Source organism: Corythoichthys intestinalis, chromosome 5, assembly GCF_030265065.1.
Source record: "Corythoichthys intestinalis isolate RoL2023-P3 chromosome 5, ASM3026506v1, whole genome shotgun sequence".
NCBI lineage: Eukaryota > Metazoa > Chordata > Actinopteri > Syngnathiformes > Syngnathidae > Corythoichthys > Corythoichthys intestinalis.
This window is the reverse complement of record NC_080399.1, coordinates 33,747,999-34,036,356: the sequence shown is the minus strand read 5'-3', so window position 1 is coordinate 34,036,356 and position 288,358 is coordinate 33,747,999. Positions and strand designations below refer to the sequence as shown.

At 39.4% G+C, this 288,358-nt stretch overlaps 13 protein-coding genes across 19 annotated transcripts in view; 2 read left to right on the top strand and 11 right to left on the bottom strand.

The window, feature by feature from the left end:
• Positions 1–5,425, bottom strand: part of clpxb (caseinolytic mitochondrial matrix peptidase chaperone subunit Xb) — a 20,353-nt gene extending 14,928 nt beyond the window's left edge. For both annotated transcript variants that reach the window (XM_057837245.1, XM_057837246.1), the window contains exons 1-2: positions 5,041–5,425; positions 4,499–4,575 (exon numbers count right to left, since the gene is read on the bottom strand). In XM_057837245.1, the coding sequence (XP_057693228.1) occupies positions 4,499–4,553 (55 nt within the window). In that variant the 5' untranslated portion in view covers positions 4,554–4,575; positions 5,041–5,425. The remainder of the gene's footprint in view (positions 1–4,498; positions 4,576–5,040) is intronic.
• A 12,271-nt stretch (positions 5,426–17,696) lies between these two features.
• LOC130916009 (aromatase) lies at positions 17,697–29,591 on the top strand. The gene is made up of 10 exons (XM_057836336.1): positions 17,697–17,858; positions 20,012–20,146; positions 21,533–21,683; positions 21,760–21,914; positions 21,982–22,158; positions 22,230–22,344; positions 22,471–22,585; positions 28,389–28,551; positions 28,651–28,892; positions 28,966–29,591. Exons 2-10 carry the CDS (start codon positions 20,023–20,025, stop codon positions 29,239–29,241), a joined length of 1,518 nt encoding a protein of 505 aa, XP_057692319.1. The 5' UTR covers positions 17,697–17,858; positions 20,012–20,022; the 3' UTR covers positions 29,242–29,591.
• A 3,537-nt stretch (positions 29,592–33,128) lies between these two features.
• On the bottom strand, positions 33,129–57,849 carry ap4e1 (adaptor related protein complex 4 subunit epsilon 1). 2 transcript variants are annotated; one of them, XM_057836334.1, is made up of 21 exons: positions 57,537–57,849; positions 54,427–54,498; positions 54,219–54,342; positions 48,276–48,349; positions 48,082–48,203; positions 47,812–47,971; positions 47,569–47,735; positions 47,430–47,503; positions 47,233–47,355; positions 47,041–47,150; positions 46,819–46,958; positions 45,319–45,431; positions 45,112–45,230; positions 44,697–44,999; positions 44,494–44,605; positions 44,275–44,413; positions 40,840–41,074; positions 40,232–40,711; positions 37,565–37,755; positions 37,334–37,494; positions 33,129–37,253 (listed from the first exon to the last, which is right to left on the bottom strand). In XM_057836334.1, exons 1-21 carry the CDS (start codon positions 57,675–57,677, stop codon positions 37,093–37,095), a joined length of 3,321 nt encoding a protein of 1,106 aa, XP_057692317.1. In that variant the 5' UTR covers positions 57,678–57,849; the 3' UTR covers positions 33,129–37,092. The 2 variants fall into 2 exon arrangements, with proteins under 2 accessions (XP_057692317.1, XP_057692318.1); XM_057836335.1 differs by lacking the exons at positions 48,276–48,349; positions 57,537–57,849 and having other exon boundaries at positions 54,427–54,496.
• A 3,114-nt stretch (positions 57,850–60,963) lies between these two features.
• gnb5a (guanine nucleotide binding protein (G protein), beta 5a) lies at positions 60,964–79,989 on the bottom strand. The gene is made up of 11 exons (XM_057837668.1): positions 79,730–79,989; positions 77,228–77,364; positions 71,494–71,535; positions 71,063–71,139; positions 64,084–64,216; positions 63,844–63,987; positions 63,653–63,744; positions 62,322–62,370; positions 62,133–62,229; positions 61,887–62,053; positions 60,964–61,810 (listed from the first exon to the last, which is right to left on the bottom strand). The coding sequence occupies exons 1-11, from the start codon at positions 79,863–79,865 to the stop codon at positions 61,799–61,801; spliced, it is 1,086 nt and encodes a 361-aa protein (XP_057693651.1). The 5' UTR covers positions 79,866–79,989; the 3' UTR covers positions 60,964–61,798.
• Positions 79,990–84,010: 4,021 nt separating this feature from the next.
• myo5c (myosin VC) lies at positions 84,011–114,291 on the bottom strand. Of its 3 annotated transcripts, XM_057836426.1 has the most exons (40): positions 114,076–114,291; positions 113,735–113,845; positions 113,475–113,646; positions 113,268–113,412; positions 113,027–113,183; positions 112,818–112,961; positions 110,157–110,238; positions 109,967–110,074; positions 106,493–106,599; positions 106,133–106,398; positions 105,979–106,060; positions 105,738–105,878; positions 105,533–105,655; positions 103,348–103,431; positions 103,113–103,244; positions 102,946–103,043; positions 102,792–102,878; positions 102,602–102,713; positions 102,313–102,524; positions 102,076–102,241; positions 101,850–101,996; positions 101,613–101,777; positions 100,217–100,310; positions 99,624–99,687; positions 99,284–99,558; positions 99,129–99,192; positions 98,978–99,058; positions 94,867–95,047; positions 94,708–94,801; positions 94,548–94,611; positions 94,302–94,470; positions 94,153–94,237; positions 93,982–94,077; positions 93,758–93,912; positions 90,812–90,901; positions 90,589–90,739; positions 89,074–89,359; positions 87,869–88,043; positions 84,840–84,920; positions 84,011–84,761 (listed from the first exon to the last, which is right to left on the bottom strand). In XM_057836426.1, the coding sequence occupies exons 1-40, from the start codon at positions 114,100–114,102 to the stop codon at positions 84,609–84,611; spliced, it is 5,226 nt and encodes a 1,741-aa protein (XP_057692409.1). In that variant the 5' UTR covers positions 114,103–114,291; the 3' UTR covers positions 84,011–84,608. The 3 variants fall into 3 exon arrangements, with proteins under 3 accessions (XP_057692409.1, XP_057692408.1, XP_057692410.1); XM_057836425.1 differs by having other exon boundaries at positions 93,982–94,237; XM_057836427.1 differs by lacking the exons at positions 101,613–101,777; positions 101,850–101,996 and having other exon boundaries at positions 93,982–94,237; positions 102,145–102,241.
• Positions 114,292–116,814: 2,523 nt separating this feature from the next.
• Positions 116,815–145,823, bottom strand: LOC130916051 (unconventional myosin-Va-like). 2 transcript variants are annotated; one of them, XM_057836422.1, is made up of 40 exons: positions 145,427–145,823; positions 144,596–144,706; positions 143,920–144,091; positions 143,610–143,754; positions 143,378–143,534; positions 141,531–141,674; positions 141,350–141,431; positions 141,146–141,253; positions 138,466–138,572; positions 138,110–138,375; positions 137,949–138,030; positions 137,731–137,871; positions 137,253–137,378; positions 136,852–136,935; positions 136,442–136,570; positions 136,154–136,251; positions 135,602–135,688; positions 135,393–135,501; positions 135,107–135,318; positions 134,865–135,021; positions 134,340–134,579; positions 133,046–133,294; positions 132,706–132,799; positions 132,504–132,646; positions 132,331–132,435; positions 129,407–129,538; positions 129,273–129,326; positions 128,969–129,196; positions 128,825–128,892; positions 128,663–128,737; positions 128,399–128,597; positions 128,084–128,177; positions 124,504–124,641; positions 124,277–124,431; positions 120,806–120,895; positions 120,576–120,726; positions 120,223–120,505; positions 119,537–119,711; positions 119,364–119,444; positions 116,815–119,284 (listed from the first exon to the last, which is right to left on the bottom strand). In XM_057836422.1, exons 1-40 carry the CDS (start codon positions 145,451–145,453, stop codon positions 119,132–119,134), a joined length of 5,451 nt encoding a protein of 1,816 aa, XP_057692405.1. In that variant the 5' UTR covers positions 145,454–145,823; the 3' UTR covers positions 116,815–119,131. The 2 variants fall into 2 exon arrangements, with proteins under 2 accessions (XP_057692405.1, XP_057692407.1); XM_057836424.1 differs by lacking the exons at positions 144,596–144,706; positions 145,427–145,823 and having other exon boundaries at positions 143,960–144,091.
• Positions 145,824–146,907: 1,084 nt separating this feature from the next.
• Positions 146,908–149,779, bottom strand: LOC130916053 (cAMP-regulated phosphoprotein 19-like). Its single transcript, XM_057836428.1, has 3 exons — positions 149,602–149,779; positions 149,214–149,336; positions 146,908–147,444 (listed from the first exon to the last, which is right to left on the bottom strand). The coding sequence occupies exons 1-3, from the start codon at positions 149,644–149,646 to the stop codon at positions 147,274–147,276; spliced, it is 339 nt and encodes a 112-aa protein (XP_057692411.1). The 5' UTR covers positions 149,647–149,779; the 3' UTR covers positions 146,908–147,273.
• A 922-nt stretch (positions 149,780–150,701) lies between these two features.
• On the bottom strand, positions 150,702–156,044 carry rsl24d1 (ribosomal L24 domain containing 1). Its single transcript, XM_057836832.1, has 6 exons — positions 155,888–156,044; positions 153,558–153,671; positions 153,409–153,481; positions 153,270–153,333; positions 151,103–151,188; positions 150,702–151,009 (listed from the first exon to the last, which is right to left on the bottom strand). The coding sequence occupies exons 1-6, from the start codon at positions 155,966–155,968 to the stop codon at positions 150,933–150,935; spliced, it is 495 nt and encodes a 164-aa protein (XP_057692815.1). The 5' UTR covers positions 155,969–156,044; the 3' UTR covers positions 150,702–150,932.
• A 771-nt stretch (positions 156,045–156,815) lies between these two features.
• LOC130916213 (protogenin B-like) lies at positions 156,816–174,213 on the bottom strand. The gene is made up of 19 exons (XM_057836733.1): positions 174,058–174,213; positions 172,754–173,053; positions 170,439–170,583; positions 170,221–170,354; positions 169,845–170,141; positions 169,614–169,773; positions 169,277–169,524; positions 168,884–169,048; positions 166,872–167,177; positions 166,095–166,280; positions 164,415–164,510; positions 164,161–164,347; positions 163,889–164,016; positions 162,096–162,266; positions 161,828–162,010; positions 160,987–161,110; positions 160,782–160,908; positions 159,063–159,170; positions 156,816–158,865 (listed from the first exon to the last, which is right to left on the bottom strand). The coding sequence occupies exons 1-19, from the start codon at positions 174,113–174,115 to the stop codon at positions 158,521–158,523; spliced, it is 3,468 nt and encodes a 1,155-aa protein (XP_057692716.1). The 5' UTR covers positions 174,116–174,213; the 3' UTR covers positions 156,816–158,520.
• A 272-nt stretch (positions 174,214–174,485) lies between these two features.
• On the top strand, positions 174,486–192,559 carry ighmbp2 (immunoglobulin mu DNA binding protein 2). Its single transcript, XM_057837708.1, has 16 exons — positions 174,486–174,654; positions 174,841–174,923; positions 176,402–176,571; positions 176,648–176,843; positions 176,933–177,030; positions 177,205–177,368; positions 177,456–177,656; positions 179,744–179,891; positions 179,975–180,149; positions 180,250–180,432; positions 180,498–180,616; positions 186,261–186,355; positions 186,455–186,578; positions 186,749–187,540; positions 188,327–188,526; positions 191,377–192,559. Exons 2-16 carry the CDS (start codon positions 174,847–174,849, stop codon positions 191,572–191,574), a joined length of 2,940 nt encoding a protein of 979 aa, XP_057693691.1. The 5' UTR covers positions 174,486–174,654; positions 174,841–174,846; the 3' UTR covers positions 191,575–192,559.
• rapsn (receptor-associated protein of the synapse, 43kD) lies at positions 191,634–202,647 on the bottom strand. The gene is made up of 8 exons (XM_057837709.1): positions 202,185–202,647; positions 201,453–201,791; positions 200,184–200,342; positions 198,369–198,467; positions 198,162–198,284; positions 193,503–193,556; positions 193,218–193,417; positions 191,634–193,148 (listed from the first exon to the last, which is right to left on the bottom strand). The coding sequence occupies exons 1-8, from the start codon at positions 202,407–202,409 to the stop codon at positions 193,076–193,078; spliced, it is 1,272 nt and encodes a 423-aa protein (XP_057693692.1). The 5' UTR covers positions 202,410–202,647; the 3' UTR covers positions 191,634–193,075.
• An 11,649-nt stretch (positions 202,648–214,296) lies between these two features.
• On the bottom strand, positions 214,297–224,217 carry kbtbd4 (kelch repeat and BTB (POZ) domain containing 4). The gene is made up of 5 exons (XM_057837914.1): positions 224,158–224,217; positions 220,227–220,688; positions 220,026–220,167; positions 219,825–219,931; positions 214,297–216,535 (listed from the first exon to the last, which is right to left on the bottom strand). The coding sequence occupies exons 2-5, from the start codon at positions 220,677–220,679 to the stop codon at positions 215,675–215,677; spliced, it is 1,563 nt and encodes a 520-aa protein (XP_057693897.1). The 5' UTR covers positions 220,680–220,688; positions 224,158–224,217; the 3' UTR covers positions 214,297–215,674.
• Positions 224,218–250,262: 26,045 nt separating this feature from the next.
• Positions 250,263–284,466, bottom strand: LOC130916230 (DNA-binding protein RFX7). 2 transcript variants are annotated; one of them, XM_057836765.1, is made up of 10 exons: positions 284,065–284,466; positions 276,564–276,597; positions 271,944–272,028; positions 271,541–271,628; positions 271,328–271,450; positions 266,799–266,915; positions 263,847–263,931; positions 263,557–263,767; positions 258,214–258,509; positions 250,263–256,618 (listed from the first exon to the last, which is right to left on the bottom strand). In XM_057836765.1, the coding sequence occupies exons 1-10, from the start codon at positions 284,190–284,192 to the stop codon at positions 253,349–253,351; spliced, it is 4,437 nt and encodes a 1,478-aa protein (XP_057692748.1). In that variant the 5' UTR covers positions 284,193–284,466; the 3' UTR covers positions 250,263–253,348. The 2 variants fall into 2 exon arrangements, with proteins under 2 accessions (XP_057692748.1, XP_057692749.1); XM_057836766.1 differs by lacking the exon at positions 271,541–271,628 and having other exon boundaries at positions 271,943–272,028.
• Between the last annotated feature and the right edge of the window lie 3,892 nt (positions 284,467–288,358).

The window sequence follows — 288,358 nt, the reverse complement described above, 5'->3', positions numbered from 1 at the left end:
ACAGCCTTTTACTCCAACTGCACAATAAAAGTCAGACACTAAACTATTCACCGAGCTCCAAGATCTACATAAAACTAGCTATAAAAACAGCCAAATGGTTCCCTTAAACTCTTAAAGGATTTTTTTACGCTATTTTATTCAATGATTTTTTGTTTCATATTTATTGTTTGCCAGATTGATTTTGGGTTGTGAAACAGACTTCTGTCTTGGTCTTTGACACAACTTTCGTTTCACTAATAGAATGTGTGACGTTTGACTCCATTCCGCTAATTAAACAAAGCCAGGCATATGTGAAAAGCATGGCACAAATCTACGTTTGTCATTGTAGAGAGTACAACGAGATTTAAAGCTTCGCCATTAAGAGTGTGACAATATCTCGATACAGCGATATATCACAATATTTTGCAACCTGATCGGTTATCGATATGCTCCCGCCAAGTATCGATACTTTTATTTGACATAATGGCCATACAATGGAGTATGGATGCTGTAAACTGCTCAATGTTTGTTGAGCAATTCCTTGGCGGTCGACTAGGGGCGCTGAAGAGTGGTGGTAAAAGCAAAGTGCGCACAAGTCATCTAGAGAAGAAGAGAGGAAGCTCCAAGTGGGTTGAAAAATATAAAAAAGCTTCGTGAGAATGGTGGAGGAAAAAGTGAGAAAAATATTGCTACAAGTCACACGTGTGGACACACTTTAGATTATACATCAACAAGAAAGGAAGTAAGGTGAACAAGGACTTTGCTGTATGCAGGAATTGTCTAACAAAAATAAGGTTCACTGGCAGCTGGTGACGAAGTGGACACCGGATTCCTTCACTGCTTCGCTTTCATCACTTGAGGTAAGAAAGTTTTGCAATGTAATTGATTTTTTTAATTTACATTTATTATTTTGATGACATTTGGTGTTGAATGATATAAAATAAACCAAGACCCTAAACTGGATGAAAATGAATATCGAACAAGCCTACATGAATTTGCTGATTTATTTGATATTATTTGAGAACCACTTTCCATATAGTTTACTACACAAAAACTGTTATTATTGCCATTTTGATACAATAAGCTATAAAAATGGTTTTAATAGCTTCCAAGATATACTGTATAAGATGTGCATGATAATTAATGTAGCCTACATATTAAAAATAGGTGATTATTGCATTTTTAATTTCTATACATTGAATTGATATTTTTAAAATTCACTTAAAACTTCCAACACAAAAAAAAATCCGGATTTCAACTCAAAAGCTATTAAGTAGTTAATATTTTTTGTTTTATTTTTTTGTTTTTAAGGTGAAGAAGAATGTGACGACTGAATCAGACATCTCAAATACTGAAGCAGTTGGCTGAAGTGCTCAAACCAATGCTTTTGGCAACAAAGGTCATACACGAAGACCCACCAATTTTATAATTGCTCAACTCCAAGCTCAACTGCTGACTGACACCTACAGCACTGTTATTTTTTTTTTTTTTAAGTGTTAAAGCTTTAAAGAAATTAAGGGTGCCATTCATCATGATCTCTCCAAGAGATATCAGTGGTTGTGGTTTGTTTCCTCTATATGTGCAGGTACACAATTTGCAGTAGATTTACAGCAATGTTGCACAGAAAAGGTGCCACTGTTTATTAAATTCATTCATTCATTCATTTTCCATGCCGCTTTTCCTCACGAGGGTCGTGGAGGTGCTGGAGCCTATTCCAGCTAACTACGGGCAGTAGGCAGGCGACACCATGAACTGGTTGCCAGCCAATCGCAGGGCACAGGGAAACATACAACCATTCACGCACACACTCATACCTACTGACAATTAAGAGTGTTCAATCTGTTTAATAAATCATTTAAACAATATTTTTTCTATTTTGAAATATCTTTTTTTTTTGTTTCAACAGTTGTATCATAGAATATCGTATCAAATTTCTGACCAATATATTGATAATCGCTGTATCGTTATGTCGTGAGATAATCGTTATCGTGAGCCTTGTATCGCGAATCGTATCGTATCGTGAGGTGCCCTGAGGTTCCCACTCCTATTCGCCATTACGTGCAAAACGTAAAACAAAAGCAAAAGTGCAATAAAGCTAATACAAAAACTCAGGTTTACGGTGTACACAAATTGGTAATAAAATGGATAAGTGACTGCAGGTGGTGATGTCCTGGTAATGTAACAGCGCAACAGTGCATATATTTATTTACAGTATTAATTTACAGTACTCAAGACAGGGAGGCAAATGACTGACTTGAACGTCCAAATGACAGTTTGTGCACAGATATGGATATAACAGTGCAAAAATGTTATGCTGAAACTACAAATATTGCACCAGATTGAGACAGATGTCTGAGAACATATTTCTTAGAGAGATGCATGTGACAGTGTTGTGGCATTAGCAATGCAATGTGAAGAAGAAAAAAAAACTTTCCACATGTTCTTTAATTCTCCTAATTAACATGAAATGACGACACACAACTCAAGAACAAAAAGAAACCACTAATCACCTCAGCTACATGTATTAAGCAAAGAACAAAAGCTGGCCGGCCAGGACTGAATCCCCGAAAGCTGTGATCCCCAACCACTGGGCCGGGGACCAGTACCGGTCCGTGGCGCATTTGCTACCGGGCCGCAGAGAAATAATTATTTGTTAACAACCGCAATCTGGCCTGTGCTTCTTGACACATCAATATGCCTGTCTACTCTACTGACTAATCAAATTGTTTTTTTCTTGCTGTTTTAAATTTAAAAAAACAAAAAAGGACAATAAAACCCTGTAATATTCAGTTTTCTAGACCTAATTTAAATTATTTGAAAAAAAAAAAAAAAATCTCTTTTATTCAGTTTTTTTTTTTTTCATTCATTCACAGCCCGAAACTGAGGGTTTTTTTTCATCTTATTTATTTATATTATTTATTTATTATTATTTATTATAATTATTTATCTTATTTATTAGATCATTAACGATCGCTAACTGTTGAGTCTATTTTGCACTTATACTCATTTCATACCCCCAAAAAATTGAGTCTAATTTTGTCTTTTTGGGGGGGGGGGGGGGGGGTCATTGATTTAGTAAGAGCACTGTTGTTCCTTTGCTTTTTCATATTTGTCATTCATGCTGATTAAAAATATTTAGTTACACACCAGTTACTCAGTACTTGAATATTTATTTCCCACTGAATACTTACGCTTAGACCATTAAATTTTTTAATGTAAGTTTTAATTATGCTAAAACAACAGTACTCGATTATTTATAATGTTGGAAACCAAGGGCATAGGTTTGGTCTCAACATTGGTAGGGACCATATAACAGCATAACCTGCATGAACACTTTTTGTTGGGGACGGGACATTAATAAGACCTTACAGACTGGGTGATATGAACCTAATTAATTGATCATTGCAAAATAAACCTGTATTATACTTACTTTCATATGTATTGGCTCAGGTGATACACTGTTCGATTCAAACCTTTGTTTTCAAAAACTACTAAAGAAACATTTTCAAAACTTTCAGAATAAATGTCTGGATTTTATTTGCAAATTTAAAGAGCGATATTTGAACACAACCTAAATTACATTACATACACAATACAAACTTGTTAATACTATCTAAACTATCCAGAAATACAAAAAATAAACATTTGCCACTCAACATTGTCTGTCTGAATATAGAAATTAAATATGACAGAAAAAATGTCTTAGGAAATAACAAAAAATAAAGAAAAATGGAGCCTTCCTTTGGGTAAAACACTACTGCTTTTGTTCACAAGCACAGCCAAACTCATCCAAAAAAATGAAAGCTACAGTGGCTGCTGCTGGCCGAAAAAAACGTCTAATATCCCTTCCCTGTGAAAGGGGTGGAGGAGACGGCATGTTGTCGACAGGTATTTCTGTCAGGGCTGTGAGTGCATGTGTGTGTTGGGGCTGGGATAAGTCATCAACCAATCAAACGTGCGTTTTTGGGAAATAACGGTCTCATTGAGTGAGTGAAAAGGGATAAATAAGTCTGAACATAATGAAAATAATTCCATTAATAATGGTTGGGTCATTTCTATCCTTACAACATACGGGAAGACAATCTAAATCATCTATATAACAGAACTCCTTATATAATGCAAATAAGGTTGTTTAAAAGTTGGTGGGGACAATTTGAGAATCCTGAAAAGTTGGTGGTGTTATGTCCCTACGGTCCCTATGTAAACCGCTACGCCCGTGTTGGAAACACATGCTATGGTGGTCTAAAGATTGAGTAACTGAATTAGACGATGACGGTGCAGAAGTGTTGCGTTACGTGTCATCAAAAAAGTCAACGTGAAAAAAAAATTGAAACATTGAAAACATGTTCAGAAACATATGTCATCATATGACTTTTCATTTAATCACCTTAAAACGCAAAGCTACCGGGGGGGGGGGGGGGGGGAATAAATAAAAAGAAGTCAAAACAAAGTGGCAACTTGGTTAGCGTCAGACCACCTTTTGGGCCAAACAAAAAAATGACGTGTAGCCGTGACTTACCTCGATGAGCTGTATTCAGGAGCAACCTTGCAGCCGAGGTACACGGACAGGACATTGCTCTTCTTGATGTCAACACCCTGAAATGATATTTGAAAAATAAAACAAAGAGTGGTTATATGTGAAAGCCCAAGCGAGGTCATCCCGAAACTGAACCATTTCATAACCACAGCGTCACGGTTAGCATTAGCACACTAGGTCATTGGCTATTAAAGATTGTAGCTTCCGTGGTTGTCATTTTCACAAGGTGGAATAACACCAGCTAAATGAACCTCAACTACTTTACTCTTAAATTTCTCATAAATAGACTAAATAATATAGACAGACAAGGCTGGTTATGTCAGCAGGTAACGGCTAAGTAGCATATGCGAGGCCCAGACCAGCCGAACACAGAATTTCTCCCTAATCAAATGAACGACTTTAAAGCTATTATGTGCTCGTGGTGAGGCTGAAAAACAACAAGAGGCGAGTGTCACTCGACGAACGACACGCGTAATAGACGCAGCGGCGCTGAAAAGCAACAAAAAGCCATTTCTGCTACTCACGGCTAATGACGAAACCAGCTGCAATCTTGACAGCTCCTAGTCAACACCAAAATTTCTCAGTGGATAGCTCTGTTCAATGCGTCAGGTCCATCTAAGTTGACATATTAATATCGCACGAAATGGAAAGCGTCGGCTTGTCGGAGCCACTGCTTGCCAGGTGTGATGTAAGTGGGCTTCGGAAGTAGGTCGGTTGGTTACCCCGACTGCGAACTAGCTCGCCTCCTTGCACGTAGGAGTTATTTTGCTATGAAGTGACATGGAGGTTTGCGTGTGCAGTCAACACCCATCCACTCTACTGGAGATCTACAGACAAGTTACTCAACAGAACAGGAGGAGGTGCCCTTCTACTTAGACTTAATTCGACGACATAGTATGTTTGTGTTGTGGTTTTGTTGCGTTGACGCTAGAGGGAGACAACGTGGTGTTGACGACACTGCTTTTATGATACGAGGGTCCATGGCAGTCATTGGTTTGAGCACCTTTCAATCATCTACCAATCGCCTTCTTCAATCCCGCCCCCTTACCCAACGACAAAGTTGATAAGTTGCGCCTCCAGGAATTTTTCCACTAGGTTGGCCAGATGTGGACACCTAATCCTTCATAGGGCAAGTGACTAACTAAAGTCATTATACGGGGATTTGCCTTGCCTTGCATCCAAATTTCTCATTCATTCATTTCATCATCGCATTTACCAGTACATTAGCCAGGTGCACCAGACTCACCAGACTCACTGCTGTTCCAGCTTTAGAGTCTGGCGACCAATGAGTGGATCAAACTTACAGGGCGGAGCAGGCCACAGCAAACAGACAGCGGAGTGGACCAATCAGCGATGGGCAAACGTGACGTTGGTAAAGCGACAACTCGCACGGCGCGAATGGAGAAGTTTATTTAACATGGCTAGCGCGAGACAGCCTGTTGTCAATGACTTGTGTCTATGTGTTTTTGTTAAATTAAAACTGATTTTACCGTGTATTGGAACATATTCTCGGCTCTCCTGTTCGTCATCTGTGTTGTTGTGGAGACGAGTTCTGACGCGGAAGAGTGACGTTGCTCATTAAGAACACGTCACGCAAATAAACGAATCTGATTGGACGGTTGATTTTGTTCTAGCTCGAGAGGACGTTAATGGGCTGGGTCCCAGACTATTCTCACAGTGTTTGAAAAATACAGGGAGAACAGTCTGGCCGTGCCAGGCAACCTGTACATTGCATTGACGTCCATATACCCCATTTAGGTCAATTCAATTGATGCCAATGTACATGGCTTCCATTGGCGCATATGAAAGTCAATGCCATTGACAGCCATGTAAATCCAAATTTCCCATTCATTTCCAATGGCATTTACATTGCATCGAACCCCATGTACATGGATGCCAATGACGGCCACGCATGTCAATTCTAATGATGCCAATGTACTTGGATTTCATTGACGCATATGTAAGTCGATGCCATTGATGGCCATGCATGTCCAAATTTCCTATTCATTTTCAATGGCATTTTCATTGCAATAAAGCCCATGTACACGGATGCCATTGACGGCCATATATGTCAATCCTATTGATGCCAATATACTTGGATTCCATTGACACATATGTAAGTCAATGCCGTTGACGGGCATGGACCTCCAAATTTCCCATTCATTTCCAAAGGCAAAAAACCTGTGTCCCATGTATGTCGATTCTATTGATGCCAATGTACTTGGATTCCACTGACGCATATGTAGGTCGATGCTATTGATGTCCACGAACGTCCAAATTTCCCATTCATTTCCAATGGCATTTACATTGCATTGATGCCCATGTACACTGATGACATTGATGGCCATGTATGTCGATGCTACTGAAACCAATGTACTTCGATTCCATTGACGCATATGTAAGTCCATGCCATTGACGGCCTTGTACGTCCAAATTTCCTTTTCATTTCCAATGGCCTGATATCACCGGGACATGTCACAGAAATGTCCCCAAATCAACAGGAAGTGTCCTAATATTAATAGGACATGTCCCCAAATCAACAGGAAGTGCCTGATATCAATAGGACATGTCCCCAAAATGTCCCTAAATCAACAGGAAGTGACCTGATATCAATAGGACATGTCCCCAAATTGTCACCAAATCAACAGGAAGTGACCTGATATCAATTGGACGTGTCCCCAAAATGTCCCCAAATCAACAGGAAGTGGCCAGATATCAACAGTACGTGTCCCCCAAATGTCCCCAAATCAACAGGAAGTGACCTGACATTGTCCCCGTAATGTCCCCAAATCAACCTGGGCGAGGCTAAGATCTGTATCTTCCCACAGCACCACAGCAAAGCCCCATAATACCGTATTGGCCCGAATATAGGACGGTGTTTTTGCATTGAAATAAGACTAAAAAAGTGGGGGTCGTCTTATATTCGCGGTCTAGACATTATACCCATTCACGATGCTAGATGGCGCCAGATATCATTGGAGCGATGTTCTGTCATGACAGATCTCAGCTACTCTCAAGTTTAACCAGTTTGCATTATTTTATTGCAATGTTTTTCCTTATTCAGATTTGATTCTTCACTTTGATGGTTAATGCAGTTATTGCAGTTTTGTTGTTTTATCACAATAGATTGGTTTATTTACATTTCAAAAACCAGAAGCCATTCATTTACGAATGTGATTGCACTTTAGTTTACATATTTAAATGTTCAGATATTTAGATTTGAATGAGGCAAAATAACACGCGTTTTCTCTCAAATATGTTGTTATAATTAGGGTTGTTCCGATCATGTTTTTTTGCTCCCAATCCGATCCCGATCGTTTTAGTTTGAGTAGCTGCCGATCCTGATATTTCCCGATCCGATTGCTTTTTTTTGCTCCCAATACAATTCCAATCATTCCCAATAATTTTTCCCGATCATATACATTTTGGGAATGCATTAAGAAAAAAATGAATAAAACTCGGACAAATATATACATTCAACATACAGTACATTAGTCTTGTATTTTTTTATTATTACAATAAATCCTCAAGATGGCATTTACATTATTAACATTCTTTCTGTGAGAGGGATCCACGGATAGAAAGACTTGTGACTTTGTATATTGTGACTAAATATTGCCATCTAGTGTATTTGTTGAGCTTTCAGTAAATGATACTGTAGCCATGCCCAAATGCATGATGGGAAGTGAAACCATAACTGTGCGTAGTGCTACCAATTGATATATCTTCTCTGCGTTGGGAAATAACATAAGGTGTTAAGAAAAAGATCAATTGCTACCTTGCTTCCCCACATTGCTTCCCATGATATTTCTAATCGTAGGGAGAGGGATTGTAAGGCTTTAACCAATTAAAAAAAGGCTCCAAAAGCTGCCAAAATTCACTCTACTCATTTTAAGCTGGCTTTTATCTCTCTATATAGGTAAAACGGCACCATTACAGATTGAGCGCGACAATGCGTGAGTGGGTCGTGCAGTGCATGCATTAATTGCGTTAAATATTTTAACGTGATACATTTTTTAAAAAACTCATTACCGCCGTTATCAGGATAAATTTGATAACCCTACCTTAAGCCTAAACTAAAGACTCTGGATGAGTGTAACGTATTATGTCTGTAACGTTAAATACAATTAGAAAACGATTTAATTAAAAAAATAATAATAATACTAGGCCTGCAAGCAGGACTGAACGGGCCCTCGCAATCTAGCGCAACTCGGACGTCACGCAACTCGGACTGTGTGCAGGTCAGGGTGGTGGCAGATCCTCCTCTCTAATCATCTCATTAGAACCTAACATGCTCGAAAGTCGCCTATATACATTCCCACACCCAAGAGATAAAAACCCCTATTGGAGAGAGTACTACAAAAAAGGAGCCACTACTGAGCTGTGCAGCCAAGCCCTTATTCAAAACCAAAATTAATCTTCTAACTGGGCCAATTCGACCAAGTGTGCCAAATATTGTGGCTCAATAAGCTGCCTGAGTCTCTGAAAAAAATGTTTTCCTTTAAATGGCGAACAAAGGGTCGTCACGGCAACAGACAGAGACACGTGGACATGGGCCGTAAATAAGTATTTTAATAGGTCTTGAAACTACAATGCCCAAACTGAAAAGAACTGGACATGTATTGGAAAAACGAGTGACTTTCTATTGCCACTAGTTGGCGCTGTAGGTTTGATGCAAATGACCCCTACAAGGCCATTCAGGGTATGACTCTCAACAAGCACGGGAAGTTTGGCGCAGATATGTTGTATATCTGCCGAGTTACGACTGTTCAAAGTTTTTGGAGAGAAAAATTGTTTACAGTCATTTTCACTTTCCTGTTTGGACCCCTCCGCTTCAACGAAACTTCAATATTTTTCATCAGGCACCTGAAGACAGGTCTTAAGGCTTCCCTTATGCAGGTTTGTGCTAGATTGATTTTTTCCCTTTAGAGGAGGAGTGTGTCCCGTAAAAAAGGGCATTTCCTGTTCCCACTAGGAGGCGCCAGGCACAAATGGTAAATTTTCAATCCAGTCGTGCTCAGGCTTGTATACCTCACACACATGCCAGATTTAAAATAGATTGAACGTTGTATGAGGGAGTTATCAGTCATTTTCCGAATTCGGTGTTTTGGCGAAAAAATGGCCGACTTTGGCACCCCGCCCAGGTCAGGCCCGTGAATGAAAACACACCATTTTGATAACTTAAGATTTCATATGCCTCATGAACAGTCTCGCCAATTTTGAGAATGATCAAACTAATTCCCTAGGTGCCAAGGTGTAAAATGTGCACACTGTAAATCGATAAAAATTTCACATTCAATCCAAAATACCCGATTTCCTGTTGGGTTTGGAATACGCATGCAAGAGACTTTTTGGAGCAGTTTTGTACAAGGTATCGACTCTCCGAATTTCATCCCTCTACGTTGAAAAAACCTAAATGGAGAGGCCTTTTTAAAAATTTCAAGGGGGCGCCACTGAGCCATTTTGTTACATGTTTTCGTAACGTTGCAAGATTATTGAACGTTATGCAAAGCCACATGTATGTCCAAATTTTTGTGAGTTTTCGTGCATGTTCAAGCCTCCAAATGTAAACTCCTACTGTGAACCGATAAAAATTTCAGATTCGATCCAAAATACCCGATTTCCTGTTGGATTTGGAATACGGGTGCAAGAGACTTTTTGGAGCAGTTTTGCACAAGGTATCGACTCCCCAAATTTCATCACTCTATGTTAAAAAAACCTAATAGGAAACGCCTTTTTGAAAAATTCAAGGGGGCGCCACTGAGGCATTTTGTTACATTTTTTCGTAACATTGCAAGATTATCGAACGTTATCCAAAGCCGCATGTATGTGCAAATTTTTACGAGTTTTTGTGCATATTCAAGCCTCCAAATGTAAACTCCTACTGTGAACCCATGAAAATTTCACATTCGATCCAAAATACCCGATTTCCTGTTGGATTTGGAATACGGGTGCAAGAGACTTTTTGGAGCAGTTTTGCATAAGGTATCTACTCCCCAAATTTCCTCGCTCTATGTTGAAAAAACCCAATAGGAAAGGCCTTTTTTAAAACTTCTTTCTGTCGCCACTAGTTGGCACTGTAGAGTTGATGCAAATGACCCCTACAAGAACCTTCAGGGTATGACTCTCAACAAACACGGGAAGTTTGGCGCAGATATGTTGTATATCTGCCAAGTTATGACTGTTCAAAGTTTTTTGCGTGACAAATTGTTGACGTTCATTTTCACTTTCCTGTTTGGACCCCTCCGCCTCAACGAAACCTCAATATTTTTCATCAGGCACCTGAACACAGGTCTTAAGGCTCCCCTGATGCAGGTTTGAGGTCAATAGATTTTTTTCCCTTGGAGGAGGAAACTGTCTCGTAAAAAAAGGCATTTCCTGTTGTCACTAGGGGGCGCTAGACCTAACGGGTAATATTTCAATGCACTCGTGTTAAGGGTGGGATACCACACATACATGCCAAATATGAAAAAGATTGAACGTTGTGTCAAGGAACTATTAGTCATTTACTGAATTTGTCATTTTGCCGAAAAAATGGCCGACTTTAGCACCACGCCCAGGTCAGACCCGTGAATGAAAACGCACCATTTTCAAAACTTAAGATTTCATATGTCTCCTGAACAGTCTCACCAATTTTGAAGATGATCCAACTAACTCCCTCGGCGAAAAGGTCTCAAATGTGCACCCTGTAAATCGATAAAAATTTCATATTTGATCCAAAATAACCGATTTCCTGTTGGGTTTGGAATATGGGTGTAAATGCTTTTTTGGAGCAGTTTTAGACAAGGTATAGACCCCCCAAATTTCATTGCTCTACGCTGACAAACCCTAATGTTATAGGCCAATTTTAAAATTTCAAGGGGGCGCCACTGAGCCATTTTGTTATATTTTTTTGCAACGTTGCAAAATTATCGAAATTTACAATTTTCCGGACGTATGTGCAAATTTTGGTGACTTTTCGTGCATGTTCAGGCCTCCAAATTGGCCATTTTCATTTGCCCTGAAAAAAAAAAAAAAAAAAAAAATCCTTTGCAAAACAATAGGGCCTTCGCACGCTTAGTGCTCGGGCCCTAAATATATATATATGTATATGTAATATATATATATATTAAAAAAAGGCATGGCCGATATTTTTTTGCCGATTCCAATACTTTGAAAATGACGTGATCGGACCCGATCCCGATCGATCGGGACATCTCTAGTTATAATCATTTGTTTCAGTTATACTGTAATTATTTTCTGTATAAAAAATAATTTTGTGTTTAAAAACTATTTTTTCAAACTTGAGTCTTCAAAAAGAGGGTCGTCTTATAATCAGGGCCGTCTTATATTCGGGCCAATATGGTAATTTCTCCAGAAATTGCAGTTTCTAGTTTTTGAATGGCGTTTCTTTGTCGTGCCGCACAGCCCAAACCGTTTGACCAACCGTCACCGTTCGAATATCAAAATGATAGGGATTTTCGCACGATGCAGGGATTTTTCGAACACCCCCCCCCCCCCCCCACCCAACATTTCCGTTCCTCCATGGAGTCCTCCCATGAACACAATTCTTGGCCATGGTTTTACATATAGTTGATGTGTGCACAGAGATATTGCACTTTGCCAGTGGTTTCTGTAAGTCTTTAGCAGACTTTCTCGGGTTGTTTTTTACGTCTCTGAGTATTCTGCGCTGAACTCTTGGCTTTGGGAGAGAAGCAACACTGCCAAACTCTCTTCATTTGTGGACAACTTCTCTGACTGTCGAGTTATGAACATCCAGACATTTAGAGATGTTTTTGTATCCTTTCCCAGCTTTATACAAATCAACAGTCCTTGATCGCAGGTCTTCAGACAGCTCTTTTGACCAAGCCCTGATGTACATCCGACAATGCTTCGCGTCTAGACAATTCTTACCAGGTAGTGGGCAGGGCAGCTTTAAACCACTCATCAGTGATTGGGCACTCACCTGACTTAAATTATTTGGTAAAAATTGGTTTCAATTGCTCTTTAAGTCTTCTTAGGCAGAGGGTTTGATTACTTATTTTCCCCCCTTCTGTCATTGTTTGCGTGATATCGTCATTAGAATATGAAAACCAATACATTTTTGGGAGGCTTTAGTTAAAGCAGAGTTTTTTTTCATCTGAGTGATTTTCACAAAGATCAGATCACATTTGATGGTGATTTTATGCAGAAATGTGAAAAATTCCAAAAGGTTCAGATGCCTTTTCATACCACTGAAGAATCAAGTGTTCCATCAGCTTACCATGCATGTTTTTGAAATGTGGGAGGATACTGGAGTAGTACCTGGACATGGTACCCGCGGGTTATTAAAAGTTTTTAAATCCATAACGAAGATGACGCGTAGAATTTTTACGATGCAGTGAACTACAAATCGAAATGCAACTCGTGCGTGCCAAACCACCACAACCGGCAAAACGGAGAATCCACCCACCTCTGCATAGGGAATGCGTCCGTTTGTCGGTGTTACGAAAACCCTGCAGGCAGAAGTATTGTGGATTCTGAACACCAAAACAGACCACCATTCAAATACTTCAAATGAGTCCATTGGGTGATCTGTTTCGGATATTATGTCATTTTTGGTCGGCATCGGCTGTCACAATGTTGGTCATATTGCGTTTTGTTCCAGAGGGAGCGTTCCCGATGTCGTAACTGTCTTTTATAACGAATTTTCAGTTGGCAGAAAAAAAACGCACATTTTCTTAATGTTTAAATAGTCTACATATTTTATGATCATTATAAATGCATTTACACAATGAAATAACGCTGAAAAAGTTTGTCAAACATAATGTTGGTCAAATCGTGTTTTTTTCCGGAGGCAGCATTCCCGACTTCGTAACTGCAGACAATTTAAGCTCATTAAGACTTTAAGATAGAGGTAAAATCGGGCCTAAAAAACCCAGCCCGACCCAAACTGGTCCGCGGGTATCAAAGCCCGACCCGCGTTTTGTGTGATAACATTCGTGACGATGTCTGCATAAAAGCCTGTCTTTTGTAAAGAATTCTCAGTTGGCAGAAAAAAAAAAAACACACACACATTTTCTCAATGTTTAAATAGACTACATATTTTTATGATCATTATAAATCTATTTACACAATGAAATAACGCTGGAAAAGTTTGTTAAATATAAATAAACAGATGCGGTTTTGCGGACTCGCAGAGGGGAAGCTTAAAAAGGGCGTATAGGCACGCTCTGGCTCTGCAATGACCATACGGCGCCTTCTTTTTTTCTCCAAATTATTTATTTTATTACAAGTATTCCTTAGTTTATCAGTTTAATTGCGATGTTTGTCTACTGCTTTTCCTCTTACTGCGAAGAGGGAGGAAGTTACATCGGCCGCCGCTATGATATTTAAGTCATCAGCCATCTGCTGTGACCTGGGAATTTAATGCCTGCTTTCATGCACACTGCTTCCCATGTCAGTCGACACGGGAAATTGTTTTCACACACAACTGCTGCACGGTTAAGTCCCGCGATATTCCCGTTGTTTTGGAGTATGTGATAGGGGCTCAAGTTACATCCAGATACTTTGGGTTGCAGTTTATGGGTAATGCGAAGGCAGTGGACCTGCTTAAACATTTCGGTTTGCCTTTCGAATGAATGTGAATTTCGCCATTTTAACTCAAGAGTTAGCCATGTTCACTGGGGTCTTGGCATGTGCACTAACGGCTAGCCTGTTACAGAAGATGGCTGGTCTGAGTCCTGTCCTCCTCTTTTTGTCCATAATTATTGTGTGCGTCTGTGTGTTTAAAAAAAAAAAAGTCTGACAGACTTTATAATGTTACTTTAAATGTGTTTTAATTGTATCTTCAATATATGTGCATTCTTTTGTCAAACACACTTAGTAATTGAGGTTAAATTTGATGTTCAGTGCTTTATTTATTTAATATGATTCAATATGATCTAAATAATGGATGCAAGAAAAGTATTAATTTTCAGTTGAAATGGCATTAAAAAAGGTCTTAAAAGTCTTGAATTCAGATTTATAAATTCTGGGGGGACCCTGCTGGATAACATCTACTCAGGCACGAGGAGAACATGTAAACTCCACACAGGAAGGATGGAGCCGCAGATTGAACCCTTAATCTCAGAACTCTGGAGCGAACATTCTAACCACTTACCGCCTGATAGAACATTTTATCCATTGTAGGTCTAAAAAATTTGCCAATTCCGTACCTAAAATACTTGGAGCAACAGTCTTTCATAGTCAGTCAGTCATTTGTACTATGGGTATTATCTGTGCCTTTACTGAAATGCCTACTGTTATACTATGGTATATTTTGGTTTATTGTGTTATAGTTGTGAGTAATGATCAAAGGTACACAGACTAATAATAGTACAGTTATTAAAATCTTCAATATACTAGCTACTGTGGTGCAGCAAATTTAAGGGCATTGCGCTAAATTAGATTTATGCATTTGTTTTGCTAAATTCAAAAGTAAAACTGCATGTTTTAACGTGACAACTTACAGTGCCTTGCAAAAGTATTCGGCCCCCTTGAACCTTGCAACCTTTCGCCACATTTCAGGCTTCAAACATAAACATATAAAATTTTAATTTTTTGTCAAGAATCAACAACAAGTGGGACACAATCGTGAAGTGGAACAAAATTTATTGGATAATTTAAACTTTTTTAACAAATAAAAAACTGAAAAGTGGGGCGTGCAATATTATTCGGCCCCCTTGCGTTAATACTTTGTAGCGCCACCTTTTGCTCCAATTACAGCTGCAAGTCGCTTGGGGTATGTTTCTATCAGTTTTGCACATCGAGAGACTGACATTCTTGCCCATTCTTCCTTGCAAAACAGCTCGAGCTCAGTGAGGTTGGATGGAGAGTGTTTGTGAACAGCAGTCTTCAGCTCTTTCCATAGATCCTCGATTGGATTCAGGTCTGGACTTTGACTTGGCCATTCTAACACCTGGATAGGTTTATTTTTTAACCATTCCATTGTAGATTTGGCTTTATGTTTTGGATCATTGTCCTGTTGGAAGATAAATCTCCGTCCCAGTCTCAGGTCTTGTGCAGATACCAACAGGTTTTCTTCCAGAATGATCCTGTATTTGGCTGCATCCATCTTCCCGTCAATTTTAACCATCTTCCCCGTCCCTGCTGAAGAAAAGCAGGCCCAAACCATGATGCTGCCACCACCATGTTTGACAGTGGGGATGGTGTGTTCAGGGTGATGAGCTGTGTTGCTTTTACGCCAAACATATCGTTTTGCATTGTGGCCAAAAAGTTCAATTTTGGTTTCATCTGACCAGAGCACCTTCTTCCACATGTTTGGCGTGTCTCCCAGGTGGCTTGTGGCAAACTTTAAACGAGACTTTTTATGGATATCTTTGAGAAATGGCTTTCTTCTTGCCACTCTTCCATAAAGGCCAGATTTGTGCAGTGTACGACTGATTGTTGTCCTATGGACAGACTCTCCCACCTCAGCTGTAGATCTCTGCAGTTCATCCAGAGTGATCATGGGCCTCTTGGCTGCATCTCTGATCAGTTTTCTCCTTGTTTGAGAAGAAAGTTTGGAAGGACGGCCGGGTCTTGGTAGATTTGCAGTGGTCTGATGCTCCTTCCATTTCAATATGATAGCTTGCACAGTGTTCCTTGTGATGTTTAAAGCTTGGGAAATCTTTTTGTATCCAAATCCGGCTTTAAATTTCTCCACAACAGTATCTCGGACCCTGCCTGGTGTGTTCCTTGGTTTTCATAATGCTCTCTGCACTTTAAACAGAACCCTGAGACTATCACAGAGCAGGTGCATTTATACGGAGACTTGATTACACACAGGTGGATTCTATTTATCATCACCGGTCATTTAGGACAACATTGGATCATTCAGAGATCCTCACTGAACTTCTGGAGTGAGTTTGCTGCACTGAAAGTAAAGGGGCCGAATAATATTGCACGCCCCACTTTTCAGTTTTTTATTTGTTAAAAAAGTTTAAATTATCCAATAAATGTTTTTCCACTTCACGATTGTGTCCCACTTGTTGTTGATTCTTGACAAAAAAATTAAATTTCATATCTTTATGTTTGAAGCCTCAAATGTGGCGAAAGGTTGCAAGATTCAAGGGGGCCAAATACTTTTGCAAGGCACTGTATTTCATAAAACTTATAGAAATGACATGAAACCTTTATATTTTAACATTCCATTATGTACTTAATTCACTGCTTGTCACGCCTGGGTGAGGGTTGTCACGTCTTGGGATGTTCTCTTCCTGCTTTATTTTGAGTCATAGTATTTTGCCATACTACTACTCTAAAATTTATGCTATTATTTTCCATCCTCCCTACACAGTGACCATGGGCTGAATTATCATTCATTTTATTCTCCTTTCGGAACAGTTAAATCCTTGTAGTTGTAAACTCCAGTGCATTTTCCCTGGCTCTCTTGTTTCTCGTTTGTATTATTTTTGTTTCATAGCCAGTTATTTCCTCCTGCTGGAGCACCCTCAGTTTGTACCTACCTGTGACCATATATGTTATTAAAAGACTGAATTCTGCACGTGAGTCCGCTCCATTCCGTCCAAGTGTGACACTGCTATTGACTGCAACAGACATTCAATCTATTTTGACTGGGAGGGACGGTGCTTGTCATTAATCATTCACTGCCAGCCTCTCAATGGGTTAAGTGTCTATCGCCGTCAATGGCACCGAAACATGATCATGAATTCAGTATAGAAAGTGACACGAGCAGGAAAATGAGCTCTGAATGAACTCATAAACACGGTAATATATTGATGGGGCACTTGTGTTCATGGCCACTATACTTGAACGATGTCTCCAACATCCACATTAATTCTGTTTTCCATTTTTGTACTTTAAAATTTAGGCTATTATTTTCCATCCTCCCTACACAGTGACCATGGGCTGAATTATCATTCATTTTATTCTCCTCTTGGAACAGTTAAATCCTTGCTCCCTTTGACACAGGTCGATCTGACCTACCCAATTAAGTTCCCTTTGAAAAGCCTCCTCACTCCTAAGATTTGGAAAGCAGGCTTTCTTTCTTTCCTCCTTTCAAACAAAACTCAATGTGAAGCAAGGCCATGTGAAGACGAATTGAAGAACTTTTCTTTTTCATCCTTATTAAGAAAGCATTTCTTTGGCGGGGAGGGGTAAATTCTTCCTTCTTTGAGGCTCTGCTCACTACTCAACTTGCAATGGCACTCGGGACTCCAAACGGCTTGTGTTTCTAGGCAACCAAAAGGATTTAGAAAACTTAGAACACAGTGATTTATATAATCGTAGACAGTGACTCACCTTTTAAAACGAGTGGAGGAAGTACCGCGTCCACTCAGACGACATTACGACCCCGTAGCAGCATCAGCAGAGCACAAAGGTGAGCAATGCCACTAATTTCATCCAAAACAATAACAGTTGTTTTATCAACTAGAAAATGCAATTTCTGTAGAAATTGTGTCGGAAGAATTTTTGGATGTTTGGTACACCGTTTAGTGTAAAACTGACCATTTGGTCAAATATGTGAACGGGTGAAAATTGAGCCTTCTTTAGGAACAGGCCTAGATGTGATGCTATTGGGAATTAATGGGGAAGTTTTTGGTTCACAATAATGACCGCCAATTGAGATTTTGTTGTTGTTGATGTGTTTCTGAAGGTCAATTGTTAATGATGTTGTGGCTCCCAGTTTAACGTCAATCGGACCCAATAGGGATTTGTTTATGTCAGAGTACCTACTGTATATGAAGGAAGCCAATTGGATTTTTTTTGTGTGTTCTCGTTGAATGCCAGTGGGATTTAATTGGAATTTTTTTGGTCAAAAATCCCAATTGCCAAAAGAGATATTTTTGCGGGTCCACAAATGGAGATTTTTGGTAAGTCCGAGAAAATAATAGTAGTGAATGGCTGATAATTAGTGGGTGTTGAATGTACTATTGGAAATAAATGGGGAGGTTTTTGTTTGAAAAAAACAAAACAAAAAAATGAATTTTTGGGGGGCAGGTCTCAGTCTTGATTTTGTGGGTAACAATTTAATATCATTGGGACAAAACAAGAATTTGTATTTGTCAGAGTGCATATGAATGGGAGCCAATTGATTAGGGTTTTTGTGGGTCCACTAACATTAAACATTGAGTCAAATGACCCCAAAGGGTTCAATGCAAACACTTTTGTTGGAATTTTCCCACGATATTTTTCATGAGGAACAAGCGAAACAATATGAATTTGGAAAGGTTGAAATCAGCCAAAAAATGTTTTTTTTAATAGGTTGTTGTTAAATGTCAAATATCAAAATCGACAATTTTTAAAAATATCATATATAACAATAAAATGTAATAATTATAATATATATGGCAAAAAACGCAGACAAGGCTGAGAAAGCAGTTTCTGCTCTTGTACCCCTCTTTAAAAGTCACTGCTGTATTTTAAGGCAAAAGAACTGTTGTGTTTGATAGAACAATATGTCTATATGCTGCCATAGCAGATTTATGGCGCACTAAGCCTCCGAACTATTTTTAATTAGTCCGTTTTACCCTGAAAACCCCCGTTTACAGACGTCGCTCAACCGCTTTTGTTTCAACCTAGCCATAAAAAGAAGGTAAGTAATTATATTTAATATTCGAAATGTCTGTGATTTTCATTAATCATTAATTGATGTCTAATATTTAGTTTGAAAAAAAAAAAAACACTTTAAAAAATTATTTACTCGCATGTTTCAAACTTTTCAACGATTACGTCACAAGGAAAAATTTGGCGTCTGTAAAAAGTCACGGATATCCACCTCATAACTATCGCTTAATTATATATTTTTTTGTTACTGTCATATTTTCCCCGATATGTTAGATGATAAATAATCGATCCAAAAAAAAAAAAAAAAAAAAAACGTTTAAAAAGGGTAACTATATGAAAAAGAAAATCTCAACCACTCCTTGTTGTCTGCAATTTCTGCATCGCGACCCTTGTTATATCACCATGTTTCACCCATAAAATCCCCCAAAAATCCGGCTGTGGCCATTCACAGCTGTGTCTTGACACTCGGTGTTACATGCTCAATGGAGTTTTTGGATCGAAACAAGATAAGTATGCGATAATATCTAGTTAAAATCGTGGCGTCTTTAATTCTGCTCTCGTGTGCGCTCGCCTCCAATTAGGGTTTTGCTGTTTAAAATTTTTTTGTTTTTTTTTTAAATGCCCTCCTGTTAAAAAAAAATGTTGCCCCAGAAAATTGAGATTTTAATCTTTCCAATGATGTATCACCCATGCATATAGGACAATTTTGAAATTTGGCCAAATTGGGGGTCTCATAGTGGAATTTCAAGTCACCTGAGTGTTTTCCGCCATATTTTTTTGTTTTAGGTACACGTGGTAAATCAAGGTAGCGAACTGAAAAAACTAGTGGGTATTGAATGTACCAGTGGATATTAATTGGGAAGTTTTTGTCAAATTTTCGCGGAACCGTATGTTTCACTGAGTTATGTTTCAGTACCACTGACAGACAAGTACCACTTAAAAATCTATCTGTTCTCCAATGACAAGTCCTAGGTGCAATGTCACTGTTGGATGTGTTGACCATTGGACACACGGCATCAGACGCTGTCACTTGGCTGCTGTTTCTTCTGTTGCTGCTGCTTCTCACAGTCTGGGAATGGACACACTGGTCACACATACCAGGTAATATGTACACTACAAGCAGGGGTGAAAGTGGGCCAGAACGGTCAGGAATGCAGTTCCAGTATAAGATTCAGGGCCGGGACGCAGTTCCGGTATAAGATTCAGGGCCAGAAAGCAGTTCTGGTATAAGATTCAGGGCCGGATGCTGTTCTGTTACACGGTGCTTTGATTCCGAAAATATGACGGCAACTGTCAAAAGCAATGTAAAAAAAAAAAAAAAAATGCTAAGCTGCCACACATGCATTTCATCTCCAAGAAGAAAACAATCTACCAACATCAGATTTATATACACAAGTGTTAACAACAAGCATAATAAAGTGCTTGTGTAGCGTAAATTAATTATATATATATATATATATATATATATATATATTTTTTTTTTTAAATAATTAATCGTAATTAATCGAAATTCAAACCATCCATAAAATATGCCATATTTTTCTGTAAATTATTGTTGTTATGTACATTAAACATATGGTACATAAGTACTGTATTTGTTTATTATAACAATAAATCAACAAGATGGCATTAACATTATTAACATTCTCTTAAAGCGACCCATGGATAGAAAGACTTGTAGTTCTTAAAAGATAAACGTTAGTACAAGTTATAGAAATTTTATATTAAAACCCCTCTTAATGTTTTCGTTTTAATAAAATGTTTAAAATTTTCAATCAATAAATAAACTAGTAGCTTGCCATTGTTGATGTCAATAATTACACAATGCTCATTCATGGTGCTGAAACCCATAAAATCAGTCGCACCCAAGCGCCAGCAGAGGGCCAAAAAACACCAAAAAACACAAGTAATCTATTTGAGCGGGGCATGTACGTTAAATGCGTCAAATATTTTAACGTGATTAATTTAAAAAATTAATTATTTTAATTAATTACTAACCCGTTACCGCGATAATTTTGACAGCCCTATTCTGAATGTATGTTACTTATATCTTTATTATTAAAAAAAAAGAAAGTAAAAGTAAATGTCTACTTTAACTTTAATTTTAATATACATACTATGTTCTTAAGTAGTTAAAACTGAGATTTGGCATTTAGTATGTGAGGAAATAAGGGAAAATAAATATTAGGAGATGGAGGTTGGGGTTATTGCTGTTTTTGTTACCTTAATTTTGAATGAAAATCAGTTTTCGTATGTGTTATAGAAATAATTGTGCCAAAACAGTTTTCTTTGCATTTCAGTAGTTTTAGAAGGTTTGACACCCCCCCACCCCAAAAAACAAGAAAGTCAATAAATTAATAAATAAATAAACAAAAATTTCTGGCTCCGTGGCGACCTTCACGTCGGGGAGTTCCGGCAAGAAATTCTAGCCACTTTCACCCCTGACTACAAGTATGGCACTTACCTCATTATCCGTATTTCCTTCAGGTCCATCCTTTCTGGCAGGAATCGGTCCAATTCTTTCCTACGCTCACTTCATCTGGACCGGCATCGGAACAGCCAGCAACTACTACAACAAGAAATATGGTAGCATTGCGCGGGTGTGGATCAACGGTGAGGAGACGCTTATCATCAGCAGGCAGGTCCCTTTGAAGTTTGGACAGATTTAGAAACGCAACGTCGTATAATCATTTCAAGTCGAGCTTCTCTTCCAGGTCGTCTGCAGTGTATCACATCCTGAGAAGCGCCCATTACGTTGCCCGATTTGGGAATAAAAAAGGCCTGGAGTGTATCGGGATGGAAGGGAAGGGTATTATTTTTAACAGTAATGTGGTACTCTGGAAAAACATCAGGAGGTATTTTTTGAAAGGTGAAGCATTACGGCATTTAATTGTGCATAATTGAACGTGTTTAAGCCTATCTTTATGAATCGACAGCACTGACGGGACCAGGTCTTAAGAAGACGGTATCCGTCTGCGTGCGTTCAACAGAAGAACATTTGGATCACCTCCATGACATGACAGATCCATCGGGACACGTGGACGCTCTCAAGCTGCTGAGAGCCATCATAGTGGATATCTCCAACAAATTATTTCTCAGGGTGCCTCTCAACGGTCAGATGCGCAGATTTTTCTTCCTGTAGCTGTCAAAGTCATTGTCTAAATGTTCTTTTCCTATATTTCAGAAAGGGACTTGCTGCTCAAAATTCACAACTATTTTGAGACTTGGCAGGCAGTTCTGATTAAGCCGGATATATTCTTCAAAATTGGATGGCTCTACAATAAACATAAAAAAGCAGCGTAAGATGCCAATGACAATCCAACTCTTAGCCCTTGGTGAAACATTTATGAGCATAAGTCACCTAAACTTTTCTTCTTCAGCAGTCATCTTGCATGAGATTGTTGATTAATTTGTTCTACTATCAGCCAGGAACTGCAAGATGAAATGGAGATGCTTCTTGACCTGAAAAGAAAAGCCATAAAAGAATCAGAGAAGCTGGATGAAGAGCTTGACTTTGCAACAGAACTCATCTTGGCGCAGGTAACTTTGTTGGTGGTTTCACTATGCTTTCTAGAGCAGGGATCACATTCTTCCTCTTTAAGGAACAGGCAAGACCTAGTATAAATGACCTTCATGTGAAATCAAGATTAGCAAATTTAAGACTTTTCAAGACTTTCCGGGATCCCTGATACACAGACAGGCAACCAACCATTAACGCTCACATTCACACTTACATAGAAAGTCAAAAGTTAAACTAAAATCTAGGGTTGTTCCGATCATGTTTTTTTGCTCCCGATCCGATCCCCATCATTTTAGTTTGAGTATCTGCCGATCCCGATATTTCCCGATCCGCTTGCTTTTTTTTTTGCTCCCGATTCAATCCCAATCATTCCCGATAATTTTTCCCGATCATGTACATTTTGGCAATGCATTAAGAAAAAAATGAATAAAACTCGGACGAATATATACATTCAACATACAGTACATAAGTACTGTATGTTTATTATGACAATAAATCCTCAAGATGGCATTTACATTATTAACATTCTTTCTTTGAGAGGGATCCACGGATAGAAAGACTTGTAATTCTTAAAGGATAAATGTGACTTTGTATATTGTGACTAAATATTGCCATCTAGTGTATTTGTTGAGCTTTCAGTAAATGATACTGTAGCCATTTAACTGTTCTGCCCAAATGCATGATAGGAAGTGCAACCATGACTGTGCGTAGTGGTACCAATTGAGATAGATAGATAGATAGATAGATAGATAGATAGATAGATAGATAGATAGATAGATAGATAGATAGATAGATAGATAGATAGATAGATAGATAGATAGATAGATAGATAGATAGATAGATAGATAGATAGATAGATAGATAGATAGATAGATAGATAGATAGAGTGATTTTATTAACAGACTCAAGGTCCAACAGCACAACACAGTAATCAATTAAATAAAAAAATAAAAATAAAAAAAAGAATAAAGTAGAATGAAGAAATAGTAAAACAATAACACAGCACTGGGTCTCTTAGCGACCCACATTCAGAAGGCACGTATACCAGTGCCTCCAAAACCATGACAAGTAGCGTGTACAGCAGTACAAAATGTTGGTCAGGCCCAACACAATCACATTTTTTGAACCATTCAGACGACTGATAAAATTAAACATGTATACCGCCTTAAAACAGACTGGAGGGTATTCACCCGATATATCTTCTCTGCGTTGGGAAATAACATAGAGTATTAAGAAAAAGATCAATTACTACCTTTCCTCCCCACATTGCTTCCCACGATATTTCTAATCGTAGGGAGAGGGATTGTAAGGCTCTAGCCAATTAAAAAAAGGCTCCAAAGGCTGCCAAAATTCACTCTACTCATTTTACGCTGCCTTTTAGCTCTATGAATAGATAAAACAGCGCCATTACAGATTGAACGCGACACTGCGTGAGTGTGTCATGCAGCGCATGCATTAAATATTTTAACGTGATAGTTTAAAAAAAAAAACAAAAACATAATTACCGCCGTTAACGGGATAAATTTAATAACCCTACCTTAAGCCTAAACTAAAGACTCTGGATGAGTGTAACATATTATGTCTGTAATGTTAAATACAATTAGAAAACGATTTGATTAAAATATATATATACGTTAAAAAAAGGCATGTCCGATATTTTTTTGCCAATTCCGATACTTTTAAAATGACGTGATTGGACCTGATCGATCGGGACATCTCTACTAAAATCCATGCCTTTTTAATGTGAAATAGAAAGAAAACAAAATATCTAGACAAAACCCACATAAGCACAGAGTTAGCATGCAAAGGAAAGCTAGAAACACTTGCAACGGATATTCTATTCAATGCCAACCCTCTCACTCCAAATGTATTGAAATGTATGCGCTGGCAATTGCACAGCCAATGAGGTAAGAAATAAAATGTGTTCCTCCTCTGGCCAAGATGCACCATCCCACCAGTTAGTTTATCACTATTATAGATGTCCAATCAGTATGAAGAGGGAGGGTGGCAACGACTGAACATTCGTTCACTTGCTGCCTTCCTTCCCCGTTGAAATGGATTGGCTGTCTAGTGCCATCAATGGCAGACAATGAGTTAAACAATGTCTGACCAAGCCATGTAATTTAGGCCAGTAACATAAATCAATAATTTACCATTGAAAGCAAAAAAAAAACATGTAACTTCTCATTCAGAAAAAAAAAAAAAAAAAACTGTATCGGCACAGTATTGGCATCGGTCGATTCCACATTGACGAGTGTCAGAATCTGTATCGGGGGCCATAAAAAATGTTATTGACGCACCACTAGTGTCAATTCTGTTTCAATGACGTAAATATAATAGGCCACTATTTTCCTTATGAAACACATTGATAAACTTTTTTAACTGGGAGGCTGAAATCATTTCATTTCATTTCTATGGGAAAGCATATTTTACACTATACGTGTTTTAAGTTAAGAGCATGGCTGTGAAGTGAATTCAACTCATATCAGTGCAAATGATGTACTGTATTCACCTAAGAGTAAAATGTTTCATAGTGTTTTCATCATTTTGATAAGTTCATTGAAATCAGTAAAATGTGAAAATATAAATAACTTGGTATTGCCCTTAAAACATGACCAGTGGTATGAAAAAGTATCTGAACCTTTTGGAATTTCTCACATTTCTGCATAAAATCACCATCAAATGTGATCTTTGTCAAAATCACACAGATGGAAAAAAAACAGTGTCTGCTTTAACTAAAACCACCCAAACATGTATAGGTTTTCATATTTTAATGAGGCTAGCATGCAAACAATGACAGAAAGGGGAAAAATACGTAAGTGATCCTGGTGCCTAAGGAGACTTAAAGAGCATTTGTAGCCAACATTTACCAAACAACTTAAGTCAGGTTTGGTTTCAAGCTGCCCTGCCCCCCTTTAAAACACGCACCTGGTAAGAATTGTCTAGACGTGAAGCATTGTCGGATGTACACAAAGAGCTGTCTGAAGACGTGCGATCAAGGATTGTTGATTTGTATAAAGCTGGGAAAGAATACAAAACCATCTCTAAATGTCTGGATGTTCATCAATCGACAGTCAGAGAAGTTGTCTACAAATGGAGGGAGTTTGGCACTGTTGCTTCTCTCATAAGGAGTTGCCGTCCAAAGATGACGCCAAGAGTTCAGCGTAGAATCCTCAGAGAGGTAAAAAAGAACCCTAGAATGTCTGCTAAAGACTTACAGAAATCACTGGCACTGTCCAAAATCTCTGTGCACGCATCAACTATACTGTATGTAAAACCATGGCCAAGAACGGTGTTCATGGGAGGACTTCATGGAGGAATCCACTGCTGTCTAAAAAAAACATTGTTGCTCGTTTAATGTTCGCAAAAAGACACTTGGACTCTCCAGAGAGGTTTTGGCAAACTATGTTGCGGACTGATGAAACCAAAGTTGATTTGTTTGGGAGTAACACACAATGTCATGTGTGGATGAAAAATGGAACAGTTCACCAACATCAATACCATCATGATTTGGAACTGTTTTTCTGCCTCACGGCCTGGACAACTTGCAATCATTAATGGAAGAATGAATTCTAAAGTTAATCAGGATGTTTTGCAGGGAAAAAAAACTGAGGCTGTCTGTCAGACCATTGAAGCTAAAAAGAGGATGGATGCTGAAACTAGACGATGATCCAAAACACAAAAGTAAATCAACTTCAGAATGGTTTCAGAAGAACAAAATACACATTCTGGATTGGCCAAGTCAAAGTCCAGACTTGAACCCCATTGAGATGCGGTGGCATGACCTAAAAACAGCGATTCATGCCAGACGTCCCAAGAATCTGACTAAACTACAGCAGTTTTGTAGAGAAGAATGGGAAGCTTAGTCCTGATCGATGTGCCAGACTGATCTGCAGCTGCAGGAAGCGTCTGGTTGACGTTATTGCTGCCAAAGGTGGGGGCGACAAAATATTAAATATGATTGTTCACTTACTTATTTTTTCCCCTTCTGTCATTGTTTGCATACTAACATCAATGGTTGGGTGGTTTTAGTTAAAGCAGACAGTTTTTTCATCTGTGTGATTTTGACAAAGACCATATCACATTTGATGGGGATTTTATTCAGAAATGTGAGAAATTCCAAAAGGTTCAGATACTTTTTCATACCACTGTATCTAGTGTATAATTTCTCCTTTGTAAAAAAAACAAAAACAAAAAAAAAACTGGCCCGGATCTAGGTTTACCCACATGAGTGGGCACTAAGAAATCTTGAGGGGGCACCCCCAATGCAGGCTTTTTTTAACCCTCTGCATTTCTCTGGGCTTGGGACCGGCGCAAGTAGGACACTGGCTTGTGTCCCGTTGTGGCTGCATTAATTTTTGGGGGGTTTATTTGTTTTTTGTCTTGTTTTTTCATTCATCTATCTACTTATTCTCGCAGTCGGCGTGATGTCACGATGACGTCATCTCGCATGGCAACGTGTCGCCATTTTGAGATGGGGGCACGCACAGGGTAACATCCATAGACAAACGTTGTATGAAATTCATAGATTTCAGCTGTGTTTTGCGTCTTTTTTCATAAAAACGTCTTAAACATGACTTATTATTCACGAGTCACTGCCGACAGACGCAAGGAGGCGATACAACTTAAAATTAGCGTGTATTGGCCTGCAAATCTGCCCATACAAAGTCGCAGCTGATAGCTGGATAAACAATCCAAAGGAATTGCTTGCAGTGGAGTTCGGAAACATCTACAACTACCTCATAAAGTCACCCAGTAAGTTGACCTTTATCAATTACCTGGAATATGTACTGTGCGGAACTAAGAAAACTGGTAGTATATACGTAGTGATTATTTCTGCCGTAACCGGTAATTCGCCTCCAAGCGTTATTTAGCCGTGAACACGTCACGGCAAAATAACCAATTCCCACCAGGCCAATAATATACCGATTGACCGATCAGAGCAGTTCACGGCAAAAGAAAAATAACGCTTTGCGAGTTGTCGGTTACGGTAATAATAACCACTGCCTAGTCTATTGAATCCTAGCAGCTAATTGGGGCAAAAAAAAAAAAAAAAAGAATAAAGTTTACTCATCAGTAATAAAATGTCGGCTGCAAATGTAAATGTCCCTGGATTTAGGTTCCCATTTGCGAGAATGGTCCACGGAACTGTCTTCTTTTACTGTTCCTCGATTGATTGCTTTCAGCCCTTTGTTTGTCCTTTTCTTCTAACGAGGAAGAATGAAGAACTTCAAATGCGGTTCCGAACTCTTCCTTGTGTTACAACCCGCAACACGGCAACTTATAGTCATTCCGAAGGGAAAAAAGACAGCAAATAAGACAAAAGTTCAACGCGTTTGTACTACAATACACGACAGAGCAGCTGCTTGTGACCCGTGTTTTGGCCCCATTTTAATATGGTGACTCTTTGTTGTGGCTGGTGACGTCATTAATGCCCGGATGTCCAACTGCGAGAATGTGCCTGGAGGAGAGAGAGGAACAACAAATGAGGTTGGAAAAACAGCTTGTTTTGGTGATTGCTTGTTCGGCGTGGTTGCGGCCAACAGTAACCGTTAATCCTGCAATAAAAAAGTAGGTGAGACCAACTCTCCGTGCGTTCTCTATTTCCAGTGTGACGCTACAATAGATATTCCCGACATTTTGATTGGGTGGGCATAACTCACATCTGGGTGGGCTGTGCCCACCCCGGCCCCCCCATACATCCGGCCCCCCAAAAAAACTAAAATAAATGGCGATTCGATAATATTCTTACTGACGTGCCTTGTGATTGATTGGCATCATCATGTAGAAAAAAATACAAACAGTTTGACCCTCTCTCAACAGAACCAAGGAGAACTCTCTAGTGACAATGTGAGGCAGTGCGTGTTGGAGATGGTGATCGCCGCTCCGGACACGGTCTCCATCAGCCTGTTCTTCATGCTGATGTTGCTCAACCAGAATCCAGACACAGAGCACAACCTAATGGAGGAGATGGACTCGGTCCTCAGTACGTTGAGAATAATGATCTTTGTGCTTATCATTACTTAGTTGGGCTCATACTCATGATCTAAAAGCGATAGCCTTCGCCACCTTAATATTGTTGCAGATGGAAGTGGAGCAGAAAATGTGGATTATTCACGTCTGAAAGTGCTGGAGGTTTTCATCAATGAGTCCTTGAGGTATCATCCAGTGGTTGATTTCACAATGCGCAAAGCTCTGGAAGATGATGTCATTGAAGGCATCCGCGTTAAAAAGGGAACCAATATCATTCTCAACATCGGTCTCATGCACAAAACAGAATTCTTCCCCAAACCCAAAGAGTTTGACCTCCAGAATTTCGAAAAACCGGTTAGTCTGTTGACAAAAAAAAAAGAAGTTGAGTCAACACATGAGCTTACATCAACATTACCTTTTTCTTCAGGTCCCTAAACGTTTCTTCCAGCCGTTTGGATGTGGGCCTCGCTCCTGCGTGGGCAAGCATATCGCCATGGTTATGATGAAGGCCATCCTGGTTACGCTCCTGTCTCGTTTTAGCGTGTGTCCTCGCCAAGGCTGCACCGTCAACAGCATCAGGCAGACCAACGACCTGTCGCAGCAGCCAGTTGAAGATGAGCAGAGCCTGGCCATGCGCTTCATTCCAAGAATGACACAACAATGCCACGCGGACACTGTCGACTCCGAACATATGCTTGGGTGAACAATCATGGCACCTTTTTATCTCATTCACAATGCGTGATGAAAACTTAGTAAACTGGCACATTAACCCTTTATAGTGTACTCATTTAACTCATTGGCTGCCATTTACGCCGCGAGATACTCAATTCATTTTAACTGGGAAAGGTTGGCGACGAATAATCACTGCCAACCCTCCCAGTCAAAATGAATTGAACGTCTGGGGTCATCAATGGCAGGCAATGAATTAAGTTCTATGAGGTTACGAACTAGTGTACTACAACTGGCTAAAGGCTGTGACGTACTACTACTCTACTGGCTAATTACCAACCTAGAGGCAAATACAAGTTCTGACACGAAACATCAAAAATACGGTCCCTGACAAAAGTCTTGTCGCTTAACCATTTTGTAGAAACAATTGCTAATAACCTGACTTTTAATTATTCAATTGGTTTCAGAAACGGCTCATATGAAATCTAAGACCCCCCCTAATGATGTTGAATGTACAAAAATATATTTGTTTCACTGAAAAAATATCATTTAATGAAGACATAAAGGTCAAATTTTTGCAAGACAAAAGTTTTGTCGCCTACTGAAAGTAGTGTGAAAACAACAAAAAAATGTACTTCAAATACAAAAATATGTTACATAACATAAGCGAATTAAGTAGTGGTGCTGTGGGATCCAAATTCAATATTTTGTATGACTTCCACGGCCTTCGGCAAGGATTCATAAAATTTATTGATGAAGTCATCAGGAACATCAAAGAAAGCAGTCTTGCATTCCTCCCAGAGTTCATCAACATTCTTGGGTTTCGTCTTCCATGCTTCCTCTTTCATCCTGTTCATGTCTGGTGACTGGGCAGCCCAGTCCTGGAGGATCTTGATCTTCTTTGCCATGAGGAACTTTGAGGTAGAGATTGAAGTATGCGATGGAGCACCATCCTGCTGCAGAATTTGTCCGTTTTGATGGTTAGGAATGTAAGAGGCAGCTAAGATTTGTTGATATTTCAGACATTTATGTTGCCTTCCACCCTGCAGATCTCTCGCACACCCCCATAGTGGATGTAACACCAAACGTCACTGTTTTCTGAGTGAATCTCGGATCCATGCTGGCTACAGTAGGTCTCCTGCAATATTTGCGGCGACTGTGGTGTAATTCAATGAAAGATTCATCTGAAAAATCCACCTTTTGCCACAAAACAGTGAAGTTTGGTGGTGGCAAAATCATGGTCTGGGGTTACATCCAGTATGGGGGTGTGCAAGAGATCTGCAGGGTGGAAGGCAACATAAATAGTCTGAAATAGTCTGCAGCAGGATGGTGCTCCATCGCATACTCCAATCTCTACCTCAAAGTTCTTCAAGGCAAAGAAGATCAAGATCCTCCAGGACTGGCCAGCCCAGTCACCAGACATGAACAGGATGAAAGAAGAAGCATGGAAGACGAAACCCAAGAATGTTGATGAACTCTGGGAGGCATGCAAGACTGCTTTCTTTGATGTTCCTCATGACTTCATCAATAAATTGTATGAATCCTTGCCCAACCGCATGGATGCAGTCCTTCAAGCCTATGGAAGTCATACAAAATATTACATTTGGATCTTACAGCACCACTACTAAATTCGCTTATGTTATGTAACATATTTTTGCATTTGAAGTACATTTTTTGTTCAATTTTCACACTACTTTCTGTAGGCGACAAAACTTTTGTCTTGACAAAATTTGACCTGTATGTCTTCATTAAATTATGAATCTTTTTCGGTGAAACAAATATATTTTTGTACATTCAACATCATTTGGGAGGGTCTTAGCTTTCATATGAGCCGTTTCTGAAACCAATTGAATAATTAAAAGTCAGGTTATTAGCAATTGTTTCTACAAAATGGATAAGCGACAAGACTTTTGTCAGGGACTGTAGGGTCCTAAGGATCCTTGTACTGTATATCTCTCGTATATACTGTACATACCAAATTTCCTTGTGATCCATAGGTAGGCCTGCAGCATGTGAAAACAATTACAAGTATGCACTAGAGGGCACTCATGCCCTCTAGTATTGAACAACAGGTATATACACTCACCGGCCACTTTATTAGGTACACCATGCTAGTAACAGGTTGGACCCCCTTTTGCCTTCAGAACTGCCTCAATTCTTCGTGGCATAGATTCAACAAGGTGCTGGAAACATTCCTCAGAGAGTTTGGTCCATATTGACATGATGGCATCACACGGTGCAGATTTGTCGGCTGCACATCCATGATGCAAATCTCCCGTTCCACCACATCCCAAAGATGCTCTATTGGATTGAAATCTGGTGACTGTGGAGGCCATTTGAGTACAGTGAACTCATTGTCATGTTCAAGAAAGCAGTCTGAGATGATTCGAGCTTTATGACATGGCGCATTATCCTGCTGAAAGTAGCCATGAGAAGTTGGGTACATTGTGGGCATAAAGGGATGGACATGGTCAGCAACAATACTCAGGTAGGCTGTGGCGTTCCAACGATGCTCAATTGGTACCAAGGGGCCCAAAGAGTGCCAAGAAAATATTCCCCACACCATTACACCACCAACACCAGCCTGAATTGTTGATACAAGGCAGGATGGATCCATGCTTTCATGTTGTTGATGCCAAATTCTGACCCTACCATCCGAATGTCGCAGCAGAAAACGAGACTCATCAGACCAGGCAACGTTTTTCCAATCTTCTATTGTCCAAGTTCAATGAGCTTGTGCAAATTGTAGCCTCAGTTTCCTGTTCTTAGTTAAAGGAGTGGCACCTGGCGTGGTCTTCTGCTGCTGTAGCCCATCTGCCTCAAAGTTCGACGTACTGTGGGTTCAGAGATGCTCTTCTGCCTACCTTGGTTGTAACGGGTGGTTATTTAAGTCAGTGTTGCCTTTCTATCAGCTCGAACCAGTCTGGCCATTCTCCTCTGACATCAGCAAGGCATTTTCGCCCACAGAACTGCCGCTCACTGGATATTTTTTCTTTTTCGGACCATTCTCTGTAAACCCTAGAGATGGTTGTGTGTGAAAATCCCAGTAGATCAGCAGTTTCTGAAATACTCAGACCAGCCCTTCTGGCACCAACAACCATGCCACGTTCAAAGTCACTCAAATCACCTTTCTTCCCCATACTGATGCTCGGTTTGAACTGCAGGAGATTGTCTTAAACCATGTCTACATGCCTAAATGCACTGAGTTGCCGCCATGTGATTGGCTGATTAGAAATTAAGTGTTAACGAGCAGTTGGACAGATGTACCTAATAAAGTGGCCGGTGTGTGTAAGTGTGGCCTACATGAGTGTAAGTGCTGCCTCCCTCCCAGCACAAACGGATTGAATGTCTACTAGTAATAAGATCATTTAAATTCACGGCAGAAAGATAAAATGAGGCACATAATTGGGCATCTATCATCCTCAATGGCAGTAAAAGTTAGTTACCAAAAATTCACTTGCCCTATAAAGGGTTAATAGCCTTAGAATTCATTTAAGTGGTTGCAAGCGTGGTCACAGAATGAATTAAAGTTGCGTAACCGATGTATCAGAAATAGACATTTCATATCAGACAGCACAAAATACAAAAAACATCATGTACAGTATGGTATTGTATCACATTACTCATCACAACTGATTTGATACTGTTTTACTGTTTGATACTGTCTTTTAATTAGAACATAACAGAAATAATACAATTTGTAATGGGATGCATGTGACATTAAAATCACCATTTATTCCATTTTTTTTTTAATCCCTCCCTGACATTGTTATCAAACTGTGTTAACTGAGAACAAAATGTATGACATTAACACGATTCATCTCGCAATCTTCATTATTATAAACATTTTTAATTTAGCAATCTTCACATGGAAACTCAATCCTTCGTGTAGTTTGAAATGATCCAAGAGTCACAATCATGTTGGACTTTATGAATTTATTGAAGTTAGTATATTATGCGCATTAGGCACTCTGCGATCTGAACTATTAGCATCTGTACCACAGGCACAAACTAAACATGCCACCTTGGCTATAGAAAATAAGGCATTGGATTTACGTTTAAGACTCTCAATAATGCTTCAAAGAAAACATTTGTTAAAAAAACAAAAAAACCTTTTTCCTCAAACTTAATTTCAAAATGGTGACATAATCTGACACAGCGCAAACTAACAGCATTATTTTATTATAAATAAACTAATATAAAATACTTTCCATGTGAAAATAAACCAAACAACTGTTTCCTCAATACTGCGGAATACAAAAATATATATTTGCTAACAACCACTGATCACCAAAACCAGAAAGGTGAGTGCATAGATTAAAGCAAGATGTCACATGACATGAATAGACGTTATGTTCACCATTAATTTTAACCAGACAAATCCCGTCAACTTAATTTGAATTGTTTTTTTCCTGCATCTACTACTTCAGCAGTAATATTTTCAATTCAATGAACTGAACAAAGTGTCCTTCAAATACTGCAATAAATTTGTATAAATGCGGTTAATATCAGTAATTTGGGACTGAAGATCTCCCAATACAGCAGAAATCTGTATAAGTGTTTTTGATAGATTAATCATTTTACAGCATGTTTCATCTTGATAGTTCAATTATTTGGATCCAGATTTAATGCAAGGCATCAATTTTTCACAGAATCTGAATTCTTATCTTCCAAGGGCATAGGTTTGCATAGGGACGGTCGGGACATCATACTACCAACTTTTCAGGGTGCTCAAATTGTCCCCACCAACTACTAAGTAACCTTATATGCATAAATGATGAGTTCAGTTATATAGGTAATTTAGATTGTCTTCCCATATGTTGTAAGGATAGAATTGACCCGACCATTATTAAGTGAATTGTTTCCATTACGCTGACTTACATTTAGCCCTTTTCACTTGCTGAATGTGAATTTCCCCCCTCAAACGCACGATTGATTAGCTGATAACTTGTATTTAAAATGAATTTATTTATTTTCTACATTATTTAAAATTATTTTTATTTGCCGCCTATACATACATCTTTTCAGACAGTCATATCAATCATAGTTGAGGCAAAAAGTTTTCATTTTTTGTTGAATTTAGCTGTGCTTGTGGACCAAAGCAGTCATGTTTTACCTGAAGGAAGGCTCCATTTTTGTTATACAGTCCTGTGGAAATTCTAGGACACCCCATGAAATATTCAGTTCTTTATTAAGAAATGTTCACATATCAATGTCTGATCTTGCTTTTCTTTATCTCTGGAAAAGAAAGTGATTTAATTGCAGGTAAACAACAAAAATTGAAATTGTTTTACTCATTGAACCAAATATGTCAACAAAGTTGCATTTTCTAACTGAGGAAAAAGTTAGGACACCCTACCACATAATAGCTAGTGTTACCCCCTTTGGCTGAAATAACTTCAGGGAGACGCTTTTTGTAGCCATCTATCTGTCTTTGACATTGGTCTGAGGAAGGTTTGCCCTACTCCTCAACACAGAATACTTTCAGCTGTGAAATGTTTGATGGGTTTCTTGCATGTACAGCCCATTTCAAGTCACCATACAGCATCCCAATGGGATTAAGATCTGGGCTTTTTCCAGGACTCTCCATTTCTTCTTTTTCAGCAAGTCCTTGCGGATCTACTGGTATGTTTTGGGTCAGTGTCATTTTGCCGGGTCCAGTTTCGCTTCACCTTTATTTTTTTCACAGATTGATCTCACATGTTCCACAAGCACTCTCTGATACACGATAGAATTCATGGTGGATTCTGTGATGGTGAGCTGTAGAAAAGCATCCCCAAACCATGACACTTCCACCTCCATGCTTCACAGTTGGTATGAGGTTCTTTTCCTGGAATGCTCTATTGGGTTTACGCTAAACATGTCCTCTGTTCGGGTGTCCAAATAATTCCATTTTAGATTCATTTGTCCAAAGAACATTATTCCAGAAGTTCTGGTCTTTGTCTACATTCACTCAAACAAACTTCAATCTGGCCTTCATGTTCTTCTTGGGGAGCAAAGGTTTCCTCCTTGCACACCTCCCATGAAGGTTAAACTTGTGAAGTCTCTTTCTGATTGTAGAGGCATGCACTTTCACAACAACAGTATCAAGAGCCTGCTGTAGGTCCCGACATGACATTTTAGTTTTTTTTTTTTTTTAAAACTTCTTTTAGCATCTTGCCGTCTGCTCTCGGGGTGAACTTGCATGGACGGCCAGACCTTGGCATGTTGGCAATTGTTTTGAATGTCCGCCATTTGTAGACTATTTTCCGGACAGTGGAATGGCTGATTCTATATTCTTTTGAGATGTTTTGAAATCCCTCATCAGACTCATAAGTGTCTACAGTCTTCTTTCTGAAGGCCTGAGGCAGCTCCTTTGATCTCACCATGGTGTTTTCTCTCACTTCAACAGTCAGGGGCACACCAAACTTAATGTGAGGTTTAAATAAGGCAGGCCTCCTTCAAAACACTGGGTAATGATGTCTAATTATGTACACCTGATGTGATAGTTTGTGAGTTTAGGCATTTTAAGTGGGATTGAATGTAGGGGTGTCCTAATTTAATCCTCAACAGAAATTGCATTTATTTAAAATTACATTTTACAGAAAGTTATAAAAAAAAATTTTTTTTTTTCAATTTTAATTGTTTAGTTCTAATACTTGAATCCATCAAGATTGTTAAAATTCATATTAAATATCCAACGGACCAAATATGTTAGAAAACACACATGCTTCCAAAGGGGGTCCTAATTTTTGACTGTACTCTAAGAATTTTTTTTTTTCAGTTACAGACAATGTTGAGTGGTATTTAATACAAATGTTTATTTTTTGCATTCTTGGATAGTTACTATGAACAAGTTTGTTTTTATTGTGTATGTAAATATAATTGAAGTTATATTAAAATACTGCAATTTCAATGTGCTAATAAAATCCAGACATTTATTCTGGAAGTTTTCAAAATATTTATTTAGTAGATTTTGAAAACAAAAGTTTTAATAGAATCACCTGAACCACTACACGTGAAATAGGTTAATACAGATTTATTTTGCATTAATCATTTAGCTTATCATTTAATTTGGTTCATATTCATGAGAAATGTAGCCCTGGCCCCCGTTCACCCAATCGGTTTGGTCTTATTAATGTCCCGTCCCCGGCAAAAAGTGTAAGTGCAGGTTATGCTGTTATTTCGTCCATACCAATGTTGAGACCAAACCTACGCCCTTGTTATCTCCAATTTAAATGGAAGATTTACGGACAAAAAAAAAAAAAAGAGAAGATTTTTATGTTGACCACAGCCTTTCATAGTCTGCAACATGTTTAGGACTGTGTCAATAATTTTCCCCTTGTGTACATACTGTACATCTACAGGGGCTGGACAAAATAATGAAAACACCCTAAAAAATCATTTAAAAAAATATTTTAAATGGTGTTGGTCTGCCTTTTGCGGCAATTACAGCCTCAATTCTCGGAGGTGTTGATTCATTCAACTTTTAAATAGTTTCCAAAGGAATTTTAAGCCATTCTTCAGTTAGAATACCCTCTCTTTTTGGGACGATGGCAGTGGAAATCAACATCTTAAATGAATTTCTAAAACTGACCATAAATGCTCAATAATGTTGAGGTCTGGGGATTGTGCCGACCATACAAGCTGCTCAACTGTTCCTCATGCCATTCTTTGACAACTATGCTCAATGACTATGATGCCAAAATGTTAGGTGTTTCCGTCATTTTGTCCAACCCCTGTATATTAGAATTCAAACAATTCCATTAATTGTATATTTTTCACCTCATGTTGCATCCAGTCAATTAACAGCGGATGTGATAGTCATAGTAATGCAGATACAGCCTTTCTCTTCTTAGTTACTGTTTTCTTCTGGTGAGCTGATGCAGCTCAACGACATCAGTGCTCAGAGTTCCTGTAGGGCTCTCTGACAGTGGTAGAGTAGGCAGTCTGGCAAGTCTTGGACTGAAGAGCGCAACCATACGGCCAACGACTCGCCGTGCACTCGGCAGTGCATCAAACACGGCTGATTCGGGAGGACCCGACAAGCTATGATTCCCTCCGTCCCTTTAGGGAAGCAAATAAAGACAACTTTTGAAGGTTATCCAGATTCACTATAGAAGTCGCTTCAGTAATACAATGCTGACCTATGACGGCCACCACATGAAGGTTAAGTTTCCTCTCCAGCACATCCAGTGTCACTTTTAGAGGATCCTGGACGTCAGCAACGAGCGTCAAGTTCTGCTGTGTATCATTTGAGAAGGCCAGCCACATTTTGCCGTACTCCTCTGTGGACAGCGCTAAAGGCCTGAGAACAAAACAAACACGTATGGTTAAAATGAACAAATAGTTCCACTACTTTGTAACGTTAGTTTCACCTGATGAATGAGGGAAGCGGCAGTTTGTATGAGAAATTGGTTGTGTGAGGATTCCTATCAGGCATGTTGAAAGAAAGTTGACCGGCCACTTGAAGATGAACTGAAGGCCTCTTGACAGTCAGGGAGTACTGACATACTTGTACTTGGTGGCACCTCAACTCCTCTACTGGGCACTCAGAGACATAGGACACCTGGGTGAAGGGGGAAAAAAATGATACAACTTTAATATAATAATCCTTTAAAAAAAACAAAACAATGAAAATAGAAAATGTGACTTTTGTATGAGTTAAATTTTTTTCCATTATGATTTAAAGGTGACATTGTACACAGCTGTCACAATATCAATAAAAAATAGAAATCTGCTCACTAATGATTTTTTAAACAATTTATATGTGCGATACAGCTGCAAATAAGTATTTGAACACCGGAGAAAGAAATATATTTTGTACAGTAGCCTTTGTTTGCAATTACAGAGACCAAACCTTTCCTGTGGTTTTTCACCAGGTTTGCTCACACTGCAGGATGGATCTTGGCCCACCCATCAGTCAGTTTTTTGGGCTGTCGCTGAGAAACACTGAGTATGAGCTCCCTCCAAAGGTTTTCTATTGGGTTTAGGTCTGGAGACTGGCTATGCCATGCTAGAATCTTAATATGTTTCTTACGAAGCCACTCCTTGGTTTTGCTGGCTGTGTGCTTGGTGTGTGTCATGTTGGGCTGTGTGTCATGTTGAAAGACCCAGCCACGACCCATCTTCAATGCTATGGTAAATGGTGTTATACTTATATAGCGCTTTTCCACCTTTCAAGGCGCTCAAAGCGCTTTACACTATCTCGCCATCCACCTACTGGTGACGCAGCACCAGGAGCAACATGGGGTTCAGTATCTTGCTCAAGGACACTTAGACGAGTTCATCAGGACGAAGAATCGAACCCACAACCTCTTGGTTGGGGGACAACTACTCTACCACTGAGCCACGCCACCCCTGACTGAGGGAAGGAGGTTGTTCCCCAAAATCTCACAATACAGGGTCCTAGTCATCCTTTCTTTAATACAGTGCACTCGTCCTGTCCCATGTGCAGAAAAAGACCCCCAAAGCATGATGCTCCCACACTTATGCTTCACAGTAGGGATGGTGTTCTTGGGATAGTTCTCATCATTGTCCTTCCTCCAAACACGGTTAGTGGAATTATGACCAAAAAGTTCTATTTCACTCTCATCTGACCACAAAACTTGCTCCCATGTATCCTCTGCATTATCTAAATGGTTATAGGCAAATTTAATACGGGCCTTGACATGTGCTGGTTTAAGCAGGGGAACCTTCCATGCCATGCATGATTTAAAAAGAGGACGTCTTAGTGTATTACCAACAGTAACCTTGGAAACGGTGGTCCCAGCTTCTTTTTAGGTCTTAGAACAACTCCTGCCGTGTAGTTCTGGCTGATTCCTCACCTTTCTTAGGATCAGTGAGAGCCCACAAGGTGATATCTCACATGGGGCTCCACTCCAATTGAGATTGACCGTCATGTTTAGCTTCTTCCATTTTCTAATCGCTCCAGCTGTGGACCTTTTGTCACCAATCTGCTTGGCAATTGCTCCATAGCCCTTTCCAGTCTTGTGGAGGTGTGCAAATTTGTCTCTGGTGTTTGGACAGCTCTTTAGTCTTGGCCGTGTGACAAGTTTGAGTCTTACCGATTGTATGGGGCGGACAGGTGTCTTTATGCAGCTATCGACCTCAAACAAGTGCATCTGATTCAGGTAATACATAGACTGGAGGTGGACTTTTAATAGGCGGACTAACAGGTCTTTTAGGGTAATAATTCTAGCTGATAGAAAGGTGCTCAAATACTTATTTGCAGCTGTTACACACAAATAACTTGTTTTAAAAAATCATGCACATTTCAAACCCCTCCATGATTTCTAAGTGGGAGAACTTGCAAAATAGCATGTTGTTCAAGTACTTTAGTGGCGGTTATGTATTCAGTTTTGTATGTAAGTGTCCGTCCATATTTTTGTGTTCAAGATCATTTAAAAACAAATTAAGCGATTATTATCAAACTTGCAGAATATGAATGTAATTTAAAACAGTACAGATTATTTTTTTTGTGTGTGTAATGAGATCAAAAGTCACACATGTCAGAAGTCGTTTCTAGCAGAGGTCTGCTCCCGGAAAGTGCTTGTTTAGTAATGTAAGTGCATATTTTTTTGAGAACAGACTTTTTCATTCATATGGCAAAAAACCCCAAAACTGAGCTATATGCTATTCTTAAGTTTAAGTAAATTTGATCAATCGCAAAGTTGTCACATTTTTAGTTGCAATTAATATCTTTTCATTGTTGCCCAGACCCATCTTAATTTTTTTAACCCCCCACCCCCTCGCAACCTCCACCCCTATTATTCCATTTCACACTTCCAGAGCGCTCTCCATAGCGATCTGGCAGGCACCCAAGTATGTACTATGTGATGTTTTAACTGACTCAGTCAGGCTAAACCTGGAATGAAATTTCCTTGCATATATTGCAATGTCAAGTAAAGTTGATCTTATCTTGCTCCGATTGAACTAAAACATGATCATTCACCGGCAACCCGATCTTTTGCGGTCACTGGCAGTCAATGTGTTGAATATAAATTATTATTAAGTAAAAGAAGTAGATATCATTCCCAATTTACCTCAACATCCTCTGAGGCCACCTGCACTTGTAACTGTTGTACATCCGAGTCAGAGGAGTTAGAAATAAAAAGAACCAGCACCAAACAGTCGTCTTTGTTCACGTGGCAGGCGGCGAGATCCACACCGTGGCAGGAACACAAAGAAGTGATCTCGGAGTGCGTTACTCCAATGTAGTCAGCAGGGAGATGAGAGGTAAGAGATGAGTCTTGTATTCTGACAGGTTCTTCTGTTTCATCTGAACTAGCAGAAATTAAACTATTGTCAGTAGGCCCGCCCGCAGCATCACAGGTCTGTTTGGGCGAAGGTAAGGGCGGTTCTGGGTGCACATTGGCCTCCATTGGGTCGTTACACAGCAGGTTATCTATGCTGTTAGGAATAGGAATGCTGGAGTTGGATGTTTGCTGGCTAGGTTGTAAGGACAAAACCTTATTTTTAGCCTTTTTCCTGAAAAAATTGGATTTTTCTTCAGATTTTCCCATCTGTTTCAAGACAAGAAGTCAACAATAAAAAGGTGGCAATTAAAATTCTGCATGAGGGGTTAAATTCTGCCTCTACAAAAGACAAATTTGCAAAGACAGTGTGGAGAGCGTTACGTTCGTCACCTCACCAAGGACAAAGAAGTTTGGGCGCCCAGGCCAACAAACAGTGAAGATGCCAGTTGCTGTTTCTCTTGATCAGCAACTGGCGCCTGGTTCTGGTTCTGCGAGATGGCGATCTGGCCAGTTGAATGGACCGGACTGGGCACTTCAACCTTGGCAGGTTCTTCTGCTGCCTCCTTCTGGGCTAGGTAACCTTCCCTCCCCCACACTCGCTTCACTTTATCCAGCTTCAGAGTTGTGGTACTGAAATAGAGAGGAGTAGACATTACGTCATCACATTAGAACATATTCACAAAACTTTTTGAATATTTTCACATTTCTTTACCTTTTTTTTTTTTTTTATTTAACCAAAACCTTTTCATTAAATCACAATGATCAATCACAATCAAGCACTATTCATTTTAGATTCCAGTCGCACATTCAAATTTGAACAGACACAAAATATTTACAGTGGGGAGAACAAGTATTTGATACACTGCATATTTTGCTGGGTTTCCCACTTGCAAAGCATGTAGAGGTCTGTAATTTGTATAATTACGACGTCTTGACGTAAATGACATCTTTAATTACCGGTATGCTCTCTCATGCTCTCACCTCCAGTTAGGGTTTTGCCTTTAAAAATTTTTTTTAATGCCTTCCTGTTAAATTGTTCTTCCCCCAGAAATTTTAGATTTTAAGCTTTCCAATGATGTATCACACGTGCATATCGGACAATTTTGAAATTTGGCCAAATTGGGGATCTCAGAGCGGAACTTCAAGTCACCTGAGTGTTTTCCGCCATATATGTTTTTCAATAAATTGTTTTTAAGCACTTAAAATGTAATAATTATGATAAGTTGTAATCATGTTACTGTCCCATAGAAATATTTTTAAACAAGAATAAAGTAGAAAAATGCTTGTATTTATTACATGGTTCATTGAGTCCACTCAAATCCGCTCAAGCTGCTCACTTACACACAATGAGTTACCATAGCAACTGTTTAACAAGTTAAATGATTGACACATGCGCCGCTTTGAAGCTTCGCTTCCAAGCTATCTTGTGGCAAGATCAAACATTAAATGTCTGTCAATCATTTACTATGCAACTCCAGTGCACTGCCTGACCAACAAAGATGGAGAGTGAGACTACGTGATCGGCTCGGGACAGCTCATCTGTATTTATTTATTTTTTTGATTGAAAAAAAAAAAACATCCTCGATGGACTGAGGGTGTAAAGTTTGAAGCGCGAAGTAGCGAGGGATCACCATATTACAAAAACAATTCACATTAAAGTCACAATCAGAATAAATGCATTCCCAAGTAATTCCACCAGAAATTGTGTCATCAAGTCACTACGTACTGTATCAATACGCCACCATAATCCTAACTGGTAATGCTGTTATGTAAATTGTAGGGCTGCCAAAATTATCGTGTTAACGGGCGGTAATTAATTGTTTTAATCACGTTAAAATATTTGACGCATTTAATGCATGTGCGGAATGACCCGCTCAAACAGATTAATGACAGCACAGTGTCGTGTCCTCGTTACTTGCATTTGTTTTTTGGTGTTTTGTCGCCCTCTGCTGGTGCTTGGGTGAGACTGATTTTTATGGGTTTCAGCACGCTCTCCTGACGTGATTATATGTCGACGCGAACTCATACCAATAGACAGTGCTATACAGACCAGCTAACGTCTGCATCCAGTAGTGGCAGGTCTCGCAGTCTCATCACACTGTTTGTGTCTTATACATGCATCGCTTGAGAGTTGCATTCTTTCTTTGTATATATTCATGAGCATTGTGCTTTTATTATAAAATTTCTATAACTTGTACTAACATTTATCTTTTAAGAATTACAAGTTCTTTCTTTCCATGGATCCCTTTAACAGAATGTTAATAATGTGAATGCCATCTTGTTGATTTATTGTTATAATCAGTGTTGTTAATAACGGCGTTACAATATAACGGCGTTACTAACGGCGTTATTTTTTTCAGTAGTGGGTAATCTAATTAATTACTTTTCTCATCTTGGCAACGCCGTTACCGTTACTGAGGACGGAAAGGCATGCGTTACTATGCGTTACTATATTGGTCGAAAAGTCTGAGGGAGACGGACTCACCGAGACGACAGAGCAGAGCAGGAGCGGGGAGGAGGCAAGAAAGTTGTGACGCCGAGCAAACGCGATGCTAGGTAGCTCCAATAATACATGTTGCAGCCGATAGCCGGACAAACTACGCCCGCATGTTATGGTAGATATCGTAGACATGGTAGATATCCCATATACTGTATATAGATATAACTAGATGCAAAATGACAGCCGCCATCTTAAAGCAGTAGGCTTTTTAGGACGGCTCTGTTGTAGAGAACCTTCCTCGCGAACCTAAGTAACTTTTTATCTAAAATACTTCTAAATCGGCAAAATCTTGACTTGAATCTATCTTTAAATGATGAAACAGTTTTAAAACTTTCATATGTCGAAAGTAGAGAGAAGGGAACTGATGCAATAATGGGAGCAATTTTAACAACTTTTAACAGTTGATTCAGGGTAAAGGGCAAATTAGGTTAAAGAATTGGGCTCGGGCCAATTGTACCAAAAAATTCCACAAAAAACTTCACATAGTGTGGCCAAGGTTTTTTTTTTTTTTTTTTTTTTTTTTTTTTTTTTTTGAGGAAAAAAAAAGTAATTATCACCAATTACTTTGCCAAGTAACTGATTACTCTTACATTCAGGTAATTGAGTTAGTAACGCAATTACTTTTTGGGAGAAGTAATTTGTAACTATAATTAATTACTTTTTTTCAGTAAGATTAACAACACTGGTTATAATAAACAAATACTTACGTAAAGTATGTTGAATGTATATATCCGTCTTGTGTCTTATCTTTCCACTCCAACAATAATTTACAAAAAAATATGGCATAATTTAGAGATGGTTTGAATTGTGATTAATTACAATTAATTAATTTTTAAGCTGTGATTAACTCCATTAAAAATTTTAATCGTTTGACAGCCCTAGTAAATTGTTGTCTTTTTCCCATCTAAGAACAAATAGGTTGAGGCAAATGAATGTCCGAAATGAATCTTGGATAAATTCAAGAGTTGTTTTTTTATTTATTTTTCTTAATAGCTCTCTACAAATGTACTTCTAATCTGTTCTAAAACCTAATTTCCATGTAATTACTTTTGGTAAGTAGTAGTAGTAGTAGTAGTAGTTGTAGTTCCTTTTGGTTTGATGCTATGCAAAACAACCAACATTTAAGTGCACTTCGACAGCACACATTATGAGGCACAATTGCCTGAAATTTTGGTGCGAAATGATGTCTTAAAACAGCCCAAATTGGTTGTATTAAGATTTCTTTTTTTTGTATCTGTGATATTTAAATTGAAAAAAAAAAATGTATATCACTGGGAGTGTGTTAAAAAGCACATTTTGAACTGAGTAGAGAGGAGATGGGTTAACACACCCTGCTTTATGTGAAGGGTCATTACTGTCACCCGACAGACCAGAGCTGACTGAGGGTAAGGTGGGAGACTGTCTGTCGTCTAAACTGCACGACGACATGCTGATAGGTAGCGGAAGGCTGTAGGGATCCAGGCTTAAAGCTGAGAAAGGAATAAAAGCACACTGTGAAAACATTTCAGACGCTGTCAAAAGATCAATACATTTGTTAGTTTTACTGAACCTTTTCCCTGAGTGAGCTCTTCATGACGTTGATGGGGTGACTTGTAAGGAGCAGCGCCAGCAGCCAACGCTTCCGACACATATTCATCCAAAAATGATAGTGAGGAATCAACCTGGGAATGTAGAAAATGGTGGTATGATGTTATAAATCATTTCATGGTGTACTTCAACTACAAAACTGATTCCAAATTGCAATGTTGTTACCTCCAGAGGTTCTGCACAGACATTTCGAGGTAGCACTTTGGCCCGCAACTCAGGATTTAATTGAAGGTTCTGCAGTTCCTGAGCCCTTTGTCTCAGCACTGTGTCCATGGAGCAGCTCAACGTTTCAGAAATCTCCTGTAGCAAAGAGGTACTCGCCTCGCCCTCGCAGAGTTTTGTCATCGCCGAGAGGACCCAGCTCTTGGTTTCACTGCTGGCTTGCTTCAAGTCCAAAAGCTTGGCCAGAAGTTTCACAACAGTGGCCGGTTCCAGATCTTCTCTTAAATGAGAATATTCACCGAGCACCTGAAACACAAACACCTGACTATTAGTATTATTTTGCATTCTTGACAGTATTGTGAAAAGGTAACTAGTCAAATTGTAGCATTTGGAAGAACCACATAAAAATGGTAATCACCCAGCTGATAACTTGAAGGAAGCGCTGAGGCAGCTTACTAGGTTCTTCTTGAAGCAGAGACACATAGGAATCCACTGCAAAAAGCCTCAACATCCTGTCATGTTCCCCACCTTCAAATCCTGGAGCATGAAGGAAGAAATTTGAGAGGAGTAATACCACAAACGACATGAAACCAAAGGAAATCAAATGACATTATAAAAGGTTGACCTTCTGTAATCCGTTTGAGGAAGTTGTTAGGGATGTCTGGTTGCATCAAGTCTCCACTCAGTGAAAACACAGAGTTCATTGTGTCAATGAACCACTTGTTGTCAGGTGCATATGTAGAATGTTTAATAGGAAAAGCAATGTTATTGAACCAAGGTCGTTTTTCAAATAAACCAATGTGCCAGCATATCTGGAAAACTGGTGTCAAACTCAAGGTCCAGGGACCATCTGCGGGCCCGCACATCATTTTGGGAGGCTTGCGAAAGCAAATCATGTGCATTGACTTCATGTTTTTTTTTTTTGATAAAATACAATTTTATACATTTTCTGTAGTTATGAATAAAAGTTGAAGCATTGTTTTTCAACCACTGTGCCGTGTGCCGCGGCATAGTGTAGTGAAATTGAATCTGTTTTCCAGGGTACAGAGAACTACAGGCATCAAAGAATATTTAGTTTTTTCCCTTTTAAAATAAATGTAAATAAATTAAAAAAAAATACATTTTTGAAGAATTCATTAAATCTATTGGATTTGAGTATTTTAATTAAAAAAATAAATACAACAATACATCAATAATAATACATAAACAAAATAAATACAGTATTAAAAGTGTTACTCTTTTTCAAAAAGCAATATAAATGGAGAAAAATATATATAAAAGAATACTTGCTAATAGTTATAATTAATAATCAAAATAATTTATAATTTAATTTATAACCTGGAAGTTGCGTCATTTTTGGTCCGTAGCGGCAACAAAATAAACCACACATTTCCAAAGATGGACGTTGGACTGTCTCTTCCTCGGCTCTAAGATCCAGTCGCAATTTAATTTTGTTATGTTTTCAGTTTGATTTTGCCATCTTTCTAGTTTACCATGTTGATAATTGCGATATTCGTTTACGAATTTACGTTTTACTGCGAAGAAAGAGGAAATAACTATCGGCCACCATGATATTTATGTCACCAGCCTTCACGCTGTGACCCAGGAATTAACGGGCTGCTTTCATACATGCCACGTCCGGGTTAAATGCTTTCAGATATAAGGGCTACCCGTTTAAATCCCGAGACTTAACCAGTTCAGCGTATGTGTGAAAGGAGCTTTACAGTAACACCTCTCAGCATTGATGGAAAGTACAAGATCTTATTTTTTACTTTATACTATTAAAATGAATTTTATACATGTTTTGGGAAAGTTATATTGAGATTTGGGGAGTATTTAGGGGTACTTAAAGGGTTAGTTTTAATTTACACGGAAATTCTGGTTCCATCGCCAGCAGAGGAACGGAACTCGTTTGTAACCCGGGAAACTACGTGTATTTGGACAATTTCTAGGTCAACCATCTCTCTAACTAATTAAACAACTCTCAAAATATTTTTCAATTCCTTTGATCATTGATTAGTTGTCTATTAGTCGATTCTATTTCACAGACACAATGGCCCTCCGAAGAAATGCATTAACTGCTGTTTGACACCCCTGATTAAGAACGTTTTCAGCAAAAGGATATTTTTCAGCCACTTCTGCCACCTTCCCCACCAGGTCAATAGTGGTGTAGTCATCTTTACTGGTGCGCAAGAATTCCAGCATTTTCTCCACAATGACAGTGACGTTCTTGCCGTTGGTGATCCTAAAAAGCAATTCCAATGTCTACGCACAGAGAAGAAGCGATTCAGTGAAATGGAGAGTTGACATGCAAGAAAAACCACACTTAAACCAGCATGAGTCTCACCTCACGTTTGATGATGAGGTCAGGATGATCTAAGCATTCTATGATGGTCATCTGATGCTGCAAGGCCATTTTAGGATCCTGCTGGACCACGTAGGTGAGAGCTTTCAAGCCTGAGGCACCACAGACAAAATTACTTCCAGAAAATAAGACAACCTGTAAAACATGCTGCCGTTTGCCCTGGGTTCTGCTCACCTATATACTTTAGGTTAATCTTTGGCGACAGAATGAAGTTGCCAATACATTTTGCGGCCTTTTCCAACAGTTCACCTTTTGGGTGAATTGTGTAAATACACTTCACACACTCATACAAAATTGCTGGAGAAAGACAGATGAGGAAATGATGCAAAATCAGAAGAAGATTAAATCCCTTTAATTCAAATATGCAATACCGTAAGTGATATTATGGTTCATCTCCGCTTTTCGTAGAGACTCTTCAAGGACTTCGTACATAATGCCACTTGCACTGTAACAAAAATACATTAAAAAATGTCTTATTCGAGTATCAGGCATCCCAAATACTTGAATTACCTCTTGTCACTTTTGCCAAGAAAAGACAAAATTCTAAGAAGCTGAATTTGAAGCCAGGGAGCCGGAACACTATGATAGTTATAATCCATTGGCAATTTTCCACCCACCACCTGTTTCAATATGGTGACAAAACTGCCAGTCAAGTCTTTGTAACCTTCTGGGTTCTCCTAAATGAAAGCCAAATAAATAAAGTAAATACCCTTAAAATGTCTGCATTTTTGGGGTAAAATTTCAATCGCCTACTTTGATCATCTGTAAGTAGATGTGCAACGACGCTGTCATAACACCTGGATCCTTATCGCACAAAGCTTTGCGAAACTTGTTGTGGATGTGTTGAACTTGATTGGGTGCGATCAGGTAAAATTTGTAAAGTGCCAGGACTGCTTTTCGTCGAATTATTTCTCTGTGGATAAGGTCAGCAGATATTTTGGTCTTTATGACATAGAATCAGAAACAAACTCAAGATATACTGCTGAAATGTAGACATTGAAAAAACAAACAAAAAAATCTTACTTGGGGTGAGTGAGCTTCTCTTCCACAAGAGGAAGAATTGCAGGAATCATATCTCTGGGGAATAATTGGCTGACAATAGTTAGAGCCATGCACACTTCAATGAGGTTTGTGCTCTGGAGATCCTAAAGCATACAAAGACATGGTTCAAAAAATACATATTAAAGTAGTCTGTTATTTAAAAGGAAAAAACTGACCTTTAAAACAGTATTTACAAGAAGTAGAAGGAGCTCGTGACTTTCATTCAGGAACAAAGCTACAGCGAGGTACCCTGAAAATGACGAAATAGTGAAACGTTTCACAAGACAGAGCTAGGTGTCACATGGGTTGGTTCGAACACTTGCCATAACTGACCATCAGAGGGCGGTGTACCACAATAGCAGGGAATTGCGACAGTACAGTGTATCACAAAAGTGAGTACACCCCTCACATTTCTGCAGATATTTAAGTATATCTTTTAACACTGACAAAATGACACTTTGACTAGAGATGTCCCGATTCGATATTTGGATCGGATCGGACGCCGATATGGGAAAAAAAATGCGCATCGGTATCGGATCAGAACATGGGAAAAAATTCCGATACAGACTTCCGATCCAGTTTTTTAAAAAAGTCTGGTCCGGGTTTTCCAGCACACCGATGTACATAATTCATTCCAGTTTTTGCTTCGGTTTCCCTAAAATCCGGTCCGCATTTTACGGCACACCTTCAACACACCACATTTACATTACCGTCTCCCAATTTACCGAGAGACTTTATCGGTAAAAATGTCAGCTGTGTGGGATCATTTCACCTAAAAGGACGACATAGACGAAGAGGCAGAGAACAACATATGCCACAATAAAGTCAAGCGTAGTGGTAAAGCTGTAAGAAGTTTTAATGCAACCAACCTAATCAAGCATTTAGCGAAATACCACCTCAAACAATATGAGGAGTATGTTAAGAAACCGAAGACAAAAGAAAGGTCCTACGCAACTAACACTGGCAAAAACTTTGCTATGCGTGACAAACTGGCACTCGACAGTCCCAAAGCCCAGGGAATAACAAGAGTCATTGCCGAAGAGTTCATTCTGGATGACGAGCCATTATCTCACGTGAGTAAAGACGCACCATCCAACACGCGATTCGGCCGCTGAAGATTCGAGAAAGATTCACAAACATCCAAATTCCGATTATTTAAATATGTCAAGTAAAGTGGAACTAATACACAGCGCGGTCTTCGGGACGCAATGAGAAACTGACCGCATTGCGTCCCGAAAGTAAACATAACTTGTCTTAGACCCGGGTAATGCCAATCCTCAACTCACGGCTTTAGCTCAACTCATGCCACTGGATAAAAAACACAAAAATACCTGACTTCTGCTGACAGCCGCAACAAACTACGTCAGCGTCGTTTTACTGGAGATAATAGATATCATATGTATATAGAACCAGATGCTACACGACAGACTCGACTGCGTTAGCAACATTGAAGTATTGAAAAACAGATGCGTTAGTAAACAGCCGCCTTCTTAAAGCAGAAGACTTCCCGAGTAGTAGTTGTGAACCTTCCAAGCGAACCTAATTAACTTTTTATCTAAAATACTCCTAAATCGGCAAAATCTTGACTTGAATCTCTCTTCAAAAAAGTTTTAAAACTTTCACATGTCGAAAGTAGACAGAAGGGTAATTATGGAATAACGGGAGCAATTTTAACAACTTTAACAGTTGATTCGCAAAATTAAATGAATTGAATGTAGTTTAAAGCTGCTGATACAGAATGGGGACTTGAGTATTTTATTTACTGTTTTAAAATGTTAACTTGATACTGAAATAGTCGTTTATTTAAACCTGAGAGGCTTTTTATACAATTTTTGTAACTAATGCACGAAACATTAAAAGCATCTAATAGCTTGGGGGATTTGTGGGATTTTCCACTGAGGTTGTTGGTGTGTTTTGCTTTTTTAAGACAGTTTACAATATTATTTGCACGTTTTACTGACTGACTATGCCATTTCTGTTTGTTATTTATAATGTTTTGTGTTTGTCACTGAATAAACAGGTCAGTTTCTTGTTACTAACCGTTGTGTGTTATTCAAACTCACCTAATTCAGCTGGCTAGTTGTTATCAAGGGTACTAAAACCTTTTTCAACATGAGTCTGACAACTAAGTAAGGAGGCTAAATAACTTTAAACTTTAACACATGCTCAGATAAGTCGGTATCGATATCGGATCGGAAATGCAAAACAATATCGGTATCGGATCGGAAGTGCAAAAACCTGGATCGGGACATCCCTAACTTTGACACAATGAAAAGTAGTCAGTGTGCAGCTCATATAATAGAGTTAATTTATTTCCCCCTCAAAATAACTCAAAATATAGCCATTAATATCTAAACCCCTGGCAACAAAAGTGAGTACACCCCTTAGAAACTACGTACATCGCTAAATGTCCAAATTGAGTACTGCTTGTCATTTTCCCTCCAAAATGTCATGTGACTCGTTACAGGAGTGCTGTCAGCATTGCTGCAGAGATTGAAGAGGTGGGGGGGGGGGGGTCAGCCTTTTAGTGTTCAACCCATACGCCACACTTTACATCAAATTGGTGTGCATGGCTGTCACCCCAGGAATAAGCCTCTTCTGAAGACGGTACTTGTTGGGCATTTTATGGCTGGTGCGACTTATAGTCCGAAAAATATGGTATTAGTGCTCAGACCATACGCCATACTCTACATCAGGGGTGTCCAAACTTTTTGCAAAGGGGGCCAGATTTGGTGTGGCAAAAATGTGGGGGGCCGACCTTGGCTGACATCCTTTACGTAGAACAATATATTTAAGCAAAATTTAGCAAGCCGTTCTGTGTGTCACATTTGCTTTATTATAGGGCTGCAGCTATCGAATATTTTAGTAGTCGATTAATCGATGGACTAGTTAGTTCGAATAATCGAGTAATCGGATAAGGAACATGAAAAAGTAAAACACCTGAGCTGAGCCTCAAACGATATAATTTTTTTTTTAAAAATGAGGATCTGTGTACAACAAAAGAACAATTGGCTAACTTGGATAGAAAAAGTCTGCTAGTTTAAATGCTATAAAATCCTAAAGTTTTTTTTTTTTTTTTACAATGCTCTCAACAAGTGGTTCAGACACATATTCCCACAAAAAACAGCTAAATATACCTACAAACTAAATTAAGAATGCATTAAAAAAGCATTCACTTAAACAAAAACTTAGCTTATGTTGGTCTTAACAGGGAACAGTTGGATTCAGCCATGTGAAAAGAGGCAGAACAGAGGGCATTGTATCCACCCTCATCAGTAAAATTAAATGCAAACACTTTTAAAATCAACCATTACAATGCCACTTTAATTAAACGAATACTCGAAGGAACAAAATTTAGTTCAAATATTTTTTTCTAATCGAATACTCGAGTTAATCGATTAATCGTTGCAGCACTACTTTTTTTTTTTTTTTTTTAATTAATAATTTCAACAATTTTGCAAGTAGCCTTTGTGGCGTTCTCGACTCTCGGGCTCTTGCGAAATACTGCTGCTGTGAAATTAAACTAGCTTCAAGTTGCTTCAATTTCTCGCTACATATCTTCCCTGTAATCTTGTCATACATGTCAGCGTGTCTTGTTTGGTAATATCGCCTCATATTGAACTCTTTAAAAACAGCGACTGTCTCTTTGCAAATGAGGCAGACACAGTCGTTGCGTATTTTAGTGACGAAATTGCCCAGTTTCCACCTATCCTTGAAGCGCCAGCCGTTGCAGTCAACTTTTTTTTTCTGATGATTGTCGACATTTTAGAAAATTAGGAGTAAAGAGTCACATGTGGTAATGTTGCTTAGGGTGCTGCTCCCTTTTAGTGGGTAAATGAGGAGCAGCATTTAGTGTATAAGCTACTTCATATGCTTGTAGCAGTACTGCTGACAAATTTATTAAGTGTGTGCGGGCCAGACGTTATTGATTTTATGACAGAGGCTGGGGGCCGGATGAAATCCGACCACGGGCCGCATTTGGCCCCCAGGCCAGACTTTGGACATGTCTGCTCTACATCAAATTAAAAAATTACCTTTTTCAAAAAGCTTACTCTGGCTAATTTTATCTGACTATCTTGTTTTTATCTAATTTCTATCTGATTCTGTCTGTTTTTGCTTTTACTCTTTTATTCTTAGTCTTTTTATTTTAATTTTTTTTTACATGGTAATGTGCACTTTGAGATTTGTTTTTCAAATGTAAAGTCAGTTATACATAAAATGTATTATTATTATTATTATAAATTGGTGTGCATGGCTGTCACCCCATAAGGAAGCTTCTTCTGAAGACGGTACACAAGAAAGCCTGCAAACAGTTTGCTGAAGACATGTCATCAAAGCACATGGATTACTGGAACCATGTCCTATGGTCTGATGAGACGAAGATTATTTGTTTGGTTCCGATGGTCTCAAGCATGAGTGGTGGCGACCAGGTGAGGAGTACAAACATACGTGTGTCATGCCAACAGTCAAGCATGGTGGCTGGAATGACCCCCCCCTCCCCCCCCACCTCTTCAATCTCTGCAGCAATGCTGACAGTACGCTTGTAACAAGTCACATGAAATTTTAGAGGGAAATGACAAGCAGTACTCAATTTGGACATTTAGGGGTGTACGTAATTTCCATGCGGTGTACTCACTTTTGTTGCCAGGGGTTTAGATATTAATGGCTATACTTTGAGTTATTTTGAGGGGAAAATAAATTAACTCTATTATATAAGCTACACACAGACTACTTTTCATTGTGTCAAAGTGTCATTTTGTCAGTGTTGTTCCAATAAAAGATATACTTAAATATCTGCAGAAATGCGAGGGGTGTACTCACTTTTGTAATACACTGTAAATTAAACTACAGTGGTACCTCGACACACGATCTTTTCGACAGCCAACGCAAAATTTGACTCACCATTTGTTTCTACATCCGATGACATGCTCGAAATACAACGATTTATGACAGTGCCGCAGTTTCTTTGCTTTGCCAGAAGATGCACGCACGGCGGATTTTCTTGTGAGATTGAGAAAACACGGGTTCCTAGGTTTGTGCAGGTGGTGAAAAAGGTGACGCTTACCATTGAAATGAAGATGGAAATGATAGAAAAATATGAGCATGGTGTGCGCATTTGTGAACTGGCTCGACATTATGGCCGTAGAATGTCTACGATCTCGACGGTCCTCCGCTGAGCTCCAATTGCCAGTCTTTATAAGTTAAGGTGACAATTATTATTGTGGTAACATCGCCAAAGAAATCGCCAGCTTCGTCAGGTTTCTAATCATTTATTCCATCAAATTGTGCAACACAACACGCCTACTGACCGCCGTAGTTGACGCCAGCAACAAAACATTAAAAGAGAAAGTAAAACCTCTCTATCTCACTCTCACGTCAGCCACGCAGTGTGTTCAGGTACAGCATGCAAAAAACGTCCGCCATATTAAAACCCGAATTTCGCCGAAAGGTGAGAGATTTTCATGCCTGAATTGTGTCAAGTTATTTAACTCACAGAAAGCCACTGACGGTGAAAGACGTTCAACCCATTTCAACTGGGAGATGCTGCCAGATGAAATGGATTAGGTGTCCATTGCCGTCAAGGGCACTGAAACGTGATCATTCACTACAAACTCTCCAACTAAATGAAAATGGCAACATAGATCAGGGGTCCCCAAACTTTTTCTGTGAGGGTCACATAACTTTTCACTTCTCTGATGAGGGGCCGGGGTCAGTTTGTAACAGAAAAAGTGTGGCGATTGCAGGAGTGCCTAAATATAAAAATTTATTGTTTTTCAGAAAGCCACAATCAAATAACCCTTTCTGGATTCTTCACGGAACAAAAGTAAATAAAATAAAAATAATATTATAATATAATATAATATAATATAATAATAAAAACACCATTAATTAAATAGATAATAACCAAATATCCCTCTCTGAGGTCTTCACAGAAAAGGCCAGAAAATAAAAAACACTATTGAGAAAATAAAAAATTTAAAAAAATTAAAATGCTCTTTGGTATTGTTCAGGGGGCCGGACCAAATGTGGAGGCGAGTTGTATTCGGCCCGCGGGCCGTAGTTTGGGGACCCCTGACATAGATGAACGAGAAACATCTTTTAAGCAATAACACACATACCAACTCTCTTCTCCAATCCTGTTCCTTGCTGGGCCAACTTGATGGCATGAATATAGCAGAAGGAAGCCTCGTACCCCAACATTTCACAGTAGATGGCTCGCACCATGATCTCCTTCATCTGTCTCTGATGTGTGAAACGTGACAACAAAATTCAAGTTTACACTTGAGGTGCTATCACACAAAAGCAAATAGATATAAAAAAGTCAACCATGGATGTGTTGGGGGATGATGCTTGATCCTTTATAGCCGTCAGTTCTTGTTGAATCAGTTTCTCTTCATCCTGAAGAGGATAAAAATAACAAGTAAATGTTTCAAACAATTGAAAATTCGCAACAGAAATCTAAATGAGGTAGTTTTTTTTTTTTTTTTAAATGAAAAGATGTATAATTACAGGACTTAAATCCTACTTTGGGAGGGGGGGTTAAAAAAAGTTGCCATCTTGGTTTTTTGTGTTTGTTTTTTCACCTTCAGAATAGAAGGATGATGAGAAGAAATAATATGACATTAATGAAATTCACTTGTTAAAATGGAGCACGATTTCCCTCAGGAAACCTCAACCTCCGATTCTATCGCGACTTCATTTTGGAAAAGTCTTAAATTACGACTTTTAAGATAGAAAAATACTACAGGTAGACAATAATTATTGGTCAGATAATTATCGGTCCGATAATAGGAATTATGACGTCATCCGAATAAATCCGATAACATTTAGGGCTGCAGCTATCGAATATTTTAGTAATCGACTAAAAATTCTATCGATTAATCGAGTAATCGGATAAAACATTTTTTTTTAGGTAAAAAGCAATTATAAATATACATGAGAAAAAAAGACATTTAATCCAATATTGAACCATTTTCAGTCATTCAATGTCTTTATTTTCGATGTACATGCCAACAATTGCATCTAAGATGTGACTAGAAAAAAAAATTCACTGCTTTCACTCAAAAAACTTCTAGGTCTTATAAAAAAACATATTTCTTACCTAAAAACGTAATTACGCTTGATAATACACATCACTTGAAAGCTACGTGGTTTTCCCACGTGTTTCAATTTAATTGTTGTTTGTGTCAAGCTATTTTTAAGTTCTAGTTAAGTTTGAAGTTAGTCTAAACTGTAAGTACTGATAGGATTTTTGCAGTGTTCAAAATAAATGTATGATACCTGCTGTATTGGAGCACATTAGGGACCAGTGCTACTTGGTGTTTTATTCAGCAATGACTACTGAGTTAAAACTGACAGTTAGCTTTATTATGTTTTAATTTTACACCCTCATCACTCTACAGCGCTGTGTTTTTACAGATTAAATAAAGCCTGTATGTAAGACACGTTAGCCACGCATCGACAGTGGTCATAATCAATAGAAACCTAGCCCTCCAAAGGTATAACATTACGTGAGCGAGTGACAGTAACATTATATTTATTAGCGATGAAAAGTCTACTGCTTAAAGATGGCTGCTGTTTACTAACGCTGCCCAGACGCGGCAGAGTCTGTTATTTCGCATCTAAAGGCATGCGATATCTATGAGACGCATCGGACACTAGCTGCTACCAAACTAGCATCATGCGGGTGTAGTTTTTAGCAACGTCGGCGTAGTTTGTATCGGCTGTTGGCTCCGGTAAGTTGTTGGGTTTTTTTATTACTTCTTCCTCTACGCACGTGACGTCAGTGCGTTGTCCCGCATTAGAAGTAGTCCGGGCAAAACGTGATGCTTAGAGCTGGCAAAATTGAACGATTCCTCGAGGTGAATGAAATTACTCAATCAGTTTTTAAACTCGAGTTACTCGAGCTGCTTGAGTATTCGTTTCAGCTCTAATAACATTATTAATGGGATCCACAGATAGAAAGACATGTAGTTCTTAAAAGATAAATGTTAGTACGAGTTATAATAATTTGATAATAAAACCCCTCTTAATATTTTCGTTTTAACAAAATTTGTAAAATTATTTTAACTAGTACGTCCACATTGTTGTTGACGTCGCAAGGACACGCTGCCGGACTTCCACAGTGTCACTTTTTAACTATATAAACATGTCGTCGGTTTACCCTTCCAATTTGAACCCGATCGGAATATTAATGAGAAGGACAGCTCTGTCGATATTTCACAAAACGAAAAGCAAAATGAACGCAAAAAGTGGATGAGAGGAGTTGCGTACATGTGTCAAGTTCACTAGTGACAGCTAATACTCTCTTAAATTTTTTACAAATTTTATTAAAACGAAACATTAAGAGGGGTTTTATTATCAAATTATTCTAACTCGTACTAACATTTATCTTTTATGAATTACATGTCTTTCTATACGTGGTGCCCTTTAATAGGCCTGATAATTAAGCCTGTCACGATATGCAACAATTCCATTTATTGCAAAGTAAATAAAAATGATGGCGGTAGTTTCCCCGCTGCGATTAATTGCCTTGCGGGCACGTGAGTGCATGACAATGATCCCAAACACACAGACAGGGCAACAAAGGAGGGGCTTCGTAAGAAGCATTTCAAGGTACTGGAGTGGCCTAGCCAGTCTCCAGATCTCAACCCCATAGAAAATCTTTGGAGGGAGTTGAAAGTCCGTGTTGCCCAACAAGAGCCCCAAAACATCACTGCTCTAGAGAAGATCTGCATGGAGGAATGGGCCAAAATACCAGCAACAGTGTGTGAAAAGCTTGTGAAGAGTTACAGAAAACGTTTGGCCTCAGTTATTGCCAACAAAGGGTACACAAAGTACTGAGATGAACTTTTGGTATTGACCAAATACTTATTTTCCACCATGATTTGCAAATAAATTCTTTAAAAATAAAACAATGTGATTTTCGGGGGGGGGGGGGTGTCCACATTGTGTCTCTCACAGTTGAAGTTTACCCATGTTGACAATTACAGGCCTCTCTAATATTTTCAAGAGGGAGAACTTGCACAATTAGTGGTTGACTAAATACTTATTTGCCCCACTGTATATTATCGGTTATTGTATTGGTATCAGCCTTGAGGACCAGGAAGTTATCGATATCGGTTTTAAAAAATGGACATAGTGCACCCCTAAACCCCTTCTTGAAAACTATTGTTATGATTTTGTTTTGTAAAAAAAAAAATTAAATGTGCTATATTGACAGAAATGAGCATTTTTTTACTCTCACATATTGTTTTCTTGCACTTTGTTTTACTGTGTCTGCCACATTGTCAGTTGAATACATTATATGAACATTTAAAATCCGATGTTTTTTAGTATGCGCATGGTAGTTGTAATCGTCGTTAGGTTATGTGGGAGTCTGTCAGCCCCTGAACGAGTTGTATTGAATTAAAGCTTCGAGGGAAAAGCAAACTCACATGCTTGGACGTTAATTCTGTAATTGCTCTGATGAGGTTTCCCAGTTTCGAGGTGGAAGACAGCTTCGAAGCCCCCGGTTGAGAATCCAAAGACAGGAGGCTCGGCAGGGCTGTCAGGGTTTTCTCCACTACGTCGCTCATTTTGACCACCAAAAGCAGGCTCGGGAGCTTCCTTACTGCCTATACGACACAATTACTAAGTCGTCTATCCATCTCGGTCAATTTTGTAACACACAGGCGGACAATAGTAAGTGTTGAATGCTTTAAAATTGGACAGAAAGAAAAATGCAAAGTCGGCAGGCAGCCATTGTTGTGATTCCCTACGTCACATCCGTTTGTAAATTAAAACTTTATTCATAACACCAATCTCTCTTCCCACTGCGGAGTTGTATTATTATTGGCAAGGGCGTAGGTTTGCTCTCAATATTGATAGGACTAGGGACGATATAACAGCATAACCTGCTTGTACACTTTTTGCTGGGGACGGGACATTAATAAGACCAGTCAAACAGACTGGGTAACGGGTCACGGCTACATTTTTCTCACCAATATGAACCGAATTAATTCCTAGGTTAAATGACTAATGCAAAATAAATCTGAATTGATTTATGGCGGAAAACACTCCGATGACTTGAAGTTCCGCTCTGAGACCCCCAATTTGGCCAAAGTTCAAAACTGTCCAATATGCAGGTGTGATACATCATTGGAAAGCATAAAATCTCAATTTTCTGGGGGAAGAAATTTTTTGAACAGAGGGCATTTGTAAAAAAAAATAATTAAATAAACAGCGAAACCCTATCTGGATGTGAGAACATGAAAGAGCAGAATTAAAGACTCCATGAATTTAACGAGATATTATCGCGTATTTACCTTGTTTCGATCCAAAATTTCCATGTAGCATGTATCACCGAGTGTCAAGACACAGATGTGAATAGCCACAGCCGGATTTTTTGCCCAGGGGTGGCCCTGTCCGCCTTTCCGGACCGCAGCTGCGGCCGCTGCCCCCTTGGGGCCATCTAGGCCTTGGGTGGGGTTTGCTGTCCCTTGCTGGTGGGGTGGACATCCCCTGGTCTCCGGCACTTGGCGTAACGCCTGCTCGGGGGGAGGGGTGGGCGGTAGCGGGTGCGCCGTGGGTGGTCTGGGGCGGGGGTTGATCGGGGCCCTGGCGCTTCTCCCGCCCTGCGGCCGGTGGTTCTGATGGACGGGGCCACACCCGCGGGAGCCTGGCTCTTAACTCAAGCACTCCTCACTTCGGCACTGTAAATGTCTTTCACCCTGGCACTTACATACTCATTCATTTCTACGGGGAGAGTTGGGACAGGGCCATACAGTCCCGGCCCGGCTCCCCCCTGTTTTTAATGCATCACACACCAAGGTTGTGGGATGGATGGGACCTGTTGGAGGGGTGCCTCACGGTTACCTCGTGGGGTTGGTGATGCGTCCCCTCTTGCCATCCCTGAAGGCCAGTTGATGGGTGCATGGGTGGCCCAGGGGACCACCCTGGATCCCGGGGGCGGATGATGGCTCCTTTGCTGGGCTGCGGGAGGAGGGATGGGCTGCGCTGCCCTCCCTCCCCGGGCTGGCTGGGTGGGGGCCATGGCCCTGGGTTGGCGCCCGCGTGGCGTCTCCCCTCGTCTGCGTGGCTGTCGTGTGCTTGGTGGGGCACGCGTACGGCTGGATGTAATTGGGCGCGTTCAGGTAGGGCGTCCCGGTGTCGGGATTGGTGATGTGGCGGTGTAGGGTCGGTTGCCAACGGGCCTACACTCAAAAGGGATTCAGACGATTACTGGGTTCTAGATCATAGAGCTGATTTGTGTACACTCTACCCCTTTCAATCACTTAGCTTATAGACTCCCCCACCCCCTTCTTTCCCTGGTCAACAGGCCCCCCTACATGGTGTCAACCAGAAATACATCTAGTTGACGATAGCACCAACATATTAATAGTTAGTGTAGGCCATGGGTGTCCAAACCTGTCCTCAAGAGTCGCTGTGGGTTCTGGTTTTTTTTCCTACCAATCGAGCACAGAGAGTTTAACCAATGACGTTTGTGCTAAAACAAGCAGCACCTGACTGCAATCAACTTATTACACTTGTGAGACACCAGATTGGTGAAAAGATGTCGTCTTGTTGTGTAGGAATGAAATCCAGCACCCACTGCGGCCCTATGTGGAATAGTTTGGAAACCACTGGTGTAGGCGTTCAACGTATTTCATGTTGTTGTTTGTGTTTCTTTCCTTTATTCTTTTGTGTTTCTTTTCTTCTGTTCCCCCATAACCCCTTCCTGTTCGCTGCTTTGTCATAATAAATGAGGTATGTTGAATGATCGCAATGGGAGTATGTCATACTCTCAATGTGAAACATTAAAACTGTTCAGACCAACCGGACACTTAGACTTCCATTCTCCGTGTCAAACAGCTGAACAGGACAGGTTTAAAAAAAAAAAAAAAAAAAAAACATCTAGGAGGGCATTTCTTTCAAAGCAGCTTCCTCCTTGAATTCGAGAAATTCGCAGATTAAAGTTATGCTAACTCTGAGGCAGGTCAGACTTTCAGTAGCAAAATTAGTGGTGTGTTCCCCACTTCCAGAACATTGACGTCTTTCTACATTACTTACAGCGGCTGTTGCTAGCGGGGGGAAAAACTTCTAATATTCCTCGTCATCGAAGGGGGCAGAGGATCAGCATGTTATATTTGTCTCGAGGCTGTGAATGTTATATTTGTCTCGGGGCTGTGATTGCATGTGTGTGTGTGGGGGGGGGGGTAGGAAGGGGGGGATCAAGTCATCAACCAATCAAACTTGCGTTTGAGGGGAAAAATTGAACTGGCACATTCAGCAAGTGAAAAGGCATCAATGTAAGTCTCAACATAATGAAAGTACTGTAAAGTACTGTAATTCACAATTCTATCCGTACAACATATGGGAAGACTATCTAAATTACCTATAGAACTGAAGTCATTATATAATGCAAATATGGTTGTTTAAAAGTTGGTGGGGACAATTTGAACATCCTGATAAGTTGGTAGTGTAATGTCCTTATTGTCCTACGTCCTTGATTATTTGTATACTGTATATAAGGTTTATTTGTAATTATGGACAACAATGCTAAATCGTAGTTGTATGTAGTATTGTATAAATATATTATGACCTCACCATCATTTTGCTGAAACAAAAATTCAAATGTTTGAGATCAGGAAAAAATCTCCTTTATAGGATGTTCGCTTTTGTCTTATTATCATTATTATTATTATTTTTTGCAATTAAGAGATTTTATTTATTCATAAATTTAGAAATCATAACTATTTGGAAAATGATGGCAAGCAAATATTTTAGTATGGAACTGGTTGCCAAAAAAGAATATATCAGATAAAAACTTTTTCACACCTGTGATATTCAAATTCAGTTTATTATGTGTGTATATATATATATATATATTGATAAACAGTCAATTGTATAACTGTACACTAAACTACAATAAAATAATTACATTTTATATGAAATTACATCAATTGGACAACTGCATGGAAATGAGTTCATTCCATTTATTAGCATTTCGATATCTAGTGTGGACCACACACAAACTGTATGTACAGGGTGTCTGCAGTGACGGGATATGCACATTGAGCTTCTGTGGTTTACTTTACATGGCGGGAAACAAAACTCAGTGATGGAGGAAAACTATATATCATGTCAGTTGTAATTTTAAAATGTGCTTTGTTTTCTATGATAGTGGCAGTTAAGTTTCTTTGATGAATGACAGATGCTTTTGTGGGAACATGTTATGGACATCAATTTGCTTTCTTGCACTTACATAACACTGTATTGTATATCATCAGCAAAATCAATCAAATCTTTATTTTCTCATACCATTTTCCATTTCCTACATCATATTTTTGTGCAAAACAGTTAGTAATAAATAAACAATGCCCTTTATGTGGCACATACAACACATCACTTTATTGTGTCACTTCTATTCTACAATGCTATTCACTACAAGTGTTGTTTATTCACCAAATACATTTCACATCTTTTAATATAATCTTAGGTCCTTCTTTGCTGTCTGTTTTTATCCAAACATACTATGATAGGAACATGTCATTTGGCTTAATTGTTCTCAGTGATATGTTAATTTCACCTGGATGTGAGACTAAAGTACAAACAATGCTTTTGATATGTACAACCACAAAGCGAGAGTCCATTTCTGTGATTGTACGTTAGCAAACAGAAAGGGCCTCCATTCTGTCTGACTTGGTTGTCTGAGTCCTCAAGCCCAGATCTGAAAGTAAAAACATGCCCGGTTACGAAAAAATCATGGGAAACCAAAACATGAAAAGCAAAAATCCTCATTTTACCCGAAGAGTGTGGTCCCAGGAGCCCGTGCAAAAGGCCGTCCCATCTGGGGAAACCCGCAACGTACTGACACGGTTCTCGTGTCCGAACAGAATAGACACGCGTGTTCCTTTGAGAACATCCCAGACGTTAATGGTGTAGTCGTTGTAACCACCGAAAAGAAGCCGGCCTAGGGGGAAGGACGCGCAAATATGTTGACGATGCATTTACGTTGCTAGAACAAAATATCATGAAAAAACAAAACTTACCACTGAGAGAGAAATCAACACTTGATACTCCAAATATGATGCTCTCTTTAGAATAGATAGCTACTTCTCGGTCTGCTCTCAAGTCATACAATCGGCACTGGAAAAGAAGCGTCAACAAACTCTCGACAAATTGAAATATGGACAAATTTCTTTCACTATTTGTTTGATATTAATGTAAATGCTACCTACCGTAGCATCATCCGAGCCAGAGGCAAATGCATCTCCGCTGGGATAGTAACTGTTCAAAGAGCCAGCAAAAGAGGGAAGCAGTATTAATACAGTGGGGCAAATAAGTATTTAGTCAACCACTAATTGTGCAAGTTCTCCCACTTGAAAATATTAGAGAGGACTGTAATTGTCAACATGGGTAAACCTCAACCATGAAATACAGAATGTGGAAAAAAAAAAACAGAAAATCACATTGTTTGATTTTTAAATAATTTATTTCCAAATTAGAGTGGAAAATAAGTATTTGGTCACCTACAAACAAGCAAGATTTCTGGCTGTCAAAGAGGTCGAACTAGTGAATGACCTACAGTGAGTTGGAACCACATTAACAAAGGCTACTATCTGTAACACAATGCGCCGCCAGGGACTCAAATCCTGCACTGCCAGACGTGTCCCCCTGCTGAAGCCAGTACACATCCAGGCCCGTCTGCGGTTCGCTAGAGAGCATTTGGATGATCCAGAAGAGGACTGGGAGAATGTGTCATGGTCAGATGAAACCAAACTACAACTTTTTGGTGGAAACAACAGGTTCTCGTGTTTGGAGGAGAAAGAATACTGAATTACATCCGAAGAACATTATACGCACTGTGAAGCATGGGGGTGGAAACATCATACTTTGGGGCTGTTTTTCTGCAAAGGGACCACGACAACTGATCTGTGTAAAGGAAAGAATGAATGGGGCCATGTATCGAGATATTTTGAGTGAAAATCTCCTTCCATTAGCAAGGGCATTGAAAATGAGATGTGGCTGGGCCTTTTAGCATTACAATGATCCCAAACACACAGCCAGGGCAACAAAGGCGTGGCTTCGTAAGAAGCATTTCAAGGTGCTGGAGTGGCCTCGCCAGTGTCCAGATCTCATAGAACATCTGTGGAGGGAGTTGAAAGTCGGTGTTGCCCAACGACAGCCCCAAAACATCACTGCTGTAGAGGAGATCTGCATGGAGGAATGGGCCAAAATACCAGCAACAGTGTGTGAAAAGCTTGTGAAGAGTTAAAGAAAATGTTTGGCTGCCGTTATTGCCAACAAAGGGTACATAACAAAGTATTGAGATGAACTTTTGGTATTGACCAAATACTTATTTTCCATCATGATTTGCAAATAAATTCTTTAAAATTCTTTTTTTTCCACATTCTGTCTCTCATGGTTGAGGTTTACCCATGTTGACAATTACAGGCCTCGCTAATATTTTCAAGAGGGAGAACTTGCACAATTAGTGGTTGACTAAATACTTATTTGCCCCACTGTATATTCTCTTGAAGAATAATGGGCAAATCATTTTGTGACTCACCGCACGCTATTGATGTCCGATTCGTGGGTTTCAAACGACTGGATGCACTGTCCTGAGCGCATGTCCCACACGTTCGCCTTCTTATCGCAGCCCTAAAAGGATAACAGTAGTAAAACCCATTGTAAAAAAAAAAAAAAAAAATTTAATTTCCCCAAAAAGTCAGGACTAATTTACTCAAAAAATTTCCTCACCCCAGAGACAAAAGTGTTCCCAGTCTCGGAGGGTGCCAAATCCAGACACAGCACGTCTGCTGCGTGACCATGGAAGCTCTGCAACAACTGTCCGCTCTCGACATCCCATAATGCACACGTGCCATCCCCGCTGGAAGTCAGGATCTTCGAAACCAAATGGATGGAGAAAAATCAGTGAGGTCAATTGTTGATGTGAAATAACATTATTTGGAGAACGATTGGAGACTTGCACAATATCACCTGCATGTCCGAGTTAGTGAAGCTACAAGCGGACAAGTAGTTTGTGTGCATGGCGACCGACTTCTTCTTCGCAGCCAAGTTCTCGTTCTTGTCCAAGGACAGAGGATAAACGGAACATTTGTTGTCCAGGCCACTGAGATGGAACACAGAAGCAATTCAACCAGGAGACAAAGCCTCGAGTTGAAACTAAAGTTCGACCGATAATCTGATAATAAACCTGATATATCGGGGCGATATGTGGACTTTTTTCTTTATCGACTATCAGCCGATATAAAGCTGCTACAATAGGATAATTGTTAAATTCATTGTTTGGGTGGTGATATTTGTTAATTGGGATTTTGCACCACCTACCTGCCAGTGTACACTGCAGAAACACATCTATTTAAAACTAAATTCCTTTGTTTTCAGTTTAAAACTACTAGAAATAAGTGAAATTATATGCCAGTTCTTCAAGTAAATTTTACTTACTTAGATTTTTTTGAAATAAGAAAAATAGCTATCTGAAAATAAGCCTAAAATACTGTTTTAATCAATAAATTAGTGTATTTAATCTAATATATATATATATATATATATATATATATATATATATATATATATATATATATATATATATTTAAGTGTTGGTTAATTCAAGAATAGATATAGTAACATTATTTGAAAGCAATTTTCTCTTGATTTAGGCGATAAATCACCAACTTTTAGATGTATAAGCTTAATAAGAACAAATAGTAATACTTACTTAAAGTAAGTGGAATAATCTGACACATTAATCTGTTAACTCGTCTTAAACATTCAAAATAAAATGAAGAAATTTATTTGAGTAGATTTAGAAGAAAAAAAATGATTAAGACGTTATAAATTTGGCAATGTACAAAATGAAGTAGCCTAACAAAAATTTAACTTTTAATATACAGTGTACATTTATACATACAGTCCCAGAAAAAAGTCTTGTTGCTTATCCATTTTGTCAAAACAAGTGCTAATAACCTGACTTTTAATTATTCAATTGGTTTCAGAAATGGTTCATATGAAAGCTAAGACCCTCCCAAATGATGTTGAATGTACAAAAATATATTTGTTTCACTGAAAAAAGATTTATCATTTAATGAAGACATGAAGATCAAATGTTGGCAAGACAAAAGTTTTGTTGCCTACAGAAAGTAGTGTGAAAATTGAACAAATAATGTACTTCAAATACGAAAATATGTTACATAACACAAGCGAATTAAGTAGTGGTGCTGTGAGATCCAAATTTAATATTTTGTATGACTTCCACGGGCTTCAGCAAGGATTCATACAATTTATTGATGAAGTGATCAGGAACATCAAAGAAAGCAGTCTTGCATGCCTCCCAGAGTTCATCAACATTTTTGGGTTTCGTCTTCCATGCTTCCTCTTTCATCCTGTTCATGTCTGGTGACTGGGCTGGCCGGTCCTGGAGGATCTTGATTGAAGTATGCGATGGAGCACCATGCTGCTGCAGGAGTTGTCCCTTTTTATGGTTAGGAATGTATGAGGCAGCTAAGATTTGTTGATATTTCAGACTATTTATGTCGCCATCCACCCTGCAGATCTCTCGCACACCCCTATACTGGCTGTAACCCCAGACTATGATTTTGCCACCACCAAACTTCACTGTTTTGTGGCAAAAGGTGGATTTTTCAGATGAATCTTCCATTGAATTACACCACAGTCGCTGCAAATATTGCAGGAGACCAACTGGAGGCCGCATGGATCCGAGATTCACTCAGAAAACAGTGAAGTTAGTTGGTGGCAAAATCATGGTCTGGGGTTACATCCAGTATGGGTGTGTGGGAGAGATCTGCAGAGTGGAAGGCAATATAAATAGTCTGAAATTTAAACAAATCGTAGCTGCCTCTTACATTCCTAACCATAAAAAGGGACAAATTCTGCAGCACGATGGTGCTCCATCGCATACTTAAATCTCAACCTCAAAGTTCCTCAAGGCAAAGAAGATCAAGATCCTCCAGGACTGGCCAGCCCAGTCACCAGACATGAACATAATTGAGCCTGTCTGGGGTAGGATGAAAGAGGAAGCATGGAAGACGAAACCCAAAAATGTTGATGAACTCTGGGAGGCATCCAAGACTGCTTTCTTTGATGTTCCTGATCACTTCATCAATAAATTGTATGAATCCTTGCTGAAGCCCATGGAAGTCATACAAAATATTAAATTTGGATCTCACAGCACCACTACTTAATTCGCTTATGTTATGTAACATAAGTACATTTTTTGTTCAATTTTCACACTACTTTCTGTAGGCGACACAACTTTGATCTTCATGTCTTCATTAAATGATAAATCTTTTTTCAGTGAAACAAATATATTTTTGTACATTCAACATCATTTGGGAGGGTCTTAGCTTTCATATGAGCCATTTTTGAAACCAATTGTATAATTAAAAGTCAGGTTATTAGCAATTGTTTCTACAAAATGGATAAGCCACGAGACTTTTGTCAGGGACTGTATAATGAGTGTTTCATTTACTTTTCATAATCAAAGTGCTTTAAAACAAAGTATTACAGCCCTAATTATCGGCTTACAAAATTAGTTTTAGACATTGGCCGTTGGTTGACTTTTTTTTTTTTTTTTTTTTTTTAATCGGTATCAGCGTCGGCCTTTTAAAATCCAATATTGGTCGACCTCTAGTCAAAAGTAAATCAAACATCAATCCATTTTATATCATGATACCCACATGCCATGAGATACAACCTTTTTCATCATTTGATGATCATTTCACAAATAATATTAGAAAATGCAATTCCTGGAGAAAATGTGTGGGGATGCTTTGCTCTGCTGGCTGTTAAACTCCCACTGACACTTCCAGTTCATTTTCAGACATTTACTTGTCACTTCCTAATTATTTAAGTCATTGATCATTTCTATTGATTTTAGCTCGCGCCCTTCTTATTTTGGCCCGTTTTCCCTCCTCACTCTATTTTGAATTGACATCAAACACAAAAGTATCCAATGTAAACAGAAGCAGCCCAGTATCACGCATATTTTTACACAAATGGAAAGATAGCTAAATACCAACTAGAGGTTTCGAGTAGTTGTTTGTTTTAACACTTTCAGGGACAGTGGTCACTACAGTGGACATCTATTCAATTTTTTTTTTAAACCTGTCTTGTTCAGCTGCTTGACACGGAGAATGGGAATCTGAGTGTCCTATTGGTCTGAATAGTTTTAATGTCTCGCATGAGAGTATGACATACTCCCATAGTGATTATTCAATGTGTTTTGTTTATTAGGAGAAAGCAGCGAACAGGAAGGGGTTATGGGGGGACAGAAAAAAAGAGAGGAAAGTGACAGAAAAAGCACAAACAACAACAAGAAATACATTGAAAGCATACACTAACTATGAATATGTTGGTGTTATTGTTGACTAGTTGTATTTCCGGTTGACATCATGTCATCATGGCCTGATGACAAAGGAGAAATGGGCGGCGGGGGGATGGTGGGTGGGTGGGGGGTCGCAGAAAAAAAGAAGCGATTGGAAGGGTGAAGTGTACACAAATCAGCCATGTGAGGTGTAAAATCCAGTATTTGGGTGAATCCCTTGTTAGGCCTGTCGCTAGTGTTCTCATAAATTATTGCGATATGTGATATTATTGCCCCCCCCCCCAATTTTTTTTAACCAATTTACAATAACACAGTGAGAATACAGTATATATTAATAGAGCAAGTACACCCATTTAAACGCGATAAATATTTACTCTTAAATTCAAAAATACTTTTTAAGAAATCAAAACTAAAAACAATAGACCATGCCTCTTAAGTAAAAAACAACAATATTGATACCGCACAGAAACACAGAATAAATAAAATGTGTTTAAATTTTTTTTTTTTAATTGCACTTAATAACTTACGCATTTAGGCAAATAAAAACTTTTCCCGTCATAGCTTCTGCAATGGTGTTCCATAGGGATGCAACGATACAGTTAAGTCATGGTTAGGTACGACTTTTGATTTTCGATCCGATTCAATATATTTAATGCTCTGTTAAAAAAATAATTAGTGCATTTAGTGCATAATATTTATGTGCTTACTTCTTACTGATCTGAAAAAGGGTCTGCTCATTACTACACAACACCAGCATATGACAATCGACTTTCATAAACAGGATAAGTTTGAAGCACAGCGCTCTTAATTTCATTCAGCTGTTCGTTGTCAAAGCGAGGTTGTTCGTAGCAGCCAAGTCGGTAACAATGTTTTGGCGGACTTCGTTGTAAATATCCGGCGTTGTGCCGAAAAATAGCCGCCCCGCGTGAAATGTCACTCCTGACGGGAGCGCCCACACGTCAACAACACCGGCGCGCCATAGATGGTCCACAGTCACTCCGGAGCACTGACGCGGCTGGTATACGTTGAACAATAGGATATAATGGGAACCGGACCTGGAACGAAGATTCATTTTGCGCAGTTAGTAACGAGGAATCCGAACTTTTAACAGCACGTCTGCCACACGCGCGCACGCACGTGCACGCAAGGCGATAAATCGCAGCGGAAAAATTACCGCCTTCATTTTTATTTATCGCGCAATAAATGGAATTATTGCATATTGCAACAGGGTTATCCCTTGTGAGTGTGGATACGTTGTTATCCTATTCTATGCTGCCTCATCACGAATCCTGACACCAAGTTTCTCTACTTGAGTGTGTCTAATTGCACCTAGTCATGCGTGAATCCCATCAGACATGTGGTAGTCCTGCAGACGAGTGGAAATGCCGCCCCAGGGCCACGGCCCTTCCCCAACCAATTGGGGGGGGGGGGGTGCAGCGCAGCATATCTCTCCTCCCGCAACGCCAGCAAGTGGCCCGCCGTCATCCCCCGGGATCCATGGTGGTCCCCCGGACCATCCGCGCCCCCATCAACCAGTCTTCAGGGATGGTATGAGGGGACGCGCCACCACCCCCACCCGGCCCATGACTGATTGCCGCAGTCCCCCAACCGGCACGGCACACTGCGGGACCTCCACAGCTCACACTGCCAATTAATTGGCTAGCAGACCCACCGGCACCCAGCCAGCGACCCGCGCCGGAGCACAAGGAGGACACCAAGGCAGAAAAGAGAAGGGAAGGTGGATGCAGGAGAGCGCTAAAAGCCTGCCGCGGGGCGGCAAGGGATCGGAGACACCATACCCCCACCCCCCGGGGGGACATCTCTTTTAAAGTTATCATTAGCTTACTGTAAGTCATCCCCTACCATTCAGGTCAAGGAGTATGTAGTGTAGTCGTTAGTGAAAGAAGGAAATTGATATTGAAAACACCTATTAATGAGAACGTCCAATCCATTTCCACTGGGGGGGTTGGAAGCGATCATTCGACTGCTTCCAGCCTCTACCTGTTAAAATGGATTGGACATTTTTTCCCATCAATGGAGTTAAGATATGTGAGGTCAAAAAAAACAAAAACAGAATTTAGAGCCTATCCTTCATATTAAAGATGGCATCCCAATCGATCAGGTCCGATCACGTCATTTTCAAAGTATCGGAATCGGCAATAAAATATCGGACATGCCTTTTTTTGTTTTATTTTATTTTTTTAATTAAATCGTTTTCTAATTGTATTTAACGTTACAGACAAAATGTCTTACATTCATCCAGAGTCTTTAGTTTTGGCTTAAGGTAGGGCTATCAAATTTATTGCGTAAACGGCGGTAATTACTTTTTTTTGAAATTAATCACATTAAAATATTTCATGCAATTGACGCATGCGCTGCACGACCCACTCACGCATTGTCGCGCTCAATCTGTAATGGCGACGTTCTACCTATATAGAGAGATAAAAGGCAGCGTAAAATGAGTAGAGAGAATTTTGGCAGTCTTTGGAGCCTCTTTTTAATTGGCTACAGCCTTACTATCCCTCTCTCAACAATTAGAAATATAGTGGAAAGCAATATGGGGAAGAACGGTAATGGTTGATCTTTTCCTTAAAACCCTATGTTACTTCCCAACGCAGAGAAGATTTATCAATCGGTGCCACTAAGCACGGTCATGGTTGCACTTCCCATCATGCATTTGGGCAGAACAGTTAAATGGCTACAGTATCATTTACTGAAAGCTCAACAAATACACTAGATGGCAATATTTAGTCACAATATACAAAGTCACATTTATCCTTTAAGAATTACAAGTCTTTCTATCCGTGGATCCCTCTCACAGAAAGAATGTTAATAATGTAAATGCCATCTTAAGGATTTATTGTCATAATAAACAAATAAAGTACTTATGTACTGTATGTTGAATGTATATATTCGTCCGAGTTTTATTCATTTTTTTCTTAATGCATTGCCAAAATGTATATGATTGGGAAAAATTATCAGGAATGATTGGAATTGAATCGGGAGCACAAAAAAAAAAAAAAAAAAACAATCCGATCAGGAAATATCGGGATCGGCAGATACTCAAACTAAAACGATCGGGATCGGATCGGGAGCAAAAAAACATGATCGGAACAACCCTACTTCATACATATATTTTTTATACATATATATACATTATATTTTCCCCTGATAAATTACAATGATAAAGGCCATTATGATGAGAGGCAAAGAATTGAATTACTTAATAATTATGATCTTCTAATTCAGATTTAACCACAGGATTATCTGATAGGATAATACATTACATGAGACACAAGATTGTTGTCCCTGATGTGGGAGGAGCAAAATCATGACAAAAACAACTTTGTTAGCTTTACGTGTGCACCAAGCTTTTGGTCTACTGAAGACTCTAAATTGTCCATTGGTGTGAAGCTGAGTGTGAACGCTTGTTTGTCCATATGTGCCCTGTGATTGGCTGACATTCAATCCATGGTGCCTCCTTCTTAACGAGGACAAGGGCTATACAAAATGGATGAATGGATGATGTTTCCTTTGTGTGATATTTCACAGTGAAATGCATCAGAAGCTCTGTGCTCATACCGAAATCTGATCAGGTCTCGCAGTACTTACCCACAAGCTACAGCGCAGCCGGATGGGGCATAAGCGCAGGCCATCACCCAGGTGCAAGGCATTGTCACAGCGTGCTCCTGATCAACATCAAAACAAACCAAGCTACTTCAGAGAGCATCAAACACAACTTCTGTAGCTACTACAACATGAAACACTTCTCGATACACTTTATCCATGAAATGGCAATTTCAGAACAGTGTTTGGACTGAGATAAACCTGAGAATACAATGCATATATTCGTCTGTGACTAAACAAAACATCAATCTATATTTATTTCTTCAGCACTTTCACAAAAATAATGCTTCACTGAAGAATTTTATTTCAAGACCTGAGAGCCAAAGAGCCGTTAAGGACATCCATAATGTTGAGCGTGGCATAAAAGGTGCTTCATGTTTTATTTAGTACGCTATGTTAAAAAGACTAGTAGTTACCTTATTGGTGGTGAAGGCATCCCACACGATCACTTTGCCATCCTGTATTTTGAGAAACAAGTAGAAAAGCTTCACAATTTATTCACATTTTCGTTTGTCTGTTTTCCAAACCTGGATCATCAAATGAAATGTTAGAATTCGCACCAGAGAAAAAAATACGCAATAAAGAGGGAAAAAAAACACATAAGTCACACCGGAGTATAAGTCACATTTTGGGGGGAAATTTATTTGATAAAATCCAAAACGGACAACAGACATGCCATCTTGAAAGGCAATACAAAATAAAAAAAGGATAGACAACAACAGAGCAGGGCCGGCCCAGCCTATACGCAGACTATGCAACTGCTTAGGGCCCCTGACCACTAGGGCCCCCCCCAATTGTTTAATTTATATTCTATTTTGTTTACTACAGTTTGCTTTATTTGACTTTTGTGAGTTTTGATACTTGATTACAAGCTTAAAAAAATATAAGTTCTTCCTTAAGTTCTTTCTTTCCTCTTTTAGAAAAAGGTTAGGCGCTATCTACTGTAAGTGCTGACAATCATTTGGGGTGACAAGTTTGAAGTATGCAGTGACACAAAATCTGATTAATATACAAAATATGGACGTATGGGTTGGATTGCATGTATGGGTTTCACAGTACACTGTGACGAAATGGTGGGTCAAAAATATGGGCCCCTTTGCATTATTTTGCTTAGGGCCCCCAAATGGCCTGGGCCGGCCCTGCGACAGAGTAACCTCCGCATTTCGCCAGACCCTTATAAGTTAACTCTAAACTTTCTTTCTGCTGCTCGATGACCGTTTTTGGTTACATATTTCATTACTTGTAATCTGCAGAATATGTTTTTCTTTTCGCTGCCCTTTTCAGTTGTTTTTATTTGTGTTTACAAGTTACCCCCAATGTTGAAACATAGGCCTTCAGCACCCTCTTGCGGTTTAGTGTGGAAATAACATGTGAAATGATACAATATGCGTTAATTTCACACATAAGTAGCTCCAGAATACAAGCCACACCCCCGGCCAAACTATGAAAAAATAACAAACAAACTGCGACTTATAGTCTGAAAAATATAGTACATAAAACACAGTGTTCTGTGGGTCTTGATATCTCAAAATGCGCTGATATTTATCAACATTTTTTAATTTTGCCAGCTTCAAGAATGACTTGTGATCAATGTGTTGACAGCAACTTGCCCTGCCGCAAACGATTATTTCGACAGCTGACTAAGCATAGATTATTTGAGATGAGTCAATCACCTCATAAAAATCACATTACAGTATTTACCATTACTGTGTATTACTCTCATTGTTTTCCGAAGGAAGAGCATATGTTTGATTGATTACAAAGATAATAATCAGCTTTCATTGAGAACTACAGAAATCAGAGAATATTTACTGTTTGTCCTTTTGTTTTTTGTTTTTTTGTTTTTTTTTTCCAATTTAAAAATCTAAATTCTCAAATATTCTCTAAATATAAAAAAAATATTTCCAGATGTTTCTTTTTTTTCCTAAATTAACATGATTAAATTTTTTATTTTTTTTTTAATCTAGATTTTTTTTTTTTTTTGTCCATCCATCCATCCATCCATCTATTCATCCAATATCTACCGCTTATTCCGGGATCGGGTCGCAGGGGCAGCAGCTTTAGCAGATTAATTTGAGCGTCAACATGTTGACGAGTGGTCGATTAATTGTGTCGGTTAAAGTGCGTATGACACCAAAAAGCATGTTTATTTCATATTTCACGCAGTCTTTTATGCTCCTGAATGAAATGGACCGCTTGGATGTGTGTGGAAGCGATCGTATTACAGTATATATTCAATTTTTGAATCCCGCGCCATGAAAATGAGTAAATTCCGGGTCCAGTCTCGGGTTTAGGATGAATGCGAATGTGACATCACCCGGGTCAGCATCTCACAATACAGCATTGCTTTATAGCAAGGGTAGCCAACGTCGGTCCTCAAGGGCCCCTATCCAGCTTGTTTTCCATGTCTCCCTCCTCCAACACACCTGACTCAAATAATCAGGATCGTTATCAGGCTCCTGCAGAGCTTACTGATGAGCTGATCATTTGATTCAGGTGTTTTAAAGGAGGGAGACATGGAAAACAAGCTGGATAGGGGCCCTCAGGGACCGGAGTTGGCTCCCCCTGATTTATAGCATGCAGATGGACTGCAGATTCAGCTGATTTTGCGGATTAATTTGTTTATTTTACGCATCACGCCAGCCAAATGTGCTGCAGAAAATTGTTGCTGCACCAGGGAGAGCCGTGTGAGCCTTTTTGGCAGGGGGTCCCCAAACTTTTTCCTGTGAGGGCCACATAACTTTTCCCTTCTCTGATGGGGGGCCGGGGTCAGTTTGTAACAGAAAAGGTGTGACGATTGCAGGAGTGCCTAAATGTAAAAATGTATTGTTTTTCAGAAAGCCACAATCAAATAACCCTTTCTGGATTCTTCACGGAACAAAAGTAAATAAAATAAAAAAAATAATAATATAATATATTATAAAAATAAAACTATTAATTAAATAGATAATAACCAAATAACCCTCTCTGGGTTCTTCACAGAAAAAAGCCAGGAAATAAATAACACTATTGGGGAAAAAAAAAAAAAGTATATATATATATATTAGGGCTGTCAAACGATTAAAATTTTTAATCGAGTTAATTACAGCTTAAAAATTAATTAATCGTAATTAATCGCAATCAATCGCAATTCAAACCATCTATAAAATATGCCATATTTTTCTGTAAATTATTGTTGGAATGGAAAGATAAGACAAGATGGATATATACATTCAACATACGGTACATAAGGACTGTATTTGTTTATTATAACAATAAATCAAGATGGCATTAACATTATTAACATTCTGTTAAAGGGATCTATGAATAGAAAGACTTGTAGTTCTTAAAAGATGAATATTAGTACAAGTTATAGAAATGTTATATTAAAACGCCTCTTAATGTTTTCATTTTAATAAAATTTGTAAAATTTTCAATCAAAAAATAAACTAGTAGCCCTATTCTGTCCTCAATGTGTGTGAGTACACAAATTGACAGATAGCGAACATAAGTTCCAAAAAGAAATTAGACGGTGTGGCAAAGTTGCATGGGCTTTACTGAAGTCTTTTTTTGACAGGAGCACGTTTCTTGTATTTTTGTAAAACTGAAAATAACAAGGCAATGTGTCAATAACTTGCATAAATCACAAAATAACATAAAATGTATACACACGTGTCCATTTGAGCAGTAGCACTAGCCAATTAGCTCACAAGCATCTAACAATGTAACTGCATTTCACCATATATGTGAACAAACTCAAATACACATCATCAATAACTATCTAATGCTCATGAATATAAACAAAGGAGGAATATAACTCACAAGCGATGCATGTATTAGACACAAACAGTGTGATGGGGCTATGAGAACTGCCACTGAATACTGGATGCGGACGTTAGCTGGTCTGAATAGCACTGTCTATTAGTGTGAGTTAGCGTCGACATATAATCACGTCAGAAAAGCACGCCGTAACCCAAATAATCAGCTGCACTGAATCGCCAGCAGAGGGCGACATTACGCCACATAACATATGCAAGTCACACCCAAGCGCCAGCAGAGGGCGGAAAAACTCCATAAAACACAATGAACAAGTTGGCCTTTCACTGTACTGACATTTAAATCTGTCTGAGCGGGCCTAGTGCGTTAATTGAGTCAAATATTTTAACGTGATTAATTTAAAAAATTAATTAACGCCCGTTAACGCAATAATTTTGACAGCCCTAATATATATATATATATATATTTTCTCAGGGGGCCGGACCAAACGTGGCCATGGGCTGTATCCGGCCCGCGGGCCGTAGTTTAGGGACCCCTGCTTTTTGGGTTTCAAAAGGTTCCCATTCACTGCGGAAATTGGCCAAAACAAGCCCCACTACTACATTTTGTATTATGTCAAATACTGGGATCATGGCACATGTTTTATCATGGAGGTGGCTTGTATTTTGCGGCTGATTGTCCACCGAGAATGCCACTCGGCCGACGACTGGCGGCTTGTCGCACACCCCCCCTTGGTCCTTCGTGTGCCCGCAGGGTAAGCACAATACTAGGCTTATTGCCCTCTTCGTGTGCCTGATGTTCTGTCAATTTTTCCACCCGATCAGAAATTGCAACTTTGTGTTAAAAATGGCCGCGAATGCAGCGATTACAAAGTAAACACTTCAAACTTTCTCTAAATAAAGGACAATTCGCTTAAGCTGGATTATGGACGGACATGTAGAAAAATTCTCCTCAGACACATCCTGCCATGTTATCTGCACAACAACTGCACGCCGCTCTCTCACTGTTTACATCTTCGCCGTGTAGTAAAGCATTATTTTACGCCATATTCGTTTTGACCATGTGGCAGCTATGCGTTCCTCCGACTTTGGCCTGTTTGTCCAGCTCCCCCCCCCCGGCAAACGGGCTCTCCTGCCCGCAGCAGGGGAACAAGTCCGACGAGCTGTAACTTGCTCGCCGCTAGGCGGGTTGCCGATCGTGATCCTGGGTAGTTTTGTGTGATTTTTCAAACTTCGAAAGCCGAGAAAAAGACTTTGAAACATCACTCGGTTTGGGTTAGCATGTTGGCTAGCTGTCACGCCTCCTGGTTTGTTTACGCTCTCTGAAGCTGGGGCAGGGAAAAGCCGACTAAATCCGGTGGCATAAAATATAGTTTGGGAGGTGCAAAAAGTGGACAGTTTTGACCATTATGGAGTATTTTGCCATGTCGTACTGAATAAATGCATTTTTAATATTTCATATTCCATTTAGCACAAGACTTATTTGTTATGACCACACCATTTATTGAACAATTGGGGAAAATACTTTGATAAAAAGAATATTTAGTAAAAATATTAGAGTAGACAGACTGAAACAAAGACATTTTGTGGCTCTCTCCGTCGCATTTTCTTCGTTCTGAATAATTCCCCTCAATGGGCTGAATTCTAAATCAGATGTCACCATGACCCTGCCGACGTCGCCCTCCTGTTGAGGATGCCAGAGCCCTATAATGGTAGACGTGGCTAAACGGCAGATTAAAAGACCAATTTCTCACCATCTGCGCTTTGCCAAATTGTTGTATATAGTCGAATCGACTCAAAATATGATTCTAATTCATATAATAATGCTATTTAAGACTTTTTTTTTAATCCTGTCGTAAGCACTTTAAAGCAAAAGCAGTGTTTGCAACTATCTCATTTTGATGAATTAGAAATATAACCATCTGCTTTCGAGGACTACAGAAGTCATGTAAGTTTCACTCATATTTCTTTTTTTGTTTTTAAACTAAAAATAATTCTCTTTTTTCCCATTTTTGTTATTTTAGTTGAAGAAATACAGTAAAATTTAAATAATTAAAATGAATGAATCAATGAATGAATATAAACCAACAAACATGAGAATATTTAGTTTTGCCCACCTCATTTTTTAAAATTGAAAAAAAAAAATTAAGGAATAAAAATAAAACGAGGATTTTGACATCAAGGTGCCTGAAGAACTAATCAACGATCATAAATAGCAGATTAATAATTAGTCAAATACTTGTGGCAGGTGTAACTACAACCACCATGTTAGGTTGTAATGATAATTACTGAGTTTATTTTAATTGTGAATCATTGGAACATTTTCTTTGACAAATATAATGATCTATGAATGAAAAAGCCCAGAATAGTTATGTGATGGAGGCGTGTGCGTTACCTGGGAGGAGCTGACAATCCTCCTCTTATCCTTACACCAGTCCATGCACAGAACTTTGTTGCCGTGTCCTTTTAGAGTTCTTCTGGTCTTCATGACAAACTGACCCAGGCCCTCCACTTTCTCAGCCACTTGATGCACTAAATGCACACACATTGCAATGAAATCTCTTTATAATCAACATCTAGTGGAGGATTAAAACTGCATTAGGTCTGCATCTAATGGACAAATATACTGTATATATATCTGAACTCCTGGATGCCTGAATTTATGTTTAACTCATTGGGTGCCAATGATGGTGCTAGACGTCAGTAGATGTTTTAGAGGTGGGGGTCACCCTGTTAGTGTTTAGACCATATGCCGCACTCTACATCAAATTGGTGTGCATGGCTGTCACCCCAGGAGGAAGCCTCTTATGAAGACGGTACACAAGAAAGTCCGCAAACAGTTTGCTGATGAAATGTCAACAAAGCACATGGATGACTGGAACCATGTCCTATGGTCTGATGAGACGGGTGGGCTTTCTTGTGTACCGTCTTCAGAAGCGGGTTCCTCCTGGGGTGACAGCCATGCGCACCAATTTGATGTAGAGTGCGGCGTATGATCTGAGCACTAACAGACTGACCCCCCACCTCTTCAATCTCTGCAGCAATGCTGACAGCACTCCTGTAACGAGTCACATGACATTTTGAAGGGAAAATAACAAGCAGTACTCAATTTGGACATTCAGGGATGTACGTTTTTTCACAGGGGTGTATGCACTTTTGTTGCCAGGGTTTTAGATATTAATGGCTATATTTTGAGTTATTTTGAGGGGAAAATAAATTAACTCTATTATATAGGCTGCACACAGACTACTTTTAATTGGGTCAAAGTGTCATTTTGTCAGTGTTGTCCCATGAAAAGATATACTTAAATATCTGAAGAAATGCAAGGGGTGTACTCACTTTTGTGATACACTGTATGTCCCTACCGCCCCTATGCAAACCTATGCCTTTGGTATGAATTAGAGATGTCTCGATCGGGTCCGATCACGTCATTTTAAAAGTATCGGAATCGGCAAAAAAATATCGGCCATGCCTTTTTTTTTAAAATATATATATATTTTTTTTAATTAAATCATTTTCTAATTGTATTTAACGTTACGGACATAATATGTTACACTTATCCAGAGTCTTTAGTTTAGGCTTAAGGTAGGGTTATCAAATTTATCCCAATAACGGCGGTAATTAATTTTTTAAAAAATGTATCATGTTAAAATACTCAGCGCAATTAATGCATGCGCTGCACGACCCACTCACGCATTGTCGCGCTCCATCTGTAATGGCGCCGTTTTGCCTATATAGAGAGATAAAAGGCAGCGTAAAGTGAGTAGAGTGAATTTTGGCGGCCTTTGGAGCCTTATTTTAATTGGTTAAAGCTTTACAATCCCTCTCCCTATGATTAGCAATATCATGGGAAGCAATGTGGGGAAGCAAGGTAGCAATTGATCTATTACTTAACACTTTATGTTATATCCCATCGTAGAGAAGATATATGAATTGGTAGCACTACGCACAGTCATGGTTCCACTTGTCATGGTTCCACTTCCCATCATGCATTTGGGCATGGCCTTCAGTATCATTTACTGAAAGCTCAACAAATACACAAGATGGCGATATTTAGTCACAATATACAAAGTCACAAGTCTTTCTATCCGTGGATCCCTCTCACAGAAAGAATCTTAATAATGTAAATGCCATCTTGAGGATTTATTGTCATAATAAACAAATACAGTACTTATGTACTGTATGTTGAATGTATATATTCGTCTGAGTTTTATTCATTTTTTTCTTAATGCATTGCCAAAATGTATATGATCGGGAAAAATTATTGGGAATGATTGGAATTGAATCGGGAGCAAAAAAAAAGCAATCGACTCGGGAAATATCGGGATCGGCAGATACTCAAACTAAAACGATCGGGATCGGATCAGGAGAAAAAAAACATGATCGGAACAACCCTAGTATGAATGGTTCCACATGATTGGATGTCTAGCATCGTCAGTAGCGCTGAAAGTGATGAATTCAGGCATCATGGGGTTAAATGTAAAGGCGTTAACGCAATTTTGAAGCACTTATGTATTCACCAAAGCTTTTTTATGTATATTTGTTAAATTTCAATTCAGGCATCAACGGGTTAATCAGTTTTTTTTTAGTGCTTCATTCTGTCCTCATCCTCAAAAAAGCATCTCACACGCAACATGATGTAATCCAAAATCCATGCTTTTAGCGTTGATGTTGTTGCTACGCTGCAGAGGGCATGTTTGGATGTTACACTAGTGAGTGTAGGAAGAAGAAATCGAGCCTGTTCAAAGTCAAGCCGAGAATGCTCCGCTTGGTGGCAAAAAAGCAAACGCTGCGATGTGAGGAAAAACAAACATCTGCTGTGATTTGTCGGGTGAATGGCGAGCGAAGGAGCGAGAGAGCAGGCGGGCGGTGCGGCCTCTCCATTTTCGGTACTCACGCTCGACGTCGTGCAGCTTGGCTCTTTCCTCCTCGAGCTTGGACTTGAGTGACTCCGACTCCGTTTTCAGATGCGCCAGAGTCTCGTTGAGCTGTACCTCCTGTGTCGCCATTTCAGGGAGCAGAGGGGATCTCATATATTTGTCCTTAATGCGGGGCCGCGATGGGCAGCGAAAAGGCTTAAAGCAGTGAAACGCAAACACACACACACACGCACGCAAGCAGAGCTAACAGCTGATGCTGCTCGCGTGACGTCACAGGACCAAGATGATACAGTGCGCTGGAGTCCAGGAAGAGGATGCTATAGTCACTATAGTCCAGTACACGACATAGCGTACCGCAATACACTTAGGATCGAAGGAGATGAAAGACTTCAATCCTGTTCTATTACATGTTAACAAGTGATTGTTTTTGGTCTCAATCATAATTATGCATATTTTTATTATAATTGATCTTATATATATATATTTTACAAATGGATGAATGCATTGAAAAAAGAAAAATTAATAACATGTTACAAAAAAAAATGAATCAAAACATAAGTACACTCTGGTTAAAGTCCTCAATAATATTCTATAGTTGATGAAAAGAAAATCAAATAGTGTTAATGATAAATGTTTTAAAATGTGTCTATTTGTGTTTAATCTAAAATTTTAAACAATAAATGGTAATACTTTACAATAAGGGTCCCTTAATTAACATTAGTTAATGCATTTTTAGACAATAACCAGGGGTGAAAGTGGGCCAGAACGGTCAGGAACGCAGTTCTGGTATAAGATTCAGGGCCAGAACGCAGTTCCGGTATAAGATTCAGGGCCGGAATGCTGTTCCGGTACACGATGCTTTGATGTCGAAAATGTGACGGCAACTGTCAAAACGCTATGTCAAAAAAATAAAATAAATAAATAAATGCTAAGCTGCCACACACGCATTTATTTAATCTCCAAGAAGACAACAATCTACCAACATCAAATTTACATACACAAGTGTTAACAACAAGCATTATAAAGTGCTTGCGTAGCGTAATCCGTTTCCACCAATATTTATAATTTTTTTTATTCCACAGACGGCATGGAGGTTTCCGCAGCTGCTGCAGTTATCTGAGTCTGTTGATGATGATTCACGTCAATGTGTCAATGCACGCAGCAAAGCAAAACGCCTGGACTCATTTATCCGTTCAGTTGGTTGACATACTGACATGTGATCAGCAGAGATACTGTAGCTGGCTCTGATTGGTTCAAATGTGCATGTTTTCTGGAACAGCTAAAAAAAAAAAAAAAAGTTGTAGGATGCAACAAAAAAAGGGCAATGCAACCTAAAATGGATCAAATCTTTAAGAGCAACGAAAGGGTTGAGGAGGCTTATTCATCATATTTAGTTTTATTTGCTCTGATGGGGATGTTCAGAACATCTTAGCTGTCAATGTGCACTTTGGACTTATACTTGTTCATTTATGTAAGGCTACTTATTAATTTCCTTATGATTTAAAAAAAGTCAATGTTTGCGCGATCTTTAAAATATATTCAATTTCACTCTACATAATATAAGTCATTTGTACTTATTTTTCTGAATGTATGTTACTTATATCTTTATTATTAAAGAAAAACTAAAATGTTTACATTAACTTTAATTTTAATATACATTCTATGTTCTTAAGTAGTTAAAATTGAGATTTGGCATTTAGTATGTGAGGAAATGAGGGAAAATAAAAATTAGGAGATGGAGGTTGGGGTTATTGCTGTTTAAACTTTTATTTTGCAAATCGTTGAAAAATACAATTTTAAATGAAAAATCAGTTTTTGTATGTGTTATAGAAATGACTGTGCTAAAACGGTTTTCTTTGCATTTCAGTAGTTTAAGAGGTTTGACCCCCCCCCCTCCCCACCAAAATGAAAGAATGAATAAATAAATACAATTTCTGGCTTTGTGGCGACCTTCACGTCGGAGAGTTCCGGCAAGAAATTCTAGCTACTTTCACCCCGGACAATAACTCATGTTTAAGTAACATGACAATTATTCATTTAATCCTTTATCTAAAATTTTATAATATATTAAAATGAGTTAATGCATTAGTTAATGCATTTTAAGACAATAACTAATCGTTAGGTAACATTACAATATTTCATATAATCCCGTATTTAACATTTAGTAATATATTAATTAATACTAGTTAATGCATTAGTTAATGCAAAACCAGACAGTAACCAATAGTTTGGTAAAATTAAAAATATATATAGGCCTTAACAGGGTTAGGGTTTGTTAACTTAAGCAATTATAATTTCTTAGTTAAGGGACACATGTGCTAAACTTTACAAAAAGGGTCCAAAAAGCATTCAGTAATATTTAATAAAGGTTAAGGGAGGGGGATGATTTAAGCTTTTATAATTTCTTAGTTAAGGGACACATGTGCTACACTTTACAATAAGGGCCCAAAAAACATTCAGTAATAGTTAATTAAGGTTAAGTAATACTTATGAGGTACGTTCACGTGAAATAATACTTAAGGTTAGGTTATAATATATATAATACATTACTTAACATTAATTCACATATACATTAGTGCATTAGTAAATAGTTATTAATGTATATTGGTACTAGTAAGTGATTGTTATTTTAAAATGAGAAACATTGCTCTGTGAGTCCTTGGGTGCTGCTAACCTATTATTTCACGTTAACGTACCTCATAAGTATTACTTAACCTTAATTAACTATTACTGAATGTAAATAGTCTGAAATATTAACAAATATTAGCTGCCTGTTACATTCCTAACAATAAAAAGGGACAAATTCTACAGCAGGATGATGCTCCATCATATTCTTCAATCTCTACCTGAAAGTTCCTCAAGGCAAAGAAGATCAAGATCCTTCAGGAGTGGCCAGCCCAGTCACCAGACATGAACATCATTGAGCATGTCTAGGGTAGGATGAAAGAGGAAGCATGGAAGACGAAACCCAACAATGTTGATGAACTCTGGGAGGCTTGCATGACTGCTTTCTTTGATGTTCCTGATGACTTCATCAATAAATTGTATGAATCCTTGCCGAGCCGCATGGATGCAGTCCTTCAAGCCCATGGAAGTTATACAAAATATTAAATTTCGATCTCTCAGCACCACTACTTAATTGGCTTATGTTGTGTAACATATTTTTGTATTTGAAGTACATTTTTTTGTTCAATTTTCACACTACTTTCTGTAGGCGACAAAACTTTTGTCTTGCCAAAATTTGACCATTATGTCTTCATTAAATGATAAATCTTTTTTCAGTGAAACAAATATATTTTTGTACATTCAACATCATTTGGGAGGGTCTTAGCTTTCATATGAGCCATTTCTAAAGTGAATAATTAAATTTCAGGTTATTGTTTGTACAAAATGGATAAGCGACAAGACTTGTCAGGGACTGTATGGCTCTCATGGAATTACATTTAAAAATATGTGGTGTTCATGGCTCTCAGCCAAAAAGGTTCCCGACCCCTGGTCTAGCGTATTCAATGGCAGTCAGTGAGTTCAATGAGTGTCCCATAAAGATTTAATGAACTCGTCGGCTGCCATTAACGGCGCAAATTGTCCAAATAATTTTGACTGGGATTGATTGGACGTCTATCATCGTCTATGAGCGTTATTAATTTAAATCTTTTTGAACTACCACAACACGTACTCTGTGAATACTGCACATATACAGTATCGGGCTGGCAGTGAAAGCGTTAAAACCTACTGTCTATGTGTGTTTTTTTCTTTACAATTCGAATTACAGTTGCCATACTCTTTGTGAACACATAATAGTAAAAAATGACTATTGCAGTTATGTTTGTTTCTTTCATAGTTCATTGTATGTCAATGTTTAAACAATTTTATAAAACAAACATGTTCAGTATTTTTTGTATATTTTTCAAGGAAATTGGGATCCTATAGCTCAAAAATCTGATGTGATTGAGAAAGACTGAGATCACTTTCAGATTCCACACACCAAAATTAGCCAAGGATAGCTGTCAGACATAACTAAAAAAAATGGTGCTCCCCCATGCATTAACTATTTGATTTTTCTTTTTAATTCTACTCACACTAAATTCTGACTTCCTGTGATATTTATTGCAGTAATTAAATTTTGTTTTTTTTTTTAATATTTTTTGTCCTATGACCACGTTCAAAAGTCAAAATACATTGATGAAATGAATCGACACAACATGATTCTATTCTCGCTCTCCTTCAAAACGACAAGAAAAATGTTTGTAATGTGTTTTTAATGAAAAATATACCACTCTAAAAAGTATTGTACTTCATAAAACCATTTAATAAAATAATTAAATAGAATGTTAGTGTTTAAAAGTCAAAGATGCGTTAAAATGCAAAAATTTAGAACCACAGTGATGGAAAGATGTACTTGGTCGAAGTTATGGAATAAAGAAAGCATAGAAACAAAAATGTCAAACGCAATTGGTGTCCTCGAACAGTATATTAAATATGGGGTATTTGTATATGATTTTCTTTTTCACTTTAATTTTGTTCTATATGTAAACATGTGTTGTTTATTTGTAATGTAATGAAGAAAAGTTAATTGAACTGAAATGTAAGTTTAAAACAGTTACGACACCTTTTTTCTTCATCTCAATGAGCATTGTGCTGCTCCTTCTGAGTGCCGTATAATACAAGCGTAGTGAAACAAATCAAGAAGCGTTTCATAAATTACTCAGTAAGATTTTAAGCAGTATTGTTAGTGTATTGCAAGGGCTGACACTGAATTGGTTAAAAGCTGACAGCTTGACAACATTGCTATTTTTAAATAGATTTTTTTAGGGGGATACAGCAACTGTGCGCCAAAGATATGGTATTTGATTAAAGGTTAAGCTTAAAAAGAGAAAAGTTCAAAGTCTCCCTAGGTCAGATCATGGTAAGAAATTCCAGGTGAAGGCTATTGGGAATCTGCAACAGCTCCAGAGCCTGTGAGGAAGCATAAAAAGGAAACGTAACTGGGAAACGATAATGGGGGTCAATCATCAGCTGCGCCGAGCCGTCATGATCTTGTCGAAGTGACTGCAACGAAGAGGAAGAGGAGGATGATCATTTGAAATCAGTCGTTTAAGAAAGGTAAGATTCTGAAACAACGCTTACCTGAACTTTACGCACAAACGACGACGCCACCCTCTTCTCAAAACCGTCGATGGGTGTGTATGAATTTAGAATCTTGACAATCTGTGGGTCAGTCCAGAATTGGGAGACATTTTGGATTCAAAATTATTGAAAAGTGTGCAAAGGACCACATATTTGGAATGAACTTGACGAAACACTTAAAATGTCAAACTCCATCTCCATCTTTAAGAAAAACTCAAAACTCATCTCCTAGCAATGTTTGTATAATATGCTGATTTTTTTTTTTTAATTCAAACAATCACACAAATACAATACCACTACAAATACAAAACTGCGCAATGCAAAGAAACATAAAACATACATACTAAAAAAAACAAAAAAAACAAAGGCGGCACATTGTACATACTGTACTACACGTGGCAGAATTTTGTCAAAATATAAGGCACTTCAATAGTCACACTTATAAAAACAAAACAAGAACAAAAGAACATATAGACAACACTAAGAGCCAACCAAAGACAAACCCCTGAGATACTGAAATGTACAAATACTCTTCTTGTTCTTTGTAAGCTACAGTGTATCATATGCCGATTCTTTGAATAACATTACTGGTGTCTCATATCAAATCCAATGTAACCAGAATTTTGAAACTGTCCACAGTTACAGTGGGGCAAATAAGTATTTAGTCAACCACTAATTATGCAAGTTCTCCCACTTGAAAATATTAGGGAGGCCTGTAATTGTCAACATAGGACCTCAACCATGAGAGACAGAATGTGGAAAAAAATACTAGAAAATCACATTGTTTAATTTTTAAAGAATTTATTTGCAAATCATGGTGGAAAATAGGTATTTGGTCAATACCAAAAGTTCATCTCTATACTTTGTTATGTACCCTTTGTTGGCAATAATGGAGGCCAAACGTAACTCTTCACAAGCTTTTCACACACTGTTGCTGATATTTTGGCCCATTCCTCCATGCAGATTTCCTCTAGAGCAGTGATGTTTTGGGGCCGTCGTTGGGCAATACGGACTTTCAACTCCCTCCGCAGATTTTCTATGCGGTTGAGATCTGGAGACTGGCTAGACCACTCCAGGACCTTGAAATGCTTCTTACGAAGCCACTCCTTTGTTGCCCTGGCTGTGTGTTTGGGATCATTGTCATGCTGAAAGACCCAGCCACGTCTCATCTTCAATGCCCTTGCTAATGGAAGGAGATTTTCACTCAAAATCTCTCGATACATGGCCCCATTCATTCTTTCCTTTACACAGATCAGTCGTTCTGGGCCCTTTGCAGAAAAACAGCCCCAAACCATGATGTTTACACCCCCATGCTTCACAGTGGGTATGGTGTTCTTCGGATGCAATTCTGTTTTCTTTCTCCTCCAAACACGAGAACCTGTGTTTCTACCAAAAAGTTCTATTTTGGTTTCATCTGACCATGACACATTCTCCCAGTTCTCTTCTGGATCATTCAAATGCTCTCTAGCGAACCGCAGACTGGCCTGGACGTGTACTTTCTTCAGCAGGGGGACACGTCTGGCAGTGCAGGATTTGAGTCCTTGGCGGCGCATTGTGTTACTGATAGTAGCCTTTGTTACTGTGGTCCCAGCTCTCTGTAGGTCATTCACTAGGTCCTCCCGTGTGGTTATATGATTTTTGCTCACCGTTCTTGTTATCATTTTGACGCTACGGGTTGAGATCTTGCATGGAGCCCCAGGTGGAGGGAGATTATCAGTGGTCTTGTATGCCTTCTTTTTTCTAATAATTGCTCCCACAGTTGATTTCTTTACACCAAGCGTTTTACTAATTGCAGATTCAGTCTTCCCAGCCTGGTGCAGGTCTACAATTTTGTCTCTGGTGTCCTTCGACAGCTCTTTGGTCTTGGCCATAGCGAAGTTTGGAGTGTGACTGAGTTGTGGACAGGTGTCTTTTATACCGATAATGAGTTAAAACTGGTGCCATTAATACAGGTAATGAGTGGAGCGTCTTTAGGCCTCGTTAGAAGAAGTTAGACCTCTTTGACAGCCAGAAATCTTGCTTGTTTGTAGGTGACCAAATACTTTTTTCCCACTCTAATTTGGAAACAAATTCTTTAAAAATCAAACAAAGTGATTTTCTGTTTTTTTTCCCACATTCTGTCTCTCATGGTTGAGGTTTACCCATGTTGACAATTACAGGTCTCTGTAATCTTTTCAAGTAGAACTTGCACAATTGGTGGTTGACTAAATACTTATTTGCCCCACTGTAGGTGTGTGTGTGTGGGGGGGGGGGGGGTTGCAGTCCAAAAACTTTGAATAGCTTCTTTGGAGTGTCTTTTTCACCCATTACGTGAACTGCTTGCGTACGACCATGTACTGTATCTTGATGTGCGAATAAACTAAACTGAACTGAAATGAAAAGTGAGTCTTCAGTTTTCTGGTATTGTTTCCCAAATATTTCTAAATATTATCTCTTGAACTATCAAAGGCTTGATTAGTGCAATTTAAAGATCAATATTAACAGTTTTATTTAATGATTTATTTAGAGATTTACAATATTTAGAATAATCACAGTGACAGAGTGGCAAGTAACAGTCCCAAATCCGTACTAATGTTAGTTTACGAGCAAGCTGTTTAGCTATCCGCTTCACATTTACTGATGTAAATCAGTTAAAAAAAAAAAATAAAAAAAAAATCAAATCCATATGTATGTTCCAATCAAATCCATAAGTGTTTGCATAGGGTAGAATGTATATCATTCAATCAGGACTGACTTTTTTTTTTTTTAATAGAAGCATGGACATGTATTTGCTCTACCCATTCTTTTGGAAAACTTTGATGATGTCAAGTCGAGCATATCATGTGATTCATAGCTTTCTTCTACCATAATGAAAAGGTGAGGGTGGGTGGATGGATGGATGGATGGATGGATGGATGGATGGATGGATGGATGGATGGATGGATGGATGGATGGATGGATGGACCATGAATGTAAATGAATGTAAAACTGACACAATCTGATACAAATTGTGTTAGTTTTACAGAATTGTATGGAATGGGCTAGTATACCTGAACCGTGTTGAGCTCGATGCATTTCTTGGTAATGGCCTTGGCGTCGTCATCGGTGGACTTGCTGACCTGCAGCAGCCAGGCCGCCTCAGCTAACGGCTTGAGCGTGTCTATGAGATGACAATTTTGCAACTCTTTCTCCTGTAGCCACTCCTCCAGGTAGCTGATGTTACACCTGTGGGAGCACAATGGCTGTCAAGTTTTGGTACATATTGACAGGGTTCTTGCACACTTGTAAAACTCAAATTTAAAGCTTTTCAAAGGCGTAGGTTTGCATAGGGACGATAGAGACATAACACAACCACCTTTTCAGGATGCTCAAATTGTCCCCCACCAATGTTCAAGCAACCTTATTTGAATTATGTAATGAGTTCAGTTATATAAGTAATATAGATTGTCTTCCCAAATGTTGTAAGGATAGAATATAAACCTACGATTATGAAGTGAATTATTTTCATTATGTTCAGACTTCCATTTATCCCTTTTCACTTGCTGAATGTGCCGATCGATTTTTTCCCCCTCAAACGTTTGATCGGCTTATGACTTCTATCGATATCGATACATGGTCTGGAAATTTATCTGCGATATTCTACTGAACAACTAATGGGGTATTTACAGGCCACTTCCTGTTGATTTTGGGTTTCTGAAAAGGAAGTAACTCAAGAATGTCCCCAAATTAATAGGAAGTAACTCAAATCAACAGGAAGTAACCTGTAAATTCCCTCAAATGAACAGGAAGTAACCTGTAAATGCCCACAACCACTTATTAAATAAACCATATTCCATCCATTTTTGATTACAGGTAAATTCACACTTCCCCATCTTTCTGCATATTCTTGCTCACCTTTACAACCGCGGATAATCAGGAAATGGCATCATAGCGACAACTGAAGTCACTGATGTTACCATATAACCTATCTAATCCCAAACTCTTGTATTTAGTACACGGCCATTAGAAAAACAACCTACCTTGAGAAGTTTTATGGCGGACTACAGCGATTTTCCTGGCATTAAATGCATTGTCTGAAAATTTAATACCTACTGTGATTTTCCCTTCAATTTAGTACAATTTAATACCTTAATAATCAGGATTTAAAATTTAAGACATTTTAAGACTTTTTAAGGACTCGCGAGAACCGTGTTCGATATGTCGTCAATGGTAACTGATGAAATAAAGACAACCCAACAATGTCACATTGACAAACCTGATTTGCATTCCTTTCCTGCAGGAACACATGTCTTTCCGGAGTAGTAGGTTGTTGAGGGTGGTCGCACCGATGTGAAAGAGCAACTGCTTGACCACCTGTTTAATGAGGTGTGTCTCCGTTCCATGTTGCATCATGTTATTGTAGAAGTGAGAGAGCCGCTGAGTGATGAAGGAGATTGTATAGGTCTCCATGTCTTCATTGTCATCGCTGGAACGTTTAATGAAGCCTCTGGGCTTCATACTGGAAATTCCCTGCAAACTCTCATGCTCCAACATACCAGGTACTGTGGAGGAAAGCGCAGTTAGTCTAATTTAAGCATTTATTTACAAGAATTTTCAAATTAAAAAGCTGTTTCGTGACAACCGCCATGTTGGATTAGACAATATCCTAACTTTTGCTTTAAATATTTACGTAAAATGAACGATAACTGCCCGTTCATATCTATAAAAATTCCACGATTTAAGCATTTATTTAAATGAATTTTCAACTTAAAAAGCTCTTTGCTTTCCTGACGGCCGCCATGTTGGATTTTGTATCTCTACACAATAGCGGAATTCAACCTAAATAAGTTGTGATTGTATATCGAAAAATGAAAATTTTGCTTTTGTTGACTTTTAAGCTAAGATGATTCTGCATACTTTCCTCAAGTATTAAGTTTCTGATGTGAAAATTGAGTGATTTATTAGCTGTTGACACTAAAAAAAAAAAAAAAATTAAGTTGCTATTTTGGCCAAAAACCTATACGATTTGTTAAATATTGCTACTGATCCTGAAAATATAGGTGATTATCTTTGTGTTTGCTGATTTTTGTGCATCTAGTGTAGAATTTGAGAATTTTATAGCCATTTTAAGTTTTGTTATACTTGAGTAAAAAAATAATTAGTCTGTTTTGGTTTTAAGTCGCTAGCTGCTTTGGTTTTGAAAATATTTGAAGTTTTTGAAAATAGGCCCCACTTCGGATCAGCCCCGAGCCCAGTGTCTCGTCAACTGATAATGAAGTATATGCTACTCCATACTCGATGTCATTTTCAGTACCACGATATTAAAAAATAAATGAATAAATAAATGTTAATTTTTACTGACAAAGAAAATGCAAAAATATCCTCCAAGGCCCTACTTTCAAGAGTATTGCAAAATCAAATTTCCTCCATGACATCAAATTTCTGGTGACTTGTTGTAGTGCAAAAAAAAAAAAAGAACGGAACAGATACAGTAACCAGATTCTGAGTATCAATAGTAATGTAATCAAATATCATATATGGATACAACATTTCACTATTGATACTTTTGACAACCTTCGTAACGATAGTACAACTACTACTCGAGCGATAGTGCAACTACTCCTGGATCGATAGATTGCATCGAAGTCCCTTGAATCGAATCTATACATGGCGACACTTGTAATGTTGGCAAATATTGTATTGTTCAAAGAATTGATATTGTATTGTCATAAAATTGTTGATTTACACCCCTACTAACAATGTTGACTTTTTTTTTTGGTTTGTCTCATACCAATCGCAGGTGTGAGCGATCTTTCCATGGCCGCGATAAACTGGTGATAGATGCAAATGGCCAAGTCGCTGACGACCTGCTGGTGATCTGACAAATCAAAGTTCTGCAAGCAGTTGTTCACCTGACGGGCAGTGCTTTGTTTCCTAAATTCCTTTGGTCAACAACCATACAAAAGGTTAGTTAAGCAAGTCTTTTCATCTGATTCACACAAAGTGCTACCTACCTCCTCGCCGCTGTACTGCTTGAGACAGTTGAGAAGCTGGTACATGTTTGACAGCCAGAAAGACAACAAGGCCAAGTCGTTTGGGTGATTCTAGAACAGGCACATTTAATGATTCATTTTCATCTCCATAGTAAAAATCATGGTTGGTATTAAATCTTGCATATTGACAATACAGTTGGGGAGGACAGGGTTGCTGGTCACACACGTTGCTCATCAAAATTGCTATAAACTAGGGCTGTCAAACAATTAAATTTTTTAATCGACTTAATCACAGCTTAAAAATTAATCGTAATTAATCGCAATTCAAACCATCCATAAAATATGCCATATTTTTCTGTAAATTATTGTTGGAATGGAAAGATAAGACACAAGACTGATACTGTATATACATTCAACATACTGTACATAAGTACTGTATTTGTTTATAATAACAATAAATCAACAAGATGGCATTAACATTATTACCATTCTGTTAAAGCGATCCATGGATAGAAAAACTTGTAGTTCTTAAAAGACAAATGTTAGTACAAGTTATAGAATTTTTTTATTAAAACCCCTCTTAATGTTTTCGTTTTAATGAAATTTGTAAAATTTTCAATCAAAAAATAAACTAGTAGCTCGCCATTGTTGATGTCAATAATTACACAATGCTCATGGTGCTGAAACCCATAAAATCAGTCTCACACAAGTGCCAGCAGAGGGCGACAAAACACCCAAAAACACAACTAAAAAATGGACATGACACTGTGCTGTCGTTTTAATCTGTTTGAGCGGGGCATGTGCGTTAAATGCGTCAAATATTTTAATGTGATTAATTTAAAAAATTACTTACCGCCCGTTAACGCCATAATTTTGACAGCCCTACTACAAACCCAACCACCAGAATGCGGTGTTGTGCAATTTCAGCAATGAAATGATCAGAATTGCACCGACATGAAATCTACATTCTCTTTACTGTAGAGCAGGGGTGTCCAAACGTTTTGCAAAGGGGGCCAGATTTGGCGTGGTAAAAATGTGGGGGGCTGACCTTGGCTGACGTCCTTTACGTAGAACAATATATTTAAGCAAAATTTAGCAAGCCATTCAGTGTGTCACATTTGCTTTATTATTTTTTTAATTAATAATTTCAACAATCTCGCAACTAGCCTTTGCGGTGTTCTCTTTCGACTCTCGGGCTCTTGCGAAATACTACTGCTGTGAAATTAAACTAGCTTCAAGTTGCTTCAATTTCTCGCTGCGTATCTTCCCTGTAATCTTGTCGTACATGTCAGCGTGTCTTGTTTGGTAATATCGCCTCACATTCAAATCTTTTAAAAACAGCGACTGTCTCTTTGCAAATGAGGCAAGACACATTTGTTGCGTATTTTAGTGAAGAAATAGTCCAATTTCCACCTATCCTTGAAGCGTCGGCCGTCACAGGCAACTTTTTTTTGTTGATTGTCGCCATTTTAGAAAATTGGAAGAAGAGGGTCACACGGAGTAATTTTGCTTAGCCCTTAAAATACCTGCAACATGAAGCAATTATCAGAGAATCCCAAAATTAGAAAAATAAGGTCCTAATGAAACTTTTTTTTCAAATTTGTGAAAAGTCAAAATGATTATGTGTAATAAGCGCTCTAATATCTATAACCCATGCTAAATCATGTTTTTTTCTCTCTCATGGAACCAGCAGATGCATGTGTCGACTTGCATCCATCATTTTTTTTTTCAAAAAGAAATGTCAAAAATTCTAAATTAGTCTGAAAATCATGAAATTTTAGGTGTATCAAATGCGATACATTTGGCAATAAAGGGTTAAAGTTCTGCCTCCTTTTAGTGGGTAAATGAGGAGCAGCATTTCGTGTGTAAGCTACTTCATATGCTGGTTCCAGTACTGCTGAACAATTTATTAAGTCTGTGTGCGGGCCAAATGTTATTGATTTTATGACAGAGGCTGGGGGCCGAATGAAATTTGACCACGGGCCGCATTTGGCCCCCGGGCCGGACTTTGGACGTATCACATCGTTTTCAGATAAGCGGCAATCATTGTTTTAAGGTCATTTTCAACATTCAACAGTCTTCACTGTTATTTTGTTTTGGGGGCCTTTCCACAATAGGTTTCTGGTTCCAAAAAGTGTTACAATTAAAACATATAAGGAAAAAAAGTATGATTCACATTCTCTAGCAGTTGCTTGGTAGCTGTTTAGCTTTTAGCCAAAAACACGAGGTGCTCGTCCCACCATCAACGTTTAAAGGATTCAACGAGATGGTCGTCCCACCATCAACGTTTAAAGGATTCAAAGGATTTTTATTGTCAATATACAGCAGTGAAATTATTTCCTAGCAGCTCTCAGCTGTGAACAATGTGTAAATACAAAAAAAAAAAAAAAAAAAAAAAAAACTCTACAAAATGAAAATTATTTAACACAATAAAAGACAGCTGTGTGAAGTGAAGCGTGCTGGCAGTGGGCTCACTAACTGCAAATTTGGGGAGCACAGACCCTGTGTCCATCCGCTCTGTGACAGTTAAGACAGTAACTGGCTATCGGACAAGATGTTGATGTTTAGTTTTGGACTCAATTTAATTTGCTTAATACTCCTAAATGAGTTCTTGAATGGAATGAACATTTTTTAAATGTATATGTCCTGTTTTAGCAATATTGTAGACACTATAATGTATATCAGGGGTCACCAACTCCGGTCCTCGAGTGCACCTATCCAGTCTGTTTTCCATGTCTCCCTTCTCCAACACACCTGATTAAAATATTCAGGAGTATTATTAGGCTTCTGGAGAGCTGGCTAATAAACATGCATTTGATTCAGGTGTGCTAGAGGAGGGAGACATGGAAAACAGACTCGATAGGTGCCCTTCGAGGACCGGAGTTGGTGACCCCTGATGTATATGATATAATATAACGTTTTAACATGTTCTCCTCAATATAACACTCCAACACAAATGGAACTCACTGTGGTGATCTTTTTCACAGCGGTAATAATGCCGTTCATCAAAGACCGAAGTTTATCTTCGTCGCTGAGGTAGTCGACATGCCGTACACACATGAAGAGAATATAAGCTGGCAGAACTGGTATCATGTTGACTGCCACACCTTTGGGCTTAAGGTCTGCAGTAGAAAAGTATATTCAATGATGTGTAGACGGGTTCCTGATAATTGGGAAAATTGACCCAATACCTAAAATCAGATTTTTAATGAGTCGGGATTCATCCTCTCTGTTGTACTCCAACATTCCAAGATAATGCTTTGGAAGAGGTGACATCATTTTCTGGGCTGGGTGACACACAATAAAACTTTGACATTCATTATTCATTCTACATTGAACTTGAAAAATACTTTTTTTTCCACCTTTTTGTGCTGTTTCAAGGCTTATCATTTGATTCTGTAATTGTTTAATGATTCTTTCATTGTCGTCAAGCTGCTCCTGCAAGTCCTGAAACGAAAAGCAAAGTTTGGTGCCCTGGTCGGTGATGGGAGCCTTTGACATATACACCTACCAAATTTTTTGACGATAACTGCGTGGCTTCGAGTCTGAGTCGAATCTTGGCATCTCTCTCCATCTGTAGTTGTCTGCTCAAAAGATCTTTCTCCTCTTCTAAGTCTTTTATTTGACCTTGAAGGTCGAGTTTCACTTCATCCAGCACCTCTGCTTGTTCCTCTAAGTGCCTTAGAAAAAGTGGAAAGAACTCACTGGTGATAATGACAGTATCATCAAAACATCCCGACTTCAATCTGGATGTTACCTTCGTTTTGAACTCTCTTCTTCAATCCTTTTTTCAAAGGTATTTTTCATCTCGTCGGCTTTTTCTTATAAGCACCCAAAAAAAATAAATAAATAAAAAATAAAATAAATTCAACCAACTACATGTAAAAAGCCTAAATTAATTACAGAGGTAAACTCACCCTCCAACTCCTTTCTCAGGTTTTCTATGAGGATCTCATGCTCATTTTTTTGTTTTAGAAGCTCTGAAATCTGAACTTTCAGCTCTGGTATAACCTGACAACAAATATCAATAATTGTTTGTGTTTTTTGCAGAGTTCATGACAAACAGTTAAACCTACCGAGTTCTCACGGCTCAGTCGGGACACCTCCTGGCGAATATTCTCATTTATGTTATTTTTCTCGGTAAAAAGTGTTTGCAAGCTGCTGTACTCATTTTGAAGGTAATCCACTTTCAGTTTCAAGCCTTCTATTTGAGAGTCATAGCTTTCCTTCTGCTCTTTACGATGGTTCTCCAATGTTCTGTCAATGTAGATGTTAAAACATTCGTCACTACAAACCCTGGCAAAAAATGATGGAATTACCAGTCCCGGTGAAAGTTCCCCCAATTGTTTTATTGTGTAGAAAAAAAGGAAAATCATAGACATGACACAAAACTTTGATCATTTCAAATTACTAATTTGGCTTTAACCCATTCATGCACGAGTTCCGACCTTTTCTTTTAACCCTCACAAGGCACTAATTTAACTCAATGGCTGCTATCAAGGGCGTAGGGTTGGTCTCATCATTGGTAGGGACGATACAACAGCATAAATTGCATGTACACTTTTTGCTCGGATTGGGACGTTAATAAGACCAAACAAATTAGGTGAACTGGGGTCAGGGCTACATTTCTCACTAATATAAACTTAATTAATTGATATGCTAAATCAGGGGTGCTCATTTCATTGATCGCAACGCTTGTGTGGGTAGCTCGCTGCATACCTCCCCCCAAAAAAGTTTTTTTCTTTTTACGTACATAGTTAATTATTAAGTGTTGTTTGAACAACATTTGCGGTAATGCAGCACCTGTCTCTTTCCAAGCAGCTTCTTGCTCACGTTTTTCTGGTTCTATAGTTTCCAGCAGAGTTCACTACATTTCTCACAATTTAATTAATGTTGACAGTAGAAAACACAAACAGAAGGACACTTCTAAGAAGCTTCCTACTCAAGTTTAGCATGCTAGCAAGTTCATAGTTTAATGTTATGCTAACTCTGATACAGGTCGGACTTCCAGTAGCAAAATTAGTGGTGTGTTTCCAACCTCCACAACGCTGGCATCTTTTTAAATTACTTACAGTGGCTGCTGCTGCTGGCCGAAAAAAAAACTTTCTAATATACGTCTTCAAAGCAGGTGGAGGAGGCGGCATGTTGTCGACATGTATTCCTATCGGGGCTGTGTAAGTGTGATCATGCCTGTGTGTGTTGGGGGGGTCAAGTCATCAGCCAATCAAACGTGTGTTGGGGGGGGGGGGTTGGCAACAGCGCATTCAGCAAGTGAAAAGGGGTAAATCTAAGTTTGAACATAATGAAAATAATTCACTTGATAATGCTTGGGTCAATTCTTTACCTAAACATATGGGAAGACAATTTAAATCACATGTATAACTGAAATCATTATACAATGCATATAAGGTTGCTTAAAGTTTGGTGGGGACCTTTTTAGCCTCCTGAAAAGTTGGTAGTGTTATGTCCCTACCGTCCCTATGCAAACCTTGACCTACGCCCTTGGCTGGCATTAGACAGTGTTCAATGTCCAATCCATTTTGACTGGGATCGAAATGGATTGGATGTCGAGTGTTGTCAATAGCACTGAAAGATAAACATTCACGGCCAGTCCTCATAGTTGAACTGAATTGAACATCTATCGCCTTCAGTGACATGTAATAAATTAAATACTACAAAAAAAACTTTTTTAGAGTGTTACTTGGGCCATACTAATTGTTTTTAATATAGAGAAATACAAATAATATGAGGAAAATACAATAATATTAATAATTCATTCATCTTCCAAGCTGCTTATCTTCACAAGGGTCCAAGGGGGTGCTTGAGCCTATCCCAACAAAGGGCGGTAAGGCGGGGTACACCCTGAATCAGTTGACAATCAGGTCTTTTAAATGGCGAAAAAGTCACTTTTCCCTACTGAACGTGAAAGGTCTTGAGTGTCAACCTTTGAATAACAGTCCACTGTAGTGACCACTGTCCTTAAAATGGTTACAAAACACTTAACGAAATCAAGAAAAACACTTGTCGTAGTCAATAACCTACTTACTTTTTCTGACAAAGGGGAAAATTATGAACTCACTCAATCCTAAGGAGAAAAAATCATGGAATGATTAAGCAAACACGACACACTGTACTTTAATGCACCACCTCTGACTTGCTGTATCTGAGGCATGGACCTAATGACTGGCTCCAACTTTTTCTGCCAGATCAGCTTTGCTTGTTGGGAGTCTTGTCATGGACCATTTTCTTCAAATTCCACCACTTTGACAACCTTTCCATGTAGTTTGTACTTGGTCCTAATTTTAGACACAACTACAGTAACTGTGAACAACCAACATGTTTTGCAACACTGCATGACCTTCTTTAAGAATGTTTATGATCCTGTCCATGGTTTTAATTGCCATCTCTCTTGCAGGAGCCATGATCCAGGACAACCAACAGCTCACCAAATACGGTACCAGACTATCTATTTTGTACTATGAGCAAAGTGGCCTCCTAACTTAAAATTTTAGGGGCGCATGCAGAAGATTCAGGAGCGCACACTGTAAATCGACATGCAAAGTTTCCTCTAATTTTCCCTGTTTAACCAATAAATACTTTCATAATAAATACATAAACCTACAAATCAATATTTTAATTCTCTATCAGTTTTGACATCAACCAGTATACTGCTTAGAAATTAGGTTAACATGGACATTTTCTTCTATTTCTGTAGAGGTCACCTGGCACTACAACCAATCAGCAACGGATTTATTGATCGGCAAATCAACTGAGAACACATTGGCCAACCTGGAAATTGACATCCACATGCCACACTTTGTCAACATGGAGGAGCGTATGCTACGTATCGTTTTAGCAGTGTGCGACCAGCACATACTTTATGATACCTCTCGGCATGATTTCCGGTACATAAATAAAAAAGCAGCAGTATGGGAAGTTGTTGGCGCTCAGAAAAGACCGGAAATATTAAAATACCTTCCAAATTCATAGTTAATCAGAAACGAGCGATGACGCACAGGCAGAGGGTGGTGCTGTTGATTGCCGCTGCAGTCGCACCGTGCCCCATGTGTTGGCTTTCAGCTCAACAGCGATGACTTTCGCATTTCGCCATTGCCGCCCGTGCGTTGAGCTCCTGAGTCAGACTTATTCCCCCAACCGGCTTCCTTTGAAACAGTGCCGGCGGGTTTGTTGGAAAGAAAGTAGTCACTTAGTCATTTTCGCCATTGTTCGCAAGTGCTGTCAAGTTTTCCAACTACACTGATCCCTTGCTACTTCTCGCTTCAAACTTCGCGCACTCAGTCCATCGCGGATTTTTTTCAAATATAAAAATAAATATATAAATGCAGTATTTCATAGAGCTGTCCCGACCTGATCACGTAGTCTCTCACTCTCGCTCCTGCCGCTTTTCTTGGTGAGGCAGTGCACAGGAGTTGCTTAATAAAGTTACGATGATTGACAGACGTTAAGGTTTGATCTTGCATGAGACGCCTGGAAGCCGTAACATCAAAAGCACCGCACGAGTCAATCATCGTTTAACTTGTTAAACAGTTGCTGTGGCAACTCATTTTCACTTCTCATGGCGGGTTCTGGTCCCCATTAAAAGGGAAAAATGAGGGATCACTGTACCCCAATTATAATCCGCACCACACATCGCCCAACTCCACCTTTTTTTTCTTTTGCTGTATTTTCCCCTTGGCAAACCAGCTTGTTACATTTCCGACTACTAGTGGATTTAACCGTGAAGGAGTTTGTCAGCAACAAAAAACTAAAAATTTATACGCAAAATATGACCATTTGGTCGCATCTGGAGCCCTGCCAAAGTGTGATCACTCCTTTTTAACTTCAGAAGAGTGAGCCTGATGAAATCTGATGCAGGTGTTAGTTTTGGTAATTAAATTTTACAGGTTGATTTCATTATTCTGTACGCACAATTGAGTGATTCAATGATTTTCTTGGCCAGAAAACGTCAACTTTACAGAATACCCTGATTTTTTTTTTCTTTCAAATTTCATTTAGTGTTTCCTAAAGCCAGAAAGTTACCATTTAAAATGACTAGTTTTGGGTCACTTCAATGATCTGCTTTTTTCAACACAATTAAACAATTGAGTAAACATCCTCTGAGACTGATGATTCAATAGTTTTTGCCAGGGGTTGTACAAGAAAGGATTACTGCTACAATAAACAGACCTGGTCACTTTCTCTAAACCACTAAATGCTGCCAGGAGGTCTTCAGCTTCATATGCTTTCTCAGAATAATCTTCAGTTAGCCTAGCAAAACACAAACAAAGACACTGACATAAGACATATCACAACCTAAGTGAGAAAAATGATCAATTACCCCGAAAGCACGTCTTCTTCCACAATGCTTCCAGCAAGTAGTCTTGAAATTTCACGCAGTTTAGCTGACATGAACCAACAATCACAACAATTTATCAGTTTAACATGTTTTCAGGTTAATTTGAAGATATTAAGATGTCAGGGGTCCAGGGATACCTCTTGCTTCTTCCGATTGTTGCTTCATTTTTCGGTCTGAGTTATTCTTTTGACTCTGTAGGTTGGCGATGTCCTTGCGGAGCTCAGGAATGACTTTGACATGTTTGGTGAGCTGAGCCACCTGATCTTGCAGGTCAATAGTCATTTGGTCGCCGTCCTCCATCTTCATTTGAAGAGCAGCTCTCTCGTCCTTCAACTTCCTGATTTCCTCTCTCAGGACTCCCAGCTCCTTCTCGTGGTCCCGTCTCTGCATTTCAAGGTTGTTCTCAGCCATCCTAATGAGGCCAAATCTTGTGAGCTCTGGATGACAGCTGCCATGTGTTGCTAAAACCAAACTTACTTTCGGAGCCTTGCTTGAGTTTCCTTCTCCTCCAGAAGATTAATTTTAATTTGATCAAACTTTTCTGTTAAGGAATTTCAACATCTTAATTAGCAAGACTTTTTCGTACAGTGGTTCTCAGATGTGTTATGATTGCGTACCACTTGGTAGTATGTGAAAGACTGACTGATTTGAACGTTCAAACAACCTTTATTTAATCCACACAACAGTTCAGTTGTGTTCAACTTAAACTACAAAGGTTTCAAAATTATTGACTGAAAACGGTTTTATTTCCAAATATTTATGAACAATTTCTTGGTGCAGTATTATTGAACTCGATCCTTAGGTACATTACAATTTCATTAATTTGGGGGGAAATGTAAGCACAGTGCTAATGCTAAATTTGTGTGTAAAAAACATTAAAACCTCTGCCTTTTTTTCCAGAACATTTTTTGGCCGATTACACTAATGTATTTTAACTCATTGCCTGCCAGTCTATTTTGATTGTGTCGTAAATATCAGCCAATGAATTAATGTTGGCCCCAATGCTTGTACTCAGCTGTAAAATGTTTGAGAACCACTGGTCTAGAATTTATAGGTAGATTAATCCTTACCTTTCTGCTCCTTGGTGGAGGCTTCAAACATTGTTTCTCTGGCTTGTTTCTCAATGATTAACCCGTCAACTTCACTTTGAAGCGCAGTCATTTTCTGTAGTGCAAAGAAAGGATGTTTTAGATGAACCTTTTTTAGATTTACTGAATACTGTCACCTCGGGCTGAGCAATCTGTTCCAAAACGATTTTTTTAAAAAAAGATTGTTAGATCTTATTTTTATATATTTTACCATTTTTTAAAAAACTTGGATTTTGTATTGTTCTTTTTAACTGGTAGTTTTAAGAATCTGCGATGAAAATGTTCCTGCAGAATTTGTGTATGTGTGAACAGTAATTATTTTGAGAACACACTGGGCAGACACGCGCCTGTGCATGTCCACGCGGAACCCTTCACAGCAGCAGCACTGTTTCACCTGGCCTACACAGAGTATCCGCTTGGCAAAACACTGCACATGCGAGCAGGTAACTGTCCACAATTTACCAATAATTCTTCAGACAACAAGAGACCGGCTTCCAGCAATGCCCAAACTCCAGTAGAACTCGTACAAACACAGGTGCCATGCACGAGTTTAACAGAGGCTGCAGTAGTGCTTTAGGTCCGAGGTGGCAGTCACAAGCAAAAAAGTGACGATCTCCATACAGCATCTTTAAGGGACTGTTGGCTATCTGACAAACTAAAGTCAATTTGCATCTCCAGCATATTTGATCGATTAGACACGTCACAGAGATCTACCTAAAAAAATTTGCGTCTACAAGCTTGATCTCATAATCGCCCAGCCCTACTGTAAACCCTGAATTTCTAGGTAGTCCTATCTCAACACCCGGTGTTTCTGAATCCTCCCAAATTTCAAGATTCAAAGCATCTTGCCAACAAGCATGATTGGCTAGCCAACCAACTTGAGTGTACAAAGGTAGAATGATGTTTGCTGATGTTAAATGACCGAGCAGATGGTCCAGATACCATCCCTGAAATATAGTTAACAGGCTTCGATGGATCTTGCTTGGCCTTGGACTTCACTAATAGTGATCCAGTCACCAGTCTTCATCAGAAAAGGTGGAAAATACTTTAGAAGCAAGTAGAAGGAAACAAAGGGGAGACTTGAGCACTTCCAGGATAGCCATAAATCTAGAGTCATGCAGGACAGCCCTTCATTTTAAAATGCTTCATATGGCGTTCGGTGCAGCTTCAAGTGGGACACTTATTTTTCCTTCCCTTTGTAGTTGGATTTGTTGCAACCAGTTGATGGTATCCAGCCCAGGTTTGTGGAATGTGGAGTGCACGTTATAATGCTTCTTGTTGCTATAATTGCTACCTAAAAGGTATTCAAATAACTGACCATGGCCAAATGCTTTGTCATCCAGTCACATTGGTGAGACTACAATAAAACCTGACTGACCAGAGAAGCATCTTGTTGAGCTTTCTTCTCTCTTGCTGCCAAGGATGCCTTCTGGTTGGCTGATTTTCCCAGCTGTATTTCCATAGCTTGAAGCTTCTCCATGGCCTGAGAATGAGAGCTGGCCAAGCTTGTCAGTCTTTCCACCAAGCCGCGGTTCTCTTTACTCTGGATTAAGGACGAGTGATTAGTTTCATTCTTCTCCGAAGACTTGACGACAGGCCGCGAGACGACATTTACCTGCTCCTCATTCTTCTTTCGGAGCTGCTCCACCCTGAAGGAGAGCTGAACTTGATGCACCAGTCGACGAATGGCGTTAAAACGACGCCGAGCCAACCACGCTCTGGCATACTTTTGCAGGACCAAGGCCTTGCGAGCTTCTACCAGCTAAACCACGATGCCATACAAAGTCTAAGTCTGATTCCATACCTTCGCGAAAAGCGTCAAGTAAGCCACATTTACCGACCTTGGCATAGGATTTACGGGCCAGCCAACCTCGTGTAAAAGCTTGGATGGTGATGATGGCCAAGCGTACCGTTTGGTAGGCCTTCATTATGCGGAAGCCTCTCCAGTACCTCTGGATCACCACTGCCGACCAGCCTTGCTTCAGGTTTGTTGCACTGACTGCTTTGCTGCAATTTCAAAACAAGATTAAAACGTGGACATTTGATTAAATCTTAAAAGACAGTTCAATACAACTAACCGTACGGTCCTCTTGCCACGGATGTAGTGTTGTATCAGGATGGCAGCCCGTCTCAAGCGGAGGTACTTCCTTCTCTGGATCCACCCACGGACGTATTTCTGGATGGTAATGCAAGCCCCTCGTAGTTGGTCCAGACGTAACTTCTCTAAATAAGCTACCTGACCTGCTCGAAGGAAGATCTTGGTGCGACCGAACTTGTATTGGTTAGAGTCCTGGAGAAAATACAATGCTAAATTTGTGATAGGCCACATTTGCAGAATTGTTTCTAAATCACAACTGTCAATCCAACCTGAATCAACCTTTGAAGCAAAGATTTGCATGTCTGTGTCTTGTCATTGATGCCCGCCTCCACATTGGTCATTAAAACACTGTATCGGTTGTAAAACTCAAAGTAGGTCCACCTGAAAACAAAAAGGATGTTCAATGAAATGACCTTAGAAAAAGTTTGTCGTCTCTTGAAAGTAAACAAAGGGGATCACCTCGATGGGTAACTTTGGGCGCTAATACGAATAGTTTCAAGCACTCCGCAGGCTCGCAGCTGTTGCACCACCCGTCCAGAATCGTATCTAAAAACAATCACTAAAGTTTCTAACAAAGAAATATAAACTTATTCAAGGCATGAATAGTACTTACTCAAATGGCAGCTTTTCATCATTGGGCTTAATGCAGCGCACATAGTGAGGAGTCGTAGCATTCAGAGTGTCCATCAGCAAAGCAAGGGAACTGTGGAACTACATTGAAAATGTATCAGCACACTTACAAAAACACGACACGAGGTGTAAAAAGATGAGCATGATCACCTTTTTCCCAACTGAGGTCCTCAGCTGTTTATTGGCCGACATTACACTGGGCCTGGCCGGCATCACCCTGATACCTTTTATGTTAAGACCACTTTGGCCCTCCTCTTGGAAGAATTTGGCCAGAAAGGCAAACTTGGAATAGTAATAAGAGGATAAATATGTTACGCTGAGATGATGAAAAACAAGGTTGCAAAGTAGTAGAAATGTTCAAAAAGGTTTTTATTGTTTTATTTACCTTACTGACTCTTAGAACTTCAATCAGTTCTTCATAAAGAGCATCTCGATTCTTCTCAAGAAAACCTTTGCACTGATACTCCACCTGTTTAGCAACAAGACAAAACAAACATCCAATACATTTAAACTTGGAGGGCAGTTAATAATCATTTTACAGTGCCAGTGACGGCGATACACGCCCAATTGGTTTTCGAGAAATTCTGAATCATTTCCTGTTGATTTTGGTACAATTCTGGCTAATTTTCTGTTGATTTTGACACAATTCTGGCAAATTTTCTATTGATTTCGGGTCACTACCTGTTGTTTTAAGGAGAATTCCGCCTTGATTTTTCATTACATCCTGTGTGTGTGTGTTTTTTTTTTTTTGGAAAGTTCCAGGTCCCATTCTATTGATTTTGGGTAAAATATTGTTTTGGTGCGATCTGGGTCACTCCCTGTTGATTTGGGGAGAACTTAAGTTCACTTACTATTGATTTTGGATGACTTAATGTTGTTTCTGGGGCAATACCGGGTCCCTTCCTGTTGATTTGGGATCACTTCCTATTGTTTTTGGGGCAATTCTGGATCACATCCTATTGACTTGAGGTCACTATCTGTTAGGGATGAGAATCCGTGTGTTCCAATTCCATGGAATCGATGGCAATTTACTTAAAGATTCTCTTATCAATTCCAACCAGCACGATTAACATTTACGCATGCTGCGCACGTTCGGTTCGGCAATAACAGCTACATAATTACTCATGGAGAGACTTCTCATCAAGTGTAACCTGGAGAGAGTCGTTGCCGTGTGAATTTGTATTGACTTTCACAGGCCATGTCATTATTAATGAGACTACTTAAAGAAATTGTGATTTTTCCCATAATCGTATTCCTCGTCGAATACTCTATAAGAAAAATATAACATATATGCATCTAAAATAATCCTAAACTATTTTAGTAGCAATTTTAATACTCCTGTTAGAAAGATTCCATGGGTATGCGTTCGTTCCCATAGCAACCAGTCGTTACTTCCGGTTATTGTCCTACGTCATGTGCGCTGTGTATTCTGGGACCGAGAATAGGCGTAAGGTTCGCATTTCGAGCAGAAGACAGCCACCTGTTAAAGGAAGTATCTGTGTGCGTCCATGAACGAATGTAAGTATTTCCTCTTCATGCCATAAAGTTCTTATGATAAGTTAGAGCCGTTGTTAGCGCGACCGTTTCGTGTTTTTACTGTTACGTTTGTTGGCTGCTTCTGCTCGTTCTCGCTGCGTCGAGGAGAGCGTTGTTTACATTATATTTGCGTTGCACATTTGTGTTAAGAGGGAATGTGTTAGTTTAGCATCTTAAGATGATGTTGTACAACCATATGAGTGTAAAGTGCTTAGTTTTCGCCACTTTTATAGCCAACATGACCGCACGTGCACGCAGCGTGCTGCCAGGTTGTGCGCGTGCGCTCGCGCCCCCCAGCTTTGTGTCATTATAATGTGCGAGTCGTGTATATGTGTTATTGACTGCTTTGCAGTTAATTTGCATTGTTTATTGCATCAGCACTAATATGATGTAATTTTCGTTTCTTTCAGAACCACACATATACCCACACAATCCAGTCTTCTTTAACACACATACAAATACATCAACATCTCTCCACGCATACTCTAATCTGCTCATTGAGTGATTGTCATATCAAGTGCCATTGCCTGTATGTAGTTGTGCATGTTGCCAAGTTGGATTAAAAGTGTCAACAAACAACTCCACTCTTCGCTCCTTGTGTTCTAACCGACACCCCGAGGCGAATGAACCATAAAACATTGAACCCAGAATCTCATACAGTCCATTAGTCCAAATTACAATTGATAAGGGAATCGATAAAGAATTGAATCGTTAAGCCATATCGACATTGGAATCGGAAAAATCTTATCAATTCCCATCCCTACTATCTGTTGTTTTTTTGGGTCAAAAAACTGCACAACTAGTGAATATTCTGTGGGTCCACCAACATATTACTGGTTGAGTCCAAGATTAAAGTCAATATGAGTGAATAGATATTTTTTATGTAGTTGTTAATCAGTGCAAATGACAATTGAGTGAGAAATGTTGGTTGGCTCGACTGTGACAATGAATATGAATACAGCCCAGTATCGCACGAGTTCATGGAGAAATCTGACAAGAGAAAAGTGTAAACTGGTGCTGAATATGTTCCTCACCTTGTCCGCAAAGTGCTGAATGACAAACATCTCATTGGATAGCTTGGGTCTCTCAAACAAAGGATTGCTGTCCAGGTAGTTGTACAGTTTTTGGAGCCAGCTTTGATCGGAGCCTTGAGGAAACTGAAAGAAAAGAGGATGTATGAATGACTGTGTAATCACTCCAGCCTGCATTCACCAATAATGGTAGCAAAGTCTTTTGTACCAAACATTCTTCATCAAGCAAGTCCAGGATTCCCATTTTGGCTTCAATCAAGTCAATGACTGGCTGGTTGTCATAGAAATCTATTAACGTCCATGGGATGTCTTCTTTCATGTACTCCTCTTGTTCCAGTTTGAAAACATGCTGAAAGAAATAGGACAACTCGAACAGTCATGCTCATACTCATACAATACTCATTCAAGAGGAGTATGACGGGTTTTGTGGCAAAAATGATTACACGAACCAAATTAAACTGCTGCTGAAGCTTTTCATTGGCGTAGTTGATACAAAACTGCTCAAAACTGTTGATGTCAAATGTCTCAAACCTGAGGACCACAACATGAAAATTCAGGTGAACAAATTATCCTAATCAGCAGAATTTTCTTGGTCTTCATTACCCATAAATGTCTAAAACTCCAATGAAAGCATGTTGCTTCCCCGGAACCTGCAGTGCTTTGTTGATCCTGTTAATGATGCAGTCAAACAAATGAGCGTAGATCCGCTTGGCGAGGGCGTCTCGGGAAGTAACCGCGCGATCTTTTGGCAGTGGTTTCACCACCGTTTCAGATGCCAGAACCAGCCTCCGATTACACAGCCATTGCATCAGGTTGTCCGCGCGGACGCCCAGTAACTCACAGAAGATTTTCAAATGTGAATCGCCGTTCTGAAATGCAAAAAAAAAAAAAAGTACAATAAATACACCAAAAAATGAACACAGTGGTGCAAAACTAGTGCTATTAGAAAACAACAAGACTCACAGAAATGGATGATCTATCATCCCCAGAGCTCTTGATTTCCACATTTCCCAGATGGAGAATTGCTGCAAGAACCTTGAAGACATCAGACTGAAAGTCCTCCTTCAATCCTAAAAAATATTAATAAGTTAGAAAACAAAAACACTGTACATATATACTAGGGCTGTCAAAATTACCGCGTTAACGGGCGGTATTTTTTAAAATTAATCACGTTAAAATATTTGACGCAATTAATGCACATGCCCCGCTCAAACAGATTAAAATGACAGCAGTGTAATGTCCGCTTGTTACTTGTTTTTTGGTGTTTGGCGCCCTCTGCTGGTGCTTGGGTCCAAATGATTTTATGGGTTTGGGGAGTGAGCATGGTGTAATTATTGACATCAACAATGGCAAGCTACGAGTTAATTTTTTAATTGAAAATTTTACAAATTTTAATAACACGAAAACATTAAGAGGGGTTTTAATATAAAATTTCTATAACTTTTACTAACTTTTTGTTTTTTTAAGAACTACATGGCCATTGGCAGTGTATCAAATACTTGTTCTCCCCACTGTATGGCATATTTTATAGATGGTTTGAATTGCAATTAATTATGATTAATTAATTTTCAAGCTGTAATTAACTCAATTAAAAATTGTAATCGTTTGACAGCCCTAATATATACACATTCAGTGAAGAGCAGAAGTATTTGCACCCCTTGTGATTTTGCAAGTTCACCCACTTAGAAAATAGGTAGAGATCTGAAATTTCAATCATATATGCATTTCCACTTATCGAGACATAATCTAAAAAAAAAAAATCCGGAAACTCACATTGTATATTTTTCAATAATTTATTTGTAATTTCCTGGGGTTAATAAGTATTTGTACTAGAGCCAGGCGGTATACCGAAAATTTACCGTGACCGAAATTCTTCACGATGACCGACGTAATTATAACCATGTTGGTAAATTCAGTAATTTAATAGAACAAGAAAATAACGTCTTTTCCTGCTTTGACTCTGTGTTGTTTGGCTGTGTTCATTCCCCTTTAAGAAAGCAGTCAGTGTGCTTAAGTATGGAACTCAGCCTACCGTGCTTTGTTTGTTTAACGCTAGCGGCTAACGCTACAAGAAAACGTGATGGAGTCGGGCTTATGGGAGCTTCGCCAAACTTTCACCCGACATTAAGTAGACTCTTAGCGGTTCTCATGATTTCACGAGTGTGTGCTTCCAGTGCTTTCTACTGGTAGCCAAGCCACAGGCTAACGCTAGCGGCTAACAGCGGCTACAAATGAATGTGATCGAGTCGGATAGCAGCTCTAACCTAGTCGAAACGGCTGAACTTAACGAGTGGATTATGCATGGATTGCATCTAGCAATTAGTGTGTCGCGTTATTTTGCATCTGTGTGTGTGTGTGAGATTTGATATCTTTAATGATGGTAAAGCATTCATCATAAATTATAATCCAACAGTGACCGTTTAATGGCCACAGCTATTTTTCTGTATGTGCTTGCTTTATTCTGTATCATTACTGCCATCATAAAATCTTAAATGTTTCATTGGCATGAGAGCAATATAGCTTTAATGTGTGTCTGTGTCTGTGTGGGGGGTGCATGTGTGTGTGCATGTACTAAAAAAATGCTCTGGTAAAAAAAAAAAAACTGAAACCTTGAAGTAAACACTTGTAATGAGTAATTATGTCACAGCAGCCATTAATAATAAGTTGTTTGACGTGTACTGTTCAAGCTTTAAGGCATTTGTGTTACAATGACATGTTTGCACCGTCGTCGTATTAATTTTTATAATGTACATTGTTCAAGTCATACAAGCTGTTATAAATGTTCATTCTTGAATTCTTATTGTTTACAAGAAATTTGTATATACTTAATGTTTAGACTGCATGTACAATTGTTAAATAAGTTAAATTGAAAGATGGTAAATAAATCAACAAGAAACAGTTAATTTGTATTTTTATACATTGATTCAGATTTTCAAATTATATAACAGTCCGCTTGGGCGAATTTATCATCATTTATCGTTATCGAGGTAAATCTGCTCAATTTACCGTGATACATACTTAATAATATTTTGTGCAGAAGCCTTTGTTTGCAATTACGGAGGTCAGACGCTTTCTGTAGTTCTTTACCAGGTTTTCACATATGGAAACAGAAATTTTGGCTCATTCCTCCACACAAATCCTTGCTAGATCTGTCAGGTTTCGGGGTTGTCGTTAAGAAACACAAAGTTTCAGCTCAATCCAAAGATTTTCTATTGGACTGATGTCTGGCTTGGCAACTCCAGAACCTTGATATGCTTTTTACACAGCCACTCCTTGGTCAGCTTGGCTATGTGCTTTGTATCATTTTCATGTTGGAAGATCCAACCACAACTCTTCAAGTCTCTGACTGAGGGAAGGAGGTTGTGACTCAAAATCTGACGATACATTTCACCATTCATCCTCTGCTTGACACAGTACAGTCATCCGGTCCCCTTTGTCAAAAAGCAGCCCCAAAGCATGAGGTTTTTACCCCCATACTTCACAGTGGGGATGGTGTTCTTGGGATTGTACTCATCCTTCTTTTTCCTCCGCACACGAAAAAAAGTTTGCACCAAAAAGTTCTACTTTTGTCTCATTTGACCACATGACTTTCTCCCCTCTGCATCATTCAGATGGTCCCTGGCAAACTTTAGATTGGCCTTCACATGTACTGGCTTCAACAGGGGAACCTTCTGAACAGTACGTGATTTTAAACCATTATACCGTAGTGTTCTACTGACAGTAGCCTTTGAAACTCTGCATCCAGCTCTCTTCAGGTCATTGACCAGCTCCTGTCATGGCTAAGCCCTCACTTTTCTCATCATAAGTAATGCCTCACGAGGAGAGATTTTACGTGGAGCCCCAGTCCAAGGTAGATTATCAGTCATGTTTAGAATTTTCCATTTTCTAACAATTGCTGCAATTGTTGATTTATTCCCACCAAGCTGCTTTCCAAATGTCCCATAGCCTTTTCCAGCTTTGTGGATTTTTTTCTCTGGTGGCTTTCAAATCCTCTCTGGTCTTGCCCATTGGTAGCAGTTGTATTATGACTGACTGTGGGGTGCACAGGTGACAATAATGAGCTCAAACGTGTGGTGGATGGGTGGTTACTCATGGGGTAAAGGTGGACTTTTTTAAGGTAAACTTACAACTGTTTGAGTGTCATAATTATTGCTGATTCTCAGGAGTACAAATACTTTTGAACTCCAGTAAATTTTAAATAAATTATTTAAAAATACAATGTGAGTTCTGAATTTTTTTAGATTGTCTTTATCAGTGAAAATGCATCCATGTTTGAAATTTCAGACCTCTAACTATTTTCTAAGTAGGTGAACTTGCAAAATCACAAGGGGTGCAAATACTTCTGCTCCACACTGTATATAATAAAATTAATATATAAATATTTTACAGTACTGGTCCGCAATAAAAACATTATTCCACCGGAACCATTTATTTTACCCAGGAGTGAGAAAGTCTGTTGCGTCTCCTCCATGCCTTTCCTGTCATCCACACCTTCAATAATGATATTGCCACCCATGCCCGTGTAGTGAAACTCATCTGCACTCCCTAAAGGGAAACAACAGCAACAGTATCGGCACACTAAATATATGGAGCAGCACAATTCAGGTTTAAGACTTGTCACACTTACTGAGTTTGAGTTCTTTAAACTGCGGCAGATGTGCGCAGGCACATATTTGGTAAAATATGTGATAGTTCCGCTCCGATTCAGCCTGAAAGCAACAACAATATGTGCTAGAGTAGAGCACAGGTGTTAAACTCATGGCCGGGGCCCAGATTTGGCCTGCCACATCATTTTGTGCGGCCAGCGAAAGTGTCCTTTTGCATCAACTTCATGTTTTTTTTTGTTTTGTTTTGTTTTTTTAGCAAAATAAGTATCAAATAAAATTTCTGTAGCCCTAAATCAGACATGTCCAAAGTCCGGCCCGGGGGCCAAATGCGGCCCTTGGTCAAATTTCATCCGGCCCCCAGCCTCTGTCATAAAATCAATAACATCTGGCCTGCACACAGACTTAATAAATTGGTCAGCAGTACTGCTACCAGCATATGAAGTAGCTTACACACTAAATGCTGCTCCTCATTTACCCACTAAAAGGCAGCAGCACTCTAAGCAACATTACCCCGTGTGACTCTTTACTCCCAATTTTCTAAAATGGCGACAATCAACCAAAAAAAAGTTGACTGCGATGACCGACGCTTCAAGGATAGGTGGAAATTGGACTATTTCGTCACTAAAATACGCAACAACTGTGTCTGCCTCATTTGCAAAGAGACAGTCACTGTTTTTAAATAGTTCAATTTGAGGTGATATTACCAAACAAGACACACTGACATGTACGACAAGATTACAGGGAAGATACGTAGCGAGAAATTGAAGCAACTTGAAGCTAGTTTAATTTTACAGCAGCCGTATTTCACAAGAGCCTGAGAGTCGAAAGAAAATGCCACAAAGGCTAGTTGCGAGACTGTTGAAATTAATATTTTTTTAAAAAAAAAGTAAAGCAAATTTGACACAAGGAATGGCTTGCTAAAATTTGCTTAAATATATTGTTCTACGTAAAGAACGTCAGCCAAGGTCGGCCCCCCACACATTTTACCACACCGTATCTGGCCCCCTTTGCAAAAAGTTTGAACACCCCTGCCCTAAATGAAAGATCGAGAATTAGAGAAATCAGGGAATATTTAAGTCCTCCCCCATTACTTTATTTTTAATTTAAAAAATAATAATAAATGAGAAATAAATTTTGTAAAGAGAATGTTTATTGGTGTTTTACATTTTGTACGGTTTTACAAAACATGTAAATATGAATGAAAACAGATAAGTATATAACAGTTACTGTTTTTCTTTTTTTTTTAACTAAAAATATTATCATTAATGTTTGTTCTTCTTTTTGTGTTTAAAATAAATAAATTGAATAAACACAAAAATAATAGTGGGAAAATAAAAAAAAGTATTTCCATTCATGAGCACAATTTCTAGATTAAAAAAAAAAGACTCCATATGATTCTCAACTATCTAAATAGCTGATAATTGATTAGCTGTTGATTAGTCAACTTATCATGGCAGCCCTAATAGCGTACCGTATGAATGCTATTTTTAGACCGTGACGTCGCCATCATAACGCGGAAGTGAGACATTATTGACACGCCCTCGCATACAAACCATGTTATTTCTGCTTGTTTTCTCTGGTAATCTTTCAAAAAAGAACTTGCCAATCAAACACTGCTGCTATGGAACTTGTAGAAACGACTGTAGACATTACGACATATGAAGGATGTTTTCTTCATAAATTCTTCATTTCTCCATAAACTTGGAGGAAAAAATGTGAAGAATGGATCAACTCGCAAGGACTTCCAAAAGACCAGTTTAACGCCAGCAAGGTGAAGCCATTTACATTTCATATGCAGTAAACATTTTGTTCGGGGCCATGGTCCTTCAGAGGACAAAGATGTAAGCCATTTTGATATTTTTACTTATTTTTTACGTGGCGTTTTGCCGTGCTGCTTCTGTCTGACAGTGAATGACCTGAAAAAAATTAAAATGGTATCTGACTGCCACTGTTACCTTTTCTGTTGTAAAAAAAACAACTTTAGTAGTAGTAAGGGGGAAGTGTAAATAAATTATAGAATTAAGATTTGTTATTAATGAAAAAAATAAAAGTGTTCGTTGGCTGTCACGGGGTAGCATTTGTGATCGCTACGCAAAAATAGCAATGTAAATTGCCCCCAAGAACAGTCAGAGACATAAGACAACTAGAGGATATAATATAATATATAAGAAAGACAGGGCATATTGCGGTAAAGGATAGATTGTTGAAACAGGCGAATGTCATTGTCAGTGACGTAAGGCAATGCACACAAGAAAAAGACGTCGATAAAAAAGCTAACTCTGGATGAGGTCGGCCCGGCTCTTTTTCCCCTCTTTTTCAGCCCTCATCCCTAAAGCCATCCCTTTGACTGAATATTTGTATGTGCTTTCACATCCTTACCAGTGAATCTGGCACCAGGGACATAATTTTCCCACAGAATTAGTAGGTTTAGCTCAGTAAACATCTCGTTCGTACACTATTTCCATTCATTTACTATTGGGGACAAACGGGAGGTTGACCCGCCTAGGCACAATTGCTAACGTCATGAATATTAATGAGCACAAGTGACGTGTTGCTTGGGTACACCATTGGCAGACATAATGGCCCTTCAAAGGAAATCAAAACTATGATGTGGCCCACATAAACAATGAGTTTCACACCCCTGCAGTAGAAGATTAATTAAGAATATCAAGTGGTCATACCTGGAAAACAACTCTTGATTTCTCCAACAGGTAAGTCCTCATGTTTGCGCCAATAATTCGATACCTGTTGTCAAAACTTATCTCGGTGAATTTCCCGAAACGGCTGCTGTTATCGTTCCTGATCGTCTTTGCGTTCCCGATGGCCTAAAAGAAAACCCAGCAGTATGTTACCAGTGCATTGTTATAAACAGGACCGTCGTGTTCCTCACCTCTGTTATGGGATTGGATGCCAGAACTTTGTCTTCAATTTGGGTCTTGCTACCAGATTTGCTGACAACAGCAAAGTACCTCATAGCGTATCGAGCAGAAACCGTTTTACCAGCTCCTGACTCTCCACTGATGATAATAGATTGATTTTTGTGGTCCCTAGTCAAGAGAGAAAAGCACTCAGGTTAAAAAAAAGTGATTTAAAAAACTACAAATCTGTAAAGTTACATTGGTCTTACTCACCTAGCCATCTGTTTGTAAGCCTCCTCCGCCACCGCAAATATATGAGGGTCCATGTCACCCATGTTCTGACCCGAGTACGCATGAATGATTGCATCTCCATAGACATGAAGCTGCTTGTAAGGGTTCAGAGCCACCAGGATGATGCCTGCATGAGAACATCACCTGAGTGCTTTTATGAGCGAGACAAAGTTTGCCCTCTGAGCCTACCACAGTAGGTGTAGATGATTCTGGATTCCAAGAAGCGCAATTTGAGGTTGTGCAGGACAGCTGGTTCGTGGAGGTAGCTGAGAGCGGTGAGGTCGTTCTCCCCAACCAAGATGTCCGGGTTGCGGAGAGGCGGGAGTTCTGGTGGTGATGAGTCAACGGGGTACTTGAGTTCCTTAGAGGGAAAGTTGAGAGTTGGGTGAGTGAGTGTGGGTTCATTTTATTTTAGTACTACAGGTATGTGTGAACTTTTATTTACTTACGGTGCCATCCTCGAGAAGCAGGTGTAAAATATGATCTCCAAAATGGAAATCTCTCACAATTTCTGCTGATTTCCAAACATGTTCAGCATCTGGAATCCACACTCTATTGTACTGCAGTGCAGATTGTGAAGTTACACGATAGAATATTTAGTAGAAATGTTGATATTTGCCACTTAAAATAATTTTCGCTTTAAACTTAAGTTTAATTAATTAGCAAGTTGTGATAATTACATGTTGTGTAACATTAATAACAAAATTATTGACAAAGTTTCCATATGTCTCTCTTAACAATTATTATAAATCTACAAATGCACCATAGCGTATAAAAATAATTTACTTACCCGCGTGTAAAGTTGAAACAACGCCATATTTAGGCGTAGTGGTTTTAAACTCTAATGTTGTAATATTTGTTCATCACTTTACTTCCTAAGTTACCGACATTTTTTTCTGTCCCTGGCCCACTCAACTATGACAGCACTCATCATTGTAACAAGAGTGAACCTGCGGATCCGGTTAGCGCTTCAAAGTAATCTTAAGATTTATTTGAATAAATCTATTTTTCTCATTCGTGGGTGATTAGAACAATAATGGTGTTGATTCGTGCACATTTACATTTAATTGTCACATGTTTAGAATGAGAAATTAGCAGTTTAGCGATGAATGTTTGGACCGAGTACTATTATTCTGAAAAGTTATATTTTCTACTGGCGTGTGCTTTTCGTTCGCTTGACCGTGCCGGCGGGAGCGCCTCACCTGTTGCTTCTGAGATAGAGAGACTCCGCCCACCTGTCTTGTGACGAAGCTGCTCTTTTGTTCAAGGATCCAAAAGGGGAAGAATCCGGATACAAAAAAAACAATAGAAGTTACCTAGGAGATTTAAGTACCAGGAAGCATTTCCATAATTCTAAGTGTCAACTCGACCGAACAAAATTGAACAAAAAAAACAAACATAATTTTTGTGATCAGCCTTTGCACTTTAGTCCCAAACATTTTCTGTTGTGATGTAATTTTGAGAGTACCTTTTGCTTGTAAAATAATTTTCTGCAATTCAAACGACTGACAGATATTACTTCGAAAATTCAACACCTTTCTCATGTTTGGCAACAGATGAGTTTGAGTGTACGAACCTGTCTGATTACATTTGTCAGGTTCATTTCCTGGATAATTTGGAGTTGAATTGTTAAGGAATAATTGGAATGACAACATGAGAACAAAAATCATCAGGATGCCAGACTGCCTTGCTAAAAATATTTTTTCACCCACACCTGTATACTCTGAGGCTCTGGTTATCATTGACAACACTTCAGTTATTTCACTTTTTTTCGCATGCAAAATGTGGAATTATCTCTACTTCTTATCCATTACATACATTATAACCATTTACATAAAACTGTTAAAGAACTAACGATTAAAAAAAATTTACATAGAGACCATCCATTCTTTTTAGTTTTTATATATATCAAAAAGGCAAACAAAAATCAGGATTGTCACATATAAGTACTTGAGCTAAAAGAAAACATTTGAGCAAATCTTAATTTCCACACCTATATTAACAATTTTCATAACAGGAAATCACAGTCTCACACATTTTCTTAAATAAGACTTTTCATATTTACTTGCCACGTGAATAAATAGATTGAGATGAACTGTGATGAAAACTTAAAAAGGAAAGACATGACTTTTCTCATGTGCATCCAAGCAGAAAGAATCCTGTTAAGTAAATTGAAAAAGAAAGAAAGGAAAAAAAAAACATTTATTTTTTTCTGATGTAATTGTGGAAAAAAGGGTCAATAAAAGGCAGTGTTTCCATGAAATAGCCACCTGACATTAGCCTGGCAAGCCAACCTGACATTTCAGCATGTATACATACTGTACAGTGGTATGAAAAAGTATCTGAACCTTTGGAATTTCTCACATTTCTGCATAAAGTCACCATTAAATGTGATCTGATCTTTGTCAAAATCACACATATGCAAAAACAGTGTGCTTTAACTAAAACCACCCAAACATTTATATGTTTTCATATTTTAATGAGGATAGCATGCAAACAATGACAGAAGGACTAAAAATAAGTAAGTGAACCCTCTGCCTAAGGAGACTTTTAGGTTAAGTTCATACCGCAGGTCTTAATGCAAAATTCCGATTTTTTTGTCATATCTGTGTTTTTGGCGTGGCCGTACAGACTGCTTTTGTCCATTGAGCCCGTTCAGGTTCACGCATACGCACTAATTCGCAGTACGAGATACGCTAAGCAACTGACCCGCATGCACAAGAGCATCAAAACAAATGACATACACACGAAACACACACACACACACACACACACACACGGACAGTTTGCCCCAACAACCGGCCGTGTAAGCAATCCTGAAATATTGCTCATTTAGAGCAGAGAGAAAACCTAGCATTCTCAGGCTTATTCTCAACCAATTTCATATTTTTTGACTTGTCAAGCCCGCTCCTTCCCCAAAAGCCACATTCAAACTAGGAGCTAACGCTAATGCACAGCTGCACAGCTACTGTAGCGGTATTGTCCCTCTTGCTCTTTTCTGACGTAATTACTGCATGAATTCCAAGTTGGGAGACTTGACAGTTCAGACCCACACCACATTCTGGAAAAATGTGGCCCAAATCGGATTAAAACCACATACGAAGGTGATCCAGATCGGATTTGAAATTGTCCACTTCTATGCTACTTTCACGTTCAGACCGTCAAATTAATGCCTCACTCGAGTCGGAAAAACACGAAAAAAAAAAAAGATTAGTGCATAAAGACCTGCGGTATCATCCTAGCCTTAGAGAACAATTGAAACCAATTTTTACCAAGCAATTGAAGTCAGGTCTGTGCCCAATCATTGATGAGTGGTTTAAAGCTGCCCTGCCCACTATCAAACCAAAACCAGGAAAGAATTGTCTTTCCTAATTAATACTAAGATAATTGCATTATCTGAAAATGGAGAGAGTTTGGCACTGTTGCTTCTCTCCCAAGGCGTGGCAAAGATGATGCCAAGAGTTCAGCGCAGCAGAATACTCAGACGTAAAAAAAAAAAAAAAAAAAAAAAAAAAAAAAAAAAGAACTCTAATGTGTCTGCTAAAGACTTCCAGAAATCAGCACAGTCCAATATCTCTGTGTACACATCAACTCTTTGTAAAACTGTGGCCAAGAATGGTGTTCATGGGAGAACTCCACAGAGGAAGCCACAGCTGTCTAAGAAAAATATACATATATTGTTGCCTGCTTAATGATCGTAAAAAGGCACTTGGACACTCCACAGAAGTTTTGGCAAAATATTTTGTGGATTGATGAAACCAAAGTCGAATTGTTTGGGAGTAACAAACAACGTCATGTGTGGAGGAAAAATGGAACAGCTTACCAACATCAACACCTCATCCCCACCGTGGAGCATAGTGGAGGAAGCATCATGATTTGGGGCCGTTTTGCTACCTCAGGGCCTGGACAACTTGCAATTAATAATAATAATGCATTTTATTTATAACGCACTTTACATTTGAAAAACAAATCTCAAAGTGCACATTGGCAAAAAAGAAAATAATAAATAAAATGAAGAAGACTATGAATAAAAGAGTAAAAGCAAAACAGACACAAGCACAGATAAAATCAGATACCAATCAGATAAAAGTAAAACAGTCAAATAAAATTAGCTAGAATAAGCTTTTTTAAAAAGGTGAGTTTTTAGTCCTTTTTTTAAATGCATCCACCATCTGCGGGGCTCTGAGGTGGTCTGGGAGGGCGTTCCAGAGACGGGGAGCAGCAGCTGTAAAGGCCCTGTCGCCCATAGTCTTGAGCCGAGTCCTGGGCGGGAGTAGACGGTGCTGTTGGCTTGACCGGGTTCTGGCTGAAGTATGTGATGTGATGAGTTTGGTGAGGTAGGTTATTAATGGAAAAACAAATTCAAAAGTTTATCAGGATGTTTTGCAGGAAAACCTGAGACCGTCTGTCAGACAGTTGAAGCTAAAAAGAGTGTGGATGCTGCAACAAGACAATGATCGAAAACAAAGAAGTAACAACTTCAGAATGGTTTCAGAAGAACAAAATACACATTGTGGTGTAGCCAAGTCAAAGTCCAGACTCAAACCCCATTGAGATGCCGTGGCATGACCTGAAGACAGCGATTCATGCCAGACATCCAAGGAATTTGACTGAACTACTACAAAGTTTTGTAGAGAGGAATGGGCCAAGATTAGCCCTGATCGATGTGCCATACTGCTCTGCAACTACGGAAAGCGTCTGGTTTAAGTTATTGCTGACAAATAGGGGGCCACAAAATATTAAATATGTGATGGTTCACGTACTTATTTCCCCCCCTTTTGTCATGTTTGCATACTCATTCATTCATTTTCCATGCCGCTTTTCCACACGAGGGTTGCGGAGGTGCTGGAGCCCATCCCAGCCAACCACGGGCAGTAGACAGGGGACAACCTGAACTGGTTGCCAGCCAATCGCAGGGTACAAGGAGACATACAACCATTCACACACACACTCATACCTACGGACAACTTAGTGTTTTCAATCAGCCTACCATGTATGTGTTCAATCAGCCTACCATGTATGTTTTTGGGATGTGGGAGGAAACCGGAGTTCCCGGAGGAAACCCACACAGGCACGGGGAGAACATGCAAACTCCACACAGGAAGGCCGAAGCCCGGGATTAAACCCTTGATCTCAGAACTGTGAGGCAGACGTGCTAATCAATCAGCCATCGTGCCGCCATGTCTGCATACTATCCTCATTAAAATATGAAAACCTATAAATGTTTGGGTGGTTTTAGTTAAAGCAGACACTGTTTTTTCATATGTGTGATTTTGACAAAGCTCAGATCACATCTGATGGTGATTTTATGGAGAAATCTGACAAATTCCAAAAGGTTCAGATACCACTGTATACTGCAGATATACATGGCAAGTCAGTCTGGTCTTTTGAGGTTTCAATTGGATTTCCAAATTACTAACACTTTCTCGTTATGTGATTAATACCCATTATCGCATGCACCTCTGCTCGAGTCTATTAGTATGTATTTGGGTGGGTATAACTGACATGACAAATGGTTGTCCCCATAAATTGTCATTTTTTTGTTTAAAGATTATTCTCTCCATTATACGAGGTCTAAGAAATTTGCAATTTGCATACTCTAATACAGGGGGTTCTCATTGTTTTTTGCTCCAAGATCTCCTTTATAAGGAGACAACCTCCCGCGATCTACCTTAACTTGGGGTCCAAAATTATTATTATTTTGATGCCGCTAGCCACCCATACCAGCGCTGCGATCGATTGGGCTCAAATGCTTTAAGCAACTGTCCTTGATATGAATGTAGTTTATACTACACCTGGTCTTTCCCTTTAACATCAAAATACTGTAAGAGGAGCAAATGCTGGTTCTAGATGCGGTGGAGAAAGTCCAAATTTAGGCTGGCAGGGATCTGAATGTCCTCCAGCGCCACAGAGGAAGGCGAGAAGGAAAGTGTTACAAGAAAGACTTTCTTGGCGTCCATCATCAGTGTTGATAACTCTTCTCTGTCTTTTAAGATGTTCTGTGAGGTACAAAATGGAAGCGGTTAATCATTTGAGGAGTGTAAAAGGAGCACAAGTATTGCTGTCATAACAACACACTCTAATGGTGGTGATGAAGCCGGTTGTCACGCGCTCTTCAAACTCAATCACTGGAGTGTAGAGGGTCAACACTTTAACAATCTGCAATAAAGAACACACGATCAAAACAAAATGGGACGTTTTGTGTAAAAAAACATGGGCTAATGTGTGAAATACATGGACTGATGACGGACCTGTGAAGTGGTGAGGCCCGTGCACATGTCGCAAATAGCCTGAGCGTCCGCCTCGGTCTTCTTCTTGATTTGTAGAAGCTGCGCGGCCTGGACAAGAGGTTCCAACATTTCTTTGGCGCCGCAGTCGCTCAGCTCCCTCTCTGCCAGCCACTCCTCCAACTGCCACACATTGTACCTGAACGCACACGTGGCGAGGAGAGTAGAAATTTTAACAGGTGACCTCACTTTTTCCCCTTACCTCTTTGTCGCCAGCAAACCTTTATTGTTGTGTAGTATGAATGGTATTTTTTGTTAGTTTTGGCAATGTCCTTGGATATCTCAAATCTTTAGTTGCTTTGTAGCCCTTACATTTAAAAATACAAATAAATAAATACATTTTCAAAAGCTGATCTTTTTCACATGATGTTGATCTTCTGAAAATTTTGTGATCGGTCCAATTTCCAAACGCGTGATTGGATCGTCTATTTTACTTATTCTATATAACCAAAAAAGAATGGAAAAAGATTACTTTATTACAAAAATGATTTGACATACAAGTGTTTTCAGTTAGAAGCGTGGTCACAGAACAAATATGAGTCAGGCATCAAATAAGTGTACATTTCAATCTTGCATTGTCTTTGACAAATCTGGTGTCTTTCTCATGCTCTAATGGAAAATTTCAGAAAATAACAGGAGATAGCCATTACCTGATCTGGAGCCCTTTGCTCCACGAGCACATGTCCTTCCTGAGCAACAGGTGGTTGATGGTGACAGCACATATGATGTAGAACTGCTGCCGGACAACTTGTTTAATGAGGCTAGAGTCCATCCCGTGCTTAACCATGGTGGTGTACCAGAGGCCCAGCTGCTGCAGTAAGACATCCACCGTAACCGCGTCTTCCTCTGGTGAACTCGAGCTCCTTTTCCTCAGACCACTTGGTTTGGAGCCTAAAACCCCCTGGATGTCCTCGTGCTCCAACATGCTCGACACTGCACATGACAAACACTGTCAAACCGCTTCGCATCAATGCAAACGCGCGCACGGGATTGTTCACGCCACCTATGAGAGGCTGCAGTGTGCCCTCCATGCTTTTTATGAGCTGGCGGTAAATTTGGATGGCGAGGTCGGCAAAAACATTCTGGTACTCTGTCAGTTCAAAGTTGGTCAGGCAATGCTCGTTCTGCTTCGCCGTGTTGTGAGACTTGTACGTCTGTGTGGGATGAGGTTTGAACTCAAAGTGAAATGTGTGTTCGTTCGGTTGTAACGCTCATGCTGCGACTTGTGCTCACTTCATCTCCGCTATACTGCTTCAGACAGTGCAGGAGTCGGCACGTGTTGGATAACCAGAAAGATGACACATCAAAATTCTTTCCGCGCTTCTATTGAAAGAACACAAGAAAAGATGTGGCATTAGAACAGTTTACTAGGGGTGCAACGATGCGTCTATCAGGATTAATTGAAGGCCCCTTGTATCGAATTGAATTAAGGCAGACCAAATTTGGCATCTTAGCAAATATCACATTGCTGAAGAATTAATATGGTATCGGGATTTACAACCTTGCATTAAATTAGGGGTGTCACGAAACATTGATCAGTTCAGAAACAATCCTATCAAATCGATCGAAACGTAAAGCATCATCATCTTTTAGATATAGTGTTTTGTTAAAAACAATGGTTTTCACTCAAATCTTTGCTACTCTATGTTTAAGCAACAAAATTGTTAGACAAAATTGCTTTGCTTTGTTTTTTACTTTAGTGAAATATTTGCTAAATAACTGCATGATATTGCATTAGAATTAATCAGAGGCTCTTGAAATCCAACCGTGGCAGACTTCGCAATATCGGATAATGTACCTTTGTTCAAAGTATCGAATCAAATCATGAAATCGCTGATTTACACTCAGATTACCTAAATAAATTGAAAAAAATATGTTGACACTTTCTTAAAATAATTTGTGATTTTAAAAAATGATAATTTACAATTCTAATAATTTTTGTAAAAATATTGGTAACACTTTATAATAACTATCCGTTTTACTAGTTCATAGATCATTAGTAAACTGTTGATAAATGATTTTTTGTTGATTTGTGAAGTATTAACAGTTTGTTAAGCATTTACAGGGTGTTCTTAACCTGAAACACAGTTTGTGTAGAAACGTTTCAAGTTTTTGTGTGTAACGTTTGGCATTTCTATCTTTTCAGGTTAAGAAATGCAGTTCACTTCAAAAGAAAAGGCATTTTGATAAGGCATTTTTCAGGCAGCGCTCATGTTGCACATTTATGAAAATCTGCCATAGAACCAACAAATATTTGTACTTTTCTTTGTATATTTAACCAATAAAACTTATGACCTTCAACATAAAGTGTATGTATATAGTTTTATTAAGATCCATCAACTAGCATGGGCATTTAGAATGGGGTCAACCATATTGGAACACCCTGTAAATGCTTAACAAACTGTTAACAAATACTCCACACACAAATGAACAATAAATCATTTATCATCAGTTTACTAATGACCTATTAACTAGTAAAACGGATAGTTATTATAAAGTGTTACCAAAATATTATTTCAAGATGAAGATACATTATTTTTACACACCAAAAAAAATGTATTTAATACACACTAACAAACCAACACGAAGAACGGTAACCAGTGATGCTTATTTCTGACTAAAAAAAATCCATTACCACAGTATTTCTATCACACAAAAAATAAAACTTCCTGTTACTTAAAGCAACACTTGGCAATTTTTCAGTTTTGATCGATCTTAGCGACACTAGTAGACAAAAGTGGTAGTGTTTTGCCTTAAAGAGGTCTGCATTTTCCATGAGGACCAGCGCACACACGCATAGCGTCGTAAAACCATCAATCAATCAAAAATCAATCTCAAGGTCGCTTGCAGAAGGATTAAACAACATTTGTTTCCAGCGGCTGTGTGAAGGATGAATAGTTATCAGGTCATGAATCCAGGTGTGGCTAAACAATACTTGATATTTAAACTATTCCACATTTTATGTAGTTAAGGTAATTAACTGCGTTGAAATACCTGGCATGAAAAAGTACAGTGCTACCTCCACATATGAAGTTAAGTCGATCCAGGACCATGTTTGTAAGTCGAAATGGTCGTATGTCGAGCAGGATTTTCCCATATGAATACATTATAATTCCATTAATTCGTTCCACAGCCCAAAAACCTACACTAAATCTTTAATAAATACTGCTGGTACTATTACAAATGCGAACTACACATAGCAAATCAAATAAATTATTAATAAAAAACAGAATAATAATATCATAATAATTCCTGTAATAATGTAACGAATCAGGGTCTAATGCGGCGGTTGTGTTTTGCGTGCTGTACCTGAACGCATCGCGTCGTTGACGTGAGCGAGAGAGAGGTTGAGATATCACTCTTTTTTAATGCCTAAAAACGCACCCACTGTGGCCCTTTGCGGAATAGTTTGCCCACCCCTGCTCTATAAAGTGTCTTATGTGTCAACGTGTGAATAGCTGTCCACTGTAGTGACAACTGTTCTTCAAATTAACCATTGTTTTTACAGTGTATCATTCATTATGGACTATAAAGTGTTTTATTATACACACATCCTGTATATACATATGGCGGAAAACACTGAGGTGGCTTGAAGTTCCGTTCTGAGACCCCCAATCTGGCCAAATTTTAAAATTGTCCTATATTCATGTGTGACACATCATTGGAAAGCTTAAAATCTCAATTTTCTGGGGGAAGAAACATTTTGAACAGGAGGGCATTAAAAAAAAAATTAAACCCCTAAACCCTAACTGGAGGTGACAGCATGGGAGAGCATAATTAAAGACACCATGATTTTAATGAGATATTATCGCGTCCCTACCTTGTTTCGATCCAAAAACTCTGTGTAGCATGTATCACCGAGGGTCATGACACAGCTGTGAATGGCCACAGCCAGACTTGTGGGGGATTTTATGGGTGAACCATGGTAATATAACAAGGACTGTGATGCAGAAATCACAGACATTAAGGAGTGGTCAATGTTTTTTTTTCATATATTTACCCTTTTAAACATTTTTTTTCTTCAATTCTTTGTTTGGGTCGAATATTTATCATCTAAAATATCGGGGAAAATGCGACAAAAAAAAACCATAAAATTAAGCAATAGTTATGAGGTAGATATCTGTGACCTATTTACAGACACTATGTTTTAAATTGTGATGTAATTTGTTTTAAAGTTTAAAATATGCGAGAGAATAATTTTTTTAAGTTGTTTTTTTTTAAACTAAATAGTAGACATCAATTATTCTTTGCTAAAAATGACAGACATTTCGATAATAAATATAATTACCTTCTTTTTATGGCTGGGTTGAAACAAAAGCGTATGTGCGGTGTCTTTAAACGGGGGTCTCCAGGGTAAAACGGACAAATTAAAAATAGTTTGGGGGCTTAAAGTGCCATTAAACTGCTATGGCAGCATATAGACATATTGGTCTATCAAACACAACAGTTCTTTTGGCAGTTTATTTTACAGAGGGTTGCACCTTTTCAATCCATTCTATGTGTAAGTATGTGTGTACTCTATGGAGCAGCTTTGAATCTCATGACACTTTGTGCAATAAAGGTGTTCTGTTCTATTCTATTCTATTCTATTCTATTCTATTCTATTCTCTCAGCAGAAACTGCTTTTTCAGCCTTGTCTGTGTTTTCCGCCATATATAAAGTATTAAATATAAGCGGACACCGAGTGAAATCGCTGTACTGGACCTTGATAACTCCTTTAACACTGCAGAGGACGGTATTGAGCAGTGTGCTGGCTCTCTGGTCGTCGTTAACCCTGTCAGCATATCGCAGGCACATGAATATGATGTAAGCGGGAAGGCCAGGAAGAAAACTGACAGCCACACTGCCGGCCTTCAGGTCTGAAAAGGACAACACTCATTTAGAATCAGATATCTGACGTCTATAACCCAAGCAAGATAGGTGTGTCATACCTAAAACCAGACTTTTAACGAGGCGGCTTTCTTCACCCTCTTTGTACTCCAACATTCCCTGGTACTCCCTCTCCTTGCGAGGTATACTTACTGCTTTTGCAGGAGAGTTTGTCCCAATGGAGGTTTTTCTTTGTTGAGCTTAATGAAAACATTAAGAATGCCCAGTGAATGATCATGGTTCGATTCCATTGATGGGTATAGACATCCAATCCATTTCAACTGGGAGGTACGGTAGTCAAAATGGATTGAACGTCTGTCACCGTCAATATCAGCAAATGAGTTAACCTTGTGAATAAACTTAGAACTGACAGTAGAGCAGACTAAGACATGAAAACATGTCTGTGGCACTGAATGAGTTAAATGTTAGCACATAATACATCATAAACAAACACAGCTATTCATGAAACACAACAAGGCACTCCATCCCAGTTAGGAACCGTTTCCATTGCAACGATTCCCTATCCTAGCAGCAGAGTGTCAAACTCATTTTTGCCGTGGGCCACATCAGAGTTTTGTTTTTCCGTGGAAGGCCATTAAATTTGTTTATTGGGGATTTAACGTCTAGCGCCATCAATAGCAAGTGAATTCTGTGCATATATCTTACTTTTGTGCGCTACACAGAATGACAGCACTCCTGTAACGAGTCACATGACACTTTGGAGTGAAAATGACAAGCAGTACTCAATTTGGACATTTAGGGATGTTCTCAGGGGTGTACTCACTTTTGTTGCCAGGGGTTTAGATATTAATGGCTATATTTTAAGTTATTTTGAAGGGAAAATAAATTAACTATATGATACAAGCTGAACACAGACTACTTTTCATTGTGTCAAAGTGTCATTTTGTCAGTGTTGTCCCATGAAAAGATATACTTAAAATATCTGCAGAAATGCTAGGGCTGTACTCACTTTTGTGACACACTGTATATCGAGACTACGCGCACTTTACTTTGATGATGGATGGCTCCATTTATGCTGCACTTTTTGAAATATTTTTCTAATCATGTTATAAATAGTAATTTATTGATCTGTTTTGCACATGCACCAATAGTTTAAAAAAAAAACTAGAAACGGAATCATGTTGTCTAGGTGATTCCGTCGTTTTTTTATTGCATTCAATTTCTGCAATTAAAAAAAATGACATACTATTTGTGTTTATATGTACATGTGTGATGAGCTTATAATACCATCCATAACTATAATCTAACCAGATGAATAATACCTTGTAGTATTTCCTTGTAACAACCAAATTTGTGTCAGCCCTTCTGCATTCGGCAACTGTAATATTATTTGTAATTTTGCCTAATTTTAGTCACTGACGGTCAATCTACACCTCATGTTAACACAGGCTGCACAGATTGTTAGAATTTTGTCCACGAACGATCAACGAAGTGATAAGAACAAACATACGCTTCATCTATGTCGTGCTGAATCCATTTTTGGAGATTCCGTGGGTTCCTCTGGTTTGATTTTGCAGTTTTAACTTTGTCTACACACTGCCTACTTTAACGCACTTCATGTTGTTCTTTCTAAACCGGAAGTCCATAGCAGAAAATGTCAAAGATGGTGCCGACTATGTTTCACTCAAGAAACTTGTTTATAGAGCCCACTTTACGCACACACACAAAACTTCGGTGGAACGAACACTAATACAAGCTGCAATGGCAAGTGCACAATGACACATAAGCCCTTTTCACACACATATCCAGGGGTATTCCCGTGTAAGGTGACGCGGGATTTACTCGCGTCTTTGCTTTCACGCACGTACAGATGTCCCGTGAATGACGCAGGTTGGACGGTTTCACACACTTGTCCCGTGTTGCCCACTGGTGCTCACTGTGCGGGGAGGGCTGCTGGCGCGATTTTATAACCCGGACATTACGTCATTTTTGGTAGGGATCTCCTGTCACAATGTTGGTCAAATCGTGTTTTGTTCCGGAGGGAGGTTCCCGACGTCGTAACTGCAGCCAATTTAATTTCATCAAGACTGTATTTTAGCTAGAGGTAAGATCGGGCCTAAAAAATCCAGCCCAACCCGACCTGGAACCGCAGGTATTAAAGCCCGACCCGGCCCGAGCCCGATCAATTAACTTGATTTGCAGGCCGAGCCCGAAAAAAAGAAAACTCGAAATTCGATGTTTTATTTGTAGGCCCGATCCCAAGAAAAAAAAAAAGGATATATTTTAGTTGTTGGCCTGAGCCTGGAAAAACTCCCCGAAATTTTATGTCTTATTTGTTAGGACTCAGGAGAAGGAGGAAAGGGAGGGGATGCGCATGTCAGACCTGGACAGAGCACTGCTTGCTGCTTGGGAAAACGGACTGGTTGGGTTTTGTGTGATCACATTTGTGACGATGCCTGTGCATAATGATAACAAATTAAAGCCCGTCTTTTGTAACGAATTTTCAGTTGGCAGAAAAAAAAAGGCAAATTTTCTTAAAGTTTAAATAGTTCACATTTTTATGATCATTATAAATGCATTTACACAATGAAATAACGCTGAAAAGGTTTGTTAAATATATTTCTCGTATGAGAGCAAAGGCCCACATTCGTTACACTCACATACAATTTGAAGCCTTTCCACAACCCACGGTGCGTGTGTGTCTTTTCAATTCCCCCGTCTTTAGTTTGTTTTTAACTTATTGCTGCTCCATATCGAAATACCAGGTCAAAAATACATAATAGATATGGTTTTGTGCACTCGCAGAGGGAAAAATTAAAAACAGGGCACATGGCATGGTCTGGCTCTGCGGCTCCTGTTTTCAATTACCACACAGCGCCTTCTCTTTTTTATCCAAATTATTTATTTTATAACAGGTATTCCTTAGTTTAACATCCATACATTGTTTTAGTATACAAATATAAATATATATTTATTTAAAAATGTTAGCGTGAGAGAGAACCCCGGCCCGACCCGAACGTGATAATTGACATTTTGGGCCCGACCCGACCCGAATTTCAGGCTTAAGATCTTATTTCTAATTTAAGCCCAGGCGATTCAAGAGAAGGTTGGAAGGAAGAATCCCACTGGCTTTGTTTTGTTGTCTTATTGGCTCTCTGTCTACCGCTTAGGTTAGTATTGTGTTTGATGTTTATTTACCGCTTATAGTCTTACTGCGAAGAGGGAAGAAGTGACGATCGGCCCGCCATGATATGTACATCATCAGCCAACGTGCTGTCACCCAGGAATTTAACGCCTGCTTTCACACATACCGCTCTACGGGAAAGTCACGGACATGATACATAGACGCGACCCGTGAAATCTCTGTGTCAGTCGACACGGGAAATTGTTTTCACACACAAATATTATATTAAATATTGTATTAGATATTCCCGGTGTTTCAGAGTGTGTGAAAGGAGCTACAGAGTGGAGGCTTATCAGGGTAGAAACAAACATTATTTAAAGGATTTACATTATTTAAATCTTATCTCAGTTTATACATTTTTAAAATAAAGTAACTTGAAGTAGTTAATTTCATAATAGAATAACTAGTAATTAGTCACTTTTTCAGAGAAGCAACTTTACTTTTTAAAAGTACCTTGAGCAACACTGGTGATTAGCTAGTAAGGAAAGAGTGATTACCTTCCAACTCTTCTACTCTTTTCATATACAGTTGAAGCTCTTTTTTCAAATTGGTAATAGTCTTGTCTTGTTTGTCCTGTTGTTCCAAAAACTCCTAAAAATATGTAGACACACTGGATTAGAGACAGTGGAACGTCTTAACCAATACACACCACAGACTTTGAAATGTGACAGCAACACAAGGTGTCAAATGCAAACATTTAAACCTACAGTACATAGCTTTTTAAAAAATGTTTGGGATTTGTATTATGAAAGTGTGACTGTCACACTGTGACATATCAACAAATAATTCAGAATGCCATTAAACGAACCCACCAGATTTTCGTGGGTGAGCCGTGTGATTTCGAGCTCCATGCTCGCTTCAATGCGAGCGTGTTCAGGCAGGAGCAAGGTCTGTGCCAACAACTTCTGTTGCTGTTCTTTTTCTTTCTTCAGGTTGTTCACCTCCGCTAAGAGTTTTTCGTACTTTTCGCTGTGCTTCCTTTCCAGCTCCTGCATCTGGCACTCCAGAAGCCTAGGATAAGGTTATTGACAATTCAAAAACATGAAGTCCTTTCGTAAAGAAAACACTGTACACACCTGTTGGTCTCCTTCAAGCCCTCGTAAGCTAACCAAAGCTCTCCATCCTCATTTAATGTGTGGATATCAGTTGACCTGCCAGGTAAAGATGGTAATAAAGGACTTATTAGGGAAAAAAATAAATAAATGAAGCAAAAAAAGCAATGAGGTCTACGTTCTTACCTGTCAATATCTTGAAACGAGGGAATGTCACTAAGGTCTAAATTTACACCCTCTGCGAGCGCAGAGTCCTGGAAATGGGGGAGATTTTAGGTAGTTTTATCTGAAGATGAAACAAATATTCCAATTGCAGCATTGAAATGAGACCTTGTATTTCATAGCCTCTTGGCGGACCAAGTGTGACTGGAGAAGAAGCACTTCCTCTTTACGCATCTCCAGCTCTTCATTTGAAGAGGTGAGTTGTTCCAGCAGGACGTTGTAAGTAGTGGAGCCCACAGCAGGGGGTATCAGCTCACTGTTCTCGCAAGTTAGAGATTTACGTAGCTCACTTAAATCCTGCTTCAACTTCTTATTCTCAGACTCCAGCTCTTGACGCTAAATGAAGTCATTTCATTTTGAAATTACACAAAATCAGTATGTATTTTGAAACAAGCTTTAATTAATGTTTTACCTTAAGCGTCTCCAAATCTAGTTCTGCTCTGCCGACCGTTATCTCCTCTATGTCCTTTGTTCAGAAATCACCAACAATGAAACGAAGAACTAGCACAAACCTATGCACCACTTTTAAACATTTTAAACACATACTTTGGTTTCTTCCCCTTCTGCCATCTTCTCATCTAACTGCTGCTGCAATGACTGTTTGTCCCTCTCTAGTTCTCTCACTCTTCTCTGGAACTTGAGGATGAGCGGCAGATCTACAGTGGAGGGGGTCTTATCCTATAAAACACAAAAATCAATGGTACAGCCAAAGTGGACATCAGCCAATGTGTCCACACTTTAGGCCACAGGTGTTAAACTCAAGGTTAGGGGGCCACGTTCGGCCCACCCTGTCAATTTGTGTGGCCTGCAAAAGTAAATAATGTGCATTAACCAGTGTTGTTAATCTTACTTCAAAAAAGTAGTTAGTTACAAATTACTTCCCCCAAAAAGTAATTGAGTTAGTAACTCAGTTACCTGAATGTAAGAGTAATTAGTTACTTCGCAAAGTAACTGGTTTTACTTTTCATGTTTTTTTTTCCATAAAAAAAATAATAATAATAACATTAGGTCACACAATGTGAAGTTCAAAGGGTTTTTGGGACAGTCGCCCTAGCCCATTTCTTTATCCTAAACTTAACTTGACACAGGGGTATTGTGGATATTGTGATAACTAGATAGTAACCTTTGCTAGGTTTAGAACTCATTTAATATTGTGAATCAACCGTTAGAGTTGTCATAATTGCTCCTGCATTAGTTCCCTTCTATCTACTTTCTACATGTGAAAGTTTTAAAACGGTTTCATCATTTAAAGATAGAAACATACAATATTTGCAAGTATGCCCTGTTACATCTATTTTATAATTACATAAAATTTAATTATTTTCATATTTTCTATTTTATTTTTGTCAATCCTCCTTCAAAGTTGGAACTTTTTGCTTGGCCCGGAGCGAATCATGTAAAGCCGAGCAAGTTGTCACCTGTCGGCAACGGCAAATGTACGGCTTCCGCTGACTGTAGTAAAACGAAATATTGGCATAATATGCATTTGGGCTGGAGAGCGTAGTTATAGTCATTTTATTTATATCGGACATTATTATAGGTCTAATTTTTATTCTATTTTGTAGACTAAAGATTGCTTTATTTATGTGAGATTTGATTCTTGATTACAAGCTTAAAAAAAAGTTCTTTATTTAAGTTTCATGTGTTTACATTTTTTGCACTTTATACTTGTAGGAAGCTTTTAGTTGTAAGTTAGTCATGGCTTCTGTTTGTGCAATTCTTTTGTTTCAATATATATATATAGAGTATCTGACTGTATATACTTTATTTGCCGTTTGTTGTTGTGATATTTGACTTTCACTTTATACAACAGTTGTGTACTGTTGTACTGGTTGTGACTGTACAGTACATTGTGAGACTGTGAAATTGTTTAATTTATATTGTATTTTGCTTACTACAGTTTGCTTTATCTGACTTTTGTAAGTTTTGATACTTGATTAAAAGCTTAAAAATAAAAGTTCCTCCTTTCTTTTCCTCTTTTAGAAAAGGTTTGGCGCCATCTACTGTAAGTGCTGACAATCATTTGGGGTAAGAAGTTTGAAGTATGCAGTGCAACAAAATCTGATTAATATACGAAATATGGACATATGGGTTGGATTGCATGTATGGGGTTCACAGTACACTGTGACGAAATGGTGGGCCAAAAATATGGGCCCCTAGGCATTATTTTGCTTAGGGCCCCCAAATGGCCAGGGCCGGCCCTGGGCACATTGTTAAAGCCATGTTTAATGGGAGGATTGGCTTTTTCTGACTGTTATCAGATTAAAAGCAAGTCACACCGCACTCTTGACTCCCGTCATCATTTCAAACAACACATACAACGCAGAGACGAAACCCACCGGTCACATAGATTCAAGTCAAGATTTTGCTGATTTAGGAGTATTATAGATAAAAAGTTCGCGACGAAGGCTCTCTACAACAGAGCCTTTCTGAGCAGTCTACTGCTTTAAGATGGCGGCTGTTTACTAACGCCAGTGAGTATCATTTCGCATCTAGTTCTCTATACATTTGCTAACGCTACCGTGTCAATCATTTCGCATCTAGTTCTATATACATGTGATATCTAGCGTAGCATCATTTGGGCGTAGTTTGTAGGCTGTCACTACAGTCAGGTATTATTGGAGACACCTATCCTAGCATCGCGTTTGCAACGGTGTCACAGCTCCCTTCCCTCCTTCCCACTCCCGCTTTTCTCTCTCTGTGACTTTTCTCGCATCATTCAACCAACGTAGTAAGGCATGGTAACGCACGCCTTTACATCCTCAGTAACAGTGTTGCAAAGATGAGAAAAGTAATTAATTAGATTACTCACTACTGAAAAAAATAACACCGTTAGTAACGCTGTTATATTCTAACGTCATTATTAACAACACTGGCTTGGCAACACTGGTTAACCTCATGTATTTTTTGCAAAATGACATTTAAATACCATTTCTGTAGTCCTCAAAGTAAGATCATGGACTAGATAAATCAGAATACATACTTACCGTTTTTTTCCTTTTAAAAAAATCAATATACTTAATTCATTAAGCTTATTAGTGTTCTAAGTGTTCATTAGTGTATCGAATTGTGGGTCAAGAATTGTGATACGAATAGACAGATGAATTTTTAAATTGGAAAAGCGCTTCTGAAAATTGTGCCCAAATTTTTTTCATCTTCATAATTTCGTTTTGATGCATACTGCACATCTTCCGTTAGTCAAAAAAACTTGGTTTGATTTTGGAAATATTACTCTGTCCATGAGGTTTTAGAAATAAGAAAATGAAATTGCTAAACCAAAAACCAAATAATAACTAAATGGAAATAACACAAATTGTCAGGGGTACCCAGACTTTTTCAAACCCCTGTACCAGTTATGCCATGCTTTAGAGTAGATTTTTTAGCTGGTTACTCAACTAAGTGTGACTAATCTAATCTCTAAAACATGATGGCTCACATAATGTATGATATTGTCCTGTTCAGTACATTACCGCATTGTCCCCAGAGCTGTTCTGTCCATTAGTTGAGCAAATTGTTGGACTACATTCAGGCGAGTTGTTGGATTCCGATCTCTCGTGAAATGACTTGCCCGGACTCTGTCAATGAAAAAGATTTTTTTTTCATTGTAAGAAACAAAACACAGATTTTAAAAAATATGTCTAACCAGCCTGAGCTGCAGTTCGTCCTTTAGGTCTTTATGAAGCTCCTGTAGTTGTAGGTATTCACACATCAGTTTTTCATAGCGGGAACGCTCTTCAACTAACTCTTCCTGTAGTTTTTCAGTGTTTTCCACCTTGGCTTTAATCTCTGATAACATTAGTTGTATTTTTAAATTAGGAAGCCAACAAATTTTTCAATTTTGTTACCTGTTAACTGTTGTTTTTGTTCCAGAATGAGTTTATTAAGGTTTTCTTTATCATCGTTCAGCAAGCTGTTCTTCATATTTAATTCCTGTACCACCTGATAGCAAATAAAAAAACAATTTCAAAATGCTGTAGTAGTGCTGTATTTTTATTTGGCATGTTTAACATCTACTGATTTAACACATGCGGCTTTTCTCCATCCAGCAATGTCATGCAGTTGTAGCAGCAGACAATGACAGCATACAGTTGACTTAACATTGACCTTTGACGGTTGTCGGGCACCATGACAAACCAAATTCAGGAAGACACAAGAAAAAATAAAATGCAAGAAAAGAATGCCGACCTGTTGTGTCTGCTCCTTGTAGACGTTGCTCTGATCTTCCAGGATTTCCTTTTCATTACGCGTGTTCTCCAGCTCTTGCTGAAGGAAGGAAAGCTGCTCCATCAAGGAGGGGATATTTTCTGCCTTGCTTCTGGCCTTTTGCTCTAATTTCTGAAGACTTTCAATCTCTTTGCTGTGTCGCGCTCTCTCCATATCTTGGGTCTTGACAGTCACAGTCAGTTTCTCGCTGAGCACTCTGAGGTCTTTGTGCTGTGGGGGCATGCAAACACATGGTGTGCATGTGATGAGATGACAACGCCCGATTACAGTGTTTTAAGGAAAGTTGTCTGTTTTTCCTCATAGCAAACAAACAGCAATAACTACCAGCGCCATTGACGCCGATAGACCTCCAATGCATTTTGTAGGGGCTGGCAGTGAATGATCTCACCCCACAGTCAAAATGCATTTGACGTCTATCGCTATCACTGGAGTGAATGACATTCATTTTTCACATTCCTAGTATTTCAATGGACTTAATTGTATTAGCACGAATTACAGTATTTTCCATACTATAAGTCACTTTTTTTTTTTCATCGTTTGGCTGGGCTGTCAACAGACACCTATGTAACTTTTATAGCCATGCTATAAAGTACAATGTTTTTGGTCTCTCTCGCTGATAAAATAAAAATACCCCTAAAAATGCAACTTATATTCCAGTGTGACTTGGTTTTTTTGCCCCTCTTCATTGTGCATTTTTGGTTGGTGCGACTCAATAGTTAGAGAAAATTCAAAATGACAAAGTACAGACAATTATGAAGATTACGATTCCAGGTTACAATCCTTGCAAGAAATATGTAAAAAAATTTAAAACACAAATTTTCAAGGGAAAGTGACTATTTTGGGTTTTTTAAAAAACAATGATGATATGATTAATTTGATTTCATTTTCAGTATTATTTTAATTATTATTAAATATTCTATTTGGAACACTATGATACATTTCCGTGTTTAAATTATTCATTTTTTGGTGTATAATCTTTTTCTATGAATAAAAGTATTTTTTTTAATTATTAAATTGTAGATTAAAAACAAAAATAATATACTGAAAATGAATACAAAACAAAAATGCACTCTGGTAATGACCCCCAATAACACTTTAAAGTTGTTTGTTTTTTTGTTTTTTGTTTTAAATTTCATTGTAAATAAATTAGTGCCCAAAAAGGGTTAAAGATGTTTTTTCTCCAACATAAATCCAGCAGTGTGGCCACAGTCAGTATTAGAAAATAAGAACATACCCAGAAATGTAATATTCTTACTTGCTCATCTATCTTGCATTGCAATTGCATAATCTTGTTCTCCATGCCAACATTGAGATTCTTGAGATGCTCCACAGAGCGCGCCTCAACCTTCAGCTTCTTTAATTCCTTCTTGGCCAGTACACGACGCACACAGCTCTGCAGCAGGACGATATCTGCCCGAGAACGTTGATAGCGCTGCCTTGCCAACCAGCCTTTCACCCACTTTTGGATGACCAAAGCCTTCTGCTCATACAACATCTGGAAAGTGATGATTCAGAACATTTAGGTGAGCTTATGGCAAACACATAAGAGTAAATTTGTAAGTACAAAAAACAGACTATTTTGGTTGGAGGGTCTTTACACTTTAACTAATAAAAATATATTTATCTAAACTAGGAAGACTGGCTGTGAATGATCATCTTTCAGTCCCACTGACTGTGCTAAACTTTCAATCCATTTTGACTGGGCTTGCAGTGACGTCTAGCGCCGTCAACGGCAACAAATGGGTGCCCTATAAGGGGTTTATATTCTATGCGACATTACCCTAAAATACAGCTTTCTAGCTGCATGCGCCCTGAAGAAGCACTGAATGACAAGAGCTGCTGAGCGCAGCTTTCGGTAGGCTCTTCTGGCCGCCCACATTCGAACGCTGCGCTGAATGATGATGGCTGCTTTTGTTCTCCTTAAAAATGCTACATAACTGAAAAGGGGAAAGCAAATGTAACATTTCTTGTGAAAAATACTAAATATTTTCTTCTTCGCGTGATGTAAGTCAGTCTGCTCACCAACGTGCCTGGTGACCTCGTACATGTCTTTGAATGGTTATGGCAGATTGCTTCATCCTCAGGTATTTTTTACGTGCCAGCCAACAACGGATGGTTTTTTGAATGCTGACGCAAGCCCTTCGTAACTGCTCAGAACGCAGCTTTTCCAAGTAGGCCACCTGGCCAGCTCGAAAGAAGATCTTGTTTTTACCAAACTGATACAGGTTCTGGTCCTGGGAACAAACCCACATTTCAGTATCATTAATATAGACATTGTTATGACCGAGATCCTGCCTTTAATATACACCTGGATGAGCTTTTTTAGGACATTTTGAGAAGTCTGCTTTCCATCATGGAGAACATCCTTTTGCTTCATAAGGACGCGGTAACGACAGAAGAATTCCTGATAGGTCCATCTGGAACATTCAGAAACATACTGTAGAAGTATTCCTTACAAACACTGCCCCTGTGTATTAATCATTTATAGTTTTTCAAAGATGCGTCTGTCACTGAGACCTGGATGGAAATCCGGCAGCTGATATTCGGATGGTTTCCAGGATGCCGCATGCTCGTAGTTGCTGCACTGCCCTTAAAGGGTCCAAGCTTTATTAGAGTGAAAGACAATATATTAATAATGTGTATTCCACAGAAAAAAAATCTTGTTTGATATATTGAAAAGACACGGAATTTCATTTTTCTTATGTGTAATGAAGAAAAAAAGTAAGAATATTGCCAGGAAGTGGCCCCTGACATGGGAGCAGATATTTTTTGAATGCCAGTACTATTATATCCAATCAAATCGCAGATTGACTGCCCTTCCTCACGACACAACAGCACTCATTCTCACATGTACCTGTGCCTCAAGTCTATCAGTGTGTATGTGCGTGGATACTGGAACTGACAAGATATGGCAGCGTTCATCGCGGTTTCAATTCTTGTATTCAAACATTATTTTCTCGAAGAAATATAAGAAATATGAAGATAATTTATATTCGGTAATGTTTTCCTTTTAAGTACATGAGTTATTCAAATGAGAATTTCTAGTAAAATCAGCATTTTTCACTTTACCTGAATGGTGCTTTATGGTCATTCGGTTTGATGCATCGTACGTAATGGGGAGTCGTAGAGTTAAGTGTGTCCATCAGCAAATGTAGAGACTGTCGAAACTGTATAATAGAGAAGATGAACAATTTCTAATAAAGAATGTAAAAAAATAAATAATTATTAAAAATACTAATAAAAAGAGATAACCACTTTATAAAAATGAAGTTTTATTAGCTATATTAGCAAAATATAAAAGGAACTAGGATTTATTTGTTGTTTAAAATTCCAGTGGTCACCTGTTTCTGACCTCACCTGCAGTCCCACGGTCTTCTTATTACCTCTCTGTAACTGACCAGATCTTCCACTAACGCTTGTAGCGGGTCCCTTGCTGGAACTTGTTGCTTTTTCTTTCCCCATGAACAGCTTCAGCAAGAACTCAAACTGAAAACAAAATAAGAAGTCCTTAAAATCAGTGACCACCAGGTGGCAGTTTTGATTTAAAATCCAATATGAATGTGTGGTTTATTTCCTCCAATAAACTGCAACCATTTTGCCAACATTTGGGTGTGTGCTTGTAAAAACATCACGTATGAATTTCCAATTGAATTGCAAGCTGAATGGGTATTAACAACAATTTCCTTTGAATGACCGTTGCACATCCATTCGGACAATGAAAGGAAATATTGCTATACACAATGGCAGTTGCCACAAACACAAATTACCTTGCTCTTTTGCAACACGTGTATTTGCTCCTCATTGACTGTATCATTGTTTTTGTCCAGGAAACCGCCACACTGGTACTCCACCTGGGCACAGAGAACTAGCTCAGAAATGTTTTAGGTGTAAAATGGGCAAATGTAATAATCATCATGCTGAAATTGTCTCCCAAACACGGTACAACTGAATGTTGAGGTAAATCAAGTCATTGTTGGTATTCGCAGTGAAACTAAAACTTCATTAGAACATTGAGTCATCCTTCGCAAAAGGAAATGATGCAGTGCATGGAACACATTTTTCATTAAGTCAAATTCTGTTTAGGTGGCAAGAGTATGCAAGGATGAGAACAGGCCAAAAAAATTCCCAAAATAAAATCTTTACATATAAAAATTTCGCATGATCTTACCTTATCTGCAAAATGGTGGATTATGAAGGCTGTATTTGATAACCTCGGTTTCTCAAAGTGAGTGTTCTGCTTTAACAGTGTGTTGTACATTTTCTGAGACCATGAGCCGTCAGAGCCGTTTGGCATCTATGGAAAAAGGAAAAACTGAGACATCTTATAAACTATAATTCGCAAGAATCTGTCCGTCTGCTTTATTCGGACACTATGAAGCTCACAGTCGACAAACTTGCTGGGAGCCCTTATATTGAACGGAAGAAGAACAAGTTTATTTTTTTTAAATATTTCACTGCCATTGACAGCAATAAAAGTTAAATATATTTTAACTTGGAAAGCCAGCATTGAATGATCATGTTTAACTGCCATTGACAGCAATCGACATCATTATAATAGAACACTGCTTTTGGAGTGTTCACAGTCTTAATTCTCACAAAAATGCTATTAACCATCATAAAACAAACAAGAAAATGCAGCATTTTACTTTGCACTCTTCATCCAGAAGGTCCAAAATGCCCAACTTGGCCTCAATGAGATTGATACATGGTTGGTTGTCATAGAAGTCAATCAGCGTCCATGGAATTTGCTCTTTCATGTACTCTTCCTGCTCCAGTTTAAAGACATGCTGAAGACAGAAAAGGTGACCATTTTTGCCACGCATTTTTTGATGAGACAATAAAGAAGACAGAGCACTAAACATACCAGATTGAACTGCTGCTGGAGCTTCTCATTGGCATAGTTGATGCAAAACTGTTCAAAGCTATTTGTATCAAATGTTTCAAACCTAGAAAACGAGGAGAATTGGGAAATAAAATGACAGTAAAAAATGGCAAAAGAAAAAAGCCATCATGATAACAACGTACCCATATATGTCCAGAACACCAATGAATGAATGTCGTTTATCAGTCGATTTGAGCACATTGTTAATACAGCCAACAATCCAGCTGAAGAGTCGAGCATAAATGTGTTTGGCCAGGGCGTCTCGGCCATTGACTGCATCGATTTTAGAGACACCCTTGACGTATACTTCTGTGGTCGTCTGGAGTTTCCTGTGGCAGAGCCAGTGGGCCATTTCTTCACAGGGCACCCCCATCAACTCGCAGAACACCACCAAGTGGGCATTTTCTTGCTAAGGACAAGTAATATAACAATGCAAGAAATCGAAGAGAAAATCTCCATCAACCATATGATCACCCCCGCTTATATTGTTTGTGCTTACCGAAATGCTGCTTCTATCCCTTGAATGATCTTTCACCTCCACATTGCTCAGATGAAGAATGGCTGCCAATATCTGGTAGATATCCATCTGATGGCTTTCACAGATTCCTGAAAGTAAAAAAACGAGAATATGTAGGGGAGGACAGGATTGGTTGTCAAACCTATTACCTATTACTCGACCCCAAGAAGGCGGTGTTGTGCAATATTAGTATTTTAATTATCAGAATTGCACTAATAAAAAAAAAAAATCATCTACATTTTCTTTACTGTACAGTGTTATATCACTTTGAGGTAAGAAGCAGTGGGTTTTTTTCTTCCAAAGATCAATTTCATCATTTTAAGGTGTTCACCATTTTTTTCATGGGCTTTTAACCAATAAGTTTCTAGTAATGAAAGTGTTACATTAAAAAAGTAAAAGCTACAGATTTTATTGACATTCTTTAGTTAGCCTTTGCTCGCTAGCTGTTCGATTAGCTTCTAGCCAAACACAGCAATTGGGGTTGGTTGTCACACTTAAGAAGTTGTCAGACCGTCATTAGTTAAAGGGACTCAAATAATTTTGATTTTAATTGCACAAGGCACAGTGAAAGTGTTTCCAGCAGCTCTCAAATGTGTACAAACTCTTGAAAATAATTATTTAAGGTAGTAAAAGACACTAGTGTGCAGTGAATTGTGCAGGCAGTGGGAACACCGTATTTGGAGAGCACAGACTATGTCGGTCATCACTAGGGATGGGAATTGATAGGATTTTTACGATTCCGATTCCATTATCGATATTGCTTAACGATTCGATTCTTTATCGATTCTCTTATCGATTCTAATTTGGGGGAAAAGAAGAACAAACGTTTTGATCGGCATCGAGTTTGTTTAATCAGACGTCACAACCTTACAAACTCACAACAAGGTCAAAAGAGGCCCAAAGCCTCAATATTAGCTGTGGCAATAAGTGGCGAATGCACAAGAATGTTTAACATTTTACTGAAACATTTTTCTAATAGAAATAAGAAATATTGATATATATTGGCATATAGGTCGTTGGTCTGCCGTTAACAAAATGTGTTAAACTTGCAGGGGTCCCCAAACTTTTTCCAGTGAGGGCCGCATAACTTTTCCCCTCTCTGATTAGGGGCCGGGGTCAGTTTGTAACAGAAAAAGTGTGACGACTGCAGGAGTGCCTAAATGTAAAAAATTATTGTTTTTCAGAAAGCCACAATCAAATAACCCTTTCTGGATATTTCACGGAACAAAAGTAAATAAATTAAAAATAATAATATAATATAATAATAATAATTTATAATAATAACACTATTAATCAAATAGATAATAACCAAATAACCCTCTCTGAGTTCTTCACAGAAAAAGGCCAGAAAATAAATAACACCATTGAGAAAAAAAAATATATTCAAAATGCTCTCTGGTATTGTTCAGGGGGCCAGACCAAATGTTGGGGTGGGCCGTATTCGGCCCGCGGGCCGTAGTTTGGGGACCCCTGTTAAAGCGTATTATTTACCAGTATATTGAAATGCATGCCTTTTAGTTTTTATGGTGCTTTCACGCTCAAGTGGGGGCGCCCTTGCGCATCCTCTCGCGAAGAAGAACGCGCTCACGTGAAGAAGAGCGCGCTTACACGCGAACACGCGAAGAAGAAGAAATGCCGCATACAAGCGAGTGAGTGAGTTAGTGAGAGAGGGAAGCACTGCTACTACCCTACGTTCTTTGTTAATGCTTGTAAAATATCTACAGAGGCAACGCCTGTATGTATCGTCTTTTGTGTTGTTGTTGCGTGTTTCCACTCGCGATCGGACACTTAAATCCAGTTGTGTAGTGGTTTGAACGATGTGCTAATGCTAGCAAACGCATGCTAACTGTGTTGTTATTACTGAATTAGCAGCTAATCATCGCTGATTTACGTTGATGCAAACCTGTTTGTTATTGGGGACGAAATTGATTTGTTTCATTTCTATTTTTAGTTTCACTCTTCAAGTGATGGTTGAATAAAGTCAGCAAATTATACCAACGTCTTCTGTATCGTCATTTCGGAGTTTAGCTAGCTGTACAGCTGTCTCGGTGAGGACAATGCAGTCTATTCCCTCCCGATGCAGTTATCCCCACCTTCCCTCCCAATGCAGTTATCTCCACCTTGCAATGATTGCAAGTCGTTTTGTTGTAATTTTTCCTCGTGAAGTGAAGACACACTTTCGAGCGTTTGAACCTACGTGCTGTCATTGTTATGTTTATGGCTGCAATGCTCGTGCTTCGTGCTAAACCATCGTAACCTTTCATTTTCACCCTCTTTCCTGGTGAAGTGTAGCCAAACTTTGGAGCGGGTGGTTCTTGGCGCCATGCTAGTTTGATGCGTTTGAACAACAAGACAGTCACGACGCAATATGCGTCTTCAGGACTCGTTAAAGGGATCGTTAAGGCTTTTTCATTGTGATGTCGAGGCCTCGAAAAACTAGGAACCGGTTCTGAATTGGAATCGGATTTCGATTCCCATCCCTAGTCATCACTATATTTTAGTTAGTGAATAGATATTAAACAATGGGTTCATGCTCACTTCTGAACTCAAATTTTCTGTTGAATAGCTCTAAATGAGTTCTTTTTATAACATAACTTGAAAAATTGACATTTTCTGTTCTGTTAAAGCAAATTTGTACATAGTACTTGACTACGGTACTCACCTAATAATGAAAAGGCTCTTCTTGTGTTGCACATATCATTGGCATCATCCACGCCCTCAATTATTGGATTGCGACCCTGGTTAGTATAGTGAAAATCATTCGCATCACCTTGAAATAGGAGACAAATCGGTAGTAAACAACAGTGTTCTCACATTGCTTGCAAATCCGAATCAAGTCAAGATGTTGTGTCTAAATTCCACTTGCCTAATTTGAAGGTTTTAAACTCTGGTAAATGAGATGAGGCGCACAGTTGGTAAAATATATGATAGTTCCTTTCTCCATGGGCCTGAAAGTAAAGAAGATGCATGCATTTAAACATTGATCATCATGTTGCACAAATGCAGAAAATAAAAAAATATAACGATAGGCGGGATGGGAAATTTACCTGAAAAACAACTCTTGACTTTTCCAGCAAGTATGTTCGCATATAAGCTCCAATGATGCGATGCTTCTTATCAAACCCGATTTCGATGTACTTCCCGAAGCGACTGCTGTTGTCGTTCCTAGTCGTTTTAGCATTACCAAGGGCCTAAAAGAAATGCACACAAAACCTCTAACAACATTGGACAAGCAAACATTGTGTCAAAATTTTGGCTGCAGCTCTTATTGGATCTCAATTTAATTGTGTAAGTGCACCTTAAATATATGGATCATATTAATTAATGTACAGTGGTATGAAAAAGTATCTGTACCTTTTAGAATTTCTCACATTTCTGCATAAAATCCCCATCAAATGTGATCTGATCTTTGTCAAAATCACACAGATGAAAATACAGTGTCTGCTTTAAAACCACCCATACATTTATAGGTTTTATGTTTTAATGAGGATACCATGCAAACAATGACAGAAGGGGGAAAAATAAGTAAGTGAACCCTCTGCCTAAGGAGACTTAAAGAGCAATTGAAACCAATTTTTACCAAACAATTTAAGTTAGGTCTGTGCCCAATCACTGATTAGTGGTCCAAAGCTGCCCTGCCCACTATAAAACACACACCTGGTAAGAAGTAATATCTTGATGAGAAACAATGTCTGATGTGCATCATGGCTCGGTCAAAAGAGCTGTCTGAAGACCTGCGATCAAGGATTGTTGATTTGTATAAAGCTGGGAAAGGATACAAAACCATCTCTAAAAGTCTGGATGTTCATCAATCGACAGTCAGAGAAGTTGTCTACAAATGGAGAGAGTTTGGCACTGTTGCTTCGCTCCCAAGGAGTGGCCGTCCACCAAAGTTGAGACCAAGAGTTCAGCGCAGAATACTCAGAGGTTAAAAAAAGAACCCAAAAGTGTCTACTAAAGACTTACAGAAATCACTGGCACAGTCTAATATCTCTGTGCACACATCAACTATTTGTAAAACTGTCGCCAAAACTGGTGTTCATGGGAGGACTCCACAGACGAAGCCACTGCTGTCTAAAAAAACATTGTTGCTCGTTTAATTGCTCGCACTTGGACACTCCACAGAAGTTTTGGCAAAATATTTTGTGGACTGTTGAAACCAAAGTTGAATTGTTTGGGAATAACACACGTCATGTGTGGAGGAAAACCAACATTAGCACCACATCCCCACCGTGAATCGGCCTGGACAACTGACAATCATTAATGAAAGAATGAATTCAAAAGGTTATTGGGATGTTTTGCAGGAAAACCTGAGGCCGTCGGTCACAGTCACAGTTGAAGCTAAAAATGGATGGATGGATAGATGCTGCAACAAAACAATGATCCGAACACAGAATTCAGAATGGTTTTAGAAGAACAAAATACACGTTCTGGAGTGGCCAAGTCAAAGTCCAGACTTGAACCCCATTGAGATGATGTGGCATGACCTAAAGACAGTGATTCATGCCAGACATCCCAGGAATCTGACTGAACTACAGCGGTTTTGTGGAGAATGGGCCAAGATTAGTCCTGATCGATGTGCCAGACTGATCTGCAACTACAGGAAGCGTCTGGTTGAAGTTATTGCTGCCAAATGGGGGGCCACAAAATATTAAATGTGATGTTCACTTACTTATTTTCTCCCTTTTGTCATTGTTTGCATAGTATACTCATTAAAATATGAAACCCTATACATGTTTGGCTGGTTTTAGTTAAAGCAGACCATTTTTTTCATCTGTGTGATTTTGACAAAGATCAGATCACATTTGGTGGTGATTTTCTGCAGAAATGTGAGAAATTCCAAATGGTTCAGATACTTTTTCATACCACTATATTCCGCAGTGTTAAGCATTACCTCCATGATGGGATTGGAGGCCAGAACCTTCTCTTCAATATCAGCGTCACCAGAGGACCCGCTGACTGTAGCAAAGTAGCGCATAGCATACTTAGCAGAGACTGTTTTACCAGCTCCTGACTCACCACTCACGATTATGGACTGATTCTGTTGATCTCTGTATAAAGATGGGAGATACGTAATGAGCAATAACAATAATTATCAGGCAGTAGAAATCAAAAGTTAAGAAAACCTGGCCATCTGCTTGTATGCTTCCTCGGCCACTGCAAATATATGGGGGTCCATGTCAGCCATGTTCTGCCCGTGGTAGGCATGGATGATGTCAGCCTCATAGATGGGCAAACTCTCATAAGGATTGACGGCGACAAGAACAATGCCTGTTTATTGCAATAAAAAAGTATTTTAGTATGTGTTCCTTTAAAACCAACTTGCCCCACAGTAATCAGGATCATATAAATGAGGTCAGTGCATACAGTGAGCACAACTCCAAAGTCTACAGCAACAGATAGTGTGACTCAAACGAGACGACTGACGCCCATTACCACAGTACGTGTAAATCAGCCTAGAGTCGATGAAGCGCACTTTGATGTTGTGTAAGACTGCCGGTTCATTGAGGTAGCTGAGGGCAGTGAGGTCGTTTTCCCCCACTAAGATGTTGGGGTTCCGTAGAGGTGGCAGATTATTTCTTCGGGAATCTACTTTGTGTTCTACTTGCTGTAAAAACACATGATGCACAGTTAGTTCTATGACCAAGTAGAATCTGAAATGATTTACAGCTACTGAGGGACTGACTGTCTTGCGCAAGATAACTTTGCCTTAAGTCACTATACACCTGCATGTCCCAACTCGACATAAGAGCTCAACATTTAAATTCCTTCAAGCACTGTGTTCATCCATGTCTGCCCTTGGCTTACTTGGCTACACTGGTGCCATGCTTTGTTTTGTTTTTGCATTTTATTGATTTACTCACAGTTGAGGGGCTACAGTGGGGAGAACAAGTATTTGATACACTGCCAATGGTTGGCAGTGTATCAAATACTTGTTCTCCCCACTGTATATACATAGAAGCGAACACACTATTAGCATGAACAAATACTGTATTAAGTCTTTAAAATATCAGTCAGAAGCTCTTTTTTTATATCAGGAAAAGTCTACTATTTCACCAAGACTGTTTTCAATGTATATTCACTGTACTGTACTCCATCCGCTGTAACTTACAGTGCCATCATCCAGCAGTAGAAATAACATCTGGTCACCAGGAGCGTAATCTTTGAGGAGCCTTGCTGACTTCCACACTTCCACAGTATCTGGGAGCCACACCCGAGCATCCTAGTTAGTATACAGGTGTGGGAGAAACAAGGTCAGAAGCATTGAAAATTCAGCGGCTGGCTGTGTTTTGGTGTCATTGAAGGTGACAGATGTCCAATCCATTTAAACATGGAGGTTGGCAGTGACTTGCAGACACACAGTACATAAACAGACACATATATACATTGGCTCTTGCCTACTTGTTCCCATGGATTTGGTTCCCCACACACCCTGAATCATGACAATTTTGAGTCATATAGGCCACACTTAAAAACCAAATGTTCAAAATTTGGCATATGTATCCCAAAATATGATGGCCACATATATTCACTCCACGTCTTTATGGAGTTTTTTTTTTTTTTTTTTTTTTTTTTTTTCAAATTACCAAAAATAGTCACTCGCCCTAAGGCAGGATAAGAAAAGGGTCAAATAAATAAGTAGAAAGTACAGATACATGTTTTTAAATATAGACCGTGACTGATCAAAACATATACCTGAAATAGTCAATATATAAAAGTTAATGAAAAAAAAATAATAATCAAAGTTACACGATAAAACTTCTAGACCATGTAACTATGGTAGTAGTAACTTGTGCTTTTACCTTGAAACACATGGCACAGCAGTCGTAATAGAGTACCCCATAAACATGAATATGTACCCCTATTTATGAATTTACGAGATTGGGTTGTTAAAGCACAGCACAAGAGGAGACAGTTGACTGAAAGGTTAAAAAAAAATTACCTTGGTGTAAAGTTCTACGCTTGCCATGGCGTTAAATACAGATCTATCGACGTTTCGCCTCCGAAAGCTCCACTTGTGGAGTCGCCGTCAGCATTCTTCCCTAAACCAATACCTTTATATAAATAAATAGTAGTGTTTCGGATGATATTAAAAAGGTGCTTTCGGAATAGCGTCCGTAGTCGGCTACACTCCGGTTCGGAATCGGAAACTGTGTGCTTAGGCTGTGAGGGAACTCGTATAATATTTAAGGCGCCGCATTATATTCTAAACACACCCCTATTGGTGTCGGTAACGGTAGATTAGATGAAATGTGTCCATTTATAGCCGTATACTTCATAAATACAGCAATTTCACGCTATCTTGAAGTACTTTCAAAGAAACGCTGGACTGTTTTGCGTCAGGTCACAAACGCAGTACACTTTGAATGATAGAAATAGCCTTTGAGCGCCACTTGGTGGCCAACAGTGGAACTCAACACCAAAACGGGTTCAGTAAAAACTGAACGGGAGTAAATAACTACATTTGGAGTTTTTACAAAAACAACACCTCATAAACTGCGAGAAGGGCTCTGCATGCAGACTGTGGTGTAAGAAAATGGACGCTTGGACTGGACGTCTATCGCCGTTAACCGCAGCTAATGAGTTAAAACATTTTATGACATTTCATATAGTTGCATTAGCATGTGCTATCAAAGCAAGTAAATCCTCTTTAAACTTTTATGTAGCAAGTGACTTATTGGTATTAAACAAAACAAATAAAGACCTGGCATCTACATAGGTGGACATCATATTTAGATTTTGGGACATGTAGGGCACAATATTAAGATTTGGTAAACAAGTGTGGCCCACATGACACAAAATATGTCCACCTATGTGGAAGCCAAGTATCAATTATATGTATATAATGATTGATAATATTTATGAATTATAAATCAATAAAATGTTAAAACAAAATGAGAACAGAAATACTCCGATTATGGCCCCAAATACCACCCTAAAGTTGATTTTAAGAAATATTTAACTCATTGTCTACCATTGGCGATAGAATGTCCAATTCATTAAACTGAGAGGACTTTGAATAATCATCTTTAATGCCATTGACGACGTCAGATGTTAATGGTATCCAATGGGTGCCTGATGAAGGGACACGTTTAGAATAGTATAGAATTGAAACATTGGCGGTCATTGACAGCTATTCTGTCCAATCCATTTTGACTGGGGTGTCTGCCCTAAAAGACACCAGAATTTCCCATTTGTGGATCAATAAAGTATCTATACATCAAGAGGCAAAATGGCTTGGATGTCCATTGTCACAAAAGCTGCGATTAATTTGAAGTTTCTTATTCTTTCACCACAACACATACTCAAAATACTATGCACATACATGGGCTGAGAGTAATTCAGTTTAGTGTGTGGCAATATTTTGAATTATACCCCCCCTTTCCTCATGTGACTAGCATTTAACAAAGCAGCCAGAGGGAATATTATGCAAAAAGTATTTATTTACAAAACAAATGGCACATTCTGACTCCACATGCACACCCCAGACACAGAGTTGGAGTTTTCTCCTATAAAATCCTAAACAATTCAAGCTGAACAGCGACAAGATTAACAAATAAGACTTTGGGATTGCAGATATTGCTCAAGAAAAACTGTTTGCTTCAATTAAGGCAAGTTTAAAGGTCATGATGAGGTCGAGTCCATGTTTCAAGTCTTCGCCATTAAATTGATTAAAACAATCAACTTTCAAAAGTGGTGGAAAAGAATACACGCAGAGGTGAAAACACAGCAGAAGGTAGTCGGGTTTAACTTGGTGCCGGACCCAGAAAGGTGAAAAGGGTAAACTGGTCAGCCCGCCAGTTTGCTTGTCACAATGGAAGTTTTTCGCTGAGGGAGGTCTTGAGGCGTTGGAATGTGTCCGCCGGTGATCTCGGCCTTCTCTGACAGGGATGACGCCAACTGTTTATTCTTCATTTTGGCTTTAGCCATGTTGTAGTCACCAGAATCAAAATACTTTGGCTGTGTGAACAAGAAAAAGACAACCTGTAAAATTCACTCCCATTCACAGTGACAGACCTTCAATCCATTTGTACTGAGAGGGTTCAACCTCAGCCAAAAAGTTAATAATAGGCACTTAAAAAGTGATGTCATAATCCTGGTCGCTCGCAGCACTCCTCATTTTCAAAGTTAATTTCAGCAGGGTTTAGAAATACCGATAATATGGGGACTAGCTCTTCTGAATTCAGCAGGAGTCTGCGTCATGTTGGAAAGGAGAACCTCGTTTTCGATCCAGTTTTTACCCAGTCAAGTTTCAGCGAAGTTCTCTTCATTTGAATACACGTGAAAAGTCACCCCCCACCCTCTCCCCTCTAAAGTACCCCGTTAACCACTAGGCATCATAGATTTGCATCAAGGCACAAACGAACTTCTAAACGACAGGGATTGGACGAAATAATGGAAACACCTTAAAAAAATGTTTTAAACTAATTTAATATGGTGTAGGTCCGCCTTTTGCGGCAATTACAGCCTCAATTCTCCTAGGTATTGATTCATACAACTAGTGAGTAGATTCCAAAGGAATTTTAAGCCATTCTTCAGTTAGAATACCCTCTAACTCTATAAGAGACGACGGTAGTGGAAATCGACATCTTAATTGAATCTCTAAAACTGATAATGAATGCTCAATAATGTTGAGGTCTGGGGATTGTGCCGGCCATACGAGCTGCTCAACTTCATTAGAATGTTCCTCATGCCATTCTTTTACAATTATGTTCAATGATTATGATGCCAAAATGTTAGGCGTTTCCATTATTTTGTCCAAGCCCTGTATTTTTTGTTATTTCAGGTTAAAATTCGACAAGGATCTCTGTTTACTATCCTGGGTTCTTCAATGTCACAATGATATTACAGTGCATTAGTTATCCCATGATGAGTGTGCAGACAGCCAATCTTTCAACAATTATTTCCACGCTCTGGACGAAATCTGTTGTGTTATATCAAAAACATGCAAGATAGATATCGAAGACATTACCGTGTGTAATTTGACAGTATGATCACAGATTAGGAAGCATTGCGAAGGATCGCAGGAGGATGCATTCTGCATAGCATAACCTCGGTATTCCGACCTAAGTTGCCAGATGGGAAAGACATTCTCGAGCCCAATCACAATGTAAAACCCGCCCAGTTGAATTGTCTTTGATTTTACATTATATTGATCTACTCATTCTATACATTCTAAATTGTTCAGGAACCATTGCAGTTTCTCTAATAAGCATTATGGGAGATGTCCTCCTTGGAGGGGGGGTTGAATGTTTTCCATTCAATTCAACACAATAATTAACAGTATATTTGTTGGTTATTAAATGTCAAATTACGTGATGTCAATGGAAATCACTGTCAGAGTACAATTTCGAAGTCCAGAGCCATCGAGTGACTTGCCCCAACCTTCTGACATACTTTCCTGCAAAATTCATTGCAATTGATTGCTAATAACTGGACTTTCGTTATTATGTTTTCTCTTGGTTTCAAAAGCACAAATGACCATCACATCTATCCTTTGTCTTCCAATTATAATTGTCTTGGAAAAAAAGGCATTAGTCGCCTACCTTCGAAGAGCCGTGGGTCAGCAATTTGACAAATGAGGTACCAATATCCTTCTGTTTTTTTGTATTGTCATCTTTCCAGGAAAGTTTATAGAGAAACATTTGGTGGCTTTAGGAGAAATCCTCTCAAGTGCCAACTGATGGTGCATAAATGGGAAGATTTGTGGCTGTCGTGACGAGACTCACCCCCTTCTGAAGTCTTTTTCTCAGGAAATCCGATCCCCCAGGTTTGACTCCCAGGCCGGCGTACCTGGCTTTTAATTTGGCCTCTTCTGCTTTCTCAGGACTCGCAACCGTATCATCCATTTCCTATCGAAACAAAGTCAAATTACTTGTACACAGAGAACAATTTGGAAAACAGATAGATTGAGGCCACACACACACAAAAAAAAAAAAAAACTCTGGAGCGACAGGAGTATACTGTCAGGAAGGAGTGAATTTGACTTTTGCTGAAATGCCAATTACTAACATCCTTTTGCTCGAACTAGCTTAGAAGGGCTAAAGGCTAACTAGCCTACTGTTAATCACCTACTACAATTGTAGGTACTAAAGATTTCACAAACAAATATTTTACCTGTTGTTCTTCCAACGTTGTCGTTACTTCAGTTTCCTCGGACATAGTTTTTTTTCAACGTTGAAATATGAAAAGGCTGCAAGCTGTACAAGTTGCTTACGAGGTCTGCTCTGCTGAGATGCAATTTCAAGGCTGCTTAATCAATCCCAGAGACTCCAATCGCCTGAGTTCCCCCTGAATCGACGCCCTTTATGTTTTTGGGTGACGTCAGTTGTTTAACCCTTTGAAGGACACGTGACCATTTCTTGTAATTAAAAAAAACAACAACCCTATAAAGGTCTGGCGTCCACATACGTCGACATCACATTTTGGGTCATGTAGGCCACAATATAAACATGAAAGGTTACACTGTATTTGACTACTTAAAACAGTCAGACGTCATAATTATGTCACCTGTCAAGATCATCAATGAATGCTAATGACAGATGTCATTTTGTAAAATTTGTCACTTTTAATGTATAATTGACATTGTTTCAAATGTCTTTAGTTTCGTATAGTTAATGGAATGTCATAGCTATTCATGACTCCTATGACAGTGTTATAAGCAAACACGTGTTAAAAGTGTGGCCTACATGACCCAAAACATGATGGCCAGTTACGTGCACACCAGGTCTCAATTAGCTTTTATTAATCATTATTTAAATTAAAAAAATAAATAAAAATAAAATATATATATATGTTTAAAGAAATAAAATTAAAATGACTAAAATACATTGTGGTTGTCCTCCAACGACTAAAAAAATGTTTTTAACTTCTAAATTTCATACTTAAAATGAATGCCCTATAAAAAAGTTAAACCTGAAATGACATTTAATTGCCAAATTGAAGTCGTTGGCAGCAACTGACGGAGATAAAACATCCAATCTGTTTTGACTATGAATAATAGCTGCAAAACTCTTCCAGTTTAAATGGATTGGACGTCTTATCCCCATCAATTGCTGAAAAATACTAATTCACAGGCAGTCTTTGAAATTGAAATATATTAGAAGCCCATCTCTGTCGAATGAACCCAATGAGGTTCATTTCAGAAAATGGATGCCTTTAAGTGAGTATGCTAGTGTAGAAAATGTGATAACATTCATATCAGGACACGAAAGCAGCAGCCCCATTTTTGGGCGGGAGGTTAACGAACTTTATTGTCATTTGTTGTCTTTTCTATACTTAACATTAAAATATTATGTTTTGCAAAAAGACATCCCAACAGAGGTCTCAAGTCGATGAATGCAGACATTGACACAGACATTGAATTGCACTTAAAAAAAACCAATGCACAACAATGTCCAAAATGAAGCATTTGTAATGTAAGTGGCCTGAAAAGTCAGTCAATATATTTAAAGGTCGTCGTCTCTCATTTCCACATCTTCTTGTAATTTCTGCACCATTTTTTCTTCCATTTGTTTGGCTTTTCCTGTAAAAAAAAAAAATGTATCTTAATTTCTGTAAATGCACCATATTCTCTTATGAGTGAAACTTGCTTTCAACTCAACACCTGAAAATGTACCTGCGTGTGGTGCTTTGATGAGGTGAATGTTCTTCTTCACTTCCTTGATGTCCGCTTCCTTCTCCAACTCTTTGCCCTTCTTTAATCTGTATAAGAGGGACGAAATTCAATAGTATCCACATCTAACGCATTTGATGAAAATGAATAGTAGTTGGATAAGACTAGAGCTGAAACGAATACTTGAGCAACTCGATTAACTCGAGTTTAAAAACCGGTCCGAGTAATTTTATTCACCTCGAGGAATCGTTTAATTTTGCCAGCTCTAAGCATCACGTTTTGCCCGGACTTCTTCTTACGCGGGACAACACGCTCACGTCACATGCGTAGAGGATGAAGCAATTAAAAAAAAAAAAAAAAAACCTTACCACAGCCGACAGCCGCTACAAACTACTCCGACATTGCTAAAAACCACGCCTGCATGATGCTACCGGAGTAGCAGGTAGCGTCTGATGCGTCTCATAGATATCACATCTATGTAGAACTAGATGCGAAATGACAGACTGAGCGGTGTTAGTAAACAGCCGCCATCTTAAAGCAGTAGACTTCTCATCGCTAATAAGATGTTGCTCGCTGTCACTCGCTCACGTAACGTTAGCCTGCGGAGAGCTAGGTTTCTGTGGAGGTAGATATGTGTCTTTATTATTCAATCAAAAACAAAGTCGCTTCAATCAAAATATATATTTTCAACAAAAAAAAAGGCACTTCAATCCAAAAAAAAATGTTTCAATGCAAAAATAAATTTGAAACTCAAAAAATGCATTTGAAAACTTGTTTTCCTATTGAATGAAGTCAAGTTTTTAAAAAATTTTTTTTTATTGAAACACCTTTTTATATTGAAGTAATGTAGTTTTGCATTTGGGCCACATTTTGGTTAGGACATTTGTGTCTTTATTATCTCACCCAAAAATAAGTTGTTTCAAACAACAACAACAAAAAAGTTTTCAAAAGAAAAATCACTTGAATCAAAAAAATTTCAATCATAGAAAAAAAGTTTTTTAATGCGAAAAAATAGTTGAGACTCAGAAATTCGCATTTAAACACTTACCTAACCCATTTAAACTGTTTCCTTTGAGTGAAGCAATCCTTTTTTGTTTGGGCCATTTTATGGGTAGGACATTTGTGTCTAAATCATTCAATCCCAGAAAAAGTTGCTTCAATCAAAAAAACTATTTTCAAAGATAAAATCATTTGCAAAAGTAAAACTGCCTTTCCCTTAAAAAAATGTTTTTTTTTGAAAATATATTTTTTATTTGAAATATATACATATATATATTTTTAAAGTGTCACTTTTTTGGAGAGCATGATGAAGCAAGAATAATGGCCACCAGGGCTCCAGCCAGCCATCGGACTCAGCTCGAGGAGTTCAAGCCGAAAATAGCGCACATAAGGCGGATGACTTTGATGCGAGGCAATGCTTCTATGATCCGAGAGTACATCCGAGATGCAATTGTTGGCTGTTTTCAACAATGTACATCGAAAATAAAGACATTGATAGACTGAAAAAGGTTCAATATTAGATGAAATGTCTTGTTTTTTCATGTATATTTATAATGCACTTTATAACTGCACTAATCATTGTACCCTTTATCAAAACGTTGGTCTTCACTGCAGTCAAGAAGAAATATCCACATCATGTTATTCATCTATAAGGCTTTACTATGCAAACTTCCTAACTACCTCACATCTCTCCTGTCATTCGAATCAAGTAATCACAAAACACGATCAACTAACTACTTAACCCTAAACATTCCACTCACACGCACCAATGTTGGCAGAACTGGCTTTACTATTATGCTCCTCTTAAATTGAACGAATTGCAATCTCCTCTCAAACTACAGTCAATCATTCATCTTGGTGATTTTAAATCTCTTTTGTCTGATGTTTTTACTGATTATTGTAACTGTCTTCGTTAGTGTATTTTGTTGTCCGATATTTGTGAATGTTACTTTGTGCTCAGGCCTCCCTTGTAAAATAGATATTAATCTCAATGAGACTGCCTGATAAAGATCGAGAGAAAAAAAAAAAAATTCTTTACCTAAAAAAAAAAAAAAAAAACATTTTATCTGATTATTCGATTAATCGATTGACTTTTCAGTCGATTACTTGATTACTAAAATATTCAATAGCTGCAGCCCTAGATAAGACTGGTGCTAAAAGAAGTACCTACCTGTTCATGATGAATCTTGCCTGCCGTTTTCGTTTGATTTCTTCCACCTTCTTCATTGCTTCCACTGCAAAGTGACAGGATTGTCAATTTGAGCCAACAAAAGACAAACCAAAGCTGCACAATCTCATGAGATCCATACCCGTCTTATCCCACATCTCCCGGTTATATTTAACAGGTATATTTCTGCGTTTCTCAAATTCCAACGAGTTATCCTGAAAAGAAACAACATTCGTTACTTAAGAACCAAGCAAATATTGCATAGTTTATTATTAAATACGTTTAACTGACCACTGTCAATTCCTTTCCAGCTGCCTTTCGGAACGCTTTGGTCCACCTGGTCTTTCTGGGGTTACGCTTCTTCTTGAAATTCTTGTGGCATTTTGATCTGCAGAATCTGAATGACTACACAAGTGGGGAGAATCAGTAAGAAGACAAACAATAATACCCCAATAAACAATAATACTCGTTTCAGACATATGATGAACTCGGGTAATGTCCTGTATTTAAACAAGTAGCCAACATGTCTGAAAGCGATTTCCTGGGTTGCAACCTAGTGTACTGTCTTGAAAAGTGCTGCAACGTTTAATTGATTAAGTCAAGTAATTTGATTAGAAAAAAGCTTTGGATCTAATTTTGCTGCTTCGGGGATTCGTTTAAATAGAGTGACAGTTATAATGGTTTGTTTTGAAAGCTTTTGCGTTTAGTTTTATTGATTTGGGTGGATACTGTGCCCTTTAGTGGCAACAGTGAATATGACATAACTCATTTAACATGGCTGGATCCAGATGCTCCCTGTTAAGACCAACATAAGGTATTAAGTTTTTGTTTGAGCCAATATGATTGTTCCTGCATTTGTAATTGAAATTCCCGTGTAAGGTGACACGGGATTTACTCATGCGTCGTTTCTTTCACACATGTAGAGATATCCTGGGAATGACGCGGGTTGGACACTTTCACAGACTTTTCCCATGTTGCCCACTGGCGCTCTCTGTGCGGGAAGGGCTGCTAGCGCAATTTTATAACCCGGATGTTACGTCATTTTTGGTCGGCATCAATTGTCACAATGTTGGTCAAACCGCTTTTGTTTTTTTTGTTTTTTTAATGCAGAGTCGTTTGTGGGAACCCTCCCGATGTCGTAACTGCAGCCAATTCAAACTCTTCAAAAATATATTTAAGCCCAAAGTGCCAAAATATTAACTTGCTGGGCACCATTCGACACCTCTGCCACACTTGTTTTGAAATCCCCCACTTTGTTCTGGTATTTGATACAGTGGCTTCTAACCGCTGGAGTCAGCCCGAAAGCCACCTGGGGAAGGAAGAAGCCCACTGGTTTCTATTTGTTTTGTTGTCTTATCGGCTGTCCGCCTACCGCTTAGGTTAGCATTATTGATCTCCGTCAACCTACTGTCTTGAACCCATTGTGTTATTCCTCCTTTTCCGCTATCACGTGTGTTTTTGTTTGTATTTAATAAACCCTTGAACGGGTCCCTATGTTTTCTGCTTTGAAGTACAACCTTGTCGTTTCCACAATAGCGGACCCAAACATCGGCAACAAAATAAACCACGCATTTCCAAAGATGGACGATGGACTCTCTTTCTCAGCTCTAGAATCCTGTGGCAATTTAATTTCTTTACGTTTTCAATTTATTTTAGCAATTTCCAGCTTGCTATGTTAACAATTGCAATGTTTGTTTACCGCTTTTCATCTTACTGCAACGAAAGAGGAAGTGACGATCGGCCCGCCATGATATTTACGTCATCAGCCATCGTGCTGTGACCCGGGAACTTAACTCCTGCTTTCACGCACACCACTTCCCGTGAAAGTCTCGGACATCATACTAAGATGCGGCCCGTGAAATGTCTGCATAATCTCCATGTCAGTCGACTAGGGAAATTGTGTTCACATACACGGAATGCACGTTTAAATCCCGCAATTTTCCCGGTGTTTTGGCGTTTGTGAAAGGGGCTTGTGATATACGACCGCATCACCACCAACATTAAAAGTAAGTAAATGAGTTAAAAAGTCACGGACGTTTCATGATTTTTATGACTTGATATGTTTCGACATTTTGCAGCCAATGGAAAGTCAAAATTTGCATGTTTGCATTTTACCTGTATTTTTTTATTCCTTTAAAATGTTGCTTTTATCTCATTTTATCTTTGTACACACGCGGTAAAAAACAGACACTTTCTTATCCAACTGAGTGGTTGCTTGTTTCAAAACTTTCAATTCCGGGTAGATACATGTGCAAAGATGCTGCGGTTAAACACTACTGTTCATAAATGTACCGCTAGAAGGCGTTGTTTCTCCATGTGAAAAGTAAACCCCAGAAGCCTGTACTTGTTTAAATGCCAAGGCCTCAGCAGGTCGTTTCATAAAACGAACCAAGAACATAATGGCACATTACCCATCCAATAAAAAAAACGTATCGGCTTTGCTTTAGCCAATTAAACTTCAGACACGACAGGTTTTTGACTCAAGTTAACGAAGCGTCTCTCGAAGCCCACGTGAGCACGTTACATTAACACGGTAGCGTTAGCCTACCATTTGACAGGCTTACAACTTCAAGGCAAATCCTGAATAACTTGACGAGTGACGGATATCAGACGGTTCTTACCTTGCAGTCATTTCGGACAAACATTACTCCGTGTCCTGGGTATACTGGCCCCGAGCAAAAATAACACTTTTCGATGCGCATTTCTTACACTTGAAGTGCTGCGTGCTACGCGAGACAACAACAAGACCGCATTCTACTTCTGCTTTAAACTCTTGGTTTCAACATTTACTGCCCTCTGCTGGACGCATTTATAAGTACAGATATTAAACACATGCTGCCAGTGTTTTTTAACTGTTGAGGATACAAAAAATGTCAATGAGTCTACGCACTTAAAGTTAAGTTGATACACTAAAGCCCAAATTTTAAAACAAAATATTGATAGTGGAAAAATATTACTGTAATATTGTGTGCTTTTTAACTCTTTACAGGGCAAGTGACTATTTTTGTCCTGGCTTCCACAAATGCAGACATCAAATTTTGGTTCATGAAGACAAATGCCATGTCCGAATTACGTTATTTTTTTATAATTAAAATGATTTACATTATTTAATGAATACATACAATTATAAATTAATAAAAACAATATTAGTAGAAACAAAATTAAAATGAAAGCAGAAATACACTCTGCTTATGGGCAATCACAGACCGTTGTTGTTACAGTATCACTGAATACTGAAGTGCTAGACGTCCAATCCATTTTAACTGGGTGATTGCTGCCAGGTCCTCACTGTCAAGATAGATTGGACGTCTAGTGCTGTGCCTTAGATAACATTTGCAAATGAACTGATTAAACTAGACATCTACTGGCCCATTTTAGACAATTGTGCCTCTAACATACTAAAGTACTAATACTAAAGCAGTGCTGTTTATGTAAACCTCAATCATTCAATCTCTATACTATTTGAATTATAAATTTAAGTTGTACTTTGCTTTCAAGTAACTCAAGCAGACACAGTGAAACCATATGATATTTTTCCATGTACAATTTTTATTATCATTTATCTTGAGAGTATCAAAAAGATGGTTGCAACATTCCAACCCATAAAATATTTTTGCTTTGTTGCACTCTTTGGATCAAAACACATATTTTGGTATTAAAAAGTAAGGTAATCAGAGGAAAACATGATTTAAATTAACATTCAAGTCTACATACTAGATCTACATTTGGCACCTGAGTCATCAGCAAATTTTTCTGTGGCGTTCATGTCAATATTTGTAATTATAGCAATTATAATAATGAAAAACACAGAAAAACTGAACATGAAAGCAATATAAACTTAGGGAATTGCCACAGTGAAAATCAGACATATAATTACCATATGTTTAAACAATCATCTAAATTTTACATGTACAGTAGACCTAATTTTCATTAAGGTGAAATCAGAGTAGTTTTGAGAACGTAGAAAATTGCCCTTGTACCAATGAAAACCAAATAGAAATTAAAGACTATTTAAATGCAAACTTTGTAAATGAACCCAAAGAAAATCACTAAATTAGAGACTTAAAGCTTCTTTGGTTAAAATCATTTGTATTACAAAGATTTAAGAAATTGATTATGTTGCTCTTCACACACACTGGGCTTCCATTTTGATAGTCAGAATCCTTCACTGTCTCACACCAGTACAGTAAATTCAAAGAGGCAATGATAATAATCCCCCATACATCACATTAGTGGGGTGAGTGTTAGATGACGCACGCCTGAACAATAAATACCATCATCTATCACTGACAAGACACGGGATCAATAGTGTCGACCGCATCTTGCTGAGGACCGACTTAATGGAAAGCCACACCCATTTGAGGAAGCAGACAACTCTTTGGATAATAGCATGGGCGTCACCGCTGCACTTAGCAAGGGTCGAGAAGGCAAACGGAGCACAAGCCACGGGGACTTGCGCTAAAGCTTTCACCAGACTAAAAGTTTTACACCGAGAAAAGCATTCAAACCACCATTAAGAAAAAAAATGTACATCCATGGCCCGTAACAGCATTTTGGAAAAGATTTCTTCATGTACATCTACTATATTTTTGGTTGCCTATATTTACCAACTCTTTGGGTACAAATGTTTCCGTCTTTGGATGGCCCATCCACTATTAAGGCCATGTAAAGCTTTGAGTTCAGTGCACTGAAAATGTCCATCTCATACAATCCGACTCGTTTGACATCTAATGCACTTGTTTTTTTCCCTTCACACAACAAAAGGGTATGAAAAAAGACAGGTCATAGGAAACAAAAGTTCATCAAACCCCGACTATAAAATCCACAACTCCAACAGAAGCAATAAAAAAAAAAAAAAAATTTTTTTTAAAAGGACTTAGTCATGGAGAAACAACAATCGAGGTAGACAATCAAACACCTCCTCAGCTCCAGTGGAAAACAAATTAAATACAAGCAAATGTATCACAGCACATTCTTTAAAACATTCATTAGGGGTGAGCTTTGGTTCAGGACAGAATGATGCCACAAAGACCAACAGGTAGAATGTTAAAAATAAAAAAAAAAAAAGAAAAGAAACATTTTCATTAACATTCATCCAAAATCCTGAGGTAGCTCTGAAGAAAATGGTCATTTCCTCCTTCACAGCAGCTGACTTCCTGTTTCCTTGTGCCACAGGAAAAAACCAAAGGGCTCAAAACCAGGAAGCAAACGAGGTAGAACTGGTAAATCCTGCGACGGGTGATCTTTGAGGCCGCTAGCTGCCGTCCGAGGCGCAGCGGGGCCGGGCATCGTCGTGCGCCGAGAGATGGTAACAAATGTGTTTCTCGTTTTCCATTCGGAAAGACGGCTTTGGCTCAGCTGTGGTCGTGTCATCCGGCGGGCAGATGGAGTCATGTCTCATCTCTTCATTGCTCTCCTCATTGGAGTAGTGTCCGGAGTCTCCCGTCTCTTGGCTGCCCTCACTGCTTTGAGAGCTCTCAGTGTGAAAGGGTCCAAAAATGATCTCCCGTGACGACGGAGGAAAAGGAGCAGTGCTTAAATTCTCCTCATACCGAAGAACAGTTTTGCCAGCCTCGTACAAACAGGCCATTCCTTCAACCTTTAAAGAAAATATAAAGATTTGAAATTTATTCCCCCGCTGCCATTGACGGCAATAGTCGTCCAATCCATTTTGACTGGGAGGACTGACAGACATCACTCGTTTCCAACCACTCACAGTTGAAATGAATTGGATGTTAATTGCAGTCAATGGCAGTGTGCGGGTCAAAATATTTTTTTTAGTTAAGCACTACTTACATCAATCTGAGTTGGAGCGCTGGCATCTCTGTTGAAGAGCAGCCACCTGTTGCTGTGATTTTTGCTCATGAGTGGTCCAGTACTATTTATTCGCATATTTGATCCACCCTGAAACATGTGAAAGCACATTAGAACTCAGGGCCCATATACCTAAATATTCTTAGAAGCTTTTAAGAAAGTTCCTAAATGAACAAAAAAAAAACAAACAAAAAAAAATCCCTCCTAGGAATTTCAGCTTATGAGTGATTCCAGAACTTTCTTAGAGAGCTCAGAGCAAAGACTGGGATAGACAACAGTTGTGATTGACCCCCAAGCTTTTATTATAGCTTTTAAAAGTTATAATTGGTTGATCCTAAAACTAGATTAAAAAAAAATACTCTTGCTGATAGTAAGCAATCAAAGATGGACCTTTAAATCGATCGACCTTATCACATAATGTAAATTGCTAAATTTTGTACGCACTGAATAAATGTTGCTCTTATTTTAGGTCTGAAAATTTGGGTGAAGAATCCAAAACTGATCTCAGCTTTTCTGTCACGTCAATTTTTTTCCCCCTCAATTTTCTGCCAGAGACTACGGTGATCCTATAGTTAAAAAAACTGATATGATAGAGAAAAACTGAGGTTTTTTGTAGGGCTGTCAAAATTATCGCGTTAACGGGCGGTAATTAATTTTTTAAAATTAATCACGTTAAAATATTTGACTCATTTAACGCACATGCCCCACTCAAACAGATTAAAATGACAGCACAGTGTCATGTCCACTAGTTACTTGTGTTTTATTGTGTTTTGTCGCCCTCTGCTGGCGTTTGGGTGCGACTGATTTTATGGGTTTCAGCACCTTGAGCATTGTGTAATTATTGACATCAACAGTGGCAAGCTACTAGTTTATTTTTTGATTGAAAATTTTACAAATTTTATTAAAACGAAAACATTAGGAGGGGTTTTAATACAAAATTTCTATAACCTGTACTAACATTTATCTTTTAAGAACTACAAGTCTTTCTATCCATGGATCACTCTAACAGAATGTTAATAATGTTAATGCCATCTTGTTGATTTATTGTTATAATAAACAAATACAGTACTTATGTACAGTATGTTGAATGTATACAGTATATCCGTTTTGTGTCTTATTTTTCTATTCCAACAATAATTTACAGAAGAATATGGCATATTTAATAGATGGTTTGAATTGCGATTAATTACGATTAATTTTTAAGCTGTGATTAACTCGATTATAAATTTTAATTGTTTGACAGCCCTAGTTTTTTGTGTTCCACGGTGTAATATTTCATATAACAAACCATCTGTTATTTGAATAGTAAGCTATACTTTAAAATTAGCCTTCAATATGTGTGTAAAGGCATACTTGCATAGTATTTTCCTGGCGATAGTTACATTTATTTTGTCTATAGTGAATATCTCTTCCTTCTGCTTCCCTCTGCTATTTTGTCCTCTGCTTAGGGAACTCCTAATGCACTCACATGTCCTCTTCCCTGTTGTTAACATATCTTACCATGGGAGCACTCCAAAAGGGCTATAATTCTTAAAAATAGTCCTTACCTTTTGGGAAATTCTCAGAAATTACCATGTTTTTAAGTATGTTGTTAGAATTTGGTCACTGAGAGCAACTCTTTGCACTAAGAATATTTAGGAATTCGGGAACTGATTTTTGAATGAGGTCATCTTTACATGTTTTGTTTGTTCTTAAGCTCACTTTGTTGTCAATGAAGTTGGTACTCATCATTGGTATGAGGGCCTCAGAGTTCGCTACATGGCACCCGTGAGGCAAAGACAACGCTTCACCAGCCGGCACAGCAACCACTTTGTGGCTGGACGATTTTCTTGAAAAAAATAAAGGTACAATATATTGAAAGTTAATTTTCGCAAAAGTAACCAATATTTAACGAAACAATGAGTACCTTGGTCTTCCTTTACTGATAAGGATCAACGCGCAAATTACAATACAGGCCAGGGCGATGCTCACGCCAGCAATGATTCCAGTCATGGATCTCTGGTCTATGTGGTACAGCCCATCAGAAAAGACTGAGAAAAAAAAATAAAAAATCATTAAATATAGTAATACATTTTCACTATTATGCATCATTGTTACTAATAACGATACATGAAAAAGCGTCACATGTGCTTGTTTTTTAAATTAAAAGATTTCTGTAGAATTTGTGTAGGAATGGTTTCATGGCTGTCCATAAACCCTGTGGATTTCAGGGAACTTCCTGTTGATTATGGAGCAATTCTAGGTCACTTCCTGTTCATTTCGGGTTTTTGTTTTTTGGGGTAAAAAATGACTGAATGAAAGAGATTTTTGTGGTTCTGAGTTAAAAGTCAATAGGAGTGAATGGGAGAATTTCTAAATTGTGGGTGTTAAATTGTGACAAAGAGAAGTGAATGAACAATGTCAACTTATTAGGTTGCATGTGCCAAATGAAAAAATTGGGCTTTTTTTTTTGTCAAAAAATGACTTTTGAGGGTAACTGAATTTTTGGGATGAAAGCAATTCAGCCTTGCATCATGTAAATGTTTGGAACGTGTGAATCTGGTATAAATTGTGTGAGGCGATATGTTCCATAGTTATTGCGCCCAAAAAAACGGAGCAAATTCACATGTGGGATGCTTTGTCTTTGTCCAAGCATTCCCACAAAAAATTAAGGAAGAGAAGCAGTATATTCGTTAATATTTTTAATGGCAAATGTATTGATACATTTGTCAGTTAGATTAAATCAATGTCATCTATTATATCCTCACCTGCAGTGTGCTGAAAGCTATCCGAGTGCCAGGCATTTTTGTTCCGACGGACATTCCCACGGTTCATAGCCAGCTCGACGACATCTGAGAATGGCCCATCTCCCACTTGGTTGGAGGCTGAGATCTTCACCAGATAGACGTTCCCTGGTTCTAGCTTCTCCAAAAGAGCCATTGTATGGCTTCCTGTTGACAGTAGAAAAGGCAGACCATTCCTATGGCTCATGCAGCAGAAACATGTTGAAGTTTTGTGAGGTGCACTGCTGCTCACCCTCTCTTTGAATTATTTGCCAGCGTCCAGCCATCCAGGATGTTTGGGAAGCATAAAGTATAGTGTAGTGTGTCACCACCAAATTGGGCTCAGTGGGTTCCTTCCAGGACACTAATGCCGTGTCGTCCTCGATCAGAGTTAATCTCACTCCAGTAGGCGGTCGTCTGGGAGCTGAGGAAAGAAAACGTAATGGATAATTTTATGGCGATTATATTAATAAGACATATGACAATGATTCGCCTGTTTAAGACCTGGCGGTTACATTCGTTGTCATTACATTTTAGGTAATACAGTATAAGCACAGTAGTTGATTTTATATGGATATATATTGTATGATTATGTAGGACCTTGGCCACAAATGTAGAAAAACATGTGCTCAGGTCTTGAAGTGCATGTGACACAAAAAAGCATGTTTATTTCATAATACACGTGGTATTTTATGCCCCTGAATGATATGGACCGCTTGGATGTGTGTGGAAGCGATCGCTATATTTATTTAGTTTTTTTTAATCCCGCGCCATGAAAATGAGTGACTTCCGCCTTCGGTCTTGCATTGAGGAAGAGGGCGCTGTGACGTGTACGGTAGAAGACGTCCTCTTCACTATACAGTGTACTGTTGTGTATGAGGATGAAGGATTCAGCTGATTTTGCGGATTAATACGTTTATTTTTCGCATCACTCCAGCCAAACGGCTGCAGAAAAATCATTCTGTATGAGGGAGAGGCGTATGCGCCTTTTTGGAGTTTCAAAAGGTTCCCATTCACCGTGGATATTCACTGGGGGACCATTGGACTTACGAGGAAGTGAGTTAACATCTTGTTTTGTATTATGTCAAATATTAATACAGCGATTACAAAGTAAACACTACAAACTTCCTTTAAATAAAAGACTACTTACGTTTGATCATTGATAGGCATGTAAAAAGCTCTCCTCAGGCTCATTAGCAGCACGTTAGCTGCACAACAACTGCAGCCACCCTCCTCCGGGGAACGAACTGTAAATTGCTCTCCACCGGGCTTTTTGCCGATCCACAAAAACAATCGACAACCGGGTCGTCATGTCAAATAATCCAGGCTAGTTATGTTTGATTTTTTTTGCTTCGAAGACTTTTAAACATCACTTGGTTCGGGTTAGCATGTCGGCTAGCTGTCCCGCCTTCTGGTTTGTTTACATTCTCCGAAACCGGGGAAGTGAAATGACATATGTCCGATTTAGGTGTCATAAAATATCGTTCGGGAGGTGCGACAGTAAAGGTGAAGTCGACAGTTTTGACCATTGTGGAGTAATTTTGCCATGTCGTCCTGAATAAATGCATTTTTATTATTTCATATTCCATTCAGCACAAGACTGTTATTTGTCATGACCATGCCATTTATTTAGCAATTGGGGAAAATACTTGGATAAAAAGAATATCCTGTAAAAATATTGGAGTAGAGAGACTGAAACAATGACATTTTGCGGCTCTCTTCGTCGCGTTTTCCTCGTTCTGAATAATTCCCCCTCAATGGGCTGAATAGTAAAACCGATGAGCCCAGTCTACCGCTGACGTCATCCACCTGTTGGGGATGCTAAAGCCCTATAATGGTAGGCGTGGCTAACCGGCAGATTAAAAGACTAATTTCTCGTCATCTGCGCTTTGCTAAATTGTTGTATATAGTCGAATCGTCTCAAAATATGATTCTAATTCACATAATAATGCCATTTAAGAATTTTTTTCTCGTGTTGTATGCTCTTTAAGAGGTTAAAGAAAAATATCAACAATGAACATTCAATTTGGCCGACAAATTGAGCACCTGCTGGCTGTGTGAGATGGTAAACGACATGGCTCCAAGGGCTCGACATCTGATCCACATGAAGACGTACCACAAACTCATAGCGAGTGTTTGGATCCAAATTTTGCACAGTCACATTCTCTTTGGTTCTGTGGAAAAGAAACAGCATTGTTACTCAAAAGCACTTTATTACCTTCAGCAAACGCTAAATAAAGTTTAGTACACAAAACTTGAATGGATATTTTTTTAATCCGCTCCTGTGAAACAAAGGTGCGTTTGGAATTTGACCTTACGTCTGTAGGTAGCGTAGAGCAGAAGCATTGTGCATGCCCGCTATCGTGTAGCGGACAGTGTAGCTGACGGCCTTCCCAGTGGGGAAAGTGGGATGGTTCCAACGTAAGGACACTTCAGAGGAATTGCTGGCCAAGACTGTCACATGATCAGGAGACGGAGGGGTGGCTGCCATTTGGTCCCTTGCAGCTTTATAAGACATATAATTATGACTAATGTACAAACAAGTGCAATTTTTAAGCTGAACTCTACTTACAGACACATCCTGGAGTACTGATGGACTGGTCTGTCTCATAGCCATCTCCAGATTGACTATAAGCCAGCATCTTGATACGATATCTTCTCCTAGGATCTGGAAAGCATACAACACATTTTCATTCTAGAAGATTATCACTCATTCACCACCACTGCACTCATTCACCACCACTGGCGGCGATGGATACTAAATTCATTTTAAATCTTTGGCTGCTATTGAATGTGGAGGACAGGAAAGACTAGGGTATGAGAGTGCAACATTTTAACTCACCAGCTAAGAGAGGTGATCATTCCCTGCCAGCTCTCACAATCAATCTATCGCATGAAATGACAGCTAAAGAGTTAATAGGTCTATTGTTTTTAAATATAATTTTTACTGACTACCGTACCTCATCCTCTAAATACTATGCATATAGTGTACCTGAGCTGGCAGTGAAGGAGTTAACTGGAAGAGCTGGCAGTGAATGATCACAATCAGCCTTTCCAATTGAAATGAATGAGATGCCTATGACCAAGAGTTAAAGATATCAAAAGGGAAAGCAAACAAATAAAACATCACATATTTTAAAGAAGGCAAACTGAGGTTTACATAATACATATACAGTACTCCAATCCAACTAAAACAGCTAAACATTCAAACCTTACGATACCAAAAAAATCACAGACTTTAACATAAAATACACAATTTGCATTTTAACCTCCATAGCGATCATTGCTTAGGCTCCTAAATCATGGCATTTTAGGGAATGTTAAGATTAGTTTTATGCCTCCAGTGTGAAAGGTCAGCTTATGGGTATTGACCATGGAAGGCGGGTGTCCAGGTCGGTTGTGGGGGCTGGGCCACGAGGCAGCCTTCAGCTGCTGGGAGCCGAGGCCCATGGGACCGGGGGGTTTGACTTGGGTCACCGGGTCAGGCCAAGATAGAACAGATGGAATTTGGGCACAGGACTCTAGGATAGGAGAGGGGCCCCTTTTGTTTCCCCTTTCACACTCTTCCTAGCCTTTACCTCTGCTCAAAACAGGAGTTGTGGACTGATATTTTATGGAACTTGAGATTGATTATAACTTTTTTTTTTTTAATCAACAACAATCAAGAAAAAGGTACATACAGCAGCTCCCCTGTGCAGACTTTATAAAAGGATAATAAGTATTTTTGTTTTTAATTTAGCATGTAAATCACAAATGGGACTTATAATAGTTTTCTTGCTGATGGATAGTTTAATTATCATGACTCAGCCGTTTTGAATATTGATTATTGGAGGTTATTTAAATGGACAGCACAGAGAAATAGTGGGAGCAGGGTGACTAATCCAAGACTGCTGTCTCATGGCTAGAGGTCATTGGTCCTGTCCAGTTCTGACCAATCCCAAGGGTCAGTGAGCGGTCTGGCTAAAAGGGGGAGGTGGCCAGAATCTGGTAAGGCAGGTCTGGCCCTGAACGCAGTACAATAGCCAGGGGTAATTATGCAAGTGACTTGATGGGAAACGGTGGTGGGAGGGACATCTGGACCCTGACCTCTAACCTGGGAGCCTGATCCCACTCAATACTGCAAGCAAACTAGAGAGGTCAGCCCACATCGATTTGGTTCGAGAGCACAAATGCAAATGGGGCACCCAACGGCCCACTGAGCATACAACAGACGTATGCTAATGTTATCACATTCGTTGTCATCTGCACTTACCGAGGCCGCTGATGGTGTAAGTGTAGGTTAGAGCCTGCAGCTGGATGACTGGCTGTTCTGATTGGCTGTCCTCATGGTAACGCAGGCGATAACCGAGGATTGCCTCTGTCTCTGGGGCGATTTGCCAACGCGCCACAATTGAGGTGCAGTTCAGTGGCTCAAGTTGTAGAATAGGAGCTGAGGGCACTGAAAGGGCAAAGAGATCAATGCACATTCACCCATGGAATATCACAGAAAGTTCTAAAGCTTTCAATGATACATAAGAACAACAGGATACTGGATGGTATCACTATTTTAGATTTAACTGAAGTACTGTTGAATCATCATGACAATAAAGTGGCTTCAAAATAGATGTTGATTTACTACTTTCATGATTTCCGCCTGTTGGGTCGATCATCAAAACAAACATATATCGGTGACAGTGGAAAAAACACGCCGGGCAGAAGACACCGGGGTGTGAAAAGAGGCTATTCTTTCCCCCGCACAGACGCCTGAGGGCCTCTGTTTATGACCCATGACTGAGAGCGCTCTTACATCACTGACAGAGGAGGGCAAAGGTCCCCGAGTAACCAACACAAAAGCTACAGGACAATGCTAAAAGAATAAACTCTAGACATAAGATGGCAGTGAAGAAGGACCACCAAAAGAAGCTAATATCTCTTTGCCGCAACTGAAAAACCATGGGATTACTTGATTTTCATTTTGGTAGTCAGACATCAATTAAGGGGCATTTTCTAAGACATTCAAACTTTGAGGAAACAGTTTTTCAAAGTTTACCTTTGCGACTGGATGTCTTGGGTGTTCGGTGAGAGGTCCATGCTGATGGTTCGCACCAGCCCATGCGGGTTGCTGCGGCCATTCGGAGAAGGTAGATCGTGTCCGGATGGAGGCCCTCCAGGAGATATTCAGTGCTGTTCTGTGGCAGCTCCACAGATATGACTGTATTGTCTGCAGCCGTGCGATAGGACAGCCTGTACGCAGACACCCTACCACGGCTCACTTTTGAGGGAAGCTGCTGCCAGCTCACCTGGATGTCTGTTGAGTTGTGGCTTATCAAACGCAGCTCTGGTGTACGTAGAGGCACTGAAAAATACACAAACGTTCAAACATAATAGTGTAATCATGAACAGTCTCACTATAAAAAAGAATTGTTAAATTTACGGTAATACACTGGCAGCTGAGATTTCCAGAATTTTCTTCTTCTTTTCCTTTCGGCTTTTCTCTTCAGAGGTTGCCACAGTAAACTAGTTTTCTCCATCTAACCCTGTTCTCTGCATTCTCTCCTCTCACAGCCACTATCTTCATGTCCTCTTTAAATACATCCCTAAACATCCTCTTTGGTTATCCTCTAAACCTCCACATGGCACATACAAATTTAGCATCCTTTGCCAATATACTCACCTTCTCTCCTCTGGACATGCCCAAACCATCTCAGCCTGGGCTCTCTGACTTCATCTCCTAATCCTCTAATATGCGCTGTCCCTCTGATATGCTCATTCCTGATCCTATCCATCCTGGTCACTCTCAAAGAGAACCTCAGCATCTTCATCTCTACCACCTCCAGCTTTGCTTCCTGTCTTTTGCTCAGCGGCGCTGTCTCCAGACCAAACAACATCGCTGGTCTCACCACAGTTTTATAAACATCTCCTTTCATTTTATCTGAAACCCTTCTATCATATATCACACCTGACACTTTTCTCCACCCGCTCCAGCCTGCCTGCACACACTTCTTCACTTCATTTCCATACTCTCCATTGCTCTGGACTGTTGAGCGGCTAACCTTCATGCCCCTCCTTTCCAGTGCAAACCTCCACACCTCTATTTTCTCCCTCACCTCTTCCCTGATCTGCAAACATCATAGTCCATGGGGATTCCTGTCTAACCTTGTCTGTCATCCCGTCCATTACCATAGCGAACAAGACGGGCTCAGAGCTGATCCCTGATGTAGTCCCACCTCCACTTTGAACTCCTCGATCACACCAATAGCACACCTCACCACTGGATTTGCAGAATTTTAACGTTATATAAATGTGAAAATCATGAAATACACATAAATACAATATTGTGCTTTGTTTTGTTTTTAACTGAAAATTAACAGAAATAGTCTTGATGGTGGTGACAACACCACTGCTTTCCTTTTCTTGTTCTTCCGTCTTTCCAACCCAGATTAGAACCCAGACTATCCTCTTTGCAGTGAAGTGTGCCAATTACCGAGCTACAGAAGACTGGTTAAAACAAGTGTTATCAGTATATACAGTATGATTAGGAAAATCTTACTCCTTGAGAATTAAAACCGGTATGATGGTGGCTGAAGCTAGACCCGGACATTGGCTCAACAGTAAGTATGAATGACTGCCACAGTTCTTGTGTGGTTTCAAACCCCATTGGGAGAGGGAGAGTGAGAGAAAGTAGTGACATCATCTCGACCATCAGAATAGTTGCACATATACACGCTGTTTGCTCTTAAACTACAGCTAAGATCATTCTTCTTACAGTAGTTTTTTAAAATGGTTTTCACATTGTTTTTAATGGTATACACTTGTGGCTCCCACGGCTGCCAGTATTTTACTGTAAATTTAATTTTTTTTTTTTTTTTTTAAATTTCCTATTAATAATGTACAAACTTCGGAAGAGTAAAACTAGAAGAACATTGCACCAATGGTAATTGTGAAACACCCACCCCCCTATTCCAACTCTAAAGGTGCTGTGTACACACAGGATTTACATCCACTTTAAGTAAACTGCCAGAGTGATTTATTGCTTGGAATGCTGGGAGTCTCAAAGCTTACCATCCTCCAGGGTATGTTGACTGACTTGATCGGACATACGACTGGCTCCCATTGGCATGTAGGCCACGATGTAGAAGCTGTAATTCCGAGCCGGCTCAAGGTCATCGATAATGTAACTAGTTGTATCGTTACCAATGACAACTTGGTATTCCTCGTTGTTCAGACCTGACGTAAAGTGGGTGGGAGACCAGGATGAAACCTTTTAACACCTCCACTGCCATTGAAGGCGACAGGCGTCCAATCCATTATGACTAGGAGGGTTTGCAGTGTTTGATTGCTGCCAACCTTCCCGCTCAAAATAGATTGGACGTCCATCATCATCAGTGGCAGCAACTGATTTAAACCAAGTTTCCATTTAAAATGATAATCAAATTTTTACGCTCATGGTCTCACCTTCGGCCTTCATGTAATGGATGGAGTATGCAATGACTCTGTCCGCATTATACAGCGGTCTCTCCCACGCCAGCAAAATAGCCGAGCTCGAGATGGTTTCTGCGTGGATGTTCCTCGGAGCGCTAGGCCTGTCTTCTGACATAACAACAATAAGGCGAGCCAAAGATAGCACAGAGCCCTGTTCGCTCTCTGCTATACACTGATAAATGGCATCATCCTCTGGGATAATCTGGGTAATCACCAATTTACTGTCGGGAAAAAAAACGCACAATCAATCAAAGGCATAAACGTTTCAGCTAATATAATGGTATTTGTGTAACAAACTGGTGTTTAATACCTGTTGTACATCTTAATTCGTCCATTTAGATGAACATCTTCACCGTTCTTTAGCCAGCTAACGCGGGGTGGGGGGACTCCTTCAGCTTGGCACATAAACCGAGCAGTGCCAGCTCTAGGACGGGTCTGGCTCTCAGGCTTCTCAACAATAGATGGCGGGACTGAAACAGTGATTTTCAAGAAATAGGATAAAATACATACTAAAGCAACAATGTAATTTAATTGAGTGTACCTTGGACGGTGAGGTTGGCAGAAGCTATGGTGTAATTGCGAGTTCCGGGGGTGGTGGCTCTGCAGAGGTAGACTCCACTATGTTTGGAATTGACGTTTGTAATAACCAGGTTCCCATTCCCCAACACTTTGGCTTTATATATATCAATGGGTTTACTATCGGCACGGCTCCATGAGATAATCGGGCTGGGGTTTCCAGTGGCTAAGCACTCAAGCACCACAGTTTGGTGGAGAGAAACTGTCATGTTCTGGGGTCCGGCTATAATTCTGGGCCTCTGATGGGTTTTAGCAGCCACACCTTGAATTAAAGAAACATTTTAAAACCACATCCAACATCCCCTGTTTATCAAGTTCATCAGGTAGCATAATATCTTCACCTTGACTGACTGTCAGCTTTGCCTCTCGACTCTTCTGTCGACTTCCAATGTTGGTCGCAACACATCGATACTGTCCGGCATCCTTTAGTTGCACATTGTGAATCTGAAGGACTCCATTGGGCAAAACTGTGATTCTGCACACAGTTAAATGAAAAGGTGCTCTAAGACTGTTCAACATTTGTTTTGGTTTAAAATGGTTCAAGAATAATAAAAGGTACCTGTCTGTTTGTAGCGGCAGTGTACTTTGGTTAAACTCCCAGGTGATGGTGGCAGGAGGTCTGGCGGTGACCGCACAAGAGAAGCGAGCCACGGAACCCGTAGTCACCTCCATAGGCAATGGGTGCAAAAGAAATTCGGAAATACCTAAATTTAAAAAGAAAATTCATTTAATGGCTCTCCACACACACAGAAAGAAACTGATCCATGCAAGTAGATCTCCCTAAAATTTGCTTGCTTTAAACTGCAAGGGTTGGGTAAAATTTGCAATGTGCTTGATCAATATGACCCATGTGAGGTAATTCCATAATCTCCAACAAACACCAAACTCCTGATCTGCATTAATGTAAACGGTCCTCTTTAAGATATCACCAATGACCTTCACTCATTACAGTGATACCTCTTTCCCTCCCCCCGTACACAAAAGAAACAAGTCAATATCATGTTAAAGAAAATCAATACCTCATTCTCCCCATTGAAAATCCACATTCAAATCCCAAGCTTTAGGAGCACCACGTTAAAGAGGAACACCTGTAATTTAAAACCTCCTCTCATCTACAGTGGACAGTGAATGGAAACAAATGATTTACCAGCAATTTTAGGCCTGTAATCTCAAAAAATGAAGATTTATATTACTGATGTGTTGTCAATCCATGCAAAACTATTAGAAATAAGTAGATCTGCAAATATGGTCAGCTGAAAAGAGCAAATCAATGTCTAGGTCAAACAGCACAAAGGTTTCTCTTAAGAGGTCATGGCTAGATTCAACCTCACGCCTATTGAATTTAATCCAAGCCTCCAAACAGGGATGTAATGTTCATAATTTGTATCATAAATGTCAACCTATATCGGGTGGGTGAGCATGTGCTTTGCATTTTCACATTCTAACAGCCTATCAGGACTGTGTGTTTATCTGCCTAGAAGACTGCTAGCATAAAACCCTCTCTGGATGACTTTGGAACACTATAATCACTTACTGTGGAGCATTGGACATGTTCATTCACAAGAGAAAGTATCCCACATTCAACAAAAGGCATCTGCCTGACAGGGGAACACAGGGGTCGAGCCAGTGAAAGGGATTGTGTTCACGGCAGGCCAGCCCAGTCACAGCAGCCCTATGACATCACAAAGCCCTCCTCTGCTGACCTCTGAACCCAAAGACCCCCGGACAGAAGGAGAGTGGTGAAGGGGGCCCTTCCTCCAACTCCCCGCCCACAGATAACCAAAACCTATGACCCTACTTTCACAAAAGACTGGACACTGGATGAAACTTGAATTTTGGGGGGGTTTATGTGGTCTGGTTTTAAGAATTAATTATAAGATGAAAACTTTTTTTTTTTTTTTTTTTAATCATAACAAATCACAGTCACAATATAGACGTAGTAATCAAAGTTTGTTTGCTATATTTCCATGAACTCCTCAGACCAATGAACAACACGCATGGTAGATCAGGCCAGTTGAATAGACACAGCTGTCCTTTCCACTGATATGCGGACAAACAATTGTACTCTGAATCTAGTCTTTTCTTCTGGGATGATCAGGGGTACTCCAAACAAAGCTTAAACGGCAAAAGGCCTTTCAGAGAGCCCTGTGGGTAGCAGACCATGCAGTGACTACGCACAGTCACAGCCTGTGGGGAAAATGCAATGCCATGGACCAAACGAAAGCTAAAGCTAAAAGTATTTAACTCGTTGGCTGTCATTGATGGAGACTGACGAACTACAGTTTCTATAAAAATTAGCTCTTTTTACATTGACCACGTAGTAATGTGAGCATTTTACCACTTACAACACTGAAACTAAGCAAACACATCAACAACCTTCTCCCTGTTCTAACAGCTTTTATGCTATTTAATATATTAACTCATTGACCGCTATTGATGGCGATAGACGTCCAATCCATTTGGACTTGATCGCTGCCAGCCATCCCAGTCCAAATGGATTGGGCATTATCGTGGTCAATGGCACTGACACATGACCATTCAATTCCAGCCATCCCAGTTAAACTAGATTTGATGTCTATTGCTGTAAATTGCATGGAATGAGTTAAACGGAGATTCACACTGAATCTGTTTGTTACATGTAAACAGTGTAACAAACAATGTAAATCCCCTCTAACCCCAAACAGACCTTTTTTTGACCAACTGTTTGGCATGTAAACCATGAGTTTGGGGGCTATTCCTTAAGGAGGGAGGCATACATCTGCTTTCCATCTCAAGGTTAATAACCCACGAACTTGCCATCCCGATGTGTGCATGGTGACACCATAAACGGCCTCATATTGTTCTTGGTTCAGTTTTAAAGAGGCTAATACTTACTTGCAATAGTAAGGCGTGATCTTTGGCTAAGTATGGCTCCAAATTTGTTCTTGGAGAGGCACTGGTAGAATCCTTCATCTGACTTCTCTTTGGTATGCTTTATCTTTGGTATATACAAAGAGCCATTTGGTAAAAGCTGAATGTGCTCACTTTCTGCCAGTGCAACTCCATTTTTCAGCCACTTGATTGTGACTGGAGGCTGCCCATGTGCTTGGCAGTCCAAGAGAGCAGGGTCCTTTGGTAGAACTGTCACATCACTGGGCTCAGTGATGAATGACAACTCACTAAAACATAAAACACCTGGAGGAGAGGAGAGCCACATTAGAGACAGATTGATTGCGCTTCAGGGTGACAAGCCTGATCAAGCATTCTGGGCCATTAGAGTGGATCATTCACATCATATATTATCACAATTAAACGTGGGTTAATGATGTCTGTGTGATATATTAATATAATTTTCACATCTACTGCACAAAAACTACATTGCAGTAAATTGCAATAAGTGTATAGATAGTAAAACACAGTATGAGGTTGTACAGTACTTTGTTCTTTTCTCTACTGGGCACTCTTTTAACTCATTGGCTACCAATGATGGCGCAAGACGTTCAATTCGATTTGACTGGGAGAGGCTGGCAACGAATGATCGCTGCCAGCCTTCCCAGTTTAAGCATTGGAGCAGTGAACATTCACAGGCAGTCCTCCCAGTTTAAATGAATTGGACGTCTATCCTTGTCAATGGCACTGAATGGCAATGAAAAAAAAAAAAACAACTTTTAGAGTGGTATTGAGGGACATAAACTGAGTGTATTGGTTTTATCAATTTTAATAGTATTAATTTAGTTTTTATTAGGAATTTATCAATTTCAACTTGGCATTTTGGGTCATGTAGGTCACACTTGACCCAAAATATGCAGTGTCCTTATGGGGTTTACTATTTTTTTTAATTACCAAAAATAGTCACGTTCCCTATAAAGGGTTTAAACCAAGTATGATTCCCCAGTTTGGGATTCCTAAAGTCATCACCATGCAACAATACCAATAACAAACTGAAATCGAATGAAAAACAAATGATAATGTTTTTTATTGTTTTGTTTTTTAAAGAATACTTTTTACATTTGAGTTGTAGTGGATAAGTATCTTATTACTGTTTATTGCATACTCTCACGATGACAGAAAAGCGCAGTAAATTTTGTGATTTTTTTTTGTTTTTTTTTTTGCAACATATTCAGAAACAAACAGCGAGCTCGCATTGAAAAGCACATGTACGCCACAATACTTGCACACAGTAGTAACAAGACACTTACTTGGTAAATGCAGAAAGAAAATCCAAAAAAGCGCCACTTTCATTTTAAACTTCCCCATTGATCACCAGTGAAGTCTCATTATTCCCGGAAAGTGAACCTCCGCGCCCGTGCGTGCCGCTTAGAGGTCCCCCCAATCACTAATGGTTGCAGTCAGTGGTAGAGTATCCAGCAGTACTGAGGTGCAGGGAGGCGCCCCCGCCCTCTAACTCGCTCTTCGTCACGCATGCGCAGACGAAATGGGTCAGAAAATAATATGTTGCAGGTAGAATGTACGGACCTGGAGTTTTTATTCCAGATGAATATGAGGCAAAGTCAATTCCCGCTTTATCACATTATAATATTGATCCAGTTAAAAAAAAATAATAATAAAATAAAAAGATATACATGTAACCTTAAAATTGGTCAACAGGACTTTGACAGTTTGTGACCGGAAGCCTGACGGACTTCAACCGGAAGCGGGACAAGTGCTAGCGTGCTACCGGCGGTATAATCCAACAAGAAAATGTATTATTTGTAGCCTGAAGTTGAGGAATAGAATCCTTTTTATTTTTGTCTTTCTCTAAGCCACGTTGCTGACATTTATCTTTACTGCAGTGGGTGAGTGAGTTTTTAACCGCATACGAAATGTATTCAATGGCTGACGGTGGCTATGCTAACTTGTCAACATTGCACATAACGTCAACAAATAGGCTGCAAAGTTATATATTGATGGCCTTTTAAATTAAATGACATCACGCCAGTGTTTTAGCTAAATGGAGATCATCTTGTGGATACCGTTTTTAGGGAGAGATGGCAGTTGAAAATTTCGTTTCAAAGACACTGGAGCTTCTGCAGGAAGAGAGGGAGGCTGAAATAGAGGAAACAAGGTTTGTAAAAATTACTCATTTCTATGATGAAGTAGTGACCAGGGGTGAAAGTGGGCCAGAACGGTCAGGAACGCAGTTCCGGTATATGATTCAGGGCCGGAACGCAGTTCCGGTATACGATTCAGGGCCGGAACGCTGTTCCGGTATAAGATTCAGGGCTGGAATGCTGTTCCGGTACACGGTGCTTTGATTACGAAAATATGACGGCAACTGTCAAAACGCTATGTAAAAAAAAAAAAAAAAAAGCTAAGCTGCCACACATGCATTTCATCTCCAAGATTTACATACACAAGTGTTACAAGTGTTAACACCAAGCATACCAAGCATACTAACGTGCTTGTATGGCGTAATCCGTTTCCACCAATATTCATTATTTATTTTATTCCACAGACGGCATGGAGGTTTCCCCAGCTGCTGCAGTTATCTGAGTCATATGATGATGAGTCACATCAATATGCGAATGCACGCAGCAAAGCAAAATTCCTGTACTCATTTATCCAGTCAATTGGCTGACATACTGACATGTGATCAGCAGAGATAGCTCTGATTGATTCAAATGTGCATGTTTTCTGGAACAGCAAAAAAAAAAAAAAAAAAAAAAAAAGGTAGTTGAATTGATGCGACAAAAAAAGGGCAATGCAACATTAAATGGATCAAATCTTTAAGAGCAACGAAAGAGTTGAGGAGGCTTATTTATCATATTTTGTTTTATTTGCTCTAAAGGGGAGGTTCAGAGCATCTTAGCTTTCAATGTGCACTTTGGACTTTTATTTGTTCATTTATGTTAAGCTATTTATTTATTTCCTTATGATTTAAAAAAGTGTTTTAAAATGTTTGCGCGATCTTCAAAATATATGCCATTTCACTCTGCATAATATAAGTCATTTGTACTAATATTTCTGAATGTATGTTACCTAGATCTTTATTATTAAAAAAATGTGAATGTTTACATTGACTTCAATTTTAATATACATCCTATGTTCTTCAGTAGTTAAAATTGAGATTTGGCATTTAGTATGTGAGGAAATGAGGGAAAATAAAAATTAGGAGATGGAGGTTGGGGTTATTGCTCTTTTTGTTAACTTTTATTTTGCAAATGATTGAAAAAATACAATTTTGAATGAAAATCAGTATTTGTATGTGTTATAGAAATAACTGTGCTAAAACAGTTTTCTTTGCTTTTCAGTAGTTTAAGAGGTTTGACACCCCCCCCCCCTCTGACTCCATGGCGACCTTCACGTTGGGGAGTAAGAGCAAGAAATTCTAGCCACTTTCACCCCTGGTAGTGACAGTGTAACCTGACACGCCCCCTACGTTTTTTTCTCAAATTAGAATATTGCGCCTGTCCTTGGAAATCTTTTAGTTTCACTCCTCCCCCCAAAATAAAAACTAAATTCTTGAAAAATGAATGGTTGATTGTCTATAATATAAACTAGTCCGATTACCTGCTGACCGGTCAGATTTTTTTCTTTCCTCAGAGTGTGGAAGGAGAACATCTCACTTAAAGAGCTTCAAAACAAAGGAGTGTGTCTGTTAAAACTTCACGTAGGAAGTCAATCCACAGGCCTGTATGGTCGCACAGTTGTTGTCCTTGAACCAAGGAAGTATCTCGGCTTTTCTTCTCTTCCTAGCAATAGCTTTGGACCTGGTAAGATGGAAGGGGAAAAAAAAAACACATGATTGCTTTTGCAACTTTTGTTGACTTCATGTTGTTGTTGCCACAGGGGACATAGTTGGATTGTATGACTCTGGTGGATGCAGTGCGACGTCACAGATCAGCACGGGTATCGTGACGCGATGCAGCCAGGCCTCGATAAGTGTGGCTTTTGACGAATCAAAGGATGGGCTCAGTTTTGATACAGATGCTTTGTACAGCCTCTTAAAGTTGGCAAATGATGTGACTTATAAACGAATGAAAAGGTAGGCAGCGCAACTTGAATGAAAAATTTGTCACCTGTTTAGTTGTGTTACAATAAACATGTCAATTATTCTTGCATTTGTGCTGGAAGGGCTTTAAATGCCTTAAATGGATACAACAATGGACCGTCTGCCGATCTGATCAATGTTCTCTTTGGAGAAGCCAAACCGTCTTCTAATTCTCAACCATGTAAGTGATTCAGACTTATGTACAGTTTACACAACCCTCTTCAAATGTCAGATTTTTATGGTAATTTAACTGTGTGGTAAGGGCACATTTTTGTAGATGATATATTTTCTATTGTATGCAGATCTCAATAATGGTTGTTCAAATTAACCTTTTGGATTTGTTGTTTTCCTTTAGGTGATGTCAAATTCTTTAACTCCAATCTGGATGATTCCCAGAGAGAAGCAGTGACTTTTGCTCTGTCTCAGAGAGAACTAGCAGTGATTCATGGTCCTCCAGGCACCGGGAAAACTACCACGGTAGTGGAGATCGTTCTGCAAGCTATCAAACAAGGCCAAAAGGTGTTTCAAAAAGCCTTTTAAGATGCTTTAAATTCCAACTGTTAAAACATCTCACTTAAAACTGAATTATAAACATTTTTTGTGCAGGTTTTATGCTGCGCCCCATCGAATGTGGCACTGGATAATTTAGTGGAGAGATTAGCCCGGTGCAAGGCCAAGGTTCTAAGGCTCGGTCATCCTGCTAGACTGCTGGACTCTATCCAAAAACATTCACTGGATGCCATCCTTGCCAAGAGTGACAACGCCAACATCATCGCTGACATCCGCAGAGACATTGACAATGCTTTTGTAAGTTTAGTATGTGCGCAGTTCCCATCCTGGCATGCGAGGCATTTATTGGCATTTATTGGCAAATCATGGTGGAAAATAAGTATTTGGTCAATACCAAAAGTTCATCTCAATACTTTGTTATGTACCCTTTGTTGGCAATAACGGAGGCCAAACGTTTTCTGTAACTCTTCACAAGCTTTTCACACACGGTTGCTGGTATTTTGGCCCATTCCTCCATGCAGATCTCCTCTATAGCAGTGATGTTTTGGGGCTGTCGTTGGGCAACGCTGACTTTCACTCCCTCCACAGATCTTCTATGGGGTTGAGATCTGGAGACTGGCTAGGCCACTCCAGGACCTTGAAATGCTTCTTACGAAGCCATTCCTTTGTTGCCCTGGCTGTGTGTTTGGGATCATTGTCATGCTGAAAGACCCAGGCACGTCTCATCTTCAATCCCCTTGCTGATGAAAGGAAAATTTCACTCAAAATCTCTCGATATATGGCCCCATTCATTCTTTCCTTTACACAGATCAGTCCTCTTGGTCCCTTTGCAGAAAAACAGCCCCAAAGCATGATGTTTCCACCCCCATGCTTCACAGTGGGTATGGTGTTCTTCGGTTGCAATTCAGGATTCTTTTTCCTCCAAACACGAGAACCTGTGTTTCTACCAAAAAGTTCTATTTTGGTTTCATCTGACCATAACACATTCTCCCAGTCCTCTTCTGGATCATCCAAATGCTCTCTAGTGAACCGCAGACGGGCCTGGATGTGTACTTGCTTCAGCAGGGGGACACGTTTGGCAGTGCAGGATTTGAGTACCTGGCGGCGCATTGTGTTACTGATAGTAGCCTTTGTTACTGTGGTCCCAGCTCTCTGGAGGTCATTCACTAGGTCCCCCCGTGTGGTTCTGGGATTTTTGCTCACCGTTCTTGTTATCATTTTGACGCCACGGGGTGATGTTGCATGGAGCCCCAGATCGAGGGAGATTATCAGTGGTCTTGTATGCCTTCCATTTTCTAATAATTGCTCCCACAGTTGATTTCTTTACACCAAGCGTTTTACCTATTGCAGATTCAGTCTTCCAGCCTGGTGCAGGTCTACAATTTTGTCTCTGGTGTCCTTCGACAGCTCTTTGGTCTTGGCCATATTGGAGGTTAGAGTGTGATTGACTGAGGTTGTGGATAGGTGTCTTTTATACCGATAATGAGTTAAAACAGGTGCCATTAATACAGGTAATGAGTGGAGCCTGGTTAGACCTCTTTAGACCTCGTTAGAAGAAGTTAGACATTTTTGACAGCCAGAAATCTTGCTTGTCCGTAGGTGACCAAATACTTATTTTCCACTCTAATTTGGAAATAAATCCTTTAAAAATTAAACAATGTTATTTTCTGTTTTTTTTTTCAACATTCTGTCTCTCATGGTTGATGTTTACCCATGTGGACTATTACAGGCCTCTCTAATCTTTTCAAGTAGGAGAACTTGCACAATTGGTGGTTGACTAAATACTTATTTGCCCCACTGTATCTCTAGGGCTAGGATATTTTGAGACCGGGATAAAAGTACGAAAGATGTTTTAAATTAATCTTGGTGATCAGCTATGTCCTATTTTATTAAGCATATGAATAACATACGCATAAAATTATGTATGAGGTAGCAAATTGTCTGTATCCAAACGCACATCCACCATACCTGTACATTTTCTCTTGTTAAGTATTACCTACATTTGTAACAACAGACCTGTTCTTACTTGATATTTATCAATTTTGAAAAGGGGCAGGCCACAATATGTCTCAGCTTCTGCCCGCTCATTTTGGGCATCTTTGTTCACAATAACATGCAACAACATACTTAAATTAAAATGAAATGATGATGAAATAATTCTTTTTCATCAAATAATTATAAATACAAAATTGTGGCATTTTGTTTTCCTGCCATATAATGGCCCATATTGTGATGGAACAATAACCCAATTCAAACGCAAAATGAAAACATTTGCAAAGGGCTGCAGTTGGCTGAAAATTGACCAAGCCGTAGATTGCGTTACTTTGTCACCAACAAATTAAACTCTTCAATTGAAATGACCAATGTATGTGTAATTCTCCCAGCTGGGAATGAAGAAAAACAATGAAAAAGGAGAGCGGGGGAACCACAAGAGAGAAATAGGCGAACTAAGAAAAGAGCTGAAAACAAGGGAAGCGACAGCCATCACCCAGATACTTAAAAGTGCCGATGTCGTCTTAGCGACAAACACGGGTTAGTATGTGGTAAATATCAAATGTTACACGTAGTGTTGTTTAGACAATGAACGATAAGATGTGGTCTGTCTTTAAATGCAGGCGCAAGTGACGACGGGCCTCTGAAGTTCCTGCCGGCCGAGCATTTCGATTGGGTTGTGATTGACGAGTGTGCCCAGTCGCTGGAGAGTAGCTGCTGGATTGGCCTGCTCCGAGCACGCAAGTGCATTCTGTCTGGAGACTACAAGCAGTTACCACCTACTATTAAATCCCACGTGTAAACAACTATTTTCTCTCCTAAGTGGACATTTGTTTTTTCAGAAGGTTTAATCGTCAAACCTTTCATGATGCACATTTTTCTGTTATGGTTCCCCCAGGGCTGCTTCAAAAGGCTTGTCTCTTAGTCTTATGGAGCGACTCATCCAGATGTACGGTGACTCAGTTGTGCGAATGCTAACTGTCCAGTATCGCATGAATAGTGCTATCATGGAATGGGCCTCCAAAGAGATGTACCAAGGAAGATTGACAGCACACAGCTCAGTGCAAGCACACTTGTTAAAGTGAGAATCAGTTCACAAAAAAATGTATAAAATAAGTTTTTTATTTTAACTAATATCAACACCAGAGATCTCCCTGGGGTCACATGTGTTGAGGAAACAAGCACAGCTCTTCTTCTCATCGACACAGCTGGCTGCGGACTGATGGAAATGGAGGTGGCAGATGAGCAATCCAAAGGCAACCAAGGTAAAACAATAAACCAATGTGATAAATTTAGCTATCTAGGTTGTGACTTTTTTTTTTCTGTCACTGGCTATTTTCTCTTTGTTTGTCAAAGCTTGTTCCCGTACTGTAAATATAAACACATGTATGTGGTATGTGTGACGCGTGTGTATGTATGTATGTATGTATGTGTATATATATACAGTGCTGCTCGAAAGTTTGTGAACCCCACAGCGATGGTCAGATTTTTTGTAAAAAAAACTAAAATAACCTTATTAAATGTTAAGTTATACCCAAATCCACAATACTGACATTCCAAATAATGGACTGAAACAAAAGAAATAGTTATATTGTCATTCTTTATTTAACAAAAGTGGTTGATTTAAGAAAAACTCAGATATCATGTGTGCAAAAGTATGTGAACCCCTTCAGTTAATAGGATATTGCGCCTCCTTTTGCAGAGATTACCTCAACCAAACGGTTTCTGTAGTGACTAATCAGCCTCTCACATCTACTTTGGGGGATTTTTGCCCATTCTTCCTTGCAGAACACAGTCAGTTGAGAGAGGTTTGATGGGCGTCTGGCATGAACTGCTCGCTTCAGGTCCCGCCACAGCATTTCAATGGGATTTAGGTCAGGACTTTGACTGGGCCAGTCCAGAACACGAATCTTCTTCTTTTTCAGCCATTCCTTGGTTGTATTGCTGGAATGCTTTGGATCATTATCATGTTGCATGATCCACCTTCTGCCAAGCTTTAACTTCAAAACAGATGGCGTCAGGTTATGTTCTAGGATTTGACAATATTCCTCAGAATTCATGATTCCCTGGACTATGTGGAGTTGTCCAGGTCCTGAGGATGAAAAGCAAGCCCAGATCTTGACATTCCCACCTCCATGCTTCACTGTTGGGAGAAGGTTCTTTTGGTGGTATGCAGTGTTGACTTTTCGCCAGACATGGCGGTTTTGGTTGTGACCAAACAGTTCAATTTTGCACCTACATCAGTTGATGAAAACTCTTTTTAATTTAGTCTCGACAACACAACTGTTAAAAAAACAAAAAAAAACTACTGAATTGATTGATTAGGAAATCAGGTTGAAATAATAGAAAATTCCAAAATGTTGAGGGGGTTCACAAACTTTTGAGCAGCACTGTATATATATATATTATATTATGTATATACAGGATATACTGTATGTATATATTTTCCCCAAGTGGAAGCTTCCATGATCCTAATAAATTAGGCAGGACACCTGCCTAAAACTTTTGCACAGTACTGTATATATATATATATATATATATATATATATATATATATATGGCAGAAAACACTCAGGTGACTTGAAGTTCCGCTCTGAGACCCCCAATTTGGCCAACTTTCAAAATTGGCCGATATGCATGTGTGATACATCATTGGAAAGCTTAAAATCTCAATTTTCTAGGGGAAGAAAAATTTTGAACAGGAGGGCATTTTTTTTTTTAAAATGTTTTTTAAACTGCAAAACTATATCTGGAGGTGAGAGCACGCGGAACAGAATTACAGACGCCATGACTTTAACGAGATATTATCGCATACTTACCTTGTTTTGATACAAAAACTCCATGTCGCATGTATCACCGAGTGTCAAGACACAGCTGTGAATGGCCACAGCTGTATTTTTATGGGATTTTTTGGGTGAAACGGTATAACAAGGGCCGCGATGCAGAAATCGCAGACATCAAGGAGTGGTCGAGATTTTCTTTTTCATATATTTACTCTTTTAAACGTTTTTTTTTTTTTTAATTATTAATTTTTTTTGTTTTGTTTGGATCGATTATTTATGATCTAACATCGGGGAAAATGCGACAGTAACTTAAAAAAAATACAATTTAGCGATAGTTATGAGGTAGATATCCGTGACTTTTTTTACAGACACCATTTTTTTCATTGTGACGTAATTTGTTTAAAAGTTTAAAATATGCGAGTGAATCATTTTTTAACGTCGTTTTTTTTTTTTTAACTAAATATTAGACATCAAATAATGATTCTAAGCCAAAAATGACAGACATTTTGAATAAAAGATATAATTACTTACCTTGTTTTCATGGCTGGGTTGAAACAAAAACGGTTGCGCAACGTCTGTAAACGGGGGTTTCCAGGGTAAAATTTGCCCGTTTTACCCTGAAAACCCCCGTTTTCAGACCGCGCAACCGCTTTTGTTTCAACCCAGCCATAAAACGAAGTTAATTAAATATATTTATTATTCAAAATATATGTCATTTTTAGCGTAGAATCATTTATTGATGTCCAATATTTCGTTTAAAAAAAAAAAAAAAAAAATAATTTAAAAGATTATTCACTCGCATATTGTAAACTTTTAAACAAATTACGTCACAATGAAAAAAATATGGTGTCTGTAAAAAAGTCACGGATATTTGCCTCATAACTATCGCTTAATTTTTTTTGTTTTGTTTTGTTTCTGTCGCATTTTTCCCAATATGTTAGATGATAAATAATCGATCCAAACAAAGAAAAATACGAAAAAAACGTTTAAAAAGGTAAATATATGGAAAAAAAAAAAAAAACATCTCGACCACTCCTTGATGTCTGCGACTTCTGCATCGCGACCCTTGTTATATTACCATGATTTGCCCATAAAATACCCCAAAGTACCGGCTGTGGCCATTCACAGCTGTCTTGACACTCGGTGATATATGCTACATGGAGTTTTTGGACCGAAAGGTAAGTACGCGTTAAACTCATGACGTCTGTAATTCTGCTCTCGCGTGCGCTCACCTCCAGATTTTGCTGTCTCCTGTTCAAAATTTTTCTTCCCCCAGAAAATTAAGATTTTAAGCTTTCCAATGATGTATCACACGTGCATATCAGACAATTTTGAAAGTTGGCTAAATTGGGGGTCTCTCAGAGCGGAACTTCAAGTCACCTGAGTGTTTTCCGCCATATATATACACGTCACACATACATGTGTTTATCTTAACAGTATGGGAAGAATATATAGCCCCATAGAAAGAAGTCATTTCCAGACTGATGTATTGGAAGGGATGGGCCAATTCCTTGACCGCCACGTTCACCAGATATCATTCCCCTGGACTTCTTTCTATGGGCCTATGTTACAGATATCGTGTATCGAACAAAGATAAGGGAGTTTTCTGACCTTAAGTGAAAGATTACTGATGCCGTTGCCACAAATGATGAGGCTATGTTACAGCGAACATGGCAAGAAATGGAGTACTGTCTTGTTGTGCTTCGTGCAACTAATGGTGCCCATGTAGAAGTGTATTAAAAGAGGTAAAAAACGTCAATAAACGCTGAATACAATAGAACAAATCTGAATAAAATAATTGGATTTTTAATAAATTTTTGAAATGGTAAAGAGACTTTATGGACACCCTGTGTATATACCGGTGTATATACATGGCAGAAAACACTTGGGTGACTTGAAGTTCCGCTCAGAGACCCCCAATTTGTCCAAATTTAAAAATTGTCCGATTTGTACGTGTGATACATCATTGGAAAGCTTAAAATCTCAGTTTTCTGTGGGAAGAAAAATTCTGAACAAGAGGACATTTAAAAAAAAAAAAAATTTAAACAGCAAAACCCTAACTGGAAGCGAGACCACGCGAGAGCAGAATTAAGGACGCCACGATTTTAACGAGGTATTATCGCGTACTTACCTTGTTTCGATCCAAAAACTCCATGTAGCATGCATCACGGAGTGTCAAGACACAGCTGTGAATGGCCACAGCCAGATTTTTGGGGGATTTTATGGGTGAAACATGGTCATATAACAAGGGTTGCGATTCAGAAATCGCAGACAACAAGGAGTGGTTGAGATTTTCTTTTTAATATAGTTACCCTTTTAAACGTTATTTTTAAATTTTTCTTTGTTTGCATCAATTATTTATCATCTAACATATCGGGGAAAATGCGACAGTAACAAAAAAAAATACAATTAAGCAATAGTTATGAGGTAGATATCCGTGACTTTTTTTTACAGACGCCAAATTTTTAATTGTGACGTAATTTGTTTAAAGTTTATGATATGCGAGTGAATAATTTTTTAAAGGCGTTTTCTTTTTTTTTTAAACTAAATATTAGAAATCAATTAATGATTCTAAGCTAAAAATGACATTTTGAATAATAAATATAAATACTTATCTTCTTTTTATGGCTAGGTTGAAACAAAAGCGGTTGCGCGACATCTGTAAACGGGGGTTTTCAGGGTAAAGCGGACAAATCAAAAATAGTTCGGGGGCTTAATGCACCATAAATCTGCTACAGCAGCATATAGACATCTTGTTCTATCAAACACAACAGTTGTTTTGGCTTAAAATACTGCAGTTTCTTTTAAAGAGGAATGCAAGAGCAGAAGCTGCTTTTTCAGTCCTGTCTGTGTTTTCCGCCATATACAGTATATATACATACATATACCATAATTCTTGGACCATAAGACGCTACGTTTTTTCCCTCATTTTGAATCTTGCAGCTTATAGTCCAGTGCGGCTTATTTCTTGATTTATTTGGATTAATAAGTAACAAGTTATTTGACAGCGGCGTCATAAGACTGCCATAAGACCGTCATAATTATGATATGACACTATCATGGGCATTAATAAATGCTTATGACAGATGTCATGAAGTGTCATCTGGCAAATTATGTGACTAACTCATTTATGTCCAGCTCGGATCTTTTCTATCCCTTCAAAAGTGAGATCATTTGCTGGATGACACAAAATGATATGTCATAAGCATTCATTATTGCTCCCGGCAGTGTCATGTCATAATTATGATGGTCTTATGACGCCACTGTCTAATAAAGTGCCACCAAATACCATAACTAGCAATTAATGAAATAACTGGAACAGTAACTGAAGAAATAATTAGCGCAGAACATGAATTTTGATTGTTATTTACATCTGTAGCGCTGCAACGCATGCTAGGAGACATGTTGGACTACAACAGTGTTGACAGCAGGTGGCAGCAGAGGTTGATTGTCTCCCCCAAGAGAACAGTGATGGCCAAATGAAGTTTCTTTAAGCAGTAATGCTTTGCAGCCAATTGGTTCAAAGTTTCATGGTAGTTGATTTGGTCTTATGACAGTCTTATGTTGCCGCTATCAAATAAAGTGTTACCAGTTAATATCTTTTGGTGTAAATGTCCCATAAAACAGTGAGGGGAGCTGCGGCTTATAGTACAGTGTGGTTTATCTATTAACAAATGCCGTTTTCATGTCAAATTTGGTGGGTGGCGTCTAGTTGTTTGTTATGTTTAAATGTATTTTAGTTGAGTTCTTTTTCAGGAAAAAAACATTAAATATGTTTTTTATTTAAACCAGGAAATATAGGGATTTCTTTAATATATACAGTAACTAACGTTATTTTTATTTTTTTTTTTAGCTGAGTAATTGCAAAAATAATCAGGGATTAATTGACTATCAAAATAAGCTATTTTATTCTGTTATTACGATACATTCCAATATGAAACGTCCTTTCTCGGTGTCGGTTTTTGGAAAATGTGACTTATAGCCCAGTGTTGATTTTTTTTTTTTGCATTTTTTTACCAGTGCAACTTATAACTCAGAGTGCCTTAAAGGCCGAAAAATACGGTACTCAAGAAAAACATTAATTTTGTTACTTCGGTTATAATACAATGTATCTTTTGTTTCTCAGGGGAGGTTGACATTGTAGATCTGCATATTAAAGCCTTGACTGAAGCTGGGGTGAAAGCTAAAGACATTGCTGTTATTGCTCCTTACAATTTGCAAGTAAGTCCTTCACGTGGGGTAAATTATTAGAAATACCACACTGTGACTTTTATAATGTATCACGAATAGTTTGGATGTATGTGCGTGTAATCTGTGAAGGTTGACCTCCTGCGTCAGAAACTTTCTACAAGACATCCAGAGCTGGAAATCAAATCTGTGGATGGCTTTCAAGGCAGAGAAAAAGAGGCAGTGGTTTTGTCTTTGGTCCGGTCCAATCGGAAAGGTATATTTTTAATAATAAACGTCAAGTCCATTTTGACCACAAGGGCTAGCAGTCAAAATAGATTGGACTATCTATCACCATCAATGGCACTGAAACATGATAATTCAATGCCAACTCTTACAGTTCTCACAGTTGATTGAACTTCCAGTTAATGCTCTTTCTGAATGCAGGTGAAGTTGGATTTCTGGCAGAGGACAGAAGAATAAACGTTGCTGTCACACGCGCGAGACGTCACGTCGCCATTGTGTGTGACACCCAGACTGTTCAGACTCATTCTTTCCTCAAGACGCTGGTCAATCATATCACTGATTGTGGAGAGGTCCGAACAGCATTTGAGTACTTACAAGACATTGTACCGCAGAATTACGTCCGTGACCACAAAGACACGAGACCTGACAACGAGAACGCGCAGAAAGTTGAAAGAAAAAAAGAAAGAAAGAAGAAATCAAGTGGAACTAGCAGTAAAAATAGCAACCAACATAACAATCCAATGAAGTCACGTGTATCAACGTTAAACGAGGAGGAACAGAAAAAAAAACGGGAAAGTGAGATAAGAAAAATGGTGGAAAACTTCCTTAAGAACCTCACTCAGATGGAACTACAGTTTCCAGCGTCATTCAACTCCCATGACCGCCTGCTAGTGCACCAAATCGCCGAAGAGCTGGGCCTCACGCACCAGAGTAAAGGTGAGGGGACAGAGAGATGTATCACTGTATCAAGACCGGAGCAACCAAAACCACGAGAGGAGGAGGAAAGAAAAAAAAATGACAAAGAGGGAACTTCCCAGGAGAAGGATGTTCCTCAACAACCCCCGAAAGAGTTATCACTAGAAAATCCATTGGATTTAAAAAGTTTACATTTAGAGCGGATGCAGAGGGAACAGCAGAAAAGGGAAGAAAATGCTCAACAAAAGAAGCAGCAAAAGATCTCTGTTTCTACAAATAAATCCACTGTCACAAAAGGTAAAAATATCACATTTTTCGGATTTACGGTGCACTTAAAATAGTTATTTATTTCCAAAAACTGACAGCGAGCCAAATAATGCAGTGCACTTTATGTATGAATGATATTGGAAAAAATTGACATTGCGACTTCTTGGGGGTTTGCGATATATTGCCATATTAAAACCAACAGATGACTTGAAATGCTGAAAAGACTGGTTGACTCACCATGACCGCATTGTATTATTGTAATACGGTTTAATCCAGGCTAAGGGGATTCATTTGTGAGTGATGAAGAATCATCTTTATAAACGGAATCCAGGAGGCCTTGTCTTTGCACACTTACATTTTTTTATGACTCAAAACAGAAGTGATCAAAGCTAAAAAAAAAAAACAAAAAAAAACAAAAAAAAACAATCACACGTCCTGGGATGAGACTATTGCACATGCGCACATTTTGATGGCGATGTTCAAACGATATATTGTGCAGGCCAAGTATAAATTCTGGTTGTGATTACCCCATAGATATACGAATTATGTATCTTTTTTTAACCCTTTCAGGGCTCTCATTTGACTCATTGTCTTCCAATGACTGTGTTAGACGCCGAATCCATTTTGACTGGGAGGGCTAGCAGCAATCATTCGCTGCCAGTAATTCCGAGTCAACATGGATTGGACATCTATCGTCACCATTGGGTGTTTTAATGTGTGTGTGTTTTAAATTATTTTACTATCTACCACAGCACATACTCTTTGAATACTATATTGGCAGTCAGTAAGTTAACAGTTGCTTTTCCACCATTCCAGGAAAGAAGCGAACCAAAGCTGGTGCATGTGAAATTGCAGCAGCTGCTTCTCCGAGCGACGACTTTGACGCCCTCATCAACGCCGTGGTGAAGGCTGAGAGTGTGTGCAGTTTTGTCAAGTGTAAAGCTTCCGTGTTAACTCTCGGCCAGCTCTGTCTTTTCTGCAACAGGCAATATTGTCTCAGTCACCACATACCAGAGGTAATGCAGGAATGGCACAATTTTGACAAGTAGACCAATGAGTGTTAAAGTGCCATTATGTAAATCAACTAAGGCTGTCGCAATCCATCAACAACTACCTAATTTTTCAGATTGTAAAGCGCATTTAAAATCCCATTTTTCTCCAAAAATTGACAGTGTGCCTCATGTATTAATTCTGGTTGTGCTTAATGAACTGGATCCTACTTTGTCTGAGCATAACATTATACTGCTTCAGTATTGGGCTCAGGACAGAAAGTCGTCATTCATTTAACACATAAATACAATAATAAAACAAATGATAAATTCATGAATAAAGCAAGAATTACAATCTTAAAAGATCAGAACAAATGACATGCATTACACTCTTGCTCCAATGCACCTTATAATCAGGTGAGCCTTATGCATTAAAATTAAATCTGTTGATAGATGCCATATAATCCATTGCGCTTTATTGTCTGAAAAACACGGCAATCAATTATCAAAAGAATCAGTAACTTGATTTGTTGATCCAAAAATGGTGAAATCTTTTTTGAGCCTATTAATGGAAAATATTTATTTTGTTTTGTTTTCATTATTATTTTTTTAATCTATAAATGGGGGAAAAAAATAGGCCTTTTCTTTTTTTCCACGTAAATTTTTAATTCTTTTCCCCCGTAAATTTTTCATTCATTGATTTTTTTATTTTTATTTTTTTAATATATATATAAATTTTAAAAAGTATTGCCAAATAGTCTATCCTATTTATTGTTCTATTTAATTTTGGGGGGAAAAAAAAAACTCAGAAAAACCCATTGGTGCAAAACACTAAATAGTCTTTATTTTTAGAAGAAAAAAAATTCAGTTAAAAAACAAAAGGGAAGACCACTGAAAATTCTTCATTTTTAGAATAGCAAAAAAATATTCATCTACTTATTTTAAATTTTAAAAAGGACAGAACTATACAGTGAGGCACATTAAGTATTTAATCAACCACTAATTGTGCAAGTTCTCCCACTTGAATAGATTAGAGAGGCCTGTAATCGTCAACATGGTCAAACCTCAACCATGAGAGACAGAATGTGGGGAAAGAAAACAGAAAATCACAATGTTTGATTTTTAAAGAATTTATTTGAAAATAATGGTGGAAAATAAGTATTAATATTATATATATAAGTATATATATAAGTATAAATATTTCCATTAAGGTCAATACTAAAAGTTCATCTCAATACTTTGTTATGTACCCTTTGTTGGCAATAACGTTTTCTGTAACTCTTCACAAGCTTTTCACACACTGTTGCTGGTATTTTGGCCCATTCCTCCATGCAGATCTCCTCTAGAGCAGTGATGTTTTGGGGCTGTAGTTGGACAACACAGACTTTCAACTCCCTCCACAGATTTTCTATGGGGTTGAGATCTGGAGACTGGCTATGCCACTCCAGGACCTTGAAATTCTTCTTACGAAGCCACTCCTTTTTTGCCCTGGCTGTGTGTTTGGGATCATTGTAATGCTGAAAGACCCAGCCACGTTTCATCTTCAATGCCCTTGCTGATGGAAGGACATTTTCACTCAAAATCTCTCGATACATGGCCCCATTCATTCTTTCCTTTACACAGATCAGTCCTCCTGGTCCATTTGCAGAAAAACAGCCCCAAAGCATGATGTTTCCACCCCCATGCTTCACAGTAGGTATGGTGTTCTTCAGATGCAATTCAGTATTCTTTCTCCTCCAAACACGAGAACCTGTGTTTCTACCAAAAAGTTCTATTTTTGTTTCATCTGACCATAACACATTCTCCCGGTCCTCTTCTGGATCACCCAAATGCTCTCTAGCGAACCACAGACGGGCCTGGACGTGTACTGGCTTTAGCAGGGGGACACGTCTGGCACTGCAGAATTTGAGTCCCTGGCGGCGCATTGTGTTACTGATAGTAGCCCTTGTTACTGTCAGGTACTGTCTAGGTCATTCACTACGTCCCCCGTGTGGTTCTGGGATTTTTGCTCACCGTTCTTTTTATCATTTTGACGCCACGGGGGGGAGATCTTGCATGGAGCTCCAGATCGAGGGAGATTATCAGTGGTCTCGTATGTCTTCCATTTTCTAATAATTGCTCCCACAGTTGATTTCTTTACACCAAGCGTTTTACCTATTGCAGATTCAGCCTGGTGCAGGTCTGCAATTTTGTCTCTGGTGTCCTACGACAGCTCTTTGGTCTTGGCCATAGTGGAGTTTGGAGTGTGACTGACTGAGGTTGTGGACATGTGTCTTTTATACTGATAATGAGTTAAAACAGGTGCCATTAATACAGGTAACGAGTGGAGCCTCGTTAGACCTCGTTAGAAGTTAGACCTCTTTGACAGCCAGAAATCTTGCTTGTTTGTAGGTGACCAAATACTTGTTTTCCATTCTAATTTGGAAATAAATTCTTTAAAAATCAAACAATGTGATTTTCTGGGGTTTTTTTCCCACATTCTGTCTCTCATGGTTGAGGTTTACCCATGCTGACAATTACAGGCCTCTCTAATCTTTTCAAGTAGGAGAACTTGCACAATTGGTGGTTGACTAAATACTTATTTGCCCCACTGTAAAGCTCAGATTTCTGTAGTCCTCAAGCTTTCATTTAACACAATGGAAATTTCATTGAAATTTTATTTCAGAGAGGAACATGACGCACATGATTTACTTAAGTGGCCCACAGAAAATGATGTGGCGGTCGTGATCTGGCACTTGGTCTGCGAGTTTCACTTTGAAAATGGAATTTTGTTCAAAATTCTCGTGGGATGTATGATAAGCTGAAACCAGAGTTGAAAATGTAGTCTATCCTTACAAAGACACTTGTTCAAGCCTTTAAATGTTTGTATCATTTTAGGTTCACGGCTGTGGCGACAAAGCCAAGACACACGCGCGAATGAGAATAAGCAAGGAGGGGGTTCTTTACGCCGGCAGCGGGACAAAGGATAAATCAATGGACCCTAACAAGAAAGCCTATCTACACAGGAAACTGGACTCTAAACTTAAAGATATGGCAACACAGAGGAAAACAAAAAACAAAGACATGGATGGTTAACAACAGTGGAATAAATAGTGTCAGTTGTGCAAAGAAATTTCTTGTTTTATCCTTTTTTATTTTGTAAACAAGAAGATACAACACAATGGACAGTTGGGTACTTTCATCCACATTAAAACACAAAATAATACAAATGTTAGAGGCAGATAAGTCATGATGCAAGCATACTGTGTGGCATTGATAAAGCCAAAGTTACAACTGTAGACACGTAACTACAAGCATACATTAATTTGGGTACCTTCTTTTTTTATACAGTTGAGCCAGCTCTGACTGGTAAATACAATACCAGAATTTCATTTACTCTGGCTGTGCGAACAATTTTGAACAGAAAGATTTGAGAGGTAGTTTATTTTTTCAATGATAGGCATCCAATACATTTGAACTGGGTTGCCCTTGAATGAGTTAAGTCAAATTAATGTCACAGATTTCAGTAAACAGGGTATACAATAACTGACCGCAAAGTTAGGTACACCAGTGCAATCAAAACGGAGCCGAAAAACAGCCGTGTCAACTATTCTGCCTTTACAAATATACAGTTTGGATACTGAGGCATTAATTTAACCCTGTGTTTATTACAGTGGTTATAATTAGCAGTTTCCATTGTATAGAGAGGTGTTTCTAATATGTTTATAAAAAGAAATAAATGTAACAAATACCTAGGTTTTCACTGAATAGTATAAATGTTCAAGTAAATACAAAACTAGATTTAGACAAGTCATTGTAGTTGCTTGGCATTCAATTAAACATGCAATGTCTGACATGCAGAGTTCTCAATTCTATTCAAGCTCACCATTCTTCCCCTCTAATATATTTATTTAAATAACTAATCAATTTACAAACAAATACATCGAAACAACCTGCAGATTTCCTGTTCAAACACATTTTCCTACACTATGGATGCAAGATGCGGACAGAAAAAGGAATTCCTATGAAGAACTGTGCGTTGATCCGGCTCCTTCAATTCAGTGAATAAGGAGAAAACAGCTTTGTAAAGACATGAGATTTTTGTTTAGTTCTTGACGAACACTTTCTTAATCAAAATGTTGACGTGACTGTATGTACAACAACATATCCTTGTTAAATTCAGAAGTGTCACAGAAAAACGTGAAAATGCACAAATAAGTCTATATAACAGCAAGAGCACTTAATCTTTATTGTACATTACTAATGCATAGACTAGCATGAGATAAGTTATAAATGTGGTGTATGCGGTCCACATTCTTTGGGACATCCATACACTCTGGAAACAGGCCAAATATTCCAGCCTGTGTTAAAATGTGGCCAGTGGCAATGTCACCCCCGATGTCTTATTTTGTCACTTCCAAACAGGGTGGAGAATCCCGCTTCCGTTCATCATTCCTCTGCACAAGGCCAAGAATTCAACCTCAGTCAAAGATCTTCATCTCTGTCCCCGAGGCTTCCCGCTTCTCTCAAGACCGGTCAGCAGCATGTGAGGCATCCATGTGTTTGGAGATCAACTCGTGCAAACACGGTGGAACAATCACACAAATCCTGGCTTCATGGAGTTCTTAAAACACTTGGGACATCCTTTTGTCCCGTTAGTTTGCAGACATCTGAAAAAATAAAATCGTTATACCCAGAAGTGCTCAGGAGGCGAGACGGGACAGTGAACCGACACCCACTTGAGGTGGAAAATGTGGGAACAGGGCAAGGCCTGCAGCTTTTGGTCCCTGTCCCCGATGGACTCGCCGCACATGCCGCAGTAGAGCTCCAGCTCCTCCACGCACTGAAGGAACTTTACGACTTGCTCGCGCAGTTCCTCCTGTCTTCCTTGGCTCCTGTAGATGCCCTCCCTAAGGCAATGGGCCTTCAGCGTGCAAAGCTTGAAGCGCAAGTACAACAAATTCAGTAAAACACAGTTGACATCTGTGGATGGTTTGACATTGTGTTTAGAATGCTTCACAAACCTTATTTCCCATCACGTCTGCCAAAGCCTGTGCTCGTTCTAAGGAATCCAGAGCCTTGAACACCAGTAATCAAGCAAATCAATCTCTACGGTAAGCACATACCTACCCTTTCTGACCTAAAATACAAACTAGAAAAGTATGCTGAGAAACAACTTGAAGAATCAAACCTTGCAGTGAAAGTTTCTGAGATGGGAGATGGGTCAATCACACAACTAAAATAGTAGCCATATTTCTCTTCATTACACTGAATTACGTAGGTTTCTCCACTTTCTGATCCTTGTCAAAAACCAAGGAAGTATCTTAAAAAATGTCTCTTACTGGACATGGCTTGTTTTGGTTCTGAATGTGGACACCACCACAATGAAGTGGCAGAACTAAACTATTTGGTTTCGGGTGTATACAGTCATGTAAAAAAATTATGACACCCCATGAAATATTCAGTTCTTTACTAAGGAATGTTCACATATCAATGCCTGATCTTATTTTTCTTTATCTCTGGAAAAGAAATTGAGTTAATTGCAGGTACACAACAAAAACTTTTTTTTACTCATTAAACCAACTACAGTGGGGCAAATAAGTATTTAGTCAACCACCAATTGTGCAAGTTCTCCTACTTGAAAAGATTAGTGAGGCCTGTAATTGTCAACGTGGGTAAACCTCAACCATGAGAGACAATGTAGAAAAAAAAAATCACATTGTTTGATTTTTAAAGAATTTATTTCCAAATTAGAGTGGTCACCTATAAACAAGCAACATTTTTGGCTGTCAAAGAGGTCTGACGAGGCTCCACTCGTTACCTGTATTAATGGCACCTGTTTTAACTCATTATCGGTATAAAAGACACCTGTCCACAATCTCAGTCAGTCACACTCCAAACTCCATTATGGCCAAGACCAAAGAGCTGTCGAAGGACACCAGAGACAAAATTGTAGACCTGCACCAGGCTGGGAAGACTGAATCTGCAATAGGTAAAACGCTTGGTGTAAAGAAATAAACTGTGGGAGCAATTATTAGAAAATGGAAGACATACAACACCACTGATAATCTCCCTCAATCTGGGGCTCCATGCAAGATTTCACCCCGTGGCATCAAGATGATAAGAACGGTGAGCAAAAATCCCGGAACTACACGGGGGGGCCTACTAAATGACTACAAAGAGCTGGGACCACAGTAACAAAGGCTACTATCAGTAACACAATGCGCCGCCAGGGACTCAAATCCTGCACTGCCAGACGTGTCCCCCTGCTGAAGCCAGTACACATCCAGGCCCGTCTGCGGTTCACTAGAGAGCATTTGGATGATCCAGAAGAGGACTGGGAGAATGTGTTATGGTAAGAGGAAACCAAAATAGAACTTTATGGTAGAAACACAGGTTCTCGTGTTTGGAGGAGAAAGAATACTGAATTGCATCCGAAGAACACCATACCCACTGTGAATAATGGGGGTGGAAACATCATGCTTTGGGGCTGTTTTTCTGCAAATGGACCAGGAGGACTGATCTGTGTAAAGGAAAGAATGAATGGGGCCATGTATCGAGAGAGTTTGAGTGAAAATCTCCTTCCATCAGCAAGGGCATTGAAGATGAGACGTAGCTGGGTCTTTCAGCATGACAATGATCCCAAACACACAGCCAGTGCAACAAAGGAGTGGCTTCGTAAGAAGCATTTCAAGGTCCTGGAGTGGCCTAGCCAGTCTATAGATCTCAACCCCATAGAAAATCTGTGTAGGGAGTTGAAAGTCTGTGTTGCCCAACAACAGCCCCAAAACATCACTGCTCTAGAAGAGATCTGCAAGGAGGAATGGGCCAAAATACCAGCAACAGTGTGTGAAAAGCTTGTGAAGAGTTACAGAAAACGTTTGGCCTCCGTTATTGCCAACAAAGGGTACATAACAAAATATTGAGATGAACTTTTGGTATGACCAAATACTTATTTTCCACCATGATTTGCAAAAAAAAATTCTTTAAAAATCAAACAATGTGATTTTCCGTTTTTTTTCCCACATTCTGTCTCTCATGGTTGAGGTTTACTCATGTTGGCAATTACAGGCCTCTAATATTTTCAAGTGGGAGAACTGGCACAATTAGTGGTTGATTAAATGCTTATTTGCCCCACTGTATATCAATAAAAATACATATTCTAAGTGAGGAAAAAGTTGGGACACCCTACCACCTACAGTGTATCACAAAAGTGAGTACGCCCCTCGTATTTCTGCAGATATCTTATCTTTTCATGGGACAAACACTGACAAAATGACACTTAGACACAATGAAAAGTAGTCTGTGTGCAGCTGATATAATGGTGTTAATTTATTTTCCCCTCAAAATAACTCAAAATATAGCCATTAATATCGAAAACCCTGGCAACAAAAGTGAGTACACCCCTATGAAAAAACTCATATCCCTAAATGTCCAAATTGAGTATTGCTTGTCATTTTCCCTCCAAAATGTCACGTGACTCGTTACAGGAGTGCTATCAGCATTGCTGCAGAGATTGAAGAGGTGGGGAGGTCAGCCTGTTAGTGCTCAGACCATACGCCGCACTCTACATCAAATTTATTGGTGTGTATGGCTGTCACCCCAGGAGGAAGCCTCTTCAGAAGACGGTACACAAGAAAGCCCGCAAAGTTTGCGAAGACATGTCAACAGAGCATACGGATTACTGGAACCATGTCCTATGGTCTAATGAGCTGGGCGGACATGACATTTTGGAGGGAAAATGACAAGCAGTACTCAATTTGGACTTTTAGGGATGCGCGATTTTTCATAGGGGTGTACTCACTTTTGTTGCCAGGGGTTTCAATATTCATGGCTATATTTTGAGGGGAAATTAAATTACCTCTATTGTATAAGCTGCACACAGACTACTTTTCATTGTGTCAATTGTCAAAGTGTCATTTTGTCAGTGTTGTCCCATGAAAAGATACACTTAAATATCTGCAGAAAAGCGAGGGGTGTACTCACTTTTGTGATATACTGTAATAGCTAATGTTACCCACTTTGGCTGAAATAACTTCAGTAAGATGCTTTTTGTAGCCATCTACTTGTCTTTGACATCGGTCCGAAGAAGGTTTGCCCCACACCTCAAAGCAGAATACTTTCAGCTGTGAGATGTTTGAGGGGTTTCTTGCATGTAAAGCCCATTTCAAATCACCCCACACTATCTCAATGGGATTAAGATTGGGCTTTGACTCAGCCATTCCAAGACTCTGAATTTCTTCTTTTTCAGCCAGTCCTTGATGGATTTACTGGTATGTTTTGGGTCATTGTCATGTTGCAGGGTCCAGTTTCGCTTCAGCTTTAGTTTTTTCACAGATGATCTCCCGTGTTCCTCAAGCACCCTCTGATACATGATAGAATTCATGGTGGATTCTATGATGGTGAGCTGGCCAGGTCCTGCTTTAGCAAAGCATCCCCAAACCATGACACTTCCACCTCAATGCTTCACATTTGGTATGAGGTTCTTTCCTGGAATGCTGTATTGGGTTTACGAAAAACATGTCCTCTGTTTGGTGTCCAAATAATTCAATTTTAGATTCATCTGTCCAAAGAACATTATTCCAGAAACCATGATCTTTGTCTGCATTCACTCTGGCAAACGTCAGTCTGGCCTTCATGTTTTTCTTGGAGAGCAAAGGTTTGCTCCTTGCACACCTCCCATGAAGGTTAAACTTGTGAGGTCTCTTTCTGATTGTAGAGGCATGCACTTTCACATCAACAGTCCCAAGAACCTGCTGTAGGTCCTGTGATGACATTTTAGGGTTTTTGGGGACTTCTTTTAGCATCTTGCGGTCTATTCTCGGGTTGAACTTGATTGGAAAGCCAGACCTGGGCATGTTGGCAGTTGTTTTGAATGTCCTCCACTTGTAGACTATTTTCTGGAAAGTGGAATGCCTGATTTTATATTCTTTTGAAATCCCTTACCAAAATCATAAGCGTCTACAATCTTCTTTCTGAAGGCCTCAGAGCGCTCCTTTGATCTAACCATGGTGTTTTCTCTCACTTCAACAGTCAGGGGCACACCAAACTAAATTTGAGGTTTAAATAAGGCAAGGCTCCTTCAAAACACTGGGTAATGATGTTCTAATCATGTGCAGCTAATGTGATACCCCGTGTGTGAATTTAGCCTTTTTAAGTGGGATTGAATGAGGGGGTGTCCTAATTTATTCAACAGAAATTGCATTTATTTAAAATGACATTTTACAGAAAGTTTTAAAAAATCTTTTTTTCATGTTTAATTTTTTAGGTCTACAGTATTACTTGGATCTCTCAAGATTGTTAAAACTGATATTAAATATCCATATAACCAAATATCTTAGAAAACACGCAGGCTTCCATAGGATGTCCTGATTTTTTCACATGACTGTATGAAGTAGTATACATATGTAAAAAATGCACATTTTTTATGCCCCCCCAGCAATAAACTCAAAACAGCTACTTTTGTGAGAAAGGCAATCTAGAGCTTGAACAGTTCACCCTTTCAATCACAGGGCATGTAAAGTATAGAAACAGACAGTCACTGACTAGGAACAGAGCATGGGACCAATGAATCACTATACTATAACACTTTTTTTCAGTGGAGGCTGGAATGTCTGTAGTTTCTACCTGAAGTATTGCAATACCCATCTATTAATACTGCATTTAAGTTCTAATATGGGTACCTGAACATGTTCCTTCAGCAGAAGCCAACACTTTGCCACTGCCAGGTGCACATGGGCTTGTCCGAGTCGATTCCCAATCTCTGTCATGATACCCAATGCCGACTCGTAACGAGGGAATGCTTTCTGAAAGGTAAAGAAAAAGACACATTTTCAAAGATCATTTGTCAAGTGTAACAAAATCTGGGAAAACAAACGATAGTTTCTTACATCAAAGTCACGCCGATAGCGGTGTATGTCTGCAAAGTTCTGCAAACACAGAGCCTGAAGAGGACGGTCACCGTGCTGCAGAGCAATTTTCATAGATTCCTGTGAAATAAAAATATTGGAGAAAGAACTCCGTCACTGAGCTCTGCTTTCATCTATAGATGGCAAAATATGCAGACGAAACAACAGGAAAAGAGAGGAGCAAAAAATGTAAGTATGGGGGGAAAAAAATAATAACTTATTCATTTCAGATTTTAGGATGAGAATAATAGAAATAGAAAAAGTTGATTGTCCATGGTACCTCATCTATTAATGTAATTGGTCAATACTGTATACAGTATGCTATACAGTATTTTTGACCAAGCTGCTTTTATTAACTTCAACAACCCTAATGCAGCTATAACGTCAGAAAAAAAAAAAAAAATGCAAAAGACCTTTATTTCTTTACCCCTTGAATTTACATTTACCAAATATATATAAAGCATTGGAGGAATACATGGTTACCTGTAAAAAAAAAAAAAAGAAAAAAGTACCAAATATAGAAAATAGATTGGAAAAAAATATAGCTAAAATGTTAAAATCCTAAAACAGAAAAAGATAAATATACCGTATACATATGTATATAAACACCTGATTTAATAATAATAATAATAATATATGAAAAATATAAGATTTTTGGAGGGGCTAATTCAAGAATAAATACAATGGGAGGAATTTATTTTAAAATCCTTTATTATTCTTATATTTTGCGGGGGGGAAAATTATTAGGAAATCCTTATATAAAATGATGTTTACATATTTTCTTCTATTTTCCTTTTTATTTTTTAAATCTTGTTATTTTTAATATTATTTTGTTCTTAGGATTTTGTCATTTTTAGTTGTAGTTTTCCATTTTAAATGTCTAGTCGATAATTTTTTTTGTATTCCTTTTTTCCTGTACTTATGTATTCCCCAATATTTTGAGATTTCTATAATGTAAATTCAGAATCAACTGGTGTATGTATGTTTTCCAGTATGTTTTCTAATAATTCTCCTGAGGGATTGTGAGAATTCTAAGCTCACCTTCAAGTATACTCCTGTGCATAGCTATTTTAATTATGACAGGATTTGTAAATCTTATGGCTAAATGTATTTGTTCAAAATAATAAATCTGAAAAGCACCCTGCTATTTCGTCACTAGCTTTTTAAACACCAAGTGAATGACATCAACTTATTAATTGCACCCGTTCCTCGCCTCCTGCAGCACATAATAAGAACAGATAGTGGGGACTTAAAGGCCCTCTCTTCATTAACACTTTAAACCAGTGCCTCTGTGGGCATTTTTTGGTCCACGTCTAAGATCTTGTACAAGAGAACAACTGGTGCCAGCACCTGTCAGCAACCGAGCATCCACTGTATCTACAACTTACACAACACGAAGGCCATAGTTAACTACATACTGTATCATGTATTTTGCGCTTGTGTTTTGGGCTGTAAGTTTACGGAAAGCAAAGAGCAAGGCAGGAGTGTGGACCTAATTGGTGGAAGCAGGGTTAGACAGCAAAGGAGTCAGTCAAACTGACAATATTTATTTACAAATATTCAAAAGCAAACAAAGTACGGGACGAAAACGAAATGGGGAACAAAAAAACTTAGAACATTGCATGAACAAATTGGGGGGTAAAAAGGACTGAAAGAAAGTGGGGAACTAAATACAAACAGTGACTAGGAACATCTGGACAAGACACAAGTGACTGTGGGAAGAGAACAAACAAAAAGGCAAAAACCAGAAAAAGTAAAAAGTCTAATCCCGAGCATTCCCTAAAAATAAGATGTTACCTCGCAGCATTCCATAGCATCCGGCAAGCGCTCCAGCTTCCTGTAGGCCACTGACATATGGTACTGACTCATGGCTCGATATTTAAGGCTCCAACCTTTGCCGTAGTCATTGACAAGCTCGGCTGCTTTGCATGGAAAGAACAAGGCTTTCTCGTAGTCCTGCGGGTGCACATATTAAATGAGGAAGGCAGGTTAAAATGGCTGCGTCCCAAAAAAGAAGCCTCAAACTGTACCCTTTTTTTGGGACGAGTGCATTCTCCACATGCCGCATGGTCACAATGCCATTGAAAGCAATCCTTCACGGGAAGCTAGGGGATTACTCTTACAAATCTCTGATGTCAAGGGTACGCCATCATGCCCCCTCCCTCACCCCAGGTCCTCATGACTAACAATGCCCAGTATTGCATGAGCTAACAGTTGGTCATGTTTGTTTGGATGCTCCACGGTGTTATCATGCTCTGCAAATACACACGAGTGAACCTAGTGATTGCACAATCAAGTCACACGTGCCACCCAATGTCAATGAGCTACTGCGTCCAGTAGCTATAAATGAAACAATGCACTCCGCTTTATAGAGGCTAGCTTTCGCTCTCATGCTAGCTCAATTACTGCCATTGATGCTGATGGACGTCCTGCAAGCTACCGTATTATTCCAAGTCTTGTGCAATAGGATTATAACGATACATCGATCTGGATCGATGCATCAACCGAAGGACCCTGTATGGAATCAAGTTGTGACAGACTTTGTAATATCTGCGAATAACGTATTGTCATCCCAAAAAATCGATACATTTATTGCTGGACCTTGTATCGAATCAAATCATGGCAAACTTCGTAATCTTGGCAAATATCGTAATGTCCAAGGAATCAATTCCGTACTTAGTATTTTGTCATGAAATTGGTGACTTACACCCATAGTTAAAAATAAGGGTGTAACGATACCTCGATCTAGTTGTTCCAATCAAATCAATTGAAATGCCAACACATCAAACATGGATATTGTCATCTTTAGATACATTATGCTATTTTGTAAAAAAGAATGGTTTTCCCCCAGCATCTCAAATGTATTGGTAGCAAAACTGTCATAATTGTATTTTTGTTGCTATAGATAAAAAATGTAACTTATGTTGTTAAATGCCTAGATAATATCACATGAATGGAAATGAAATCATGGCAGACTTAGTAATATCGACAAATGTATCGTTGTTGAAAGATTGTATCGTCATGGATTTAGTGATTTACACCCCTAAGTGACTTGTGATGCGTTACCTTCAGATGGACGTAAATATTTCCCAGACTGCAGCAGACTCTGCACTCCAGCATCTTGTCATCATTGTTGTGCGCGTAGCGCAAGGCCTTTTCATAGCTCTGCAGAGCTTGCTGGAAGAGGCTAAGGCCCAGGAAGGCGTTGCCCATGCTCAGACATACCTGACCGTTGAGCTGCAGGCTGACTGTGGTGCCCTGCATATTCAAGCATGTCTTACAGTACGAGACCGTTTTGTGGAAGTCGCACAGCTTCTCGTTGCTGCGCGCCAAGTTCAGGTAGCCCTCGGTCAGGTAGTCGGGGTCTTCCATTTCTCTGGCTGTGTCGATCTGATCCAAGGCGTACTGCGGAGAAAGTGCATTAACGTTGATATCACTTTCAAATTATTCTTCCGCGAGAGGCGTTTGAGTTGGGCCGATTATGTCAACAAGACACCCCACACTGAGTCTCGGATTGCGGAACACTTATTTACGCTGCATTGAGCGCAAGCCACACATGGAAGTGGTAACCTTTGATCTTGTACCATCTTAAACACATCTTTTGCATCGCAGAAATGCACAATTACTTCACAGACTCGTTCCAATAACACACTAATGATATATAGAGGCATGCGCTCTGGGAATTATGTCATGAGAGCATTGCTGGTTGCATAACGCGGTTTAAATGAACACCAACAAGAAGTGAGAGACAATCTAAACATGTTGTCAGTTGTCATTCTTGGTGCAGGGGAATCTTACCTTGAGCATATCTTTATATTTCCCCATTTCCGAGTGAGCAGTGATCAAGCATCCCAAAACCCGAAACTTCCCACCGGGATCGGAGGTTTTCTCTAATACTTTCGTCCACACTTGCAAAGCTTTGTCAGTCTGGTTGGACTGGTACAACTTCAGTCCTTTCTCTATCTGTTGCTTGGTTTGGTCCTGGCCCATTTCTGTACTGAGTTGCCTCATAAAAATATTCATTTGTTTAGGCCATGGGACTTCAGCGGGGCAGCAAGAAAGCAGATCTCCGCCATGCTAAGAACTGAAGAGCCCCTGAAGATGATCCCTTGAGAGGTCGGTGCCAGAAGGCCTAACACGTTCAGATCCCACAACTCCGGCTGCGCTGGGGCAGAAAAGAAACTGGATCCAACGAAGTCGAGACCATTATCACCAACGGCTTCGTGGTAAACCCGGAAATATCTTCCCCGTTTAACTCTGCAATAATACCCCCTCAGCATGAAGCGTTTAAAGTTCTTTCTCAGATTTCCGCTTGAAAAACTCCAAAGAAACACGTTTCCAAGCTGAGCGCCACTAGCAGTGATATCCCAGAATATCTACTCCCTCCACACCCGAGCAAAAGGAATTCTCAGCACCCCTCTGTCCTACCCCCTCCACCTTCCTCGTAGTGCTGGCGCTACAGCAGATGGTCTTGTCACTCCAAACCATGTGTCCCTTCAGGAATTCTGCTCTGTCCTCAACAAGAAGCCCCAAGGTCACGAGAGCTCCTCGCGATCCACCTCCACGATAAATACCAATCATTTGTAACGCTTTCATTGCCATTTACAGCAATAGACATCAAATCAATTTTAAATTTGATCGCTGCGGCCCTCTGAAGTCAAAATGGATTGGCCCTCTATCACAATTAATGACTGCTAAATATTAAATGACAACAGAAAATGCAATTTCTGGAGAAATTACTTCGGAATGCTTTCACGCTGATTGGTGAGCACCCATACAGTAGGTCACTGTTGATTCCAGGGCATTTCTGGGCCATTTAATGTTTATTTTGAAGCATTTCTGCATCACTGCTTGCTGATCTTGAGTCACTTCTTGTTAACTCATTGGCTGCCACTGATGGTGCTAGGTGTCCGAACTATTTTGACTGGGAGGGTAACGTTCATTCATCGTCTCCTCCCAGTCAAAATGGATTGGCCGTCTAGTGCCGTCAATGGCACAAAAAGAAGAGCCTTCACAGCAAGACCTTAAATGAATTAAATGTCATTTGTTGTCAATGACCGCCAATGTGTTAATTTTGGAGCTATTTATTAACGGTTACTTCCTGTTGATCTTGACTCACTTCCTGGTGACTTTGGGGCATTTCTTGGGTCATTTGCTGTTGTTTTTAGGGCATGTATGGGTCACCATCCATCCATACATTATCTTCCCCTTAGTCCGGGGTCGGGTCGTGGGGGCAGCAGCTTTAGCAGGGAAGCCCAGACTTCCCTCTCCCCAGCCACTTCAGCCATCTCCTCAGGCGGGATTCCAAGGCATTCCCAGGCCAGCCGAGCGACAGTCTCTCCAGCGTGTCCTGGGTCGACCCCAGGGCCTCCCGCCGTTGGGACATGCCCGAAACACCTCTCCAGGGAGGCGTCCAGGAGGCATCAGAACCAGATGCCCGAGCCACCTCAACTGGCTCCTCTCAACGCTGAGGAGTAGCGGCTCGACACCAAGCCCCTCCTGGATGACCGGGCTTCTCACCCTATCTCTAAGGGAGAGCCCGGACACCCTGCGGAGGAAACTCATTTCAGCCGCTGGTATCCGGGATGTTGTTCTTTCGGTCACGACCCACAGCTCGTGACAATAGGTGAGGGTAGGAACATGGATCGACCGGTAAATCGAGAGCTTCGCCTTTTGGCTCAGCTCCTTCTTCACCACAACGGACCGGTGCAGAGTCCGCATCACTGCAGACGCTGCACCGATCCGCCTGTCAATCTCCCGCTCCCTCCTACCCTCACTCGTGAACAAGACCCCAAGATACTTGAACTCCTCCACTTGGGGCAGGATCTCATCCCCGACCAGGAGAGGGCATGCCACCCTTTTCCGGCTGAGGACCATGGTCTCGAATTTGGAGGCGCTGATCTTCATCCACACCGCTTCACACTCGGCTGCGAACCGCCCCAGTGAGAGTTGGAGGTCACGGCTTGATGAAGCCAAGAGCACCACATCATCTGCAAAAAGCAGAGATGCAATGCTGAGGCCACCAAACCGGACATCCTCAGCGCTTCGACTGTGCCTAGAAATTGTCCATAAAAATTATGAACAGAATCGGTGACAAAGGGCAGCCTTGGCGGAGTCCAATCCTCACTTGGAACGAATTCGACTTACTGTCGGCAATGCGGACCAGACTCTGACACCGGTCATACAGGGACCGAACAGCCCTTACACAGGGGCTTGGTACCCCGTACTGCCAGAGCACCCTCCACAGGACTCCCCTAGGCACACGGTCGAACACCTTCTCCAAATCCACAAAACACATGTAGACTGGTTGGGCGAACTCCCATGCACCCTCAAGGGACGCTGCCGAGGGTGTAGAGCTGGTCCACTGTTCCACGGCCGGGACGAAAGCCACACTGCTCCTCCTGAATCCGAGATTCGACTTCCCGACGGACCCTCCTCTCCAGCACCCCTGAATAGACTTTACCGGGGAGGCTGAGGAGTGTGATCCCTCTATAATTGGAACACACCCTCCGGTCCCCCTTTTTAAAAAGGGGGAGCACCACCCCGGTCTGCCAATCCAGAGGCACTGTCCCCGATGTCCATGCGATGTTGTAGAGGCGTGTAAGCCATGACAGCCCCACAACATCCAGAGCCTTTAGAAACTCCGGGCGGATCTCATCGACCCCTGGGGCCTTGCCACCGAGGAGCTTTCCAACAACTTCAGTGACTTCAACCCCAGAGATTGGAGAGCCCACCTCGGAGTCCCCAGACTCTGCTCCCTCCAAGGGAGGCGTCTCGGTGGAATTGAGGAGGTCTTTGAAGTATTCGCCCCACCGACTCACGACGTCCCGAGTCGAGGTCAGCAGTACCGCATCTTCACTATACGCAGTGTTAATGGTGCACTGCTTTCCTCTCCTCAGATGCCGGATGGTGGACCAGAATTTCTTTGAAGCCGTCCGGAAGTCGTTTTCCATGGCCTCGCCAAACTCCTCCCATGTCCGAGTTTTTGCCTCAGCGACCGCCGAAGCTGCAGTCCGCTTGGCCAGCCGGTACCTGTCAGCTTCCACCGGAGTCCCACAGGCCAAAAAGGCCTGGTAGGCCTCCTTCTTCAGCTTGACGGCATTCCTTACCGCTGGTGTCCACCAGCGGGTTCGGGGATATCCGCCACAACAGGCACCAACTACCTTATGGCCACAGCTCCGATCAGCCGCCTCGACAATGGAGGTGCGGAACATGGCCCTCTCGGACTCAAAGTCCCCCATTTCCCCCAGGACAAGGGAGAAGTTCTGCCGGAGGTGAGTGTTAAAGCTCTTTCTGACAGTGGATTCTGCCAGACGTTCCCAGCAGACCCTCACTATACGTTTGGGCCTGCCAGGTCTGGCCAGCATCTTCCCCCGCCATCCGAGCCAACACACCACCAGGTGGTGATCAGTTGACAGATACGCCCCTCTCTTCACCCGAGTGTCCAAACCATGTGGCCGCAAGTCCGATGACACGATTGCAAAGTTCATCGAACTGCGGCCTAGGGTGTCCTGGTGCCAAGTGCACATATGGACACCCCTATGTTTGAACATGGTGTTCGTTATGGACAAACCGTGACGAGCACAGAAGTCCAATAACAGAACAACACTTGGGTTCTGATCGGGGGGGGCCGTTCCTCCCAATCGCGCCCCTCCAGGTCCCACTGTCATTGCCCACGTGAGCGTTGAAGTCCCCCAGAAGAACGAGGGAGTCCCCAGAGGGGGCACTCTCCAGCACACCCTCCAAGGACTCCAAAAAGGGTGGGTATTCTGAGCTGCTGTTCGGTGCATAAGCGCAAACAACAGTCAGAACCCGTCCCCCCACCTGAAGGCAGAGGGAGGCTACCCTCTCGTCTACTGGAGTAAACCCCAACGTACAGGTGCCAAGCCGGGGGGCAATAAGTTTGCCCACACCTGCTCGGCGCCTCTCACCGTGGGCAACTCCAGAGTGGAAGAGAGTCCAACCCCTCTAGAGAGGATTGGTACCAGAACCCAAGCTGTGTGTGGAGGAGAGTCCGACTATATCTAGTCGGAACTTCTCTGTCTCACACACCAGCTCGGGCTCCTTCCCTGCCAGAGAGGTGACATTCCATGTCCCAAGAGTTAGCTTCTGCAGCTGGGGGTCGGACCGCCAAGTCCCCCGCCTTTGGCTGCCGCCTAACTCCCTACGCACCCGACCCCCTTGGCCCATCCCACAGATGGTGAGCCCATGGGAAGGGGAACATGAGACGCTTGCCTCATGTATGGGTCACTTCCTATTAATTTCACATCACTTCCTTTTGATGTAGAAGCATTTCTGAATTTCTACCATTCTTTTGCGTTCACTTCCTGTTGATTTTACTGCAATTCTGGAGAATCTGGGTCACTTCCTGTTTATTTTGGGTCACTTCTTTTCGATTTTGGGGCATTTCTGGGTCACTTCCTGTTTATGATGGGGGATTTACGGGTTTCTTTCTGTTAATTTCCGGTCACTTTCTGTTGATTTTGGAGTAATTCCAGGTCAATTCCTGTTGAATTTTGGATATTTCCCAAGAACTTACTGGTAAAAAAAAAAATTACAATTTTTGAAAATATATGAAAGTAGTTACAATGGTAGGAAGGTTGTTTATCTTTTTTAGGGCGGCAGCTATCGATTATTTTAGTAGTTGATTAATCGATGAACTAGTTAGTTCGAATAATCGAGTAATCGGATAAGGAACATGAAAAATTAAAATACTTGAGCTGACCCACAAACGGTACAAAACAATAATAAAAAAGGGCTGTCAAAATTATTGCGTTAACGGGCGGTAATTAATTTTAAAAAATTAATCACGTTAAAATATTTGACGCAATTAACACACATGCCCCGCTCAAACAGATTAAAATGACAGCACAGGGTCATATGCACTTGTTACTTGTTTTTTTGGAGTTTTGTCATCCTCTTCTGGCGCTTGGGTGCGACTGATTTTATGGGTTCAGCACCATGAGAATTGTGTAATTATTGACATCAACAATGGCGAGCTACTAGTTTATTTTTTGATTGAAATTTTTACAAATTTTATTAAAACGAAAACATTAAGAGGGGTTTTAATATAAGATTTCTATAACTTGTACTAACATTTATCCTTTAAGTCTTTCTGTCCATGGATGGCTTTAACAGAATGTTAATAATGTTAATGCCATCTTGTTGATTTATTGTTGTAATAAACACAGTAGCTATGTACAGCATGTTGAATGTATATATCCGTCTTGTGTCTTATCTTTCCATTCCAACAATAATTTACAGAAAAATATGGCATATTTTATAGATGGTTTGAATTGCGATTAATTACCATTCATTAATTTTTAAGCTGTGATTAACTCGATTAAAAATTTTAATCGTTTGACAGCCCTAATAAAAAGTAATAATAAGAAGCTATGTACAGCAAAAGAACAATTGGCTAACTTACATAGCAAAAGTCCGCTAGCTTTTTTTAAAAATTTTTTTTACAATGCTCCTCACAAATGGTTCAGACACATATTCCTTAAAAAAAAAAAAGGCTAAATATACCTATAAACTAAATCACGAATGCATTAAAAACATGAGCTCAAACAAAAAAATAGCTTACATTGGTCTGAACAGGGAGCAGTTGGATTCAGCCATGTGAAATGAGGCAGACCAGAGGGTAGTATATCCACCCTAATAAATAAAACGTAATGCAAACACTTTCAAAATAAACCATTACAACGCCACTTTTAATTAAACAAATACTCGAAGCAACAAAATTTAATTCGAATATATTTTTCTAATCAAATACTCGAGTTAATCGATTAATCGATGCAGCACTAATCTCTTTCCTTGGTGTGAGTCGTACAAGTAGTAATACGGCAAAGTTACTATGTGGTCAATGTAGAAACAGTTCATTTTTAGAGCAGATCTAGTTTGTCTGCCACCACCAATGGCAGCCAATGAATTCACTCGCCGCAGGAGCACAAACAAAATAAAGCATATATGACCGCCACGTTGGATGATAGTCATGTGCGGATTTTATGGCCCGGGGTTGACTCATTTGCCACCATTGATAGTGAATCCACAAAGGCAAATATTGTCATTGGCACTCAGTGTTTGAATTCTAGTTGACAAGTTTTCTCTTACTTGACACTGAAAGAGTTAAAAGAACCAACAAGTGAGATGGTGATCTTAGTTAGAACCAGGAGTTCTAATGTAACCGCATGTGTGCTCCCCGAAGCCCCCGCCATTCGTCTCAGCGTCAGCAACTGACGCTTAGAATAGTTCACAAAGTCTAACGTGAAACTGGGTTTGGGTTTCAGCCGCGCAGCCTCCTGCAGGACATCAATGGGATCAAAGTTGTGGCCTGGCTGTAGTAGCTTTCTATCCTTCTATTCTCTTTATGTCACCAAGGACACAAACATCCTCGCCTCTCACTTTACAATCTCCATATAAACATATGAAAAACTCTGTGTTACACTCACACAAACTGTAAATGAATACAACACACGTTTTAAACACATTTTGAATGTATTTGAAATCGAGATGTATGAAAAATACGGTACGTATTCTACTGTGCCTTTGAGCTGAAAACACTGGTTGAAAGACACGTGACCTCGGTGAGTTCGTAAGTGTCTGGGTGTAAGCTGTGGCCAACAGCAGCTCCTGTGTGAGTGTGCTCATTGTGCATGAGAGCATAATTAAAGACACCATGATTTTAACGAGATATTATCGCGTACTTACCTCTTTTCGTTCCAAAAACTCCATGTAGCATGTGTGACAGAGGGTGAAGACACAGCTATGAATGACCACAGCCAGGTTTTGGGGGGATTTTATGGGTGAAACATGGTAATATAACAAGTTTTGCGATGCAGAAATCGCAGACATCAAGGAGTGGTCGAAATTTTCTTTTACATATATTCTCCCTTTCATAGTTTTTTTTTTCACTTTTTCTTTGTTTGGATCGATTTTTTATCATCTAAAATATTGGGGAAAATGCGACAGTAACAAAAAATAAATACAATTAGGCGATAGTTATGAGGTAGATATCCGTGACTTATTTACAGACACTATTTTTTTCATTGTGACTGAATTTGTTAAAAGTTTGAAATATGCGAGTGAATAATTGTTTAGTGTCATTTTTTAAAAACTAAATATTAGCCATCAATTAATTATTCTAAGCTAAAAAAGACATTTCGAATAATAAATATAATTACTTACCTTCTTATGACTTGGTTGAAACAAAAGCGGTTGCGCGAGGTCTGTAAACGGGGGACTCCAGGGTAAAACAGACAAATTGAAAATAGTTCGGGGCTTAATGTGCCATGAATCTGCTATGGCAGCATATACACACATTTTTCTATCAAACACAACAGTTCTTTTGGCTTAAAAGACAGCAGTTTATTTTAAAGAGGGGTGCAAGAGCAGAAACTGCCTTTTCAGTCTTGTCTGCCACCGCGACCCGACCTCGGATAAGCGGGAGAAAATGGATGGATGGGGTTCATTAGTATTTGTACCCCTGAGAATCAGCAATAATTCTGACACTCAAGAGTTGTCAGTCTACCTTAAAAAAAGTCCACCTTTACCCCATGAGTAACCACCCACCCACCACCCGTTTGAGCCCATTATTGTCATCTGTGCACCACACAGTCAGTCATAATCCAACAGCTACCATGGGCAAGACCAGAGAGGATTCGAAAGCCACCAGAGGCAAGGCAAGGCAAGGCAAATTTAGAAGGCCCGTCTAAAGTTTGCCAGGGACCATCTGAATGATGCAGTGGGGTGAGGGGAGAAAGTCATGTGGTTAAATGAGACCAAAGTCGAACTTTTTGGTGCAAACCTTGCTCGTCGTGTGTGGAGGAAAGTGTGTGGAGAAAAGAAGGATGAGTACAATCCCAAGAACACCATCCCCACTGTGAAGTATGGGGTTGAAAACCTCATGCTTTGGGGCGGCTTTTCGGCAAACGGACAGGACTACTGTACTGTATCAAGCAGAGGATGAATGGTGAAATGTATCGTCAGATTTTGAGCCACAATCTCCTTACCTCAGTCAGAGACTTGAAGATGAGTCGTGGCTGGATCTTCCAACATGACAATTATCCGAAGCACACAGCCAAGCTGACCAAGAAGAGGCTGCGTAAAAAGCATATCAAGGCTCTGGATTGGCCAAGCCAGTCTCCAAAACTCAATCCAATAGAAAATCTCTGGATGGAGCTGAAACTTTGTGTTTCTCAACAACAGACCCGAAACCTGACAGATCTAGATAAGATTTGTGTGGAGGAATGCACCAAAATCCCTGTTTCCATATGTGAAAACCTGGTGAAGAATTGCAGAAAGCGTCTGACCTCTGTAATTGCAAACAAAAGCTTCCGCACTAACTATTAGCATTGATTTTCTCGGGTACAAATACTTATAAATCCCATTGAATTACAAATAAATTATTTAAAAATATCATACAATGAGAGTTCCATTTTTTTTAAAATTATGTCTCTATATGTGGCATCTATGATTGAAATTTCAGACCTCTTCCTATTTTCTAAGTGGGTAAACTTGCAAAATCACAAGGGGTGCAAATACTTCTACCCCTCACTGTATATCAGTGGTGACAGTCATTTTACGAAGGCAACAAGTACACAAAAGTTGATTAAAAACCAGCACAGTACACACAATACAAACACACAATAAAAAAAAACCTTTAATTATAAAACATCTCACATTCTACAGTTGGACATCAATATTTGACAATTAAGGGGGATATGAAACACTATGGTATATTGTACAGTGGTATATTTACGCTTAATGTTAAGCTCATGCGTTTGGTGATTAAAGTTGCTATCAAAAACGTCAATAATTTTTGGGGAGAGACATCATCAGAAAACTATTGACTGAAGAATTTAAAAATGTTTCATAAAACAAAACAGTGCAAATGGTCCATTTTAATTTTACTTACCGGTATTTTTAATTATTACCCCCCCCAAAAAAACAAATTACATTTACTAGGACCACATTGTTTGAATTGTGGTCCAATTGAATTGTTTGAAGTGTGGTCCAAATACATACATTAATAATGCTAGTCTTTTTGCAGAACATTTACTATTTAATACCAAAATCTATAAAATTACATCTCTCTGACTACCTATAAATCAGGTTTATCTAATTTCTAGTATTTGCTGAGATAATACATTAAAACCATCCTTTTTTTGGAATGTTTTATATGCTTTCCTTGACTATGAGATCAATTATTCCATCAATGAATTGTATAAAAAAAAAAGTACAGTATTTTGCCCGAGTTTACTGAAAAATCTATTTTACAAGGTTCTTAATTTTTAAGACCCGTTAGAATTGAATGTCAAGATCATTTCTAGAGCTGAAAATTCTCAAGACAATATTTCACACAATGCAACGCAATTTAAAAGGTATTTAAGATCTACCATATCAAATCCAATGCCCTTTAGGATGTTTTTAAATAGATTTTTAACACCCTTGTGTTTACTGACAGATTAGGATTTAAATTAAATCAGCCACCGGTTAAATTGAAGTGAAATTTATTTTAGACCATGCCAGGAACTGAAGCATGTTTGGAAGGTTTCCTAGCACACAATTGCCTACAAGTTACCAAGAAATTAATTTTAATTGTAGGTTTGTAACTATTGGTACAAAAACTCAACTCATTGGCTGCCATTGAAGGCGATATACGTCCAATCCATTTTGACTGGGAGAGTTAGCAACACTTGTTTTTGGCAGCCCCTTGAATTTACGTCATTGTCTTTTGGACGATTATACTTATTAGTTTTAGTAGGATTGGGAACCTCTTGGTACCTCGCGATACAAAGCTCACGACAACGATATGGCGATACAGCGATTATCGATACTTTGGTCAGGAAATCATTCTAGTATATTCTACAAACAACTAATAAACAGAAAAACAAGCTTCTGATGTGAATTGGAATGAGTTAATCACTAGTAGACGTCACATCCATTTGAAGTGGGAGGGTGGCAGCGAATGAACATTCGTTCATTCGCTGCCATCCCTCCCACTTCAAACGGATTGAACGTCTGGCCGTCAGTGGCAGCCAATGCGAGGCAATGAGGTAATTTTGGGCCATTTAAAGTAATTTACCTGTTGATGATTTTCAGGTACTCCCTGTTGATTTCGGGGCATTTTATGGGTCACTCCCTGTTTATTTTGAGTTACAGAACAGGAAGGGACCTGGGAATCACCCAAATAAATAGGCAGAGACTCAAACTCAACAGAATATGACCTGTAAAAGCGGTAAAATGAACAGCAAGTAACCTGTAAATGCCCTGAAAATCAGCCAGAATGACTGTGAATGCTCTGGTTTCGAATGAACGAACGTTCCCAGTCTAAATGGATTAGGCTTTGAGCACCGTCAATGGCAGCCTTAGAGTTGACTGAGACACTATTATGGTGGAAGATTTTGGTAGCAACTGGTTGGTTCCTTTTTAAAAAAAAAAATTTTTTTTAAAACATTGACCTTTTTAAAACGACATCTCGGTTCTTGGAAACAGCATATTGATAACCTTTTGGGATACAAAGTATCACGATGTACAGTATCACCATAAGCGGTTTTTAAGGGGGGCCAGGCCCCCCTGGTGGCCAAAAAGTGTCATTGCATGTAACTGAATTCCCTATACGGTATATATAAAAGTTGTAAAGCAATAAAACTGCAACAAAAATGAATGAACAAAAATATATATTTTTATAATGGGCCAAAAAAAAAATTTTCAAACAGGTCATGTGACTAGCAACTTATTTGCTTTGCATATAATTAAAAAAAAAAAAAAATAGAGCTGGGCAATTTTATTTTTCAAATGATTTTTTTCTTTGATTAAAAATATTTTTTTTTGATTGAAGCAACTTCTTTTGGGATTAAATGATTTAAACACAAATGTCCTACCCATAATATACCCAAACACAATAAGGATTGTTTCAATCAAAGAAAACTTTTTCAATGAAAAATTAAGTGTTTAAATGCAAATTTTTCTATCTCAAATTTTTTTCACATTTAAAAACTTATGCCATTATTGAAATTTTTCTTTTTTTTTTTTTGATTGAAGTGATTTTTCTTTTAAAAAATGTGTATTTTTTGAAGCAACTTATTTTTTGATTGAATAATGAAGACAAAAATGTCCTAGCCAAAATGTGGCCCAAACACAAGTCAACGTTACTTCAATCAAAAAAAGTTTCTTCAATCAAAAAAATCAGAGAAAAATAACTTTCACATGCATTTTTTTGAGTTTGAAAATTTTTGCATTCAAACATTTTTTTTTTTTGATTGAAGCGACTTTTTGGTTGAAAATATATATTTTGATTTAAGCAACTTTTTTTAATTGAAGCAAAAATTTTTGGGGATTGAATAATAAAGACAAATCTACCTCCATATGGCTCCGCCCAGGGGATACAATTTTTGACTGGGGTAACTATATTGGCACGACACCGGCGGGCGTACCATATTCAATGGATGACGATCTTGGCGAAAAGTATTGCCTAAGCAGCCCAATTTAAAATTTCCCTCATGATGGGAAACAACGCTCATTGTCAATTTATTATTATAAATATTCTTGTAAGTTCATTTTATTGCTGACACTGCGTTTCAGGGTCATCAACATGTTGTGCCCCCACCCGCCCCAAAAGTCAAACTCCGCCTATGTATATCACCATTTCGATATTTTGTCACACCCCTAAGTTTTAGTCATATTTTAGTTGTCTCAAAATGTCTTTTTGTTTTTGTCTGTAAAATAAATAAATAAAAAATACTCCAAAAATAAAGGCTCCTAACTATTTCTAATGAACATTGACAGACGAGCACTTATTCTAGCGTCTACAAGAACAACGCCAACTTGATTAGGCACACTCAGCAGGAAAACAGTACATCATTTTCTTTTAATTATGACCACCTGGACGCCACAAACTGTATGTAAAAAAAAAAATTAAAAAAAAAGTTGTCCAAGAGTTTACGTAATAGGACGCTCGCCATTAGCATTAAGCTAATGCTAACGTGAATACTGACGAAAACAATACTGGCTGGCAGCAATCCTTATGTTTCCATTGGTTGTTTCCCTGTGTAATATTACAACTGCAACCTTTGTGTGTGACAAATATGCAAAAACATAGAAATTAAGAAGGATGCAAATACTTTTTCACAGCACTATAGCATTACAAGTTGCATTACAGTTTTTAATTAAATCGTTAAATCGTTTTCTAATTGTATTTAACGTTACAGTCAAAATGTCTTACACTCATCCAGTGTCTTTAGTTTTGGCTTAAAGTAGGGCTATCAAATTTATTGCGTTAATGCCGGTAATTTTTAAAAAATTAATGACGTTAAAATATTTAACGCAATTAACGCATACGCTGCACGACCCACTCACGCATTGTCGCGTTCAATCTATAATGGCGCCGTTTTACCTATATATAGAGCTAAAAGGCAGCGTAAAATGAGTCGAGTGAATTTTGGCAGTCTTTGGTGCCTTTTTTTAGTTGGCTAAAGGCCTAAAATCCCTCTCTCAACAATTAGAAATATCGTGGGAAGCAATGAGGGGAAGAAAGGTAGTAGTTGATCTTTTTCTTAACAACCTATGTTATTTCCCAATGCAGAGAAGATATATCAATTGGTGCCACTACGCGCAGTCATGGTTGCACTTCCCATCATGCATTTGGGCAGAACAGTTAAATGGCTACAGTATCATTTCGTTAAAGCTCAACAAATACACTAGATGGCAATATTTAGTCACAATATACAAAGTCACATTTATCCTTTAAGAATTACAAGTCTTTCTATCCGTGGATCCCTCTCACAGAAAGAATGTTAATAATGTAAATGCCATCTTGAGGATTTATTGTCATAATGAACAAATACAGTACTTATGTACTGTATATTGAATGTATATATTCGTCCGAGTTTTATTAATTTTTTTTCTTAATGCATTGCCAAAATGTATATGATTGGGAAAAAATATCAGGAATGATTGGAATTAAATTGGGAGCAAAAAAAAAAAGCAATCGGATCGGGAAATATCGGGATCGGCAGATACTCAAACTAAAACGATCGGGATTGGATTGGGAGCAAAAAAATGATCGGAACAACCCTATTAATAACAATGGTACTGGGCAGAAATTCTTTCAAACCCAGGTCTCATCCATCAGTCTTCTGTGTCTCTCCATTCTCCCCTGCAGTTGTCTACATACAATTGTCCAAAATGCCCATAATTGATGAACTGAATGAAGAGGTGTGCCTCAAAAGTTTCACCTGCGCAGTCTATGTACATTGATTTCAGTCAGAGCAAGAAAGAAGACGGGGTTAGCCCAAGACAAATTGCCAGTTCGTGAGGAGGATCTTTAGACCTGTGATAACAGAGACGACCGATGTCGCCGGATTGAACTTTAACGTGTTGGCGTCGCCTTTCTTACATTTGTCCCGAAAAACATAGATGCAGCCGTTACAGCTGGCCACTTTCCACAGTGAGGGAACGCAGCTCCACGCTTCGGGGAAGCGTAAGCGGGTGAAGCTCTCTAGCAAAGGATTGTAGCAAACCAGCGAGTCGCCTTCCGCCACAATGAAAATGACGTCCATGTGGACCGTGGCGTGCATTCGTCCGGCAAATGGCAGCACGTACGGTTTCACCTGGCAGTTCTGGGACGCCGTGTCGAAGCATTGAATGAGCCGCGAGGGCTTGGTGAAAAAGTCCATGTCGTTCTCTTCGCCGCCGAGCAGGTAGATGGTCCCTCCCAAGTTGACGCCCGCAGCTCCTGAAACCGCCGTGTCCAGCTGGCTAGTCTCCGTCCACATGTTGTCCTTCACTGTGTAGAAGATCACGGCATTTGAGAGAGAGTCCTTCAGCGTCTTGCCGCCCAGAGAGTAAATGGCATCCTCGCTCGTGACAGACACCATGGTGTGGTGGAGGCGGTCCCGCGGCAGTGGCGCGCATCGCTCCCAGTCCATGGTGCGCATGTTGCACTTCCACATGCGACGCGGGATGGAGCCGCCCACCACATAGAGGTCGCCACCGTGCTTGCAAGCGGCGGTGATCTGGTGGCAAAGACTGTTCTGACCGCAAACGGTGATGGCGTCATCCTCGTCGCAGTGAAGCGAAACTGCTAGTGAGTGTGTCCTTGTGTCCACTTTACCAATCAGATAAATGTGGACGCTCTCACCGATTTCCTGTGGGAAGACCAAAAAAAGACTTGGGAGGACATTTTTCATACCAACCCTTTTATTGGTACTCATTAGTGCTGCAACGATTAATCATTTAACTCGAGTATTTGATTACAAAAATAAAGATTCAAATTAAATTTTGCTGCTTCGAGTATTCGTTTAGTTTAGTGCTGCAACGATTAATCGATTAACTCGAGTATTCGATTAGAAAAAAATTATCGAATTAAATTTTGTTGCTTCGAGTATTCGTTTAATTAAAGTGGCGTTGTAATGGTTTATTTTGAAAGTGTTTGCATCTAGTTTTATTGATTAGGGTGTATACACTGCCCTCTGGTCTGCCTCTTTTCACATGGCTGAATCCAACTGCTCCCTGTTAAGACCAACGTAAGTTTTTGTTTGAGCTAATGTCATTCATAATTTAGTTTATAGGTATATTTAGGCCTTTTTTGTGGGAATATGTGTCTGAACCATTTGTAAAGAGCATTGTAATAATAAAAAAAAAACTTTAGCTTTTTATAGCATTTAAGCTAGCGGACTTTTTCTATGTTAGATAGTCAATTGTTCTTTTGTTGTAAATAGATCTTCATTTTTTAAAAAAAATATAGCATTTGAGACTCAGCTCAGGTATTTTAATTTTTCATGTCCCTAATCTGATTACTTGATTATTCGAACTAACTAGTCCATCGATTAATCGACTACTAAAATATTCGATAGCTGCAGCCCTAGTTTAGTTAAAGTGGCGTTGTAATGGTTTGTTTTGAAAGTGTTTGCATTTAGTTTTATTGATTTGGGTGGATACACTGCCCACTAGTCTGCCTCATTTCACGTGGCTGAATCCAGCTGCTCCCTGTTAAGACCAACATAAGCTAAGTTTTTGTTTGAGCTATTTTTTTTTTTTTTTAATGCATTCGTGATTTAGTTTATAGGACATTTAGCCATTTTATTGTGGGAATATGTGTCTGAACCATTTGTTAGGAGCATTGTAAACCATTCGTAGGAGCATTGTAAAAAAAAAAAAAAAAAAAAAAAAAAAAGCATTTTTAGCATTTAAGCTAGCAGACTTTTGCTATGTAAGTTACCTAATTGTTCTTTTGTTGTATATAGATCCTCATTTATTTATTTATTTTTTATATTGTTTGAGGCTCAGCTCAGTTAAATTTTTTATGCTCCTTACCCGATTACTCGATTATTCGAACTAACTAGTTTATCGACCAATCGACTATTAAAATAATCGATAGCTGCAGCACTAGTATTCATATAACTCATTAGCTGCCATTGCATGCGCTAGATCAGAACTTTTCAACCTTTTCTGAGTCACGGCACGTTTTTACATTGGAAAAAATATTGCGGCACATCACAAACTAAAAAAAATATTGAATAAATATATAATAATTAAATCAATATTTATACTTAATTAGTGTGAAACTTGAGCCTGTTTAGATAAAAACAAAGCCAATATCCTGGCAGGAATCTTCTTCAACAACTCTCGCTCTCTCTCTCTCTCTCTCTCTCTCTCCGTTTTCACAGTATAGCAGTTAAGCTTGAAAAGCTCTAAATTATCAGACGGGGACTTTAGCAATGTTTTTAACCGCATCACGGCCGAGCATCTCGCTGACAATGGCTTTGCAGGCAGGTAGTTTTAATGTCTCTGCCACAATGTGGGACTTTGGGGGATTTAGCAACAAGTTTGGCAACAAGGCTTTGAGGGCTTTCTCATTTATCTTAGTAGTTTTTCTCAAAAATGTTGCCTGTTTCTCTGTGTTTTCAAGGCGTACAAAATAGTCCATCGACTTGTTTTGAAGCAATGGTTTTTTTTTTTAGGAGATGTTTAAGCTCGCTTGGCATCATGCCACTGTTGGACGGTCTCTCGTGTCACGTTTAGGGGTGTGGCATCTTAGGCACCCCACGATTCGATACAATTACGATTCAAGGTGCTACGATCCGATTATTAAACGATGATTGCGGTATTGACGATGATCGCGGTTATCACGATTATCGATGCATCGTACATTACTATTTATTACAGTAGCCAAACAAATTTATGTCCATTATTTATTTAAAATATCCTAATGATTCAACAGGAACGATGGAAACATGCCCATACAACAAAAAGCTGCCCTTAAGCTGCTTTTTTATTTATTTATTTTTTTTACAAGAAAGTGCAAAAACATTAACCATTTTAAAGGGAGTACTTATTTCTCTCAACAATACAATAACATTTTCACAGTTGGAACGAATTCCACATTTTCTGGAAACAAAGTATCTTTAGAAATAAGACTTCTTTTAACCAATATACTTTGTTTTCACAGAATTCTGTACTATTTCGCATGTTTGTAGTATTACCGCTGTACTTAATCGTGGTTTTACACGTTCTGCATATGAAATACACGTTAGCGAATTAGCTAATTAGCTTAGCGCTCGGCGCTAACTATTAACATCTCAAAAACAACAACAATAAAGGCTAAACAGTACAAGAGGTTTCGTGTACTCACCTCTTTTAGATGCACACGGGTCTTAGCAACACACTCAGGACATTTTTCAATTGAAATGCCTTAAAACTACTGCTGGACATCTAAATGACACGGAGCAACAAACTATCTCTCTTCCTCTCTTGCTCTAAAAAAATAACTTGGGCACAAAAGCGCGACTACCGGGTTGCGCTTCTGTCCCTGCCTCTCTCAAACACAAATATATTTTCCAGTCTTTTAAAAAGGAGTAAATCTCTTTCTTAGTAACCAGCAGCATCCATCATAACGTGCGCGCGCCTGTTAACGGTGCCTGGTGGCAGACGTGTCTTGAATTTCGTTCTGCTATGAGTGGCTGCCATAAAGTTATGAGGGAAAAAATAGTTTTTGAACCTTTATGAATCGTAATCGAATCGTCACATGTCGAATCGCGATGCATGTAATAATCGATTTTTTGGAACTCCTCTAGTCACGTTCAAGAACTGTTTGGATTTGAAGCCATCAGCCAACTTGCTGTCCTTGACAAGGTGGCTAATGGCTAGAAATCCGAGCCGTTCTTGCAATACCTCGCTCTTCTGCACAAGACTGCAACCTTTTGCCTACTCTTTCCTTCCTACTGCAACTCCCCCCGACAATGTAAAAAAAATGCGATATTGGACAATTTCTCGTGGCACACCTGACGATCCGTCACGGCACACTAATGTGCTGCGGCACACTGGTTGAAAAACACTGTGCGAGATATCCAGTCCATTTTGACAAGGGGGGGCACATGAACGTTCGTTCAAAATTTATGTAAAAACTCATTTTAATGAAAGATTACAGAATTGTACCTTTAGATTATCTTGGAGAACACAAGCAAACTCTTCTCTCTCCACCTTATTGTGATTAATCCACGACTTAATGGCCATAGTTGGATTCTGGGAAGTTGGAACTCCATCTGGAGGGATAAAAACAACCGTGTAGACGCTACATTTCATTTGTAAAATTTTGTTTAAATCGGTCCCTTTTTGGACACTATTCTATTTAGATACCTTTGATAATGTCCAAGAGCAGGCAAAGTGGAAGATTGTGGAATTCCTCAGTGAGATGAAGTTGGGCCAAGTGGATTTTAGCACAATGTTTGGCAGACGTGTACAACTCCTGGTCACTGTGTCTGTCTGCGAGCCACATGACCTGGATAACGACATCGTAGCGTGACCCAAATGTTATCACACGTTTGATAAATAACTCACCTGTAGACAATTCTTAATCTCAACGGTCCGTGAAAGAAAGCGAGAGCATTCCTCAAAGAGAGCGGTTAATTGGTACATGTCTGCCATCTCATACGTGTCCTGCAGGTCCTCCACCCGCAATTTAATAGTGCCGTGGTACATGTAGTCAACCAGCAGCTGGAAGACAGAAGCGCTGACATCCTTCAGTTCAATACAGCGATTATAGGACTCTTTGAGGTTGGAGGTAAACATGGAGCGAAAGAAGCTGCTCTGCGCCGACAGCACTAGTCGATGGAGGTGGAACTCTTTGCCGTCCGCCGTAATGGTGACGTCGGCAAAGAGTCCGTCTCCCAGGCACAAATCCATTATGCTCTTCACCACCCGGCTAGAGTGGGAGCGGTCGGTGAAGGTGTAGCCCTGGAAGTAGTTCTCCTCCCCCCCGACACTGAGGCCCCCCTCCTCACTGGAATCCATCTAGCCTGGCTGGACAAAAAAAAAATCATACAGTCACTATTAGTGAAACAACCCTACCGATCCATTTGAACCCTTTATAGCACAAGTGGCTATTAATGGTAGTTTTAAAAACTTAACCTCATATAAACATGGCACCCACATACGCGGCGATTACATTTTTAGTGATGTACATCTGTACATGACCCAAATAGACATGCAGTGGGGCAAATAAGTATTTAGTCAACCACTAATTGTGCAAGTTCTCCCACTTGAAAATACTAGAGAGGCCTGTAATTGTCAACATGGGTAAACCTCAACCATGAGAGACAGAATGTGGGAAAAAAACCCAGAAGATCACATTGTTTGATTTTTAAAGAATTTATTTGCAAATCATGGTGGAAAATAAGTATTTGGTCAATACCAAAAGTTAATCTCAATATTTTGTTATGTACCCTTTGTTGGCAATAACGGAGGCCAAATGTTTTCTGTAACTCTTCTGTTGCTGGTATTTTGGCCCATTCCTCAGTGCAGATCTCCTCTAGAGCAGTGATGTTTTGGGGCTGTCGTTGGGCAACAGGGACTTTCAACTCCCTCCACAGATTTTCGATGGGGTTGAGATCTGGAGACTGGCTAGGCCACTCCAGGACCTTGAAATGCTTCTTACGAATCCACTCCTTTGTTGCCCTGGCTGTGTGTTTGGGATCATTGTCATGCTGAAAGACCCAGCCGCATCTCATCTTCAATGCCCTTGCTGATGGAAGGAGATTTTGACTCAAATCATATCTCTCAATATATGGCCCCATTCATTCTTTGCAATTCAGTATTCTTTCTCCTCCAAACACGAGAACCTGTGTTTCAACCAAAAAGTTCTATTTTGGTTTTATCTGACCATAACACTTTCTCCCAGTCCTCTTCTGGATCATCCAAATGCTCTCTAGCGAACCGCAGAAGGGCCTGGACGTGTACTTTCTTCAGCAGGGGGATACGTCTGGCAGTGCAGGATTTGAGTCCCTGGCGGCGCATTGTATTACTGATAGTAGCCTTTGTTACTGTGGTCCTAGCTCTCTGTAGGTCATTCACTAGGCCCCCCTGTGTGGTTCTGGGATTTTTGCTCACCGTTCTTGTTATCATTTTGACGCCACGGGGTGAGATCCTGAATGGAGCCCCAGATCAAGGGGAGATTATCAGTGGTCTCGTATGTCTTCCATTTCCTAATAATTGCTCCCACAGTTGATTTCTTTACGCCGAGCGTTTTACCTATTGCAGATTCAGTCTTCCCAGCCTGGTGCAGGTCTACAATTTTGTCACTGGTGTCCTTCGACAGCTCTTTGGTCTTGGCCATAGTGGAGTTTAGAGTGTGACTGACTGAGATTGTGGACAGGTGTCTTTTATTCCGATAATGAGTTAAAACAGGTGCCATAAATACAGGTAACGAGTGGAGCCTCGTTAGACCTCGTTAGAAGAAGTTATACCTCTTTGACAGCCAGAAATCTTGCTTGTACGTAGGTGACCAAATACTTATTTTCCACTCTAATTTGTAAATGAATTCTTTAAAAATCAAACAATGTGATTTTCAGGTTTTTTTTTTCCACATTCTGTCTCTCATGGTTGAGGTTTACCCATTTTGACAATTACAGGCCTCTCTAATCTTTTAAAGTAGGAGAACTTGCACAATTGGTGGTTGACTAAATACTTATTTGCCCCACTGTATGTGAAACAAAAAGAAACTGCCAACTGTGGAGCTTTTAAAGAGATAGATGCTGCTTAAAGAAAAGTTTCCCGCCGGAGTCATTCTGGAGGCCAATCAAAAGGGCTGCATGAACGAGGTGAGGATGAGATAGTGGCTGAAGGAAGTGTACGTTAAGCGATGGGATGTTTTGGTTCTTTTTTCCACGTGTCACCATCCCTGTTGATATGTGACTCCATTCGCACCCATCTCCCACCAGCTGTGAAAAACCAAGTGCATCTGATGAACTTGGAGCTCGCCATCATGACGAAAGAACTCCAACCGCTGGATATCGTTGTAAACCGGGCGTTGAAAGTCAAGTATCAAGAGGCGTGGGAGCAATGGGCGATGAATGGCGAACACAGCTTTACCAAGACTGGGAGGCAGCGCTGGGCTAGTTACGCCACAATTTTCCGATGGATTATGGATGCTTGGGCTACGGTGTCTGCTTGCACAGTTGTTCGTGCTTTCGCCAAAGCCAGCATCATTTCTGAGGAAGCGGAGACTCAGGGCAAGCAGACTGACTCTGACAATGACGAAATGGAACCTGTCGTGTTTGATGGAGACCTAGCCCAGCAGTTCAATTCGGATACAGAAGGTGAGGACTTTGATAGATTTGTGGATTGATTAAGATTGATGTGAGTACTTTGTTAAATTCTTTAATAAAGTACAATTGAACTCAGTTTTGCTCCCGCTGCCTTTAAAAAAAAATTATGCGCGAGCGCACACGCTATCGTACATGCTAGCATATGTTTTTCATGCGCCCAATAATGCGGAGTGTGTGTATGTGTGTGTTAAATACAAAAATATCACCCAAAAATGAGCCTGCGCTTTTTTATACGGTGCGCCCTATGGTTGTGAAAATGTTGTTCAAATACAGTATATATTTTGATTATTATTCATCTTAATCAAATGAATAAGTTATCATTCATAAAATCTTCATAACACAATAAATTAAAATGAATTCAAACAATTCTCTCTGGTTATGGCCCCCAATAACACTCTAAAGTCAATTTAAAAAATGAAATAGCCTTAATAACAAATAACATTTTTAAAATTCGCCTTTCTTGTTTTTAATATAAAGGAACACACTTTAAATCCCGAAGAGAATAAGTGCAATTTTATTTTTTAATCTATATAAAAATAAATTAAAATTAAAATATTTACTGATTTTCCTTTATTTTACATTACAAAAGAAACATGTATTTTTTTTAATGATTAATAAAAGAATATTTCCACTCATTTCTTGCCATTGACAATGATAGATGATAGAATTAAACTGGGAGGACTGACTGAAAGCTCATCTTCCAATGCTATTGATGGCGCTCGATGTCCAATCAAATTTTGGCTCACTGGAAGCCTCGCCAAGTCCAAATGGATTGGACGGCTACCGCCGTCAATGGCAACCAATGAGTGCCCCATGAGGGGTTAACTTGGTAGGTCTAGCAATAAATGGCTACTAAGTGATTGAAACTAAGACAATGTATCCATCTCATTGATAAATAGCATAAACAGCGGCTTTTCGGTCAAAGTGCGGGATTTTGAGTGTGGTTCATGAGCTTAAACACCAATTCTGAGACATTCAATGACAGATATACTCAACGTGACTGTGATCAGCAGCTACGCAAATGATGCCTCTATAGACACTCGCGTTAGCGCGTGTTAGCACAGACTTAAACCCAGCGCAGAAAATAACCATTTCTTTTAAAACTAATTTTCAAATTTAATTTGAACCAGATGATTCAAATAATAGTATTAAACCTGGGAAATTACCTTTAAAGCAGACGAACTCCGTCAGGTTCTTAGGCACAGATGACACTGTTCACCGGAAGTAAATAAACTTTGCGACGGTCAGCTGATCGTCAATTTCTTCTTTCTCATGTCAGGATGACCTGATTTACGCTACTGCCCTCTATAGACTAAAGATATATTGTAATAAACTGCACTGATATGGAGGTAGATTAGTGTCTTTATTATTCAATCAAAAAAACAGTTGCTTCAATCAAAGAATTGATTGAATGCAAAAATAAATTTGAAACTCCAAAAAATGTTTTTGGAACCTATTTTTCTTTGATTGATTTTTTTTTTTTTTTTAAATTTAAGTCAAGTTTTTTGATTGAAACAACGTTTTTGATTGACGTAATGTAGTTTAGCGTTCGGACCACAATTTGGCTAAGACATTTGTGTCTTTATTAATCAAAAAATAAGTTGCTTCAAACCAAAAAATATATATATTTTCAAGAGAAAAATAACTTCAATCAAAAATAAAAAAATTAAATCGTAGAAAAAACGTTTTTGAATGTGAAAAATTATTTGAGACGCAGAAATTCCCATTTGAACACTTAATTTTTCATTGAAACTGTTTCCTTTGATTGAAGCAATCCTTTTTGTGTTTGAGCCATATTATGGGTAGGACATTTGTGTCAAAATCATTAGATCCCAATAAAAGTTGCTTCAATTAAAAAAAAACTATTTTTAATCAAAGAAAAAAATCACTTAATTTTTTTTTTTTTCAACATTTTTTTATTTCAAATATATTCATATTTTTATTGAAGTGTCACTTTTTTTTTTAAAGCAAAACGTTTATTTATTTATTTTTTTTTAAGTGGAAAAAGTTTTGGACGCACTATTTTTTTGAAGTGGAAAAAGTTTTGAAGACACTTTTTTCGATTGAATCATTTTGACAGAAAGAAAAATTAAGTTAAATTAAGAAAATTACTTCGGTAAAAGTATAAGTATCTAAGACAAAAATACTCATATAAAGGTACAAAAGTACTTGCTTTAAAATTTACTTTACAAGCTTAAAGTAAAACTATTTTTTCCCGTTGCAAAAATGTAATATATGTATATGAATCTGAGTCAGTACAGTGATCTCTCATTTTTCGTGGTTCTTGGGGACCAGAACCCGCCTCAATAAGTAAAAAAAACACAAATAATATTAACAAATGGTTTTTAAGCACTTCAAATGTGATAAATATGATACGTTTTAAACATGTTACGGTCCCACCGAATCATTTTTAAACAAGAATAAAGTAGTTTAAATATGCTTGGCATTATTAAATGCTTCATTGAATGAGTCCACTCAAATCCACCCAAGCTGCTCACCTACACACAACGAGTTGCCAAATCAACTGTTTAACAAGTTAAACGATGATTGACGCATGCTGTGCTTTGAAGTTCGTGTCTCTGGCAAGCTTAAACTCAAACATCTGTCAATCATCGTTAACTTTAATTAGCAACTGCAGAGCACAGCCTGATGATCAAAGAGCAGGGAGAGGGAAGGAGGGAGGTCGAGTGAGACCACACAATTGGGCCGGGAGACCTCATCTGTTTTTTTTTTTTAATTTTTATTATGATTATTTTTTTAAATCTACAATGGCCTGAGGGCGTAAAGTTTGAAGTGTGAAGTAGCGAGGGATCACTGTATTCAATGGAAGAAGCAGAAAATTCATTGACTGCTCAGCTTTATTTAAAACTGCAGAATGGAAAAAAACAAGTAATAAAATTGACTGCAATGTAAACCGAAGCTTAACAGTCTCAAAAACTCCAAAACTTAATGGCGGATTGCAAGCAACTATCAGATGTATACCCCCTATCGACTGTAAAAGAGTGTACAGCACCCATCTGGCTGTAAAAGAGTGTACAGCATTCATCTGAGGCGCGCTGCTCTCACATTTGGTTTTTATTGGTCAATATCTTGTTCACCTGCCGAATCTTGCTTGTAATCGTGTTTCTGCCTCTAGTGCTCAATTATGGTATAGTTTCACACGGTTGATTGTGTCGGAAGTATGAAAATGAAGCTGTCAATTCACATCAAGAACAAAAGAAAACAAACAAAAGTAACGTGTAACGCTGGCGACAGTTTGAAAAGTAGTGGAGTAAAAAGTACAGATACGTGCTGTAAAATGTAGTGAAGTAAAAGTACAATGTATCACTTCATATTTGTACTAAAGTAAAGTACAGATACACAAAAATGTAATTACAGTCATGTGAAAAAATTCGGACAACCTATGGAAGCCTGTGTTTTCTAACATATTTGGTCATATGGATATTTAATATCAATTTTAACATTTTTGAGGGATTCAAGTAATAGAACGAAACTATTAAAACTGAAAAAAATATAGCTTTCTGTAAAATGTCATTTAAAATAAATGCAATTTCTGTTGAGAAATAAATTACGACACCCCAACATTCAATCCCACTTAAAATGGCTAAAATCACCCACAAGTGTATTACTTCAAGTGCACATGATTAGAACATCATTACCCAGTGTTTTGAAGGAGGCTTGCCTTATTTAAACCTCACATTTAGTTTAGTGTGCCCCTGACTGATGAAGTGAGAGAAAACACCATGGTAAGATCAAAGGAGCTGTCTGAGGCCTTCAGAAAGAAGATTGTAGACGCTTATGAGTCTGGTAAGGGATTTCAAGAGATCTCTAAAGAATATAAAATCAGCCATTTTGCTGTCTGGAAAATAGTCTACACATGGAGGAAATTCAAATAAACTGCCAACATGCTCAGGTATGGCCGTCCAAGCAAGTTCTCCCCAAGAGCAGACGGCAAGATCCTAAAACAAGTCTCAAAAAACCCTTAAATGTCATCACGGGACCTACAACAGGCTCTTGCTATTGTTGATGTGAAAGTGCATGCTTCTACAATCAGCAAGAGACTTCACAAGTTTAACCTTCATGGGAGGTGTGCAAGGAGGAAACCTTTGCTCTCCAAGAAGAACATGAAGGCCAGACTGAAGTTTGCCAGAGTGAATACAGACAAAGACTGGGGTTTCTGGAATAATGTTCTCTGGACAGATGAATCTAAAATTGAATTTTTTGGACACCAGAACAAAGGACATGTTTGGCATAAACCCAAAACAGCATTCCAGGAAAAGAACCTCATACCAATTGTCAAGCATTGAGGTGGTAGTGTCATGGTTTGGGGATGCTTTGCTGCAGCAGGACCTGGCCAGCTCACCATCATAGAATCCACCATGAATTTGATCGTGTTTTAGAGGGTGCTTGAGGAACATGTGAGATCATCTGTGAAAAAGGGCGGCCGTGGCCGACTGTCGAAGTGCTCTTGGGCAAGGCACTGAACCATAATTTGTTCCCAATGGGTTGGCAGCGCCTTGCATGGCAGCAGCACCATTGGTGTGTGTAAATGTGTGTGTGAAAGGGTAAATGTGTGCTAATGTAAAGCACTTTGGGCATGGTCCCCATGTAGTTAAATGCACTATATACAGTGGGGCAAATGAGTATTTAGTCAACCACCAATTGTGCAAGTTCTCCTACTTGAAAAACTTAGAGAGGCCTGTAATTGTAAACATGGGTCAACCTCAACCATGAGAGACAGAATGTGGAAAAAAAACAAAACAGAAAATCACATTGATTGATTTTTTAAAAATCTATTTCCAAAATAGAGTGGAAAATAAGTATTTGGTCACCTACAAACAAGCAAGATTTCTGGCTGTCAAAGAGGTCTAACTTCTTCTAACGAGGTCTAACGAGGCTCCACTCGTTACCTTTATTAATGGCACCTGTTTTAACTCATTATCGGTCTAAAAGACACCTGTCCACAACCTCAGTCAGTCACACTCCAAACTCCACTATGGCCAAGACCAAAGAGCTGTCAAAGGACACCAGAGACAACATTGTAGACCTGCACCAGGCTGGGAAGACTGAATCTGCAATAGGTAAAACGCTCGGTGTAAAGAAATCAACTGTGGGAGCAATTATTAGGAAATGGAAGACCTACAAGACCACTGATAATCTCCCCTGATCTGGGGCTCCATGCAAGATCTCACCCCGTGGCGTCAAAATGATAACAAAAACGGTGAGCAAAAATCCCAGAACCACACGGGGGGACCTAGTGAATGACCTACAGAGAGCTGGGACCACAGTAACAAAGGCGACTCAATGCGCCGCCAGGGACTCAAATCCTGCACTGCCAGACTTGTCTCCCTGCTGAAGTACATGTCCAGGCCCGTCTGCGGTTCACTAGAGAGCATTTGGATGATCCAGAAGGGGACTGGGAGAATGTATTATGGTCAGATGAAACCAAAATAGAACTTTATGGTAGAAACACAGGTTCTCGTGTTTGGAGGAGAAAGAATACTGAATTGCATCCGAAGAACACCATACCAACTGTGAAGCATGGGGGTGGAAACATCATGCTTTGGGGCTGTTTTTCTGCAAAGGGACCAGGACGACTGATCTGTGTAAAGAAAAGAATAAATGGGGCCATGTATCGAGAGATTTTGAGTCAAAATCTCCTTCCGTCAGAAAGGGCATTGAAGATGAGACGTGGCTTGGTCTTACAGCATGACAATGATCCCAAACACACAGCCAGGGCAACAAAGGAGTTGCTTTGTAAGAGGCATTTCAAGGTCCTGGAGTGGCCTAGCCAGTCTCCAGATCTCAACCCCATAGAAAATCTGTGGAGGGAGTTGAAAGTCCGTGTTGCCCAATGACAGCCCCAAAACATCACTGCTCTAGAGGAGATCTGCATGGAGGAATGGGCCAAAATACCAGCAACAGTGTGTGAAAAGCTTGTGAAGAGTTACAGAACACATTTGGCCTCCGTTATTGCCAACCAAGGGTACATGACAAAGTATTGAGAAGAACTTTTTGGTATTGACCAAATACTTATTTTCCACCATGATTTGCAAAAAAATTCTTTACAAATCAAACAATGTGATTTTCTGTTTTTTTTTCCACATTCTGTCTCTCATGGTTGAGGTTTTCCCATGTTGACAATTACAGGCCTCTCTAATATTTCCAAGTGGGAGAACTTGCACCATTAGTGGTTGACTAAATACTTATTTGCCCCACTGTATATTGTTTGTAGGAGGCGCAAAAAAGTATTAACCCCCAACCTATACTACCTTCTAATATTTGATTCAAAAGTAAGGCGTGGTGGTAATAGGGTCACACTGAACAACATCTGCGCCCACCACAAAAGAGTAATTATGAGGAGATATCGACGGCTACAAGTCAGCTGCCTAATTAATTCTGATATTGATCCATCCGGCCACTATGCTTTTTGACAATGACCCTCCCACGTCACTGGCAACACAATGGACTCCAGCCGTGAGATCAGCCACTTCGCATGCATGCACACAAAGCCAAATACACTTGGAATGGACGTACCCCCCAACAATATTCACATCATATTAATATATTTTTTAAGGTTATAGAGGCAATGATAACTGTAACTACATACCATACACCAGACTTTAATATCCAATCAAATGGCAATAGCCATGTGTGTAATTACTGTATGTATTGATTAAAGCTAACTATTGATTTAATAATTTAAAGCCTCATACGTTAATTGTACTCCATGGATTGGTCAGTGACATGCTGTCATTTGCATTCTTTGTTTAACCCTTTATAGGGAGAGTTCCAACTTTTGGTCAGTTAAAAAAAAAAAAAAAGTCATGAAGACCTAGTGTCCACATGTTACATTTTGTGTCATGTAGAGGCCACAAGAAAAACAACTGATATAAAAAGTGTGGCCTGCGTGACCCGAAATGTGATGTCCACATATGTGGATGCCAAGTATTAGTTATAGTTATATTTTTTTTAATTATTAAAAATTACTTGTACATAATTGTTTTAATAATATAATTATACATTGACAAAATGTTGATTTAAAAACAAAATTATTACAATTAAATGGAATAAAAACAGAAATACACTGTGTTTATGGCCCTAAATAACACTCTGAAGTCGATGAATAATAAACAAAACAGCATTAATAACAATCACATTTTGAAAAAAAAAAAAGTTAGTTAAAAAAAAATCAAATGGATAAATATTTTTAAATAAAGATTATAGTTGCAGTTTTATCTTTTTCATTTAAAGCAGAAATTTGAAGTAAGGTTGGCCAGCCATGTTTTTGAATAATACCAATGGCCAAACAATTATAAGCATATTTTCATTATTTTTTTTTAACGCAACCCTTCCAGATTCTTTGTTTAACCCATAGCAAAGCCATTGACAACGAAAATGCTTTTCTTCGGCAATCTTCGGAAATCTTCGGGAATTACGTCACACTGAGAAGCGTGAGGGAAGTCCGCCATAGAACAGTATTGTTGGTTGCATTGCTTCTCGGTAAGATGCCACGGCGGTGTGTGGCGATGTTTTGTTCTCACTCAAACAAAAAGTTGTATGAGTGGCCAAAGGATAGCAAGGCACGTAAATGGACATCTTTCGTTCGCACGAAGCGAATGAATTTCACGCCATCATCGAGTAGTGTTCTGTTCTCTGCTACAAACACTTCGAAGATGCCTGCTTCCTTAACCGGTCTGCTTATGATCAAGGATTTGCCAAAAAGTAAGTGTGATTTTTGGATAGATGACTGATGACTTTGTCAAAGCAGAGCTGCCAACTGTTGTGGAATGAACAGTAAAAGCTAGCGACGTTAGCCAAAAGCTAACTCGTGGCAATCCCCGATCATAGTTGTTGTTGCGTTCGCTAGGTTAAGCGTGTTTAAATTGTGCTTCATCTACGGTCTTGTCCGAAAAGGTTAATCCACTGTCAATCGGGAAAGGGGTGTGGATGTGTGTCTAAGCGGGTCGGCGTCGCGGTAATTCACGGTCACGTTGCCGTAAGAGACACACACAGCCGGTGAGTTTGTGCACATTTATTAGTATTTGTATTATGTATTTCCACCTTCATGCTTCAAGCATTGCATTGCATTTGTAACAAGACACTATGCACGATCCATTTAAGAGACGCTGGGACTGGAGAGCTGTGAGTAGTAGGAGGCGAGAGGAAGATGAGCGAGAAGCAAAACTTCGCGGTCGAATGTGGCGGCAGTCCGCTATTGTTTTGTTTTCTTATTGTTGCCACAATAAAGTGGAGAAAGCCATCAACAACTCATCTCCTTCTTTCCCTCCAACGTTTTTATATTATTATTTTATATGCACGAGAGCTGCCGGAGCTGCCAAAATGAACATGAAGCCTGATTATTATTTTTTTTTTCAATGTCATCAGATAGACAAAAACATAAAATTATGTGCAAATGCCTGCATCATCATGAAAATAAAAACAGCCTATACCTTACCAATCTTGTAATCTCGATGGCTCTTGTCTCCATTCCATGTCAGGTAGTCTAGGCACATTGTTTGCATCCTGATTAGCGTCTGGCAAATACATGTTAGGTCCAACATGAAATTCCAACCTTTTCTTCTTCCTCCAACTCTTCAAAAACTTGGATCTCCTCTCTTGCGCTCAATCTATCGCTTATATCACTGTTTGAATCATTGTTTGAAGGGCTTTGTATGGCGGCCGTATGTATGGAGTGCTGCCAGTGCTGTTCTCGGTGTGACGTATCACTTTCGGGTTCGTCCCGTTTCAGGCTCGAACTTCGGAAACGCGATTATTTTGTCAAATATACAACATATAAATTATTTTTTCATGCTTTATTTGTTGGACAATGTTTAATTACTTTAATTGTGACCCTATTTGGCATGTTATGAAATTACTTCACATTTCTGCTTTAAGCCATTTGAAAAAAAAAAAAAAGAAATTAACATTAATAAAGGGATATTTACTGACGCTCATATTTTCATTCCAAAAAACTAAAAAGTAAGTTCAAAATATATATTTTTCAAATAAATAAAAATATTTACTATTAACTCATTGGCTGCTATTGACAATGATAAACTTCCATTTCATTTAAACAGGGATGACTGACCGTGAATTTTCTTTCAGTGCTATTTACAGTGCTAGACGTCCAATCTATTTTAACTGGGAGGTCTGGAAGCGACTAGGAGGGCTGGAAGTGATCGATTGATTTCAGCCTCTCCCAGTCAAAATGTATTGGACGTCAATGGCAGCCAGAGTTCAATGATTTCCATTACTGTTGCATTTTTTGGCCCCGATACCGATACCTGGCTGTGCAGTATCAGCCAATACTGATACCAGTCTTTATTTATTTTTTTTTTTTAAAGAGCTACATAGTTGGATGTGAAATCATTGCTATCATGGCTTTGTCAGGCTGCTGCTTACCTTTGCGAAACAGGGGAAAAAAAATAATACAAAGTGAAATCCAGTAGAACTTTTTATTGCAAACCTGGTATGGGTGACAAGAGTTGAATAAACCTTTGGCTGTCAAAGGCCAAAAAGGTGCTAAATTTGTGAAATTAAAACATGTATAATACTAGCCCAACAGAAAGAAAGTAAAAATATATTCATAATAATAAACGCTGAAATATTCTGAAAACGCTGACATTTTCTTCTCCTACCCGTAGTTTGTTTTTCCTCCCTATGAAAAAGCTGCCCCAGCATTAGTTAAGAGCAACTATTCACCTGCTCTCATTGGTCTGGAGCAGGTCAGCGATAGCGATAGCTGCTTGGTATGCAAAGTGAATGGGGAGAAAGCAAGGGCGTAGGTTTGGTCTCAACATTGGTAGGGACGCTATTTTTGCTGGGGACGCGACATTAATAAGACCAAACAGATTGGATACATTTCTCTAAAATAGCTGGTTACTACATAAAAATGAAAAAAGTTAAAACTATTTTCATAGGGAGAAAGTCATTTTTCAAAATGCTTCCTTCATTTCAAGGAAATTTAAATTGGTTGTGTTTTTGTGTTGTTGTTGTTTTTTTTTTGGGGGGGGGGGGGGTAAAATGTGCATAGGCTGCAAATGTACTTTTTTAAAAATGATGTAGAAAATAAATACATTTTAATTAATGAATAAATCCACAAGATGCACAGTTGAATTAAAGTTGACAGTAGAAAACATACAGGAAGACACCTCTAGGCAGCTTTCTACTCGAGTTTCACAAGTTAGCAAGTTCACACAGTTTAATGTTATGCTAACTCTGATGCAGGTCGGACTTTCAGTAGCAAAATTAGTGGCACGTTCCCCACCTCCACAACATTGACATATTTTTACATTACTTACAGTGGCTGTTGCTGCTAGCTGAAAAAAAACCTTCTAATATCCCTCCTCTTCAAAGGGGGCGGCATATTGACATGTATTTCTGTTGGGATTGTGTGAAAGTGGGGGTTCTAGTCATCAGCCAATCAAACGTGTGTTTGAGGGGAAAAAAATGGACCGGCACATTCAGCAAGTGAAAAGGGGTGAACATAAGTCTGAACATAATAAAAGTAATTCACTTAATAATGGTAGGGTCAATTCTATCCTAACAACACAAGGGAAGTCATTGTAAAATTCAAATAATGTTGCTTAAAAGTTGGTGGGGACAATTTGAGCATCCTGAAAAGTTGGTAGTGTTATGTCCCTACTGTCCCTACGCAAACCTACGTCCTTGGGCGAAAGTGTCAGGAGAAAAATGGCTGCGTTCAGTGTTACCGATACCGATGCCACCATTTCGGGCCGGATCCCCCCCCCCGCCCGCTGATACTGGTATCGGTGCATCAGTAATTTCCATATAAGGAATTAAATATCAGCTGATATCAAAGCTTCACCATGTGCTCAGAATATGCCAACATTTGCCAAAAATTACTGGTGCATGATAATTATTGGTCTGATAATTATCGGTCCAATAATAGGAATTATGACGTCATCCCGATAAATCCAATTACATTTATAATAGGACCAATAATATGTACTGTTCTGGCTTTACAGTTTCTAGTATGGGAAATCAGTTGACCATTTGCGGGCCATTGCTCCCACCTGCTGGTCAGAATAATTCACTGCATCTATTTTTTGTTACAGTAGTTTGGTTCAATCACTTACACATTGCGGTGTCTAGCGGTAGCATTGACAGTCATGAATGCTTTCTGTTACGTTTCCACGTCGGAAATATATGTAAGTATTTTATGTTTACTATAACATATGGATGTGCAATTTATGTTTACTTCTGTGGTGAAGGGTCATATGTACAGAACTTTGTAAGTTGTGTTATAGAAGCCAGCCAATGCTTTAGTAGCTCAAGCTAGTGTGCTATGCTATACATATAATAGTTGTGTATATAAGTTTATTGTGCAGTTTGTTGTATATTGAGTATTGAATATGTGTATTTTTCTGTTGTACTTTCACACTATTAAGACCAGTGTCTTCCCATAAAAGCAAGGAAAGACCAAGCCTTGTGGTTTATGGAAGTGCATTCATTCTTAGCTGGCTGTCAGGCAGTGCAGAAGTGAACCGCACTGTTTAGTTCACGTCACTATGAAAAATCTGATGAGATCAAAGGCAAATCTATGTTGAATCCACCACTAATTTTTTTTTTTTTTTTTTTTTAAACCTCCAGGTGTTCAAAAACTCAGGTTATACTTTTAAAAAATTATATATTTATTATCCGTTATCGGTATCGGCTTTGAGGAGCAGGGAGTTATCGATATTGATTTTTTAAAAATGGATATCTACACCCCTACCAAAAATGTCTAAAACATGTTCCGCAGTGGTCTTGCTTTCTTCCATTTTTAGTTATTGATTATGTATTGACCAGCAGGAAAAGAAATGCTAATTTCCCAGTGAAATCTGCACACTCACGCTGCCAAATGTTGTGCCGTGTGGAGCTCACTGCCGCACTCTACATGGTAAAGGCCACACTGCTTGGCCAGCCGTGATTGATGGGGTTAAGGTCATTAGCATGTTATGAATATCGCCAGGGCATGGGAAAGCGGCGGAGAGGATGAGCCAGCTTAGCTCTTATTGGTCAGAACTTGGTTCTAGGAGGGGAAAGGACCCAGTGACCTAAGGGAGCATTTGAAGCCCTGATCAACTCTGACCTTTTCCTGAAAGGCGGATGGAGAGGTTAGATTGTTTAATTATTGAACCAGTTGGCCACATTTTGACCACTTGCATTGATGAAGGCAGCCAGTACAAAAGCTTTTTCTTGAATTCAGAGGAAATAGATACAACTTATTATACAGAGACCAGTTCACTTTACATGAGGAAGAAATGAATCATTTTCAAATTTCGTTTTTTTATTTTCATCATTAAAAAGAAATAAAATAGCACAATAGACAAAACTGTACTTGATTGTATGATATTAGCTTTGTCTTGTCGTCAATCTGTGAGTAAAATCCACTTCATTTTTCTTAATCTGCTATAGTTCTTGAGTCAGTGTGAATATAACTAACCATTGGGGTTCTCTTCGAAATCATTCATTCACAGGAAACTTGAAAAGAATAACAGAAATGAAGTTTGTTGACCATAGGCGGAATTTGACTTGTGTGGCGGGGGTGAACCATTGGGGTTCTCTTTGAAATCATTCATTCACAGGAAACTTGAAAGAATAACAGAAATGAAGTTTGTTGACCATAGGCGGAATTTGACTTGTGTGGCGGGGTGGGCAAAAATGTTGATGACCCTGAAACGCAGTGTCAGCAATAAAATCAATTTACAAGATATATGCTCGGATAGTAGCTCAGCCCTTGCTCGTACATACAGGCATCCCAGCTGCGTGTGTGTGCGTATAAGCGAGCACATTTTTCTGTCTTACCTATTGGAGAAGTCGCTTTTGACTGAATATTCCAGCAAGGAACATTTATAATAGTACATTGAGAATGAGCGTTTTTTTTTTTTTTTTGTTTCCCATCATTTTTGAGGGTTAATGTCTTTCGTGGCGCAAACTGAAACCCTACACACCATTTAGATGGTGCTCTCCGGCGTTTCATGGTCCACATCTTCAATCCTTGGTTCTAGCTCAGTAGTTGTTGTCGCTTTTAAAAGCTTACCGTAATTTCCTGACTATAACGTGCACTTTTTTCCCCCCAAATCAACTTGTAAAATCATGGTGCGCATTATAAACGGGTACATGGATGGAGACAAAAATATACATACATATATATATATATATATATATATTAGGGCTGTCAAAATTATCGCGTTAACGGGCGTTAATTAATTTTTTAAATTAATCACGTTAAAATAGTTGACGCAATTAACGCACTAGGCCCGCTCAGACAGATTTAAATGTCAGTACAGTGAAAGGCCAACTTGTTAATTGTGTTTTATGGAGTTTTTCCGCCCTCTGCTGGTGCTTGGGTGTGACTTGCATATGTTATGTGGCGTCATGTCGCCCTCTGCTGGCGATTCAGTGCAGCTAATGATTTGGGTTTCGGCGCGCTTTTCTGACGTGATTATATGTCGACGCGAACTCACACTAATAGACAGTGCTATTCAGACCAGCTAACGTCCGCATCCAGAATTCAGTGGCAGTTCTCATAGCCCATCACACTGTTTGTGTCTAATACATGCATCGCTTGTGAGTTATATTCCTCCTTTGTTTATATTCATAAACATTAGATAGTTATTGATGATGTGTATTTAAATTTGTTCACATATATGGTGAAATGCAGTAACATTGTTAGATGCTTGTGAGCTAATTGGCTAGTACTACTGCTCAAATGGACACGTGTGTGTACATTTTATGTTATTTTGTGATTTATGCAAGTTATTGACACATTGCCTTATTATTTTTAGTTTATCAAAAATACAAGAAACGTGCTCCTGTCAAAAAGAGATGACTTCAGTAAAGCCCATGCAACTTTGCCACACCGTCTGATTTCTTTTTGGAACTTATGTTCGCTATCTGTCAATTTGTGTACTCACACACATTGAGGACAGAATAGGGCTACTAGCTTATTTTTTTGATTGAAAATTTTACAAATTTTATTAAAACGAAAACATTAAGAGGCGTTTTAATATAACATTTCTATAACTTGTACTAATATTCATCTTTTAAGAACTACAAGTCTTTCTATCCATGGATCACTTTAACAGAATGTAAATAATGTTAATGCCATCTTGTTGATTTATTGTTATAATAAACAAATACAGTCCTTATGTACCGTATGTTGAATGTATATATCCATCTTGTCTTATCTTTTATCCATTCCAACAATAATTTACAGAAAAATATGGCATATTTTATAGATGGTTTGAATTGCAATTAATTGCGATTAATTACGATTAATTAATTTTTAAGCTGTAATTAACTCGATTAAAAATTTTAATCGTTTGACAGCCCTAATATATATATATATATATATATATATATATATATATATATATATATATATATATATACATTTTTTTTTCCCCCCCAATAGTGTTATTTATTTCCTGCATAGGGACGGTAGGGACATAACACTACCATCTTTTCAGGATGCTCAAATTGTCCCCACCAACTTTTAAGCAACCTTGTTTGCATTTTGTAATGAGTTCAGTTATATATGTAATTTAGATTGTCTTCCCATATGCTGTAAGGATAGAATTGACCCTACCATTATTAAGCTAATTATTTTCTTTATGTTCAGACTTACATTTATCCCTTTTTACTTGCTGAATGTGCCAATCCACCCCCACCAAAACACACGTTTGATTGGCAGATTACTTGCCCCCGCCGCCCCCTACCCCACAAACACACACAGACACGTACAATCACATACAGATTCATGTTGACAACTGTATATATATATATATATATATATATATATATACAGTGCCTTGCAAAAGTATTCGGCCCCCTTGAACCTTGCAACCTTTCGCCACATTTCAGGCTTCAAACATAAAGATATAAAATTTTAATTTTTTGTCAAGAATTAACAACAAGTGGGACACAATCGTGAAGTGGAACAAAATTTATTGGATAATATAAACTTTTTTAACAAATAAAAAACTGAAAAGTGGGGCGTGCAATATTATTCGGCCCCCTTGCGTTAATACTTTGTAGCGCCACCTTTTGCTCCATTTACAGCTGCAAGTCGCTTGGGGTATGTTTCTATCAGTTTTGCACACCGAGAGACTGACATTCTTGGCCATTCTTACTAGCAAAACAGCTCGAGCTCAGTGAGGTTGGATGGAGAGTGTTTGTGAACAGCAGTCTTCAGCTCTTTCCACAGATTCTCCATTGGATTCAGGTCTGGACTTTGACTTGGCCATTCTAACACCTGGATACGTTTATTTTTGAACCATTCCATTGTAGATTTGGCTTTATGTTTTGGATCATTGTCCTGTTGGAAGATAAATCTCCGTCCCAGTCTCAGGTCTTGTGCAGATACCAACAGGTTTTCTTCCAGAATGTTCCTGTAATTGGCTGCATCCATCTTCCCGTCAATTTTAACCATCTTCCCTGTCCCTGCTGAAGAAAAGCAGGCCCAAACCATGATGCTGCCACCACCATGTTTGACAGTGGGGATGGTGTGTTCAGGGTGATGAGCTGTGTTGCTTTTACGCCAAACGTATCGTTTTGCATTGTGGCCAAAAAGTTTAATTTTGGTTTCATCTGACCAGAGCACCTTCTTCCACATATTTGGTGTGTCTCCCAGGTGGCTTGTGGCAAACTTTAAACGAGACTTTTTATGGATATCTTTGAGAAATGGCTTTCTTCTTGCCACTCTTCCATAAAGGCCAGATTTGTGCAGTGTACGACTGATTGTTGTCCTATGGACGGACTCTCCCACCTCAGCTGTAGATCTCTGCAGTTCATCCAGAGTGATCATGGGCCTCTTGGCTGCATCTCTGATCAGTTTTCTCCTTGTTTGAGAAGAAAGTTTGGAAGGACGGCCGGGTCTTGGTAGATTTGCAGTGGTCTGATGCTCCTTCCATTTCAATATGATGGCTTGCACAGTGCTCCTTGAGATGTTTGTATCCAAATCCGGCTTTAAACTTCTCCACAACAGTATCTCGGACCTGCCTGGTGTGTTCCTTGGTTTTCATAATGCTCTCTGCACTTTAAACAGAACCCTGAGACTATCACAGAGCAGGTGCATTTATACGGAGACTTGATTACATACAGGTGGATTCTATTTATCATCATCGGTCATTTAGGACAACATTGGATCATTCAGAGATCCTACTGAACTTCTGGAGTGAGTTTGCTGCACTGAAAGTAAAGGGGCCGAATAATATTGCACGCCCCACTTTTCAGTTTTTTATTTGTTAAAAAAGTTTAAATTATCCAATAAATGTTGTTCCACTTCACGATTGTGTCCCACTTGTTGTTGATACTTGACAAAAAAATTAAATTTCATATCTTCATGTTTGAAGCCTGAAATGTGGCGAAAGGTTGCAAGATTCAAGGGGGCCGAATACTTATGCAAGGCACTGTATATATATATATATATATGTATATATATATATATATATATATATATATATATATAAACCGATTTTTTTTCATTGACACGGCCACCTTGTGTTGAAGAAACGTATGCGGCGATCCGTTGCCGACCATTACGGTACGTGACGTCACCATTTTGTTTCGGTAATACTTCACTCTGATCGCCCGAATGATTTCGTCTGTGTTAAATTCTGCTTTTTTTACTCTTCATAAAGCACAGAATTTAGTTTCTTGAACTCATTTGAGTCAACGTTTATTGCAGCTCCACAACTCGGACCATAACAAACGTAACAACACAGACTTTCTGTGTCCGTCAACTATATCTGTCCCTCGGGAAACTCAAACCCATATAACAATAGTTCCTATTGTTACTGTCGTGTCGACAGCGATGAGCTCTCTCGGATTTCCGACTTACGTTCTCACTTTCATTTTACCGTATCAATCCATGGAAGAAACATTTATTCATCATGATGAAACGAGGAAATTATACAGGAGCCTTTAAAAGAAAAGTCACATCTGTTTTGTTTTCTCCTAGATTCTGGTAAGTTGGAGAAGTTGTCAAATCATATTATTACCGTAAATATTGTCAGTTTATGGTTATGTTTTGAACTACCAATTTGCTATGCTTGTGCTGTGTTTCACCAGTCAGTAAAATGACATTTCTGTATCTGTACACGAGCTCTGTTTTCTTGTATTCTTCTATTTATTGGTGCTAAAATTAGGGTGCGTGTTATAAACGGGTACAATAATTTTTCCTAGATTTTACAAGTAAATTTGGGGTACGCATTATACACGGGTGCGCCTTATATTTGGCAGGTTTGAAAAAATTACATATATCCATCGTGCCTCTTCTGTCCTCAGGTGTTTTTGTTTTTTGGGGCTAAGCAAAGCAAATGACCGTCTCTCAGGCGCTTGTCACATGATCTGTTCGAAAAATAATTTTGACCCATTATAGAAATATTCTTTTTTGTTGATTTCATTCATTTTTTTTTTTTTTTAAATTCTTTACAACTTCTATTGACAACATTTTACCAGCAAAGTCTTAATTTTTAATTCATATACAGTGATCCCTTGCTAATTCGTGCTTCAAATTTTGCGCCCTCAGTCCATCGCAGATTTTTTTCAATTAAAATAAATAAATAAATAAAATGCAGATGAGCTGTCCCAAGCTGACCATGCAGTCTCCTTCTCGCTCCCTCCCTCTTCCTGCTCTTTGTTTGTTAGGCAGGCAGTGCACGTGCACTGGAGTTATTAAAGTTAACGATGATTGACGGATGAATGTGTATGATCTTGCCAGAGTCACAAACTTCTGAAGCGTCACATGCGTCAATCATCGTTTAACATGTTAAACAGTTGCTGTGGCAACTCATTGTGTGTAAGTGAGCAACTCCGAGCGGATTTGAGTAGACTCACTCGGTGAAGCATTTAATAAAGCCAAGCATTTTTCTTCTACTACTTTATTCTCGATTAAAAATAATTTGTTGGAATAGTAACATGTTTAAAACTTATCATAATTATTACATTTGAAGTGCTTAATTAAAAAAAATATGTATGGATTAGGGCTGTCAAAATTATCGCGTTAACGGGGGTTAATTAATTTTTTAAATTAATCACGTTAAAATATTTGACGCAATTAACGCACTAGGCCCGCTCAGACAGATTTAAATGTCAGTACAGTGAAAGGCCAACTTGTTAATTGTGTTTTATGGAGTTTTTCCGCCCTCTGCTGGCGCTTGGGTGTGACTTGCATATGTTATGTGGCGTAATGTCGCCCTCTGCTGGCGATTCAGTGCAGCTGATTATTTGGGTTTCGGCGCGCTTTTCTGACGTGATTATATGTCCACGCGAACTCACACTAATAGACAGTAGTGACGGGATCTGTCGTTCACTTGAGTAAACGAATCCAGATCCGGATCGTTCAGTAAAAAGATTCGTTCAAACGAATCGTTCAACGAATCGTTTGCCCCCCTCATCTCCCTCCCCGCCCAAATGAATCGTTCGGTTAGTGGACGGGAAGCGACGTTGCCGAACGAATCACCAAAGACCGCTTCGCAGTATAACTGAACGGGAAGTGACATTCTTGGTCCCTCCCTCTCTCTTGCACACAGGCTCCTCATTGACCGCTCATCGTAGTTTCAGTAATGAGTGACAGGCAATATCATTCTGCTTTCACAGACAGCCTCGTCTCCCTCCCGCTGCTGCAAAAGCGAGGGAGAACTTCCGCGTCGTCTGTCCTAGTTCTATGGGCTCAAAGTCATGGCTCGTGCTTGCATTTCGATTGAGGACACGGTTAAACATTTTCCTTTTGTGGCGGGAGCGGGGGGTTGGGTTCGGGGGCGCACGGACTTTCTTTAGCATGTTCTTGATTACATTTACAATGCTGCTGCTACCAGCTAACGCAGCATGCTTGCTGTCACGAAAATAAAAATAAATCGAAAGTTTAATTTCTAAATATGGAACGACCAACACATCATATTTACCTCTCGCTCTGTTGTATTTTTGTTTTTATGCTCATCACTATTATTTTTAGTCACTATTGTTAAAACTATAAGTGTAAATAGCTAGTTGTCGAATGTGCTGCTCTGAAATAAAGACAATACGACATTTTGATATTTGACAGTTTAATTGCAAATCAGTATTAAGATGATCGTATTGAATTTTTGCACTGGTATTAATAAATAAAATAATCCGGTCAACTCCCCTGTCGTCCCCGCATCTCAGCTCGTCAAATGCTGACGAGAAATGATTGCTTGCTCTTTACGATGTCGCCTTTCTACCCTCATTAGTCTGTTAAGAAAAATGTAGACATATTGCGACATCTCCCGTGTCCGCGTGCGTTGTTTTGGGGCGCTTGAGTAGCGCATGATGGATGGATTGACATAATTTGTCAAACCAACCGACACGCTCTGACACGAAAAAAAAAAAAAAAAAAAACACTTGGAAAAAATTGACATGTATATACAGTTTCATTGCAAATCAGTATTATGGTGATCATACTAAATATTCTTTTTTTCTGTGCCCATATGAGGTAAATATCGCTGCCATGAAGCCTCCATATAGTGACAGTTCTTTGCCCTCTTCATTGCCGTCACGCGACCGCAGCTCAGCTTTTGCTTGCCTCATAGCTACCCGTGGTTTAAATTACTGTAAATTTGATAGTATGTCGTAATAGGTAGTTGCGAGTCTGTTGAGAAAAGTAGTACACTAAACCATGCTTGCTAGATTTGTGTGGTGTTTTTGTCTTTTTGAGCTGCATTTGATAGGCTCCACGTTAACAAATATGTGACAAAGTCCTTTCCTTTCATTTTTTGATTCGTTCACCGCATAGTCATTACTGGAAAGTCAAGTTAGCAGCAAGCTAGGTCAGGAACCGGAGGACCGAGTCACTGAACGGGAAGTGACAAAACTCAGTCTTGCCCCCCTGCCTGCACGCTGGCTGCTCATTGGCCACACGTGGAAGTGAGTGACATACGCCCTGATTCTGTTTCCGGTCCCTCCCCTGCCCGCGATGAGGCTGGCGTCTGATTGGTCGTGTGCGATGTCAGAAGACGCTGCCGCTTGCTCAACGCCCTCCCACGCAGTGAACAAGCACCAACTTCATAGAACGAATCAGTGCAGATGGTGATTAGTTCAGTCTCGTTCACCCAAACAATTCGTTCAAAAAGAACGAATCGTTCGCGACCGATACAACACTAATAGACAGTGCTATTCAGACCAGCTAACGTCCGGATCCAGTATTCAGTGGCAGTTCTCATAGCCACATCACACTGTTTGTGTCTAATACATGCATCGCTTGTGAGTTATATTCCTCCTTTGTTTATATTCATGAGCATTAGATAGTTATTGATGATGTGTATTTGAATTTGTTCACATATATGGTGAAATGCAGTTACATTGTTAGATGCTTGTGAGCTAATTGGCTAGTGCTACTGCTCAAATGGACACGTGTGTGTACATTTTATGTTATTTTATGATTTATGCAAGTTATTGACACATTGCCTTGTTATTTTCAGTTTTACAAAAATACAAGAAACGTGCTCCTGTCAAAAAGAGATGACTTCAGGAAAGCCCATGCAACTTTGCCACACCGTCTGATTTCTTTTTGGAACTTATGTTCGCTATCTGTCAATTTGTATACTCACACACATTGAGGACAGAATAGGGCTACTAGTTTATTTTTTTTTTGGAAAATTTTATTAAAACGAAAACATTAAGAGGCGTTTTAATATAACATTTCTATAATTTGTACTAATATTCATCTTTTAAAAACTACAAGTCTTTCTATCCATGGATCACTTTAACAGAATGTTAATAATGTTAATGCCATCTTGTTGATTTATTGTTATAATAAACAAATACAGTCCTTATGTACCGTATGTTGAATGTATATATCCATCTTGTCTTATCTTTCCATTCCAACAATAATTTACAGAAAAATAAGGCATAATTTATAGATGGTTTGAATTGCGATTAATTGCGATTAATTACGATTAATTAATTTTTAAGCTGTAATTAACTCGATTAGATTTTAATCGTTTGACAGCCCTAGTATGCATATATATAGCTATATATATATATATTTTTTAAGTTACGCTTTGGGGGAAAGAAATGTCTTACATGTATTTCTTTCCAATGCTAAATCTGAATAAATACATTGAACACAAAAAAAAAAAAAAAAAAAAAAAAAATAAATTGGGGGCGGGGGCTGGGGTGTGCTCCTTCGCGGTTTTTCACTTATCGCGTGGTTAAACGCGAAAAACGAGGGATCACTGTATTGGAAAGTCAATTACATGCAAGGACATTTTATGCCACCGGGGGGCTGTACCCCCCCCCCAACCCCCATTTAATCTCCTCTTATTCTGTTGACAAGATACAACAACAACCAAACCCGTTGCATTGATGCAAACATTTGGTCTTATGTAATTTTGGGGTGTGGAATACAAATCGGACCTTAGTTTTTATCTGTGAATTCAAAATTTTTTGTTGTTGTTTTTTTTTTTTTTTGCAAATCAAGGTTTAATTTTTTTGTGAAATGCTAAATTATTGAAAAAGAAAAAATATATATATAAAATTAGTACTAAAGCAATCAGAGTATTTAGCCCCCTTCAGATATTGTGTACATTTTTTTATTTATTTAAAAAGAAAATAATGACAGGAGAAGTTCCCAGGGTCTCTAAAAGTACAGTAGGAGCTAGAGCCTTTAGTTACCAAGCTCCTGTATTATGGAATCAGCTTCCAGCTAATATTAAAGAGGCCAACACAGTCTGTACACTTAAGATTAGACTAAAATGTTCCTATTTGACAAAGCTTATGGTCAGGCTAGTTGAAAACAGACTGGACTCACAGTTCAGTCTAAGCTGCCCTAGGAGCTATACTGCTGGGGGAAGCACAGCCACTGAGTCCTATCCCGTTTTTCACTCTTTCAACCACTTGTCTTTACTTTATTTCTCCTTTCTAATTCTAATATCTAGTTGACTAGTCTCTTCATCACTTGTCAACCGGTGTCCCCTTTCCCCCTCCCCTCTGGGGGAGGGGCTACTTTTTCAGCCGCAGCCGCCTGACTATTCTGACCTCTGGCTGGATGGACGTCCTCGTTGCCCCCCCCCGCACCTGTCTCATCTTGCTAGATGGACCTCCTCATGTTCCCTCACCCCATTGCATCTTTACAAACTGGAACTCCTTCTGCCAATACCCATTATCAGTCCTGGAGCTTCTATAGACCCTACTCACCAACGTCACAGAATGACGTGTCGCTGTATCCGGCCACCATATTGTCCGTCAGTGTTTATCCGTATTCTCAATTGTTTCAATTTGTCGTGCAATTTATAGTGCAATTCATGGAGGCCCCGGTGCTTTCAGACGCTGTAAACTCATTGGATGCGATGCATAAAAGGCGTTATGTGGAAAAGCTTCAGTCTATCCATTCGCCAGATCCATATTTGATGCCTAAATCGATATTTTTCGACCCGCTGTCTTCGCCCTCTCTGCCTGACATCTGCTACCCTGATATGTACAACTATCTTGTCCACACAAAATCAGCCTATTCTCATGAAAGTTTGAAAAACTTTAAGAGCAGCACTCTAAGCAACATTACCCCGTGTGACCCTTTACTTCCAATTTTCTAAAATGGCGACAATCAATAAAAAAAAAAAGTTGACTGCGATGGCCGACACTTCAAGGATAGGTGGATATTGGACTATTTCTTCAATAAAACACGCAACAACTGTGTCTGCCTCATTTGCAAAGAGACAGTCGCTGTTTTCAAAGAGTTCGATGTGACGCAATATTACCAAACAAGACACGCTGACATGTACGACAACATTACAGGGAAGATACGCGGCAAGAAATTAGAGCAACTTGAAGCTAGTTTAATTTCACAGCAGCAGTATTTCGCAAGAGCCCGAGTGTCGAAAGAGAACGCCACAAAGACGAGATTATTGAAATTATGAATTAAAAAAATTATAAAGCAAATGTGACACACAGAAGGGCTTGCTAAAATTTGTTTAAATATATTGTTCTATGTAAATCAGCCAAGGTAGCCCTCCACATTTTTACCACACCAAATCTGGCCCCCTTTGCAAAAGGTTTGGACACACCTGTTTAACTTCTTTCACTTGGTACCAGCTAAATATTATTCAAAAAATAATGATGGTGGAAGAAATAAGCATCTTGAATTTGAAACTGTATGTTGTCGCCGATTAGCCTCGCAATGATCTTAATTATGGTTGTCAGCCCAAAACCCTCTGAATATATATTAAATGCATTTTACCAGATATAAAATGACTACTACATAATCTGTAGTGATCGTTTGGTGCCCAGTTTTCTCGTCGAATTGCAGCAGTCCATCTCGCTCTCCTCTCCGGGTCTCTCGGAATACGGTAGAACTTCAAGTCTCTCCGTCTATCTTCTCTGTTATTGCAACCAACCGCCACACACGCCTTCACCATTTTGATTATTAATGTTAACGAGCAGAAAAACACGCCATAAGAGGAGGAATTTACGTAGCGGTAATGCTTAAACCCGACGAGCTGACGGACAATATGGCGTGGAGGCGTGGTTGTGACGTCATGTGAGTCGGGTCTAGCCTGTCCGTCCTGAATGTGGTTCTCCCCAAGGTTTCTCTTTTCCCACTGGGTTTTTGGAGTTTTTCCTTGCCGCCATGGAGGGTCTAAGGATGGGGGATGCCCAGGATATGAACTCATCTCATTCATCTACTGTATCTGACTGTGTATCAAATTGACTCTGTAAAGCCCTCTGAGACAACCTTGTTGTGATATAGGGCTATACAAATAAAATTGAATTGAAAAGATATTTGGCAAAAAGATGACATTTTTCTACGGTTTGGCCTATCATCCACACTCACAAGCACACACACATTTAAACCAGGGTTCTTAAAGGGATCCTCTAGTTTTAAGACAAGTAATTCTTAGAACATAAATGTTAGTATGAGGTATAATAATTAGATATTAAAAGCCCTCTTAATGTTTTTGTTTGAATAAAGTTTGTAAAATTATTTTAAGTGATAGGTCGCCATTCTTGTTACGTCGCAGTGCGTGACGTCACTGGCCCCGAAAGCCGAAATTCCAGCTTGTCACCCGTTAGCTTTCCCAACTTGTCGTCAGTTCTACCTTGAACCAGATCTGAAAAGTGAAGAGCAAGACAGCACTGTCGGTCGTTCACAAGACGAGTTTCAGAGAAAAATGCGTGCAGCAAATACCTGATAAGACAAAAGTTGGGCAAAACTGGTGATGCGAGAGAGTCCTGTTGGGAGCGAGAGTGCATGCTGTTGGGATTCGGGAACTCCAGTTTTATTAGCAGATATTCAAGGTAACCATATTGCATTTTCAAACGTTTTTCCAATATAATTATGTAGATTGTTAGCATCCAGAGCTGTCGTGTGCTTTACATTCAGTACAGGCCAAAAAGCACACCTTGTGTAATCCAGGTCTTGTACATTGTAACGCGTGGTAGCTAGGATACGTGTATAAAAGTACCAGAAAGGGGAGAAGCTTCCACTTATGCACATTTATTCTCAAAAAATAACAATTCCACCATGACCACTCACTTCACTCCCCTTTTTTCCATTTGACTGGAAATTGCATCCAAAAGCAGCACATGTGGCATTTTACTTCGCGAGTTTAGGCAGCAATAAGCAATGGCGTACCGCACGCAGGCTATTTTTAGACCGTGACGTCGCATCGTAAAGCGGAAGTAAAGCCGAAGTGGGACATTATAGACCCGCCCTCGCATAGACCCAACGTAAAAAGTGCTACTTTTCGCCGGTAATCTTTCAAAAACCAACATGCCGATCACGCATTGCTTTTTTGTAACTTGTAGAAACGACTCTAGACATTACGACCATGAAGGATGTTTTCTTCATACGTTCCCGGAAACCAAAAACTCGGGAGGAAAAAATGTGAAGACCGAATCATCCTGCGCGGACTTTAACACCAGCTCGGCGAATCCATTCACGTTTCATATGCAGTAAACAGTATGTTGGGTTGGCATGGTCTTTCAGAGGACAAAGAGGTGAGCCATTTTTATATTTTTAACTTATTTTTTTAGCGTAACGTTGTGCCGTACTGCTTCTGTCTGACAATGAATGACCTGAAAAGAATTATAATGGTATCTGACTGCCACTGTTACCGTTTCTGTTATATATATATATATAAAAAAACAACTTTAGTAAGGGGGGAGTGTAAATAAATTATAGGATTAAGATGTGTTATCAATGAAAAAATAAAAGTGTTCGTTGGCTGTCACTGAGAAGCATTTGCGATCGCTACACAAAGCTAACTAAATTACCCCCAAGAACGGTAAGAGACGTAGGACAAACAGAGGATATGTAAGAAAGACAGGGCTGATGGTAAAGGATAGCTTGTTGAAACGGGAGAATGTCATTGTCAGTCGCGTCGATAAAAAAGCTAAAGCTATGCTTAGGTCGGCTCGTTTTTTTCGTCTTTTTCAGCCTTCGACACTAAAGCCATCTCTTTAACTGAATATTTTTATGTTCTTCCACATCTATGCCAGTCAATTTGGCACCAGGCACATCATTTTCGGAGAGAATTGGTAGGTTTAGCGCTGTAAACGTCTCCTTCGTACACGAGTTCCACTCATTTCCTATTAGGGACAAACGATGGCTTGTCCTCGGTTAGCAACGGTAGCTAATGTCATGAATATTAATGAGCGGAAGTGACGTGTTGCTTGCGGTACGCCATTGGTTGAACACGAAAGATGCCAATGACGTCATCACTGCGAGGCCGCAAACCATGGCGCCAAATAACGGTCAAAATATGTAGTAAATATTATAAAATATTGCCATTGATTTAACATTTTATGTGTTTCTGACAACATATTTTAGTACAAGAGAACAATTGTGGTTTATTAGAGCCTACATGTATTTAAATCGGAGGATCACTTTAAGAACGACGGGGAAAGGGAAGAAGTGCGAATTCTGCATTTGTGGCGCCATCATGTGGACATTGATAACCGAAGATTTAACTGGAAACGTCACTGACGACAACCAACTTTGTCCTTACGTCACATATGAGACGGATGTTTACATTTGGAGTAAATGAGTCAGGCGCTTTTTTGCTTCTATTTTTGTATTGTTATAAATGTACTTAAAATGAATGAAAGCGGTTGGCTGTGGAGGATTTTTTTTTTTTTCTTTCTTTCTTTCTTTTTTTTTTTTTTTTTTAACAAACTTGCAAGTGTGGACGTAGTTTTTTCCCCCTACGTATTAGGGCAGGATCCTCGGTTTTGAAAAATCCTGCTAGGTGTGGACATAGCCCAAGTGTGCGGTAAAAACATGGAAACTGACGTTTAAGATAAACGAAGTCGTTTGAAAGTGGAGCATTTCAAAGTACGTGAAGTACTGTAATGTTTGTCGAGTGGCTCCGACGCAAAATGGCTGGATGTAGATTTGTGTCTTTATTATTCAATCAAAAAAAAAAAAAGTTGCTTCAATCAAATAAAAAGTTTCTTCAATCAAAATATATATTTTCAATCGAAGAAAAAGTCAATTCAATAAAAGGTTTGAATGTGAAAAAAATATTTGAGACTCAAAAATTCGTATTTGAACTCTTTATTTTTCATTCAAACTGTTTTCTTTGATTGAAGCAATCCGTTTTGTGTTTGAGCCATATTCGGGGTAGGACATTTGTGTCTAAATCATTCAATCGCAATAAAAGTTGCTTTAATCGAAAAACTACTTTAAATCAAAGAAAAAAAATCATTTGCAAAAATATATATTTTTTGAAAATATATTTTTTCATTTGAAATATATATATATTTTTATTGACATGTCACTTTTTTTGAAAAGCAAAAAGTTTTAAACTTTTTTTTTTTTTTTTTCCAAAGTGGAAAAAGTTTTGAACGCACTTTTTTTTGAAGTGGAAAAAGTTTTGAAGGCACTTTTTTCGATTGAATCATTTTGACACAAAGATTCAACGCTAGTTCCGCTAACTTTTTGCTTTTCAAAAAAAGTGACATTTCAATAAAGAATATATATATTTCAAATAAAAAAATATATTTTCAAAAAATATATCTTTTTGCAAATGATTTTTTCTTTGATTAACAAGTTTTTTGATAAAAGCAACTTTTATTGCGATTGAATGATTTTGACACAAATGTCCTACCCCTAATATGGCTCAAACACAAAAAGGTTTGCTTCAATCAAAGAAAACAGTTTGAATGAAAAATAAAGTGTTCAAAAGCGAATTTCTGAGTCTCAAATATTTTTTCACATTCCAACGTTTTTCTCTACGATTGAATTGTTTTAAATTTTTGATTGAAGTGATTTTTCTTTTGAAAATATATATTTTTTTGTTTGAAGCAACTTATTTTTTGATTGAATAAGACACAAATGTCCTAGCCAAAATGTGGTGTAAACGCAAAATTACATGACTTCAATCAAAAATGTTTCATTAAAAAAAATTAAAAATCATTCAATCAAAGAAAAATAGTTTTGAAATATATTTTTTTGAGGTTCAAATTTATTTTTGCATCCAAACACATTTTTTTTTTTTTTTGGATTGAAGTGCCTTTTTCTTCGATTGAAAATATATATTTGGATTGAAGCAACTTTTCATTTGATTGAAGCAACTTTTTTTGATTGAATAATAAAGACACAAATCTACCTCCATAGACATCTAGCCTTATTCATGTGATATGACAACAACTGCCTTCGCGTCATCGTGAACGTCATGTGACCAACCTAGCCTCTCACACAGGTAAAGGAGCTCACATTCCACACCGGCAACGACCACCAATGAAAACACTAGGAAGTTCTTTAAAAAAAAGTTTATTGGCTTTTAAAACCACTTTAAAAATCTCACCAGTGAGTACTTTCCATTGAGGAAAAAAAAGGAACAACGCGTTTGCAATATTAACAAGCTACTGTACATTAAGCAGTACACCAGACAACATCACAGAGGAGGGTTTTTTTTTCTTTTACTGGTAAAAATGAATTGAGGAGTCAAACAGAGTTTGTTCTGGGTCAGTCAAAGATTAAATTAATGCTTGGTGGAGCTCAGAAGAGGTGCATTTCCTTCATTAAGAATTCAAATATCAGTGCCTTTGAAGAAAACAAAACTGCAGGAACATGTCTTCACAACTGAACTTTTGACACATATTGAATGTAAAAAATAGTCATCAACATAAGACAAGAGAACAATGTTAACTTAGTAAACAGCAAACGACAGAAGTAGCGGACAAAACTGGCACTGCCTGTATGTTCAACAGAACCTGCCCAAATCACAGCAGACGGAGGTCATCGAGAATATATAAAGTACAACAGAAGACATCACACATGCGTGCGTACAATCATTTATCAACACAATGAGCACGTAGGTTTTTAAAGGTTACTCAATGTTTGTTTTCCCTCAATGCTTCATATTCTCATGTATGAGAATGTGTAAGAAATGTGTATCTCACTGAGATTAATGCACATTTTGCTACAAGACAATTAGTCATTTTCTGACAGTTAATTTCCTTACATTGTCATAAAAAATATCTTTTCGTTGTTGTTGTGGGCATTTATCGTTACATTTGTCCATTAAGACGTGGCAAAGGCGTGTGTCGTAAAAATTTAGTGCAATAATGTGGACCTCTGAAGTTTGTTGAATTATGAGCGAATGTTTTTTCTTTTCCAGTGTCTGATGAAAGGCTTTGTCGCAAAAATGTTTGCCATCAGCTAAGAGTGTCGCAACTTTTCCCCCCTCCTGTTCAAAGCACAGGCCCTTCTGCTTCTCCACCTCAAAAAGTCAAATAAAATCAGCAAGCAAAGACCAGACAGCATTACTTTTACGACACTCTAAGCCAGAAATGTAACACACAACATACAGTATCTTGCCAACTATACATCTGTTAAGCTTTTTTTTTTCTTCTTCATCTTTTAAATGACACATACTTAGCTATAATAATGGCCAGAATATAGTGTCCGGATACATCAAATCTCTATGTATCTATCCTATTTACAAATGGAGCTTTAAGATGACTTGTACAACATTGACAATTGCCAAAAACTCAAGTAAGCCTCCTGTTGTATCACATAGTAGTGATTGTTTTCAACATGCTTTTGCAGGTCCATGGTTACTTTTTGGCCACTTCCCTAATATACATACTGTACATAGAATTTATGTAACTTTATCCTTTTCCTTAGATGCAATAAAAGGTTTCCATATAACCAGTTCTGCTGATTTCAACTAGGAATGACCACGTGTAATAATCTCTTTAGGTTTTTTGAAATCTTTGGCATGGAAATAAGGCTGGTTCACACATTTCATTCAAGATGACATCAATGCATATTTTTCTGCCTCTTGTCTATTATGTAGCTGAGCCTTCTCCAAACCATTGATTTTTTTCTCTCCTTTTATTCTAACATGCAGAAAACGAAGAAATTTAAAGACAATGACGTCAAGCGTGCCTGCCATTGGTTTCAAGATAGTATATCAAATTCCTCTAAATGCAATGTCACACACAGTGTAATTGCTAGCCTGTACAAAAAACCCCCAAACAAACAAAAAAACACACCTACGCTTTAACACTGCGAAAGAAAAAAAAGAATCAGGAATAGTGCTGATAATATCAAGAGTAACAGCTGCCTTGATATGACGAAGACGCTCTGGATGGTTCTACGTTGAGATTTATGTACAGTTTCTCTAGAGATGGCATAAGGCCTTGGACATAAGGAATAAGGCAGCCAGTTGTTGATTCCTTTCCATGTTTAGTCCGACAAGTGGCCTGGAATCGCATGGTATCCCCTACCGTTTCATTTACTCCCTTTAGAAGATATTCAACAGTACGAGTTAGGCTTTTAAGAAAAAAAAAATCAACAATGCTCAGGCAAGAATCAGTTCTCCACTGATTTGGTTTATGATAAAGTAGAAAGAATTTGTCAAAAATTCAGCACCTGGCAGCCTGAGTCGCTACCCTTCTTAATATTTGATATGGCAGGCAAACATCCAAAGACCTCCGCTACCAACCTTTTATCTACATTTGGTTGAACCGCACAGACTGAAAAGTGTTTACAACATTTTTGGTGATGTCATAATGTCATAATGTGCCAAATCGCCTATCCGCCTCAATTCCAAGTGTTTGTTCAATAGAGATATTGCATGAATGATTTGTTCGAACATGGAAGATGTTTGTTTCTCCAAATGCAGCTTCATTCCCTCCTTTACTACCAACGATTTGTTTCTGATTGTAGCAATGGGAAAGAAGGTGAAGGTTAACGGACCATCGTCAGAAAGCGAGATGATGAAAGAGCGAAAGGGTAAAGCCTGGCACTTTTGAACAGAACTGACGACTAAGTCCAGACAAGTCCCAACAAACTGTAGTTTAAAAAACAGATATACGAGATACACACCAAACGAACGAGTGACACAGGAGAGAAGTGGTAGAGAATAAAAGTTAAGATCAGCCCAGCATCTCTACTGTTGTGGGCTGGTCTTTGCTCTCCAGCCAGTCAAAGCCAGAGTTCACAGTATCACTGCATATCTGCTGAAATAGTGGGTCGTTCTTTAGTTCTTCCAGTGTCGAGTCTTCATATTGTTCCTGCTGCTGATTGGGGTCAAACAGCAGATTGGTGTCCAATGTGTTAAGGTCAGTGATGCTACTGGACAGATCTGTGGTCAGCCTGATGTCGTTCGAAAAGTCTGACGCCACTGCGTTAAGTTCTGAGGCCACCTGACCCACCAGCTGTGAGCTGGGATTGAGAGTGTCGTCCCCCAACAAGTCCTTGACGGTGTTGTTGAAATCCAGCTGCTGCTGCTGCTGCTGCTCATCCTCCGTGTCCCGCTGCGTCTGCTGTTGCTGGTCTGGCTCACCGGGCGCTTCTTGTGCTTGGGTGTCCCCGGCGGAGAAGCTCGCTTGCTCTCCACTGGCGTCGGCCAGATAGCTGTGCCGCTGGAGCTCGAATGCGGCCGGGCCGGGGTCGACGGGCATCGGGGTCTGGTGCGACGTTCCCGTGGCGAAAGCCGGGGCCGTCTCCAGGATTTGCGTGAGATTCATGCGGGCCGTGTAGTTAGACGGGAGGTTGTTTACCCCCAGGCCGCGGACCGATTCGTCCCCCTCCGCCTCCATCTTGCTGAGAAGGACGTTGGTGATTTTGGCGGTGTTGCTCGGGCCCTGCACGGGCAACAACTCGCTCTGCATCATGATGTTTAAGGGTACGGACTGGCTGCGTTGGACCATGCTGTGTACCGAATTGACCGACTGCGTGTTGGATAGGATGCTTAGCACTTCGGAGGTGATGGCAGAGTTAAAGGGCGAGACAACTGTGAGGGTGGCGCCGGAGGTATTAGCGTTGGCGGCGGTCTGTGGGCCGGTGTTGCCGCTGGAGTTCCTCTGGCGCACAGCGGGGCTGACACTGCGGCAGCGGAAAGTACTGGACGCCGACGTCGTTGGTGCCTTGTTGTCCAATGGTGCGGGCACAGCGAAGCTCTCCTGCTTAGTCAGCGTGGTTCCACCAGTTACTTGCTGCTGTTGCACAGGGGAAATAGGGGTCAAAGGGCCAAAATTAGCTGAATCTGGCCTGGACTGCGCTTGAAATGTTTGGCCAGGAATCGCAAAAGCGTGCGGTTTACGAAATTGATCGTCAACCAGGTCTTGGTAGCTAGGAAGTATACCAATGCTATGGTTGGACAAGGGGGCGGCCGAGTTGCTGTTATAGCGGTTGTTGATCCACTCCAGTTTGGCCTTGTCGGGGTGCGTTGCCATTGGCCTCTGCATGGGTTTCACCGGGCTGCTGGTGACGATACTGGCGTCGTGGTAACCGGTGATGCTGGAGTTGATTGGTGTGAAAGCAAAAGGGTTCCTGCACTCCACTGGGCTCGGAGGCACGCTGCTGCTGCAGTTGGACAGCGGTGTACTGATAGGTGTGTGGCGACCCAGCGCGCTGTCTACGGGAGTGACGGGAGCCATGCGGGAGCAGGGACTCTCTCTTGTCAGGCTGTGGCTAAGCGTCACTTCAGAGGTGGGGGTAGGTGTGGGAGTAGGCGTGGGAGTAGGCGTGGGGGTTTGGACCGGGGTGGTGCTGCCGTGGGCGGACTGGTAGAAAGCTGTGCCAGCCTGGTGAGCATTGAGCGTGGAGCTCTGGTTGCCAGCCGGCTGGCCTTGGAGCGAAACATCCACGCAGCTGCCAAAAAGTCCTTTCAGCTTCATCTGTTCCTCCATCTGGACGAGCTCTTCCACAATGCTGTCCTGTGTCATGTCGTCGTCGTTGAACGGGAAGTAGTCCATGTTGGGTTGAGAACCCGCAAAGTCGACCATGTCCTGCGTTAAGGCCAGCTGACTAGGGGTGTCGGTGGGTTGGGCTAGAATAGAAAGCTGGTTTGTTGGGGCTTGCTTGTGTTCTGCTGGTATCTGCACGGCAAACGGGTGCTTGCGTAGCTCATCGAGCTGACCCTCTTCCCATATTGTGCTCTTTAGTTCACTCATCACAGAGGCATTGTGTGCTCCTGAGTTGGTTGGGATGGCACGTGCGTCTGTGGCGATCTGCTGCAACAAGCCTCGGCCGGACGTTCCCGCCGCTTCGGCCCCAGTGTCGCCAAGAGAACGGTTTTCCTGTTTCGCCATGGAAGCCTGCGGTTTGACAACAGTCGCCGAGCCCTGGATGTGTGTGACGGGCGAGTCTGAGAGCTCCAAGATCTGCACGGGACCGACCGAAGTGGGTTTCACAGTCACCTTGCACGGTGCGCTTTCCGGTCGGGCTGGAGTACCCGGTCGTGGGATCCTCTTCACTGCAGCGCTGATTCCATGTTTGGGATTGTCAGCTGCAGCGAGCGGCTGCTGAGATATAAATACTCTCTTCACAGGAATAATATGCGACTCTGTAGTAGGGCCTGTGCGCTTTCTGGGACTCTTGGAATCTGTGCAAGGGTCTTTTGAAGCTGGAATACTGATCGAGCATCCACTGGCTGACATGTTGCCAATGGAGTTGTGATTATCAACAGTCAAGTACAAGGTGCTGTCATGGCAGTTACTGTTATTGCTGTCCTGAATCCCAGCTATAGCTACCGAGGTGGAATGGGATACAGAGTCATTCTTCATCCTGGACACAGTTGCCGGAGAACTCTTAACCGAAAAGCTTGGCTCACTGGCGGCCCTGAACTTTGCCACTCTCTCCTCGCAAGTGGCAATGCCAGTCTTTTCCGCCCCAGAGTTGTGATTTCCAGCTTCAGACACCTTGGCATCAGCACAGGGGGTTAAAGTGGAGGCAACAGCTCTGACCGCAGAAGTATGGCATGCAGCCTGCGACTCGTCTAAGGTGGAAGTCGTGCCCGTCCCGGCCGAGGCAGGACGTACCACGGTGCTGCTGCTGCTGGTAGTACTACTACTACTGCTGCTGCTGCTGCTGGGAGCTAATGCAATGGCAGTCATCTTTACAACATTGACCGAGCTCACGTGCGGAGTGGGCATCACAGTTTTAATGGGGCTGTTGGTAATGAGCAGGGTGGGAGGGGACCGAAGTGTGATGGCACTAGTGGCGGAGGGCTTGGGCAGGATTTGAGCGTACCTGGTGCCGTGCCGGGCCAGCCGGTCCCCCACGGGACTCGCTGGGATATTCTGAGGGGTTTTGGGGGATTGTTTAAGCGACTGTGTAACCACTAAATTTACAGGCAGCACTTTTCCCTCGGTTGTACCAACAGGGCTCGGAGAAGTCATTAGCTGCCGGCTTCTCTGTACCTGAGAGCAGAATGGAAGGCAGTAAGACAAAAGACAGAGATGTAAGTTCACTGACAAGTTAAATTTATCTGGTGATTCTCCTAAGTCAATGTACTTATTAGGGATGCAACGATATAGTTAAGTCACGGTTCGGTGCGATTTTCGATACGAGGCACGCGGTTTTCGATTCCATACACTTAATGGTCTGAAACAAAAAATACAAGGGTTATTTTATTTTATTTTTTTTTACACGTCCCATGATCACTCTGGGCTCTCTAAGCCAATGGCATGGGACTTGGCGTTGGGATCTAACGTAGCACATCTAGGTTGCTATTTGATGATATCTAGTGTGTGCGCCCACGAGTGTTGTCGACTCAGGGCATTAAAAAAGACAAACGCCACAGAAGTCACGTCTGCTCATTACTGCACAACACCAGCATTTGACAATCGACTTTCATAAACAGGACGAGTTTGAAGTACAGCGCTCTTGATTTGCCACTCATTGTTCATCATGTAACCGTGAGTTAGCTCTCTCTGTCCCAATGTGTAAAGCTGTTTGTGATCTAGTGCTGCAACGATTAATCGATTAACTCGAGTATTCGATTAGAAAAATATGTTTGAATTAAATTTTGTTGCTTCAAGTATTCGTTTAATTAAAGTGGCATTGTAATGGTTTATTTTTAAAGTGTTTGCATTTAGTTTTATTGATTAGGGTGTATACACTGCCCTCTGGTCTGCCTGTTTTCACATGGCTGAATCCAACTGCTCCCCGTTAAGACCAAAATAAGCTAAGTTTTTGTTTGCGCTCATGTTTTTTAATGCATTCATAATTTAGTTTATAGGTATATTTAGCGGATTTTTGTAGGAATATGTGTCTGAACCATTTGTATAAAGCATTGTAAATAAAGTTTTTGCATTTTATAGCATTTAAGTCAGCGGAATTTTTTAATGTAATTTAGCCAATTGTTTTTTTGTTGTACATACTGTAGATCCTCATTTAAAAAAAAAAAAATTATACCGTTTGAGGCTCAGCTCAGGTATTTTAATTTTTCATGTTCCTTATCCGATTATTCGAACTAACTAGTCCATCGATTAATCGACTACTAAAATATTCGATAGCTCCAGCCCTACTGTGATCAAAGCGAGGTTATTCGTAGCAGCCAAGTCGGCAACAATATAATGGCGGACTTTGTTGTACATATCCGTAAAGACAGTCTTTGTTCGACGAGAGGGGATAGCATGTCAGCACACCAAAAATACTGCCAAACAGCAGATCTGTACGACATTGAACCCGTCGAGCCGCCTCCTTAAGTTTCTGTCTTTCCTCACGAGCAATGATCCTCGTACGCCACAGTTCCCACCTTTCATGCAGTTTGAGGGAGGAGTGGATGAGGGGGGCTGCTAGTGGAGAGGAGCGTTCTCAGAGTTTGTTTTATCAAGGCAAACCAGCGCCGGAGAGAGAGTCCACAAAAATAAAAAATATATATTTTGGGAGCTTTTCATTTATATCGAATGTTTTTGCGTATTAAATCGAAGATGGCACATCGAACGGTTCAATATAAAACCGAGTATTGTTGTATCCTTAGTACTAATGGACATTTTTAAAGGTTACATACCGTGACTGGGCTGGGCACAGCTGCTACTACGATGCCTATAGTGGGCTGAGGGGACAGCAGAGCAGGGCTACCGCAGGGGATGGTCGGGCCAGGTGTGCTGACCTCCGTTCGTTTGACTTGGGTGTCGCTGGGTAGAGGAGAGTGGAGCTTTTGCTCTTGCTGCTTTTTCTGGATCTTCCGCTGCAGTTGCTGCTTTGCATCAACAGAGGGTGAGGGCAGAGTCTTCACCTGGGGCTGGAAGGAGTTTGCCTCGGCCGTAGGCACAAATGCAGAAGCGGGTGTTGGTGTCTTCATGCCTGCAAAATTGAAGAATAGTCAAAGAAATAAGATTTTTTTTTTCGTATAAATTAAAAACATTTGCCCAATCCAATGTTGCCAACAAAATGTTTTGCAATTTGGAAGTAATGCTGCACCTTGGTGCACATTGCTATTGCAATACTGCCACCTATAGCTCAAGTATGACTATTAACTGCGTTTTGAATGACAATCACAGCAATTCTGGAAAAAATGTGGCACATCCTACTTGATGTAACAATAGCACAAAATGTAAACACCGAATGATTTTAAACCTGAAAGTGAAAACTTAATTTACTTTAATTTTCAGACGATACTGCACTACTTTTTTTCTCTTCATCTAATAATGAAATGGCTTATTTATGTTTTTTTTTTTTAGGGTGTGGGGGGGGGGGGCTAACACGCTTCATGTTTTCTCTTTGGAAAAAAAAAAAAATCATTTCCATTCACAATTTAAGGCTAACCATGGATGGTTGGACATATTTGAGAAGAATAGATATCAGTCATCATCAAATGGACAGCATGGCTCTCAGCTGCTTGCAATGACAAACCTTACCAGCCGTTTCGTCACTCTTCATCAAAGCTTTGGTGATTTTATCGACAAATAGGGCTCCGACTGATGCTACATACCGCCAGAAAAGAATGATTTAAAGTGCATGTGACACGAAAAAGCATGTTTATTTCATAATACACGCGGTATTTTATGCTCCTGAATGATATGGACCGCTTGGATGTGTGTGGAAGCGATCGCTATATTTATTTAGTTTATTTAGTTTTTTTGAATCCCTCGCCATGAAAAAGAGTGACTTTCGGCTTCGGTCTTGCATTGAGGAGGAGGGCGCTGTGACGTGTACGGGAGAAGGCGTCCTCTTCACTAAACAGCCGTACTGTTGTGTATGAGGACTAAGGATTCAGATGATTTTGCGGATTAATACGTTTATTTTTTGCATCACGCCAGCCAAACGGCTGCAGAAAAATCTTGCTTTATGAGGGAGAGGCGTGTGCGCCTTTTTGGAGTTTCAAAAGGTTCCCATTCACCGTGGATATTGGCCAAGCCCTACTACTGTGGGACCATTGGACTTACGAGGAACTGAGTAAACAGCTTGTTTTGTATTATGTCAAATATTAATACAGTGATTACAAAGTAAACACTACAAACTTTCTTTAAATAAAGGACTACTAGTTACGTTTGATCATTGATCATGTAAAAAGCTCTCCTCGTGCACATTAGCTGCACAACAACTGCAGCCGCCCTCCTCCGGGGAACGAACTGTAAATTGCTCTCCGCCAGGCGGTTTGCCGATGCGCGAAGACAATCGACAACCCAGTCGTCATGTCAAATAATCCGGGCTAGTTATGTGTGATTTTCCGCTTCGAAGACTTTGAAACATCACTCGGTTCGGGTTAGCATGTCGACTAGCTGTCTAGCTTTTGCAGCTCTCTTCGTCGCGTTTTCCTCGTTGTGAATAGTTCCCCCTCGACGGGCTGACTGGTCCTTCTCAAGCCATTTATTTAGCTAATGGAGAAAAATACTTGGATAAAAAGAATATCCTGTAAAAATATTGGAGTAGAGAGACTGAAACAATAACATTTTGCGGCTCTCTTCGTCGCGTTTTCCTCGCGTTCTGAATAATTCCCCCTCAATGGGCTGAATAGTAAAACCGATGAGCCCATTCTCCCGCTGACGTCATCCACCTGTTGGGGACGCTAGAGCCCTATAATGGTAGGCGTGGCTAACAGGCAGATTAAAAGACAAATTTCTCGTCATCTGCGCTTTGCTAAATTGTTGTATATAGTCGAATCGTCTCAAAATATGATTCTAATTAACATAATAATGCTATTTAAGACTTTTTTTCTCCTGTCGTATGCTCTTTAAGGCTGACTATGGGTGGTTAAACACATTTAAAAAGGTTGGCTCGCCACCGTTTCCTACGAGGGGCCCCTATCACTTTATTGCCGACAAAATCCGTCTGATGCTTGATGCTATTACAGAAGAATAGTTTAAGGCTAGTCACGGGTGGTTGAACAGATTGAAGACGGACAGATAGACACAGTGTGCTACGACAAAATGGATGTGCTAGAACTGAGCCTAGTTCATCAATCACTATGAGGAGGAACTCTTCGTGATCAGCTGATCATACAATATTACCGTATATGCAAACAAACTGTGACATTTGAAACAGTTCCTCAAAAGAGTGCCAAAGAATTAATGGTTTTAAAGTGGTTTAAACACATAATAAAGAAAATTACACATATTGGGTACTAAAATAATAATAGTTTTTTTTTTAACGTCCTGTTGCTTATTGCTAATATGCAATAGAAAACACTGTTCACTTGCTTACAAAAATAATCTCTTAGCAGATTCTTAAAAAAAAACAGTAAAAAATAAACAAAAATTGTGAAAACCTTGTTATTATCTGTGTTATCATTAGAGGAGTTCCAAAAAAATCGATTATTACATGCATCGCGATTCGACACGTGACGATTCGATTACAATTCATAAAGGTTCAAAAACGTTGATTTTCACTTATGACAGCAGCTCGTAGCAGAACGAAATTCAAGACACGTCTGCCGCCCGGACACCGTTAACGGACGCACGCACAAAGTTATGATGGATGCTCCCTTTTACTGGGAGAGAGATTTACTCCTTTTAAAAAGACTGGAAAATAAGTTTGTGTATGAGACAGGCAGAGCCAGAAGCGTGACCCGGTGGTCGCGCTTTTGTGCGCAAGTTATTTTTTAAAACGGGAGGGGAAGAAAGATAGTTCGTTGTGCCTTGTCTTTCAGATGTCCAGCAGTAGTTTTAAGGCATTTCAGTTGAAAAATGTCCTGAGTGTGTTGTTAAGACCTGTGTGCATCTATAAAAGACGAGTACACGAATCCTCTTGTACTGTTTAGTTAGCCTTTATTGTTGCTGTTTTTGATATGGTAATAGTTAGCGCCGAGCGCTAAGCTAATTAGCTGATTCGCTGACGTGTATTTCATATGCAGAACGTGTAAAACCATGATTAAGTACAGCAGTAACACTACAAACATGCGAAATAGTACAGAAATCTGTTGTTGCAAGTGCTGCCTGGGAGCCGACAGGCGTGTGTGCGTGTGGGTGGGCAGGGAGAGAAGAAAGTGCGCGTGCTGTAATGAGTGTGTGTGTAGTGTTGTTTTTTTATATGCTCGGCAATAAACTCCACAAGTTAAAAGTGATCAAGAGCAATTGTGATTTCCACCTCTCACTCCAAGAGTTACACAAGGGAAGTAACACTTTGAAAACAAAGTATATTGGTTAAAAGAAGTCTTATTTCTAAAGACACTTTGTTTGTGTCCAGAAAATGTGGAATTCATTCCACCAGTGTAAATTTTATTGTATTGTTGAGAGAAATAAGTACTCCCTTTAAAATGGTTAATGTTTTTGCACTTTACTGTTACTGTAAAAAATAAATAAATAAAAAAGCAGCTTAAGGGCAGATTTTTGTTGTATTGGCATGTTTCCATCATTCCTGTTGAATCATAAGGATATTTCAAATAAGTAATGGATATCAATGTGTTTGGCTACTTTATTAATCAGTACTGTACGATGCATCGATAATCGTGATAATCGCGATAACCGTGATCATCGTTCAAAAATCGAATCGTAGCACCTTGAATCGTAATCGAATCAAATCGGATCGTGGGGTGCCTAAGATGGCACACCCCTAGTTATCATTATGATTAGTATAGTTGTCATATACTTGTAAGTGGTTTGTTGTCATCATTGATGTCATCACTATTATCATGGCTGTTGTTGCCATCATTGTCATTATTGTTGTGGCCATAACTGTTATTTTCATCGTTGGTGTTGTCACTATTGCTCTAATCTAATTGAGTCCAGATTTTATCGTTATAAACAATTCTTTGAGTAAAATAGAATGTCGGTGCTGATGGTAATATTTAAATGGTTAAACATATCTACAGTATATAGATGCAAACTAGCATGCAAACATGTTTATATGTCTACACATTCAATATAACTTGGAGTATAGGGCTGGCAAGGGGGAGCTCTGATGCTGGATGCTAACCCCTTGGCACAAAATCTTGTCTTTTAATGCACAGCTAGGACACGTAGCAATGAGTGGTTCTGTTACCTGGGGGTTGTTTCCCTCTGGCAGCAGGTCCACAAATAACATTGGATTATGAATAATGCACATTTCAACAATTATCACCATGAGCACCGGTAAAGCTGCTATTGCATATATTGTGACTTTTGAATGTACAATCAAAATTTGGGGATGGCGGTGATGACGACGATGATGGCGGTGGTAGTGATGGCGGTGGTGATAGTGGGATGATGATGACGTTATTGGGAAGGGACTGTATTCACATTGAATTTTTGGGGAGTGAATTGGGGGTGGGACCCAAAAAAATGCTCTGCTGCTTCCCACTCCTTTTCGAGCTACGCATATATGTATTTGTTATTATTTTTTGCTACATAATCAACATTAGTTACTATTATTTATTTTCCCCTACTCTTGTTGTTTTATTACTGCTCTAAATCAATCAATCAATCAATCAATCAATCAATCAATCAATCAATCAATCAATCAATCAAAATCAGCTCATATAAAAAAAAAAAAAAAAGGTGATTTTTCTTTTGGGGGTGGGGGCAGATCACCCTGTCGTAAATAAAGGTAACGGGATATTATGTTTTCTTTACCATAAATGTAATAGGCTGTTTTTTAATTTATTGTTTGTTAATCGTTTTTAGTTTCAGACTGGCTCAGAGAACAAGTGTGTGACTTGTTGTACTGCCTGGCTCCCCTGACAGGCCACTGCATTTGAATGAGAAGGCAATTAAGCATGTTGGTCATGTTAATTTGGTTCATGAAGAGATTTTTGATCAATCAACTCTGTTTAACATTTGTCCCTGTTAATATCCCATTTTTAAAATGTGGACACCTGCACTCAGTCAGTTGTGGCTTGTATATGATATTTTTTCTTAGATTTTGTGAAATTTGGAAGTGCATCTTATAGCCAGATACGTTGTACAGTATGAAAATTACAAAATATCATCCTTACCTGTTGTAGGTGTTCCTGTCATAACAGTGAGCGCAGCCATGGACTTGGTACCAATATAGTGGCTATTCAGCAGGAAGCGCGCCAGATCCTCCACATTGTCAAACTGACGACTCAAGACCTTTTGGGCCCACTCGCATACCAAACCACACGCAGCTGACCTCATTTCATCCTCCGCACTCGGGGACTGCCCAGCCGGCTCCATCAGTTCACACTGGAATTGAGATAGAGCAGAAGACACGTGAGTGAAGGAAAACATCACACATTTTATATGTTAACAGAGCCGAACGTACCCCATCGCCTGATTTCTGCAGATCCAAGTTGGGTAATGATGGCATGTGGACAAAAGCTTTCTTCCTTAACCCGCTATAACAATATGTTGGAATGAGTTAAGGTTTACAAAACAAAAAGGCATCTGTCTATTTTTTTTTTCTCTCAGCGCTGGTCATCATTCAGGTGCTGATCATAGTTGCTTTTGGGCAAGAGGAGATACTGGATTTCACTAAAATTAGTTGTCAGCGCCCTCAAGAGGTGAGACTATGTAATAAACTTTGGTTAGGTTATCTTTTGTCACTAGCCTTGCAAGCAAGACTGTACTTCCTGATTCATCATACAGTACCGTCTCTCAAACCTCAACTGTCCAACCGGCTACAAACTCTCCAGTATTGGCTGCCCTGAAAGTAGTTTGATGACATCATCACCTAGTTAGAGTAATTGGCAATGTGCATGTAATTGTAATTGACCCCGTATGATAGAGGAATAATGTTGTGGGGGAAGCAAAAAGTGAATAAAAAAAAAAAAAACACCAGAAAAAGTCACTGAATTTGTCACGAGTGACTTTTTTTGTCAAAACGACCAGATTTAGCGAGAAAGTCGCCAAGTTGGCAACACTGTGTCCAACCACTTCCCTGGTCATCTGATGTTCGAACCAATCAGGAGAAAGAAGTGGGAGGTACAGACGTGACCAAGAAGCAACTACTGTATACAATGAATACAAGGTTGAATACAATGAATTTCTGAAGTTTGGTCACAAATACACTTCCACATTTAATGAGGAGCTAAGAACGTCACAAAAAGCTTTTTTTGTCTGGAATTTTTTTGTTTTTGCTTTTCTCCGAACCAATACATCGTACTGTGGCTTAATGTTATGGGGCTAGATCAGTCTCATAAATAGCGAGGCAGCCACAATTCATGTTTTTATTGAGGAAAATACAAGTAAATGAAAGTAGTCTGTAACGGGATTCAAACCGACGCTTCCTAGGTGACAGTCAACCACTCATACCACTAGACTACACTTCCACACGATGACTCAGTCATTATTTTCTTTTATAAACCCGACGGTATCCACATAAATTGTCAGCCTCTGTGCAATAAAATCTGAAAGAGAAACGAAACTGAGCGAAATCGCGGCTGGCTTGACCACTTATTTAGAAAATCCGGCAAACTTCACCAAAGTTGCCAGCCAGACGAAGTTTCTTATGCTGAACTCGAAGGCGCACAGCAGTGATGCAACAAAACAGCCCAGCCCATGTGATTGGCTGTTTAAGAGGGCTTCGTTTAGAAAAAATGCAAGTGTGTTTCTCGGCTGTGCTAAATGAGTCTCAAAAAGATCTATACACTCGTGAGTGGGAATTTCAAATTAATAGCACGTTATAAATGCACGTAAGACAATTCAGAAACATTTGATAAATGTGTGCGTTTCATGTGATATGTGCTTACGAATAGTACACTGCGTGTGTGTTTTGTGTCATATGTGTTTATAAATCCTATAATGCGTGGGTGTTTCGTGTTAGATGTGTGTGTTCATTATGGGAGTGATCTAGCCCCCTAAAATGTGGATTGGTCACTTTCTGGTGGTGAGCCAATTAAGTGAAAGGGGCGGCAGCTTCAGACGTGACTAAGAAACAACTATCTGCTTGAATAATATGGCGAAATAAATGACACTTTGACACAATTTATTTTATTTATTTTCCCCTCAAAATATAGCCATTAATATCTAAACCCCTGGCAACAAAAGTGAGTACACCCCTTATAAACTACATCTAAATGTCCAAATTGAGTACTGCTTGTCATTTTCCCTCCAAAATGTCATGTGACTCGTTAGTGTTAGGGCATAGGGAGCGGGTGTGTTCAAATTTGTAGTGCAGCTCTCACACGCTGTCATACTGGCCACTGAAAGTTCCAACATGGCACCACATGGCAAAGAACTCTCTGAGGATCTTAAAAGACGTATTGTTGCACTACATGAAGATGGCCAAGACTACAAGAAGATTACCAACACCCTGAAACTGAGCTGCAGCACAGTGGCTAAGATCATCCAGAGTTTTAAAAGAGCAGGGTCCACTCAGAACAGGCCTCGGGTTTGTCTTCCAAAGAAGCGGAGCGCATGTGCTGAGTGTCCCATCCAAATGCTTTCTTTGAAAGATCGTCGCAGGAGTGCTGTCAGCATTGCTGCAGAGATTGAAGAGGTGGGGCAGCCTGTTAGTGCCCAGACCATACGCCGCACTCTACATCAAATTTTTGTGCATGGCTGTCATCCCAGGAGGAAGGCTCTTCTGAAGACTGAACACAAGAAAGCACCCAAACAGTTTGCTGAAGACATGTCAACAAAGCACATGGATTACTGGAACCATGTCCTATGGTCTGATGAGACGAAGATTAATTTGTTTGGTTCCGATGGTCTCAAGCATGTGTGGGAGCGACTAGGTGAGGAGTACAAAGATAAGTGTGTCATGCCTACAGTCAAGCATAGTCGTGGGAATGTCATGGTCTGGGGCTGCATGAGTGCTGCAGGTGTTGGAGAGTTACATTCCATTGACGGAAACATGAACTCCAACATGTACTGTGAAATACTGCAGCAGAGCATGATCCCCTCCCTCCAGAAACTGGGTCGCAGGGCAGTGTTCCAGCATGACAGTGTATGTTAATATTGACAACTTTCACGAAGGGGTGTACTCACTTTTGTTGCCAGAGGTTTGGATATTAATGGCTATATTTTGAGGGGAAAATAAATTAGCTCTATTATATAAGCAGCATACAGACTACTTTTCATTGTGTCAAAGTGTCATTTTGTCAGTGTTGTCCCATGAAAAGATATACTTAAATATCTGCAGAAATGCGAGGGGTGTACTCACTTTTGTGATACACTGTAATTTGAATCAGGTTTGAACAAATTTCATGACATAGGAGATAAAGGAATTGGATGTATGAAAAAAAAAAGAAATTTAAATTAATTTAAAGGATATTTGGATTTTCCTCTCATCCCTAGTCGACGTGCCTTCATGTTGGGGAAGACATTCTTCATGATCTTCCCAAAGTCTGCTGCACTCAATGGATTGTAGCCGAGATTGTCACAATAGCTCCTGCAAAAGAAGTAGCAGTATGTGAAGAAAACAGAGTTCAAAATCAAAGGCAATAATTTGGAAGTTACTTCAATCATCACAAATCCTGATTTGATCAGGAGCAAATGATTTACTCGTTGTGGGGACTACTGACAAAGAAAAACCAAAAGTCACTGCTTGTTGACCGTTTGTGCTCAAATTTAGGTGCGGATTAAGAAAACACGATTAAACAGGCTTACTTGTTAAATATAAGGTTTCGCAAGGCCTTACCAAAACACACTTTCATGCCTGTGTGCATTTTGATTTTGTTGATCATTTTTTCATCACTGTTACAGCCAAACACAGTTTGTTCTTCCAGACAAAAATCAGACGATGACTAAATAAACTATTTTGCCATTGATAGAGTGCACTGACATTTAGGGGTTAACAGGTAAAAATAGGATGCAAATGTCTGCCAGATAAGTGATCCAATCATAAGTCATTTGGACTGAAAATAACCAACAAAATTGAAATACTTAGGAATGTGTCTTCACAACTAGGAGTGGGAACCTCTTAGTACCTCACGATATGATACGATTTGCGATATAAAGCTCACAATAACGATCTGACAATATGGCGATACAACGATTATCGATACATTGGTCAGGAAATCATTGTAGGATATTCTACAAACAACTGATAAACAGAAAACAAGCTTCTGTTGTGAATTGGAATGAGTTTATCACTTGGAGACGTCCAATCCATTTGAACTGGGAGGGTGGCAGCGAATGAACATTCGTTGCCATCCCTCCCACTTCAAACGGATTGAGCGTCTATAGACCCTACTCACCTACGTCACAAAATGGGCGTGTCGCTGTTTCCGGCCGCCATATTGTACCTCTTTTTCAGACCTATTCTCATTGTTTTCTATTAGTCGAGCAAGTTATAGAGCAATTCATGGAAGCCCCGGTGTTATCTGACGCTGTAAACTCATTGGATCCGTTGCATAAAAGGCGTTACGTGGAAAAGCTTCAGTTTATCCATTCGCCAGATCCGTATTTGATGCCTAAATCGATGTTTTTCGACCCGCTGGCTTCGCCTGACATCTGATACCCACACAAAATCAGCCTATTCTCACGAAAATTTGAAAAACTTCAAGAGCTTGGAGGCTTATAAATGCTACGTTGCTGGTTAGGTGAAACACGTCCTCGTACACGAAAATTCGGCAGGAATCTTGTGCTCGGAAGGTGAGTTACGAAATTTTCAATTGAAAATCTTTTGTTCTTGCTAACATCCACTGTCAAGTCTAATGTATTTCATGTCATTTGTCAATGGAGCTAGGGCTTTTAATGTTTATATGGTTTAGCGATAGCACTAACTACATACATACGTGTATGTTGTCGGCGATTAGCCTAGCAATGATCTTAATTGTGGTTGTCAGCCCGAAACCCTCTAAATATATATTAAATGCATCTTACCAGATATAAAATGACTACTACATAATCTGTGGTAGTCGTTTGGAGCCCAGTTGTCTCGTCGAATTGCAGCAGTCAATCGCGGCCTCCTCTTCGTGTCTCTCGGAATACGGTAAAAATTCAAGTCTCTCCGTCTATCTTCTCTGTTTTTGCAACCGACCGCCACACACGACTTCACCATTTTGAGTATTAATGTTGACGAGCAGTAAAACGTGCAATAATAGGAAGAATTTACGAAGCGCTAATGCATTTCTATGGCGAGTATGCGGACATCATGGCGCGGGGGCGTGGCTGTGACGTCACGTGAGTAGGGTCTATAGTCATCAGTGGCAGCCAATGCCAGACAATGAGGTAATTTTGGGCCATTCAAGGTCATTTACCTGTTGATATTCAGTTACTTCCTGTTGATTTTGGGGTATTTTATGGGTCACTTCCTGTTTGTTTTGAGTTACAGACAGGAAGTGACCTGGGAATCACCTAAATGAATAGGCAGTGACTCAAACTCAACAGGAAATGACCTGTAAATGCCCTAAAATGAACCGCGAGTGCCCTGAAAATCGGACAGATTGACTGTGAATGCTCTGGTTTCGAATGAACAAATGTTCTCAGTCTAAATAGATTGGGCGTTGTGCACCGTCAATGCAGCCTTAGAGTTAACTGAGGCACTATTATGGTGGAAGATTTTGGTAGCAACTTGTTGGTTCCTTCTAATTTTTTTTTTTTTTTTTTTAAAGACATTGACACCTTTTTAAAACGATATCTCGATTCTTGGAAGGAGCATATCGATAACCTTTTGGAATACAAAGTATCACGATATATCACCATTTCGATATTTTGTCACACCCCTATTCACAACACCATCAAATTTAATTGGAAATCAATTTCAGGAATGTATATGGAACGTAACTTCAGTACAAGCGAGTTTATGTTACAAATGAATGGATTTAAAAAATGCTTAAATCAGTGGAACAGTATGCATTTTGAACATGAACATAAATGTCGTCTTTGGTTACCCAGGATGAATTAACGTACCAATAGAGTGGGCCTTTATATCAATGGTGGTACTCGACCACCGCTTAGGTGAACTTGTCGAAAGCCCAGCAAAAGTTCACATATTACCATGTTCATACAGTACGTTTATTTTTGTCTACAAAATACAGTAAACTACACTTTTAGATGATTATAATTTTACATTATTTCATCAACAAAAATTTGACTAAAACAACTAAAATGACATTTGGAAACAAAGATTCATTCAAACGAAATGGAAATCTTTTGCTAACATCAGCTGTTTCCATTACCCCAGTGATTTGCAAAACTGAAAATGGAGGCACCTTAATTTTGAAAAAGGGGGGGGGGACTCGGGGGGGTTCTTACCCTTTCATGAGGATGTGTTTGAGACACTTCCATATTAAAATACACCGCGACAGCACAACTGAATCACGAAAAATTTCTAACATGTCACCTGAGCAAATCCACACACAAGGTTTTGGACGTCCATTTTTCTTTAGCAAAATCTTGTGGGATAAAACTTGACAAGAGTCACAAGGATTTTTCAAAAAACACCTTTCAATGGAAACACTTAAATCGCAATTATACTTTGCTGACATTTTGGAAATATGTATTTTTTTTCTGCAAAAAAAAAAAAAAGGCCATGGAAAAGCAGCTCCTGGCTGTCTTGAAATATTACACTGAAGATCATTAACCTTTTTGAACAGAGATCTACTTACTAGCTACTACTAACGAGCTACTATTGACTAACTCATTGGCTGCCACTGAAGGCACTGTCAGGGCTCCCAGTCCAAATGGACTTGATGTCAAATGGGTGTACACCACGGGTCTGCCATCTTAGGCACCCTGCGATTCGATTCGATTACGATTCAGGGTGCTACGATCCGATTATTAAATGATGATCGCGGTATTGACGATGATCGCGGTTGTCGCGATTATCACGATTATCGATGCATCGTACACTACTACTTAATACAGTAGCCAAACAAATTTATGTCCATTATTTATTTAAAATATCCTAATGATTCAATAGGAACGATGGAAATATGCCCATACAACAAAAAGCTGCCCTTAAGCTGCTTTTTTATTTATTTATTTATTTTTTTACAAGAAAGTGCAAAAACATTAACCATTTTAAAGGGAGTACTTATTTCTCTCAACAATACAATAAAATTTACACAGGTGGAATGAATTCCACATTTTCTGGAAACAAAGTGTCTTTCGAAATAAGACTTCTTTTAACCAATATACTTTGTTTTCACAGAATTCTGTACTATTTCGCTGTACTTAATCGGGGTTTTACACGTTCTGCATATGAAACACACATTAGCGAATTAGCTAATTAGCTTAGCGCTCGGCGCTAACTATTGACATCTCAAAAACAACAACAATAAAGGCTAAACAGTACAAGAGGGTTCGTGTACTCACCTCTTTTAGATGCACACTGGTCTTAGCAACACACTCAGGACATTTTTCAATTGAAATGCCTTAAAACTACATCTGGACATCTAAAGGACAAGGAGCAACGAACTATCTCTCTTCCCCTCTTGCTCTAAAAAAATAACTTGCGCACAAAAGCGCGACCACCGGGTTGCACTTCTGTCCCTGCCCCTTTCATACACATATTTATTTTCCAATCTTTTAAAAAGGAGTAGATCTCTCTCTCAGTAACCAGCAGCATCCATCATAACGTGCGCAGGCCTGTTAACGGTGCCCGGCGGCAGACGTGTCTTGAATTTCGTTCTGCTACGAGCGGCTGCCATAAAGTTGAGGGAAAAACATCGCTTTTGAAACTTTATGAATCGTAATCGAATCATCACGTGTCGAATCACGATGCATGTAATAATCGACTTTTTGGAACTCCTCTAGTGTACACTTGTATAGCACTTTTCTAAATTCAAGGTACTCAAAACGCTTTGACACTATTCCCCGTCTAATCGTATACACCCGCCAGCGTGCCACACTCACTTGTATTCATCGTACACTTCCTGCTTTGGGAGGGACGTCTCGGGGTGCTCTTCTAGGTGATTCCGTATCCAGTTGAAGGCATACATCTGCTGAGTGCGACTCGATGACATGGAACTCTGATCGCTGCCGTGGTGCGAGAAGAGAAAGCACAGTAATGAGGCCCTGTCCTCCACTGGGACGCATCATTTCTTGTGAAGACAGAAACTTGAATACCATAATCCAGGAGTGGACGACCCCCTCTCATTCTCAGTCCAATTGGGCACAATTTGGGGGTTGGGGTGATGAATAGATATGGGGAAACAAATGAAACACAGACAGCTAGGTATAGCAAAAGTCTACTGTACATAGATCAATGTTTTGGTTAATAACACAGCTGGCATGAACGCGTGATCGCCCCCAACAATACAAAGCAGGCTTGCAGTTTCTTTTTTCAGATTTTTAGAGCGTAAAATAGCGTCTGTGATGTAGCAGAGGATTGTTTTAGACAAGGAATGAGACAACAGCGCCAAAAAAATGTCAATATGAGCCGAAAAGACGAGGAAGCTTCGGCGAGTAAAATGAAAGCCTTGATTCAAATGTGCTCGCTTGTGTTTGAAGGTGAAATAAAAGGAGTACCTTTTATCATTGCCACTGCTGGGACCAGAAGGCAACTTAAGGTAGAGGTAGAGCTTTTCGATGTCTGTAAACTTCTCAACATCTTGCTGTAGAAGGACGAAAAAAGTTGATAAGAAGAATGCATAGGTTTGCGGTAAGAGGGTGGGAATATTTGCTTCGAATTGGTTTGTTAATGTGATTCATCATCACTTACTGCGCCAATATTTGTCAAGCTTTAAGGATCATGACCTTTTTTTTCTTCTTTTTTTCTATTCCAAAGGAGGTTTAAAGTGAAATAAACCCTCTCGAGCACAATTTGTGCCGTCTGTGTGCTTAATGAGGACTCATCCTGGCAACCTAAATCTGTCAAACCCTCGCCGAGTTCAACAACAGCATCCTTGAATAAAAAGACAAAAACCTTCTTAAGAAGCTTTGATTTGACAACGTGTACTGTATGTGTGGCACTTTGCTAAATTCACAATAAACCAGCCTGATGTCATTTTCACGTGGAAGGTTGTTCTTTAAAATAGTCTAAAATTGGGTATTTTATAAGCAGTATGTGATAATATCATGTCAGCAGCTTTAAACTGTACCACAGTAGTCTAATACGCCCATGTTGTGCTTTCATTAGGCTTTTTTTTCCCCTTTTAATGACGCTCCATGGAGTAGTCCCATTTAGTTTCAAGCAGTGTAATTGTCTGTTGTCAATATAAGGAGGAAACATATTACGTGAAATTGACTTTTTCATGGATCGTACACAAATAGTAGGGTCTCAGGAGTGCCTCCCCACCCATCAAGTGTGAAATTAAACAAGCGAGTAAATCCTTGATCTTCATCTTTCCTTGAAACGTGCCCCGAGTCAGATTCTCTCCACTTGTGCCCCACTAATATGAGATGGGGCTAATAAAAAATAACAATTATATAAATGTAGCCCACACAAATGTATTCATCCCTGACTATTTCAGAAATTTTAACCGTTTAATGCACAAATTACGATTTGTTTTTAACCCTTAGATGGCACTCATTGGCTTGCCTGGTATACCAGACTCACCGCTGTTCCAGCGCTTGAGTCTGGCGACCGTCCGGCGGATCAAATTCAGAGGGCGGAGCAATGGTGGAAGATTTTGGTAGCAACTTGTTGGTTCCTTTTTATTTATGAATTTTTTTAGACATTGACACCTTTTTAAAACGATATCTCGATTCTTGGCAGGAGCATATCGATTAGTGGTGTCAACAATAATCGATGCGGCGATGCATCCCGATGCGGGGCATGGACGATTCGATTCGATGCAACTAGCCGAATCGAATCAGCGCATCTTAAAATATATAAGTACGTTCCACAATTTTCCCTGCACAATTCCGGTGATGCAACGGATTTGGTTTCCCCTATTTGTATTATTATTCTCATGTTTCATTTTTTACACACTGCATAACTCTGGTCAAGTTTCCCACCAACCTCGTAGAAGCCAAAATGTCTCCAGATGTCTGCTTTCAATGTCTTAGGTGCATCAATAATCTTTCTCGCTCCCTCTTTCTCCGCTTCAGCCATTGTTATGTTATGTCCCATCTCTTAGAGGTTAGATCTTGTGCCCGAACCCTAACGGGTCGGGTCGGGCCCAAAATGTTAAGCATTCACGTTCGGGTCGGGTCGAGTCACCGCGCCGGACTATTTAATTATAATTTTTTTTTTTTTAATGGGATAAAACCGAGAGCAGGCTCTCTGTATTGTGCATTTGTTTGTGCACGCACATGAAGCAGTGTCACCACCCGCTTTTTCTTCTTCTCCTCTTCTGTGGCGCTTGTGATTCGTTACGAAAGCCACTTTTATTTATGCACACAAAGACAACACAAATGTGATCCTTTTGAATCTTCTTTGTTTGTCTGCAAAATCGCATGTTTTTTTTTTTTTTATTAAACTTTCCCAGCGTTATTTCGTTGTGTGAATGCTTTTATAATGATCATAAAAATATGTAGACTATTTAAACATTAAGAAAACTTGCGTTTTTTTTCTGCCAACTGAGAATTCGTTACAAAAGACACTTTTTTATGCACACAAAGGCAACACAAATGTGATCCTTTTGAATCTTCTCCTCTGTGTGTATGCAAAATCGCATGTTTTTTATTTTATTTTTTATATTAAACTTTCCCAGCGTTATTTCGTTGTGTAAATGCTTTTATAATGATCATAAAAATATGTAGATTATTTAAACATTAAGAAAACTTGCGTTTTTTCTGCCAACTCAAAGAAATGAAAATAAATTGCTGCTGCTGCTGCGTTTTTTTTTTTCCGCGTCACTCCAAGCCGGTCGGGCTTCAATACCAGCGGGCCGTGTCGGGTCGGGCTGGATTTTTTAGGCCCGATCTAACCTCTACTATCTCTCTGCTCTCTCGATTGCAAAAAACTGATATTTCCTCATGTTAAAACAAATCGTTATGTCTGTTAAAATGCAGCTGCACTTCATTTTAATTCATTATTTTTTTATTGTTATGTGGTAGTTACTGATTGCATTTCTAAGTTGATTGCACATATATAGTGGGCTAGGCCTACATTTTACTTTTGTTCTACATTGCAATTTAGTTGATGTTTTGTTTGTAACTGAATTCATCCCTGGATTGATATTGTTATAAAGATACTGCTGCACGACAATATTTTCTTTGTCGTTTTCTTTAATATTTACTTGAATATTTTTATTGATGGGTCGTTGTGACTAAAATACAGTGACTGTTATTACTGATTTTGCACAGGAGTTCAGATGTTGCACTGTGTGAAAGGCTGCTACTGTGTGTAAAAAAAAAAAAGAGAAAGCCCTGGTCTCATTCAAAGCACCAATTAAATGCTGTGATCTGTTTTTTTTTTTTTTTAAATATATATATCTGAAAGTATTTTCATTTGACTTCAACCAGGAGTGACACAAGAGCCAATAAAAAGTTGTTTAATGTCTGACCGCTTGTGTTGCCTTGTGATTCACGAAAAATATGCTTTGCTTGAGAATTTTAATGCATCCCAGGCTTCGCGATGCATTGCTGAATCGAACCGAATCGTAACCCTATGAATCGAATCGTGGCCCTCCGAATCGTAAACGAATCAAATCGTGAGTGCAATGCCGATGGACACCTCTAATATCGATAACCTTTTGTGATACAAAGTATCACGATATATCACCATTTCGATATTTTGTCACACCCCTACTCATCACGTCTCATCCCATTCATTTTGCTTTTGCTGCCCGTTTTGTGAAATATCAACAGTGCTGTCATGCTCCTTAATGTTTCTCTCAGGTGCAAATTGAAAGGGTTGAACAGATGACGTATTTATGTCGCTACAGTCATACTCTGGAAGGCCGGCAGCGTAACCATCTGACGTCACTGCCCTGCGACGTCAACAACAATGGCGACCTCCTAGTTAAACTAATTTCACAAATTTTATTGAAATGAAAACATCAAGAGGTTTTAATATTAAATTATTATAACTCATAATGACGTTTATCATTTAAGAAGAACAAGTCTTGCTGTCCGTGGAGCCCTTTACAAATATATATATATATATATATATATTAGGGCTGTCAAAAGATTAAATTTTTTAATCGAGTTAATTACAGCTTAAAAATTAATTAATCGTAATTAATCGCAATTAATCGCAATTCAAACCATCTATGAAATATGCCATATTTTTCTGTAAATTATATATATATATATTCTGTAAAATAATTTGTTGGAATGGAAAGATAAGACACAAGATGGATATATACATTCAACATACGGTACATAAGGACTGTAGTGGGCATTTCACTCTACTGTCATTTAAATCTGTCTATGCTGTCCTCACTCCGAAGCGTCTACTTTTTCCAAAGCTAGACAGCTAGTGAACGACGCCTTAATAATCAGACTTCTTCCTTTTTCATCTGATTTATTAATAAAATGGCCACAAACCACTGTCCTCTTTAGACCGTAATGAAACTACAAAAAAAACTACACAAGCATTGCATTAGCAACAACGTTAGCTTAGCACGCTATACAGGTTCACTAAACATAAACAAAAAGCGTCTCATACAAAAAATATAACATTTCACTTACTAACATAATATGTACATTCTTTACAACAACCATACTTACGGACAAATCTTGTCCAAGGATCATATAAGCACAACATTACAACGTAGGCGTCAGCCCGAGATGTCGTGCAGCCATAATGAACTGGCAAGAAAGCAATAAACCATGTCGCAAAGCGACCACAAGAGTTCGCTGTTAGACAGCACAAAAAAACCTTGCTGTAAAACTTACCAAAAGGCAGAATACTGTCTGAGCGGGACATGTGCGTTAATTGTGTCAAATATTTTAACGTGATTAATTGAAAAAATTAATTACCGCGCATTAACACGATAATTTTGACAGCCCTAATATATATATATATATATATATATATATATTTAATGACCAGAAATCAGTCATTTACCCTCTAAAGGGTTAAAAGTCTTAAGTGTCAACTTATGAATACCTGTCCACTGTAGTAACCACTGTCCCTAAAAGGGTTAAATATGAAATCTACCAGCGTCTTGACATGGCTCGTGTTTAATTTAACCTTAAATGTTCAGTATGCAGAAATATTCCAGATAATAAGTCTTGTGACATTGCAGATACTCACCAATATGCTGTCCACTTTTGATTGTACAGATTTGCTGCAAAAACAAAGACAAAATAAATCAATATTGGATTGTAACCTTTACACACGGAATTTTCTTTAAAGTGTTATATGATACAATACATTCTAACATTGGCTTTTTTGTCCAGATACAGATACTGTACGGTAATAACAGATAATAGCAATGCCTGCAGCCTCTCCAAGTTCAAACTGGATTGGACACCTATCGCTGTCAATGACAGCCAATGAGCTGAACAAGATTCATCATCATTCAAGTGATTCATTTTGTAAATGCATAGCCAACACCCCCCACCTTTAAAAAAAATTTTTTTTTTTAAAACATCATATATCTACTTCCAAATAACCGTTCAAGTGCATACCAATAAAGATTTCGACTCCCAGAGGATGTTGACAGCAGATAGGCCCGTCTCAATGGCCCTCTGCTGTAGATAAAAGCAGATGGAAAAAAAAAGAAAAAAAGAATGCCACTCGATAACTTTCACACGCTTACGTTGTGTGTCAAGCTACAGTGGGGCAAATAATTATTTAGTCAACCACTAATTGTGCAAGTTCTCCCACTTGAAAATATTAGAGAGGTGTGCAATTGTCAACATGGGTAAACCTCAACCATGAGAGACAGAAAATCCAATTGTTTGATTTTTAAAGAATTTTTTTGCAAATCATGGTGGAAAATAAGTCTATGGTCAATACCAAAAGTTCCTTTCAATACTTTGTTATATACCCTTTGTTGGCAATAACGGAGGCCAAACATTTTCGGTAACTATTCACAAGCTTTTCACACACTGTTGCTGTTATTTTGGCCCATTCTACCATGCAGATCTCCTCTAGAGCAGTGATGTTTTGGGGCTGTAGTTCGGCAACATGGACTTTCAACTCCCTCCTCACCCCTTGGCGTCAAAATGATAACAAGAACGGTGAGCAAAAATCCTAGAACCACACTGGGGGACATAGTGAATGACCTACAGAGAGCTGGGACCACAGTAACAAAGGCTAGTATCAGTAAGACATTGCGCCGCCAGGGACTCAAATCCTGCACTGCAAGACGTGTCCCCCTGCTGAAGAAAGTACACGCGTGGTTCGCTAGAGAGCATCTGGATGATCCAGAAGAAGACTGGGAGAATGTGGTATGGTCAGACGAAACCAAAATAGAACTTTTTGGTAGAAACACAGGTTCTCGTGTTTGGAGGAAAAAGAATATTGAATTGCACCATACCTACTGTGAAGCATGAGGGTGGAAATGTCATGCTTTGGGGCTGTTTTTCTGCAAAGGGACCAGGACGACTGATCTGTGTAAAGGAAAGAATGAATGGAGCCATGTATCGAGAGATTTTGAGTGAAAATCTCCTTCCATCAGCAAGGGCATTGAAGATGAGACGTGGCTGGGTCTTTCAGTATGACAATGATCCCAAACACACAGCCAGGGCAACAAAGGAGTGGCTTTGTAAGAAGCATTTCAAGGTCCTGGAGTGGCCTAGTCAGTCTCCAGATTGCAACCCTATAGAAAATCTGTGAAGGAAGTTGAAAGTCTGTGTTGCCCAACGACAGCCCCAAAACATCGCTGCTCTAGAGGAGGTCTGCATGGAGGAATGGGCCAAAATACAAGCAACAGTGTGTGAAAAGCTTGTGAAGAGTTACAGAAAACGTTTGGCCTCCATTATTGCCAACAAAGGGCACATAACAAAGTACTGAGATGAACTTTTGGTATTGACCAAATACTTATTTTCCACCATGAATTGCAAATAAATTCTTTAAAAATCAAAAAATGTGATTTTCTGGGGGGGTTTCCCACATTCTGTCTCTCATGGTTGAGGTTTACCCATGTTGACAAGTACAGGCCTCTCTAATATTTTCAAGTGTGAGAACTTGCACAATTAGTGGTTGACTGAATACTTATTTGCCCCACTGTATACCGGAGAATGCTTTTAACATTAACCCTATAAATAACATTCATTGTCATAACAAACAACAGGATAAAGGTTGTACAGTACTGAATTTATTGCCCTTTGTTCTGCACCCAAGTTAACATGAGCAACATTACTCTAGGATGAAATGACGGCACTGGAGGCGATGGCTCACCTAAACTTGTTTCTGTCATGCCATGCACACTGTGACTATTATTGTGATTTGTGTTAACTGCACTGCAATACATTTCATCGCAGTCTCTGATATTTTGCCAGAACAAGCTCTTGGTACGATGATAAAGCCATCATGTTGAAGGCATGTCTCTCTTTATGAAGCTGATGCGTATTATGATTGCACTGAAGGTTTTTCAACATTTTACACTAATCTTGAGGACAATTTAAGGCATTGGAGGGAGGTAAGTGTCAATGAACATTTTTTGGGCCTCAAAATGTGCAAACATAAGTATGTGTAATTATAATAACCAAAAAAAATTCAGAAGTATTTCATTGCTGATATATAAATTGATAACCAAAATTACTTGAGTTCTTTCATCAATAACATCAGCATAGCAGCATAGAATATTATCCTCTATTGTCACTGTAAAGTCATTTACTGTAAAGATTTTATTGCCAGTGCTTTTAACTATGCTGTGTGTTCTATAATGTCAACTAGTCCTGTGATACACATTTTGTAGCAAGTACAATGCACTAAAATTAACAAAGAATTGAAGAAAACAATGTGAAATATGATTTGTCACCAAGATTGTATGCTTATAATGTGTGTACAGCCTATGCATAACAGGGGAGCTATGCACATAATTAACTAAGACAGGTAAACCATAGCAAGAGCTTTATCAGGGAGAGGCAAACACAAGATATTATTAGGACATTACTTATCATTTCACCTGTTTCAAGCATTCCCCTCCTTCAAAGGTTAATAAGGTGTAAGTGAGGCTTTATAATGGGTTTTGAGTAGGGTTGGGCATCAAGCATCGATCGGATCTGGGACTAACACTCCGATTTTCCCAGAACCATTTCGATTCCATGTTTCGATGCCATGACCGCCGATCGAGAAAAAAATAACTGCCAAACACCGCAAAGAAAAAGCCACATGAATCGTGTGTTTGTGCATTGCAACTTGATTTCCACCACTGACACGGTGCGGCGGTGATCAAAAGTTTGGCTCAACTCCACGAAGAAAAATGACCAGCTCACTTCAGCTCAACATTTGCATTACAGATATATCATGCAAAGGTGGCTGCACGACCAAAGCGACTTTTGCACAATAATTTACTTTTTGTCTATTATTTAGTAGTATGTTTACGTTGTTTAAGTTGTGTGTTATTTTACTGTCCTGTATCTTGTGGGTGTTTTATGGTACCACAGAGTAGCTTTTCCAATTTCGTTGTTTGCTCGGCTTGCAATGACAACAAAGGAATTGAATTGAAGTGCCAGTAGTGCATAGCCGAGTGAGCTGCGCAGGTCCTCTAATCAGTTAGAACCAGGTAAGTAAAACAACAAATTACGTCTGTCTTCTGCTGCCCCCGCGACCCGACCCTGGAATAAGCGGTAGATGATGGATGGATGGAATAGTACGACAGTAAGTGGTATTATTACGTCGGGCTAATGTAGCTATATAATTAGCTACAGTGGAGCAAATAAGTATTTAGTCAACCACTAATTGTGCAAGTTCTCCCACTTGAAAATAGAGAGGCCTGTAATTGTCAACATGGGTAAACCTCAACCATGAGAGGCAGAATGTGGAAGAAAAAAACAAAAACAAAATCACATTGTTTGATTTTTAAAGAATTTATTTGCAAATCATGGTGGAAAATAAGTATTTGGGCAATACCAAAAGTTCATCTCCATACTTTGTTATAACCCTTTGTTGGCAATAACGGAGGCTTAACGTTTTCTGTAACTCTTCACAAGCTTTTCACACACTGTTGCTGGTATTTTGGTCCATTCCTCCATGCAGATCTCCTCTAGAGCAATGATGTTTTGGGGCTGTCGTTGGACAACGCGGACTTTCAACTCCCTCCACAGATTTTCTATGGGGTTGAGATCTGGAGACTGGCAAGGCCACTCCAGAACTTTGAAATGCTTCTTACGAAGCCACTCCTTTGATGTCCTGGCTGTGTGTTTGGGATCATTGTCATGCTGACAGATCCAGCCACATCTCATCTTTAATGCCCTTGCTGATGGAAGGAGATTTTCACTCACAATCTCTTGATACATGGCCCCATTCATTCTTTCCTTTACACAGATCTGTCGTCCTGGCCCCTTTGGAGAAAAACAGCCCCAAAGCATGTTTCCACCCCCATGCTTCACAGTGGGTATGGTGTTCTCCGGATGCAATTCAGTATTCTTTCTCCTCGAAACACGAGAACCTGTGTTTCTACCAAAAAGTTCTATTTTGGTTTCATCTGACCATAACACATTCTCCCAGTCCTCTTCTGGATCATCCAAATGCTTTCTAGCGGACCGCAGACGGGCCTGCCCTGGACGTGTACTTTCTTCAGCAGGGGGACACGTCTGGCAGTGCAGAATTTGAGTCCCTGAGTCCTATTGTGTTACTGATAGTAGCCTTTGTTACTGTGGTCCCAGCTCTCTGTAGGTCATTCACTAGGTCCCCCCATGTGGTTCTGGGATTTTTGCTCACCATTCTTGTTATCATTTTGACGCCACGGGTGATCTTGCATGGAGCCCCAGATCGAGGGGGATTTTCAATGGTCTTCAATGTCTTCCATTTTCTAATAATTGCTCCCACAGTTGATTTCTTTACACCAAGCGTTTTACCTATTGCAGATTCAGTCTTCCCAGCCTGGTTCAGGTCTACAATTTTGTCATTGTCAAAATTTTACAATTTTGTTGTAAATTCTTTAAAAATCAAACAATGTGATTTTCTGTTTTTTCCACATCTTGTCTCTCATGGTTGAGGTTTACCCATGTTCCCAATTACAGGCCTCTCTAATCTTTTCAAGTAGGAGAACTTGCACAATTGGTGGTTGACTAAAACTTATTTGCCCCACTGTACGTACCTTACGTAGCGCAATGCCGCCTCCGTTTAAATCAATCAAAATCAATAAAATTACAATAATCAATTAAAAGCATCTTTTGTTTTAGAATTGGTTTTACAAATAAGGAAATCCTTATTATTTTGCACCATCTACACCGAATTTTAATCAATAGAAGAATTTATACTAATGCTTCGTCGTAGCTCCCAGCTAAGGTACATGTATGTAAACTGTGTAGCGGCTCACAGCTACCCTACCCCTACATAATATTTGCGACTTTTTCTCACTTCTCATATTTATGCGTTCAAGCTTCATCTACACTCAGTGAACGTGTGTTCTCCACTGCAGGAGACACTATCTTTCCAGAACGCTCACACTTCCTGCCTGAGAAGGCAGATATCATCATTTTCCTCAACAAAAACTGTTTCTGATTTTATACTGTACCCGCTGCTAATCTGGACTGGGTTTTACAAGATGTTTTTTTGTTTGATATTCTGCACCAGGTTAGTCCATTAGTGGGAGCTCAGTAACATGTGAAACTGCCTGCAGCATAAGACACTCTAAAACATAGGCAAAAGAATATGTGTTAATGTTTTCTCCTTGAGCTTTTGAAACATCTTGGTGAAAGTGCACTCCAGTGGAAAGAAACTTCATCTATCATAACAATCATATTCAAGTTCAAAGACTGACATTTATATACAAGCTCTGTGAGAAATTCATAGTTAATTGAAAGTTCATATTATTTAAAAATAAATAAATAAATAATCGAGAAGTTAAGAAATTTATATGAACTATACAATTTTTTTAACCTGCCTATCATAAGAATCGGAATCGTTTGGAACCGGAATGAAAACATAGAATCGGAACCGTTCAAATTCAAACGATGCCCAACCCTAGTTATGAGTGGGTTTAAGTTGTGTAGAAGCTATAACTAGTCTCTACAGTAGTACCTCTACATACGAAGTTAATTCGTTCCAGTACCTTGTTTTTAAGTCGAAATGGTCGTATGTCGAGCAGGATTTCCCCATAAGAATACATTATGATTTCATTAATTCATTTCACAGCCCGAAAACCTACACAAATTGCACATAGCAATTACAAAGAGCAAAACAAATACATTATGAATAAAAACTGGAATAATAATAATAATAATACCTGTAATAATGTAACAAATCGGGTTCTAATGTGGCAGTTGTATTTTGTGTGGTGTACTTGAACGCATCGCGAGGCTGACGGAACAGCGAGACAGTGCAGTTGAGATATTAATTTCACTTTTAACGTCCTGTTGCTGCTGGCATGTTGTGTTGCACAAGTTCTGAATTAAATGATAAAAAACCTGATGAAGCTGGCGATCTCTCAGGCGATGGTTGTCACCTTAACTTATAAAGAATGGCAAACGGCGGTCGGAGGAATATTGTCAAGCAGTTCACGGAGGCGCACCCCACGCTCATATTTTTCCATTGATAAACCTCACCTTTTTTATTTTTTCACCACCTGCTTTAAAAGTTTTGGAACCCATGTGGATTTCTCTCCCAAGAAAATTGGCTGTGTGTCTCTCTTGCGGGAAAACAATGAAATTGCGACACTGTCATAAATCGTCGTATTTCGAGAATTTCGTTAGATGTAGAAACAAATGGCGAGTCAATTTTTACGTCGGATGTCGAAAAGATCGTGTGTCGAAGCGATCATATGTCGATGTACCACTGTACTTTACAGGTAGTAGTATGAATATAACGTCTTTAAAACGCATTCACTGCATTTGACAGCTATGAAAGTCAAAAATACATGTTGAGCGCCTTGAAAGGTGGAAAAGCGCTATATAAATATAACACCAACCAACACCAACTCATTGGCTACCTTAGTGCCATTGACGGTGCTAAACGTACAATCCATTTTGACTGGGAGGACTGACGGTGATCATTCAGTCCACTCCTCAGAGTTTAAACACACTGGACGTCTGTCATTTTTAATGGCAGCCAATGGGTAACTGGGAATGTTGGCAGTGAGCTAGCTCCAATGTTTGTTTTAATCTTGTCGAGCAAAGCTGGCATTGTTTTCGGCAAATGATTTTGCATGAATGATTTGATATATTGCCATTTCTATTTTTTAAGCTTTGTTTTTACAGTGAAAGAACACTGAAAAATAACATGAGGGTCGAGACAGCGAGTATTACCACGTACTACACTCTGGTAATTCAAATTGAGCATGCATAGCGTAAAAATCTGCTCATGTGATGTTTTATTCCAGATGATGCACTTTGCCGTGACACCTGTCATCAGCCCCACGGGTTTAGTTCCGTCGATAACATGGCCTACCGAGGATTGGTGCATAAAATTCTGGCTACTACGCCACACGAACGCGACGCTTAGGTTCTCTTTTCCACGCAAAAGGCCTCTCCCTCGTCTCATTTCCGCGTGAACTGAACCGACACGCGTTGTTTACTCCCTCCGCTTTGTGCAGCTCGTCCTCGGCTAGTAGATGCGCTAATGACGGAGCTAGCGTGGAGGAGCAGAAGTGGGGTGGGGGTGCACCGCGACTACGTCGGACTTCATTTGCCATCCTTACCAAATGGAATTCTTGATTTTAAACTGCAACGCGTTGGCTTCGGGTCCCTGGAGTCCCGGCACCAGCGCTGGGAGAGAGCCGAGTCCCGAGGCAGGCTTGTGGTCAGCTTGTTGTTGATCATCAGCCATCACGGACGGAGGGGTGGTTGTGGGGAGCTTTAACAAGCAGGCCGCATCCCCAGTAGAGCACAGCGCCGCACCGGACCCGCCGCACCGCTGGCTGGGGCGGCCTCAGGCAGCTAGGACAGCCCGCCGACGAACATGATGCCTACGAACACTGGGCGGTGGAAGAAAAAAAGCAAGGGAAAGAAGGAGAAAAGACGGGGGTCTGCCATGCACCATGCATTTCGCAGAGGTCCCTCCGCTACCTCCGATAGCACGCCTGCAGCAGCCAGCGGCAGCCGAGGACGAGCTGCCTGGCTGCGTCATTCGCGTACTGGTAGCGCGAACCATAACGGAAGTCGTCCTTATTCCTGCCTTCACAATAAAATCTGGAAAATAAACTCGTGTGAAAGTATCCCAACAGAAAACAACAACGATTAAAATCCCTATGTACAATGCTAAAACAATCAAAGCCTTAAAGCAGGTGAGTCCAAACCTTTTTCTCTGAAGTTTTTAAAATCAAGGGCGTAAGAGGTTCTCATTGGGACGATAGGGACATAACACTTCCAACTTCTCAGGATGCTCAAATTGTCCCCACCAACTTTTAAGCAACCTTATTTGCATTATATGTTGTAAGGATAGAACAGACCCTACCATTAGTAAGTGAATTATTTTCATTATGTTCAGACTTACATTTATCCCTTTTCATTTGCTGAATGCCCCCCCCCAACGAGCATTTGATTGGCTGATGACTTGACCAGAAGTGGGTAGACTAGAGTAGCCAAAAAAATCCACAGTAAGCGTACCCTTGCTTCTAAATAATATTACTTAAGTAAAAGTAGTCATCAAAAAAAACTATTCAAGTACAAGTAAAAAAAGTTGAAAATAATACTCAAGTAATGTATAACATTGTGAGTAACTGCTTACAATGTTTGTTTTTTTAAATCATGGTATATTTTTTTTCCTCAACACAATTCCATTGATATGAACTGTTATTATTACTATACCATGTTATTATTATAACCTATTACATGACCATATTAGGCCAAAATAATGACAAAAATCCTCTAATTCAGACCAGAACAACAATATGAAACAAAGAGCGCGAGTGCCCTCTAGTGGAGAAAAAAACATTGTTTAATCTGATTGGTATAATGGAGTCATGTGGTTGTTTCGACGTCTCTGAGACTGCCATTGTTGGCATCTCTGGCAATAATAAAGTCAATATGTAGAATAAAGACGAAAAATGTAACGATTCTAGCGTAGGCCAAAGTAGTGGAGTAAGGGTAGTGTTTCTTCACAGACCTCCTCAAGTAAAAAGTATTGTGTGGTAAAACTACTCTAAGAATTAAATTTTTCTAGAAAAAGTTACTCAAGTAAATGTAACTGAGTAAATATAAAGCGTTACTACCCACTACTGGACTTGACCCAACCCGCGTCTTCTGCCCCCTCGAAAAGGAGGGATATTAGAAGTGTTTTTTTTCGGCCAGCAGCAGTGGCCAGCAGCTGTCACTGCTGCTGGCCACTAATGTAAAAATACGTCACTGTTGCAGAAGTGGGGGAAACACCACTAATTTTGCTAAAGAAAGTCCGACTAGCATCAGAGTTAGCATAACGTTAAATTGTGTGGACATGCTAACCTGCAAAACTACTGCTGTCAGGCCAGCCTCCACGAAGAAAAGCAAAGTCAAGCTAGCCGTCCCTCATTTGGATCTTTGCTTGCATTATGTGCATTACAATAATGCAACATAGTGACTTCAGAGTGCAAGTCCCTTTATTAAAAAAAAAAAAAAAAAAAAAAAACTGGGAGCTATCCAAGATTGGGTACACTTCAGGGGGACGCTGATGTGAACATGAACCGAAATGGGAAAAAATCAGTGAAAGAAATCACACATCATATTGGTGAGAAATGTAGCCCTGACCCCCGTTCAATAATCTGTTTGGTCATATTAATGTCCCGTTCCAAGCAAAAAGTGTACGTGCAGTTTATGCTGTTATATCGTCCCTACCAATGTTGAGACCAAACCTATGCCCTTGTTTAAAATGTACAGTATTTATTTTTAAGAATTAGGTCATTTGCTGCCATTGAAGAGCTTTACGTCCAGTCAATTTTGTCTGGAAGGGCTAACCTAACAGTCAAATTGGACTGGACATCAGTGGCAGTGAAACATGATCAGTCAATGCCAGCCTTTCCAGTTGAAATGGATTTTATGTCTATAAAATGTCACTGGCAGTGAATGAGTTAAAGTGCCTGAGACACCATTAAAAAAAATCTTAAATAGCATTATTATGTGAATTAAAATCATATTTTGAGACGATTCGACTATACAGTGGGGCAAATAAGTATTTAGTCAACCACTAATTGTGCAAGTTCTCCCACTTGAAAATATTAGCGAGGCCTGTAATTGTCAACATGGGTAAACCTCAACCATGAGAGACAGAATGTGGGAAAAAAAACAGAAAATCACATTGTTTGATTTTTAAAGAATTTATTTGCAAATCATGGTGGAAAATAAGTATTTGGTCAATACCAAAAGTTACCTCAATACTTTGTTATGTTCCCTTTGTTGGCAATAAAGGAGGCCAAACGTTTTCTGTAACTCTTCACAAGCTTTTCACGCACTGTTGCTGGTATTTTGGCCCATTCCTCCATGCAGATCTCCTCTAGAGTAGTGATGTTTTGAGGCTGTCGTTGGGCAACACGGACTTTCAACTCCCTCCACAGATTTTCTATGGGGTTGAGATCTGGAGACGGGCTAGGCCACTCCAGAACCTTGAAATGCTTCTTACGAAACCACTCCTTTGTTGCCCTGGTTGTGTGTTTAGGATCATTGTCATGCTGAAAGACCCATCCACGTCTCATCTTCAATGCCCTTGCTGATGGAAGGAGATTTTCACTCAAAATCTCTCGATACATGGCCCCATTCATTTTTTCCTTTACACAGATCAGTCGTCCTGGTCCCTTTGCAGAAAAACAGCCCTAAAGCATGATGTTTCCACCCCCATGCCTCACAGTGGGTATGGTGTTCTTCGCATGCAATTCAGTATTCTTTCTCCTCCAAACACGAGAACCTTTGTTTCTACCAAAAAGTTCTATTTTGGTTTCATCTGACCATAACGCATTCTCCCAGTCCTCTTCTGGATCATCCACATGCACTCTAGCGAACCGCAGACTGGCCTGGATGTGTACTGGCTTCAGCAGGGGGACACGTCTGGCAGTGCAGGATTTGAGTCCCTGGCGGCGCATTGTGTTACTGATAGTAGCCTTTGTTACTGTGGTCCCAGCTCTCTGTAGGTCATTCACTAGGTCCCCCCGTGTGGTTCTGGGATTTTTGCTGACCGTTCTTGTTATCATTTTGACGCCACGGGGTGAGATCTTGCATGGAGCCTCAGATGGAGGGAGATTATCAGTGGTCTTGTATGTCTTCCATTTTCTAATAATTGCTCCCACAGTTGATTTCTTTACACCAAGCGTTGTGCACCAGCCTGGTGCAGGACTACAATTATGTCTCTGGTGTCCTTTGACAACTCTTTGGTCTCGGCCATAGTGGAGTTTGGAGTGTGAATGACTGAGTTGTGGACAGGTGTCTTTTATACCGATAATGAGTTAAAACAGGTGCCATTAATCAGAGGTTGCGCTAGACTTTTTCGTTGTCTGTCATTTTGACTGACAGTGTCATAAAAATCCGGTCATAATCTATTTTTACCCGTCACTTACATTTTTAAAATGATAATAATGACATATTCAATAGTATTTAGTTTTCATTCATTTTTAATTAATATTCTGTCCAAACAAGCTTGACAAGAGGCAAACAGACAGCGGAGTGCACCAATCAGCAACGGGCAGACGTGCCGTTAGCAAAGCGCCGAGGGCAGGACGAGGGACTTGCGCGCGGAAGTAAACATACGAGGAGAACGGAGTTTATTCAACATGGCTAGCGCGAGACAGACTGTTGTCAATTGCCACGTTTACATGGAGCCAAATATTCCAATTACAATCGGAATATTTGTTCAAACCGAATAAATGTGTTCCATATAAACACCTCATTCGGAATGAACAGGCCCAAACCGAATGGAATTTCATTCCGATTCACAGGGGTGGAATATTCCTTTTCCCAAACCGATTAGAAGTAAAATTATATCATGTAAACAGGGAAGCGGAATGGTGTCTGGTTGCGTTCTTTCTGCGCATG

Coding starts and splice junctions, on each gene's coding strand:
- LOC130916009 (XM_057836336.1), top strand. CDS start 20,023: ATGTCACTGTTGGATGTGTTGACCATTGGACACACGGCATCAGACGCT. Junction 21,915..21,981: donor CAGGAGGTATTTTTTGAAAG/GTGAAGCATTAC, acceptor ATGAATCGACAG/CACTGACGGGACCAGGTCTT. Junction 22,159..22,229: donor TCTCAGGGTGCCTCTCAACG/GTCAGATGCGCA, acceptor CCTATATTTCAG/AAAGGGACTTGCTGCTCAAA.
- ap4e1 (XM_057836334.1), bottom strand. CDS start 57,677: ATGAGCGACGTAGTGGAGAAAACCCTGACAGCCCTGCCGAGCCTCCTG. Junction 47,151..47,232: donor GATTAACCTAAAGTATATAG/GTGAGCAGAACC, acceptor GTGGTGCCTCAG/GCTTGAAAGCTCTCACCTAC. Junction 37,756..40,231: donor TGGCCTCAGAGGATGTTGAG/GTAAATTGGGAA, acceptor CCCTTCACCCAG/GTGTCCTATGTCTCTGAGTG.
- gnb5a (XM_057837668.1), bottom strand. CDS start 79,865: ATGAGATCCCCTCTGCTCCCTGAAATGGCGACACAGGAGGTACAGCTC. Junction 77,365..79,729: donor CAAGCTGCACGACGTCGAGC/GTGAGTACCGAA, acceptor GTGTGCATTTAG/TGCATCAAGTGGCTGAGAAA. Junction 63,745..63,843: donor GGAACACTTTTGTCTCTGGG/GTGAGGAAATTT, acceptor TTATCCTTTTAG/GGCTGCGATAAGAAGGCGAA.
- myo5c (XM_057836425.1), bottom strand. CDS start 114,102: ATGGCGTTGTTTCAACTTTACACGCGG. Junction 110,239..112,817: donor AATCAAGAGTTGTTTTCCAG/GTATGACCACTT, acceptor TGTTGCTTTCAG/GCTGAATCGGAGCGGAACTA. Junction 99,059..99,128: donor GAAGAAGACGTGCTTTCGGG/GTAATTGATCAT, acceptor GTGTTTTGCTAG/GCTAACTGAAGATTATTCTG.
- LOC130916051 (XM_057836422.1), bottom strand. CDS start 145,453: ATGGCAAGCGTAGAACTTTACACCAAG. Junction 138,376..138,465: donor GGGATAGAAGCAGCATTTCG/GTAAGCACAAAC, acceptor ACTTGTCCTTAG/CAAGAAAATGCCCACTTGGT. Junction 128,738..128,824: donor TCGTTTCAAGATATTGACAG/GTAAGAACGTAG, acceptor TTTACCTGGCAG/GTCAACTGATATCCACACAT.
- LOC130916053 (XM_057836428.1), bottom strand. CDS start 149,646: ATGTCCGAGGAAACTGAAGTAACGACAACGTTGGAAGAACAACAG. Junction 149,337..149,601: donor CAACGTTGGAAGAACAACAG/GTAAAATATTTG, acceptor TTGTTTCGATAG/GAAATGGATGATACGGTTGC. Junction 147,445..149,213: donor GAAAAAGACTTCAGAAGGGG/GTGAGTCTCGTC, acceptor TTGTTCACACAG/CCAAAGTATTTTGATTCTGG.
- rsl24d1 (XM_057836832.1), bottom strand. CDS start 155,968: ATGCGCATCGAAAAGTGTTATTTTTGCTCGGGGCCAGTATACCCAGGA. Junction 153,334..153,408: donor GGAGATGTGGGATAAGACGG/GTATGGATCTCA, acceptor GTCACTTTGCAG/TGGAAGCAATGAAGAAGGTG. Junction 151,189..153,269: donor GCAAGATTCATCATGAACAG/GTAGGTACTTCT, acceptor CCTCTTATACAG/ATTAAAGAAGGGCAAAGAGT.
- LOC130916213 (XM_057836733.1), bottom strand. CDS start 174,115: ATGGGGAAGTTTAAAATGAAAGTGGCGCTTTTTTGGATTTTCTTTCTG. Junction 164,348..164,414: donor CAGTACTCCAGGATGTGTCT/GTAAGTAGAGTT, acceptor TGTCTTATAAAG/CTGCAAGGGACCAAATGGCA. Junction 158,866..159,062: donor GCGCTCCAACTCAGATTGAT/GTAAGTAGTGCT, acceptor TTTTCTTTAAAG/GTTGAAGGAATGGCCTGTTT.
- ighmbp2 (XM_057837708.1), top strand. CDS start 174,847: ATGGCAGTTGAAAATTTCGTTTCAAAGACACTGGAGCTTCTGCAGGAA. Junction 177,657..179,743: donor GAGACATTGACAATGCTTTT/GTAAGTTTAGTA, acceptor TAATTCTCCCAG/CTGGGAATGAAGAAAAACAA. Junction 180,617..186,260: donor GCAATCCAAAGGCAACCAAG/GTAAAACAATAA, acceptor TTTGTTTCTCAG/GGGAGGTTGACATTGTAGAT.
- rapsn (XM_057837709.1), bottom strand. CDS start 202,409: ATGAATATTTTTATGAGGCAACTCAGTACAGAAATGGGCCAGGACCAA. Junction 198,285..198,368: donor GCTATCGGCGTGACTTTGAT/GTAAGAAACTAT, acceptor TTTACCTTTCAG/AAAGCATTCCCTCGTTACGA. Junction 193,418..193,502: donor CAGACGTGATGGGAAATAAG/GTTTGTGAAGCA, acceptor TTGCGCTTCAAG/CTTTGCACGCTGAAGGCCCA.
- kbtbd4 (XM_057837914.1), bottom strand. CDS start 220,679: ATGGATTCCAGTGAGGAGGGGGGCCTCAGTGTCGGGGGGGAGGAGAAC. Junction 219,932..220,025: donor GCTCTTGGACATTATCAAAG/GTATCTAAATAG, acceptor TTATCCCTCCAG/ATGGAGTTCCAACTTCCCAG. Junction 216,536..219,824: donor TTCTCCAAGATAATCTAAAG/GTACAATTCTGT, acceptor GTCTTCCCACAG/GAAATCGGTGAGAGCGTCCA.
- LOC130916230 (XM_057836765.1), bottom strand. CDS start 284,192: ATGGCTGATGATCAACAACAAGCTGACCACAAGCCTGCCTCGGGACTC. Junction 272,029..276,563: donor CAAAAGTGGACAGCATATTG/GTGAGTATCTGC, acceptor GTCCTTCTACAG/CAAGATGTTGAGAAGTTTAC. Junction 256,619..258,213: donor CTGTGCCCAGCCCAGTCACG/GTATGTAACCTT, acceptor TTCTGCTCTCAG/GTACAGAGAAGCCGGCAGCT.